The 288358-nt window shown below is 36.8% G+C and overlaps 3 protein-coding genes, 1 long non-coding RNA gene and 1 pseudogene across 12 annotated transcripts; 2 read left to right on the forward strand and 3 right to left on the reverse strand.

The window, feature by feature from the left end:
- Positions 1-21793: 21793 nt before the first annotated feature.
- ERCC8 (ERCC excision repair 8, CSA ubiquitin ligase complex subunit) lies at positions 21794-68932 on the reverse strand. Of its 5 annotated transcripts, XM_045565845.1 has the most exons (12): positions 68786-68932; positions 60448-60543; positions 54333-54434; positions 50256-50379; positions 45451-45532; positions 43620-43688; positions 42411-42477; positions 39228-39328; positions 37339-37463; positions 33404-33601; positions 28950-29030; positions 21794-22832 (listed from the first exon to the last, which is right to left on the reverse strand). In XM_045565845.1, exons 1-12 carry the CDS (start codon positions 68860-68862, stop codon positions 22764-22766), a joined length of 1191 nt encoding a protein of 396 aa, XP_045421801.1. In that variant the 5' UTR covers positions 68863-68932; the 3' UTR covers positions 21794-22763. The 5 variants fall into 5 exon arrangements, with proteins under 5 accessions (XP_045421801.1, XP_045421803.1, XP_045421804.1 ...); XM_045565847.1 differs by lacking the exon at positions 60448-60543 and having other exon boundaries at positions 68786-68908; XM_045565848.1 differs by lacking the exon at positions 33404-33601 and having other exon boundaries at positions 68786-68908.
- Positions 57091-58027, reverse strand: LOC123648117 (annotated as a pseudogene).
- A 72-nt stretch (positions 68933-69004) lies between the features above and the next one.
- NDUFAF2 (NADH:ubiquinone oxidoreductase complex assembly factor 2) lies at positions 69005-194959 on the forward strand. The gene is made up of 4 exons (XM_045565734.1): positions 69005-69237; positions 154722-154811; positions 161190-161230; positions 194636-194959. The coding sequence occupies exons 1-4, from the start codon at positions 69111-69113 to the stop codon at positions 194885-194887; spliced, it is 510 nt and encodes a 169-aa protein (XP_045421690.1). The 5' UTR covers positions 69005-69110; the 3' UTR covers positions 194888-194959.
- A 3994-nt stretch (positions 194960-198953) lies between these two features.
- On the reverse strand, positions 198954-204336 carry SMIM15 (small integral membrane protein 15). Of its 4 annotated transcripts, none has more exons than XM_045566087.1 (3): positions 204235-204336; positions 202479-202611; positions 198954-201704 (listed from the first exon to the last, which is right to left on the reverse strand). In XM_045566087.1, exon 3 carries the CDS (start codon positions 201680-201682, stop codon positions 201458-201460), a length of 225 nt encoding a protein of 74 aa, XP_045422043.1. In that variant the 5' UTR covers positions 201683-201704; positions 202479-202611; positions 204235-204336; the 3' UTR covers positions 198954-201457. The 4 variants fall into 4 exon arrangements, with proteins under 4 accessions (XP_045422043.1, XP_045422042.1, XP_045422041.1 ...); XM_045566086.1 differs by lacking the exon at positions 204235-204336 and adding an exon at positions 204007-204228 and having other exon boundaries at positions 202479-202606; XM_045566085.1 differs by lacking the exon at positions 204235-204336 and adding an exon at positions 204007-204228.
- On the forward strand, positions 204270-205261 carry LOC123648353. 2 transcript variants are annotated; one of them, XR_006738583.1, is made up of 2 exons: positions 204270-204328; positions 204602-205261. It is a non-coding gene; the product is annotated as an uncharacterized LOC123648353 (long non-coding RNA). The 2 variants fall into 2 exon arrangements; XR_006738582.1 differs by lacking the exon at positions 204270-204328 and adding an exon at positions 204343-204431.
- Positions 205262-288358: the final 83097 nt, after the last annotated feature.

The raw sequence follows: 288358 nt of genomic DNA on the forward strand, positions 1-288358 counted from the left end.
CCAGATAATATTTATTTATTGACTGATTGATTTTAGAGACAGGGTCTCACTCTGTTGCCCAGGCTGGAGTGCAGTGACTCAATCATAGTTCACTATAACCTCGAACTCCTGGGCTCAAGAGATCCTCCCACCCGAGCCTCCAGAGTAGCTAGGACTACAGATGTGCACCATCCCTCCCACCTGGCTCCTTTCTTATTTTATTTTTTTGTAGAGACAGGGTCTGGCTATGTTACTCAGGCCAGTCTTGGACTCATAGGCTCTAGTCATCCTCCTGTCCTGACCTCCCAAAGTGCTGGGATTACGGGTGTGAGCCACTATGCCTGGCTTCCAGATGATACTTAAAAGGCATGAGAATGGCTAAGAGCTTCAAGAATGAGAATAGAGAAGAGATTTGAGAACTGAGTTCTGGGGCATTCCAGTATCATTTGATCGTAACCGGGGAAATGAGGAGGAATAGTCAATGAGGCTGGAATAAAATCAGGAGGGTGATATGTCCTGAAAGGCAAGTGTGTTAGTCATTATTGCCACAGTAAAGCTGCAGAACAAATCACTCAAAGCTCGGTAGCTTAGAGATGTATTTGTTCTCATGCCCACGCATCTGCAAGTTGGTTGCAGTTCAGATGACCTAGGCTGTGTTCAGCTGAGTGACTCTGCTTTAGGTTATAGGTTGAGTTTGTCTGTTCCTTGTGTGTTCATGCTGAAGCCCAGGCTGAAGAGGCAGCAGCCACTGTGGAGAATATCTTCTTATATGGGGGTACAAAAACCAATGTAAATCCTATGAGCATATTTTAAAAGGCCTCTTCTCACATTAAGTTGGCTAATATTCCATTGGCTAGAGTGTGGCACATAGCCAAATCCCATGTCACTGGGACAGAGAAACTGATTTGACCCATAGTGGAAGGGTGAGGAGAATGAATATTTTCTGAACAATAATCTAAACTCTTATTACAGGAAGAGAAGAAAATGTTATAAAGTAGAGGAAGAGATTGCCTATGTCAAATGTGTCACTAGCTGAGGACTAGAAACTGACCATCGATTTAGCAATATGGAAGTCATTGGTTGACCTTGACAAGAGTAGTTTTGGCAGAATGGAAGGGGTGAAAACCTAACTGGAGTGAGTTTTGAGAGTAAATGGAAAGAGAAATTGGAGAATAGAGGTTTAGACAGTTGTTTTGGGGATTTTTGTGGTGAAAACAAGCAAAGAAATGAGGGAATGGCAGGAATGGAAAATGAGGTTCAGAGAGTTGTTGTTTTTAAAAATATATGATATGTACAGTATGTTTGTGTGTTGGAGATATTTAGTAGAGAAAGAAAATCTGACAGTGCTGGAAAGAAAGAGGAAAACTGTTGTAGTGATGTCCTTGAGTGGATGAAAGGGCCTAGATTTAGTGCACAGGTAGAGAATTTGGCCTTAGATCTGAACAGGCACATTCCCAATAGGTAACAGGAGGGAAGGTAGAGTTATGGGCATGTATAAAGGGAAGTGGGAGTTTGTGTTAATAGATTATCTCATATCTAGAAGCAGATATGAGACAAAAAGTCGTTTGTAAGTGATTTGTTGAAGTCAGTAAGGGATCCAAGGGGATCTGGGTAAAATGATGACATTGTCCACTAGGCAAATGTTAATATTTTCTAAATTTGGCTCATTCTTTTTTAAAAAAAGAAATAAATATCAAAAGGTCATATGTACCCTATAAAGATATACAGCTATTGTATACCCATAATAATTAACAATAAAAAATAGATATTTAAGAAAATATAAAATGTTACAGCTAAAGCTCCATCCTACCCTAATCCCTTCATTCCCTTAAAGTTATCCTGGAGTAGCTATGTATCATTTCTATTCATGTTTTTATACTTTTATTACATATATATCTCAGTATATACTGTAAATATATACTCAGTATATACTTTTGAATCTGGTTAAATTTTACATAAATGATATTATACTGTATGTATTCTGCAACTTTGTTCTTCAGTCAGCATTTTTTTATATGTATTCATGTTGATACATGTAGTTCTTGTACATTCATTTAGTTACTGTATAGTATTCTATTTTGTGACTAAACCATTTATTTATCCATTTGCCTGCTAATGAACAAACTTGGATTATTTCCAGTTTTTCTCATAGGGAGATAATGAATGTAGCAGTAAATATTTTCTTATACACATGTATAAAAATTTCTAGGGTTTATACTTAGAAATGGAATTGTTGGTCATGGAACAGATTGTTCTGCTTTGTGAACAGTTGTCATTTTTTGGCTACCCTGTACCTGAACCCTTTCTATATGTAAGGAAGTTCCTACTTGTAAGACTTGGTGGATGGCAGAGCTCACCTCCCATGATAAAAGCTGAAAATGCATGACACTCACTTTGCCAGCCCTTTGGGCAGCTAGAATACAGGGTTGTGACTGAGGCTGGGCCAAGCAAACACCCTCCCTGCTCTCCCGCCCCCACGTCTCCCCCAGGACTCTGAAGTTGAAGGTAGTGACACAAAGAAGTTGTGTTTGCCAGTGGCAGGGATGGCATAAATCTAGCTCTGGTTTGTTAGCACAGGCTCCCTTTGTTCCTGCCTTTTCCAAGCCTGTTATCCAGCCTTGGTAGAGATTCTGTAACCTTCTCAATATTCTTTAAATAATCACCTTTTCTGTTTAAATTAGCCAGAGTTTGTTTCTTTTTCTTTCTTTCTTTTTTTTTGAGACAGTCTTGCTCTGTTGCCCAAGCTAGAGTGCCGTGGTGTTGCCCTAGCTCACAGCAACCTCAAACTCCTGGGCTCAAGTAATCCTCCTGCCTCAGCCTCCCAAGTAGCTGGGACTGTAGGTGTACACAAAGTTTTCTATTTTTAGTAGAAACGAGGTCTCACTCTTGCTCTTGCTCAGCTTGGTCTTGAACTCCTGACCTCGAACAATCCTCCCACCTCAGCTTCCCAGAGTGCTAGAATTATAGGCATGAGCAACTGCACCCAGCCCAGAGTTTTTTCCTATTGCTTGTAATTGAGGACTCTGACTGTCTTAGCTTGGGCTGCTAGAACAAAATATCATAGACTGGTGGCTTAAACAATAGACATTTATTTTCACAAAGTTCTGGAAGCTAGAAGTCCAAGGTCATGGTGCCAGCATGGTTGGGTTCTGGGTGAAAGCCCTCTTCCTGGTTTGCAGATGCTACCTTCTCAAATATGTGCTCATGTGGCCTTTCCTTGGCGAGAGATTGCTCTCTACCTCTTCTTATAAGGGCACTAATCTCATCATGAGGTTCCTATGACCTCATAAACCTAATTACCTCCCAAAGGCCCCACCTCTAAATACCATCACATTGTTAGGGCTTCAGATATGAATTTGGGGAGTGGTACACGAACATTCAGTCCATAACACTGACTGACTTACATTCCTAATTGGTACTAACTCACACTCCACCACAATGTAAAATAGTTCCCATTTCCCTAAATCCATGCCAACATTTCATGTCTTCGGACTCCCTCCCTCCCTCTCTCCCTCCCTCGCTCCCTCCCTTCCTTCCTTCCTTCCTTCCTTCCTTCCTTCCTTCCTTCCTTCTTTCCTTCCTTCCTCTCCCTCCTTCCTTCCTTTCTTCCTTCCTTCTTTCTCTCCCTCCTTTTCTTTTCTTTCTCTTTTTCCTTCATGAAAAGTTATGGTAGGATTTTGATTCGAACTGCCTTAAAGTTACTTAGGGATAATTTGTCATCTTTATGATATTGAGGTGAGGCATCCATGAACATATTACTTCTCCATTTGTGTAAATCTTCTCTGTCTTTCAATACAATTTTAATTTTCTCTGTATTGGTCTTTCACATATTTTATTAGACTTATTTCTAGGAACCTTATAATTATTGCTGCTATTATAAATGTTATGTATTTTTAAAATACATTTTGTAATTATAAGAATGTTAATTTTTGTGTAATGATTGTATATCCTTTGTTTCTATTTTAGTAATTTGTAGAGTGTCTTTGGTATTCTACTGAGACAATAATAACCCTAGTGAATAATTACAATTTTATTTCTTTTCAATAGTTTTCATTCTTTAAAACTGAATCCTTACCGTCAACTTCTTATTCTATGTCAGTCTCTTATGGATTTAACTTTTATCAGTGATTTTCAAACTTTATTGAGAGTCAGAATCATTAGGATGTTGTGTTAGCTTATTTTGCACTGCTATAAAGAAATACCTGAGGCTGGTAATTTATAAAGAAAAGAGGTTTATTTGGCCCATGGTTCTGCAGACTGTACAAGAAGCATTGCATCAGCATCTGCTTCTAGTGAGGGCTTCAGGGAGCTTCCAATAAAGTAGAAGGGGAAGGGGAAGCAAGCGTGTCTCATGGCAAAGGAAGAAGCAAGAGAGGGAAGAGGTAGCATCAGGCTTTTTTAAACAGCTGGCTTTCCTGTGAACTATTAATAACCAAGTGAGAACTCCCTCATGCATCAAGCCCTTCATGAGGGATCCGCCCTCATGACCCAAACGCCTCCCACAAGGCCCCACATTCAACACTGGGGATCAAATTTAAACATGGGATTTGGAGGGGCCAAACATCCAAACCATATCAGACATTGTTAAAATGCAGGTTCCTAAAAGTATATTTCCAGAGATGCTGATTTAGTAAGTCTGGAGAGTGACCCAAGGAATCTACATTTTAATGCACACTCTGAATGATTCTGATACAGTTGTTGAGAGAGCTGCACTTTGAGAAATGCCTTATGTGATGTAACCTATCTCTTCTGATATTTATCATTGCCTCTCCAACTAAATTATAAAATCCTTAAGGGCAGGGATTTTGTCCTATCTCTCTTTGCATCCTTGGTGCTTGGATCAAATGGTAGGTCTACTTTTAGTTCCTTGAGGTATGTCTACACTGCTTTCTATAGAGGTTGACTGCAGTTCCACCAACAGTGCATGAGTGTTCCTATTTCTCTGCATTCACACTAGCCATTGTTGTTTTGGGACTTTTTGATAAAAGCCATTCTCACTGGAGTTAAGTGATATCTCATTGTGGTTTTGATTTGCATTTCCCTGATGATTAGAGATGTTGAACACTTTTTCATGTTTATTGGCCATTAGTCTTTTGAAAAGTTTCTGTTCATGTCTTTTGCCCACTTTTTAATGAGGTTGTTTGATTTTTTTCTTGCTGAATTGCTTGAGTTCTTTATAGTTTCTAAGTATTAGTCCTTTGTCAGATGTATAGCATGCAAATATTTTATTATATTCCATAGGTTGTCTATTTGCTCTAATAATTTTTTCCTTGGCTATGCAGAAGCTTTTTAATTTATTTGATCAGGTCCCATTTATTTATTTTCATTATCGCTATGATTGCTTTTGGGGTCTTCTTCATAAATTCTTTGCCTATGCTGATATCTGTGAGTTTTTCCAACATTTTCTTCTAGAATTCTTATAGTTTCATGCCTTAGGTTTAAGTCAACTATCCATCGTGTGTTGATTTTTGTGAGTGGTCAGAGGTGCGGATCCTGTTTCAGTCTTCTATATGTGGTTATCCAATTCTCCCAATACCATTTATTGAATAGGGATTCTTTTTCCCAGTGTATGTTTTTGTCTGCTTTGTCAAAGGTCAGATGGCAATAGGAGAATGGTTTTATATCTGGGTTCTCTCTGGGTTCTCTCTAGTGCCATGCTGTTTTGGTTACTATAGCCTTGTATTAATAGTATAGCTTGAAGTCTGGTAAATTGATGCCTCTCAGTGACAATAGCAACAAAGAAACTAAAATATCTTAGAATGTATTTAACTAAGAAGGTGAAAGACCTCTACAGGGAGAACTACAAAACACTGAGGAAGGAAACAGCAGAAAGTGTAAACAGATGGAAAAACATACCACACTCATAGATCGGCATAATCAACATTATTAGAATGTCTATACTACCCAAAGTGATCTACAGATTCAACATATTCTCTATTAAAATACCATCATCATTGTTTGAAAATGTAGAAAAAATAATTCTATGCTTCATATGGAACCATAGAAGACCCCCTATAGCCAAAGCAGCTTTAAACAAATAGTACTATCACAATTTGTCTCTTATTGAATGGCTAAATAATCTACCATCAAGAAAAGCTACATTTTAATGGTTTAATTGAAAAAATACAGTAAACAAGAAAATATAAAAAATATTTATATTATAAAACTTTATTTAACTCTTGTGATTTTTAAATTTTTTTTATCATACACTATATGTTATTTGCACTATATGTTACTCTTAACTGTTTTTGCATTATATGTTACTCTAAGTTTTATGTAATGATAGTAAACTGATGTCCACTGTACCTAATAAGTTTACATAACAATTCAGCAAGTGGAGGCTTTATATTCTTGGAGGAATTTCATTTGTACTAGGTTGGTATTTCCCAAACGTGCCTGATTTTAATAATCACTGAGGATAAATGTTAAAAACACAGATTTTGGGGCCCTTCCAATAGTGGTCCAGCCTTAATTTGGATGGCTATGAAATAGTCAGTGGAAAGCATCTTGATCAGTTTTGTGTCTGTCTTTCTAGACTGTATATTATATTTTTATTTCCTAGAAATACCTTCTATTGAAGAGATAACCTATATAATATCTTACAAATTCAGGATGATTACTCCCTTGAATAATGGCTACATTTTTAAAAAAGGCCTATCAATTAGGGGTAAGAGAAGAAACTATGGACACTTGTATTAATAGGTTATTGCATAAGATTTTGTAAAAACATTAGATTTATACATTAGATTATATATATTATATGATACTCTGTTTTACAAAAAATTTTTTAAGAGATGGGGTCTCACTGTGTTGCCCAGGCTAGACTGCACCACAGTGGCTATTCACACATGCTATCATAGTACACTATAGCCTTGAAATCCTGGGCTCAAGTGATCCTCCTGCCTCAGTCTCCTAGTAGCTGGGAGTACAGGCATGCACCACCACGCCCTGTTCTTAAATTTTTTTGTAGCTTTTGGATATTTTCCAAAGAATTTACCTTAGTCTGATCAAGCTTCTATAACAAAATTATCAAAATATTATAAACTAGGTAGCTTATAGACAGCAGAAATTTATTTCTCATAGTTCTAGAGACTGGGAAGTCTAAGATCAAGATTCAGTGTCTGGTGAGGGCTCTCTTTCTGGTTTATAGGTGGCTCCTTCTTATTGTGTCCTCACATGGTGGAAGGGACACTCTAGGGCTTCTTTTATAAGAGCACTACTCCTATTCACAAGGGCTCTATCCTCATGATCTAATCATCCCCCAAAGATCCCCACCTGCTAATATCATCACATTGGTAATTAGGTTTCAACATATGAATTTAGGAAGACACAAGCATTCAGATAATGGCACTGTTACTGTAATAAAATTGTGGTAAGTAAGTAGAAAGAAGCACCAAGGGATATGTTTATTAAACAATGTATGTTAACCTTGGTTGCATACAAGACTATTAGTCAAATTGTCTTTACTTGTCCAAAGAACATAGCTTTTGTTTGAAGTCCATGTTTTGAATTATTATTGAAAGGTTTTTATTTTATAGTTTAACATATATTTTCAAAATGATTTATGCTATGGATGTAATCTGTAGTCAGTTAATCAATGTTTACAGATCATTTGGTATAGATGACAGTGGAGGCCAGCTCTGAATATCAGATTGAGTGGAGATGGGTATATACATATTAGTGACTGAACTCCTAAGTGAAGTAAAGAAATTGTAAATTGCTTTATATTATTCATGTTTCTTCTTCTTTGGCACAGATCATCAATAGCTGATTCTGCAAATTGATGTAATTTAAAAGAAGGCATCTTTCATCTCTGTTGTTCTTGGTTTTATATATCCATTTTAATGCATTCAAAATGAGTTCCCTATCTATTTTAAAGTGATAAAGAAATTGTGCTGATAAAGCACTCTAGGAAATCAGGGTGGAGGAGTTGTGATTTGTATTCCTAAAAGCAAAGTTTGTTAGTCATTTAGTTACAGTTCATTTATTTCAGCTTCTTTCTTCTAGACTAGATGAGGAAAAATTAGACTTGTTCAAAAAGCTTAAGAGAAGAGTTATGGGAAGTAAGTGAAAACAGTGGTGGGCACACAAATAGCCAGCTTTTTGTAACTTAGACTCTGTAAATATATTAGCTCTTGGTGCATTGAAGAAAGGGGACTCAGAATGTTTCCGTGACAGACACAGCTAGACATGAAGAGCAAGCCAATTCACACATGTAGCAGACAATAACCAGCTATTCACTAGATGTTTGCTCTTCCTCCTGGGTACACAGCTGGATTATACGTCCCAGCCTTCCTTACAGTTTAGGTTTGGCCACATGAGTTCTGGCCAATGGAATCTGGCAAAGTGTTGCTTGTTACTTCCAAGCCTGGCTCATTCACACTTACCAAGCAAGACCCTTTATGCTTTCTCTCGTATCAACCTGAAAGATGCCTTATATGTTGAATGTGGTGGAGTTACAAGATAGAAGAGATTCTGAGTTCTCAAATTATCATTTGGAGAAGCAGGATCATATATGAATTATAAACAAATGTATATTGCATTAAGCCTTTGAAATTTTGTAGTGCATCTGTTACAACAATTAGCTTGCCTCAACAGATATAATAGGATAGTGCTCTCAGTAAAGGATTTACAGTCTCACCCTGTAAAAAAGCAGGCAATGGTTAGCTCTTCCTTTGGCCTCTCTTTGATGTTTGCTAGGTAAGACCTGGCATTCTTTGGCATTCTTCCTTAATGGACCAGTTTTCCTAACTTCATCTTAATTATTATAATAGCCTCTTGGCCAGCTACCTGCTTCTGTTGTTACCCACCACCCCTGAGTCTGTTATCACCAGAGTGATCTCAGGTTATTCTGCTCAAAATCCTTGTGAACTAAAATAAAATCTTAAGGCTTCCCCCACCCAGCTGACTGAATGGACCTCCTCTTGGCCAAGCGAATACCCTAAAATTGAGTTGCTGGTCATGAGAAAGGAGGTCAGACATGCCTCATCATGCCTCCTCCCTTCTTGGAGACATCCTATGTCACTTATTAACAAGACCTAAGGCTATGCAAGACAAATATGCAGGTCCTCAATTTACATAACAAATCACTTGAGTCTGGGGATAAATCTGGTGGCTTGTCTCTGATTAACAGACTTCCTTAACTTAAAACATTCTGAGCCTTTAAACAAAGCTTCATTTCTTTAACCAATTACAAATCAAAGAGTCTTTAAACCCACCTATGACCTGTAAGCCCCACTTTGAGATGTCCCACCTTTTCAGGCCAAACCAATGTACTCCTTCCATGTATTAATTTATGACTTTACGTGTAATTCCTGTCTCCCTGAAATGTATAAAACCAAACTGTAACCTAACCACAGCAAGTTCATTTGTTCAAATCTTCTTGGGCATGGCTCTGGGCCATGGTCCTCAAATTTGGCTGAGAATAAACCCCTTTAAATTATTTTACAGAATTTGGCTTCTTTTTCACTGACATCCTCCAAGCTTTCCAATGGTCTCAGAGAATAAGCGAAAAATCTTATCAGTGGCCTACAAGACCTTTCATGATTTGCCACTTCTCCCCATTACCTCTCATTCTTATTTCCTAACTCCCTTTTCACTTACTCTGATATAGCTGCACAGATTTCCTTGCTATCCCTTGAACATGGCAGGCTTGTTCTTGCCTTGGGACTTTTGTGCTTATACCCTCTCCCTGGAATGCTCTTCTCCCAGATACCCACGTGGCTTGCTCTCTTACATCCTTCCAGTCTTTGCTCAGACAGGCCTTTTCTGAGCACACTATTTAAAACAAAAAACTCCTCATATTCTCTACACCCTTTCCCTGCATTATTTTTCTGCATATCCCTTATCACCTAACATACTATACCAATTTTCTTTTAAATATTTTTTATTTTATGTCCCCCTCTGCACCCAATTAAAATGAAAGCTCCATGAGAAAGGATTTTTGACTTAAAAAAACCCTGCCAGTCTAAAGTAGTACTTGGCAAGTAATCATAATACATTTTTGTTGAATAATTAAAGGATACACTATGGATAAGCATACTGTGCCAAAGGAACACTAAAGAGAAACTCCTAGTTCAAAATGATTCTGGCAGGGAAAAAATTTCTGGAGAAACTCACCCCTTCTCTTCCAGGAGTAGAAGCCGATGTAGTTGTTGACAGCATGAGCCAATGGTCACTTCTGAGTCCTCAGCTGGTCCATCAACATCATTTGACATAGTTGATTACTGTCTTCTTGAAATGCTGTCTTCACTTAACTTCCGGGACACCATGCTTGCCTGGCTCTTCTCCTTTTTCTGGGAATTCTTTCTCAGGCTCTTCAGTAGTTTCCCCCTCATCTCCCAACCTCTAAATGTTGGAGTGCCCTGAGGTTCAGTCCTTGGTCTTCTTTTCTCATCTATCTATACTCATTGCTCAGGTGATCTGAGTAAGACAAGGCTTAAATGCCATCTATATAGTTATGACTCTCAAACATTTATCTTCACCCTGTATCTCTTTTTTTTGAACTCCAGACCTGTATATCTAGTTGCCTACTGGGCCTCTCACCTTGGATGTATAATTTGTATTTGAAACTTAAATGTCCAAAACAGAACCTCTGATGTTTACCCCTCCCCTGTAGTCTTCTTCATCTCACTTAATGGCAACACTATTCTTTTGGTTGCTCAGGCCAAAAAACTTGGTGTCATCTTTGACTGTTCTCTTCCTCTTTGCCAAGTCTGCCCTCAAAATATATCAAAAACCTCTTCTCACCATCCTCACTGCCACCATCTTAGTACTGCCACCATCATGTCTTGCTTGGATTATTTCAATAGCCTCCTAACTGGTTTCTTTGATTCTGCTTGTTGCTGCCTGGCTTAGTACCATTGGGCTGCTATAAAAAAATACACTGAACTGGGTAGCTTATAAACAACAGAGATTTACTTCTTACAGTTCTGGAAGCTGAGAAGTCAAAGATCAAGCTGCTGGTGAGGGTCGGCTGTTTGGTTCATAAATGGCATCTTGTTGTGTTCTCACATGGTGGAAGGGGGCAAGGCAGCTCTCTGGGGTTCTGCACCCACAACTTAACCACCTCCTAAAGGCCCTCCCTCCTAATACATTGGTGATTGGGTTTCAACATATGGATTTACTGGGGGACACAAATATTCAGAATATAGCATTCTCCTTCAGCCAGTCCCTACACTGACACGAGTGATCTTGTTCACACCTAAGTCAGATTATGCTTTTCCTCTCCTCAACACTTTCCAATGGCGTCTGATCTCCCTTACAGATACCTACAAGTTCCTCCTTGACATAATCTCTTACCACTATCTCCCTAATTATCCTTCTCTATTTGGCCTTCTTGCTGATCCTTGGACGTGCCACTATGCTTCTGTCTCAGAGCCTTTGCACTTGATATTCCCTTTGTCTGGAATGTTCTTTTCCCAGAGATCTGCATAGGTAGATCCCTCACTTCCTTCAGGCCATTACTCAAAATTCACCTTTTTCAATGCTTTTCTGGGATGTCCTACCTAAATTTTAATGCTGTTCCCTTCCCCTACTTCCCATTACTTTTCTCTCCTTTTTTTTCTCCTTTGCACTTTTCAATAATATATCTTATTTCACATTTATTTATTGTCTTTTTCCTTGCCTTCAGTATGAGACCATATACTCTCATTTTTTAAAAGACTACATCCTTCCTATTACATGTCCATCTCTGCAGTCACAACTTTAAAGGCATGCTAATAACATCCACTCTCAATGGAAATGTTTGAGCATAGGCAAGGATTTGTTCTGTTTTATTCACCAGCACTTAGTCGGTGCTCAGCCTGTGAATGAATAAATCAATGGATTAATCTGAGCTGGTAAAACTGTTTCCTTAGTGAGTAAGAGTCCTTCCAATTTCAGGATTTATTGTATTTACAAGAGTTGTGTAGGCTATGAAAATGCTTTGAATTGCTTGTCAACATCTAAAATACAATTTCACATCAAAATATGGATTTTCATTTCTCTTCAATAATTAGCATTTCTAGCCACAATAGCCCCACCTTCCCACATGGCATAAGTTAGCTGGAGCTGAGTAGTCTTATATCGTAGACTGTTGGTTGTTCCCCAGTATGTTTTCTTGTCAATAGTAATGGAACTTCCAGTTTTTGGCTGAGCACATGGGCACCTGGAATACAGACCCAGCTTCTTTTACAGTTAAGTGTGACCAGGAGCTCTGGCCAATAGGATGTCAGTGAAAGAGGTGTATGAAACCTCTGGGAAGTTCCCAAAGGGAGGGAGCATACCTTCTTCTTCCCTGTTCTCTTTATTGTTGGGTAGAATGTGGATATAATGGCTAGAGCAATCGTCTTGTACCATAAGGAGGAAACTGAAAGAGAGTGCAAGAGCAACAAGAAAGAGCCTAGGCTCTGATGATCATGGAACCAGCATACCAGCTGAGGAGTGCCTTCCTGGATTTTATCGAAAGAAATTTATTTATATTTTATTTAAGCTATGTTGTTTTGAGTTTTCAGATAAACCTAATCCTAATTCATAAAAGCTATTGCCCTTGGGCAGGTGTTCTCAGGTTTATCACAATTCGTACCACCACCTTATCTCCCTAACATTGACAAGGAGCTGCCATTTATTATCACATCACACTACTGTTTTTCTCTTTATTATAACTGGGAAAATGAAACTGGCACAGCCATGTGTTTCAAAAGAAGAAGAGCATATGTCCCTGTGGAAGTAGAGATTATTATTATTATTTTTTTTTGAGACAGAGTCTCACTCTGTTGCCCGGGCTAGAGTGAGTGCCGTGGCATCAGCCTAGCTCACAGCAACCTCAAACTCCTGGGCTTAAGCAATCCTTCTGCCTCAGCCTCCCAAGTAGCTAGGACTACAGGCATGCGCCACCATGCCTGGCTAATTTTTTTTTTCTATATATATTTTTAGTTGGCCAGATAATTTCTTTCTATTATTAGTAGAGATGGGGGTCTTACTCTTGTTCAGCCTGGTCTCAAACTCCTGACCTCTAGCGATCTTCCCACCTCCGCCTCCCAGAGTGTTAGGATTACAGGTGTGAGCCACCGCGCCTGGCCTAGAGACTATTCTTACATGAATAATACTGCACAACTATTATATTAACACACACTGTACTAAGTGTACATAACATAAGAAGCTATTAGGAAACAAACCACAGTAAAAAGTATGACCAGGATAGCAAATACATGTAACAAACTTAACTTTTTTTTTTTTTTTTTGAGACAGAGTCTCACTTTGTTGCCCGGGCTAGAGTGAGTGCCGTGGCATCAGCCTAGCTCACAGCAACCTCAGACTCCTGGGCTTAAGCGATCCTACTGCCTCAGCCTCCCGAGTAGCTGGGGCTACAGGCATGAGCCACCATGCCCGGCTAATTTTTTTGTATATATATTTTTAGTTGGCCAGATAATTTCTTTCTATTTTAGTAGAGACGGGGTCTCACTCTTGCTCAGGCTGGTCTCGAACTCCTGACCTCGAGCGATCCACCCGCCTCGGCCTCCCAGAGCTAGGATTACAGGCGTGAGCCACCGCGCCCGGCCAACAAACTTAACTTAATGAAAAACTTAATGAGCTGAAAACAAGGACTTTTTTCATGCAAATATAATAAGTGATAATGGTGTAAAATATACTAAGTGAAAAAAACATTCTTGGCATGAAAATCTTGTGCCAATGATGGGTTTATAAAAAGGTCGATTGCAGCAGAAATTGTGTCCTGAACAGAAATTAGCATTTGCAAATAGAAGTTTATTAAGAATAGTATTTCTTAGCATGATGAGGCTGGGGTGAAGGGACTTAAAAGTACAAAGTTGCATGAAAAGGTTATTTGTAGGTTTTTCAATTTTTCAGCCAATAGGAGTATGGATATAAAACATAAAAATACTACCCAATAAGCTATAGTCACTTGTGGTTATCTGAAGGGTTTAAGTGTTTGAATAACTTTTGAACATTTTAACAGTGATAAGCACATCAGGAAATTATTTTTGTGTGTTGAGTGAAATGCTTATAAACAGGACTGCAGGAGGCACTCTAGCAAGTCAGTACTAACACTGGACTTGTTTTACAAAATGTAAACCCATGGTGGCGGTTTGCACGAGTTATATGACATGTTTGTTTCATAATTCAGTGGAAGTCATGTTTAACTGAAAAAAAGAAAACATGTCATGAATGTAGTAATTCATACTATGAAATGGATATGCTACCATGGTTTGAACCACATGAGACATGTCCCTGCTTTCTTTATTTGATGAATAATTGCATGCACAACAGATGTGGTGTGAAACTGGATTTGTTTTTGGATGGTTGTTAGAAATTGGTTTGTGTTATCTAAAGCAAGTGTTAGCTGAACTCAGTGACAATTTAGTCAAAGGTTGTGCCTTTGGTTGATAGTATATACACTCTATTTTTCTGCAAGTGTGTTCATAACTAGTTACACAAATTGATCATTTTATTCATTTAATTTCTAGCCAAATTATGTCTTTGGGAAACTCAGCCAAGAAAAATCTGGCCTACTTTCACATGCAGAAGCCATTTTCCAGAAATTTAAGTGATGATTACCCCTTGTGGAGCTAAGAATTGAGTTCTAAATTAGTTACTTGATTTTGAAATTTATAAAAATGAACAAACTTGAATCAGTTTGCATTTTCTCAACTAATATTGATAATGATAAGAGCTCAAAAATGAAAGTTAGTACAGCATGCTGAATTGTAGTTTTGAAAACTAACCTTGAACCGAATTCTGTAAGTCAGACAGGTATTTTCAATGTACAAAAAAATAACTGAGCAAATAATCTATGTTTTGGAAAAAACATTACCTGTGAAAAACTTTTACATTATTTATTTGAATAAAATTAATAATACTCCCCAAAAGGACAGAAGAAAACAGTCCCATTTCTCTGGTTTAACATTAAAAAAATAATGAATTATAAGAAAAATAGAATAATCAAAATACCTATTTTTAATTGGGTATTTAAATTTTATATTAAAACATTTAATCTGTAATATAATGTATTTATTACATTATGTGCTTATACCACAGAACAGTAAAAATAAAGAATATAATTCTTACATTTGATTCTTGCTACCACTACTTCTTCATTCATTTACCATGTTCTCCTCCCCTTTGTGAGCATTTGATATTGTGATCCCTCATCTTACCTTTCCTATATTCCTACTGGGTACAAAGATAATAAATGACCCAAAATACATAACATTTCCAGAAATATTTGTCATTTTTCCATAATGGAAGAAAAGAAGAAATCCCAGAGTCAAAGGCAATGAAGAGATTCAGTCCAACCATATATACTACCAGGTAGGAATGGACTAGAAGTACAGAAGACCTCATAAAGAAGTCTGAACTTAAGATTTCATAATGTTCCCTTACTTTTGTTTAGCTATTAAGATTTACAATACAAGTCTCCCAATATAACCTGTCTACAGCGGAAAATTAATAAGCCCCTCAGAACCCACTAGGAAGACTCAGGGAGGTTCTGTGTTGGGTGTATAGGCCAATAGCAACCTTGAGAATAGGACTGTGCCATTTTGAGAGAAGAAAAACTATAAAATTAATGTAATATCCAGCTTATCAAATAATATTTCATAATACTTCAACAACTCATATATAGTAAATTATAAAATGACAATCAAGAACTTTATCATTCACAAATTATGAGTAGAGTTACTGTTTTGTAGTTAAGTGCTTGGTAATGGTGTTTTTTCACTGATTACTTCAATAAATATATTTTTGGCATCAACTGTTTGCCAAGCAGTGTTCCAGGAGCTAGAGATAGAGCAATAAAAAAAATAGGCAAAAATCTCTGCTTTCATGGAGTATATATTCTAGATGGGAGAGAAAGACACAATAAATAAGCAGATCATGTCCTGGAGGAGGTGAATTTTGACAAGAGCTCAAAGCCCAATAATCTTGAGATTTTTAAGTAACAAGAGTTCTGTTAGCTAAGGGATTATTATTTCTCAGAACTTTATTTCATTTATTCTTACAGCTCTGTAAAATGTATTTTATTCCCCTTCTACAAATGAAGCAATTAGCTCAGGAAGTTAAGTAACTTGCAAAATCAAACAGCTAATCAGTGGTGACTCCGTAACAATTCAGATGGAAACTTTAAAAGTTTAGTTCAGGCAAAACCCCATGTTCATTCCATTAGAATTTGAATGTTTATTTAGTATAAGACAATTCATGAAACTTTTATAATAACATTCCACCCTTACCTTCAATGAACTTTAATCTTGAATATAAACCTTTAGTTATTTATGCACTTCACACAGTGAATAGCATTTTAAAATGCTTCTAAATATTACAATTTGTGATTTTGGAGTAGGAATGAACTTTAATAATTTCTACTCCAGTTTTCTGTCCCCTTCCTTCATTTTTAACTAGTGAGAAAAAGAAGGTAAAAGATATTATCCAAATTCATGTTTACTTGGTAGTGAAATTAGGACTCAGGTCTTTTGATTTCTAGTCCATTGTTTATTATTTATTTCTTAATGCAACCATTACGATTTTAAAAATAATCTTACCATTCTTTAATGTCCATAGCGATCATCACTGAGTTGTTTTTAATAACTTCTTTCCATAGCATTTACTGAAACTCTGATACAATTTTGCATATATAACATATACAAGAAAACAACAGTACAATAAAAACAGTTAATTTTTTTTTTTTTTTTTTGTTTTTTTTTTGAGACAGAGTCTCACTTTGTTGCCCGGGCTAGAGTGAGTGCCGTGGCATCAGCCTAGCTCACAGCAACCTCAAACTCCTGGGCTTAAGCGATCCTACTGCCTCAGCCTCCCGAGTAGCTGGGACTACAGGCATGAGCCACCATGCCCGGCTAATTTTTTTTGTATATATATTTTTAGTTGGCCAGATAATTTCTTTCTATTTTTAGTAGAGACGGGGTCTCACTCTTGCTCAGGCTGGTCTCGAACTCCTGACCTTGAGCGATCCACCCGCCTCGGCCTCCCAGAGCTAGGATTACAGGCGTGAGCCACCGCGCCCGGCAAAAAAAAAACAGTTAATATTATAACTCTATTCTCAAAGACTTATTAGGAATGTTATTTCCATATTTTAGCACAACTCTGAACAGCATATTTATTTAGAAAATACACAAATTCACACAACAGTGAATGGTGCCATCACAGAGGGTGAAGAGAAGAAGCTGGAGAGTTAAATGTCTGAGCCATACGGGAGTAGCAGTTCTGCTCCTGCTGGTGTTTGTACAGGTATTAACAGACCCTCACTTAGTGTGGTCGCTAACCCTTGCCACAAAGAATAAAGTGAACAAAAGAGAAGTGGCTCCTGCCAGTCACCTGAGCCAATCATTAGTTGACTTAAAGAGTTGACCACCAATGCCAAAAAACAAAGTTTCTGGCCAGGCCTAGGGCTACCTGGCTAGAAGTTCTGCAAAACCTTATGCAATAACCATAACCATCAACAAACTAATAAAGTAAAAAAAAATGAGGAGCTTGAAGAACTTAGTCTTAAACATTTACTTAATTGTGTTTTTAGAGACAGAATAACTAATCAGGTTAGGACTGTGACACCATTTCTTTCCAAGCCTCAGGAAAGCATGAACTAGGGAAGCTATATCAAACCTCTAGCACGAAGTGTATGAGTACCTCCATGAGGAGTGGCTAGTCAAGAGGATATAGGGCATCTGTAGAAACCTACACACAGAGAACTGAGAGGTCACGATGCAGTTGTTTGTCTTATTATTCCCCCTTGTTTTGAAATTGCAATTGCCTAATTCAAAAAGAAAAAACAGAAAACAAAAAACTAGATGGCAGCGAAGAATTATGCCTCCTGTATCTAAGAATGCTGCTGACAGAGCCAGTAAGATAGATAAACTTGTATTACTGATCAGTAATATTTCTGAAATAGAACTATGTAGCTTTTATTTTAATATCTAATTTGAAATTTTCCTTTCTATTGTGTGATAGTGATTTTTCCTTGAAAAATAATTGGGATTAGTTTGTTGATGTAAGTCTTTTCTATCAGTGTCTCATTCAGATTTTAAATAACAAAGCTAATAGTTTTTTGTTTTCTGGTGTCTCAACTAATAGTGGGCTCTTTATACCTAGGTATCCCTTATTGAATAATCTTCATTTTGAAGTTATTCTGTCTATTATTATGATTGGTATAGTTTAAGAGTTAATTTTCAGAGCTTTCTTTAAAGGTTTTTAAAGATCTAGTTTAAACTGGGCTTTTTAGCATAAACTGTACAGAAAAGAATGCTTCAGTTAAAGGGATGACTTTTTTCTTTATTAAGGTGTTTCCTTAATTGTAAAGTAAAGGCTTGGTAGCAAGTATAAACAAGAGGCCAAGCCAAACTGTGATGCTAATTTTAGGCTTCTGGTTAAGCACAGGTTTAGGGCTATGTCAATAAGACAGGTGCATTTATTATTTCTATACATTTTTAAAAACTAAGCACTTCACAGGGGTTCCATGAACGATTTTAGGTAAAACCGGAATCAAGTTGAAGTGAAATAAACAACTGGCATAGATGTTCCTTTGAAATATGGCAGGATACAAGTACCTTACATGATGAAAAGACACATATTATTAGGCAAAACAGCATGGAAGGAAAATATGTCAAATGTAGAAAGCATTGGAGAGAAGTTATAGATGACCTCTGCCTTCATAAAAGGTTCATTAATATACCCTGTGAATAGGTTTGACAAATATCAATTGAATAAACAATTTTTAAAAAGTTTCAAGTAGGCCGGGCATGGTGGCTCACGCCTGTAATCCTAGCACTCTGGGAGGCCGAGGCGGGTGGATTGTTTGAGCTCAGGAGTTCGAGACCAGCCTGAGCAAGAGCGAGACCCCGTCTCTACTAAAAATAGAAAGAAATTATCTGGCCAACTAAAATATATATAGAAAAAATTAGCCGGGCATGGTGGCGTGTGCCTGTAATCCCAGCTACTCGGGAGGCTGAGGCAAGAGGATGGCTTGAGCCCAGGAGTTTGAGGTTGCCGTGAGCTAGGCTGATGCCACGGCACTCTAGCCTGGGCAACAGAGTGAGACTCTGTCTCAAAAAAAAAAAAAAGTTTCAAGTAGAAGCCTCTAAAGACCTCTCACATGTCTCTGATATATTTCTGCAAATGTTAAAAAAAATGAGGATATAGTATGGGGAGGGGAATAAAAAAATAATTTAGAAGTCTCCCCTGATGATCAACCAGGCTTGAATTAGTAATCTTAAAGATCAAGCATAATATTGCAAAGTACAGAGCAGAAACAACAAGTACTTATTGAGCATCTACTACATGCCAGGCACTATTCTAAGAATTTCAAAAAAAGTAAGCGGGAAAGACAAAATAAGACTCTGAAAGAGAGATCAGGGTAGACTTTACATGTAATTATTAGATGACCCAAAGAAGATGAATATAAAAAGACAAAGGAGAAGCAACAATTAGACAAATATTAGAAGAAAATATCCCTGAGCTGAGAAAGGTTTGGGGTTTCAGAGTGAAAGAGCTCACAAGAAGTCCAAGTGATGGGATAAAAACCAAAAGATATCAGATATCTTCATAAAATTAAGAAACTGTAAGGATAAAGAGAGAAAAAAAACCTCACAGTTTACAAACTTCCAGCTATAAAGAGTGAATTCCCTACTGTGGGGAAAAAAATCAAACTGGTTTTGGAATTCTCATCTGCAATACCAGAAGTTAGAAAAAGTGGACATAGTATCTACAGAATAACGAAAGAAAAGGACCAGAACCCAACAATCTTATACTCAGCAAAACTATAATTTCCTTTTACCAGAGAAAAAGATGACATTCAATAACTTAATGGCACCACCCAAATACACCACCTCAAGAAAATAAAGTGCAGTTCATAATCTTTAGTACTATATATGTAGCCCTGAACAGGAGATTGGCTGAAAAAAATTGGTGTATATTAACAATATGGAGTATTATGCAGTTAAAAAAAGATTGTCTGTTGTAACAGAAGACACAGAAGGATTTATGTGAGCTGTATCTGGAAAAAATCAAGATAGAACTCTGTATAACCCATTTTTGCAAAATAAAAATGTGTCCCCATAAATTCTACATAGATCTATGTAGGATTGTAATATGAAAGAACACATACTAGGTTAATAACTTGGATCATAGCAGGAGGGGTAAAGGATGGGGAATGAGGGGCTAATGTGGGAAGAAAGGGGCTTCTATGGTAACAGTAGCATACCAAACATCCTATTATGTAAAATTACATGTGTCATAAAGAGATGCATGGCAGAAAATCTACCAAAATGTTAGTGGTGATTACCTTATGGTATTATGATTCCAGGTGACTGTTACTTCCTTTTTAGGTTTTTATGTTGTTTGAATTATTTATAATAAGCATGCATATTTATATAACTAGCAAGAAGCAAAACAGTTATTTGCAGTTTGGAAGAAGACTTCCTTTTTCTTAAAATTAAAAAAAAATAATTTCCAATTTTAATAGCTTTTTCAAAGGTCAAAAACATCCTCACCAGAGGGAAAAAAGTGAGAGTAGGATGGTCTGGGCTTAAGAAAATCAACTATTCAAAACTATGAAACCACTAGAAGAAAACATAGGGAACAAGCTCTATGGCATTGGTCTGGGCAATGGTTTTTTGGATATGACCTAAAAAGCACAGGCAACAAAAGCAAATATAGACAAATGGAATAACATCAACCTAAAAAGCTTATACACAGCAAAGGAAACAATTAACAGGGTAAAGAGGCAACCTACAGAATAGGGGAAAGTATTTATAAACTATAGATCTGATAAGGGATTATCAGCCAAAATATATAAGGAACTCAACTCAATAGCAAGAAAACAACACAATTAAAAAATGGGACAAAGGACCTGAATAGACATTTCTCAAAAGAAGACATACAAATGGCCAGCAGGCATACGAAAAAATGTTCAACATCACTAATCATCAGGTAAACGCAAGTTAAAACCTCTGAAATATCACTTGACACCTGTTAGAATGGCTATCATCACTAAGACAAAAGATAACAAGTGCTGGTGAGGATGTGGAGAGAAGGGAACCCTCCAACATTGCTGGTGAGAATGTAAATTAATTCAGCCATTATGAAAAACTGTATGGAAGGTCCTCAAAAAATTACAAATAGAACTACCATATGAATCAGCAAACCCACTACTGGGTTTATATCCAAAGGACATGATATCAGTGTGTTCATTTCAGCCTCCTTATGCACAATAGCCAAGAAATAGAATAAACCTAAGTGTCCATCAGTGGATGAATGGATAAAGAAGATGTGGTATCTATACATAATGAAATACTATACAGCCATAAAAAGGAAACCCTGTCATTCATAACAACATAGATAGACCTGAAAGATATGATGTTAAGTGAAATAAGCCAGGCATAGAAAGACAAATACCACAAGATCTAACTCATATGTGGAATCTAAAAAAGTTGATTTCATAGATGTAGAGAATAGAATGGTGGTTACCTGGGGCTGGAGTGGTTGGTGGGGCTAGGAGGGAGGTTGGGGAGATGTTGGTCAACGAATACAAAATTTCAGTTAAATAGGAGGAATAAATTCAAGAGATCTATCATACAACATGGTAACTATAGTTAATATACTGTATTCTTAAAAAATGCTAAGAGAATGGATATAAAATGTTCTCACTGCAAAAATGGTAACTGTGTGAGGTAATAATATGTTAATTAGCTAGGTATAGGAAGTCTATAATGTATATTTGCTTCAAAACAATATGCTGTACACAGTAAAAACATACAACTTTATCTGTCAATCGAAAAAAAATCAATTGCAAAAGCAAGTGTATGGAAAATATTTAGCCAGAAAGGTTTGATATGAAGTCTGTCATACACTTAAAAACTCAACAACTGTATGCTCACAAAAATGATATTCAAGCTCACAAAATCTCTTTTACTAGTCTCCTCCTGGTAAGAATCAGGAAGAAAGGGAATATCAAGATTAGCTGCATGATAATCATTTGTGGGCTGACATAAAAGGAGACAATAAAATAGAAATTTTATGACAACATTTTATGTATAAGCCAGATTCCCTGCCAGGACATTTCTGCGTGGATGAATAAAACAGGATTTGGTTACATCTTAATGAGTTTCATAGAAAGGGAGTTCAAGCATGAGTGCAAGCTGCCCTCTGACATTAAAATAAAGTAAACATGGGATTTTTGCCAACTTAAAAGCCTTCTATGGCGTACTTTTTGGATTGTGGGAGAAACTGAGTCCAAAAATATTTAACATAAAGCTAGACAACCGTCAATTAAATGAAATCATTGTAAAATGTGAGCACACAAATAAGAAAGTATAAAATAACTTTGATGATACCTTTCCAACTACTATTTTTGATGTAATCATCCTCAGTATAATCATTCTTGAAGGTGGAAATGAGCAGGCTAATGGTACAGCCAGGATGAGAAAGTCAATGCTTATAACCTCTATTTGCTGATCCTCTGATCAGCTGCAGATCTTGGTGCATCTTATAGTTCATGGAATCTGCTGAAGGTCCCAATTGAGGCACAGTGGCTTATGTCCATGTACTGTAACGACAGGGGTTGCCTTAGGCCACAAGTGGGATTAAGGAGACATGTTTTGATAAACTATATAGAAATCTGTTTTAGGATTTCATGCAAATATTAACTTCATTTTAAAACATGGGGGGAAATTATCCAAATTCAGTTGTCAGGAATTGACAGGACAGTTAAAAAAAAAAAAGCCCACACAGTCCTATTTAAAAAGTTTCATCAACAGAGACACAAAGGTACTAAAGGTTGACAGTCATCCTTCCTCATCACTGCTGCTCCAGGCATCTTCGAAGGCTGGATTTAACTGTGATTTGGTTGTAGTCTAAAAAGAGAAAAAGAAAAAGGAAGATTTTATTTTTCTACTTCATAATTTTAGGTTCATAGTATAGTTAGGAAATACACCAGATGAGTAGCAATTACATTATTTTGAAAGAAACTGCATAATTATTAATTTCAAAACAAAAATAATGTAAGAAATACCCCTTTTATAATATAAGATAATATAACTTCATTTTAAACAGACATACTAGACTTTACCCAAATAAACAGTTTCCTTCAAAGTATCAATAGTCACTTCACAAATACATACATATATATACCATGATGCTGCTGTTGCTCAGGGTATTCCTGCAACTCATTGGAATTACCTGGAGAAGGTGGTGCATTGACATCCACAAGGCTAAGACTGGACTCTAGGTATATAGTCTGATTCAACAGTCTAAACTATTAATGTTGGCAACCCTATGTTGGATGTAATTGACTTTTATAAATAATCAAATAACCAAATATGGGGAATAGGTGTTCATCAAGCTGAGTAATACCATTTTTAGTCCAAAAAGTAATTGTGAGTTGTAAGTAGTGAGGTTTATTTACTTATTTTTATATAGTTGGTAAAGCAGTTTAGTAACACATGCAAAATATGTCAGAAATGGTAACATATTTGTAATCAGCACATAGATTCACTGCAGAGATTTTTCTGAAGGATAACATGCATTTAGATGATGGTTATTTAAAACAACAACAAAGTATCACAGTATTCATGCAACGTTAGAGGCACATCTAATAAAGGTAATCAGCAACTACAGAATCTTTTTTGGTGGTGTTTCAAATAAATTCACCTTTTTGGGAAAACTTCTGAAAGGTAACCTTCTTATTCTCTGTCAAATGACTAAAAGGGCTTTAAGATGGTCTCATTTTTAAAGTATCTGGGAATTATGAGCCAGGTATGCTTCTTATTCTGTAGCTTTTACATTTGCTATAAGTTTGTTTAGATCAAAATTCCAATAATGTATTAGCATCAAGACTACTCTTAAATTATCTTAGATGTTTTGCCTTTTACAACTTATAGAAATATTTTTTGTTAAGAGTAACCCTTACTGTACATCTCAAATGTTTATTTCCTTTTTGATGAATATAATGACTTAGAATCTTACAATGAAAACAGTAGAAAAAGTGAGTGTTCCCAGTAAATTGCCCAAGTATCAGCTAGGCTAGTTGGAGAACAATATACAGGCAGTCCCTGGGTTATGGATGAGATAAGTTCCTAAGAATGTCTTTAGGTCGGATTTCTATGTAACTTGGATCCCCGATGAACAGTACATATATGGTAATAATAATAATAATAAGAAAACTATAATGGCTCATATGTGGTAATAATAATACAGTGTAATACTATAATAACAGTACAGAAGTTAAGTTATATAGAAACTATGTGCTCTTTTAGTTCAAAAAAACCGAATATAAAAACAAACTCATATAAAAAGTTTAGATATGAGAAAGGAGAAATGTCAAAATAGAATATTAAAGGTTAACACTCACCTAATGTCACCTAGCATCAATGCTAGGCTAATAGGAATGTTATGCCTATTTTGATCTTCTACCCAAATCGAAAAACCTTTCCATTTCAATAATTAATCCATATGCTGCTTAGTAATTGATGTTTTCATTGGAGGACTGCCTTTCACATGTTCCATTATTCTCACTTTATCCTTTATAATTGTTCCAATAGTTGAGCAACTGAAGCCTAATGCTTTCCCAATGAATGACGGCATCTGGTCTTTCTCCGAACATTTAATTATTTCTACTTTTTTTTCATTGTAATCACTTTTCTCTTCCCTGCAGGCTCACCTGGACTTGCAGTGGACTTCACTTTGGGGGCATGGTCATAAGGGTAAATACAGACTCACAAAATTGAACTAAACAGTTAAGATGAAGGTGATGTTGTGAGACTGTATAAACAATGAGACTAGCTGCTAGCATAAAGATGCTGTGCCAACTGCTTACTCCATGTGGATTTGTTCACACGCATGGAAGAAATTAGTTCCTGAATTATTAACTGAATTATAAATTATCTTTATGGGGAGCCTTGGGAGCCTGTTCGTAAGTATGGAATGCCATTAAGTCAGGTTGTCTGTAACCCGGGGACTGCCTGTGTTAATTTAGGCATTCTTTACAGTTGTTAATTAGATCAGAGTACATTACTAAACCTAATGTTGGCTATTGTCACTTAGGTGTACAACCAAATATCCACTATACCTCAAATGTTCAGATATAAAAGTATCATCAAACCTTAGCTGCCTACTCACTAATTTCTAGCAGCAGTCTACTTTTATTTGCAATAGTAGTATACTGAAGTCTGTTCATTTATTATTTCATCCAAACATTTAGTGAGTTTCCTGTCTTTTTGAGTTTATGATTTACTAAGATAGGTTATTTAGTGAGAGTTTATTCAAAGATGCATCATCACTGGGGGGTTGGTTAACTCCTCTTCCCTACTGTCTTTAGAAGCCTTTAAGTCTGCCTTAGCTATCTACCAAAAATGTCCCTGGGTAGGTAAGCCACACAAAGTTTATGCCCCCTAATTCTACTATGGAAGCCTAATGTGTGACCTACTAAACATTTTAATTTCATTTGAAAACTCAGCATAAAAGCAAAAATAAGTGAAAATCATAATATAGTTGCATATAAATTATTTTGATGTAATGAAACAAAACTAAATGCATTACAGTATAACTAGAATATATTTTATTCCTAAAACAATCACAAATAAAATATCATACTTGTAGTTAAAAGCTGCAGTAACAATGTAGATGGATGTAGTACACATTACCGTTTGAGATCAACTGATCAAGTGTCACTTCACTTTTCTCTACAACATCTCCTCCTAGTGGACAACCAGTCGGTGCTTGAACTTACTCTGTCTCATCAGGTTGCCAGTTCTACTGACAGTTGTGTTATGGAGTTAAAGAAGAGTAAGTTTAGAGGGGACCTATCCAGGTCCAAATAATGGGCAGGAGGAATGAAACCAAACGTAACATTTACCAGGATATATCTTGATAACTTTCAAATTTCTGACTGGTAATTACCAGAAAGTCTCAGGGTTGTTTGGGTCAGCAAATGATTACATTAATACACCTACACAAGTGGTAAGTAAAACAGCTATGTATTGTGTGAATGTAAAAAAATAAAGTAAGATTCTTGATAAGAGGTCAGATTTAAACTGTAATAAACCTGCCCTGCCTTGATCATGACCAAGTTTTAGGAAGTGGGGACAAAAGGAAGCCAGATTCCTCAGAATATAATAAAACAGCCTGCCAATGAAATAATAGGATTATGCTTAAAGACCATAAATCTTGTTCCCATCATCCAATGACCTTGCTTTCTTTAAACAGAAACTTTCGATATCAGGAGAAACACCCATGAGGGATTATCTTTGTTATCTTAAGGGTGGATTTGAAAAGAAACCTAAGAAGAACTTTGATTTGACAATTCTGATATTTGGAAATATCATAAGCTTGTCCCACATCACAAGTGTAACAAATGGTAGATCTGAGATCCAAACACAGGTTTACCTAAAGCTAAAGGCTAAGTATGTATGTGTATATGCTTGTATGTTTTGTTTTGTACTGTGCTATGTTGCCTCCTCGGGAAACTGAAGGTCATTTATTTGATAGTTGAGATAAAAACCTTTTTATTTACTTTTTGTTTTTTGTCTTTTTGGTTCTCTTTTAAAAATTATTTTATTTACTAGTATTTTTCCTTTTTTGTTTTTTCTTTTTATTGTTATTATTTTTCTTTAAAAACATTTTAAAATATGAGTCAAATTGTAAACATCCATGTGAGGAGTACGATCTTGTGCAGACAGACTTCTCTACTGGGATCTGCAATCATGATCACATTCAGGTTATACCTACATTCACAGGAATCTTTCAAACTAAAGTTTTATGGAAATAACCTTAGCACATGCCATTGAATATTAATATCAGAATGACTGTTATCTTAAAGTTAAAGGTTCTGAACAATGTATTTCAAAAGATAAAGTTTTATAGCTCTAAAACTTAAATATAAACCTCAACTTGTTTGTTCTGTATTTCTATTTAATTTTCTACTTGTTTTGCTTCATTTTTCATATACAAAGTTCTTTTAGGCAAGGAGTTAAAACTATCACTATAACTACATAACAAGGAAATAAACCATCAGAGTCACATATTGTCTTTATACATTAAACAATTTAGTTTTCTTCTAACATCTTTTTCTATGTATAAGTTATGATAGATTTACTTTTCATTTATTATATTTTATTGTTTCATTTGGTAAATGATTGTTATATTTCCTAATATGGCCTATAGTGTTATAACTTGGATTTAATGTATATGGTAATTCCCAAAGAGCAGGATACAATAATTAAATAATAATGCAAAATAAATGGCTAAACCCATCTATTTGACCCTATTAGACTTTATCCAGAAGAATATTCAGTCATCAAAAGCAGCTGTACACTAAAACTAATAAAGCCATAATAAACCAAATCAGACGTGATAAAATCTGCAAGTATTCATATGGCATTTGGCCAGCTGCTTGAAGATTTATCGACATGTGTTTTTCTCTCTTTCGTTGGATTGGAGCCAAAAGAAAATAATTCACAGGCTTTACCCTGCAGTAAACCATAACAGTTGCAAATTTAAGTATGAAATAAATTTTATCAGTAGCTGCTAGGTGCCATCAACTACCCCTGTACAAATCCTATTTCCTGTGTTTTTTGATATAGTCCTATTTTCATTAAAGGAATTAAATACAGTATATGAAAAATGTTTTTTGAATGTCAAACTTGCTCCATCAATAACTTTTTTCTACCTCCATTTAAGATGTTTTGTTTTTATTATGATTTGGTTAAGATTATCTTGAGGTATTTCTAACTACATTATTTATATTTCCAACTTAAAAAATTATTTATATAAACATTGTTTTTAGATATTAAACTTTTTATATCCTAGAAATTAAGGTAAATGAGGATGATTAACAGTGCTTAGTAGAATAATCTTTGGTGGGAGAGATAACACCTTTAGATTCTCTTTCTATTGCTTGGAAAGTAAAAAAAAAAATACAGAGGCTATTAAGGCCAGGGATTATATCTTATTCATCTTTGTTTACCTACTGCATTTTTAAGGCTGTTTATTCACACTGTCATATTTATACTAATTTATGCTTTAAGATAGGTAGGAGTGTAAATTGGTACAATTTGACAGTGTGAATAAAGACCTTTAAAAATGTCATACATGATCATTTAAGAGATAATTCTACCTCTAGGAATCTATTCAAAGAAATAATCAGAAATATGAACAATTTATAAACAGATTTTTACCTTGATGTTGTTTATAATAATCAACAGAAATGTCTCCAAATAGGTAAATATTTAAATAGTGGATATAAATGACAGAATACTATATCATTATAAATGTTTACACAGTTATTAATGACATAGAAAAGGGCTACTGTACAGTGTTAACGAGAAAAGTAACATACAAAGTTGTATGTCCAACCATGGCATTAACTATGTTAAAAAAACCACATACATAGTAAAAAACAAGAATGAAATAAATCAAAATGTTAATGTTAATTAAGTCAACTTAAGAAATTTTATGTTCTTTTGATAGTTTTCTGATTTTTCCAAATGTGTTATAATAGGCAAATTATTATTATTATTATTTTTTTGAGACAGAATCTCACTCTGTTGTCCAGGCTAGAGTGCCGTGGCGTCAGCCTAGCTCACAGCAACCTCAAACTCCTGGGCTTAAGTGATCCTACTGCCTCAGCCTCACGAGTAGCTGGGACTACAGGCATGCGCCACCATGCCTGGCTAATTTTTTCTATATGTATATTTTTAGTTGTCCAGCTAATTTCTTTCTATTTTTAGTAGAGATGGGGTGTCGCTCTTGCTCAGGCTGGTCTCGAACTCCTGAGCTCAAATGATCCGCCCCCCTCGGCCTCCCACAGTGCTAGGATTACAGGCGTGAGCCACCACGCCCGGCCACGGCAAATTAGTTTTACAATCATAAAAACAGAAAGAACTACTTTAAAAGTCTCTCTCATATAAAGTAAATTAATAAAACTTTATTCTTCATGATTTAGAAGTCACTGGACAATTTGTACAGATATTTACCTCATCATCATCAGGAACTGGTTCATATAAGGATGGCACCCAAGCAAGAATATTGCAGTCCCTGCTACCACTATAAAGTTCCTATAAAACAGAGAGCAACGATGTAATTGTGGATCAATTTAAAATTGGTACCAAACTGAAATGAACTATATCAATTTTTGAAATGATTAATTCTTAGGCAGATTAATTACATTAATTCTATTTCTACTCCCTAAAGAAACTAGGCAGATGTTCTTTTTTCTTTTCTTTAAGATGTAGTAAAGCTTTATTTTGTATTTAAAAATAGTATTAGGATATGTCAGAGCTAACTAATACTGTGAAAATTGTACAAAAAGACTCATTATGCTAGTGGGTTTTTTTTTTGTTTTTTTTTTTTTTGAGACAGAGTCTCAGTCTGTCGCCCTAGATAGAGTGCAGTGGCATCATTGTAGCTCACTGCAACCTCCAACTCCTGGGCTCAAGTGATAGTCCTGCCTCAGCCTCCCGAGTAGCTGGGACTACAGGCACATGCCACAACGCCCGGCTAATTTTTCTATTTTTAATAGAGATGGGGTTTCACTCTTGCTCAGGTTGGTCTTGAACTCCTGAGCTCAAGCAATCCTCCTGCCTTGGCCTCTAAAAGTGCTAGGATTACAGGTATGAGCCACTGCACCTGGCCTATGCTAGTGGTTTTTACCAATCACAGTATCCATATATTTCAAATGTCATAATAGAGAAAAAAAATGGAATAAAGAGTTTATCCTTCTTTGTCAATAACTGAACTTAAATAAATACTTCAATGAATAAACCATACGAGTTTCTTCTAAAATAGGCCAAAAATTCACAACAAGTTTTATTTAGCTTCCAACTGCCTAACTGGCTGCTATTCAACAGAAGAGCCTGAAGACCCAAGCTGTTCAGAAGTTTACTTCATAAGGGGAAGCTTGGGCTGACATACAGTATACCAGTATTTTCATGGATATGCTGTTTGCTCATGGCTGGACCATGCTCACTCCCCTCCCCAACAAAACTGAAGGAATATGTTATATTGCCTATTACTGAAAACACTCCTATTGGGCAGTGAAATATATACTCTCATATACAGGGTATAAATTGGTATAATCTTTTTGGAGAATAGAATCTCAGGATATATCAAAAGTTTCTGTATACATTTCTAGAAGTTATGTCAAAGTCACACATGAAATTTGAGGATATCATCATTGTAATGTTTATAACAAAAAACAGAAATAACTGTACAATAATAGAGGAATGATTATCAGTAAATTAATGTTGAGTCACATGATAGAATATTACATAGCCATTGAAATTGTTTTTGAATACTTACTGATGTGGGAAAATACTTCTAATGTCAAGAGAAAAGAGCAGGATATATACCAAATGCTCAGTGTCAAGGGAAAAAACAATATCAAATAGTAGGTAATAATAATGATGATGATGATAATAACAAACTACTGTGCAAATGAGAAAGGGAAAGCAGCAAGATGTTAAGTGGTTATAAAACCCTGAATAAGTGACTTTTTCCTTACAAATATATTTATGTATTTCTAACAATTATGTTTAACAGCTTTTTATCCCTGCTCTGCTATGCAATTATTTATTTTTATTATTGTATATATCAAAAACAATTTAAGGCATGGTAAAATTAGTACTTTTTATTTAAGTCAGCATTTGGGTAAAGGGAAAATAAAATTATGAAGTTATTTATAAGAAATATAGATTAAAAAAATTAAACTATATTAGATATACATTATTAAATTTCCTAAATAAGACAAAATTTTACTGATTGCATCATAAAATCTAGACTATATGATTACATTAACTATGGATGATGTAAAGATATGCCCAGATGTTCACTGCCCTTGAATAGTTTAGTTTCCCTGAGAAGGCAAGATATATACCCAAGATAACTTGGTGAGATAAGCTTACAAGGTAATTCATGATAAGTACTAAGACATAAAGGATATTTTGTAGATGTTCAAGAGAGATTTGAAAAGGTAGCACTTAGATTTGAATGATTAACAAAGAATACCTGGAGGGTTTTGAATTAAGAAGCCTTGAAGTATTTGGGATAGATATAGGGGTGCATTTGGGGAATTAGATTTTCTTATAAAACAATCTGAAAATTTAAGTTACAAGTGTAGTGAAAAAGATTTTTTTCCTGAGACTAAGCTGACAACATGAAGCCTTACCACTTTTGAATAATTTAGTGTACATTTTATATGAACAAGGACACTCTCCTATATAATTACAATGTAACCAACAAAATCTGAGAATTTACCTTAATATATTACTACCGTCTAATTCTTAGACCCCATTCAAGTTTCACCAATTGTCCCAGTGCTGTTCTTTATAAAAATAACAAAAAGGTCCAGTTAAAAATCACATGCTTTAACTTTGTCATGTCTCTTTAGTTTTCAATCTGGAACAGTTCCTCAGTCTCTCCTTGGCTTTCTTGACTTTGACAATTTTGAAGATACACACCAGTTATTTTGTAGAATACTTCTCAAATTTGGCTTGTCATGATTCAATTTGGGTTATTCAATTTTTCTGGGAATATCACAGAAGTGATGTCCCATAACTGGGTTGTTAACTGTCATCATTTGATTAAGGTGATATATGCCAGGCTTCATCAGGAGAAAATCAATCTTTTTACCTTTGTATTTAATATTTTATGGGGTGATACTTTGAGACCATGCAAATATCTCATTCCTCATCCAATTTTTAATTTACCAATTTACTTATTTATACTAGCATGGATTCATGGATTCCTCGTTTAGTCAATGGATTGTCTATTACTATCATTATTTATTTTGATGTTGAGTATATCTTATCAAATTTTTACATTTATGATAGAATTACTATATTTTATTTTCAAATAGTGAGTTCTGTGTAGTATTTAATTTGCAAAAGTGTTCTGCCGCTAAATGGAAGCAAAAGTACTATTCTCTTTTACTTTTGAGATTTATAATTATTTTCCTTTTTAGAATCATAACGGGTGAAATGGGATAAGAGTTGAGAGCTTTCTGATGGATGTAGTGCAGTGATTAAAATCTTTCTGAGTTCATAGCATATATAGAAATGGTATTTGTCAGTAGGCAACTAGCCCCAGGTCTCTGGCTATCTCAGCTATTCTAGGGACTGATAAAAATCAATATCTTGGTATAATTTTAATCCGTTCTAGGCACACCTATTAGGAAGCTCCAACTTGGCAGGAAGCAATAATTTATAGTCAGAATATCTGAGTTAAAATCCTGGCTGTGTCTCTAAGTGACTTTGGACAAGAAAAGAGGAACAATATTCTAAGAATTTCTTTGAATAGAGAATCATGCTTTGTCAATAACTACTTGCAGATTAGAGGCAAGTCCTGTGACCTCTGGTGCTTTAGTTTTCTTCTCCCAGAAGAAACACAAGAAATATTTAACAACTGGTACATTGGGATACTGCTTAATCAGAAGAGATACTGGCCATAGAATTGGAGCAGAGTCCTGGAGGTCCCCCTTAGTTGCTGGGTTAAGATAAGATGTAAGAGTTCCCAGGGAATGGGTTAAGGCCGGAGATCAGTTGAGGGGCTTGGTGCAGCAACTGTTTACCAACCAGTAGGATATACTGAATATTTTAATAATGGATATTGCCATACTGGTGTGTACTGGCTAAAAAATCAGACCTATGTATCTTACAGCACAGTGTCAGGCACAAATTAGGTAATCAGTATTAATGAATGAATGAATAGGAGTTTCACCAGGTGATAGTTAAAGTCCCTTCAAGAGCTAATAATCTATAATTTTCATTCTGTCAGTATTTAACTTTCATGAGCTTCATTTTCCTTACCTAAAAAACAGGGAAAATACCAACTATCTTTCTATATTAGACTCATTTAAAAGAGCACATGAGGTAATTTGTGCATAATCTCTGAAAAAAAAAGCCAGTTTGCCCACTGGTGACATGAAAAAGAAGGGTCAGGATATTAAACAAACAAAAGCCATGGGTATTTAAGAAATTATGTATGTATTAACTTCAAAAGCATATCTTTGTTAGCCATTGACAGAAAATAAGGAAGAAATAAACAAAATTTTAGACACACCCCACACATAAACCAAGATGCACAAACTACATTTTGAGATTAAACACCTATACTTCATTTTTTAACCAAAAGGGTATTTGCAAGAAAGTATTTTAATTCACCAGTGATTTTCAACTGCTAAATAAATAAAGCCCATAAGCAAAAGAAAGAGACTTTATTCCAATCAAGTTGCACAGTATTATGCTGATTCATTCATATATCCTATGCCATCTAAAAATCTAGGCTGTATTATCCTCTAGTGAATAAATCCTAGCTCAAATGTGGATTAAAAGTGTAACTCTCCAGAATGAAATCACAATTTACTCTTTTATATACAACTAGTCTGGCAAACTAGCTCCCTGGCATTTTAAATTCCCTTAAGCATCATTCTTACCTGGAAATTAGACTGAAATACACAGCAGTCAACACTTTTATAATGTCCCTTAAGCATAGTTATCTGTTCTCCTGAGTAAACTGTATAAACAGCAATGGTGCTACCATATGGTACAAAAACAAATTCGGAACTGCAGCCACAGGAGACAGTGAATTTCAATCCTTTTCTACTATCATTATAAACTTTTCCATAGTTCACCTGTAGGATTAAAATCATAAAGTTATTCCTTAAATCTGAATGAAAAATGATAACAAAGACTAGTTCTTCAAATAACTGAAAATAGAACTACCATATGATTCAGTAATCCCACTACTGGGTATTTGTTCAAAGAAAAGTAAATCAGTATATCGAAGACATGCCTGCACACCCATGTTCCTCTGTGCATTATTCACAATGGCCAAGATAGAATCAACCTAAATGTTCATCAAAAGATGAATGGATGAAGAAAATGTGGTATACGTACTCAATGGAATACTATACAGCTACAAAAAATGAGGAAATCCTATCATTTGCAGCAACACTGATGAACCTGGAGGGCACTATGTTAAGTGAAATAAGTCAGACACAGAAAGACAAATACTACACGATCTCATTCATATGTAGAATCTAAAAAATTTGATCTTGTAGATGTAGTGAATAGAATGGTGGTTACCAGAGGCTGGGATGGTTCAGGGGAATAGGGATATGGGGGAGATGCTGGTCAAAGGATATATAATTACAGTTACATAGAAGGAATAAGTTCAAGAGATCTATTATACAGAATGGTGATTATAGTACGATATACTGTATTTTTGAAAAATGCAAAGAGAGTGTATGTTAAGTGTTCTTACCACAAAAATGATGACTATGTGAGATAATATATTTGTTAATTAGCTAGATTTAACCATTCTACAATGTATATATATTTCTTTTTCTTTTTTTTTTTTTGAGGCAGAGTCCCACTCTGTCACCCTGGCTAGAGTGCCATGGCGTCAGCCTAGCTCACAGCAACCTCAAACTCCTGGGCTCAAGTGATCTTCTGTCTCAGCCTCCCGAGTAGCTGGGACTACAGGCATGTACCATCATGCCTGGCTAATTTTTTTCTACATATTTTTAGTTGTCCAGCTAATTTCTTTCTATTTTTTAGTAGAGACGGGGTCTCGCTCTTGCTCAGGCTGGTTTCGAACTCCTGAGCTCAAACAATCCGCCCGCCTCAGCCTCTCAGAGTGCTAGGATTACAGCCGTGAACCACCACACCCAGCCTACAATGTATATATATTTCAAAACATCATGTTGTACATGATAAACGTATACAGTTTTATCTGTCTCAAATTTTAAAAAAGAAATTACTAAATGGGAGGACTGGAATTCGTTCTGATAGCTCTTTAAAAATTTGAAGACAGTGTGTTTTCCCTTAGATACCTTTTCTGAAATCGATGTCCCAAATTCCTTTAAGTATCTTTTGTAGGTCAGTTTCTGGGATAACCTAATCATTTTCATATGAATTACTTCGATCAAGTCCAATTTAAAATGTATTATCCATTTTCAACACACTATTCTAGATATGGGTTTACTAGCAAAAAGCCATAGGGCATGAGTATCATCTTCAAGGAGAGAAAAATGGAATAAAACCACAGTAACGATTTACATATACATTCAGTGCCATTTATATTTATCACATTAAGCTTTGACACACATGCCTGGATACTTTTCTAGAGTAATCTGTCACTTCTCTACTCAGAAGCCTTTATTGGCTTTCCATCTCACCCAGAGAAAAGCCAAAATCCTTACAAAGAACTACAAAGCCTACGTGCTCTGGCATATTCCTTCTGTTCTCATCTTCTGTTACTCTCCACAAATTCCAACACAAGAATCTCCTAGCTGTTGCTTGAGTATCTCGGGCATGCTCTCACCTCAGGGTCTTTGTACTTTTTTCCTATCTCTGTCTGGAATGCTCTCCCTCCCAAATAACTGATGGGTTACTTCTCCACTTCCTTCAGGCCAAATATCACCTTCTCAGTGACGCCTACCCTGACTACCCTATGTAAAACAGCAATACTTCCTATGCTCCTTTCTTTGCTTTGCTTTTCTTTATAGCACTGACCCAGTCTTACATATAATTTATCCATATGTCCATCTATTGATTGATTGATGCCTTTCATCCTCTCCATGGAATGTAAGCTCCATGAGGATAGACATTTCTATGTTTTGCCCACTACTGTCTAATACTGCCTGGCAAATAGGAAGTGCTCAATAAGTATTTACTAAACAAATGAATAAATTGAGAAAAGAAAGATGCAACCTGATGAGGAACATGTTACAATATGATGAATGGAAGATTCCAAATTATATTTCACCATGCTTCAATTTCAATCCTGAGACATGACAAGGAAGCATCTCTTTAAAAAAATGAGGGATTAGCAAACTCCAAAGTAATCTAGAAATAAACAATTTTGACCTTATATTATTATTAATAATGAAAGTGACAGAATATCTGAGAATTAATTATAATATTAGCTAGAAAGATGATTAAAGAAAGGACTATGATTAATATTAATACTATATAAATGCTTTAAGGGATCTGGGTATAATCATTATTATAGTAAGACTGGAATCTAGAATCAAACTCTGTTGCTTTATAGTTATGTAAAATCAGGCAAGTTACCTAATCATTTTATATCTCATTTTCCTCATGTATAAAATGGGTATCATAACAGTAACTACTGTCATAGTGTTGATATTGTGATTAAATAAGACAACATATATTCTAGCACTTACATTAAATGGTAATTATTATTAGCACAGTATCTGGCACATAAGCTCGCAATATTAGCTATTATTGTTATAACCAAATTATAAACTTTCAGTAATTTATTCTGAAAGTTACTAAACCATGGGTCCACCTGGTAATGACTGTAACATATATAAAAACAAGTACTACAAATTAATTGCCATATGAGAATCCAGTACCTTCAAAACATATTTATTCCAGTAGTAGTAAATTACTACATATTCTAGTGTTAATACTATAAAATTCATTGTGGATTTTGTTTACAAGTCATATACAGTACAGGCTGAGTATACCTTATACAAAGTGATTAAGATCAGAAGTATTTTGGATTTCAGATTTTGAAATATTTGTTTGTTTTTTTTTTTGAGACAGAGTCTCGCTGTGTTGCCTGGGCTAGAGTGAGTGCCGTGGCGTCAGCCTAGCTCACAGCAACCTCAGACTCCTGGGCTTAAGCGATCCTACTGCCTCAGCTTCCGCAGTAGCTGGGACTACAGGCATGCGCCACCATGCCTGGCTAATTTTTTCTATATATATATTTTAGTTGGCCAGATAATTTCTTTCTATTTTTAGTAGAGAAGGGGTCTCGCTCTTGCTGAGGCTGGTCTCGAACTCTTGACATCGAGCAATCCACCCTCCTCGGCCTCCCAGAGTGCTAGGATTACAGGCGTGAGCCACCGCGCCAGGCCTAATATTTGCCTTATTGGTTGAACATCTCTAACCTGAAAATCTGAAATCTGAAAAGCTCCAATGAGCATTTCCTTTGAGTATCATGTTGGTGCTCAAAAAGTTTTGGATTTTGGAGCATTTTGGATTCTTGGATTATGGATACTCCAACTTGTATAAAATTTGACTATTTAGCTTTATAACTTTGTAACAGTAGTTCTCAATCTTTTATTCTTCTCCAACATACTTGAGAGATATGGCATATTCCCACTAGGAACAGTGGCTTTGTAGAACAGTTATTCTCTACTAAGTGGGGGGAATATTGCAAGGGGTGGTGTGAGAGTGGGTTGTTGTAATAACTACGAGTTCACATAGAAAAAATTATAAAAAAGCTGTGATTTGAAGGCAAGAAATGGAGTTAAATCTATAGAAAAACATCAAGTATATGTCACAGATCCATTTCTTTAATTTATATCCAAAAATGTACTTAGAAATCTCTTACTAGTGTGTTTTCTCCATTGGAACTATTCCAGAGCCGCATTCGATTATCTGTGCCAACAGTAAGGAGGTGAAGCCCATCACTTGTAAAGCATAAGCCATTAACCTTCCCATTATGAGCAGTGTTTGCTGCAATAAAAAATACAGTTCAGTTTATCTGTTCCTGTATTCGGCATACATTTAATGTTTGATGATACAATTATTTAAACATATTAAAGGACAACTATTTGAGTTACTTAAAAAATATAAGTTGACTTCCTTCCTTCCTTCCCTTCTCCTCCCTTCCTGTCTTTCTTTCTTTTCCTTCCTCCCTCCCTCCCTTCCTTTCTCTCTCCCTCCCTCCCTCTCTCCCTCCCCCTCCTTCTTTCTTTCTTTGGAGACAGGCTCTTCCTCAGTCACTCAGGCAGCTGTGCAGTGGCCCCAACACAGCTAACTGCAACCTGAAACTCCTGTATCCAAGTAATCCTATCACAGCCTCTGGAATAGCTAGGACTCTGGGTGATTAAAATTAACCAACCCTTTCAATAATCTGAAATGATATGCTACGTAAATAAGAATCATAAAAACAGAGGAAAACAAGAAAACCAAAGGGAAAAAATTTCTGCCAAATATAATTTTTTTCCAGCAAGGAAGCTGTGCCATCAAATTCAATTAAGTGTGTAGTTTAACGTTTTCAGTATCTTTCATCCCTCTTATATAAAATAATCCAAATTTCTGATAATAATCCATTTCTAATCTAAAAATTATTCCATACACTATTAAAAATCAACAATACTAGTGTTTTCCATTAGAAAAAAACTTAACAGGGAAAGGATAACTGTTCTAGTCTCAATCAAAATTTACATCACTTTCAAAATGAACAAGTTTGCTGGGTACAGTAGCTCCCAGCACTTTGGGAGACCAAGGTGGGAGGATCACTTGATGCCAGGAGTTCAAGACCAGCCTGGGCTACAGAGTGAGACCTTGAGTCAAACAAAAACAAAATGAACAAGTTTGAGAAAGCATAGTTTTTTCTCTTTTCTTTTTTTTTTCTTTTTTGAGACAGGATCTTGCTTTGTCACCCAGGCTAGAGTGCAGGGGCATCATTGTAGCTCACTGCAACCTCAAATTCCTGGGCTCAAGTGGACCTCCGGCCTCAGCTTCCTGAGTAGGTGGGACTACAGGTATGACCCACCACACCCACCAAATTGTTTCTATTTTTGATAGATTCGGGGTCTCGCTCTTGCTCAGGCTGGTCTCAAACTGCTGACCTCAAGTGCTCCTCCTGCCTTGGCCTCCCAGAGTGCTAGGATTATAGGTGGGAGCCACCATGCCCAGCCAGAAAGCATAATTCTAAATAACTAGATTAATTTAACTGAAAAGGATTACTGATGCAATCATAAGTCTTACATATAGTTCATCCTAATATATTTCTGGTCCAGAATTTATTCTGAATCAAAATTTCTACACAGAAATTAAATTCTATTGTAAAAATGCAATTGAAGTACTTTGTCACATGGATTGCTGCTGACTTACATGTAACACAATTTTATGCTAATACAATGGCTACAAAATGTTACTATTTCAGTAATTTATTGTGGCCTCCTAAAAGGCATTGAATTTGTATAAGGTGGCCTCATTGGAGGAAATCAAAATCAGTAAAGCAAATTAATCCAGAAGTTTCTACCTTTAAAAATTTGGGGGCAAATGAAACTGCCATACATATTTGTACCTTGAAGAAAGATAACCAGTTTATGTTAATTTAGAAAGTGATTTACGGTGAATATCTTTTTAACAAAATGATAAAGTTTGTAATTTATCAATATGCATTTATTATTTAGCTTCAATTAAAAATTTTCAATGTAAAGAAAAACTAACATTGTCATATTTCTATATTAATACATTCTTCATTACCTGATTCAACAGCTTGTGATTTTTTCCCATTATGCTGATCAAGGGTAATCAAACATCCTGATGCTCTCCTCACATCCCATAATTTTACTCTACTGTCAGCACTGAGAAGAAATAAATTTCAAATTGACATATGTAGCTAGGATACTGACTGTACCCCTCACCTACCTTTCCAGTATTATGGCACACAGAGGTCTCAATATATTAGTGCAAATGTTATTTGTACATTTGGGTTGTTGTACTTTTGCCTTTTTAGCAAATATTCAATAGTTAACAATAACAAAGAGAAGTGAATAAATAGTAAAAAAAATGAGTAAGCTTTATTTTTTAGATCACAAGGACAAAATTTTGCTGCTCTTTATGTTGTTTTTAATTACATGAGCATCTTTTTTCCAAAGGACTAGATAGGCTTGTAGCTTGTTTCTAGCAAGTTTGTTACTACATCTTTTCTATTATTCAAATCCTATCAAGACAATCAAGCAGTTAACTAATTTCACTTTGCTTAAGAATCCATTTGGCATGAATTTGGTAGTTTTTTATTTTATATTAAAAAAACCTGAGAGGTGAATAATGAGGACAATATATTTCTATTTGGTTTCCTATACTTAAATCAATCTTTTCCAGATACATAAGAACCGTATTTAATGTCTATTATATACGAGACATTTATTTCCATTTTTTTTCAAGTAAGTGAAAAGAAGAAAGGCAAATCTATGCTCACAAGTCAATTTCAGCTTCTATGCTACTCCTAAAGAAAAATGCCCAGCAAACCTATGTGTCTCTCATGCTATCATGTCCTTATAAAGATCTCAATAATATTCTAATCCATTGAGTTTATCCATGACATTTTAATAAGACAGAGTATTATATCACATTTTATAATCCTATTTTTCATTTATGAGTCACAGAATTTATTGCTTTCTATAATCTTGATTCTTTTTACAGGTTAACATCAAACCAAGCCAACTGGAATACTCAGCAAAAAGCTAGCATTTCCCATTCCTAGGTTGCCTTTCTTTCTTTCTAGCTGAGGAAAATGTCTGCAATGAAATAAATGTGAGGATTTAAGTTTCTTCTGAAACAGATTAGATTTGAACATAACCAACTCTTAATGCTTATTACTAGGTCCATTCTGGAACTGATTCAAATTCCTGGGTGTACTTTGAGAATTGAAAGCCTCTTAGCTTTCCCCTGAACTCAGGAAAACAAAGTTAAATATGAACAATGTAAATCTACCCTAATATGGACCGACAACCAGCATCTAATGCCTCGCTTTCATACCTCTTTAGCTAGCCAGTCTTGTTATGACTGTACTCTAGACCTTGCTATCCTTCAGAATTCATAAATTTCAACATCACATTCTGCAAATTATTAACAGAAGTTCTTTGGGGACTAAACTGTGACAGAGAGGGTGGACTGGCAGCTTAAAAAAAATCCAGACACAGAACTTCATAAAACTAATATGAATCACTTTTGTAATAATTCTTCTATTAAAATCTTTATTAAAATGTTTATATAAGAATCTTTGACTACTACTTCCTATCCCTTCAGTTTTTAAATTTTCTTACTCTGACACTTCTACCTCATTAGGTTCTTCCTTCCTCCTACAAGCCTTTTTGTGATTTTATTTCCTTCCTATTACTCATGACTTCAACAATTTTCAGACACTAGGGTAAACAATAAAAATTGTTAAATCTGTGTCATTTAATGTTTTGATTTCTGTGGCTTAGTTCAGCAGTGGTCTACAGCTTCAACTGAGCACAAATGCCCAGCAATCCTATGTGCCCCAGCAATCCTATGTGCTCATTCAATCTGTTATTCCAGATCTTTACTATCTTCCCTCAAAATTGTATACCCATTCCTGTATTTTCAACAGATGATATCAAGTCCACTAAAAACCAACAGAACCATTAGGTGTGCATTTCTTGAGCTTCTCTGCCAAAGTTACAAACTTAACTATACTCACTTTCACCATTTCCCCTTTCCATTTAGTCTTCCATTGCCCTTCATGTGTCAAATCAAGTGAACCCTCAGCCCCCTCAATCTAGACCCTTGATACTATGCTCTCCTGTCTATTCAAAGTCCTAATGCACTAATTATTCCCTCTTGTTCTTATTTTCACCTATTTCTCTCCCCTGGTACTTTCTCCCCAGTATATAAATATACAGTACTCTTCCAACTCCAACAAACAAACAAAACCTTCCAAATCTTTTGATCCTCAGAGTTAAATGCTTCTGCTTTCTTTTCCTATATCATACCCACCAAAGATATACCCTATATTAAAACATTTTTCAGGATGTCCTGTAATCACTGATTTTTCTGACTCCATTCCTCATTAAACTGTTAGCTTCTTTTTTTTTTTTTTTTTGAGACAGAGTCTCGCTTTGTTGCCTGGGCTAGAGTGAGTGCCGTGGCGTCAGCCTAGCTCACAGCAACCTCAAACTCCTGGGCTTAAACGATCCTACTGCCTCAGCCTCCCGAGTAGCTGGGACTACAGACACGCGCCACCATGCCCGGCTAATTTTTTCTATATATATATTTTAGTTGGCCAGATAATTTCTTTCTATTTTTAGTAGAGATGGGTCTCACTCTTGCTCAGGCTGGTCTCGAACTCCTGAGCTCAAACAATCCGCCGACCTCGGCCTCCCAGAGTGCTAGGATTACAGGCGTGAGCCACCGCGCACGGCCTAAACTGTTAGCTTCTTAGCCTTGGGTGCCTCTGTGTTCTTAGCATAGTGCTTGGCACATGTAGGCAGTCATTAAATATTAGCAAATTGCATCAGTGAATGGATGTGCTATATCAGATTCAAAATAATTCTAGGTTACAGAAAATGAATAAAAATGCCACTATTTTTAAATTAACACAGTGCTATCCTTTTGTGCACAAAAATGACACGACAGGGTTGTCTCACTAGAGGTGCTTGTAGATCTGCATTATTACATGGATTCTCATGTTTTCCTTTTGCTCCAAAAGGTGAACACCTTCAAGATGGATAGTTAGAATTAAGACTATGATGTAAAGGAGGAAGATTTATATTGGTGATATAAACAAAAATCTCTAATTCAATATTTCATTTTAAGTGGCTAATAACTAAATATGCAAAATATATACCTTACATAAATGTAGTCTTTTCAAAATGCTTATTAATTATTAATAACTTCAAAACCAAATAAGTTAAATTTTACCTTGCAGTTGCCAAGATATAATCATAACGTGGTGACCAAGAAACTGCCAATATTTCTTGTCTGTGACCTGCAAATACAACTGTATGAAAAGTCTTGCAAAATGTTTGAAAAATCAAAAGTTAAAGTGCCAGTAATTTGACCTGACTCTGAAGAAAGTGAGACTAAATATTAAAAGTGGATTAATATCATTTTTCACATTTATAATAATCTATGTTTAAATGCTAATGTGAAGACTATGGGGGTATTTCCAACACATGGTATTTCATTTTAAAAGAACTGGTTTTGCTTCGGAAAGAACAGTCAGAAGAAGCGAGTCCTTTTAAGTACGGTTCTGTTAGCCTATGCCAGTCAATCCACATAATTCAAGCTCAATTACTTATCGCTACATCAAAAAGCCACTACAATAAAACGTACAAGATAAACATTTTAAAGAATACAAATGCTTTCTAACTTCTCATAAAGTTATATAACAGAAAAATTACTTTAATTCATGATTGTAAGAAAGCATTTGTATAAAATTTTTTTTCTAAAAAGCATAGGTGACAAGTTCATAGGGTAAGTGACTTCAACATTTTATTTCACTTTTACCTTACTGAACTATTTAAATCAGACATTTTCATTTGTCCAGTTTATATTAATAGAAATTAATAATAATGTAAAAAATGCTACCCATCTCACCAAACTTTTTAATTATATTTGTTTATTAGAGATGAATAAAAATGTGTATTTCTAAATTACATTTCATCTTTTCATTGTTTAGCATTAGACAATCTAATACTGATAATAGTAAAAATAAATTAATATATTTTTGCAAAACAAAGTATTAGTTCAACATCTTTTTTAATGTATTTTTACTGAAAATGCACCTAAACATTAAGAGCAATGTTTACTCATTTGTCGGAACATTAAACAATGCACGAGACATTAGTAGTTTATTTTTAAAAATGTAGAAATAACACAGGATTTCAGTTAGATCTTCTATTTTCTACATCCTTTGAGCTTCCCCATGACCATTGTTCATGTAAATGTCTCCTCAATAGTTCAGTTTTATAAGAATAATGCACAGAAGGATCTTTATTTCCCTGTTGACTTTTAACAACTAGCACAAAATACATCAGTCATGTCCCTTACAAAGAATACACTGTTAGTAATGTTTCTTTTTATTGAATGGTTTACTCAAAGTAGTTGTTGTTTGAAATAAAAAAATACCCTGTAGAATGTGAGAACAGGATCCAGACTTTAAGTCACAAAGTTGTACTTTGGGTCCTCTAGTACCAACTGTAAAAACAAAAATAAATATGGTTTAAGATAACTTTATTATAAATCATCATCAAAAAGGAAATAAAACATTATCATTAAGAATCATAACATTTTCACTGTATCCATGCAGAGATATAAAAATGTATACCAAAAATATATTTCAAATCATTTTAAATGTTTATAATTGGAAAAATTATTTTAATTATAGTTACACTTTAGTAGTAAGGGAACTCTATTATTGTAATATTTTTTATTTTGAAATAATTATGTATTTGTAAGAAGTTGGAAACCTACTACAGAGAGGCCTGTGTACCCTTCAGCCAGGTTCCCTCAATGATTATATGTTAGGTAACTAAAGTATAATATCAAAACCAGGAAATTCATATGGGTAAATGTATGTGCATAGTTCTATGCCATTTTATCACATCAAATCATTTTATTTTAATAGCTTAGTTTTTCCAAGTTAATGACTTACTTCCAATTACTAGTAACAGATTCACAGAAACTCTGGACATAGACTGAGTGGACTTCAAAGACAACTCAGTGCCTAGCTCTTCTTTACAGATAAAGCAGCTGACTCGTGTCCAGAGGTGAAGAGATTCATGCAGTGTCATAGAAATAACGGAGGCCGGGCACGGTGGCTCATGCCTGTAATCCTAGCACTCTGGGAAGCCGAGGCGGGTGGATCGCTCGAGGTCAGGAGTTCGAGACCAGCCTGAGCAAGAGCAAGACCCCGTCTCTACTAAAAATAGAGAGAAATTATCTGGTCAACTAAAAATATATATAGAAAAAATTAGCCAGGCATGGTGGCACATGCCTGTAGTCCCAGCTACTTGGGAGGCTGAGGCAGAAGGATTGCTTAAGCCCAGGAGTTTGAGGTTGCTGTGAGCTAGGCTGATGCCACGGCACTCTAGCCCAGGCAACAGAGCGAGACTCTGTCTCAGAAAAACAAACAAACAAACAAACAAAAAAAAAACCAAAGAAATAATGGACTCACAGGGACTAGATACCTGATATCAGAAAATCATTTTTTCTTCTTTATGTATGAAAATTTTTGTTGTAGGTGTTCTCATGTAAACGGATGTTTAATTTGAATCACAATCTTTTTTTTTTTTTGAGACAGAGTCTCACTCTGTTGACCAGGCTAGAGTGCTGTGGTGTCAGCCTAGCTCACAGCAACCTCAAACTCCTGGGCTCAAGTGATCCTTCTGTCTCAGCCTCTCGAGTAGCTGGAACTACAGGCATGTGCCACCATGCCCAGCTAATTTTTTCTATATATTTTTAGCTGTTCAGCTAATTTCTTTCTATTTTTTAGTAGAGACGGGATCTCACTCTTGCTCAGGCTGGTCTCGAACTCCTGACCTCAAGCAATCCTCCCGCCTTGGCCTCCCAGGGTGCTAGGATTACAGGTGTGAACCACCGGGCCCGGCCTGAATCACAATCTTAAATAGGAGGAAATAATTTCCTGTTTTATTGTGTTGAATTGGAAAAGTTGCCAAATTTTGTTTATGTAAAATCTTTGAAACTTTGATGGTTTAAAAATGACTTCTTTGGGAACAGAAATATGCTCTTAACCTTTGCATCCTAGCCACTGGCAGAGTGCTTGACTTGCACATATCTGTTGAAATAAATACTAATAGTGGCATATACTTGTTTTTGCTTCTTTTGTTAAAGAATTGTGATCTTTATCTGTGTTAAAATGTCTACATCAAAGCTAATGAGATATAAAAAGGCAGAAACTTTTCAGTATGTTAAAAGGCATAAGAATACACATACAAACCTGCTACCAAACAGTGCTTGGTGGCGACTGGAGACATATGATGACTATAAACTGTTTCCTCAAAAGTAAATACATCTGCAGTCTGATAACCAAAAGACATTTAAAAAGTGTAAGTTCTGGTTATAAAAACAAAGCAATACATTTTCTATTTACTTTTCCCCATATTTTTAGCAATTTTTAAGTTGACTGTTAGCAATTTAACAAATTCCTATGTTTAATAGGAATCTGATACCCCCCAAAACCCTGATAATTTCAAATCCTATGTTATTTATAACATTCTTCTCCCTTCAGTGAGAAAAAATAGTTTTTCCCTAATAAATCCCAGAAATTAAGAAAAGACAGCCATCTGATTCACCATTTTCCTCTCCATTCCACTCTGGGAGGCTTCAGCACCTACCTGGATGTTCTAGCCAGGACTCAACATCTCAGTTACATACCTCAGCTACTACACCCAGGACACAGCACCTAGAATTGATCCTCTTTTAAAATCATACATTTCCATATTCTATGACCACAAACTTCTATCATTTTCAGCCTTTTTTTCCAACTATTCTCAAGAAGTCCGAGTAAACCCCAGAACCCCATCCCCATCAGTTTCTTCTGTCCACTTCTTTTCCTTTGCAGCTTGGATTCCAAGATCTAATACTGAGATCAACTGCCAGTATCTTCAACTTCTTTGCCATTATCCTTCCACTTGTCAAGACCTCAACCCTGGCTGACTCCAGATGTCTGCCTTCTCTGCACTTATACCCAGATTGATCTATACCAGGAGTTAGTAAACCTTTTCTGTAAAGAGTCAGATGGTGAATGTTTTAGGCTTTTGAGACCAACTACTACTCATTTTTGCCACTGAAATGTCAAAGTAGTCACAGACAGCAAATGAGTATGTCTGTGTTCAAACAACACTTTTCAAAAACAGGTCATGAGCCAGACTTGTCCACAGCCCAGACTTATCCAATCCCTGCTCTACCTAGTTAAATAGGGCAGACTGGTGTCACTATAAAAGATCATTCATTTCATCTGGGTTTTTGGTAATGACTTTCAGTCCTACTATATTTCACTCATCTTCTCTGCAATATTCTGCAGCTATTTCAAACCTTTTCCACTCTCCATAAACATCTCCACCCAGTCACAACAGGTGATCTGATCTTTTATTTCAAAGAGAAAACAGGGGTCATTCAATTAGAATTCCCTTAATGTCTTACCAACAGACCTACAAACACATTTGCTTCCACTTACCCTTTTTCCTTCTTTACTCCTGTTATTATGGAAAAATGATCCCTCCTCATTTTAAAGGTAATTCCTCTACTTGTGTTCAGATCCCCTTCAGCACTGTCAGAAATCTTACCCTTTAGATTATGTCCTGGGTATTTGTAACTTCTCTCCCTACTGGCTCATTCCCAACAGCACTGAAAGTTCAGGGTTCTTTCATCTTAACAGCATCCCCTTCCTAAGACATAAAAACAAAAAGGCTTTTCACCCTACATCTTCCCTAGGTAATCTTCTTTTCTCCTGTTCAAATCCAAATTGCTATCTTTAATTCTTTATTTCTCATGTATTTCTCAACTTACTGCAATTTTATTTTTAATTCCACTACTCTAATTCATACTTCTCTTTCAAGGTCACGGATAATCTCCTTACCTTATTTGTCAGTAATATTCAACACATATTACTTAAAACAATCTCTATCATGGCTTCCATTATATCATACACTCCTGATTTTCCTCTTACTCCTTTTCATTGTCTTTTGTGAGATTTGTTGTTCCCTTTCTTGTCCTATTAATTTTTGTCTTCCTCTGCGTTTTGTTCTATAGATTCTTCTCTCCAACTGCCATCTACATGTTCCAGGTTGAGTATCCTTTATCGGAAATGTTTGGGACCACAAGTGTTTCAGATTTCAGATTTTTTTTTTTTTTTAAGATTTGGGAACATTTACATTCTATTTACTGGTTGAGCATCTCAAATTTGGAAATCTGAAATCCAAAATGTTCCAATGAGCATTTCCTTTTCAGCACTAAAAAAGTTGCGTATTTTGAGGGATTTTCGATTTTGGATTTTCAGATTAGGGATACTCAATCTCCAGTGAAGCACTCCAGTGAAGCACAAATCAGTATTTTCAGTGTAGAACTCACTCCTGAATTCCAGATATGTATAGCTCAATTCCTGGATTATCTCCATTTGGATTTCTTGTAAACCCCTCAAATGTAACAAATCTAAAATTGAACTCATCACTCATTCCCTTTCCGTACCTTAGTAAACAACAGTATGATCCACCCAATTCCCAAGCCTGAGAACCTGAAGTACTTTTTTTTTTTTTAAAGAATGGCTTTGTTGAGATGTAAGTCACAAACCATACAATTCACCCGTTTAAAGCGTGCACTTAAACGGCTTTTAGTGTATCCATAGAGTTCTGCAAAATCACCACAATAAATTTTTGAACATTTTCATCACCGCAAAAGAAGCCCCATAACCACTAGTGGTTCCTCCCCATTTCTCCCGACCCTCTGGCCTAGGCAAGCACTAATCAATTTTGTCTTGACATTTCCTATAAATGGAATTATACATTATGTTGTTTTTTGTAGTTTTTCATTTAGCTTGTTTTCAATGTCATCGATGTGGTGGCTTATGCCTGTAATCCTAGCACTTTGGGAGGCCAAGGCAGGAGGATCACTTGAGCCCAGGAGTTTGAGGCTGTAGTGAGCTATGATTGTGCCACTGCACTCTAGCATGGATGACAGAGTGAGACCCTGTTTTAAAAAACAAAACAAACAAAAAATAATTCCTGGATACTGACATCAGGATTTTCTGAATAATATTCCATATGCAAAATTTTAAGAAAACTCAGAATGAGAGAAAAGTTGCTCTCCACCTTAAAGTTTAATAGAAAAGACTCCAGAGTAGATATTTCTCTAAATCATACCATATGTTCAACATAAAACACGTTAATGAAAAACTTAGATGAAGTAAAGATATGATAGGTATGTAATATGTACATTAATAGGAAAAATCAGTGATGGGGTAGAAAATGGGGAGAGGGGCATTTTGTCCCTTCCTTATTTTCTTTATACCTGGCAGATGCACAATAAACTATTTCTTGCTGAATCTTTTCAAAGTTCTTATTAATGAAATGTTCTGTCATACTTTTACTTCAGATAGAACTATAGACTCATGGAATACTATTCTCAGTTAGCAAAACATTTATGTTCTAAAGAAAATTTAAATTCAAAATGTCTTTTGTTAGGGGTTTAAAATAAGTCAATATTAAGGAATGAAAATTCAAATGTATGGCTTATTGATTTTTAAACCACGCTTTTAACTGTAGTATAACATACAGAAAAGTACACAAATTATAAGTGTGTAGCTCAATGAATTTTCACAAAGTGAACATATCCATGTAACCATCACCTGTATTATAAAATAGAACATCAGAAACATCCCAGAAGGTCCCCTAGAATGCTTTCAGTTACAACCCCTGGCAATAAAGATAACCACCACGTAGATCTCTATCACCCTGGATTACTTTTGCCTATTTTTGAACCTCCTATGAAAGGAATCATATATTAGGCACTCTTATATGTCTACTACGTCTAATGTTATGTTTGTAAGATTCATACATTTTGTTGCATAAATGAGTAAATCTTCCCTTATCTTTGTTGAGATAGTATTCCAATGTAAAATTTGCCAGACTTCATTAAACTGTTAATGAATGTTTTGGTTGTTTATAGTTTTTGTCAGGAGTTTTTAGTAGTCTAGATGTGCAGTCATGGCGAGGGAAGTAGAAAAGACGAGTATGAAAGTGCTTAAAGGAAGAATTGCTAAGATTTTATGACTAAATGGCTATTAGGACTGATCAAGTTCAGTTTGGAATATGTTAAGTTTGAAGGGATGACACTACATTTAAACAGAAAGAAATATGGGAGACAAGTAGAAAAATATGGGAGTAGGGCTCAGAGAAAACTAGCACTAGAAATTAAAAAAAAAAAAATTTTTTTTTTTGAGACAAGAGTCTCACTCTGTTGCCCGGGCTGTAGCCTAGCTCACAGCAACCTTAAACTCCTGGACTCAGCGATTCTCCTGCCTCAGCCTCCCAAGTAGCTGGGACTACAGGCATGCACCACCATGCCTGGTTATTTTTTTTTCTATTTTTAGTTGCCCGGCTCATTTTTTTGCTATTTTTCGTAGAGATGGGGGTCTCACTCTTGCTTAGGCTGGTCTCAAACTCCTGCCCTCATGTGATCCTCCCGCCTCGGCCTCCCAGAGTGGTAAGACTATAGGCATGAGCCACTGTGCCCAGCCCTTAGAAATTTAAATTTGATCAAATATCATAAAAACTATTATCCACTGCCTACCTTTACCAGGCTATAATATTAATAACTTTTTCCATTTAAGTTTTTAGATCAATAGGAGATAAATCCAATTTTCTACCTTACATCACTAGACCAGTTTTCAAAAAGGGATAATATTAATAGCTAACATTTTTTGAGCATTTACTATACGCTAGACACTGTACTAGGTACTTTACATATATCGGCTCATTTATCCCTCAAGAACATTTTATAAGGTACAATCATTATCCCAATTTACAGATAAGGAAACTGAGATACAGAAGTTTGGACATTTATCCAATGTTATACTGCTAGTCAGCAGCAGAGCTAGGACATGAACTCAAGCAGTCTAGCTCTTCTTAACTACTATACTGCTTTCACATCTCACATATATGATACCTTAGCAAATAATCACACTAAAATGGTTTAGGATTAAATTTTCCTTCATCCTACACTTTGGAAAGGTTTTAATATACTTACTTGTAATGTATTTGTATCCCATACTTTCAGAGTTTTATCAAATGAGCTTGATGTGAACATGCCAGTGTCATGAGGATACCACTGTACAGTCTCCACACTGTATTTGTGAACATCACGATGGTCTCTACAAAACAGCAATCAAAATTTACAGATAACTGACTTACAGAGTTTCAAAAATGGTACTATATTAAGAACAAGTTGCAGTCTCAGGTAGGATGATATGAATGGCCAAACCTAGATCACATGCCTCTGTCCTAGCTGCCCAGAAGAAAGGCAGAGAGATTGTCCAGGCATAATATTGCAATGTGGAGGCCTACTTCCTACTAAGGTTCCTCAGACCTATTTCTGTACTATATACAGCCTGGAGGGATCAGCCAGCTACACTGGACTTCTTCCATCTTGGAGGAGGCAGGGATTTGTTCTTACTGGAAGAGATACCTATTTTGGTTTTAGATTTGCTTTTCCAAATTTACTTATCCAATGATAGAACAGTATCATTCTATTAGCACCACCATTCTCAGAATTGTTGAATGCCTCACACACCTATATGATATTCCACAAAATGTTCCTTCTTATCAAGGAACTTATTCTATGGCTAAAGAATGCAATGGAGGCCCATGGGATTCATGTCTTATGTAAGGCATCACACATAGAAACATGACATGTTGAAGACTCTCAGTTATAGTATCAGCTATAATACATCGCTTTGTGATGGTGGTATGCTGTCCTGAAGGATGCAGTATATGCTCTGAACCAGTGATCAACATAGCATATATGTCACCTAACTGAATCTTAATTTAAACTGGATGTTAAGAGACATTTATGAGACAATAAGGGAAATTTGAACACCGACTGGGTACTTAGTACAGGCAACTATTGTGTACGTGAGATAATGGTACTACGGTCCTGGTTATAAAAAGTCTTTATCTTATATGGATAAAATGATATATTGTCTGAGATTTGCTTCAAAATAATCCTCAGGGTGGATGAGTGAGGGGTAGAGATGAAACAAGATTGGTTATAACTGACAGTTCTTAAAGCTGGGTGACAAGGATACAGTTCATTATACTCCTCTTTACTTTTGTATATTTTAGAAATTTCCCATAATAAAATAAAGGCTATTGCAACACTATGCAGATATGACAATCATGGGTTCCAATTCCTTATAGATTAACTATACAATTGAGTCCAAAATTGCATAATACTGCCATAGAATCACATAAAACTAGTGGGAAAATGAAAATAGCTTGAACTGGAGCTGGATGTGGTAACTAAATAGACTTAGGATTATTCCTCTTTGGGGAGAGGATGATCACTTTTTTGGCTGTAAAGTGAACACTTGTATTAGGTTAGGCTGGATCATTTTTTAATATAAGTGTAGGTATGGGAAGAAAGGTGTATATGGATGTTGGACAGCCAAATGGGTGAACTGAAATAGACACATGCCTTTTTCTTGGCTAATGAGCATTCATACTCCTATTTCGGGGGGGAAATCCCTTTTGTTTTGTTGAAAAGCAGGGCCCTGCCTCTTGTTACAGAAAGCAAAGGACTCCAGGCATTCTCTTTTCCTCTTCCTTGGCAGCAAGGGAAAGAATATGTGTCCTGGGCTTCATTAATCCTGCTTGAGACTCCAAATCTTTGTTGTTTTTTTTTTGAGACTCCAAATCTTGAGCTAGTAATGCAAACCCCAGGGAGAGATAGCCATTCTTCAAAGCTGTGGAGCTGAGAATCTATGTTGGTGAAGCAGAGCACAAACTAAACTGTTCCTGTGATATCATCTTGATTGTGTTCTCTATCCTAGCTTCTCTTGTTTTCTGCTCATTTTCTAAGTCTCATTTTCCCATCTTCCTGACAGTTATGTGAGATAATAAATATCCTTCCAATAAATTTTTGCTTAAGACAAGCAGAATCGATTTCTATTTGCTCCTAAGAATCTTGACTTCTACAGAGATTTTTTCCAGTAATATTAGTGGGTTTTTTTTTTTGTTTTTGAGACACAGTCTCACTCTCTCACCCCAGCTAGAGTGCAGTGGCATCATCATAGCTCACTGCAACCTCAAACTCCTGGGCGCAAGCGATCCTCCTGCCTCAGCCTCCTGAGCAGCTGGGACTACAGGCGTGCACCACAAAGCCTGGCTAATTTTGCCTATTTTTTGGTAGAGACGGGGTCTTACTCTTGCTCAGGCTGGTGTCAAACTCCTGACTTCAAGAAATCCTCCCACCTCAGCCTTCCAGAGTGCTAGGATTACAAGCATAACCCACCATGCCCAGCCAGTGATGTCAGTTTTAAATAAAAAAAATCTTTAACTTAGTGATCACAAATAAAAGCTCATTTATATTTTAAATTTTAAAATAGGATAAAATGTTATTTCATTCTCTTGTTACATATGTTCTGATATTCACATTTAATAAGATTTTTGTTAAAGGAAAGGAATCTTTTTAGTGCTGAAGAACGCAGTAAGTATACTACCAATAAATATCAGAAAATAGTCTAAAACCACATTAACTTAACAACAGGTTTTATTGAAGCTATTTTTAAAAATTAGATTGTAAAATCTTCAGATGTAAAAATGCTATTATAACTCATTTTGTAAAGATGCCTACTATATGCCCATTTTCAAAATCAAAGTCACACTTTTAAAGATAGAGTTTGAATCCAAGAATAAAGTCATAGTGAAACAAAGACTGACACACTAAGCATTTAGTTGTACACAGGAAAAAAAAACCCACAGATAACAGTTCCTCATGGAATAATATTATGTAGCAAATGGAATATATAAAAATATAATTTTGCTGTATAACAAATTAAAATTAATGTTAAAATATTAGCTAGGATAAAATGAGATAAAAAGGAATTAAATTAATTGACTGTCTTATACTTTAGACTTTAGACTTTTCAGTTGTTTTGGTGAGAGTGGGAAGAAAGTGTAAATGGCCTAAGCCTCTTACAAAGTCAGGGTATGTGAGGCAGTATCATGTTTTGTACTAAGTTTTCTTACAACTACATTGCTTTCCATTTACACGGTGGTTTTAAAGTTTTCAACATGCTTTTTAAAAGATAATATTTCATTTAATTGTCACAGAAACCTTATGGCAACTATAATAGTCTCTAAGACAAAATAATTTAAAGCTCAGAGAGATTAACTGACTTTCCCCAACATGTATTTCCACTGTGAAGTGCCAGAGCTAAGAAACAACAGTAAATCTCCTCACAAATATTCCATGGACTTAAGCACATATTCTAGTGCTTTCAGAACAGCTTCAATACAGAGTGATTGTTTATGTTAATGTTTACAAAGTTTTTCCTCTTGAATGCATTTTCTCAGGATTCATTTTCTCTGTTCATTCAAAAGTCTGCTCACTATCAGATCAGATATAGGTGATGAGAAAGAATTAAATGATCATTATAAAAAACTACCATGTCACAAAACATTTTATTAGAGACTTAAAAACAATTCTCACAATATTGCTAAGCTAGTAAAGAACAGTCAGAGAAGTCAAGATAAGCAGAGGTATGTTTTTAAGGTAGGCATTTTTGAGCAAGTAGAGACAAAAGGTGTGTGTGTGTGTGTGTGTGTGTGTGTGTGTGTGTGTGTGTGTGTGTGTGTGTGTGTGTGTGTGTGTGTGTGTATCTGGTGAGGGAATACCAGTATATTTATTAAATTTAGTTCTTAATCTTTTTTCCCATTAATATCAGTTGAAAATCTAATTAATGGAAAAACTCATAAATGAATTTTATATTAAGTGGTATTAAAAACTATAATTAGTTACTGAAATGTGTTATGTAGGTACAGAACAAAAAGGATATAATCAAAAGTCTTTTAATAAAATCCTTTTGACAGTCAATACCACAGTTGTTTTGGGGAAGTCACATGTTATATACATGTTTTGGGAAGTCACAACAATACCTGAATTTTAGTTATTATTTTCAAGAAAGTATCAAGGGATATCCATGTAAATATGTCAATTGAACAATTTGCTTTAGCCATTCATATGACTGCTATTTTTATGTTTTGCATTTGATGTAAAAAATATTCAACTGTTTATAAATTCATGAATTACATTTTTAATACACACCTGCCAATGGAACACACTGCCTTACATGTGTAATAAGGTTGTCTGCTGGAGTTCTCAAGGTCATAAAGCACAATCACACCATCTGAACCACCTGATAACATACTGATAATAAAAAAGTTCACATTAATTTATTATTTTATGTAGTCCATTTATTTATAATTGCAAATTTCTGAAAATTGATTTGCAAATACCCGAATGTATTAAAGCCATAAATGCAGAGGTAATCTGTATTTATCATTAACACAGACTTCAATAAACTTTCTTAATATTTACAGAAGAATGAAAATAGAAAAATTCAATCTATGGTCATTTAGTTTACCGTCATCATTCCGAAATGAAAGGATGGTAGAAACAATATGGCAAATATATTTAAGAAAGTAAAATATTACAAAGTTAAATGTCCTAATTATAACTGTTACAAATGAAAATGAAATTGGACCAGCTATTACCGATATTAGCTATCTGACCCTGGGCAGGTTATAGCACCTATTTAAGCCTTCCAACATTTGTTTAAAAAAGAAAAGGGACATTTTCACCTAAATAACAAAGTTGACGTGATGTTAAAAGTGCAAAGTTCCTTTTACAGTACCTGGCAAAAAACAGGAGGTCAATAAATGTCAGATTCCTTCCCTCTCTTATGAATGCATTCACTCAATTCATTCAACTTTAACTTAGCACCTACAATACCTTAGGCACTCTGCTATACAACTATGAACAAGACAGACACACGATTCCTGTCCTCGTGGGGTTTACGACCTAGTAAGGAAAACAAGAAGTATACATAATCACATAAACTGTTAATTATAATTGGGATCATCATGACAATAACTTATTTTTTTATTCTAGTTTGGGGATTCAGGGACAGTTTCCCTGATTGTAATATTTAAGCTGGTATATAAAGGAGGAATCAGCCAGACAGGTTTGGAAGTAACAATCTAAGCCCATTTTAGGAACTGAAAGAAGGAATGTGTTGCTGGAGTAGCATGGAAGGGAAACAGTGGTGAGACATGAGAGACCAACAAGGGCTAGACCACTCAAAGCCTTACTTTTGAGGGTAAAAAAGGGTGTGAAAAAATAAACAATATAATTTTTGGAAACAATTATTTACCTACTCCCAAGCTGGTGTATCATATTGGTAGAACCTGTAAAACTATTCTATTTAAAAGCTTTGTAAAAATTTCTAAAAAGTAAAAACATATAAGCATATACACTAAAGCTATATACATTAATTGAATTTAATTAAAAAAACTTGTAAACATTATTCTTGGCACTTCATATACTTTAATCAGTTTCTTAACTATATCTGTCTTTAAGACTGTTACTCATATTTTTTGAATAATATGCTTTTCAATATGATCTTATTGGTTTTTTTTCCATAAAATTGCCTGAAATCACCTTTGAATTTAAAGTGTTGCCACCTTTAATTGACTTCCCTGAAAGCCATAATATAAAATTTAGAAAACAATAGGTGATGAGAAACATGGTAAGTTTATAGTAAATTCTGCAAAATGGAAGATAGTCTTGATTCTCTTTTCTCATATTGAAATGTACAAATATTTCAGTTTAAATATTTTCAATGTTTCTGTCTTTTTAACTCCATTCAGAGTACCTTTTTCTGGCAATTTTTTTTTACAAGATAAAACTCTCTTCAAACAAATTCTCTATTTTATGTCTCTTTTGGATGTTACACCAAACTTAAATTTACAAAATGTTAGACATTCTGAATTCTATTTCATTACTATACAAAATATAAATTTATCCAATTAAAAATGAAAGCATCAAGAAAAGACTCTTCCCAAAGGTCCAAACACTAGGATATCTCTAGATCATAACTCCTTCCCTTTCTCCTCAAAGTAACTCATTATCGTGACTTTTACAGTAATCATTGTCTGAGGGATGGACACGCTTGAAGCTCTGACTTGGGTGGGGCAAAGGCAATATCTGTAACCTAAACATTTGTACCCCCAGAATACGCTGAAATAAAAAAAAAATTAAAAAAAAAAAAGACAAGCATATTCACAGGGCCTAGCAGAAAGTGAGTGCTCAAGAAACACTGAGGACTGGAGATAGAATAGAATATTAATAGCTTACAATACAGTATTTTCATTTTCTATCAAAAAAATGTATTCATGAATACTAGATTTGCTTTAAAAAATATTTAATGTCTTCTACCTTTAATTTATAGGTCCCTCTTCCCTTTCTTCCTCTCTCCCTCCTCTACTTTTTCCCTTTCTCCAAATTTATTTGTTGCAGAAACCAGATCATTTGTTCTACAATTTCCAGCCTGGATTCTGGTGACTATTTACGTGCTAAAATTTAAAATGACCTTTGTCACTGCTCTCTTTATTGTGATGTCATATCAGCAGACAAACCAATACCTAGGTCTATAAATGTATATATATATATAAAGTATTACTATTTGCTAATATTGCTCACCATCAATCCTTACGTTGCTGTCTCTCTAGTTATTCTGGTTGTCTGATTTCATTCTCTGGTAGATTCCTAAGGAAGGGCTAATGAGAACAATATTCCCTGAATTCTTGTGTTATTGACAATTTATCTGTCCTTTTATACTTGAAAATCAGTTTGGTTGGATATAAAATTCTTGGCTCAAATTTTATTTCCTTGAGCATCTGAGATGAGAAACTTCATTTCTTTGGGCACAAAGCCCAAAAGTCATAGTCTGATGATAATATGATTTTTTCCTCTTATATGAAGTTTCAGATTTTACATTTTATTTACTTTTCTAAGGAACATAAGCCAAAGTTTTTATTTGTTCACTTCTTGCATTTGAAGTACTCTTGGATGACACCCTTGGCCTGAGATTCTTTGCCATAGTCCTTAACTACTACACAACTGCAACCAATCACCTTATGGCTGTCAATTTTATAAAGGCCTACCCATTCCCCTAGTGTCTTCTTGTCATCAAACTTAATTAGGTTGATTTGGTGTTCAGCACAAAGAGCCTCCACCAACTTGACATACACGGGCTCATCACAGTTGGTTGCAAGCACACGCAGATGGACTTGGAGCCTATTGGAGCCTAAGGCTGAATTCCACGTGCAAGGCCATTGTGGATGAGACTGGTCTTCAGCACCTCTTGTAAAGCAGTATTAACGTCCATTATACCTCCAGCAGCAATGCCTTCCTCGGCCATGGTGGTGGGTTAGGGGTGAAGCCGAATCTTGAATGCACCCAAGCCTCCACCTCTGTGCAACTTGGCGGCAGGGAAAGAGTTTCAGATCTTATTTATTCTATGAAAGTTTTATTGAATTATTGTCTAAATATTTATTATGTTCTCTTGTTTTGGTTTTCTTCTCTGGAAACTTCTTTTATATGTATGCTGGATCAACTTTGCCTGTATTTTACATATGTAATTTCCTTTTGAATCCTTGTCCTCTCTTCATCTTTTTGATTTTAAAATTTTCTTGCTTTCCATTTTCTATTTCTAAGTCATTACCTCTTATATTTATTTGCTTGTGTTCCTTATGCTATAGTCTTCATTTCTGGAACATTTTTTATTTCTAATTTTTTTCTTGAGTCTGATCATCTCATTGCTGAGTTTCTCCAATTCCAACTTATATATTGTTCTTTCATTTATGGTATCTTTATAAAATGAATTTTCGCTAGTTTTAAAATATTAGGTTAGAGTTTTCATCTGTTTTATAGATATTTTTCTGGCATGACTTCATTGTCTGCAGTGGCATTATTCTACTTCTTATTTTCTTTGTTCTTACAATAATTTTGTATGGATTTTGACCTTAATCCTATGCTTTGCTCATTTTTATGTAAATTAAGTTTCTTAAACCTTTAGAATGGAGGCTTGATTTAGAATAATGGTTAAATTTTATATTTTTAGAACATCTTCTTCCCTTAAAATTTTTTCTTCTGAGGTAAGATGTTCAAAATGTGGCAGTTTACCAGAGATTTCCTGGTCTGTTCACCTCCCAAATTTTATCTGGGACATTTTTTCCTTTGTTTCTGTTGTCTCTGTACTGCTCAGTTTGAATGCTATTTCAAGAAGCTCCTCCTCAGTGTAGGGTTCTGTCCTGGAGGAGAGCTTTGACAAGCTGGTTCTTTTGAGGGATATGAGGATCCAGACTGCTCCTTCTGGTCTTCCTGTGGACCACTTGAACTTATCTACAATTGGAGTATGACATCCTCTCCTAGTTTCAGCTGCTGCTGCTTCTTTTTTCTTTTTCTTTATTATAAGAGATGGGGTCTCGCTATGTTGCTCAGGCTGGTCTAGAACTCCTGGGCTCAAGTGGTCCTCCTGTCTCAGCCTCCTAAGTAGCTCAGACTATAGGCATGCAGCTAGCTTCAGCTTCTGTAGTCTAACTGGCTAGATAAGATTTCAAACAACCTGTTATTATTTTGGACTTATGAGGTATATCAGATACCCTATCACGTTTTATTGCCTCCTCCGGCATAAATGCTGATACCATACAGATCTTGTAGTTATCAGTAGTTTCTTCCCACTTTAGTCATATTTTAGGGTTTGTGGGGGTACTTCATGTCTGACCTGGTTTTGTTACAAGTGTTATGTACATTGGTTTTTGATTTCACCATCTTCAGTTTCTTTATGGGTTTTAATGGGGGATTTGAGAAACTTTAAAAACCACACTGATATTGTTATCTTACCAGAATCGCCCCCAAACTGAAGTTTTCAGCAGTACATTCACTGAATAGTTGGATTAAAAGATTTTCATCTGATTTTGAACAAAATATAATTAAATGTAGAGCAGTGCTATTTAATGTGCCTCTCCATGACAAGACAAAGAGCTTGTGCCAAAAACAAACACATCTTTCTTCATAGAGAAAGTCTTGCTACAAACAAATCTTAGCTCCTTTAAACTATATGCTTAGTGATGTAGTTGATTTACATTCTGGTACAAACTCCTTATCTTGTTGTGAACCAATTACAAACAGTTCATGAACTAGCAGCATGTACTGTTTTATAGACTTGTTTTAAAATAAATTCAATACCACTTTGAAGAACAATTAGGTTAACTTAAAAGTAGTTTTTCAAAGGCTCAAACAGGTCTAAAATCCAATTGATCATGGGCAGCAAATACTGCAAATAATGCCATGCTTAGTTTTATTTTTGTAATATTCAACATTAGCTTTATTACAAAATTTGTAGTTCAGTTATTCTAATTGTATATAGACAGAAATACGTGCAAATTTTAACAACTACAACTTTTCTTTTGATTGATAAAATAGGCACAGTTGTGAGTTACAAGTGTACTGCAACCAATTCCACCAACACTTTTGCTTCATATTTTAACTTTGCGAAGTATTGTTTTTCTTGCCATGTATATGTATCATCAATAGAAAACAAACAATTATTTCTAAAGTCAGACTTTTCAACTGAATTAAATAGTATTTACAATCATGTCTGATACCTTGACTTTGTTAGAATGGCTTCCAAAAGCTTTCTTTTGATTCCATTAGTTAACTAACTTACTTTAGATTTGAAGTATCGGATGACACTGATGTTATCTAACCGTGAGGTTACTAGTCTGTATTTAGAGTGAACATATTAAGAGATATATGGCTTCATGTTTTTATATAGACAAGAAAACTTGGTATTAAACATGAGTGAAATTAATTCAGAAGACATAAAAGAAAATTCAAGCTTCAGAGAGTGATATGCAAATGTACCTTCTGGAGTTACACCTGTTAAAATGTAATTTTCAGATAGTCTTTTGGAAATAAAGACATTAGAAATAAATGCTTCTTTACTAGATTTGTATACTCTGCTTTCCACACTGGTTTTCAGTGATACCACTACAGCTCTTATGGCGGATGGTAAATATTAACAGGTATTTTGACCAAGTTACATATACATCGATTTTTTTTAAGGAAAATCGGTACTTAATTTTCCATCACATGTACACTTACCTTTTTACTTCTCTCTTTGCTATTAATATTTATTTGGCAACATTTTGTAGGTCTGATGTTCTGTATTTATTTGTAATAATACCAGATTGAAAAATGCTATATTTTAGGATTTTTACTAATTCTAATGAAACTTCTACATAATCTAAAAAAGCAGGATTTTACTGTATCTTACATAGAAAGAAAAATGATTGTATAAGTATAATGAACTTACTATCTTCCTTCAACAGGTTCAATGTCAAGGGTGTTAACTCCACTGTTATGGATTCTTTCAACATCTCTGTCTTTGTTTAACTCCAGTCCCAATACTCTTTAAGAAAAATATAAAAATTAAAAGGGGAAAAAGAAAGAAAAAAACTCATAAGAAAGTAATTTAATGTAAGAAAAACTCCTATTTCACTAAGATTACATATAGTGCAAAAATCACAGATAATGCTTAAATATTTTACCATACATCAAAAGTATTTATAGATTTTTAAAGACTTTATATATTAATAAAATTTTAAAACATCAACAGTAGTAACAGTTAAATGCAAAAAATTTTACCTGAAGCAGTATATTAAATTATATTTAAAGAGTTTATTCTATTAAGTTTTTAAAAAGATACTTAGAGGCTGAAACAAATTTTCATGAAAAGTTATTCTGATAACTTAAACTTAACTGAGGACATCTAGTGGACAAAAGCTTAAATGACAGGATTTTTTTTTTTAATTCCCTGAAGTGTTTCTTAAAAGACTAAGGTGGAAATAAAAAATGAGTATGCTCAATTCAACAATTAAGCATATTCAAATAAATTCAATGAAATATTTATCAATACAAATGATTAACAAGTACTCTCACAAACTAAGACAAATGACTGTAAGATAGCTACCTTTTTGAAATTGTTAAAGTTTTCTTTGTGGCCAAGAACAATTTTGGTAAATGTATCATTAACTTATAAAAAATGTACATTCTCCATTTAAGGGATGTAAAGTCATATATATCTATTAAATATAGTTTCTCGTTTATTCATTTCCCCTGTATATATGTATATATTTATTTTCGAACTACTACATCAGTACCATTCTGGAAAAGAAACCAGTGTCAAATTATCCTTACACTTTGCCTTATATCTTTAACTGTTCTGTTTGCATACATGTTTATTACATTAATTATTCTTCATTAATTGCACTTCATATAAGGCCCTTCTTTAAAATGTTTTATGCTTTTATCCTTAAATCTCACCTTATCTAACATTTGTACTTGCATCTACATTTTCAATCACTTGATATCTTTTTATACTTTAATTTTTAAACTATTTAAAAATATTGTAACCTAAAGTATTTCTGAGAACCAGCTTTTAGTCTTATTTTATTTTAAAATTAATCTGATAATCTATGCTTCTTCTTCTTTTTTGTTTTTTTTTTTGACACAGAGTCTTACTCTGTTGCCTGGGCTAGAGTGTCGTGGTGTCAGCCTAGCTCACAGCAACCTCAAACTCCTGGGCTCAAGCAATCCTACTGCCTCAGCCTCCCAAGTAGCTGGGACTACAGGCATATGCCACCATGCCTCGCTAATTTTTTCTATATATTTTTAGTTGTCTGGTTAATTTCTTTCTATTTTTTAGTAGAGACGGGGTCTCGCTCTTGCTCAGGCTGGTCTTGAACTCCTGACCTGGAGTGATCCTTCCACCTTGGCCTCCCAGAGTGCGAGGATTACAGGTGTGAGGCATGGCGCCCAGCCAATCTATGCTTCTTGATGGGAGAAATCAGTCTGTTCACCCTTGGTGTGAAATCTGATATACTTGGTATTATATATTTATTTAAAGCCATGCTTTCTTCTTTTACCTTTATTTTTGCTAGTTCAATGAAGTTGCTGTTTATTACCCCCTTGTTAATTTAGAAATATCTAAAAAATCTTTATTTAGTAGCCATGTTACATATCTCCAGCTTTATATTTAGATTTAACCATACATACACTGCCATGTTCATAGCTCTCCTGGTTCTCTCCTCTTCATCTTTTATTAGGTCATTAAATATGAAATGTTCGATTTCCAATCAAAAGTGTAGTTTACTATATCTCAGACAAGAAGCAGTACAATTAATCAAAGTATGTGCCTAAAGTATCATCACAATTTTGCCATCTTAACAGCAGAATGTTTATGCCAGCAGTGAAGAAGCCTGGAGAGCAAGTGGTGGTGAAATCACAAAAAGTGCCTTCCACAGCTTGTGGAGAATTGAATATTTTTTCCTTGCAAGAAGTGGTCCAAAGCCTGAAAGAAGTGGCAGTCAGTTAGTGCAAGGTCTGGTGAATACGATGGATGATAGAGAGTTTCCAAGTTCAGCTTCTGTAGTTTGAGTAGTGTTGTTTGTGTGACCTGTGGTAGAATGTTGTCTTGCAAAAGGATTGGCCTGTCTCTATTGACCAATCTTGGCTGCTTAATCACAAGCATCCTCATTATTTTGTCCAATTGGTTGCATTAAACATCCACTGTAATAGACTGACCAGGTTTTATGAAGCTGTAGCAGATAATATCAGCACTGGACCACCAAACAGACACCATTATGGATGAATATTAGGTTTTGGACTGTGTTTTGGCACTTCATCTTTATCCAACCATTGTGCTGAACACTTGTGATTGTCAAAAAGAATCCATTTTCATCACACATAACAATATGGTATTAAAATGGTTTGCCTTTATGTAGTCACAGCAAAGAAAGGTAGAGATGGTTTCTCTTCTGATACTCGTTTAATTCACAGGGAACCCATCTATCCAGCTTCTTTTCCTTGCCTATTTGTTTCAAATGGTTCAATATTGTTGGAATAGTAATGTCAAACCTTACTGCTAATTCATGTGCAGGTTGAGATGGATTCGCTTCCACTACAGCTTTCAGCTCCTCATTATCCACCTTGGTCTCAGGTTACCCACGTGGCTCATTTTCAAGATTAAACTCACCAGAATGGAACTTCACAAACCATGGACATACTGTGCATTCATTAGCCACATCCTTCTCAAACACTTCGTTGATATTTTGAGTTGTCTGCGCTGCACTGGTTTCATGACGGGACTCATATTTGAAAATAACATGGATTTTTGACTTATCCATCGTTTCACAAAAATTGCTCTAAAAATATTTTGAAAGATAATCACAAGTCAAAATGTGTTTGCAAGACTGAGGATGCACTTTCACAATAAAAATAAAATAAGAAGCGTCAAAGTGAAATGTCAAGAGATATCAACTGTTAAAGTTAGTACTTAAGGAAATCAGACATTTCATACTTAATAGTATGTACCTTGGCGTCTCCTTCAAATACATTTTGTTCTTTGATTAATGTTGTTTCTTATTTTTTCCAGAAGCAAATGGGATGAAATATTTCTATAAATCTTAACATAAAGATCTTTCTTTCATCTGACATACTGACTAAGTTTGGATTCCTGGGTTGCAGTATTTTTTTCTCATCAGTAGATACTATTCCAGTGTTTTCTAGTCTCTAGAACAAATGATGAGATGTTTAATGTCAGTTTTGCTTTTGTAAGTGGTAAATCTTTACTACTGGAAGCTTTTATTAATAATTTTTTTCTTTTTCTTGTTTTTCCTCAGGGCTGCTACCTGGGATTTTATTAATAATAATTTCCTTTTTATTCCTTGATACATTTACTAGGGGATACATAATTTTATGTCTTTTTCAACAATCTTGTCTGGACTGCAGCAAACTCTTTTAGTCTGTGAGTCCTGATCTTTTTTCAATTCTTTTTCTAATTATTGTATCTCTGTTTTATTCTCCCTCTGGAATTATTATTGTCTGCTATATCTTCTGGATCTACTCTCCAAGTCTCTTTACTTTCTCTTATATTATTGGACTTTTTAATATTGCTTTATGATTTGAGGTATTTCATTTGCTCATCTAGTTCATTATTCAATACTTCAGTTCTGGGTAAGATGGGTTAGCATACTTCACCCATTTCCCTAGTAATACAACTATAAAAACCAAATAAAATGCATGAAATAGCTACTTGAGGATTCTGAAAAGTAAACAGCAGCATGTAGATTGGGGGAAAACACCAAAATTTAATGTGCTACTGAACCAGTAGTCAGTTTATTATTCCCCCCACCCCACTCCTCCTTGGCCTGAATTTTATTCAGCCAGAAACACAAAAATGAGCCCTGTGGCACAGATGGAGGAGTTCAGGAGGGAAAACGGGAACTCCAACACTCAGGGAGAAGGCAGAAATCACTGGTATTTTTTCCCCCTCTTTTCTCCATTCCCGTGTGGTCCAGCTTCTAGGTAATCCCATTGCAGAGAAGGCTATGGCTGGAAACAGTGGCCTACAGGAGGCAGAACTCTGAGGGAAAGAAATTGTTTTCTGCGTTCATCAGAGCTCTGATCCCAAGAGGGTAGGGCCAATTCCCATTGCTTTTTACTTATCTTTTACTTCTGAGCCCAGACGTGGGTCTAAACCTGGAAGTGTGTGGTAGAACAGGTAACTAGCGCCCAAAGTTTCTAACTAGAGGACCAAAAGAGGGAGTCTCAGAGAATCGGGAAGTATCTGAGAGATCACAGAGAGGAAGGAGCTCAGGAAAGTGACTCCATAAAGTTGTTTATAAACTCCAAGACTCATCCCCCAGTGGAACATGCATGGATCTAACCCGGAGGAGCATACAAAGGATTTTGAAAACTGAACTAACAGACTACCACTCAGGGCACACACTTGGGACAGATCTGAGGAGGCTTTGAAAAGTGAACTGACATCAAAACCATAGTCCATAAAAGAACACAGGAACCTGCAGCCTGAACCTAATTTTGTGAACTGTCTGTTGAAACAAAAATATCAATGTTCTCATGGAATTAAAACAAGACCTAAAGTCTCATAAGAGCATTCAAAATGACCAGGATACAATCCAAAATCACTCTGTACGCTGGGTGCAGGGGCTCAAACATAGAATCCTAGCTATGTTAGTGCCACTATGCTCCAGCCTGGGTGACAGAGCAAGACCCTGTCTCAAAACAAAACAAAAAATTACCCTGCATATGAAGAACCACGAAATTTCAACTTGCATGAGAAAAGGCAATCAACAGAAGTCAAAGCTGAGATGACACAGGTATTGAGAGGATCTGACAAAGACTTTAAGGTGGCCATTATAAAATGCTTGAGTGAGTAATCGTCAAAACACTTGAAACAAATGTTAAAATATAAAGTCTCAGCAAGGAAATAGAGATATAAATAAGAACCAAATGGAAATTTCAAACTTTTCAATATAAAATTATTTTAACTTAGTGGACTCAATAGCTGATGGGAAATGACAGATGGAAGTCAGTGAACTTGAAGACAGATCAATTAAAATTACATAATCTAACAACATAGAGGAAAAAAGATTGGGGGGAAAAAGAACAGAGCCTCAGAGACTAGAGGAATGATTATAAAAGGACTAACATTTATGTCACTGGAATTCCAGGAGAGGAGAAGGAGTGTGGTGTCAAAAAATATTGGAAAACATGGCTAAAAAACTTTCCAAGTTTGTGGAAAGATACAAATCTACAAATTCAAGAAGCAGAATGAACTCTGACTAGGATACATCAAAAGAAATCCACACACAACATAATCAAACTACTAAAAACTAAAGACAAAGTCTTCAAAGCAACCAGGGAAAAATGACAAATTACCTATAGGGAAACAATGATTTGAATGGCTACAGATTCCTTTTCAGAAACCATGAAGCCATCAGATCTGTTTAAAAGAACTGATAAACAATGTTTTTCAGGGAAAAGGGAAATGATATAAGAAGGAAATCTGAGACATGAGGAATGAAGAAAAAGCAACAGAAATGGTAAATATTTGAGTAAATACAATAGACTATTCTTTTCCTTAAAATGTGTTTGGTGGTTAAAAAAATTTATACCATTGTCTGATGGGGTTTTTAAATGTACGTAATTATTAACATATAAGACAAAAATATATGGTGGAAGGTAAAGGGTGATAAAGTTTCTATTTGCCAAATAGAAAATATTTGCCCCCAGAAAACATTATATAAAGTTGATATAATCAAAATCACAATACACAAACTAAAATGAAATACTAAATAACGTTTAAATAACTCAAAAGAAAGCAGAAAACGGGACATAAATGATATGGAGCAACTAGCACTTTCATCCACTGCTGGTGAGAATGGAAAATGCTTTTGGAAAACCCAGTTTCTTAAAAACTGAAACATATATCTAGTTTCCATTGCTAGGTATTAACCTATAAGAAATAAAAGCATATATACTTACAAAGACTCATGCATGAATTTTCATAGCAGCTTTATATGTAATAACAAATAACTGGAAACAATTTGAATGTCCATCAACAAGTTAGTGGATAAAAAAATTGTGGTATATCCACACAGTGGGATACTCTACAGCAATAAAAAGATATATGCAATAACATGGAGAAATTTCAAAATACTGTAATTATGCTGAGCAAAGTCAGACAAGAAATGATTCCATTTATATAAATTCTGAATATGCAAACTATTCTATAGAGACTTAAAGCAGACCAGTGGTTTTTAGAGTAGGGAGAGTAAAGCAGAGAGAGTAGGGAGGGAGGATTACAATGGGTCATGGCAACATTTTTAGAGTTATGGATGTTTGTTCTTTTGATTATGGTGCTGGTGTCAAAAGTGTATGTATGTCAAAACTCATCAAATTATATATTGTAATTTCATGTGCAATTTATTGTATGTCAATTATACCTCAACAGAGTTGTAAAAATTAAAAAAGAGTGTTAATTGTGAACACTGCTTATCAGTGTTCATGCTTTTGCCCTTACCTGCTGACAAGGAAGAACAGGGGACATCTCCTTTGAATCAAATGGGACTGTATAGTCGTTTAGTTAAGTAAAAACATGATTAAACGAGGGAAATATTTAAAAATTTAAAAACTCCTTAAATACTTTATTTTAACTTAAATATGCAAGCTACCCTTACTTTGCATAGTCTGATTTGTATGAATTTCAGTTACCACGGTTTAATTAAATAATACCAGAACCCGAACCAACAGGGTTCAAATTTTGGTTACCATAGTTTAACTCTGAGAAATAGCATAAAAACCAAAGGTTGCTACCAGCTTTTCAGTCCACAAATCACTACACATATAAAAGTGGCTCATAATTAGTGACTAATTCACATGACTTCTTTCAAAATCTATAGACGATTGATCAGTGTGCAGCTATTATTCAATTCACACACAGACTACAAAGCATGTAGGTCTGTTATCTCTGTGCCCCTGAGATAAACCCAGATGAAATTTTATAAAAATAGGAAACTAAAAGGGGGAATTGTCAAACAAAATGAAAGTGAATCAAAGAAAAGAACAGTGCTGAAAGTAAAACTCAAATTGAACATAAATGGAGTTAAAGAAATGATAGCAGACTGTGGGAATGTTGACACTGCTGCCATTTAAGAAAGTCTAGTTATGCAGACTGAGGAAATCATTGAGGGTAAACTTGTTGACATAAATGAGGAAAAGTGGTTGTGATGAAAGGCTGAAGATGTCTCAGAGAAAGTGACACTGGGAAAAAAAACTTCACATTAAAGGAACTCTCAGATATTTCATAAAGTAAAGAATGCTGGAATGTGATGTCTAAATTTTTCCTGAGCGTAGAACTCACATATGCAACTCTGTCCTTCAGTCTTCCAGTGAATATCTTTACAGGTTCCTCACAATCAACATGGACAAAATTAAAAGTAAAACTTCCTTCCCCTTTAGAAAACCCTATCTCAGAGAATATCATCAACTTTCAACTTCCTGTACAACGTATTTATCAAGGAATCATTATTCATTTCTCCCTTTTCATCACTCACTTATTCAACCAATTCATGGCTGGTTGATCATATTTCTTAGATATTTTCAAAACTTCTTCAATTCTCTTCATCATATCTGCCAACTCTATCAAACCTGACCCTGGCTTCCTCAATCCTCCTCATTAATTGCGACTTCAACCTAACTTGGCTTTCTTGCTCTTAACTGCAATCCATTCTGCAAGCGGAAAACAAAATGCAATAGTTGTCACCTTATTCTTATCTTCTTACCTCTTACTCAAGCACACAAGGTTCTTCCACATCTAGCTTCTGTTTACTTCTCCAACTTCATCTCTTGTCAACGGTCCCGAACCCCAATCTTCCCCTCTACTCATTCTGAACTTTGCACAATTCCTGGCCTATGTCTTACTCTTAACATACTTCCTGGCACACAGTAGGAACTCACTAAATGTGCTGACTGAATGAATGAACGAATCCTTGGAGGACAGTTATTCCTTTGGGGAACTTAATATGAAGGAGAAGGAATACAGTAAAACGAAAAAGTAACCTCATTTATGTTTATAGTGCCTTCACCCGGGCCCCCGGGCGCACTCACCCGCCTACAAGTTAGCAGCATATAAAAGGTATTGTATTTTAGCAAGCCACACAGCAGAAGAGAGAGCAGACACGAATTTGGTGGAACGAAAGTGAGACGAGAAAGTGTGGGGCAAGGCTTACAAACACTGGTCCAAATTCTAACAGGCTTGTTAGAGAAAAAAGTAAGGTTTTCTTTACCTCCGTGTGGACTCCGCTCTCCGGAGGCAAAGAGGGTCCTCCAAACCCGCTTGCCGCGCGGACAAAAACCCCAGCATCGCGTTCCTTCACACCCTCTTGAGCGCTGGACGCCGCCATGATAGAGCTCAGAGGCGGGGCTGTAACAGCAGCGTCTCCCATTGGCCAACGGTGATACATACGACCAATGGAGAGCGCTGTTACTGGAAGGGCGCGAGAACAGAGGCGGGCCGGATTCCTTGGAGCCGTGGGCTGAGTCGGCGCCTGGAGTGTTCCTCCCTCTGCGGCGGAGCAGTTCGCGACTGGCGCTGGGAGACTGGCGGACGGTATGGGGTGGTCTCAGGGTTTGTTCCGCGCCTTGTGGAGAGCGCTGTCAAAAGAAGTGAAGGAGCACGTGGGCACAGACCAACTGGGGAACAAATACTACTATATCCCGGAGTACAAGAACTGGAGAGGTGAGGTGAGAGCGAGGGCAGCGGTTGCGTGGTCAGTAAATGAGGGAGAAGTAAGAGTGTCTCGTTAAGTAACGCATCCTGCGACACTCAGGGTGTCACCAGAGGGGATATTCCGAGTTCGTTTGCCCCGCCCGCCCCCTTCACTCTGCAGTCGGAGCCCTGCCAGGCCTGGCCCGTTCCCGCTGTACCCGCGACTCGGTGTGCCCGGGGCGGCCCGCGCGGGCCAGGCAAGGCGCACACCCCTGTTCTCTCAGCCACGCCGGCGGAGGACGCCTCGGCTTAGTTCGGGCCATTAGGCGAAGTAGACGGGGAGAAGTTCACGAAGATCTTTTACCAGAGAGGCCCGGGAGTGACAGGGAAGTGCGTTTTCATGCGTCTGTGTCCTACTTGTGACCCAGAGCTGAGGGGTGTAATTGAAGAAGTGTAACTTGAGCACCTTGGCTTTCCAATTTCTTGGTGTTTACCTTTTTTGGGGGCACCTTGGTCCTGGCGCTGGCCCCATGTGTCACCCTTCTCACAACCAAAACTTGTCAGAAGTACAAAATGGTACAGCCATTCCTGAAAGTGTGGAAAAGAGATCTCCATAAGGCTCCCTGTTTCTTTTCTCAAAAGTGTGCATTCCAAGACCCCGTTGAGCTCAATTTAAGAAACCTAGCTCTGATTGTGCTGTTTCTATGAAGGATTCTACCAAGTAGTGGAGCGGGTTGATGGGGGAGTTAGGAGGTGTTGAAATTGAACCACCTGGCGGCTATCATAACCTCTTCTGTGTTGTTGGATCACAGCTATGCAGAAGATGACAGACTTTGAACGAAGAAAGGCGTGGATTAGAATCTCAGCTCTGACATCTAATAGCTCAGGGATCATGGACAAAGTAATTGTCCTCCCCAAGTCTCATTACCCTCACTTGAAAGTTAGAGATAATAATAACCGTAATATTAAGAAGCACTAAGGCGTTTCCAAAATTGTGCGCTATTCATTTCCCATACATATAAAACGATTCTATGATTTATCACTGAAATTTGTTTGCCTAGTCCTTTTCTTTAAGTTATTTTATAATATTTAGACTAGTTTCGCTAATGAGCTTCTACATTGCAGAGCCTGCAGAGAACCTAGTATGATGTTAAGTATTATAATTGACAGATTGTAAGCAGAGGGAAAGATCTTTCTTTTCCATAAGATGTAACATTAAAAATGCAAAACGTAAGATCGAGTTTTTAATTGAACTACAATTTTCGTGCGGTAACATTTACCCTTTTTGGAGTACAGTTTTATGCTGTTTGACAATTGGGTAAAGTTGTGTAACTGTCACCACAATCAAGGTAATAGAATAGTTCCATCACCCCCAGAGTTCCTGCAACCCCTTAATAATTCATTCCCCCCATCCCTACCCCTTGACAACCACTGATGTGTTTTATGTTCCCATAATTTTGTCTTTTCTAGAATATCATATAATTGGAAATATACTAGATGTAGACTTTTAAGTTTGGCTTATTTCACATGCATAATGTGGTTGGGATTCATCCATGTGTCAGTAGTTCTTTTTATTGCTTAGTAGTAGTTCATTGTATGAGTTTACCAGTTTCTCTGTTCACTAGCTGAGAGACATTTAGATTGTTTCTAGTTTTTGGTGATTGTGAGGAAAGCCTCTGCATGAGGGAATGGGATGCTGGGTTGTGTGGTAAATATATGTTTAACTTTATAAGAAACTACTAAACTGTTTTTCAAAGTGACTATGCCATTTTTGTATTCCTGCTAGCAATGCACTAAAGTTCTCGTTGTTTCACATCCTCACCAGCACTTAGTATTGTCAGGTTTATTTTTTGTTTTTTGGCCATTGTTATAGGTGTATAGTGATATCTCATTGTGATTTTAAGTTGCATTTTCCTAATGACTGAGGACATTGACAGTCTTTTCATGTATTTATTTGCCATCTATAGATCTTTGAAGTATCTGTTTAAACCTTTTTTCCATTAAAAAATAGATTTATATCAATTTTTGTATCATTTATTTCAATGGAAATATATCATTAAAAGTTTAAATTAATAAAAACATGTCTATCCCCCAATAACATGAGTATATTTATTTTTACATATTCTCAGGCATTCATTTATTTGAATATTCTCTTACATAATTTAAAGGCATTTTTGAGAGTTTTCTTGAGATATAATTGACATACAAAAAATTGTCAATGTTTAAAATGTATAATTTGATAACCTTTGACATATGTATACATCTGTGAAATCATCAACACAATCAAAATAATCAACATATCCATCATCCACAAAAATGTTCTTATGCCCTTTTCTAAACCCGCCTTGTGCTGCTTCTATTTCCAGTCCCTAAAAAACCACTCATCTGATTTCTGACACTATAGATTAGTTTGCAATTTTTTTAGAATACTATATAAATGAAAGCATTATAGCATGTGTGGTTTTTTTTCTGGGTTCTTCATTCAGCATAATTCTTTGAGATTCATTTGTGTTTTTGTGTATACCAGTAGTTTATCCCTTTTTTTGCTGAGTAATACTCCATTGTATGGATATACTATAATTTGTTTATTCATCTGTTCATAGATTTTTTTTTCAATTTTTGACTGTTACAAAATAATTATGAAGATTCATGTATATGTCTTTGTATGGGCATATGCTTTCATTTCTCTTGATTGAATATATAGAAATGGAATAGCTGGGTTAACTTATAAGTATATGTTTAACTTTTTAAAAAACTGCCAAAGTGGCCACACCATTTTATGTTCCCACCAGCAGTGTGTGAGGGTTCCAGTTGTTCCAGATCCTCATTACCACTTGGTATGGTCAGTCTTTTTAATTTTAGCCATTCTAGTTAGGTGTGTAGTGGTATCTCATTTTTTTCCTTTTGGGTTTTTTCTTTTTTTTTTGGCTATTAGTAATTTGTTTTTTTAGATTTTATTTTTAAATTAAAATACAGTAAAATGAACTTTAAAATATTTTTTTGTTGTTGTTGTTTTTTTAGAGACAAGCTCTTACTGTTGCCTAGGGTGGAATGCAGTGATGTGATCACAGCTCACTGTAACCTCAAGCTCTAGGCTCAAGCAACCCTCCCACCTCGGCCTCCCAACGTTCTGGTATTTCAGGCGTGAGCCACTGTGCCTGGCCCAGTAAAATTAACTTGTTAAATTGGTGTACGGTTCTACACATTTTAACATATGTAAAAGATTAATGTAACTACCACCAAAAGCAGGATACAGAACAGTTTTATTACCCTAAAATAATTCCTTCATGCTAACTCTTTGTAGTCATACTCCTTCCCCATTCCTAACCCCAGCAACCGCTGATTTGTTCTCTGTCATTATAGTTTTGTCTTTTTAAGAATGTTACACACGTAGAGTCATACCCTATGTAACCTTTTGAAACTGGCTTCTTTCATTGAGCATAATGCCTTTGAGATTCATTTCAGGTATCAATAGTTCCTTTTTACTGCTGGCTAGTATTCCATGTTATGGTTACACCACAGTTTGTCCATTTACCCATCTGAAGGACATTTGAGTTACTTCTAGTTTTTGGTGATTATGAATAGAGCTGCAGGAAAAATTCACATATGGGTTTTTTGTGAACATAAGTTTTCATTTTCTATGAGTACATACCCAGGAGTATGAGTACTCTATCTTACTCTGTAAAATGAAACTAACAATATCTACCTAAGGCTCACAAGACATTTTTGCTACTCAAGAGAGACAAACAGGATAATGTAGCATTTAAGACAATGGGATTTAATGTCAATTTGAGTTAATTTTTGGAGACCTTTTACTTGGTTCGTTGATTTCTTTTATCAATGGTTTGTGGTTTTCAGAATAGCAATCATGCATGTGTTTTGTTAAATTTATTCTGAAGTATATTATGTTGTGTGGTATTATTATAAATGACGCTTTTAAAAAATCTTAATTTCCAGTTCTTCATTACTAATATATAGAAATACAATTGATTTTTCTATGTTGACCATGTATTCTACAACCTATTTTACTTGTTAATTCATGAAGCCTTTTGCAGATCCTTTGGACGTTCTTTGTAGGTAATTTTGTCAACTGTGACTAGAGACAGTTTTGTTTTTTCCTTTCTAACTTATTTGCCTTTTATTTCTTTCTATTGCCTGATTGCACTAGATGACATCTCCAGTATAATGTTGAATAAGATTGGTGAGAGTAGATACTTTTGCCTTGTTCCCTATTTTAGGAGGAAAACATTTGGTCTTTCTTTGTTAAGTGTGATGTTAGTTGTAATTTTTTAGATACCCTTTTAAGATTAACAAAGTTTCCTACTATTCCTAGTTTGCTGAGAGTCTTTTTCTTTTCATGAATGGATGTTGAATTTTGTCAAATGCTCACTTGCCTTTTTTCCTTCTGTTGAGATGCTCATGTGGTAAATTAATTGTATTTATTGACTTTTTAAAAACTAATAGATTTTATTTTTTAGAGCAGTTTTGGGTTTACAGAGAAATTGAGTGGAAACCACCCAGATACTCCCTCTCCCTGCACCTACTGCAGTTTCTCCCATTATTAATATCTTGCATTTGTGTTCTCTCCCCTCCTGCTTCCCTACTTCCCACCAAACCCCTAGTGACCACTGATTTTATTTACTGTGTTCACAGTTATGCCTTTTCCAGAATGTTGTATAGTTGGAATCATGCCTTATGTAACCTTTTCAGATTGGCTTCTTTCATTTAGTAATATGCATTTAAGTTTTCTCCCTGTCTTTTTGTGGCATAATAGCTCATTTCTTTTTATTGCTAAGTAATATTCCTTTTCTATGGTTAGAACCATTGTTTGTTTATCTGTTTGCCTATTGAAGGACATCTTGGTTGCATCCAAGTTTTGGCAATTATGAATAAAGCTGCTATTGATATTCATGTGTAGTTTTTTGAGTGGACATAAATTTTCAACTGATTTGGCCTTGGTTTATTGTTGAATGTTTTGAATGTTGTATTTGTGGGATAAATTCCAATTGATCATGATGCATTATCCTTTTCATATATTACTAGATTTGATATACTAACATTTTGTTGAGGAATTTTGTTTTTTGTCTTTGAGGATCTTGATCTCTAGTTTCCTTGTAATATCTTTTTCTGGGTTTGTTATAAGGGTAATGCTGGTCTCAAGGAGTGATTTGGATTGTATTCCCTTCTCTTGCATTTTCTAGGAGACTTTGTGAAGAATTTGTATTACTTCTTTTTCAAATGTTTATTATAAATTGCCTGTGAAGCCATCTGGTCCTGAAGTTTTCTTTGTTGGAAGGTTTTTTAACTACACATTCAATATCTTTAACAGATATAAGACTACTACTCAGAGTATTTTGTCGTGAGTGAGCTTTGGTAGTTTGTGTCTTTTGAGGAGTTCGCCCCTTTTAATCTAACATGTTGAACTTACAGTCTAAAGTTGTTCATAATATCTCTTCATTATCTAATGTTTGTAGATTTGTAGTGGTAAATTCTCTTTCATTTCTGAAATTGGTAATTTGTGGCCACTCTCTTTTTCCTGGTCCATCTGATGAGCAGTTTGTTAATTTTATTGATCTTTTTAGAGAGTTAGCTTTGTGTTTCACTGATAATTCTCTGTAAGTTTTTTTCAATTGTTTCGATTTTATTGCTTTCTGTTTCCATCTTTATTGTTTTCCTCTGCTTTCATTTGGCTTTGTTCTTATTTTTATAGTTTCTCAAGGTAAACATGGAGGTCATCATTTAAACTGTTTCTTCTTTTTTAGTCTACATTATTAATGCTATAAATTTCCTGTAAGCACTGTTTTGGCCACATTTCACAAATTTTATATCTTTTAAAAATTTTTATTCAATTAAAACATTTTCTATTTTACAAATTTTTTTCTATGACCCATGTGTTATTTAGAAGTGTGTTCTTTAATTTCCAAGTACTTGGATATTTTTAAGATATCTTTCTTTTATTGCCTTCTAGCTTAATTACATTATACTCAGAGAATGTATTTGTATGATTTTAGCTATTTTAAATTTATTGTAAATTGTTTTATGGTGTAGAGTATGGTCTGATCTGGTAGATGTTCTGTGTGTGCTTGGAAAAAAATGTATATTTTGCTGTTTTGAGTTGAATGTTCTATAAATGTCAGTTAGCCCAAGCTGGTTAATACTGACTATTGTATATACTTGTTCTATCAATTATTAAGAAAAGGATGTTACAGTCTCTGATCATAATTGTGCATTTATGTTTTTCTCCTTGCAGTTCTATCAGTTTTTGCTTCATGTATTTTCAGCCCCTATTGTTAGGTCCTTACACATTTATGATTGAAACATAGCAATAAAAATTACCCAAAATAAAATACAGAGGGAAAAGAGATCGTTAAACAAACATCATTAGCAGGCTGTGGGGAGACTCTCAAGTGGCCTAATATCTGTGTAATTGGAGACCATAAAGGGGGAAGGTCATTTTGGAAACCAAAAATATTTGAAGAAATAAGGGTCAAATATATTCCAAATTTGATGAAAGCTATAAACACACAGACCCCAAAACATCAATAAATTCCAAATGAAAGAAACGTGTAGAAAAATCCCACCAAGGCATATTACTATCAAATTACTTGAAACCGTTAATAAAGAGAAAATCTTTATAGAGCTAGAGAAAAAGAAACATGACTTACAGAGGAAGAAAGATGAAGATGAGATAAGATTTTTTCAAAAGAAACAGTGTAAGCTGGTAGACATTGGAGCAATATCTTTAAAGTACCAAAAGAGAAAAATCTGCCAACTTGTAATTCTGTATATAACCAAAATATCTTGTGAAAACAAAGGCAAATAAAGGTCTTTTCAGACATACAATACCTGAAAGAATCCATCACTCAAAGACCATGATTCCCTTGCCTCTTTACTATACCGGATATCTTATTTCCTGGATTTCATGCATTCCATCTTGATTATGTAGCATACATGGCTTCAGTAGCTTCCTGAGAAGGGGTTTAAGGCAGGTAAATTTTTTGAGTTTTTGAATGTCTGAAAAGATTTTTATTCTACCCTTATGTGGTTGATGCATTTGCTGGATATAGTTTCTGCTGCAGTCATAGTGAATAAATTCTAGAAGAAAGCAAGCAGTTGAGTCTATGTGAGCTTAAAAGAGGTAGCCTATGAATTGATCAACAATATATGCATAATGTGGGATTTGGCATATTTTTTTCTGAGATGAGGACTTGCTATGTTGCCCAGGCTGAACTCAAACTACTGGGCTCAAGCAATCCTCCTGCCTCAGCCTCCTCAGTAGCTAGGACTAGGTAATTGTTTTTAATGTAACCTAATGGTATGCTTTAATGTATTTATGAATATATTCTTTAAAATGCATTATTACATTATATAAAAATGTTTCGGCTTTGATAGTAACTTTTTTCAGATTTAGTAGGGATAAAATTATGGGATAGTCACACATACTTCGTGTGTACCGTATGAAAGCAACCAAAGGGATTTATCCTTTCCTTGAAAATGAGGAATACACACACACACACAAACGTAAGAGTCGTTATTCTAAATCATTATTTCTAGTGTTATAAGTTAAGACTGTTTTACTGAAGAATTGTCTATGGTGCTTTGAGTGTTGGCTGTGCCTTTTAGAGAATGTAGCTGGAAGTAGTTCTAGCTTTACAAATCACTGTGATAGCCATATCCAAATCTCTGGTACTAAGTCATTAGCTGTAAGATAGCTAAAAACCTATGATGTGGCTGGGCATGAGAATTCTGTCCAATATATAGTTATTCTGTATTGGTTGGTAACAGGCCGAACATAGATCATTTCTGTTGGAATTTTAACTCATAGATACATTATGTAGATGGAGGGTAATATGAGAATGATTAGGGAGCAATAGATGTCCATTTTCAAGGAGTTAGAGTGACAACATGTCAAAGGGTTCCTGTTAGACCACAGTAGGTATTGTTGAATCACTGAATCACATTCCAGTTCTCTGTTAGGTTTGCAGCTGTTGAGTCTGCCATCCTTTCTTCTTGTATCCTTATATTATTCCCTGATTACCTGAGGTAACTTGAGTATAATTGTTCCTTGCAGTATGAGACTTGCTAACATATGTACTGTGTACTAGACTTGGGAAAATTTTAGGTCTCTGAAAATATCACTTGTTCCTTTCATCTGCTAATTTTGTCTTTTAAAAATTGTTCCTATTAAATATTAAGGAATTACCAAGGAATATTTATATAACATATGTAAAGTGTGAAGAATCATAGTATAATGAATCCTTATATTACTACCACAGTTTAGGAAAAAACATAATCACTGTTTTTGAGATCCACTGTGTATCCCTTCTTATCCTATACCTTTCCCTCTCTGTTCAGAGGTAATCATCATGAATCTTATGTTTATCATTCTCTTTTCTTTGTAGTTCTGACGCATATTTTTATCCCTGAATGATTTTAGTTATGCATATTCTTGAACTTTTGTAAATGGAATCATAGTGTATATATTCTTGAGATTTGCTTTTTTACCCCCTGCTTACTATTCTTAAGATTCATTCATGTTGTAATTGTAATTCATTTTTATTGCTGTATGATATTCCACTATATAAATATGCCACAATTTATTTATTCTCACTACTGTTCACAAGGGATTTTTCTCCTGATTTTTGCTGTTACTAATAGTGCTGCTATAAATCTGGCCACTAAAAGACTTACACATGAATGTTCATAGAAACACTGCTAGTATTAGCAAAGAAAAGAGTTGTATCTTCACGTGTTTAGGACAAACCTGAATATGGAATTTGTATGTCAAGGATATGTTTATTTTTAACTTTATTATAATACCAAATTGTTTTCCAAAGTGCTTATGCCCAATTTATACTACGATTGATTTGATATTTTGAATTTATGTACTCTTGGTTGTGAGAAAATAAGGCCTTTATTGATGATGTAGGAGAAATTAGTCTCTATGTTGCTGTCTAATGTCTCTGAGTGCCTTGGTCCCTAGATAATTGAACCCAGAGGCGCAGACATGTGTTCTGTAAATACTGTTACACATTTTCTAAGCATTCCACTATAAATCTAGGGAAAAATGTCTTTAGTTTGTTTTAAAGCAAGTTCTCCTAACATGAGTCATCTAACTTTCCTATTTCCTCAATATAAAAGGTGTTTTTTAGAAGTCTTCCTGAATTTTCTTTGAATTGCATATATTTTTGAGCATTTAACACTATCAATGAAAAGAATATTTAAGAACTTTTTAAAGAAAATTACTTTTTATTTTTTTTGCTTTTTTTAAAATTCTTATTTCAGCATATTGTGGGGGTACAAAAGTTTAGGTTGCGTATATTGCCCTTACCCCCCACCCCAGTCAGAGGTTCAAACGTGTCCATCCTCTAGTACTTTTTCTTTTAATTCAGTTAATTAGTGTGGTACCAGTCATCAAAGAACTACATTTTCCACATAGAATAATATTTTATGAGAGAAAAGGTACTGTTATGTAGTTCAAAATATTTAATAAATCTCTTAAGTATTGTCTAGTCATATGAATTTAAGTTTAGGATTGATTGTTGAAATTTTAACTTTTTTCAAAAAATCATATTGGCATTTAAAGAGAAAAAGATTATGACTATAGCATGTAGTTGGGATTTTTATTAACAAAGTGTTATTAATCAGCATATTTTTTTGTTGAAACTTTGTTCTGAGGTAGATTATTTAGTAAAAGATTCCTCAAATAAAGTTTGCATATAATATACCTTTGTTATTGTATGCTTCTTATTTATAATATCTGAGTGTTTATCCATCTGATTCCATTTATCTTGTTTTTCAAAAGGTAGCTCTCTTCCTTTCTAAGATAAATTCTTATATTTATAGACCTGATTCTGAACCTCTTTGAACTTTGTGTTATCATTTTCACCTCCTTTTGCACATTGATTAAACATTAAACGTCTGCACCCAGTTAAAACTAACAAGTTTATTTTAACTGAAGAACTTTTTGAGTTGTTAATTTGCTGATGGACAATGTAGAATGTCCAAATTTGGCATGTGTGTGTATGTGAATGGTGTGCAAAAGTTGGCAAAACACTCATTTAGAGTATCCTGTTGGGTTATGGACGCTACATTTGAAAGATGGTTGAAAATCTAGAGTGTCTAGATGGGTAGTTTTGTTGATGAAAATTCCTAGAAAAAAAAAATATATATATAAATATTAGCTGTGAATTTTGAGGAAATTTACCCTGTGAAGAGAAAATTTAGGAGGAGATTCAGGAATTTGAAAGATTGTTATATAGAAAAGGGTTAGACTCATCTGTCTAGTCCTTTAACTGAAAATGTGGATCAAAGGGTAGATGTTCAGCTTTTTATAAGAAACAACTTTCAGCCTGTTAAGAGATATGCTAGAAAAAGAACAGGGTGCTTTGTTTTTAATTCTAACTGGGAGAATTTAGGAAGATAGGTAGCTGGAAACATTTGATTAATACCTTGAAGAATAAATATGATTTCAGGAAGAGCAGTGGAAGAGTACTCCTGGGCAGGGCTAAGAAGGATAGGAAATGCCAGAAATTGGAAGATAGTCCCATGTGGGTTGACTTCAGAGTAGAAGAAAAAACTGTTTTACTGAGGAATAGACAAAGTTAGATTATAAAAGGTCTTGAACACTATAGGTTTGAAGTTTATACTGTAGATAGTGGGTAGTTATGGAAAGCTTTTCAACAGGGAAGTTTGTGCCATGATTAGAGCTATTAGAGAGTCCTATGAAGATGAGCTAGAGGGGAGAGGAAAGGAAATAAAATGTACTATTACATGCCAGTGTTTTTGGATTTAATGTGCCAGCAATTCTAGAAAGAGATTCTATTGGACTGTAGTGATGGAAATGGAAAGAAAAATGGCATTAAAGAAAAATAATAACATTAGAACTTAAGTTTTAGAATGAATAGCATGCAGCTATTTAAGAATTGCATCTAGTCTGTTACTTTTCATAGTATTGAGCTTCATTTGGTGCCCCTAAACCCAGATTGGTTTGGGGGCAAGGCAGGGATAGCAGTGGACATTAGGTATTAGTGATGTCTTGTTTTAGGATCCAGGACAAATAATTTATTAAATGTTGTAGGTTTATTTTTGGAATATATTTTTTAAAACTATATAACCTTTTTTACATAGTGAGTTGTTTGCACTAGGCAACTAGCAGTGATTTTTGAAACTGTTCATATCTTAATAATTATGAAATAAACCCCTTGTTCAAATTCAACATTTTATTAGAACATCTTACATTCTCACATTTTTTTCATTTTGTTCTTTTTCAAAAACTACTTGATTGAGGTATGATTGATATACAAAAAGCTGTACTTACTTAATGTGTACAACTTGAGTTTGTAGATAAGTATGTACCCAGGAAACTGTCACCACAGTCTGTCCCATAAATATCCATCACTCCAAAAGTTTTCTTCCATCTTCTTATTTATTATTATTTTTGTGTGCATGTGTATGATAAGAACACTTAAGATCTATCCTCTTGTCAAATTTTTAAGTATACAATACAGTGTTGTTAACTCTAAGCACTATGCTGTACATTAGATCTCTAGGACTTTTTCATCTTGTTTAACAGAAACTCTGTATTCTTTGACTAATACCATTTAATTTCCCTCTTCCTGCAGCCACTGGCAAACACCATTGTACTCTGCTTCTATGAGTTTGACTATTTTAGATTCATTGAATAAGTGGTATCATGCAGCATTTGTCCTTCTGTGTCTGGCTGATTTTACTTAGTATAATGTCCTCTGGATTTATCCATGTTGTCACAAATGACAAGATTTCCTTTTTTAAGGCTGAATATTTTACGGTGTATATGTACCATATTTATTCATCCATCTATGGATGTTTAAGTTGCTTTCATATATTGGCTGTTGTGAATAATGCTGCAGTGAACATGGGAGTGCAGATGTCTCTTTGAGATCCTGATTTCAATTCCTTTGGCTATATACTTATAACTAGGATTACTGGATCATTCGGTAGTTATATTTTAATTTTTTGAGAAGCCTTTGTACAGTTTTTCATGATGGCTGTACCAGTTTACATTCCCAACAGTGTGCAAGGGTTCCCTTTTCTCTACATTTCCAACACTTGTTGTCTTTTTTATTTTATTTTTTTTGTAGTAGCCATCCTAAGAGGTATAAGGTGATATTTCATTGTGGTTTTAATCTGATTTCCCTAATGATTTGTGACATTGAGCGCCTTCACATATACCTGTTGGCCATTTGTATGTCTTCTTTGGAGAAATGTTTATTCAGTTCCTTTGCCCTTTTAAAAATCAGGTTATTTGGGGTGTTTTTTTTTTTGTTTTTGCTATTAAGTCATGGGAGTTACTTATGTATTTTGGATATTAATTCTTCACCATATATATGGTTTGCAAATATTTTCTCCTAGGTTGCCTTTTCATTTTGCTGATAACTTCCTTTGCTTTGCAGAAGCTTTTAAGTTTGATGTAATCCCACTTGTCTACTTTTGCTTTTGTTGCCTATGCTTTTGGTGTCATATCCAAGAAATCATTGCTAAAGCCAGTCTCAAGAAGGTTTTTCCCTCTGTTTTCTTCTAAGAGTTTTATGGTTTCAGGTTCTTACATTTAAGTTTTTAATTCATTTTGAGTTAATTTTTGTATATGGTATGAGAAAAGGGTCCAATTTCATTCTTCTGCATGTGGATATCCAATTTTCCCAATACCATTTATTGAAGAGACTGTCCTCTCTCCATAGTATGTTCTTGGCATCTCTTGTCAAAAATTAGTTGACCATATGTGGATTACTGCTAGGCTCTGTATTCTTTTCCTTTGGTCTATATGTCTGGTTTTATGCTGGTACCATGCTGTTTTGATTACTGTGGCTTTGTAATTTATGTTGAAATCAGGGAGTGTGGTGCCTCCAGCTTTGTTCTTGCTCAACATTGCTTTGCCTATTTGGGGTCTTTTTGTGGTTCCATATGAATTTTAGGATTGTTTTTTCTATTTCTGTAAAAAATGTCATTGGAATTTTGATAGACATTGCACTGAATCCAGAGATTGTTTTGGGTATTATGGACATTTTTACAATATTAGTTCTTTTAGTCCATGAATACAGATGTCTTTCCATTTATTTGTTTCAGTTTTAATTTCTTTCATCGGTGTTTTATAATTTTCAGTGTACAAATCTTTCACCTCTTTGATTAAGGTTATTTTGTAGAGGCTTTGGGAGGGTTTTCTATCTATAAGATCATGTTATCTGCAAACAGATAATTTTACTTCTTTCTTTCTGATTTGGATGCCTTTTATTTCTTTTTCTTGCCTAATTTCTCTGGCTAGGGTTTTTATTACAATGTTGAACAGAAGTGGTATGAGTGCCGCATTCTTGCCTTGTTTCAGATCTGATAAATGAATTTAGCAAAGCTTCCCAAAGAGCTCTGGTAGAATTACTGTGGGAAAACTGTACTCAGTATTCAGGGTGCCTTCACTTTCACCCCTGCAAATGGGAATTTTAAGAATGTCATTATCAGGTCAAAGTTTTAGTTACCTGTGAGAAATAGGAAAGAGGCTCATTGAGACACTGAGCACATGCTATTGTTTGAGGCTTTTAAAAACCTTATTTTGTGACATTTTACAACTTGTTAACATTGGTGATAACCAGGACTTCCTGTGGGAGCATTGGTGGTATTTTCAAATTACTTGGATTTGACGCTTATCATTTGCCCTTTGCTGGCAGCCCTATTGCTCTAAGCCTAGGGTTTTCTCAGGACGTTTTTTTTTTTTTGGCAAACTCATTGATTCTTTTCAGGCTGGCTTGTCTGCCTGTGCTGTTTCACAGGCCAGTCAGTACTGCTGAGTTTGCTTTCCATCTCATTCTGTACAATTCATTAATTTTCTCATATGACAAATATTTATTGATTACTGCTCTAAGCAACACATATTCGTTTTATGTATTTCAGAACTATTGGCCTTAGTTTCTAACCTTTTGATGGTACCTTTACCTGTTTTCTAGCATAGCTATCTCTCCACTTATATATTTAATAAATTCAATAGAATTTTGAGATATACTGGAGGTAAACATGAATCATTGGATATTTTAACCTGAAGTTTACATATTTAATGTGTAATACAAAGTAGAAACACATTTTTTTCATTAACTTTGTTCTTAGCTGCCCAGAGCTTCCAATCTTTTTAGTAATGCTTAAATTAACGATAGTTACTATTCATCGAGTTGTAACTCTGATTACTTCATATCTTTACAACAACCAGGTAGGGATTATTATCCTTATTTTAGGCATGAGGTGACTGTTTCATTTCTGAATACTTAAATGAGCTTCATATACATGTGCCTGGGCATCAGCTAGCTGCTGAAAAAGCAGCTCTTGAATGAATTAAAATATTTATGGACCCAGAATTATAAAAACAAAACAAAAGATAAAAAACCATAGGAAAGGATTAAGTAGTTTTACAAAATCTTAAAACAGATGATTAAGATGTACTTTTCTTTTTATTATGATAAATTAACCACATTATTCTTCACCACCTAAAATATTCTCATTAGAAATAAGAGTATCTTTTCATTATGTTATAACTCTTCTAGCATGATTCATATTTGGTCTTGGCTTAAACAATGTCCTTCCAAATATAATTTCATTGCCAGCATCAAACTTTTGTGAAGATACCCAGCCTTATTTTTTCCTTTCAGCATGACTATATCAAAACTTGTATCATTTACTGTTATATGTAATTGTAGAGCTACATTGTTTTAAATTATGTCATCTCAACCTATTTGTGTTTAATATTTAAGTATACTAAAAATTATAATGAATTAGTACTCAAGTAATTATTAAGAATCAGAACAAATCAAATGGTCAGAATTATAAATAAAGTGTCTTTCTTTTTTTTTTTTTTTTACTAAGTACTTAGAAGACCATGATATATACCTCTTTTGAATGTGATATCTATTCTTGAGCATTTGGGAATAAGGAAGATATTTCAGATTTTTCCAGCAGGTGGCAGAATTGTTTAAAAAATTACAGATTGACTACTGATTAAAAATTTCTTCTTTGAACTGATTTGGAATACTCTTTTCTCTAAAATAATTGGATGTATTATTTTCCTCCAAACAAACCCTGCACTACTATCTTATAAACTGTTAACTTTTAAGATGAAAATTTTAAAATGACAATAGGGATTACTCTTGGTCAATAATACACAATGATGTAACTGGCAATTATATTTTGAAGAACTCACCAAAAAATTTAAAAATCATACATATAATTTTTTCAATAGTAACATTCTGTCTTGAGTTGGCAGAGATCACATAATGTAATCATTACTATGGAACTCATCAAATTGATAGAATATCCTAGAATGTTTTATGATTTTAGATAAAACATGTCTTTTATTTAGAGATGTCTATAAAAAGTTGAACTTTAAAATACTTTGTTGAATATAAAATAATTATAAAGCTTTTATATAGATTGCTGTCTCAGTTATCTCGAGGTTGTATTTTAAATTTTCTGATCTTCATAAAAGGGAAAGAGTTACTTGTCCTCTTTTGCTTTTAGGGTTTCATAATTGCTTTTTATTAAGAATAGCAATAGTAATGTGAATAACAAAAATAAGGATAATTAGTATTTATTAAATACTGTGTATTAAACACTATTCTTAGCACTTTTCATGATTCACTGTATTTGTGGAATAATATAATAAATGAGGAAAAATAATATATCTCGTTTTGATTTGTCAAGATCACTTATTGATGAAACTCAATGTGTATATTATCATATTTGCATATAACCCAGTTTCTCTGCATCGTTGTAAATCAGATGAAACTATTGCTTTCTTTTTTATCCCTCTCACTTTTCATAGTACTACTCAGTTCGGTAATTTCTTTCTGGTGCTATTTAAACACTTTCTAAGTGTAAATTACTCTGCAAGAGTTGTAAAAATGAGTTGACATTGCTTGCTTTTGAGATTTCACAATTGAATGGGGTTTGGTGGAGAAATAATATCTTAAGAACTATATGTCAGACTTCACTATTTGATTGTTGGAATAAATTTCCTTTTTAATAAAATGACCTGGAAATATATCTAATTTAAAAAAAATTAGTTTATCGTTTTAACTCTTGAGGCTATTTCTTTACTTTTATCTTTGTTGCCATCAAGGTGTCTGTTGCCTCCATCTTGTGGTCCATCCGACATATTGCACTCTATGCCAAAGATCCTAATTAAGCTTTTTTCCTCCCTTAGCTGAATATATCAGATAAAATTATTTCTTTTCTGTTTTGTTTATTAAAAACATAACTCTCATTAATCATACATTGGTTTATCTTTCCTCTAAGGCTTTGCTCTAAAAATCATCTTCTCTCTTTTTCATGTATTTTTCATCTTTCCCTCTACATTGTCTGCTTACCCTCAAAGAGGACAGAAGGTACTCAAAAGGGACCACTTAAAGCGACCTTTTGAAGAATGAAATGTTAGAAAAAAAATTATTGTGATGGAGATGATGATGCATGATGGTGGTGGTATGTGAGAGAGAGGGAGAAGATTGATTAGCCCTTTGTGTCGAAGAATGAAACATAAAATCTTCCTCCCCCTCCCCCCCCCTCCTCCTCTGCCTCCCGACTCTGTTGCCCAGGCTATAGTGCCATGGTGTCAGCCTAGCTCACAGCAACCTCAAACTCCTGGGCTCCAGAAATCCTACTGCCTCAGCCTCCCGAGTAGCTGGGACTACAGGCATGCACCATCATGCCCGGCTAATTTTTTCTATATATTTTTAATTGTCCAGGTAATTTCTTTCTATTTTTAGTAGAGACGGGATCTTGCTCGTGCTCAGGCTGGTCTTAAACTCCTGAGCTCAAACGATCCGCCTGCCTCGGCCTTTATTTATTCTTTTACTATCTCATTTGGTAGTTTTTTAATGATATCCTTTAATTCTCACCAATTGCTTTCGCAGTAAGCATGAGCTTATTCCCCTTTCCTCTATCCTTTTCACTTCTCCTTCTAATATTTAGTCACATTTTTGACTACTTTTACAATGCATATAATACATAACATATGACATATCATATGATTAGATTTTCACTTTGGTCTTTATGTTTGTTCTAGACCTAAATCTTTAACTAAATATATTAAATGCTTACCATTAGTCTTTTTGCTAATATTTCCCCAGTAAACTTTGGTTGGATAAAGTTCATTTTCTTGTAGACTCCTCAAGAGGGCCTCCTGAGTATAGAATTCCCTGAGTTCATGCATGTTTGTAGCCTTGAATTTGATAATTAGATATAAAATCTTTGTCTCAAACTTTTTTTTCTTGAGGATTTTTGTTTTTGTTTTAATAGAGACAGGATCTCACTCTGCCACCCAGATAAGAGGAGTTCAGTGGCCTGATTGTAGCTCAGTGTAACCTTGAACTCTTGGGCTCAAGCCATCCTCCCACCTCAACCTCCTGTGTAGCTAGGTGTGTGACACTACACCTGGCTAATTTTTAGAAATTTTTTGTAGAGACAAGATCTTGCTGTGTTGCCTAGGCTAGTCTTGAGTTCCTAGCCTCAAGCGATCCTTCCACCTTGGCTTCCCAAAGTGTTTGGATTACAGGTGTGAGCCACCATGCCTAGCAAGTTTGTTTTTTTTTTTCTTTTTTTTAGAGCTTACTGTTGCCTGGCTTTGTATATTGTTGAATAATCTGCCACCATAATATTTTTTTCCTTTGTAAGTTATGTGGTATTTTTGTTTGGAGGCCTCAAGGATCTTTCATCTTTGAAGTCTTGATAGTTCTTGCAGAATATATTTTAGAGTTGATCATTCTAGGTCACTTCTCCCAGGAATATGGTAAATCCTTTTAATACATAGGTTAATGTCTTCTTTTATTTCGAGAAAGTTTTCTTGGATTATACTTTTAAATATTCCATTGTTTTTTCCTATTACATATGTATGTTGTTTCTTCTTTGACTGTTTTCTATTGGTTTGTGACCCTTTCTTCAATGCCTTTTATTAAATTTTCTTTTGAATCTATTCTTTCTTGGGTACCTTATAATTTATTTTTTATTTGTGACATAATGCTGTCTCATTCTCCATTTCATTCTTAAGTTCAGTCAAACCTTTTTTCTATTTGTTAGGTTCTTTTTGTTCATTCTTTTTTTTGATTTTTGAATTTCTTTCTCAAGGTGGATTTTCATATCCCAAGATGTTTGGTTGAAGTATTGTATTCCAGTTTTCTTCTGCTTAATATCTTTTTTGGGAAAGAGTTCATTAGGCAAGGTAGTCTTATTTTCTTATTTTTTTTGGTTGTTATAGCAGCTTTTTATAGATACAGTCTGCTTTTGCCTACTCACTTTATGGATTTTAGGTGGTTTACACATATTGTGGTTTCACTGTGTACTTTCAATATAGCAAGGTATGGTTTCTTTTCTTTTTTTTTTTTATGTGTGGTGGGTGGTGGGGTTGCATTTTGTATAATTTTCTGGCTCTCTCTTTTCTTGCATAACTTCCATTTACTTTCTTGCCTTTAGTTCCTTTTCCCTTCATCACCCATTGTCCAAAGGATGGCTTTTTTTCCTTCCAGAATTGATGATTATGAAGGCTGCCATCTTAAATCACAGACATTTTTAAGTGGCTTCTTTTTGCAAGATCCTTTTCCAATACTTTTTACACAAAGGGTGGACTTTTTCTTTCTAGTGGTAATTTTAGATCAATCTGAAGTCTGCTGATAGCATACCTCCTCTCTTTTCTGGGGAGTTTTTCACTTTTTCTTGGAATGCCCTTGTTTTTCCTGAAGGATTATGCCAGGAACCAGAAAGATAGCTTACTGGGATTTGTATTTATTTTTCTATTTGCAGATAATTTGAAGTTTGTTTTCTAGTTCTGTTGGGGGCCTGAGTTTTGGGTAGTTTTTGTTGTTGTTGTTGTTGTTCTTGTTTTTGTATGTTTGTATAGTTTACTTTTTGGGTGATGTGTTGGGAGATTCCAATTTATGTGGCTACCATTGCTTAGTCTTGCTGTTATTATTTTAAAGTTGGAGGTAGCAAAAGAGAGGATTTAAGGATGATTCTAAGGATTTCTACCTAAACAATTGCAAGGATAGAATTGTATCAGCTGAAATGGGTAAGGCTACAGGAGAGCAAGATTGGAGGGGTAAGATAAGGTATTCAGTCTTGGGCTGTATTTGAGATTTCTAGTAGAAATCTAGAAATATTCAAAAGGCAGTTAGGTAAACAAGCCTGGAACTTAGAAGAGAAGTGTGATTTGGTATAAATTTGTGAGTTGGACAATTAGTTGGTATTTAAAACCACGGAACTAGATGATATCACTTAGAGTCAGTATAAAGAGATGACTAAACACTCAACACTGGGTACTTATGCATTAGGTGACTGGGGGTATGAGGAGGAATCAGAAAGAGAGACTAAGGAGTGACCCATGAATTAGGAGGAAAACTAGGAAAGCCAGGTGACCTGGAAGCTAAATAATATTTTTTAAGGAGAAGGGAGGGTTAACTTTGTTATGTGCTACTAATAGTTCAAGTAAGATGAACACTTAGAATTAAGAACTGATGTAGTGACATGGAGGTCAATTGATGATATTGACAAGAGCAGTTTGTTGAATTAAGTTGTAATTACTGATGCAATACTTTTAAGTTAGTTATTGTCAATTTGGAGTCCCTGGTATATGAGGAGAATGAAGATGACCCAAGCAAACTGGTCTCTGGCCTTCACTTGTTTTAAAAGAACTGCTAAACTTTGATCTAATTTTGTGTACTGGGTTTCCATATTAGTTTGGAATTGGTAAAGGGTTCTGCTTCTAAGTAAATAAATATGCTAATAGTTTGTAAACCACCATTAAAGAACTTTTTAAAGAAGATATTATGAAGTATTAATTTTTTAAAAAAATGTATTAAAAAGAAAGTTTTTATTTTAATACAGTTTCTATTATTTTCTTTAATTCTAACATCAAATACCGTAGACTTTGATTAGAATCTATGTGCTTTTTCAGCTTCTCTTAATGTAAAGTCAAAGCTTTTCTGGGATTTTATGTATGGCTTCAGACTCATTCATTTCTTTAAATTCTTCAGACTCTTCTAAGCTAAAGTTCACATATTATAATCTTTCTATCTTCAGCACTTATGATGGTGAATAATATATAGTTGATATTTAGGTAGTGTTTGTTAAATTGAAGGAAATGGACCCCACAGGGGTAGACTTTGGCTTATCTTATTTCCTTTCTTGCAGTGCTTCTGCTGCTCTCTCTTAAGCAGCAGAAGGATAAAGGGAAAAGAAGTCCCTTTGAGGATATAAAAGCCCTTGAGATGGTTTCACTTTAAGCCTAAAATATTTCCTTTTCATTTTACCTCTAAAATTTGATTTTCTTTTTTCTTTCTAAGATGTTATTTCTGAACCCTCCATTTCCACATTTGAAATGAACCTACGTTTAGTGACTGTTTCTAGCAATGCCTTTTTTTCCTTAAGGAATCATATGTTGTTCTTTGCCTATGTGGTATCTAGGGAGGCAGATGGTCTGAAAGGAGGAGAAATGGGCAGTCCATCAGAACTAGGACCAGCTTTTGCCACTTTCATTCATCTCTTTAGCAGTCATCAAACATATTCTGTGTGCCATGTATTTGTTAGAAGTTTGTGTGTGTGTGTTTTAATTAATAGACTTTTTTATATTTTAAAATTGCCATTTTCTCAAATTATTTTCCTTTAGATACTAAGATCTAGTTTGTAATGAAATATTAAGTACTTTCATGAGCAAAATCATAAAATATAACTACATAATCAAAATATCAGCATTTTAAAAAATAAAAAACTTTTCTTCAAACATTGGAGATTGGTATAGATTCTTATTGAAGTTCCAAAATAAAATTATGAGCCATCAAGACAGCATTAAATGTAGATGTGAGATATTTAAATTTTATGTACATTTTTAAAATTTGTTTGTTTTAAGATGGGGTCTCACTCTGTTGCTTAGGCTGGTCTTGAACTCCTGGACTCAAGCAATCCTCTTGCCTCAGTCTTTGGCCTATCTGGGACTACAGACATGTGCCGCCACACCTGGCTTAATCTTTAAGTTTGCCACATGAGAGCATTGACTTTCTATTTGTAGTTTTCCATAGAACAAAAGTTTTTAAAAATCTAGCATAATTTATATTAAAGAGTATTTCTAATTTGAGTATATTTTAGAAACCATATAACCAACTTGGAGAAGAAAGAAAAAAAATCATTGAGTTATTAAAATTTTTAAGCTTGTGTATCTCTGTGTATGTGTGTGTGTGTGTAACTTTGAGACACTATTATTTCCTCCCAGATATGGATTGTCAGTGCAGGGCTTTTTTAATGGGTACTTTTATTCATTTATACATGTAGCAACTGAGGTCTGGAGAGATTATGACTAGCCCAAAACTCCTAAGAACTCAGGCTGTACTTTCCCTGTATATAGTTCAACAAAAATGATCTTCAAAGTGATTTTGTAATATGCTGCTTTTTATTAGTGTGTACCACAAAATATGCCAATTGCCACTTCTTTTATACCATTAAAATTTTCTTTTGTGTCATTATTACTTTTTACATATACATGAGTTCACCATATCTGCTACATTTAAATCTTTTTCATCCTTTTCTTTTTAATTTCAGAATATTACGGGGGTGCAAACATTTTGGTTACATCAATTGCTTTTGTATAGTTTGAGTCAAAGTTATAAGTGTGCCCATAACCTAGCTAGTGTGTGTTATATCTGTTCGGTGTGTATTTACCCATCCCTTCCTCCCCCCTCCCACCTGCTTGATTTCTGTTGAGTTTTCCTACCATATATGCATGTGAGTGTTGATCGATTAATTCCAATTTAATAATGAGTACATGTAGTGTTTGATTTTCCATTCTTGTAATACTTCACTTGGAAGAATGGTCTCCAGTTCCATCCAAGTTGTTACAAAAGGTATTATTAGTTCACCATCTTTTTTATGGCTGCATAGTACTCCAAGGTATACACATACCACATTTTATTAATCCACTCATGTATTGATGGGCACTTGGTTTGATTCCATATTTTTGTGATTGTGAATTGTGCTGCAATAAACATTCTAGTGCAAGTGTCTTTTTGATAAAATGACTTTTTTTTTGTTTGAGTAAATACCCAGTAATGGAATTGCTGGATCAAATGATTGGTCTACTTTTGGTTCTTTGAGATATCTCCATACTGCTTTCCATAGAGGCTGTACGAGTTTACAGTCTGTTTTGGGACTTTTTCATAAAAGCCATTCTCACTGGAGTTAAGTGATATCTCATTGTGGTTTTGATTTGCATTTCCCTGATGATTAGCGATATTGAGCATATTTTCATGTTTTTTGGCCATTGGTCTATCTTCTTTTGATAAGTTTCTGTTCAAGTCTTTAGCCCACTTTTTAATGGGGTTGTTTAATTTTTTCTTGCTGATTTGCTTGAGTTCTTTGAAAATTCTTTGTAAAGGGTTATTAGCCCTTTATTGGTTGTATAGCATACAAATATTTTCTCCTGTGGGTTGTCTGTTGGTTCTATTGATTGTTTCCTCGGCTTTTCAGAAGATTTTTAATTTAATCAGGTCACTTTTTTTTTGCTGTTGCTGTGGTTGCCTTAGGGGTCTTCACAAATTCTTTGCCCAGGCCAAAATCTAGGAGAGTTTTTCCAACATTTTCTTCAAGAATTCTTATAGTTTCATACCTTAGGTTTAAGTCTGTTATCTATCATGAATTAATTTTTATGAGTGGTGAGAGGTGTGGATCTTGTTTCAGTCTTCTGCATGTGGCTGTCCAGTTTTCCCAGCACCATCTATTGAAAAGGGATTCTTTTCCCCAGTGTATGTTTTTGTCTGCTTTGTCAAAGATCAGATGGCAATAGGAGGATGGTTTTATATCTGGGTTCTCTGTTCTGATCTATTGGTCTGTGTCTCTGTTCTTGTGCGAGTACCATGCTGTTTTGGTTACTATACCCTTATAGTATAGCTTGAAATCTGGTAAAATGATGCCTCCTGATTTGTTCTTTTTGCTTAAGATTGCTTTGGCTATTTGGTTTCATATGAAGTGTAGAATTACTTTTTCTAGATCTGTGACAAATGATGTTATTTTGTTTTATATTTTTATTTTTTTAATTTCAGAATTTTACAGGGGCACATATGTTTTGGTTACATAATTTGCTTTTGTTCAGTTTGAGTCAAAGATGTAAGTGTGCCCTTCATTCTGTTAGTATGTGTTGTACCCATTAGGTGTGAATTTACCCATCCCCTCCTCTCTCTTATGTTGGTATTTTAATGGGGATTGCATTGAATTTGTAAATAAATCACTTTGGATAATATAGACATTTTAACATGTTGATTCTGCTGATCCATGAGCATGTTATATTTTCCCGTTTGTTTACATCTTGTGTGATTTCCTTCCTCAGTGTTTCATAGTTCTCTCTATAGAGATCTTTCACCTCCTTTGTTAAATATATTCCTAGGTATTTTATTTTCTGTGTTGCTATTGTGAAAGGTAGAGTCTTTGATTTGGTTGTCAGCTGTTGTTGATGTATAGGAATACTATTGATTTGCATGCATTAATTTTGTAACCTGAGACTTTACTGAATTTATTTATCAATTACAGGAATTTGTTGGCAGAATCTTTGGGGTTTTCTGTATATAAGATCATATCGTCAGCAAAGAGCAATAGTTTGACCTCTTCTTTCTCCATTTGGATACACTTGATTTTCTTCTCTTGTCTGATTGCTCTGGCTAGGACTTCCATCACTGTGTGTTGAATAGGTGTGGTAACAGTGGGCAACCTTGTCTGATTCCATTTCTAAATGGGAATGCTTTCAGTTTTTCCCTGTTCAGTATGATGCTAGCTGTGGGTTTGTCGTATATCCCTTTTATAATTTTGAGGTATGTTTCATCTATGCCTATTTTGTTAAGAATTCTTATCATAAAGGAGTGCTGAATTTTGTCAAGTGCTTTTTCTGTGTCTGTTGTGAGGATCATGTGGTCTTTGTTTTTCCTTGTATTTATGTGGTGAATCACATTTATAGGTTTGCATATGTTGGACCATCCTTGCATCTCTGGGATGAAGCCCACTTGGTCGTGGTGAATTTTTTTTTTTTATGTGCAGCTGAATTCAGTTTGCTAAGATTTTATTGAGAATTTTTGTATCTATATTCATAAGGGATATTGGTCTGTAGTTTTGTTTTTTGTTGTGTCCTTTCTGGCTTTGGTATCAAGGTGATACTGACTTCGTAGAACGAGTTGGGGAGGATTCCTTCCTCCTTGATGTTATAAAATAATTTCTGCAGTATAGGTACCAGTTCTTTGTAGGTCTGGTAAAATTCTGCTGTGGAAACCATCTGGTCCAGGACTTTTTTTTGTTGGGAAATTTTTTATTGCTGCTTCAATTTTGTTACTTGATATTGGTCTATTCTGGAGTTCTATTTCTTCCTGATTGAGCCTAGGGAGGTTGTGATTTTCCAAGAGTTTGTCCATTTCCTCAACATTTTCAAGTTTATGTGCATAGAGATTTTTATAGTATTCAAAGATAATATTTTGTATTTTTGTGGTATCAGTTGTAATACCTCCTTTTTCATTTCTGATTGAGCTTATTAGCGTCCTTTCTTTTCTGTTCTGGTTACTCTAGTGAGAGGCCTGTTGATTTTGTTTATAATTTCAAAGAACCAACTTTTTCTTTCATTAATCTTCTGTATAATTCTTTTGTTAATGAATTTAGTTCTTTTTTTATTTTTGGTAGTTGGAAAATGGAGTTTAATAGTCTTTCAGATACTGAGGATTTTCTTCTTTGGTACTAGATTAGAACTCAACAAGTGGTAGCTTTTAAGGCTAGCTCCAATGTGGAATCTGAAATTTTATCAGTGAACCTTTTGTATAATTTGACATTTAAATCCATTGATCTAGCCTATTCTTAAGGCTCTCCACTGTGTTTTGCATTTTCTTGAATGAATTTTTCATTTCCAGAAGTTCTGTTTGATTTATTTTAATAATTTGATTTCTTTAGTGAATTTTTCATTCATTTCCTGCAATGTTTTTGTGGTTTCTTTGTGTTAGGTTTCTGTTTTCTCATTGATCTTCCTTATAATTCATATTTGAAATTTTTCATCTGTCATTTCAATCTTTTGGTTTTGGTTGGTATCCATTGGTAAGGAGTTATTGTTTCTTTTGGAGGGTGTCCTTTATCTGTGATTTTTCATGTTTCCGGAGTTCTTTAGCTGGTTTCCTCTCATATGACCTCTTGATTGAGACCTAGGGGTTCCAGGTGGCTTACGGGCCTGTCTCTGGGTCTCTGAAGAGCCATCCCCGAGTGTCCCAGGAAAAGGGGTGCTGGTCCTGAATTGCCTATGGGGTGTTCTGGCAGGCTTGATGAACCTCTAGGGTTGCCTCTGACTTGCTTTCTTCACTTCTTCCCACCAGTGTGTAATGAGTTAGGTTCCCCAACTTAATCTCTGAGATGGTGGGTGGTACTTGTGAGTATGAATCAGCCATTCCCTGTTTGTTTGATTTGGAGGCACTATGCTTAGTTATAGGATTGTTCCCCTTGTCCTTGATTGAAGTTTGCATGGAAGAACTGGCTACCGAGATAGTCTTTTATGCCCTTGGTAAGCTCTGGTTCTCCAGGTGGGACACACAAATGCCTCAAGTTTTAGGAGAGCCCCTGTAGCTCCCAGGGAGTTGTTTGATCTCTACTCCCTGGCGCGAGGAGCAAGACAAATCCTGGTTGGATTGTGAGACCCTGAGAGGTTTTGGAAAGCTTTCGCAGGACTCAGAGGTTGCTTATCCGGCCACTAGGGGAAGCTGCTGCCTTTCAGGGCAATCTTCCAAGCTGGGAAGGCTGTTCCCAAGGGAGGGGCATAATTGCTTGAGTGTTAAGATCCCAGGCCAGGCTGTTTTTGCCCTTGTCCACTAGTGTGCAGTTTTTCTGTGGGGTGGGGTGAGCGCCCTCCCTATTCGCTCCCTGAAACTCCATAGCATTCTCTGATCAGAATAGTTCTCAGGAGTTTCCTAACTGCCTGAGTCTAGCCGTGGTACTACCCCTTAGTCTGTGTGTCTGACCCACTAGTGTGCATATCTCCTCGGGGGGCTGGTGGGTAGGGGGGTCCCCAATTGTGCACATCTGCTCCACCACAAGACCCCAAGGAGAGAGAGGTAGGCCTCTCTGCAGGGTTCTCTGCCAGGCCTATGTTTCTGCTGAGGAGAAGCAGCCACTTGCGAGTTTCTTGGCTTACGCTGCGCTGCCTACTGTAATTAGTGGGATGGGGGGCATTGCTCCTGTTCAGCCAGGGCGCCCAGGGCATTCGGTTGTCATAGGAACCAGGGGCTAGGCTAATTCACTCTGAATGCTGCGCCCCTATGCAATAAGGCTGTTCTCCAGCGGGAGTGGAGGATGGGCACTCTCCTAGATCCCATTTCCTCAGCGCCTCTCCACACTACCCTGTTGGATGTGTCTGTGAGGGCTTCCTTGCCACTTGGGTCCAGGACCAAGATCTCTCTCCCCTGTGTCCTTCTGCGCCACTCTCGTGTCCAGGGGGCACTAGGTCGGGCCCGCCTGTCCAAGCTGCCAGCACAGGATGCCGGTGGGCAGGAAGCTCACAAGTTGTGGCGGTCCCACTTTCAGGGGCGGGTTCAGCTGGGAACGTGCACCTGCCCTAGAGAAGCAGCCGTTTGTGTGCTCTTTGGTTCAGAGTATTGTCACAGTTGCAATGCGGGGAGGAGCCGCTGCCACCAGCCAACCCAAGCCAAAATTACTTTCTCTTATACCACGACTGGAGGAGGTACAGAGGAAGAAGTGTCTAGGTGCAAGAAAGCGGGAACTCCGGTCGCTCCTGGCACTCTCCCATGGAATGTCCTTTTTTAACACCCAAACTCCTGGGATTCTCTGGTTCACCCCCCTATTCCTATTTAGCCACGGTTCCTGGGCTCGTGGAGGGTAGAAGCACCCCTAGTATGTTCTGTGTCCCGCTTTCCACTGAGTACCTAGGTGGGGGAGGGGAAGCCCCCCCTTATCCTTTCACTGGGCTCTGAGCCTCTCCCGATTTGGTGCGCACCGTTGCCTTCTCCTCTCTATTTTCCTCTCTCCTAGCTTCGCCGTTTTTCTCACTTGAGTCCCAGGACATCTCTGCTGTCTTTCCCTGCAATCCACACCTGGGCTGCAACTGCTCTCTGCTACCAGGCAGGACTGTCTGACAAGCAGTGTCTCTAGTTGGCCATCTTGATGATCCCAGTGTTTTTCTTTTCAAAATAATTTGTTTATCAGAATCACATCAAGCTTTATAGCTAGTTTAGAAAACTATGAAAACAGCAAGATTTTGTAATGGAAACATTGACATATACCAACATCAGTAGCCTAAATACTGGGTTATAACTGTGGCACATGTTTTTCAATACAAAAATTTGATGATGGCAGTTTCCAGTCAGTTCCTTTTGTAACTCACAGAAAAGTCTGTGTGGGCCCAGTTGTGCAATATTCCTATAATTGTGTATGACATCACTAAGATGTTCTCATTAGACAATGTCCAAGTATGGAGAATAGCTGAGACATTGGAAATATTGTAAAAACAGTAAGGTAAGCTAGAAGGAAGGAAAAAGGGTCAAAGCCAGTGTCAGAATTTAGTCACCTCTGTAATCATTTGGTTCAAATAAGGTATGATGAAGAGGCTGCTAACACTGCAATTAAGAAACTTATTTAAAAATACCTTTGATTCATAAACTGGAAGGTAAGTCTTGCTAACATTTTTATATCATATTTTAATTAGGAGCTAAAAGAATTAAGCACAATTATTTATAGCAAGATTGTATTTTTCCTTTTTTGAATTATTTTAATGACTACCATTTTATACCCATTAGCAACTAAATCTTTTCAGGATCTCTCTATTCTTCCCTTTATTGTGCTTGAATTCACTCCCTCTTATGTTCTTTATTTACATGCTTATGAAAGAACAAAAATTTTAAAATATGTAAAACAGCTGCCTCTAAATGAGGTATTAGCATTTGGAGAAAGTCTTACCATCCTAAATTTTGATTTTTTCGGCCATCTACCAAGTTGCTTACTAAATTATTGGCAACAAAGTACTTAATGTGCCTCCCAGGCAACAAGTGGTACCAACCTATGTCTTTCCTTTTGGGGAGCATAGAAAACAGTCAAATTTTTAAATTTTAGGAGTCTGCAGAAATGAGTATGGGTAAGGTTTGTAGTCAGCAAAAGTAAATTTGTGGCTGCCCTTTAAATTATCTGAAAGCTAACATATTCAGGAACATTTTGGGCAACTGTGAATGTGAGTGAATGAATAAATAAAATAAAAAATCTAGATCTTTAATTTTAGTAAGGGCAATTGTAATTGGTAACATTTGATGGTGTCTTTTGAGAAACTGATACTGAAGGAACAAAAATTTTAATGATCACTTTTTTTCTTTCTAGTAGGTATTATTATGGAGGATTACTTGGATTATTTTTAAATGATATCTGGTTTCTGAAAATTCTGAAATAAAGTATATGAAAACTCCAAATAAATTGTTTCAGCAATAAAATTATTGCTGTTTTGGAACTATAGTATCTTGATGACCTTTAATAATGGTCTTTTTCTTTAATAAATATGTGGAATAGGCTTATAAAATTTTATTTGCTCTCAACATGCAGAAAACCTATTTTCATTCTTATTAATAGGCATGAATGTTGGAATCAGAGACTTATTTAACAAAGGCTTTGGCTATTAATGAGTAAACCATAAAAATGTTATAAAGATTTGAGTCATGTTCTGTGAAGGATAATTGTGACTCAACCCTAATCTCTGTGATCATCCTTTTTCTCTGCAAAAATTCAATTTTTCTCTGTTTCTAATAGTATTCCACATAGTAGGTGATACCTTTCTCTGGCTTCCTTCCCATAGCATGACCTAACTGTGGAAAATTTCTTATCCAACTTTCATAAATCATTTCATTTTGCCGGCGCAAGGGGAGTGTAGATAATGTATTGTTAAGATGAAATTGTTCTTACAATTGTTCTTAACACTCCTATTGAATACAATAGGAGACCCATTGTATTCAAATATTTATTATTTAAAATTTTGAGTATTTGAGGACATTGTACCAACTCATGTTTTCAGCATATTATGAAGTACGAAGTCACCATGGTAGAGGAAGTGGAATTGGAAGCTTTGAAGCTACATGTTTCTAATTTAATAGATTTTATGTATATCAAACCCTAATGGACCAATGAAAATTGAATGGAAATAATGGCATGTTACCCTAGGTGGGTAAGGAGTACAGAGGGTCTCAAATATATTGTCCAGGGAGCAGTTTTCCCAGTAGATATTAATTCAGGGTGATAAGATGTTCTTTTAAAATACATATACCCCCTGGGATGAGTAAAGCTATCATTAATTCTCACTTTAATCTAGATTGCTTTAATCATTAAGGATAACAGTATCAAATTAGATTAAAGAGAAGTTAAGATTGGGAGTTGTTTTAGAATGTTAAGAAGAGAGTATGTCTTCTCTCTTATTTGTGAGAGTTACGTCTACGAGGTGGGAGACTTTTTAGGTATAGAAGGAATCTGGAGCCAAGAAAAGGGGGAGACATTTGGGAAAGGAATTAGAATGGGCAAAGATAGACTTTGCAGTTTTATTTAGAGTCCTGGTAGTGTGTCCCTGAAAATCACCTTTGTCTTTGATAGATACAGTCTTCTGTATGTCCTAGAATCTCAGGCCCTATCCTGGACCTGCTGTTTCATAATCTTTATTTTATCAAGACCCACAGGTGATTCACATGCACATTAAGGTTTGAGAAGCCCTGCTGTAAGTAACTGGTGTCTTAGTTAAGCAATTGTAGTTACTTTAGAAAGCAGTCCTTCCACCCTCCTTCTGCTGCACTGTATGTTGATCTTCCCAGTACTTCAGTCTCTTTTATTTTTGAGCTCATTGTTATGTGTCCATGGTAATTCCCTGTTGAGAAGTGGAGAGAAAGAAGAGAAGAAAATGTGCTAAGGAATATACTACCTAAAAGAGGATAGTGGAATAAGTCAAATTTCCCCTCATGTGGCCCTCATCACCTATCTTATTTAGAAGAAGATCATATGCTAAAAGATTTTCTTAAAACTCTTCAGAAGATATTCTCTGTGAGCTCAGAGGGCTTCTCTTATAAGGAGGTGGAATTATTAGATCCTGAGACACTCTGGAGTTTGGCTTACACATGGTAGTATTCTCATAGTACCTAATACTGGTGATGTAGAGTATTTGCAAGGGCTGACAGTTTCCAGTCCCATGACTACTCTGCTGCTCTTAAGTGTTCTGTTTCTCTGATAGATGTGGGGAAATAAACAGACTTCTAACATCTCGTGTAAATTTCAAGTAGCATCTAATTCTAATGTTATCTTTGGCAGCAAAGAAGCTACTTCCCTTTCCCCTAAAAGTACAAATGATAGATATTTCCACGATCATACCACAATTTAAAACATGTTACCGTCTGTTCACCTCTTACTGTCATTGTATTGTGAATTGTAAATAAATCCATTAATGGTGCTTAGTGTTGAGAACAGTGGCAAGTTATGGGCTTGGGAGATCAGGTTTAGCTAAGTTATGATTTTAGCTACTAGATGATTAGTGAGGATAAACTAAAAACAAAATTTTCTATACTTTTTATAATATGAATATAAAAACAAATAATTCCTATGACTTTTTTCCTTTAAAACTATCTTGAAAAGTAGTCTTGCAAGTAGCTTCAGAAAACATCTTTGGAACCAACATAAAACAGTATTTTACCGCTTCACTTCTTTTATTTGCCCATTTCCATGTACTAGATTCTGAATTCAGAAATCTATAGACCATGAGTCATTTGCAGTAAACACACCAAGTGTTCACACAACTTATAATAAAATCTTACAACAGAGATCTAAAAAGAAGAGAGCTTATATTATATGGACTGAATACTAGTGGCTGTGAGTTTACTAGTAACGATTACAGATGCCTATAGGTAAGTAGTAAACTGGCTTGTTGGTCAGTTGGCCCAAGCTTATTAGCTATTGCTAACAAGTAGTGTAGATCTCCTGAGAATAGAAACTTATACCTTCTTTTTGTCACCTTTCTCTTCTTTTACCACCCTTCTCCCAGTATGGTGAGCTGAACAAAGAGAGAGTTTGGTAGTGGCTATCTTAGTGTCACATGTTTAGGTTGAGGATTTGTGGAAACCTAAGGAACCCTCTATCTTTCTTCATGTCAGCTCCAGAAAGAGAGTGCTTAAAATCAGTGCCAGCTCAGGGTGTCATCCCAGCCAAAGGTATAACTCAGGTTACAGATGCGGTTGCTGTTAAGAAAGCATGTCACCAGGCTAGTAGGAAACCTTTGATCAAACTAAAGATTTCAGAGTAGTGTTTCTTATCCAAACTCTTTTGTACTTACACTTTGAGCACTTAAGAGAAATATACAGTTTAATGGATAAGTATAAACCAATGGAATAGAACTGAGAGCTCAGAAGTAAACCCATACATCTTTGGCTAGTTGATTTGCAACAGGGATACCAAGACCATTCAGTGGGGGAAAGAATAGTCTCTTCAACAAGTAATATTGAGGCAATTAGATATCCACTGCAAAAGAATGAAGTTGGACCCTGCCCTGTATCATACACAAAAATTAACTCAAAATGGATCAATTACTTCAATATAGGTCTTAAAATTATAAAACTCTTAGAAGAAAATGTAGAGGTAAATCTTCATGACCTTGGACCTGGCAATGAATTCTTAGATATGGCACCAAATGTACACACAAAAAAGAAAAAATAGATAAATTGGACTTCATCAAAATTAAAAACTTTGTTCATCAAAAGACATTATTAAGAAAGTGAAAAGACAACCTATAGAATGGGAGAAAGTATTTGCACGTCCTATAGTAAGGGTCTAGATTCCAAAATATATGAAGAACTCTTATAACCCAATGATGAAAAGACTAATAACAATTTAAAAATGGCCAATGGACTTACACAGAAATTTCTCCAAAGAAGATATACAAATGATCAACAAGCCCATTGTTTTGATTTGTATTTTTCTAATGACTAATGATGTTGAGCATCATTAGTCATTAGAAAAATACAAATCAAAACAATAGTGAGATACCACTTCATACCCACTATGATGGTTATAATAATAAAAATAATGATAAGTGATGGCAAGGATGTGGAGAAATCAGAACCCTTGTATGTTTGGTGGGAATATAAAATGATGCAGTTACTGTGGAAAACAGTTTGCTGATTCCTCAAAAAGTTAAACATTAGAATTAGCAATTCCACTCCTAGGTATAAATCCAAAAGAATTAAAACAAGTACTCAAAAAAATACCTGTGCATGAATGTTCATAGTTGCACTATTCACAGTAGCCAACAGGCAGAAACAACCCAAGCGTCCATCAACAGACGAATGAATAAAGAAAATGTGGTATATACATACAGTGGAATATTACCCACAAAAAGGAATGAGGTACCAACTGACACAAGCTGCAACATGGATGAACTTGTGAACATGTTATGGTAAGAAGCTAGACACAAAAGACACATCTTACATGATTCCATTTATATGAAATATCAAGAATAGGTAAATCCATTGAGACAGACAGCAGATTGCCAGGATTATGAGGAGGGAGGAACAAGGAGAGACTACTTGATGGTTATGGGGTTTTCTTTCAGAATGATGAAAATGTTTTAGAACCAGATGGAGGGGGTGGTTCTGAACATTGTGAACATGCTAAATGCTACTGAATTGTGCACCTTAAAATAATAAATTTTATGTTATGTGAATTTCATCTCAATTTTTAAAAAAATAGTTATACTAGTACATAGGGTTAATGCTGTCAATATTAGTCTTCAATACTGTATGTATTTTGGAAAATGTTTGCTATGGAGTCAGAGTACCTTATTCTGGAATTATTAATATTTAGAGAAGGTTCTCAAAAAAATTAAATGTCCTGTTATTTTGCTTTGTTTGTGGTTTGGTTTTTGTTGTTTGTTTTTGATTTTCACCTTTTACAAATCAGAGAAGTTAACAATGCTTAGAATTCCAGATTGAGAGAATTTTCTTTTTTGTCTGAATTTGCATAATGATTTTTGATGGACAAAATAAAAATGGTAGAAGACAATATGATAGAAAAAAGTCAAAATTGTTATAATTGATTGCTGAAGAGTATAATAAAATCTTCATAGTGTTAAAGGACCAATGCTTAGCAGAGTATATAATTTATTAGCATTGAAAATGTATTAATACTAATGATGTACCCAACAAAAAAGAACAATGGTATTAAAAGAGCCTTAGTCTCTGGTGTTCCTTTTCGATGGAAGATGAGTATATTTAATGTTCATTTGGCATATATGGTTTCATTAATAGCACTTCAGCTTTTCATTATCCTATTTCAGACTTTATACTTAGAGAGGTAAATCCACCTTTCTATCAGATTTACCAGTTTCTGTGTGTACAAATATTCAGAGGTTATCTTTCAACACTTTCCAAACTATATTATCCATGTTAAGGAAATGCTTTATTTGAAATTAGCTTATTTCATGTTTAATGTCAATAAATAGCATGTTGATATTATGTTTGATAAGAAAACATACAGATACCAAAATAAGAATCTTAATTATCTATCTCTAACAATAGTGAAATTAACTTGAAATCAGGCTTACCTGAAATGAAAATACTGCTTACTTCAGGCTAGCCCTTTTGGTCTCTTTCTGCCCTCATTTAAGAAGACCTGGGATTCCTACTTGCTTTCTTGCCCTATACTTAATTAGAAATTTTACCTGGCTCTTTGGTGAGGATCCACCAGCCTCCTTTGTCAGTCCCATGACCACTGGAATACATAGCATGTTTTGTGAAATATTTTGTTTTAGGTTATCTATTAATAAATACCTCCACTTATATTAATATAAGACTGATTACAGAATGACAATGAGAGATACTGCTAATAGAGAATTGGTAATAGAGTGACTGGAAACTATAGAGCAGTGTAAGTTTAAATAAGGGAAAGAGTATTGGAATGAGTCAGAGGGATAAAATATGACTTCTGGTCCACTTCTTTCTCTTATTCTTCTGTGAATTATTACCATATTATACTTTGGCCTTTTTCTAGCAATAGACTCTCTGGGCATCTAGCCACCATATGATACTATTCCTGAAGGTTCTATTCTTATTCCCCTTCCTTGACAGAAATACCCCAGGGAGGGAGCCAACTCAAGTTCCCCTTTCCCAATTACCTTCTAACTATTTTTCCTATCCCACATCCCCAGCTATTCCCCTCAAGGCTTTTCTCTGTCTAATAAGTCCAGATGGGCCCAACCTCCTTATACTTTTAGGTTATATTTGCCTTTCTATATCTTTAATGAGCTCTTTCCTATTTCACATTTGCCTGTTTAAAAATGATTGGGAGATTGCAAAGAATGACTTCCCTGTGCAACTTTTATTTCTAAAGGGAAAACCATTGTGAAGACTGTGCAACAACATAATATAGACTCATAATTCATTGTGCCCATATGCTGTATGCTATCCATTAATATTTTGTAGGGTTACACAGAACATGTTTTTCTTATCTGTGCTGTTCTGCTACTCTTGTGTGACATATTCAGTTGGTGTGTATGATAGAGAGTCCTTATTAAGTATAGTTTCATTGGAAGTCATGTCTGAGAATATAGTCTGCAACTTTAGATATTTAGTAGAATCTTATTACTTTGTGATGAATGATTTAAAAAGAAGTCAGACTTTCTATTATTTAACTATAAAATCTTTTTATATAGGAGACATTTTCCCTTTTGCTCCTTTCTCTTTTAGATACTAACCTCAGGATCTGCCCTCTCAGGCATCATCTACATCCCCTCATCAGACCTTCTTATATGGTCACCTTATATAACACAGGGATGTTGCTGGCCCAATGCCAACTGAGATTGATTACATCTTAAAAATGAAACAAAATGATAAGCCCTGCTTGTTTTACCTACTCTCTAAAACCAGTATCCTCATATTTCCTTTGCAGCTGGACTAAGGATTAATGAATTGGGAGACAGTGGAAAGGATTGATAGGAAGACTGAGTGGAAGTGTAGGATGGTGCAAGCTGCCTGCATGGATCAACTCCAGCCATATGAAAAGCTGGCTAGGATAGCAGTGGGAAAGGATCAACCAGTACAGTAGTGTCAGAAAGTGGAAGTGGAATTTCAAAGAGTCAAAAGGAGTTCATCTCAATACCATTTCCTTAGTTTATAACTCAAATGATCCCTTATTAATTTTAAATCACCAAATAGGTCTCCTTTTAGTTATCTATTTTGTGAGTCCTCTCTAATCCTAGATTAAGATAAGGAACGTATTTTTAGTTTAATGTGTCACTTCTCTGTCAGATCAAGCAAGGAGGGTATTCAGCCTTAACTTCTTTAGGGTCTTAAGTAGTCATTTTTTCTTATTCTGATTTAAGATTATGAAAATCCTGAAAATGTGATTTTTATATTCCAAAATCTATGACATTTAAATCAATGTATAAGTTCAAGGGCATTGGAATCAGTATAATTTGTGGTTCTTTTTTCCTCTCAATGTGAATAACTTCAAATTCAGTGAAGTGTTGCTTTGGCTTTTCTTACCCAAATGGTGTACTTATCTGATTCACTTCAATAGTTGCCTATTTTCCCTTTCAGAAATGTCTGTTCTCTCACCAGGAGACTAAAACATTGTGCAGATGTACAGTTGGATACAATGATGCCGATATAATATATGCACTGTTCAATAATTTATTTTGTATCTGGAGTGATGCATCTGTTTCCTTCTTGTGGGAGGGGGTTTGAGCTTCATTTCAATGTCATTTTAGGTACTGGTCCAATTCTTCTATCCAGTTAACCAAAAATGAAAATTTCCATCTGTTCAATTGCCATTCAGAGGAATGTTTTATCTCTGAAGCACATTATGACAACTAAAATTGACAGCATAATCTGTCTGACTTTTTTCTCTTTTATTCCCTCTTTAGATTCTCTTGAGCTTTAACAAGAGAGGATTCTTTTTTATAGTTGCCTAAGATTATAGGACTTACTCTTTCTTCTCTCTAGTAACTGTAGACCAATAGAGCATGAATGGCTGTCCACTATTCATTGCCTTACTATATATTTTTTTCTGTCCATTAGTGACTCTACAGGAAACATACTTCTTAGCATGCTATTAGCAGAACAATGCAAACATAGCAATCTCTTTCTATAAGAGTAAATGTCTGCCAGTACTATTTGGCATTCCATTGAACGCACAGATTCCCTCCAGTTGACGTTCGGAAGGTAGTTACAGGCTGATTTTTACTGATCATTCTGTACTTTAGAAAACTGGCTAAGGAACCTTTGGAATATGCTGCCTCTAAAGTTTTTAACTCTTTACTTAGAAACATATGAATATTGCATCAAATAAGTTTTGTTGCTAAAATGGCAAAATATTTTTTATTACTATTAATATTCCAATTTAAATTAACAAAAAAGAGCCCTTTTTATTTATGAGCCAAGAAAAATTTTTAGGTGCAATGAATAAAACAAGATCCTATCTGTCAGATTAAGGGTTATGTCCTTTAGGCAGCATGATCAGGATACAATAACTAATTTTTATGACAATCTCCTATGTAAAATATTAATATAAGTAGCAATATAATGAAACTTCAGCTATGTTGAACCCCAGAAAAAAATTATCGTGGATATCTGGGGGTGTTTTTTTTTGAAAAATCTATACTTTTAATAAACATCTCTGACACCATTACCATTTCTTGTCTTCCTGAAGAGATTATATGATGGCTTACACTATAATAATGATCACCATTTACTTTTCTATCCTGTGAAATATTTGTGCCTTAATAGCCCTTTGAAGTATATTGGGCTTTTTGTACCTAGGTTATTTATTCTATATGGCTGTGCTAAGTTTTGTGTCCTTAATTGTTTTTATTTTTTCTCTTTTCCCATGCTGTTGACTTACAGATATCCCTTTTATGTTTATGTGTCTCATGTGCCTTTGTATAGTAAACATGATTTTCTGTGGATCAAATCAATGAGTTAGATAGAGTACTATATTCCAGTTATATATTATGCAACCCAATGTAAAAGATACTTTAAAAACTGAAATTGATATTTTCTTATGGTTTACAAGTCTGATATAATGGATAACCAACTGTAGACTACTCAATATATGGCATATTTCAAAAGATGTGATTATGAAATCCATTGGAATATCATATAAGAGAGTACAAGAGCACCTTTAAGAGTGTTAAACATTAGAACTAAAGGATTCCAGATCTGTTTTAGATGTTTTTTAGCTATAATAACATGAAAATATATACATTTGTATATTTTATGGTAGGCTAGGTAAATTTAAATCTACTATTTCAGGTCTTTGACATCTCATGATCTGAGAGATTCTCCATTTAAATTCTTATTGATATCTCGTCTTCATTGGGGATGCTTTAATTTGTCACAGTCAGCCCTTATAGACAATTTTCTTGGGGAAATGTAGCACTTAAGGCATACTCACATCATTTAAAATAGTATGATAGTTTATTGTAATCCTAGGACTATAGATGCATATGTTTAAAATTTTAAACTTCTCTCCTTACCTAAAAAAAAGAGGAGATGGAAGAAGGAAGGAAGAGAAGAAGGAGAGAAAGAGAGTTATGGGGAAAATCAGTCATATAGTAAAGACAGGAAAAAAAATTGCTGTGAGAGTTCAGAAGTTGTATGTCTGCTTTCTTTTGGTGCTGGGAAAGACTTAAAAACAAGCTGTGGTTCTTGAAGGCAAAGTAGGAATTTTTGATTAAATTTTGGGCAATGAAATATAAGTTGCATATGATTTCTGTAATGTATCATTAAATGGAAAGGGCATTCTCTTCTTTGCCCCTTCCTCTTTCTCCTGGCTAGATTGTGAATGTGCTGGCTGGCCTTTGAGTAGCCATCCTAGGTCATGAGATGGCACTTTAAGGACAGCAGAACCCAGATAAGAGCCTAAATCCCCTATGACTATGGATCTACCACCAGATGAGCCCTGGACTCTTGTCCTCCATATTTTCTTTATGTGACAAAAATAAACATCTATCTTGTTTAAGCTAGTATTACTTACTTCATTATGTATTTTTAATCTCTGATACAACTGCTCTTCATCTGAGCCTTTTCCTGTGTTTAAATAATTCTATACCTTTTGAGTCTTACTAGGAGACAGAGCCCGCCTCCACTAGTAGAAGAGCTGTATACTCACACCCCCAGCTTCCCTTGTAGCCAGGGTGTGGAATCTGATCTGGAATCAGCCAATGAGAAGTATCTGCCTCATTTTTGAATTCATGAGTTAGTGATACCAGTAAATGGAGACACCAGAGAATTCTTCCCTGCAGGTTATAGTTGGGTAGGACTTTTGGGGGAGAGGGGAAAGGGAGCAGAGTACTCAGGCTTGGGGCATCATCCATTATTTAGTGCCAGTGAGATTTAGTGGTACAAACTGTACCATCTAATGCTTGGTAGTGGCAGCCATGAGATAGGTCTTCCCTGTGCTAATTCTTCATTTCATAGCTTCTGAGACTGTTTCTTTAGCCTTCCAACAGTTCTGTGACCTATCCAACATTTTCTTTTTGGTTTAAACTAAGTAAGGTTTCTACTACATGCAGTTAAAATAACTGATATAGTTATGATTGGTCTTGCCTAGCAGATTGTAAGAATACTGTGAGGGCTATCTTGCTCATCAGTATATCCCCACAGTGCCTGGCATCTCAAAACATCCTAACTCAATGCCTGGCACATTAAATACGTGCTCAGTATTTCTTTTTTTTTCAGTGAATGAAGAATCCATGCCTCCAATCTCAACTTTCTTACCTACCCCAGTAATTTTGCCTCAAGCTTCATTAATCTACTCAAATTGCTTTTAGTAAGATTACTGTTGGTATCTTGTTGCCAAATTCAGTGGATATTTTTCACTTTAACTTCTCTAAAACTTTGATCATACTATTTCTTCCTTGTTTCCATCTTACCATCCTGACTGTTTTTTCAGGTTTCCTTGTTATCTGCTAGCTCTAATTTCTTTGTGTTGCCCCAGAATTCTTTCTTCAGCTTACCCACTCCTATGGCTTTAGTTACTTACTATACATGGTGATGATTTCCAACCCTTACCTTCTACTCAGACCTCTCTCTTGAGCTTCAAACCAGTATATCCAACTGCTTACTTGATAGTTCCATTCAGATAATTCTGCAAAACTCTCAAATTCTCAACATGTTCTACATCACTAAAATGAATTTTGTTGTTCCTTCCCGACAGAGATACTGCATATATGGCTATTATCTAAATCATTTGCTTAATCTAATTCTCAGCAGATTAGCTGAAATTAAGTTAATATGCATGTGTAAATTCAGTTAAAATTTATTCTCAGATATTTTTTCTTTTTTCTATTGGTATACAATTAAGACTGCTTATAATTTCTAAAATTCTGTTTAGTATCAGGACTTCACTACTGAATGTAGACATGAATAATAACATATATTAGTATTGTATGTTGAATAGACCTAAATTACAGAATACATCTGGATCTATATTTTTCTACTTTGAGAAATCATTTTAATTGCATTTTAAACAATTTTAATTTACTATTTTTATTTAATAGACTTTTTAGTCTTTTCAAAGTAGAATGAGTTTCTTAGGTTTCAAAAAAATATAACGGGAAGCATTTTACAAAGAAATGGGGCAGAATAACTGAAACAATAGTCAAATTAAGTCACATTTATTTCTTAATAATTTCTCCTATGATCTCACTCACTTTGACTTTTCCAATTAAATGTTTTGAAAATTATAACAATAATTTGCTTTGATCAAATCTGTATCTTGCTTGAACTCTCTAAGTAGCAATTGTGTAAATAGCATGCAGGGCAATTTCAGTTAGAAACCCCTCCAACAGTTTGGTTACCTTGGAATAGAAAAACATCTTCATATTGGGGAATTATTAAGCCACATAAATAAATAAAAATGGTTGTTAATGTTGCAAACATTCGAACAGAGAAGTTGAGAAAATTATTAAAATTTGCATAGTAGCTTTTTAAATTTAATCACCCCTAGGAAACAGCTGATGTATAAAAATGTTAGTGCAATTTTGTTCATTTGAAACTCTCAAGCCTAATTAAATTTTTTTCAAACACTTAATTTATGAAAGAACAGTAGTTTCTCTTTGGATTTTAATTTTGTTTAATGTCTTTTGTTCAAAGGTACATGAAAAGAAATTTTTCCCTTTATAATAATTTTTTTAACTCTCTTAAAATGAAGTATTTTAAGATTTTTACTTTGTTAATATATTGACTTAATGCTCTGTGCCTTGTATACTTGAATTATATTAAAGTTAATGGATTTATTTCTAACTAGTTATTCTTTTCTATTGGACATCTGCCTGAATGTTTGAAGATTCTGAATAAAGCTACTTTTTTAGTTCATTGTCATTCATATGACATTGATTATGCTTCTTTTTAAATTTGAAAATATTAAGGGGTACAAATGTTTTTGTTACGTGGATACCTTTTTTTTTTTTTTTTTTTTTTGAGACAGAGGCTCACTCTGTTGACCAGGCTAGAGTGCCCTGGCATCAGCCTAGCTCACAGCAACCTCAAACTCCTGGTCTCAAGCAATCCTACTCCCTTAGCCTTCCAGAGTATCTGGGACTACAGGCATATGCCACCATGCCCGGCTAATTTTTTCTATATATTTTTAGTTGTCCAGCTAATTTCTTTCTATTTTTTTAGTAGCAACAGGGTCTCACTCTTGATCAGGCTGGCCTCGAACTCCTGAGCTCAAATGATCTGCCTACCTCAGCCTCCTACATGGATACCTTTTATAATGCATAAGTTGGGGCTTTTAGTGTGCCCATCACTGGAATAGTGTTCATTGTACCCAATAAGTAAGTTTTTAGCCCTCCCTTCCCTCTTTGTTGATTTTCAATTACTTTTATATCTCTTTGTGCCCATGTGTGCCCATCAACTAGCTTCTAATTATTAGAGAGTACGTGTGGTGTTTGCTTTTCCATTCTTGAGATACTTCACCTTAGGATAATGGTCTCCAGGATTATGGCTGAGTAGTGCTCTATGGTATGTGTGTGTATATATGTGTGTGTGTATGTGTGTGTGTGTGCGCGCACGCGCAACGCGTGTATCCACTCATTTATTGATGGGCACTTAGGTTGATTCCACATCTTTGCAATCGTGAATTGTGCTGCAATAAACTTTTAAGTGCAGGCATATTTTTGATAAAATTACTTCTTTTCCTATGAGTAGATGCCTAGTAGTGGGATTGCTGGATTAAGTGGTAGGTCTACATTTATTTCTTTGCAGAATTTCCATACTTCTTGTATCTGTATATCTAGATTTCTGGCCAGGCCAGGCATATTTTCCTCCAGTATTCCAAGAGATAGATTTTCCAGCCCTTGTGTATTTTCTTCTCCTCTCTCTGGGACACATATAATTCTTATATTTGGTTTCTTTACATAATCCCACATTTCTTGTATATTTTGTTCTTGTCTCTTGCTTCTGTGTTCATTTTCTTCATCTGATTTGTTTAGCACAGAAGCATTATCTTCAAGCTCTGAGATTCCTTCCTCTGCATGATCCGTTCTATTCTTAAGGCTTTCCACTGTGTTTTGTAGTTCCTTGAATGCTTCTTTCATTTCCATATTTGTGTTTGGTTCTTTCACAATATTTCAATTTCTTTAGAGAATTTTTCATTCATTTCCTGTATTGTTCTTGTGGCTTCTTTGTGTTTTCTATTTTCTTTTCAATTCCATTGAGTTTTCTTGTAATCCACATTCAGAATTCTTCCTCCGCCATTTTAATCATTTCGTTTAAGTTGGTATCTGTTGTTGAGGGTCTGATGATTTCTTTTGGGAGTGAATTTTCTGTCTGATCTTTCAAGTTTCCTGTGTTCTTCTCCTGATTCTTTCTCATCAGGCTACTTGGTCGAGAACTGGGGGTGCTAGGACTGGTTTATGGCCCTATCTCCCAAGCCCCCAAAGGGACGTTCCTTAACAGTGCTGGGAAGAGGCACACTGGGCAAGTTGGGTTCCCTCTGACCTGTTGTCTTCACCTCTTGCCAGTGGAGATTAGTGAGTTTGGTCCCCAGTTTAAGCCCCTAGGTGGTGGATCACTCTTGTGGGTTTGACTCCACTGCCCTCTAATAGCTTAAGGTGAAAGTCACTGTGTGAAGCTGTGGGGTTACCCTCTCTGTTGTTGATTGTAGTTTGTGTGGATGAGCCAGTTATTGAGATAATCTGATGGCTCTGTATTAGGGTCTGGTCCCCCAGACGGGGTATACAAACTCCCTGATCTTTGTGAAGGGTCTTTTCACTCCTGAGGGTTACTTGGACCTTGTTTCCCCTTTACGTGAGGGTAGGGGCAAGATAGATTGCAACTGGTGCCTGCAGGCCTGAATGTGCGTGCTTGTATGGTTGCTTGATCTGCTGCTAGGGGGAGCCAATAATATGTTTTTCAGGGCTCTTTTGCCACACTTGGGAGGCTACTCCTGATGGGAGGGGTCAATTGGTGCAATTGCTGAGGACACTGGCCAGGATTTTCCTTCCCAGTCCACAAACCCCAAATGTGGCAACCACCCAGGCATGGAGAGCAAGCCCTAAAGTTATGTTCTTATCAGATGATCTAAGCCGGGTCTGGCCGACTGAATCAACAGGCTGCCCACTATTGCTTAGTACCAAGGCCTTGCAGATTAGGCTAATCTCACAGAGAAAACGGCTTTTCTACCTTTTCCCTGCCTCTAAGGGCGGAGGCTTCCAGGCCATTGTGATAGTCCCAGGGATGGGGGAGGGGTGTTGCCCAAGACTACCATGCACCCCAGTGTTTGGGGATCCCACAGAGGGTGGCCTCGCCTCCAGAGCACCAGTGTTGGGGGACGTGCTCAAGCTTCGCCCACCGACACCAGCCTGGCTAGCTGAATCAACAGATTGCAGACTACTTTTTAGCACCAAAGTCCCACAGATTCACGCCTGCTGCACAGAGAAAGTGGCTCTTCTCCCTTCTCCCCACCTACTGGGGAAGAGCCCCCCGTGCCCCCCGGGCTGGGGGAGGGGTGCTGCCTGAAACCACAGCATGCCACAGCATCTTTGGGCTGTGGAACCCCAAAATGGCAGCCACCCACCCATGGAGAGCCAGCACTGGAGCGACTGCGCAGATGCTGGTTCGGTGGGCTGTATCAACAAGCCGCCAACTGCCCCCACTGCATCCCAGTCCCACTGTCTCACGTCTGTCCAGTAGAGGGTTCTGCTCTCTCGGTCCTGCCTCAAGCTGGACAAATCTTCGGCAGTTGCCAGGGGCAGAGTTTCCCTTTCAACATTAACCTCCTTTGTTCTGGTCCCGCTGACCACCCAATTTCTTGTATTTCTATATTTATGTTAACAGAAAAGAATCCAAACTTCATAAAATAATTAAAAGAGGTTTATTCTGAGCTGAATATGTGTAACCATGGCCCGGAGAGCCACACCTGAGAAGCCTTGAGCAAGTGGTCTAGTTTTATACATTTCAGGGAGACAGGAATTACATATAAAGTCATAAATCAATACATGGAAGGTGTATTGATGTCCTGCCAGAAGGACAGGACATCTTGAGGTGGGGCATTAAAGGTTATAGGTGAGTTTAAAGATTCTTTGATTTGTAATTGGCCAAAGAAAGAAGTTTTGTCCAAAGGCTTGGAATGTTTTAAGTTAAGATAAGGAAGTTTGTTAATCAGAGACAAGCCACCAGATGTATACCCAGACTCAAGTGATCTTTTAAGTAAATTGATGACCTGCAGGTGTGGTATAAGATTTGCCTTAGGCCTATTAATGAGTTACAAAGGATATCTCCAAGTAGGGAAGTGGGCAGGAGGAGGCATGTTTGACCTCCCTTCTCACGGTCAGCACCTCAGCTTTAGGGTATTTCTGTGGTCCCTTTGGCCAAGAGGGGGTCCATTCAGTCAGCTTGGGGGGCTTAAGATTTTCTTTTAGTTCACAACTGAGAGGGCAATCATGGAAACATAATGATTGTTTAAATATTTCTTCCTTTTTTTTTTTTTTTTAGACAGAGTCTTGCTCTGTCACCCTGGGTAGAGTGCTGTGGCATCATTACAGCTCACAGCAACCACAAACTCCTGGCCTCAAGTGATCCTTCTGCCTTAGCCTCCCAAGTAGCTGGGACTACAGGCTTGTGCCATGACGCCTGGCTAATTTTTCCATTTTTAGTAGAGATGGGGTCTTGCTCTTGCTCAGATTGTTCTCAAACTCTTGAGGTCAAGTGATCCTCCTGCCTCAGCCTGCGGAGTGCTAGGATCACAGGCGTGAGCCACCATGCCCAGCTGTTTAAATATTTCTGTGCCTTCTCCAGTAGTCAGAAACCTTTCCACATTAGTGCACAGAAAATTCTACATGTCAGAATAGCAGTCAAGGCTATGAATTTCCAAGCTCCTATTTAAAAAATATTTTAAAACTAAAGGGAAATGGTTCAACAACAACAACAACAATAATTATGGATTATATTCTAATGAAATGCATGACCAACAGATTTTTTTTTTAAGAAAACATTCATATAGAGGTAAAATAAATCACCTTTGGGATTTGATAAGGCACTTTTTTTTATATAAAAGACAAAAGGCAACAGTGGTAAGAAAGTTGAGATTGGAAGCATGGATTTTCCCGCTCTCATTTGAACCCCTCAAACTAATGACTGGCTTCTTTGCTCTTTCTCAGAGTTGATAGGCCAGGGTTTTTCTAGTTACCTTTTCATGAATAGCACAGCTCTTTGATGCTGTGAGCTTTATGCTGATGCTCAGGTCTTGGTCCCCCACCTCATGTCAGCTATAGCTATGTTTTTCTCTCCTGGCAAGGGATTTAAGGGTATACTTCCCAGCTCTTAGCACTTAGGGCCTAAGTTTAACATTCTGAATTTAACTTGTTTGTTTCGATCAAGCACTTGCATATTTTTTTCCCAGCAGCGTATTATTTTGGAAGTATTTTACCCACCATTTCTATATGTTTGGTGCAGGAAGGAAACCCCTACTTATCATCTTGGACCACCATGTTATAAGAATTTTCCATATTTTTTTTTAACACTGATGAAAATTGATTGATTATTATGTGGTTTTATTTTAAGGATGTTGGTTGATTCTCTATATTAATATTTTTTAAAAAATCTGTTTTGAGACTATTTTAACTTTTATTCTTTCTCTAGTGGGTTTTTTAAGAACTTTTTTTTGCATGTGTCTGTTACATAATAATTATTCAGTAAATGTTTTCTAAGTGAAAGTAAGTGGAATGTTTAGTTTGCACCAAAGAGTGTTCTAGATGATTTTAATAAGATTATTTCTTAGGACTCTTTTGTGTTCAAGACAGACCTATAGACCCCAAATTATAAAATAATAATAATAGCAGTAATATTATAATAGCTTCAAATAATTAAGATAATTCTCATACTAATCTTGCAGTAGATAGTATTATCACTGTTTTACTGATGAGACAATTGAGGCACAGAGAAAGGAACTTGACCAAAATCACATAGCTAGCACATGGCGGAGCTGTATTTGAACTGAGTCTGGCACAACAGCTCTGTATTCTTAATCACTATATTATAACTTATATCCTGTGAGAGCTATCATTCCTTGTTGTTACACCTCTGCTTAAAATCCTTCCCCACTGCCTTCTGGATAATGTTCAAATGAACACTTTATGGTTTAAAACATAAATGTTTAAATAGATATTTAAATATTCCAGCCCACTTTATTCCACCACACCACATATCAGCCTGTTCTCCATGTCCAGTTATTATACTAGCAGTTTTCTGAAGACACTGCTATTTCATGCATCCGTGTGTTTAATTATATTCTCCCCTCTGCCTGGAATGCCTCTCCCTTCTGCTTCTCTCCTGGCTGACTCCTATGTGTCCTTAGAAATTATGGCTCTTTCTGAAAGCTTCCATTACTGCTCATTGAAATAAGCTGTCCTTCTCTTCAGTGTTCCCCTAAATTTGTCCTCCTTTGATGTACCAGCTTATAGCACTTATTTCACTATGTTTTAATAATTTTTTTTTTTTGTCTCTTAGCTAGGCTACCTCCTCTGAGGTAAAGGACTGTGTTCTGCACATCTCTGTATCCCTATGGCCTGGTAAACATTACCTGGCATATAGGAGATATTCAGTAAATGTTTGTTGAATGAATGAATAATTGTCATTTCATAACTTACTTTGTAGACCATCCATAAGGTTTGCTTACTCCAGTGTCTTGTTGAATTTTTAGACTGTGAATTATTTTGTTAGTAACATTAATGAAAGATGTTTATAAAGACAAGTTGCTTTCTGGCAATGCAAGTCACTTAATGAGTTTCTTAAGATATCTTTTTAAAACACATAACATTTTTGCTTATTTAGTTGTAAAACAATATGGGTTCATAATAGTGTGTTATTTAAAAGTAATTCTATTTAGCTAGTCAGCTGAAAATGATTCTTTGGTGAAAAATTAACTCACTTGTAAGTATGTATTAAGAAGAATGCCTAATCTAGCTGTTTTAATATTTTTACTCTTGACAATATTTAATGAACATATATCTCATTAAACTTGAAGTTAGTGGTCATTATTTTGTTATTGCTTTTCATTTATATCCTGTCTTGACATTGCATATAGAAATATTAATGTTATCAGAGCTCATTGCATTATTCACCACTAAATACAATAAAAATAAATAAACAAACAAACAAATAAATAAAGATGACCACATAGACCAAGTAAGTCTCTTGGGAAAAAAAGTTCTTTTTAAAGCATATCAAATATATTATTGGTTTTTATATCCTCATTTTCTCATAATAGTATAGAAAGTTTAATTGTTCATTTGTGGGTAGATGCTTTGTATTGTGGCTTTTTAAAAAAGTTAACTCTTTAAATGGCATGAAGGGATAAGAAGAGAAAACTACTTGTTTCAGCCTGATGGGCAGTGTATCTAGGCTAGCACTATTTTGCTGCAGCTGAAATTCAAACATGAGGAAATTGCAGAAATTTACAATTCAATGTGTGTTTCATCAGGGAGAAATCCACAGATTGTTTTGACACTCAGTTAGAAATTCAGCATGAAGATGGACGTCTCATGAAATTTGCAGCTGCTGATTGAATTTATATTTCCATAAAGGCCATCAACAGTAGCAGCCTGCAGGGGAAGAGGGGGGAGAAATGACAAAAATCGTGAGGCTAGCATTTTTTCCTCAGTGTTATAGTCACAAATTACTGGTAATAAGGGTTTACACTGACCAGGATTAAAGAAAAATATAGACAGCCAGAAGGAAAGGACTTCTCAGTTTAATTGATTTTAACTAAATATGTCTACATTTGATATCTAAATATGTGTTTAGTCATCTGTACAAAATCTAATATGTACCTAAAAGTCAGTTTATTTAGCTTTACTATTTAAACAGGAAAAATAGGATAGCTCTTAAAGGTAAAGAAGGTTCTATTATATAGGTTATTTTCATAAGAGCTTCTTAAGATAGAAGATGAGTATTATAGGAACACAATAAAACCTTGTTTTTTTATGGGATTGAAATAATCATGTCACATTCTTGCAAGTAAACTACAATTCACATTTTTGAGAATACTGATTCATCATTTTAAAATACTTTAAAAAATATTTTTGAATGGATATCCAAATAACCACAGATAACAAGATGCCTTTTCAAGGAAATTATTTCACTTTCATTTTAAAGTGCTTTTTTAAGCAAAATGGACAAAAAGTTACTTCTTTTGTTTAATGCTTATCTTATAGAGATTTCATAGTTTACATGATTTTAAAATATTCATGGATTATATGAACTGAAAGAATGTATTCATTGTTCCTGCAGAGTTCTTTGTCTCTGTGGACAATGTGTGCTTTAACCAAACAGGATGCCCTCAGATAGCTTTATTTGAAAATTAGAATTTGCAAAACTGTATATAGAAATGGCGTCCTTACTGAGAAAAATTATATTTAACATTATATAGTTTAATGTACAAAGTGACACTATTACCCAGAAAACATATATGTAATTGTTAGTCTTTGTTTTGTAACATACTTGATCAAGAGTTATGAGAACATAGAAACTGATTCCAATTGTTTTGTTACATGTAATTTGAGAACATCTAATTTATAAACTATTTTCATTTGAGAAGAACGGTAAACATTTCTGATGCCTGTGTTTAAAATATACACATGGACATTTTTTTGAATTTCACAATTTGCTTTCAGTGTTAAATAATCATAATCAGGTTAAATGACAAGAATGTGCTTATTCTGCTAGGTGTCTATTAATGCTTGCTTTTTTCAACATCAACTTCCTATTGTTTTACTCTCTGTGTGTTAATACCAAAATCTGCCAGTTAAATATATTTTTACTTCTTGTGTGCTAGTTTACAAACCAAAGCAAAACTATTTTATGAGAGACATACCACTCTATCCACATATACATACGAAGTTTACAAGTATTTGAAAAACTATTTTCTCATTTGTGCTTTTCTTTCATAGCATTACCCAGGCATACACATTTTGGGTTATTCATTCAATTTAGACTTCCCTCTCTTTCTTCTTCTCCCTCTTTGCCCCCCCCCGACCTCACTTCAGGATTTGCTATTTTCAACATCCCAGAATATATGAGCTTACCTAATTTGATTTGCTGCTTATTAAAAGTCACTATTTTCTTTAAGTTTCTGTCAATTTCATCACCCAATCAAATCAATATCTTTATTGACTGATATCTATGTACCAGACTATTTTACATTTTGGGGATACAATAGTAAACAACACAAAGTCTTCTTACCTTCATGGAGTTTGCCTTTTAGTAGAAGAGGCAGGTACTAAATAAATGAATATATAATATAATGTCAAGTAGAAATATGAAAAACTGTAAAGGAAGGTAAAGGACTAGAATGTGACAGAATAGGAGTGTGGCAACTAGATAGGAATTTCCAGAGGATCCTTCTCAGGATGTGGCATTTGAAAAGAAACCTAAATGAAGGGAGAGAGTGAGTAATAGTATAGGGTTCTGCATATTTTCCTTTTACTTTATAGCATCAACATTTCCCCACCCTCACGCCCCCAATTTTGCTGTGTGGGTATGTGTTTTCTACTTATCCCCATCCTCTTGTCACATTCAATATTAGTGGTCTGAAATTATACTTTACAGTTCTAATGCGCATACAATTTGTATATGCATATACAAATACAAATAAGTTTTTGGAGGGAATATTGTTTATTTTTTACAAAAGTGTAATCATCCCATTTATTTTTCCTGTCACTTGTGTTTCTACTCAATAGTAAATCATGAAAATTACTTAGGTCAGAAATTACATACCTAAAGTATTCTTTTAGTGGCTGCATATGTTTCCATTGTACTGATAATACTGTGGTTTATTTAGCCTTTGATTAATACATTGGTGGACATTTTAGTTACTTACTTTTTCTCCACTACTAAAAATGCTCCATAAACATCCTGTACAAATATCCTTTTCTACTCATGCTTTTACTTTTGTAAGATAATTCCCAGGAGTGGCATTGTTATGGCAAAGGATATGTGCAATTTTTATTAATAAATATTACCAGAGTACTTTCCAGAAAGACCTTAGCAGTTCACATTCTCACCAGCAGGGCAAGTGAATAGCCTTTTCCCCACAGCCTTACCAGTACTAGGTAACTTTGTTTTATGTTTTGTGTATTCTCTCTCTTTTTAACTCACCTGTCATCTGTCTCCTTGATGCTTAGTTTGTGTGTATCTAGGCATACACTTTGCATCTTAGGGAGCTCTGTGCCCTTATAGAACTATACAGACCATTTTTCAGCAATCTTACCATGTTGTATTTTAATTACGTGTTTAAATATATGTTTTTACCCACTCTGACCCCCAACACCTAAGTAATACAAGTCCTGGCAAAAGGTAGGAGAAGAGTTTGGGTAAACACTTCCTTTCAAAAACATGTATCTGGTGGAAGATGTTGATAATGGGGAAAGCTGTGTGTGGTCGGGTGGGGGCAAGTGATATATGGAAATCTCTTTACCTCTCAATTTGGCTGTGAACCTGAAACTTCTCTAAAAAAAATAAAATCTTTGAAAATAAAATAAAAATAAAAGCCAAAAGTGTGAGATATTTTGATTGCCAGGCATATTGGATTATCTGTACTATTGAATTCTCTTGGTCAAAGTAGAAAAGCAAGAGTTCATTACATTTTAAAATTGTTGCCTGAAAGGTCAAATGTATTCTTTTTTTGACACTATTTCTCTTTGGGGTTTAAGCATTTAAGTTGCACATTACTATGATCAGGACACAGTTATTAAATTTGTCAGATTGCTCCAGCTACTCTGCATTTTTTTTCTGGCTCTGAAATCATATCCATATTCTAGGTCTGTGTTCTGAAATTTTTTGAAGTAGTATCGTTGACACTTAGAGCATTCTGTGCTGCAAGTATCGTTACCCCAGTATGTGATGTGCACCAGTGAACAGAGGTCAGGCAAGGGGAAAGCTGTTTGTCATCTGTCATGCTGTTTGTTACAACCAGATAAAAGTATATTCCCACTTTCAAGTTAAAGTATAAACAATGTACATCCCTAGTCTCAACTAGTCTCTTCATTTTAGAATCTTAACGTTGATATGTCCCCTTTGCCATCATGTAACCCAGTCTTTTCACAGTCACCCATTCTAGAAGGGTATGTTTATAGCTAGAATCAGTGTATTTTGGCTTTTGCCTTTATTCTCATGAAAACTGGGAGTTCTGGTGACCCAGCAAGAGCCTGAGTGACTGTGGAAATAGTGGGCATTAGCAGATGAACTCTAGAGAAAAGGAAAAATGTGATCCTGATTAAGCCCTGATTAACAGAGATTATACCTTTAAATGGTGGGTCTCAAAGATTATTCAGTTTTCACAAGTACGGAGAGCCAGTTGGTAGTTTAAGTTTTTACTGTAGGGTGGATGTGAGGGTCTTTGGAACTGGTTTTAGTAATGTAACTTCTATAGGAATCTTAGGGGATATGTCATACTGTCTTTAATAGATAGGAATAGCATATTGGTTAATACCAGGGACTTGTGACAGATATATTAATAGTTTTTTGAGAGTATAGGCAGAATGGGCATGACAAGGAGGAAACCATATCAGCTCTTTGAACTAAGTCTGGGGTTGCATTATATAGAGCAGCCAATTCTGTTTTACCTTTCTATGCCCATTTTCTCATTCCCTAGTTTTCATTCTTACCATTTAACGTGTTCAGAGTATATACTGCTTTTCTACCATTTGTTAGAGATTCGTGGTTTGGTTCAGAAACTGAAACTTGGAATAAAACTCTTCCAAACTCCGCTGTCAACAACAGACCTCAGCTCTTGGATCCTTCTATTGAATCTTACTATTTAGTATGGACCACTTTTCTTTTTGAGGTATCAACTCTTTAATTTAGATCTTTTATGTGTAAAACCATTGATTTTGTTTTCCAATTAGTTTTTTGCCTCAGCCGTTTTCTTTCTTAGCATTTTAAAAATGTGAAGTGTTTTCAGTCTATTTTATTAAAAGTCCAGTAAGTCTAAATTCACAAGAGATGTTATATGATCCTTATTTTAGTATTTGTTTTCCTCTTGCTTTCTTCTTCCCTTTTTTAAAAATAGTTTATTAGCATATTTGAAGACTTCTTCTAATTCCCCAGATAACTCATAAGGTTTCTTGTAGCAAAAGGCCAAGCAGTTTACATAATATAATTTTTTATTTTAAATGACATTAATATTTCCTGATCCTGTTTCTGCCAAACACCCATTTCTTCATTAATTACCATTTTTCCTTACCTTAAGTATATCATCTGTCTATTTCCTTATCTCCTTTTCCTGACTGTCTACCATATCACCATCATCTCTTCTGGGTAGTTCCTTTGGCTACTCTTTTAAGCTTAATTTTGTATAGACCTCTTGATGGCATCTATCAAGCTTATTAACTACTTCAATTCACATGAAAGTTATTGATGTGGGTGGCAAGTTCCTTACCTCTCATCAGGTAACTATTATGTTTTCACTTAGATAACTTTTAAGAAGTTGGGCTTATACAGGGTATTTTGGGGCCTTAATTATTACATTATGTGAAGGCAGTAATGCAGAATTTTTTCATGCTGTCTGTATCTGCTAATACATAATTTAGTATTGTAATATGATAGATATTAAAGGCATCATTTCAAGTAGGCCTTTATTATATATCATCCCTCATTCTATAAATCTGTTTTATCTTATTCCATGTGATACCTATTTTGTGGTATAGATTTAATTTTTATCATAGAATGGTTTACATTTTCATTTAATTGACCTGTAATTAGTAAATCTAGAACTATAATACTTAGGACACTTTTTCTTGTATGATAAGTATTGAAAATACTTATACGTACAAATACATTTATTTTAGTATTTGTTCAGCAGAAATTTATGTTGTTCTGGCTATGATAACCTTAAACTCTCCTTAGAATTATTTCTTTCTTGGAAAGTGTTTTGGTTCAAATATATTTTTAAAAGTCAGAGGAGGGATAAACCAAAGCTACACTAAGAAGACCACTTAGGAAGTAGTTATAACTTATAAAAAAAAGGACTATGGAGAAATTAGACAAATAAGGGATGCTTTTATATTTAACTCTGTAGGGAAAATATATATATAAATAAATACATACCACACTTATTGTTTCACTTGATAAATCAGTAGCTAAAGTTCTCATTTATGATATCAGAGGGAGAGTTAAAACATGTTTTACTTGTGGCCTAATTCTGATTACCCAGCAGGAAACTGATCAGTAAAGTAGAAACTTGAGAGGAATCAGTATATAATTTAGAGTTTATTATAGCCAAGGAAGGTAGTGCTCTAGGGAGTTATATGTATAGTCCAGCCTAGACATAAGAGGGGCCTTAAGAAAGTTCTGCAGAAAAAAATAGATTAGTGTTTGTTTCAAGAGGAATGGAAAGATCTTAAAAAAAAAAAAATCACTTGCAATACACCTGTAAATGATCCCGATAAGAGATAGAAAATCAGCTAAAGGGAGTGCTCTAACTAGTATAGTCATGTGTCACTTAACGATGGTGATACATTCTGAGACATATATCGTCAGGCAGTTTCATCATTGCGTGAACATCATAGGGTATACTTACGCAAACCTAGGTGTTATATAGCCTACTACACACCTAGGTTATATAGTATAGTCTATTGCTTCTAGGCTACAAACTTGCACATCATGTCACTGTACTGAATACTGTAGGCATTGTACACAATGCTAAGTATTGTGTATCTAAACATAGCTTAACATAGAAAAAAAGGTACAGTAAAAATTGGGATTATAATCTTATGGGACCATCATCATATATGCAGTTTATCATTGACTGAGACGTCATTATGTGGTACATGACTGCATTTTAAGTACACTAAATGTCTGAACTGTAGCCATAAGAAATGTGATGGCAGCAAGATAGGGAGCCTGATGTGTTCCCATATAACAATTAAACACACACCATATATTTTTGATACATTATCATAGTTGCCTAAGGCATTTAAAAGCAAAATTCAACAAAACAGCATTTCAGACTATGAAAGGAACACACAGTCAAGGACAGTTGCTCAAATCAGTAATACCAGTAAGAACCAAATCTCAAAAAGAGATGAGAGTTTTAAAACTCTCAAATAATGCAAAATGGCTGTCTACTTTTATGTATGAATTCAAGTATGTATACATTTTAGATAGATAAATATATATAGATAACAAATATATTCTCCTTTGGTAATATTCCATTTTCTAAATATGAGTATTAAATATCCACGAGGGGTTAAAACATTTGGAACCTAAAAATTTCAAAAGGTTAACCCACTGCTTGAGAATACAGTGTATTTTTTTTTTTTTTTTTTTTGAGAGACAGAGTCTTGCTCTGTTGCCCGGGCTAGAATGCCGTGGCATCAGCCTCGCTCACAGCAACCTCAAACTCCTGGGCTTAAGCAATCCTTCTGCCTCAGCCTCCCAAGTAGCTGAGACTATAGGCATGTGCCACCATACCCGGCTAATTTTTTTCTATATGTTTTTTTAGTTGTTCAGATAATTTATTTCTATTTTTTTAGTAGAGACAGGGTCTCACTTTTGCTCAGGCTGGTCTCGAACTCCTGACCTCAAGTGATCCTCCCGCCTCAGCCTCCCAGAGTGCTGGGATTACAGGCGTGAGCCACGGTGCCCAGCCATGGAATATAGTGTATTTTTAACAGATAACAAAGAACAAGACAAATATATTCCTTTATTTTTCTCTTGTTTTTTTGAGGTAAGAGGCAAGAGGGGATTAAACCATAAAAGAAATACCTAGCAAATCTAAAAATGTTCCAAACTTCTGGAAACACCATTCTTTGTATCTTGTGTTTTTAACCACAGAAGCTCTTCTCTTCTTCTCTGGCTACACCAAAAAGAACAATATATGGGCCTGTACCTTGGGTCTCAGTCTGGAGGTAGAAATCCTCACTCAGATCATAATCACCTCTTTTTTATAGTTATCTTATTCTCAGGATTACTTAATCCTAACCAAATAAAAAGAATGTTTTTAGTTTTGTTCCCTATTTGTCAATAATAAATTATTATTGAGGCATATTTTTCCTTCATTGTATAACCTAAAGCACATGATTAGTCTTCACTTTATCTTGTCATAGCAAAAATTTCAATAAGGTCTAGTATCTAAAGAGAAAGTGAAATCAGTTGTATTATTTAAAATATGAAATTGTTATAAACAGAGGATACTTGGACTCTGTGTTAGTTAAATTATAAATAAACCACAAAACTCAGTGGCTTAACACAAGTGTTTATTTTTTGAATCAGCCAGTACTCATTTATCTTGTATTGACATATTTGGAAAAAGTTTCCAACAATGCCAAGGGAAGAAGAGAGTTGAGGGCTCACTTGGAATGATGTTAAGGGCAGGCCTGGAAGAGGCATATAACACTTCTACGCATATTCTACTGTCCAGTCACTCGACCCCCATCTAACTGCTGCAGAGGAGGCTGGAAAATGTGGAGGAGCTTGTGCATATTTGGTGAGCACTGCCTCTGCCATAGACTGTCAAATGCAGGTAGGTGAATGTTTATTGCAAACAATGTGCTTGGGACTTTTCTAAGCACAAGGATGAATACAAAGATGAATAAATCATGGTTTCTTCCCCCAAGTGGATCATAATCCAACACTCATTGTAGACTATAGTTTGTATTTCGCTCTAGATTCTCAAAACAAATTCATTGCCTATTTTTAGTATTATGAGACTAATAACTACTTTTTTAAACAGCTAAGTAATTTTTATCTACCATTTGTATCAGTTAGGATTTAGGCAAGAAACAACACGTTCAAATTAGGTAATTTTAGGAGAGTTTAATAAAGGGACTATGTGTGGGCTGGGTCTAGGAGGGAAACCACAGGGTATAAAATACCACAAGTGCAATACTGAAAAGCTTAAGAACAGGTTGTCTTTACCATTTCCAGGGCTGAAAGGGTGAGGGGAAGAAATGGTTTCTGGGACATGGAGACAGAGTTATGACGTTGGGCCAAAGGAAACAGCCCATTTGACCTTGCAGGGAGGAAGCCAGCAAAATAAATTCTCTGACCTCATTCTCCTCTTCAGTCTCCTGAAGGTATTCCCTATTAGCTAAATCCCACTAGGAGCCAGAGGGCAAGGGAACCTGTTGATGTAATTTATATAGGTCAGCTTTCTGGGACAGAGAGCAGAAAGGTGGGGACTGGATCTGGAGAAGCAAATAGCAAACTATTCTAAACATTTTTTTCCATCTAGTTGGCAGATATTTTTGAGGCCCCATTAACTGCAAAGTTGTAAATACTATAGGACATATGTAAAAGGTATACCTTTTCTTTCAGGGGTCTTACTCTCTAGTGTGTGAGAAGAGACTACGAACAAAAACTAAATTCAAAGTTAGATCTCTAGAAGATTTATGTTTAGACCAGTGATTGAGTGTCACATGGAGCATTAGATGAAGTGTAAGTGGTGTAATTCAGAAAAGGAAGAAATTAATGTGCGCTTGAATTGTTAAGGAAGGCTTTGTGGAGGAAACAGAACTTGAACTTGGCTATGAAGGGTTGATAAGAGTTTTTGTAGGTAGGAAGGTGGACAGAGTCATACATGCATATAACTGGCTCAGTACAGTGAATGTACAGTCTAATTGAAGGTGGAAGTTCATATAGAAGTTAGTAAGAGACAAGTTTAGAAATAGTTTGAGGTCAGACTTTAGAGAATCATAAAGAACAAACTCAAGAGTTTATGCTTTTTAAAAACTGTTCTAATGTTCTTGGAGAGTTACAAGGTACCATGTGGTAAAAAGGGTTGTGTGATGAAATAAATTTGTGAAATGCATACTTTCCCACCCTTGGATATATGTAATGTGTATTTAGCATGTCAAAAGCTCTGAAAAATCTTGCTGTAAAGAAACCACTTTTTCTATTAATCTACACTTGGCAAGAGAATCCACCCCTTTCTCCCTTCTCCCTTTTAAAAACTGAACCATGTTAAAATTTTTTGAAACTCTGGTATTCTGTAAAACATATTTTGGGAAATGGTTCTATAGAAAATGGGAAGCCTTGAAATAGTTCTGAAAGTTGTGACATGATTAAGGGGGCATTTTAGGGAGATTGTTCTGGCAAGATGGATTGTAGTACAGGTGATCATTTAGGATGCGATTGTTATTGTAGTCATACAGGCACGTGATGCTAGTCTGAAGTGAAGAGTAGTAGCTGAGCTGTAAAATATGCCGGCTTGTAAGGGACATTAGGAAAGAAATGACAGCATGACTTGGTGGTTGATTGAATATGAGTGATAAGGAGGGGAGGGAGAATCAGAGAGAGGTAGAGGTTAGTGATAACACAAACTATGACTTTGAGGCCCAAATCTTCTGTGGGCGTTTGTTAAACTGCAATCTATAATGTACATAGACCATCAAGAATAAAATATTTTAAAAATGAGATTTGAGAAGATTGAGAATACACAAAAGGTAATATAATGCTTATTCTGAAAGTGTGTTTAAAAGAATATGTTCTAAAAATAATTGTGCATCATCACCCTGGTGTCAAAACTGATTGTGCTCCAGAGACTAGAAGAGCAGTGTTTTGACCAAACAAAGATCAGACCATGGGGATTGTATATTGTGTATTTATTGATCATATCTATAAGCATATAACTTTTATTGCCCCCCATCCCCCCAAAAAATTTTAGCATAGACAAGTTTAGAGTAAGAGCCAACTGTGTCTTGTTTATTTGGGGTATTATTAGGAGTGATAACCTTAAGACATTGCTAATTTTTATAGCATGTTTCTTTCTTAACATCTTTTAAACCAAAATCATGTTAGGAACCAGATGCTTGCTTATTGTTTATTTAAAGCCACACACTAAAAGACACTAATTGGTGCTGGATAAAGAGGTAAATGCTAAATAAATGTTTTTCAAAATATAATCATCCAAAAAAGGGGAAAAACCCAGTAACTCCATAATGTTTTAAGTCATATTTCTTAATTGATGCTCTCTTTGCAGCTATAACTTTTCTTTTTCATTTCATTTTATATGCTTGCTGTCATTTGCCCATTTTTCTTCTTTGCATGAATGCTTGTTGGTTTATCTTCTTATATTGTATTTTTATTTATAGAAGACAAGGTACAATGTGATGCTTCCTTATTACTTGCTAAATTCCTTGTTTAAATGGTAAATTTTTATTTTAATGTAGTTTTGGGATAAATTTACTGAAAATATTCAGTGCTTATATTTTCAGTTTTGAATTTATTCATATTGTGACAGTAATTGGTAGAAAACTGTTTCTCACAGCTGACAGGCCAAAAAAAAAAAAAAAAAAAAAGAAAGAAAGAAAGAAAGAAAGAAAGAAAGAAAGAAAGAAAAAAAGGCTTGGGGACAAAGCTACCAAGCTACCACATGCCTGAGGACCCATCAGATATTTAAGGAAGTGGCATTTGTACTTGCATTATTTAAGCTACTGTTAAAAAAGAGATGGGAAGAGACCATATTTGTAGCAAGCATATTATAGAATTCATTTTCTAAAGAATCATGTTTTTGAAGAAGGTAGAACATCTATCAGACATTTTATAAAGCACACATAACAAATGGATAATGGTCCTTATCAAAAAGAACTAAAAACCATGAATGCTATGACATAGATCTTTTTTTAAAATCCAAAAACTCAAAGAAATATTTCTTCTTTTTATATTAGAAAACAGTAATTAAGCCCAAATTTGAAACTAAATCTTAGTCAATAATTTTATCATTTCTTACCATAAAAGTACTATTTCATAAGTGGTATAATTAAAGATATAAAGTATATTTTACCTCTGTCTTTCCAGTTAACTTAGATCATTGCCACATTGTGATTTGGGGGACCTCTAGTGCTTTTAAGAATCCCTCAGATAATGGGAAAGCCAGTCTTTTGTTGTAATGGTTATGGCTATACTTCTATTCTTTCTGCAAAGAAAGAATAATTATACTTAGTAAAAACCACAACATCTCATTGATGTCTCATCAGAAAGAAAATAAACCTTGCCCTTAATTCTGATGAAGTATGCCGGTCAAGCAAGAATGGATGCAACAGTCGTCTGTACTTTACAGACTAAATTTTGAATAGCTATTAATATAGATCAAAATATAATAACTCTTTGAGACTTTGAAGATATTCTGTTAAATCACTTCAGATCCCATTGTTGAAATGAATATTTGTAAAACTCCTAATATTTTAAGAACTTTTAAGAAGTTGGTAAATTGTAGAACACTTGAAGTTTACACAATCTGACAAGTATTTTTTGTTCTTTTTTCTCATACACGGTCAATGTAGTGGGTTGAATAATGTCCCCCTAAAATTCATGTCCATTTGAAACCTCAGAATGTGACCTTATTTGGAAATAGGGTCTTTGTGTATATAATTAAGATGAGGGTCATTCTAGATTAGGGTGGGCCCTATATTCAGTGACTATGTCCTTGTAAGAAGAGGAGGGGACACACAGAGACATATACAGGAAACAGGGCATGTGAAGACAGAGGTAAAGATTGGAGTGAAGCCGCTGCAAGCCAAGGAAAGCCAGGAGCCTCTAGAAGGGACAAGGAAGAATTCTTTCCTAGAGGCCTCAGAGGCCTCTGCCCATACTTTCATTTCAGACTTCTAGCCTCCAGAACTGAGACAATAAATTTCTGTTGTTTTAAGCCACTCAATTTGTAGTTCTTTGTTACGGCAACCCTAGGAAACCAATACAGTTAGTATTCCTAAACATTCCCCCATAAACTTATATTTTCCTGCTTATTTTTTTACACATTTGTCCCATTCGCTAAGCTGTGAAGTTCTCAAGGGCAGAACCATGTCATACTTATTCTGTATAGTAGGCACATAATTCAGTATCCCCCAAATATTTATTGTCATATAACTCTGTGGACATTCTTATTTTTAAGATTCCCAAATATGTTCTTCATAAACAAACATGTTGGTTTTTATTAAGTATGTATATTTGAAGGAGACTGGAGTATAAATAACCATAAGGATATCTGTATGTAAAAAGTTGTAGATAATTACCAGGCTTGGGTTTCTATAGTTAGCAAAGATATGGTAACTATTGCTATCACTTTTATATCCCATTCATATGAAAGATTAGATCTAGAGTGAATTTTAAAGTAAATGAACTCCCTAAAGGTCTTTCAATCTGAATTCTCCAGAGAATATTTATTTTGTCACAATTTTGCTTTAACATTATAGAGCATAGCTGAAAATAAACAACTGCTTAACCAAAATTCTGTCTACAACACAGATCATTTCAAAGATTAACATTTTAGTTAATCTTTATAAATTTGGTAAAAAAATTTACATTTTTGTCTTTAGTAAACTAAAGATTAAAAAATATAATTTAACATGGTATTTTATGAAGAGCTAATATTAAAAAATAACATCCAAGTGGATATATAAAAAATTAAAATTTTTAAATCTTAAAGGATTGGATTATAGCCTAAATTTCTAAGATGTGAAAAATTACCATTAAGTAATATTCTTATCTCAGTGTAGACATATTCTCCATTTACTAGTATAATTTTTCTCTCTTTTTAATTAGAAGTAGTTTTAAAGTGTTGCTTTGAATAATTCTTATCCACAAGTTGAAATATAGAGACACTAATGATACTTGAAGTACATGTAGGTTGTTTTCACCTGTCCCAATATTTTTCATGCATTTTAATATACAAAGATTCCCAGTGTTTGTATTAAATTATTCTTAGGGACTAAGAGAGACTTAGTCTTAGACTGTAGGTAAGAGATATTAATTGTGTAACTCATTACAGGAAATAGACCATTACCAGAATAAAACAATGTCAAGTTTAAAAGTTGGCAGACTTAAATGTGTGACTCTTCTAGTTACATAAAATAATGAATTATAAATTATAACCAGAATTTAGTTTATCCAATCAGGTGAATAAACATCACTTGTAATGGTTAAATTTTTATATGTCCATGGGCAGATGCTCAAAGAGTCATTGTTTTTAGTTAGAAGATGACATTTTTCCCAGACATTTGTGCACCATGTATCTTAGAGGAAAGTGAAGATTTTAAGGGCCACTTAATAATTATTTTCTTTCTGCTTTCCAATAATGCTTTCACATGCCATAAATCACAATCAAAATCCCTGTGGCAGTCATGAGCAAACCAGGTAGGCTTCTTGAAGCCTGACAATTTCCCTGACATATCATATGAGTGAATCATATGGGTAACATTATTCAAAATATTTAATAAACTCAAAGTAAAAATCCAAGTATGACCAAGTAGATTTGTTACTAATACTATGGATTCCTTGTTTTAGAAATAGATTTTTACTTTTAGACTTAGAACTATTATTCTAAATACCTGAATTAGCACAGTAACTCTGATGGCACTGTTTTATCTATAGGAGATTAATTTATTTAACTTTTGTTCAAAATTTGTTGATTCTTTATAAACAAATGATTCCATGATTGTAATTTAATTGTATCCTAAATGCAAGTGTTCATTATTAGAGGACTAGTTGCATAAATTATGGTATATTAACACAATGGATACAGCTATAAAATGAAGATATGCTTTATTTACTAATATGAAAAAAATCATCATATATTACTAGTTAAGAAGGAAAAATACAGAACGGTTTATAAACTATTAAAATATTTGTGGAAAAACAGGGAGAAATTGTACACGTGTATGATATGTGTTTGTGTGTGTATGTGTATATGTATATATATATATATACACACACACATACACATTTATATTGTCTTTGCATGAAAAATAACCTGAGAAAGAATAGACAAACTAATAAAGAGGGATTGCCAGTTGTGTGTATGCAGGGACGGGAACTTAGCAGATGGTACTGCATGAGGGAGTTTTTTTAAATTAAACACTATTTTATGCTTTATGTTTGAACCATGTGAATATATTAGTCAAAAATTAGATAATGTTTTTCAAACTATCCTGGTGAATACTGTTTTAAGAAAACAGTAAACAGAAACCAACTTTAAAAATGGTTACATTCATCCAAACAACGGAATATTATTCAGCACTAAAAATAAATGAGCTATCAAGCCATGAAAAGACATGGGGAAACCTTAAATGCATATTACTAAATGAAAGAAGCTACATACCTTATGATACCACCTATATGACACTCTGGAAAAGGCGAAACTATGGAGACCGTAAGAAGATCAGTGGCTGCCAAAGGTTAGGGGTAGGGCAGGATGAGTAAGCAAATGCAGAGGATTCTTAGTGCAGTGAAATTACTCTATATAATACTGTAATGGTGAGTACATGTCATCATAAATTTTCCCAGACCCATAGAATGAACATCACCAAGAATGAACCCTAATATAAACTAAACTAACTGTAGTCACCGTGATGTACAATAGATCCCTTGAATTCCTCCTGTCTAACTGAAACTTTGTGCCCTTTGACCAACATCTCCCCAAACCCCAAACTCCTCCCTCCCATCAGCCTCTGGTAATCACCATTTTACTCTGTTGTTTCTATGATTTCGTCTTTTTTATACTTCATGTGTAAGTGAGATCTTGCAGTATTTGTCTTTCTGTGCCTACCCTATTTCACTTAACGTAATGTCCTCCAAGTTCATCAAAGTTGTGCAAATAACAGGATTTCCTTCTTTTTAAAAGCTAAGTAGTATTTCATTGTGTATATATATATCACGTTGTCTTTATTCAACATACGTTAATGGACACTTGGGTTGTTTCCATATCTTGGCTGTTGTGAATAGTGCTGCTATAAACATGGGAGTCAGGTATCTCTTTGGCATACTGATTTTATATCCTTTGGCTACATACCCAGCAGGGGGACTGCTGAATCATATGGTAGTTCTATTTTTAATTTTTTGAGGAACCTCCATACTGTTTTCCAACTATGTGCAAGAGTTCCTTTTTCTCTACATCATTGCCAACACTTGCTATCCTTTGTCTTTTTGATACTAGCCATTCTAACAGGTATGAGGTGATATCTCATTTTGGTTTTAATTTGCATTTCCCTGATGATCAATGCTGCTCAACATTTTTTCATCTACCTGTTGGTCATTTGTAAATCTTCTTTTGAGAAATGACTATTTAGGTCCTTTGCTCATTTTTAATCAGGTTTTTTTTTGTTTTCTTACTATTAAATTCCTTGAGTTCTTTATAGATTTTGGATATTAACCCCTTATCAGATGTATGGTTTGCAAATATTTTCTTCTATAGGTTGGATCTTCACTCTGTTTTTGCGAAGTTTTTGGTTTTTTTGTTTGTTTGTTTGTTTGTTTGTTTTTTCTGTGCAGAAACTTTTTAGTTTGATGTAATCACACCTGTTTATTTTTGCTTTTGTTTCCTGTGTTTTTGGTATCATATCCAAGATATTATTGCCAAGGCCAAGAAACTTTCTCTCTGCTTTCTTCTAGGATTTTTAGTTTCGGGTCTTATATTTAAGTCTTTATTCCATATTCCATTTTGAGCTGGATTTTTGTATGTGGTGTGAGATGAGGGTCTAATTTCATTGTTTTGCATGTGGATATCCAGTTTTCCCAGCATCCTATTGAAGAGTGCCCTTTCCTCATTGTGTGTTCTTGGCATCTCATGTGGTTTGGATGTTTGGTACCTGCCAATCTCATACTGAAATTTGATCCCCAGTGTTCAATGTGGGGCCTGGTGGGAGCTTTTTGAGTTATGAGGGGTATCCCTCATGAATGGCTTGGTTTCCTCCCAGCAATATTGAATGAGTTCTCACTTTATTAGTTCACAGGAGAGCTAGTTGTTTAAAGGAGTCTAGCACCACCTCCTCTCCTTCTTTGCTCCTTCTCTCACCGTGTGACACACCTACTTCCCCTTTGCCTTCTGCCTTGATTGGAAGCTCCCTGAAGCCCTCACCAGAGGCAGATGCTAGCACCATGCTTCTTGTGCAGTCTGCAGAACTGTAAGGCAAATAAACCTCTTTTCTTTATAATAATGATCCAGCCTCAGGCATCTCTTTATAGCAGCACAAAACAGACCAACACAACACCTTTGCTGAAAATCAATTGACTGTAATGTGTGGATTTATTTTAGGGCTTCTTATTCTATTCCATTGGTCTTTGTGTCTTTTTTTATGCCAGTACTAAACCTTGCGGTTTTGATTACTATAGCTTTGTAGCAGATTTTCAAATCAGATAGTGTGATGCTTCCAGCTTTGTGTTTTGGCTCAAGATTGCTTTGGTATTTGGGGTCTTTTGTGGTTTCATATGAATTTTAAGATTTTTTTTTCTGTTTTTATGAAAAATTTCAGTAGAATTTTGATAGGGATTGCATTGACTCTGTAGATCACTTTAAATAGTGTGGACATTTTTTTTTTTTTTTTTTTTTTTTTTTTGTGAGACAGAGTCTCACTTTGTTGCCCGGGCTAGAGTGAGTGCCGTGGCATCAGCCTAGCTCACAGCAACCTCAGACTTCTGGGCTTAAGCGATCCTACTGCCTCAGCCTCCCGAGTAGCTAGGACTACAGGCATGAGCCACCATGCCCGGCTAATTTTTTTGTATATATATTTTTAGTTGGCCAGATAATTTCTTTCTATTTTTAGTAGAGACGGGGTCTCACTCTTGCTCAGGCTGGTCTCGAACTCCTGACCTCGAGCGATCCACCCGCCTCGGCCTCCCAGAGCTAGGATTACAGGCGTGAGCCACCGCGCCCGGCCTAGTGTGGACATTTTAACAATATTAATTCTTCCATTCCATGAACATAGGATATCTTTCCATTTATTTGTGTCTTTTAAATTTTTTTCATCAGTTTTTTATAGTCTTTAGTGTACAGGTCTTTTACCTCCTTGATTAAATTTATTCCTAGGTATATTTTTTGATAGCTATTATAAATGGGATTGTTTTCTTGATTTCTTTTTTGAATAGTTCATTGTTAGTATATAGAAACACTACTGATTTTTATACATTGACTTTGTATTTTATAACTTCACTGAACTTGTTTATTAGTTATAACAGTTTTTTGGTGGAGTCTTTAGGGTTTTTTAGATATAAGATCTTATTGTCTGCAAACAGACAATTTAATCTCTTCCTTTCTGATTTTGATGCTTTTATTTATTTTTCTTGTCTAATTGGTCTTGCTAGAACTTACAGTATTACACTGAGTAGAATAGATGAGAGTAGGTGGGCATTCTTGTTCCAAATCTTAAAGGAAAAACTTTTAACTTTTTACCATTGAGTATGTTAGCGGTGGATTTGTCATATTTATTGTATTGAGGTCCATTTCTTCTATACCTAATTTGTTGAGAGTTTTTATTATGAATATGAATTATGTCAAATGCTTTTTCTGCATCTACTGAGATGATCATATGGTTTTTGGCCTTTATTCTGTTAATATGGTATATTACATTTATTGATTTGTGTGTGTCAAATCATCCTTGCATCCCAGGGGTAAATCCCACTTGATCATGGTGAATGATCCTTTTAATGTGATGCTGAATTCAGTTTGCTAGTATTTTGTTGAGGATTTTTGTATCTGTTGGCTTATAGCTCTCTTTTCTTGGAGTATCCTTGTCTGGGTTTGGTATCAGGGTAATGTTAGCCTTGTAAAATGAGTTTGGAAATTTTCCCTTCTCTTAATTTTTTTGAAAGAGTTTGAGAAAGATTGGTATTAATTCTTCTCTAAGTGTTTGGTAGACTTCAGCAGTGAAGCCATCAGTTCCTGAGCTTTTCTTTGATTGTGGAGATTTTTTATTACTGATTCAGTCTCCTTACTTATTACTGGTTTGTTCAGATTTTCTATTTCTTCATGATTTAATCTGGCTAGGTTTTATGTGTCTTTTATAGTTACTATTTAACCATAGTCTATGATATCCATTTTATTATATATATTTCTTATCTATCATAACACCTCTTTGGAAGGGCTTTGATATTAACAACACATCTGGAAAAAAAGGAAAACTTAACAATTTGGATATGTGTTTTGTGAAGGAACTAGAATTTACTACAATTCAAGATGACCTTGGGACTGACCAATTTATAGGACCGAAGTGATGTGAGCATCCCTCCAGCATGCCTGGAAAATAACCCATGCATATTTACCCCATGCTTTTTGGATCCAAGGTGGGTAACATGATGGTCTTCTCTACTCTTGCTTTGTACTCTAATTGCACCCTAGATAAGGGAGGGACTCCCAATGCTTGGGATGGTAATAGTGCTGCCAGAAATTCTTAGCCCCAAATCATATCTGTTTCCTTCTCCTTACCCTCTACATTTATTTCCCTTTGGTCTTTCTCTCTACCAGCTTTTCTGAAAGTTTCCTTTGATCCTGAAGTCACTAGAGCTTTCTAGTAAGAAGAAGTGTGGCTGCTGTACAGAGTACCAGAGCTAATCTGAACTTCCAGAGCATTAGGACTTCCGCTTACCTACCTCTCCCTTTCACTAGCAGAACAGCTAGATCTTAAACATAATCTTATATCATATGGTCAAAATCTGACTTATGATGGATGGTCCTTCTATTCTTCTATCCTAGGGAAAGCACTAATACAAAGCTAATACATGTAATGCTTACTAAGTGCCCGACACTATTCTTAGCATTTTACACATAGTAACTAATTTTATCCTATGATCATACTTTATCTTATTATTCCTACTTTTTAGGTAGGGAAACTAGGGCACAGGGAAGTTAATTAATAATAAAGAATATAAGCTGATAAATTTCAGAGCCAGGTGGTCTGGCTTAAGTCCATCCTCTTGACCAGTTGCCTTTGCAGTAAAAATATCTAAGTTTATGCAACATTTGTTTGTCAGTTTAGCTGGTGTCAAGGCATTCCAAGGTAATCTTAACTATTTTGAGAGACCTGCAAGGCATTTAGGTGTGGGTTGACCTCAGCAATTTCTGAACCAACTCATGGTTGTTTGCACTAGGTACACATTGCCCCTGGACCTCAGTGTTGTAACAATCATTTTCTTCTCTCTGATATTTCATGTTGTTTAAACTATGATGAGAATCCTATCTTTGTCAGGTAGGATTGTAACCTGCCACAGAGCCAACAAGTAAGAAAGAATCAATCCAACTATTTCCAGAATAATATCTCATCCCAGTAGGTTTTCCTATTGAGATATTAAGGTCAGGAAAAGTAAAAGGAGTAAAATGGAGTGTTTTGGTGATGCTGTGTATGCCTAGAGTTAGCTTAAATGGTATTTATGTAAGGGTAAATACTGTCACTATTTTGAAAAGAAAGCTTTTCTAGCCATTTATCAATGATTTTATAGTCCTTACTCTACAGCAGATGGAATAAAAGAACAAAGAAAGTTTACTTCCAAAGCAATTTATTAAACATGAACTGAAAAAAATCAAGATAGACTTGTTTCTTTTTACATTTTCCTCTTCAAAATTGCCTTATTATTGATGAATGAATTCATTTCTTTTTCATATCACAAATTTAAGCATGTTTCTGAATAAGACCCAGTGTCTAATATTTTTTTTAAGGTCTAATATGTACTGGAACTGAGTTTGAAAATTTATTCCCTTGACTATTTCTTCCTTTTATAATTTAGAGAATCTGAAATTACCTTTGGATGGCTTTCACTGAGGAGTTATGTTTTCTTATTTATCTTTTTTAAATCAAGAAAAAAACATAAATATTCATATCATTTCTTGCTAAATAACTTAGTTGGCAAATGATTTTTGTATCTGGGGTTAGTGCCTATTCAGATTAAATTTTTTAAAAAGGAGATTGAGTTTAAAATAAGGCTGCTCTTTAATCAGGTAGGATACCTGGAACTATTTCAAAGATATATGGTTTCTGTTTTTATATGAAGTGAAGAATAAGGTATTAGAGTTATAAAATTAAGAGTCTTGTTGGATAAGTAAATCTGCCTAAGGATAGGGGTAATGGAAATGTTTAATGATTGGCATTGAGTGGTTAGTGTTCTGCTATCTCCCAGGCAGCTCTCTTCGAGCCATCATACCAAGGCTAACAACCTTATTTCCCAGTCTCAGCAAAGGTGATCTTAATCCTAACACCCAAATTAGAGTTCTTTCTGTAATCTTTGTGGTTTTCTTCTTGAAGACATTTGAGTGGAGAACTGTCATTCCTCTCTGTGATTTAGACATTACTCATCTGGTTGCTAGAGGCAATCAGGCAGTGTAAAGTATCATCTTTGAGACCATAAGAACACCAAAGTTATGACCACAGTTAATTAAGATGGGTGTTTGGAGAGAGGAGTGGTGGAAGAACAACATTGGCAGTGAGGGCCACTTTTTTAGACTTTGTGGTTATATCTCAAGTTGCTTTTGATATAAGCATGCAAAGTAAAACTATCCCTATGATCTCTCTGTTGTAGCCAAGGTATATTTTAAAAATCAATATATATTAATTTCTAAAATTAAGTACTATGGATTTTTATTAGAGTTTTGTATTCCTTATTATATACATAGAGAGAATTTTAATTTGGCAATTTTAAATCCTTGTGGATTATGGCCTCTAATTATGTACTATTTGAGTCAATATATTCATGTAACCTTTTGTTAAAAGTGGTATAAATAGGTCATAAGAGTATATAGTAATTTTTTATGAGCCTAGTGTTGCTTAGTACAAAGAGTTTTCTTTATTAAGAAAGCTTTTTTTTTAAAAAAAAATAAATCACTACTAGATAAAAGTTGTTTTTAGTCCATTATAATTTAGGATGTCATCAAGGACTATAAAAGTTATTTAAGGAATAAAACGTGGATTTTTATTGTCCATCAAGGTTAAATGTGCTGTTGAAGGAGGTATTCAGTATATGCAAACTTACATTCTTGTTATATAAAGCAATTTATTTTGGTTGTATATTGGTTGACACCCCAAGGTAGTAGAAAATATATATGCACAGGCTTTAAGTCATATATATCAGCATTAAATAATCTGTCATGGGATTTTTTTAAATAAGCATTAAAGTTCCAATTTCCATGATATTCATATACCACATTTTGTTAATCCACCCATGAATTGATGGGCATTTGCATTGATTCCACATCTTTACAATTGTGAATTGTTCTGCAATAAACATTCAAGTGCAGGTGTCTTTTTGATAAAATGACTTCTTTTCTTTTGGGTTAAATACCCAGTAGTGGGATTGTACTACTCAGACATGAAAAAGGATGATTTAATGTCTTTTGGCACAGTATGGATGGAACTGGAGACCATTATCTTAAGTGAAGTATCTAAAGAATGTAAAAACAAACACCATATGTACTCACTATTAAATTAGAATTAACCGATGAGCACACATATGGATAGAGGGAAGTATAACTCAGTGGAAATCAATCAGGTAGGTAGGGGAAGGTGGGGTTGGGCAAAAACCTACCTAATGGGTACAGTGAACACTATCTAGGTGTAGGACACACTTTTAACCCTGACTCAAGCATTACAAAAGCCATCCTTGTAACCAAAAACATTTGTGCCCCTGTAATATGTTGAAATTAAAAAATAATTCCCATTTCCCTCCCCACTATGTGACCTTATCCAAGTTTAACTTGGGTCCAAGCCTCAGTTTCCTCATCTATTAAATGGGATTTATAATACTAAACTTCAAGTGAGTATTAAAAGGAATAATTTGGCTGAGCATGGTGGCTCACATCAGTAATTCCAGCACTTTGGGAGGCTGAGGTGGGAGAATCACTTGAGGCCAGGAGTCCAAGACCAGTCTGGGCAACATAGTGAGATCTTGTCTCTACAAAAAATAAAAAAAATTAGCCAGATGTAGTGGTGTGCAACTGTAGTCCCAGCTCCTTGGGAGGCTAAGGTGGGAGAATCACTTGAGCCCAGGAGTTTGAGGCTGCAGTGAGCTATGATCAGGCCATTGCTCTCTAGCTTGAATAATAGAGTGAGACCTCCATCTCTTAAAAAATTAAAAAAAAAAGAATAACTTAAGAAAAACACTTAGTTCCACACCTCAAACACTATATCCAATTGATCTCAAAGTTTAACCCATTCCACTTTGTATACCTTTTTCTGGAATATTGTAGAATATTGTTGTAGTCTTTCAGTCTTATCTCTTCTAATTCGTGCTCAATATTGCCACCCAAGTGATTCTTTTTTCTTTCTTTCTTTTTTTAAATGATAAAAACTAGATCTGGACCAAGTGATTCTTTTAAAACACATCTTTGAACCTGTTATTCTCTGGCTGTATTAAACTTGTCAGTTGCTCCTTATAGTCTCAAAGAAAAAGTTCAAGCTCCTTGTCTTGGCCTCCTTTGGCTTTCCATGATATGATTTCAGTATCTCTGCAGCCTCACAGCCAATGAGTAGCCTTTCTCCTTACACCCTATTCTTCCTAACTGCTTTCAGATCTCAGAACATGCTTTGCTGTATCACCTTGAAACTAAGCTAGACCATAAAGACGGGTTTAAGGACAGTTAAGAATAAACAGCTCAGAATTGGCCATAATTACTTCAACTTTGGTTTACTTTTAAAACAGCCAATAAATGATGTGAAGGATATGCACACTCCGAAGGCTCCAAGCTGAATGGACATGACTCTCTGGTATTCTCTTTGCCACTCACCAGTTCCTAGAGTTCAGTGGATCCCGCAGGCCTGACAAGCTGAAGAATTTGCCAAGTCAGAGAAGTCTAAGATCACAGTTTTATTGCCTTTTATGTATAGTTTTTAAGTCGGTGGTAATGGTGGTAGTAAGGTATATCAGCTCACATAGTCTCATGTCACCCTGTTACCATAAAAGACTTTTCTTGCAACACCACATTTGAAGGAGGTTACTGTACTATTTTATTTCTTCCTATGTTGTCAGGCTTACATGAGATTTCAGTGCAGTGTCTGTGGCCATGGCCAGCCACAACTCTTCATTCTTTTAGCACTTGTCCTCAGCATTTTTAAATGTCAGAGGTGTATGAGTACATTCTTTTTAATTGAGGTAAAATTCACATAACATAAAATTAACCATTTTAAAGTATACAACACGGTGGAATTTAGTGCATTCATAGTGCTATGCATTTATGACCTCTATCTAGTTCCACAGCATTTTAATGAGGATATTTTTTAACCTAGTGAATGTCTTTGAATGAGTGACCAGAATTAAGTTTTCATACCTTGATTTTTAAGAGCTTTAAGAAATGGTTTGATGACTATTCTAGCAGGATCTCTTAAGGCTCCTTTTAGTTCTCATTTTGTTACATAAAAATTATTTGGTGACAGTTTAGAGATATCAATAACATGCTACCTAAACATTCTCATGTCAACCAGAATTAATTGCTTTCTGTTTGTCCAGCATAGAATATTGACTATCTAAAATAATCAGAAGATACTCTGTTTATACGTAACAAATTAGTAATTTACTTGGAGAGCAAGGTATAGATGAAATATATAGAGAAATAAACTTCTTCTAAATTTCCTGCAGTTTAGCTGAAGACCTTTTAAATGTCCACTCACTTCCTTTGGAGAGACTGCTCCTTAATTACCAAAAGTTGAAGAATTGTCAGAACAAGGTTACAGAATCTGGTGTGTGTGTGTATGTTTGTATTTTTAATTTTTATTTAATTTATTTAATTGTGGTAAAATATACATAATGTAAAATTTACTGTCTTAACCATTTCTAACTCTGTAGTTCAGTGGTGTTAAATATATTCACATTATTGTGTAACCAATTTCCAGAACTCTTTTTGTCTTACAAAGCTAAAACCCTATACCCATTAAACAACAATTCTTCATTCCCCATCTCCCTCCACCATTCTGCTTATATCTTTATGAATTGGATTTCTCTAGGTATCTCGTACCAGTAGAATCATAAGAGTATTTGTCTTTTTGTGTCTGGCTTATTTTATTTAGCATAATGTACTGAAAGTTCATTCCTGTTTTGATGTATCAGAATTTCCTTTCTTTTTAAGGCTGAATAATATTACATTGTGTGTACATATACCCCTTTTTGTTTACCTATTTGTCTGAGGATGACTTGTTCCGTTTCTGACCTGGGCCAGTTCACCCCTCCTTAGGCAACCTGGTGGTCCCCCACTCCTGGGAGGTCACCATATTAGTGCCAGACTTAGTGTGGACACCTGATTGGCATAGCACACTACAGCCCAGAGGTCTTGGACTCAAGCAATCCTCCTGTCTCAGCATCTCTAGTAGCTGGGACTACAGGTAGACTACTGTACCTGGCTATTCACCTGAGGATGGATGCTTGGGTTGTTTCCACCTTATGGCCATTGTGGATGTGCTATGCTCATGAGTGCACATGAGTGGGTGTACAGATATCTCTTTGAGACCCTGCTTTCAGTTCTTTTGGTTGTATACCCAGAAGTGGAATTGTTGGGTCATATGATAATTCTATTTTTAACTTTTTGAAGAGCCACCATACTATTTAACTTAGCAGCTGCATCATTTTACATTGCCACCAACAGTGCACAAAGTTCTAATTTTTTTACATCCTCTCCTCACTAGCACTTGTTATTTTTTCTTTTTGGTTTTTTTTGATAGTAGCCATCCTAATGGTTGTGAAATGGAGTGGTATATTTTAAATCAAACTTTAACATAGAGAAAATTATGATGGAATGTATGATCTTACTTAGAGATTATAGCTAAAATCTAAATTTGAAAACTGCCAACTGACCCCTTTCTACTCCACTGTACCCCAAATGATAGTCCTCAAATAAGGCTTATTAGAAATCAGGAAAACTTGTCTGGTAATTGGCCAAAACAAAACCCAGCAACATCTCTTTGAGGTCATGTGAAAAAAATCAATAAAAAAATTTGTAGTCTTTGAACCTTGTATAGAATACAACTATTCTTAGACCAGAACTACTGACTTGATGTAGTATATAAGGTGAGAGTTTTAGCAAGCTCAATAATATTCCTTTCTTTGCCATTTCCTAATTTTCTACACATAAAGGATTGGAAGAGAGCTGATAGTAGTTAGAAGCAGTAACAGTGATCGGCAATAAGAAATAACAGTTATTGTAATGTGGTGGGATCATTTAAAAGTCAAAAGCATCAGAAGGACCTATTTATGTTAAAGTACAGTATACTATGTTTTGTTTATAATTAGCATGGGATCCAAAGAGAAAGTGAGTACACAAAGGGTGTTTAGTTTACTAAGGCAGGAAAAAAATTTCTTTTCATTAAAATGATCAGACTGAGAATATTTGCTTTTCTAAGGAATTGGCTTCATTTATCTAAAAAATGCTATCATATGGATTAGCTGATTTCCAGTGACGCAGAAAAGGTGACATATGGTACAAAGTAGCATGTATTCAAGTGTACAAAAATATTCTCATCATCTTTCCCATATAATATCCAATTATCCTCCTATTTTCCATTTTCTGGACTGATCCTTCTAATCTCTGTTATCCTCCTCCTTTGCCTGCCTAACTGCTACTTAATAGGTATTTCTTACAGAAAGTTTTCCTATTTGTCTTTACTCCTCAGTTCTGGGTCCCTTAATTTTTCTGTGTAGTATCGCAGCACACAGCATTTTCTCTCTTATACTTATCTCCCTATATTGCAGTCAGTCTGTGTTCTTAACTCTCTGACCCCTGAGACCATCAATGTGTCCCAGATCAATAATAGCCAAAGAGACAAAGTTGTTGCTATCATGCTGAGAATTGTACATAGCATACATCTTGGTATGCCTGCAGGAATGTGAGGCCATTAGGTTGTCAGATATGAGTCATAGTGGAAAATAATACTGGGATCATTGAACCAGAGTATGAGCAACTTGAGCCTTCTTTCTCTTTCTCCCATATATAGTACAGTGTTTGAACTAGGCGTTCAGTATATATGCAAACATTAAGGTGAAGAATTTGGGTTTTTGCTGTGTAAAAAAATGTACATAGAATTTTGAGTTTTGTGTAGGGAATGTGATAGACTTGTGGTATAATAAAACTAATATAAGATCATTCTCTTCCTTCTTCCAGAAGGGACATGAGTTTGAGGACTCAAAGATAGAGGCATAATATTGTAGTGAAAGGAAGAATGTAAAATCAGGGTGGGGGGAAAAATGGAGCTAGATATGAAAGTCTCATAATGTAAACTCTGATTAACTTCACGTTTTCTAAGAGTGGACGCAAAAGCACTCTGAGCTTTGTAGCAACCAACTCAAAAAGAGAAAACCTTCAGGTCAGAACTTCACAACGGCTGTGAGATCAATTATCTAAACAGCTATTTAGAGGAGTATAACTATTTTTTGTTTTCCAAAAATAAAAATATCCTCATTTTGCTCTCATTCTAAAAACATGTAAAATATGTAGACTCTATGTAATGTAATAAACAGATGTCCTTTATAACATCCTTTGATTAATCTGATAAGTTTTTTTCTAGACTATTTCTTATAATGGGACTGAATTATGAGTAACCAGATTTTTAAGTCAATAAAAATAGTTTTTCTGGGGCCAATATGATATAGTCACCTCAGTAGAGATAACTTGTGGCCATAGCTCTAAACTTCTTGGTAGTCAGTTCAGAAAAGGAAACAGTTGGTCACACAACTCATACTGGTTAATTTATATTCCAAACAGTATAAGAGTTGGTTAAGTTTCCTACACCCTCAATAACACCGAGTCAGTGTTGTTGTTAATCTTTCCTAGTCCTATCAGAGAAAAATGATATTTGTTATTTTCTATTATCCTTAGTACTGATAGCTGATGTGACTTTCTCCCATGGTTTTTATATGTAGACACTATGTAATGTAATAAACAGATGTCCTTTATAACATCCTTTGATTAATCTGATAAGTTTTTTTCTAGACTGTTTCTTATAATGGGACTGAATTATGAGTAACCAGATTTTTAATTCAATAAAAATAGTTTTTCTAGGGCCAGTATGATATGGTCTGGTTTTCAGCTTCTTTGTTGATTTGGCTTTGTCCAGGAATGTATTTGTGGTAGAGACCACTAGCTTTCTACCAAAAATCTACTGTCTCCTTCATGGACACGCAATTAAACTACTTTTACCAGCTCACTTTGTAATTAGGTGTGGCTATATGACTAAGTTTTCTTTAGTGCATTGTGAGTGGAACTGATAACGAGTCACTTCCTTGGCCAGGCCCATAAAAATCTCTGTAATGTGTTCCTCAGTGCTCTTTTATCTTTCTGGCTAAATGAAATGGCATTGCTCAGGGAAACCTTAGAAGTCATGTGTTGAAGATGACTGAATAGCCACCAGCCTGGATCCTTGAATGACTGTGTGGAAAAAGCTTCATGGCCTACCTGAGCATCCATTCAGCGCTGTTGCATAAGAAAGAAATACATTTCTAATTGTTCAAGCTACTTAGTTTTTAGAGTCTATTTGTAACTGCAGTGTAGCCAACCCTAACTAATACAGTATTTTAGAAAATATAACTGAACAGAAATTGAGCTAGATTCAAGAGCTCAGTATCATCAGGATATGTTCCTTCTTCAAGACATGACTGTGAATTAGTTTGTAAATAGGTTTTCTCCACATAGTAGGATAGATGGCCCAGCAGTTCCAGGTCTATGTGGTCTTTATGGCTCATGATCATAGAAGTTGAGAAACTGTCTTCCTAAAAGCACCAGCAAAAGTTCTAGGAAAACTGTGACTGGCCCAGCAGGGGTCATGTACCCATCCCTGAAATAGTTTTTGTGGCTAAAAGAATGGGATGCTATGGCCAAACTTGGTTTACATTCCTACCTATAGGTGGAGGGGTGATAGTCCAACACAAACCCTATGGACAAAGCAGATGGAGTAATTCCCTAAAGAAAGGATTTCTGAAGAATAAATAATAAACATCAAAAATATAGTATAGTTAGGTTTTTAAAATTAATAATAGGTATGAAACAAGAGGGACCTGGATGAGAGTGTTGGTGTAAATATAAAATAAAAGGGAAACATTGAAAGAAAGCATATTTTGTTGAAAGTTTGCATTGTTGGGGTGGAGATTAACAGGAAAAAAGTTTTAAAAAATTGTTTAAATTTTTATTTGTGGTAAAAAACACATAGCAAAATTTACCATCCTAATTATTTTTAAGCGTATTATTCAGTAGTGTAAAATATATTCACATTATAAAAACAACTGAAGTTTTGAAATAGGAAATGAGTAAAATAATAGTCCTATCAAGGTATTTGAGAGGTTTGAAAGGAAAAGCCTTTCAATTGGGGCCTGGGAGAGGTAGATGTCATAACCACTGATTAAGCAGGCCAGACCAGAGGTTTCCAAGTCCCAGGGAGCCAATAGAATAGTCCCGGGCAGGTGATTTGCAAGGCAGGAATAGCTAACAGTGAGGAAAAGCTCTACAATTGGGCAAATGATGTCAGCATTAGGCCAAAGGCAAATCTCAGTAGACCGTGGAATCAGTGTCAAGGAGTAGGAGTCAGGCGAGAGCTCTTATGATTACAGTATATATGGGACAGTGGCAGTCTTTCCCTGCTTATAAGAAATCAGGCCCAAATTGATAATTCAGAAGCAGTTTCTAAAATTGAGTTAATAGGTCAAAGGCCAAAGAATAAAACCCCCTTGCTACTTGATTGGTGCCAGTGACAAAAGTGATTTCATATTGACCAACTGACTTGGAATACCTTACATATTTCTTTTGCTTCAATGCAAAATCCCACAGATAGGAACTTATAGGTCTTATAAACACAGGACAACTTCAGGGACTAGATGCTAAGGACAATATTATAGGAAGATATAGAATTCTGTGTAACAGAATGTAGAGACATCCCAGTAGAGCATTGCTTTAAACAAAAGGTCATGACTGTAGCTAATTGAGTGGTTAGAGTTATAGATATAATCGTGGTAGTTTTCATCACAGAGTTAAAGGGTAAAATAATGGGAGCTGTTCTTCCTTGTGTCATTGATATAACTTTAAGGAGTCATTGCAAATTAGCTATGAACCTCATCATTATTATCAATAAGTATTTGAGTATTTCACTCTGTAGTGTAAGATTTGAATTCCACAGGACAAGGCATATGTATATTACCTCTGAAGAGGGGGAAAATATATGCAGTGCTTCTTTGTTTCAGCATTCTGTTCTTTTATTTACCTTAGATATCACAGTGGAAGACTTAATGCTTTTATATGTTTTAATAATATGGCAAGTTCCCAACTTATAAATTAGTTGAATTCAAAAAGTTCCATGTTAGGCCGAGCGCGGTGGCTCACGCCTGTAATCCTAGCCCTCTGGAAGGCCGAGGCGGGTGGATCGCTCGAGGTCAGGAGTTCGAGACTAGCCTGAGCGAGACCCCGTCTCTACTAAAAATAGAAATAAATTATCTGGACAACTAAAAAAATATATATATAGGAAAAATTAGCCGGGCATGGTGGCGCATGCCTGTAGTCCCAGCTACTCGGGAGGCTGAGGCAGTAGGATCGCTTAAGCCCAGGAGTTTGAGGTTGCTGTGAGCTAGGCTGATGCCACGGCACTCACTCTAGCCCGGGCAACAAAGTGAGACTCTGTCTCAAAAAAAAAAAAAAAAAAAAAAAAAAACCCAAAAAGTTCCATGTTAGTAGCTTGTTTAAATTCATCACATTTTCCCATAGAAATTGTGTTATAAATTGTAGTTTGGTTCCCAGAATAATTCACAAATCCCTTTTAATTCACAATTCATCTGAATTGCTGCACATTAGCAAACATATTGATTAGCAGTGAAATGGAGGTTTACACCAACTCTCCAGGTTTTTAAAAGGACGTAAGAAGGAGAAAACAAGAGATGTATATATATGAGAAAAATTTTTTCAGGTAGGTGTTACTCAGCTGTAATAATAAAAGATAGAAGAAAAAGAGCCCAAATTATATTAATACATTAATCTTTCTGAAGGGTAAGGGAACAAATACTGATTTTGGGTTATTCTGATCCCTTTGCCAGCCAATAGGTGGTGCTATTGTCACAGAATAGTTAGGTTGCTCTGTGGCACAAAGCAAAAGGAGGATGTTGGAAGTGGTTTTAAAATGAGTTGTAAAAGGGAGGCAGTGTAAACATGACTATATGTGGATGATGTTTTTGTAGGATAGGAAGTGATTATACTAGTATGTTTTCTTAAATTTCGATGTAAAAATTAAATGTAATTAAAAACACACCTTTTCTGATCCATAAATTTTTCTTTGAGCTTTAGTTTCCTCAATTATTAACATAAAAAATGAAGATTGTGAGAATTAAACAAGAAAATAAAAATAAAGTACCTAATAGTATCATATATATAATTCTTGCTCAATTAATAGAATTCTGCTCATCTCCTAAGTGGGTCAGATAACATTAATAAGCTATAGTGGCATAATATTATTGATACATTGCTAAGTTAGACCAAATTACATGATCTCTGGACCCTGAAAGGTTATAAGGAAGTATTAATAGGAAGAAGTAGGGAAAAAAAGTTAAGCTTTATTATTCACTACTAAGAATAAAGAATTTTTTAAGTCCAATTGTTTGATTCCTTTGTGAGTAAATATCCTGGTATACATTACCAGTATACCCTGAGTGGAGGCAGGCTCTGTTTTTATATGCACTCTAATTTTGGAGCCTTCTATCTTAAAGTAGTATTACCATGTTACAGATCTTACTGTTTGCGATTGTAGTCTTTGTCTTTTTGAGCATCAGTCAAAAATAAGGATTATGTAGATAAAAATAGCAGGATGATGGTCTTTTTTGCAGCTTTCACAAGCAAAATGGGACCAACCTTTCCTTGTCATGCTCCTATAGCCTGCCTTTGGTGGAATCACAACTTGTCAGTTTATCTTTATACCAGTGAACTGGAGTGGAAAACCAAAGTAATATTTATGTCATCTAATTTTATTAGTTATTAGCCAGGGTAAAGTTTTGTAATAGAAAAGTTTAATGATAAAATAATTTGTTGCCACATATAAATTGTTTTTGCTGGAATTTCCATTCCTGTCTTTCCTCTCAGTGCTTGTGATTGGCCTCGGACTACCTTAATCACCTCCCCTTCACCGGAGCAGAGCCTCCTGGTCTGAAGGATGCTTCTCCAGTGAAGGCCTGCTTCCTTGAGGACAAGTGAATTGAAGGGTCATTTTTCCTTCTTGCCATTCAGATTTCTTTGTCTCATCCTAAGGACTTCTTGCCCCAAAGTGAGAAAATGCTTTCTCTCTGAACTCATCCTTTCTAAACACTGGAAGCAAGCCTTAAGTCAAGTTCCAGCCTTAAATCATATATCCACACCTGAAGTAGGCTTTATATCTCCTTGGAGTACAGAAATGCAGGAAAAATCCTACATTACTCAGGAATTTGTGGCAGATTGTTTGACTAACTGCATGAAGGCTAGTGTAGAAAAAGAGCAAATATATGATGGTCTTTCTGCAATTCACAAGATACTGATTTTGTTTAGAGAATCAATATATGTTAATGGATGGATTTTGGAATTTCGAAAGTACAACTGGGTCTGAATCAGTAATTTTCAGAGGACTCGTTGGAATCCTAGGAGTGTGAGGAGGCGCTTCCAATGGAAGGAGAGGGGAGAAAAAGTGGGTGGTACTCTGGACCCCGGCCCCAACCAGAGAAGCTCTTGCTTGACAGTTTTATAAATTGAACCTCTATTGAAAATATTTTTAAAGACACAAGTTTGAAAATTATTGGCACCCCAGCCTCTTACCAACTGAACCCAATTTTTGTGCTCAGGGACTTGGTTCACAAATACTAGCATATTTCCTATTAAGCTGATGACTATCACATTTCATTAGATGATTATATGGTCTCCTATATCAGAATATATTTCTATTTATTAACAAAAAGTAGTGCCTGGTGGTTAACTAAATTAGATTAATGAAGGGTATTAGTTAATTTCATGGATTCATAAATAAACATAATTTTTAAAAAATTAAGACTAATGTACCACAAAATGTACTATATTTATTTTTATTAAATTATTCATATTTAAAGCCATCATATATTCTGTGAATTAGTAACAGTAGATAACAGTGCAGTCCTTGACTCTTTTATGGTCTGTGATAAATGACTAAGTACTTGATTTCTATGAAACTATTTGGGTCTAGAAATAAGTCATTAATCAGCCATATCTGTTACATTTCAAATCTGAAAATAAAGTTTGGGCTAGGCCCAAGCTTTATAAATGCCATAATAATTTTATAATTCTCTAATTCTAGTAATATTTGCTACCATTTTAAATTAATTCCTTACATTTCTTTTTATCTCTATATTGAAAGCTCTAAATATTCAAGTTAGACGTTCAAAATGAAAATCAAATACTTGCTTATATTGCTTTATAACACACTATGAGTGTTTGCTAATTTTGAAAGGAGAAAATATTATTCAGGGGTGTACCAGATTGGAATTCTCTTACTTCAGTCAGTGAATGTCACTCACTATAAAATGAAGGTTTTCAATCATGTTCATACATTTCCTCATATTGTAAAATAGTCTTTTTAAAACGTGGAATTTTTGTATGATAAACCTTAAAGCCTGTTTAATTTGGCTAAAAAAAAAAAGTTTATTCCCTACTTTTTTTCTTCCTTTTTTGTGCATAAGACATGTTAACTTAGATCATAATTCAGATATATTCATAGCAGAATTACTTAATGTTTTTGTGCTATTTTATAAATATACAAATTGTCAATTATAAATATACTTTATACATTGGAAATAATTTAGCTTTACAAAGAAAGTATAGAATGTATTAGGTGAATGAAGTACTTCCAAAAACTGATTCCTACACATCCATCAAAACCTAAAATGGCTGCTACTTTCAGTTCTTCAGAGTGAACACATTACACATGGACTAAATAGTCATGAATTCATCCTTTGGATTTTTCTTTTTGATGTTACCTTTTAGAGGGGAGGTAAGGTGTATTTACAACTCTACTTTTTCGGGGGATCAAAACTTCCTTGCAATTTGAAAAATAAATGATTTTTTAACATAATATTCAAGTTTCATCTCCTTATTTTTTTTTTTTTTTGAGACAGAGTGTCACTTTGTTGCCCTGGTTAGAGTGAGTGCCGTGGCGTCAGCCTAGCTCACAGCAACCTCAAACTCCTGGGCTTAAGTAATCCTACTGCCTCAGCCTCCCGAGTAGCTGGGACGACAGGCATGCGCCACCATGCCTGGCTAATTTTTTCTATATATATTTTAGTTGTCCAGATAATTTCTTTCTATTTTTAGTAGAGACAGGGTCTCGCTGTTGCTCAGGCTGGTCTCGAACTCCTGACCTCGAGTGATCCACCTGCCTCGGCCTCCCAGAGTGCCAGGATTACAGGCGTGAGCCACCGCGGCCTCATCTCCTTATTTTTAAAACACACTGTTTTCAATTTATGATTTCCACAGTAGTGGAAAGGAAGTAAGTGAAGTAAAATACTAACATTTCCAAGACTTACATGCTTGATTTAGGAATATAATCAAGAACCTGTTGAACTTTTTATTGTAAATCTTCCTAGATTACAATAGACTGACTATTCAATGTATATTTATTGGCTGAATTGCAGATGTTTTTAGAACTTTACATTTTTGTTTGAATATAATAATATTATGGAAACTTTTTAAAATTAGCAATAAGAGAGCTCATTCTCCATTTGGAAAGTACAAACACAAATTTGCAATAGGTCCATCTGTTTTTCTTAGATTGTGACATTCTTCTTATGTACTTTCACACTTAAATTTTACAAATTTTATTTATGCCTTTTTAAAAAATTAATGACGTCTAGTTTAAACAGAAGAATATTGGTATGCTATAAACTTGCCATAAAACATTTTCACTAATACAGGAAATAGGTGGCTTGGAATTTTTCTGCTGTCTTTCTGGGTATAGTTTAACTCTTTTCAGCTTTTGGATCCTGAAGGCTAAACCATATTATATGAAACATTTCAGAATTATCAAGCATTTTGATATAATTTCAGATATTCCATCATAGGACAAGCTGACATTCCTTATAGAGAACTTGTAAATATGGGGAAGCTAATAAGATTTTAGATCATCCATTGAACTAGTTGGCAGTCTTAAAAACTTTGAAAGCTTATTTGTAAGACTTCTTTAGTTGCTTTTAAAAAAGTATTACCTGCTGAGATAGTCTTCCATACTCACATAAATATATTTAGAATATGTCAAATTATAGAATCATCACATTTTCAAGCAGGAGTGCCTCATTTAATCCCTATGGGAAAATAATAGCTTATGATAGTCATGTAGTCATGAATAAAATGTTAGTTTTTAATTGGATATCTGTAATGATACCATATGCAGACTTTATAAATACAAATTTTAAAATCTTAAATAGAAAGAACTTTATGCTTAGGAGTGAGAGAAATGTTTAGGTTCAAATGCGAGATATACTACTTTAATCAGCTGTGTACATTTGGAAAAGTTAATCACCCTGTGCCTCTTTTTCCTCTTCTGTAAAAGACTGTTTTAAAGATAAAAGATAATATATGAAATGTACCTGAACATACCTGGTACATAGCAGGCTCTTAATAAATAGATGCTGCATTTGAGTAACTTTAGTGAATTATGCTTTAAGTCAAATGTAAAAATGGTTTTCAGTATAAAAATTCCTATTTTAGTACTCTTAATTGATGCTCATGTAATTTACAATGCTTCAGCATAACGAAGTTTAAAAGTTCACAAATTTAATATATGTAGTGTGGTACTTGGCTTTCAGCAGCCCTCACTTTCATACACTATGTATGCATTGACACTCCTAAGCCTCCTTTGTATGCAGAATTTAGTCTTTTATACATGACCAGTCACCAGACTGATTTAGAATTATCACCTAGTTGCACTGCTTGATTCCCTTATGATAAAGGGACATCACTCAGACAGTAAGGATCTTACTCTGGCTGTTCTGCCTGCTTCTGGCTGTTCTAAAGCTTGCTTATTTACAAGGGGACAATTACTTCAGAAATGTGTCACCTCACTCAGCACAGTCTCTCTTTCCACTACATAGTTACCTCCAAATTCCACTCATCTCTCCTCGTGCTGCCTGACCAATGGGAAATATTGGGCTGGAACTAGACAATAGGTTGAAAAGCCTTGCCAAAGATTTTATGTGCTTGTGGGTCCCAACCAATATAGCCCTCCACCTTTGTTTTGGTATTGGTGGAAGAAAATCCTTCCTTCACTGTCATAGACATCTTGCGAGTTCTGAAGCTCTGAAATTTAAAGATTAAAGGCTGCCCAAGTATCTCTAACTATTTCCCCTGGCCTTTGTGGGTGAATTAAGGAAGAATAGTGGCCCAGGGAAGGAGAGATGCCTGAATCTGCTGTCTTGTTCTTCAGGACCATTTTTGTCTCCTGATGTAGGCACCTACAAAAGTCTTACTAACCTACAGGGTCACTAAGATCCTAGGAAGGGAGTATTTGTAGGTGGTAAAATTAGAAATATTATAATTTCTGACCCACTGTCCTTTAAATGTATAAGTCTTAGCCAATTTTCAAATGTGCAAGAATACTTTATATATGGAAGAAAGGGAAACAATTTCCAAATAAAAACAAAAGACAATCTTCTTCCATTAATAATTTTTATCAGAACCAGTCTTTATCATGATAGTTACAAAATAATGTTTTTTCTAACTCTGGCACTTGTTCCACATTTGCTGTTCAGCATTATGGGAAGCAAGAGCCCTTTTATCTTCTCTGTTTATTTATTCATGTCTTTTAACGGTATATAGCTTTTTGGATTCCTTTCTCTTTTTTTTCTTCTAGTGGTATATATAGTTCTCAAACATTTGGGTTTCAGGATCCCTTTAATCTCTTCACAATTATTGAAAGACCCTTTGTTTATGGGCTATGTATTGATATTTATCATATTAAAACTAAAGGGTCAGAACCATAAACGTATCTCAACTTCTGGGTCCAAGCGGCTGAGGTGTGCCTGAGAACAATAGATCCCAGCTTAGTAGGAGAACTGCTGCATCCACTCATGAGAGTGAACCTGTACCTCAGGTCCCAGGTGATACAGTTGTTGTGCAAGACCCTAAGCCCAGGAACCCAACTCAATTAGGGAAACAGAAACATGAAAAAGCAAGGAATTATGAGGATTTCCAAAGGAATGCAATAATTCTCCAGTAACAGACCTCAAAGAAACAGAAATTTATGAATTGCCTAAAAGGAATTCAAAGTAATGATCTTAAGGAAACTCAGTGAAATACAAGAGAGTAGGCAATTTAGTGAAATCAGGGAAACAATTCATGATCTGACTGAGAAATTCAATGAAGAGATAGATGTCATAAAAAAGAACCAAACACAAATTTTGGAGTGGAAGAATTCAGTCAATGAAATAAAAAATACAGTTAAGAGCTTTAACTAAAGACTGGATTAATCAGAAGAAAGAACCTATGAACCTGAAGATAGGTGTTTCGAAATGACACAGTCGTCTGGGAGGATGAGGCAGGAGGATCCCTTGAGGTCAGGAGTTCGAGACCAGCCTGAGCAAGAGCGAGACCCCATCTCTACTAAAAATAGAAAGAAATTATCTGGACAGCTAAAAATATATAGAAAAAATTAGCCGGACATGGTGGTGCATGCCTGTAGTCCTAGCTACTTGGGAGGCTAAGGCAGAAGGATTGCTTGAGCCCAGGAGTTTGAGGTTGCTGTGAGCTAGGCTGACACCACAACACTCTAGCTGGGGCGACAGAGCAAGACTCTGTCTCAAAAAAAAAAAAAAAATTAAAAAAATAAATAAATAAAATAAAATAAAATAAATGACACAGAGAGAAAAAAGAATGAAAAAGAGTGAAGATGGCCTGTGGGACTTATGGGATGCTATTAAGCAAACAGATGTTCTCATTATGGAAGTTTTTGAAGGAAGAGACACAGGGAAAGGGACAGAAAGCTTGTATAATGAAATAATTTCTGAAAACTAGCAAGAGCAATCAGACAAGAAAAAGAAATAAAAGGTATCCAAATCAGAAAGGAAGAAGTAAAATTGTCTCTAATTTGCAGAAAAATTATTATGTATGTAAAAAACCTCCAAGGATTACACACACATATACTCACACATACACACACACACAAAACCTGTTAGAACTAATAAATGAATTCAGTAAAATCGCAGGATATCAATCAACATAAAAATTAGTAACATTTTAATATACACATAATGACCTAACTGACAAAAATCAAGAAAATAATCCCATTTACAATAGCATAAAAAAAACAAAAACTAGGAAGAAATTTAACCGAGGTGAAAGATCTATACACTGAAAACTATAAAACATCAATGAAAGAAATTAAGAAGATACAGATAAGTGAAAAGATATCCCATGTTCATGGGCCAGAAGAGTTAATACTGTTAAAGTATCCTTACTACCCAAAGCAATATATAGATTCATTGAAATCTCTATCAAAATCTCAATGGCATTCTTCACAGAAGTGGATATAATTAAGACTTTCTGAAGGCAGAAAAAAATAAATTGTTTTATGCCTTCTATATAAACTTAAAATATACATTAATCAACTTTTTATTTTTGAGAAATGTAAGCATTAGGCATTCTCATCTTATTCTTGACCTCTCGCCACCATTTTCTTTACTGTTCTCTCTGCTTTCATGTTTCTACTTTACTACCATGGCACTCCAGATGATAATGTCTCACCTAAAGTACTATACTTGAAGATCACCTGTTTTTGTCCCTCTTCTGTTAAATTCCCTTGAGAGGTAGTGATTCAGATGGGCTACAGAATCCAACTCATCTCTTGAGTCCATTGGGTTTGTTAGTGTGCTGTGGCGACAAGGGTGGCTGCTGGGTCCTATGGTCCATTACATGCTTAGTAATGGCCATGAATATCAATTTTCTTGGGCAGTCGCAGCATCCATTGGCACCTCTGGTTTATATATACATATATATAGGAGTTGAACACTATATTAATGATTAAAATGTTTTTACTAGCCATTAGTCCCCTACAGGATTAGTTGGTTGCTCTTTTTCTGTATATTGAATCTGGATTTATTCTGCCATTAAATTTTTCATGCTATGGTAGAAAATTAAAAATTTTTACAGTGCCTTTACTAGCATACCTAATTCTAAATGGAATATATTCTGTCTTCTGTGAATTTAATTATTTTACCATACGAGGGTGTGTGTAAAACAAGAGAAGATATTACTTGTAGTAACTACTATGTTAGAGGTTCATTTAAAATGTATTAATCGCTTTTGTTTCATAGGACAAACTATTCGAGAGAAAAGATTTGTAGAAGCAGCAAATAAAAAAGAAGTAGACTATGAAGTAGGGGATATTCCAACCGAATGGGAAGGTAAGTTTCTGCTCTTATTAGAATCTTCTGGGAAGCAAATTGTTTAATGATATACAAAATCAATAAAACCATATATAATTACATGCTGTTTCTCTTTCCAAAAAGTTTTACAGTCTGAATCCTTGAAATTTTATTTAAACATTTCATTTCCTTGAAAGTTGTGAAGGTGCAAAATTTTAGTAAGGAAATGCACATATAGCAAAAAATTTAAGGAGATAAAGATAAATTACCAGGGTTATACAGCTACATACATGAATAAGCAATAGATCCGTTGCTTCCTGGTAGGCATAGCATGCTACCTTACATGTGGTAACAACAGGCATTATTACTTTTATGCCAGCATGTGAGTGTAAACATCATTTCAGTAAAAATATCTTTCCCATTTTTGCTTATTAGCTATGAAAATCCTAGAACTATGAGAAAGCATAAAAAGGATAGATACCAGAGATTTTTTTTGAAGAAATAACAGAATGTAAACTGGCAGCTTCTAGGAGGGGTAATTGAGCTTTCTTATTTTAACATACTTCCCAATGTTATAAGCTGCATTTGCAATTTTCAAATAATGCAGGCACCTTCTTATAATGAGCCTATTTTTTCATTTTTTTCAATAATAGTATAGAATTAAATGTTTATAGAAATAAATTAAGTTATAAATAAACAAATAGGTAATGACTCATTTTTCAGCATTTGAGACTTTCAGAGGATTAGAATGAAGTTCTAATGCTTTTTATGGCTGTCCTGATCTAGTAATTTAGCATAACTATCCCATGGGGTATATGCATTAAAGCAAATGTATCAACCAAACACTGAAACAAAATTATTTTTACAGTGGTATACATCAATTAAATGTAAAAAATAAGAATGCTACACCATGAAAAAGTAAATTAAAATATAAATAAACATACACACAAACAAAAATGCTATGTACAGAGAATAAGACAGAAAAAAACATATAAATGATGTCAACATCAAATGAACCTAAAGTATTTTCCAGTCAGATGAATATTACATTTGTCAATCATTAGTAGCAGAGTACAGGTACCCACAAGTTGCATATTCTCCCATAATATGGATTAAACAGTGTGTCCTTTTTATTCATTTATTTGGTAGGCATCTATTGAGGACCTCTACATTCGCGGACCTTACATTTGGGGGTGGGAGAATAGGTGGGAGAAACTCAATAAACCAGATAAATAACTAAACTATATAGTATGTTAATGGCCATAGAAAATAAAGCAGGTGAAGGGTATACAGACTGTTAGGGAGGGTTTTTCAGTTTTAAATAGTGTTCAGAAAAGGCCTTTCAGAGATTACTTTTGAATAAAGACTGAAGGAGGAGCTGGCCATGCAGATAACTAGCAGAGGAGCATTGCTGGAGAACAAGTGCAAAAGCCCTCAGGCAAGAACTTGCTTAGGTGATAAAGGAACAACAAGGAAGCCAATGTGACTGGGATAGAGCCAGAGAGAAAGTAATAGGAGATGAGGTCAGAGAGTTAAGAGGATGCCCAATCTGTGTAGCCTTGTAGGCCATTGTAAGGACTCTGGCTTTTACTCAGAATGAGATTGGAAGTCATTGGAGGGTTTTGAAAAGAGTAATATGCTCCGAGTTATGTTTAACAGGATCACTCTGCTGCATTGCAAAGAGACTAAGGGCGACTTAGGCAAAACATGGAGACAGAAAGCTCTTGTAGTAATTCAGGCAAGATATAATTGTGACTTAGACAAGAGTAACAGCGGGAGTGGAAAGAAGTAGTTGCATTCTGGATCTCTTATAAAAGTAGAGCCAACAGAATTTGCTGACATATTAGATACAGAGTGTGAGAGAAGGAGAGCAGTCAATGACGACTCTTAAGAAGTTGCTGTTAACTGAGATGGGCAGGACTGTGAAAGGATCAAGTTGGGGAAAAAATCAATTTTGGACATGCTAAGTTTGAGATGCCTATCAGACATCCAAAGAGACATGTTAAATTGTACATGAGCCAAGAATTTAGTGGAAATATCTGGACTGAAGATAAAATTTGGGAGTTGCCCACAAATAAATGGTATATAAAGCCGTGAGACTTGGTAAGATCACCAAGGTTATGAAAGTAAGTAGAAAATGAGAAGAGCAGAGTATACGGGCATGGATGCAGGGTAGATGGGTGGATGTGGTGGGGAGACCTTGTATAAATTCCTTCTGGTTTCTCCTAAGGAAGCAGAATGATTAAATAACTTCTAAGTACAAACAGCAGCTAGAGCCCAGATTTGAACCCAAATTATCTATCTTTAAACTCTTTTCTCTTTATATTATACTGCCCCCTTCATTAAGAACTTGGCTAGCTCCTACTTATCTTTCAAGTTTTAGAGTAGACATTGATTCTATTTGGAAGTCTTTTCTGACCCCACTTCTAACCCCTAGTGCTAAGCGAGATGTTCATTTTTTTGCTTTCATCTCACTTTGTGCCTCCTCCAATCTTGACATTTAATATACCATAAGGGATTCCCTGTTTACTTATCTACTTCTTCTACCTGGACTTGAAGATTCTTTAGGATAGGGTCCTTACCTTGTTCATTGTTGTATTCTCAAGGCCTAGCTCAATGCTTCACATAAAGTATGTACAAGCTCAACTAACATTTGCTGAATGAATGCATTTGAAATTGAAGATACATAAGGAAGAGACATTTTGGGGACCTTGCTAACTTATTAAAAATAGTCCATTTTAAGAAGAAAGACATGGAACAACAGACCAGGGCAATTGTTTCCAAACATATAGAAGATTCTTGGACAAAGACTTAGCTATAGGAGATAGTATAGTACTAGTTACTAGACTATCTTATAAAGTTTCAGTGACCCTTTTAAGTTTAGCCCATGGCATAATGTATAGTTCTTATTAGATACATAACAGATAGTAGTGGCATCAATCATCATCTCCACATGACATTTCAAATACCTGATTATTGTACAATTGTAAATAAACAAACTATTTCAGCAGTTACATTTATATAGGCATATAAAACAAAGATCCTTTAAATGGTCATTTAAAATGAAGCTAAAGGAAGCCCTCATATCTCCTTAGAGGATAGTGACACATGGAGTGAATAGGCTAGGTGGTATTTAATACATTTAGTATCTGAGGTCTATTCCTACACATTCTTATATCAGTAGATGAATTTTATAAACTTATTACAAAACCAGTAGGCTTTAGAAAACATGTATCAGAGTTTCCCCAACGTATTTACCTGCCTTGGAATTTTTTTTAATGATTTGCATACTATTACAATATTTTTCTTTTTTCAACCTCATAAGAGAACTGAAAATACTCAGAAATAACACAAATTGTTACTTTGAGGGTTTTTTTATGGTTATAATTGTGCATTATGCCATTATACTTTTTCATAATGGTTGTATGGCCACTGGCATATGTTCATAGACTTTGGAATACATGGAAATTATTAGTAAAAAATAGTATAATTAATAATGATTTTTATTTTAGACTAACATGAAAGTGTTTTTACAGCAAGATATATAGTTGTCACTGAAGGGATTATACTTAATGGTAGAACTCGCATAGAAATTGGCAGACTTTTTCTTTAAAGAACCAAACTAAATATTTTAGGCTTTATGGGCTACTTGGTCTGTTACAACTACTCAACTCTGCTGTTGTAGCACAAAAGCAACCACAGATCATATGTAAACAAATGTGTGTGGTTGTGTACCAATAAAACTTTATTAATAGACACCGAAATTTTGAATTCTATATAATTTTCATATATCATGAAATACTGTTTTTTTTTAAATTTTTTTAGACTATTTCAAAATGTAGAAAATAGTGAGCACAATTTGGCTAATAGACTATAGTTTGCTGACACTTGCCCTAGCAGTTGATTTTTCTAAATTAACTTTCTGATCTTAATTAAAACTGTAGATATATTGCTTAAAACCTTTTATAGATATAACTCGTGTTGAGTTCTTTTCAAAGAAGCTTCTTTCCTAGGGGAAAAAAGCCCATAAATATAGATAAGTAACTTTTGATCATAAAGAGGCAATTAAAAAATTCTATAAATTACTTATTTCCTTGACTGCACAGAAGAATTTTGGTATTGCTGAGCTGGATTTTCTAATACAGCTGAAAAATCCTATTACAGTGACTATTTTTACAGTAGAAGCATTCATTCAACAATTGTATTAAGTACCTACTCTTATGAGGTGTTTAGATAATAGAAAAATAAATCTCCCATGGATGCCTCCTGCCCTGCACAACCTTATAGCCTAACAAGAGATATAAAATCTGTGCAAGTTTTCACTAGAAATAGGCTAAATAGGAGTGGAAACTAATGAGAAAGAGAGTACAGAAAGGAATAACAAGAGCAGAAATCCAGAAACAGGAGCAGAGAATGCAGAACACTGGAATTATATCGGAGATAGTGTGTGGGATCAGTGCAAGAGAGAACAGAGTAGGGGGAAATGACTAATCCCAGACCCACAGTTGAATGTTGCCATTTCTACTCCCACAACCATTCAGTGCCGGGTTTTTTGAGGACAGGTTCTGGTGCTATTACAGATGATCCTCAACATATGATGAGGTTATGTCTTGGTAAACTCATTTTAAATTGAAAATATCGTAAGTTGAAAATGTGTTTCATACACCCAGCCTACTGAACATCATAGTTTAGTCTAGCCTACTTTAAATGTGGTTAGAACACTTATATTAGCCTACAGTTGGGCAAAATCATCTAACACAAAGCCTGTTTTATAATAAAGTGTTGAATATTTTATGTAATTTATTGAATACCATACTGAAAGTGAAAAAATAGAATGGTTGTGTACCATCATAAAGTCAAAAAATTGTAAGTCAAGCCACAGTAAGTTGTGAAACTGTCTGCACTTGGATGGTAGAAGGCAGGCTGGCAGAGCTGGTCAGAAGAGAGAGTGGCTGGTGAATGAATAGAGCTCAGCCTTTAAAGCCAATTCAATCAGGGTTTGATTCCCAGTCTGCAGCTTACTAATTATATGGCTGTAGGCAAGCTGCTTAATTTCTCTGGGCCTCGGTTTCCCAATCTTTAAAATAGGCTCAGTAATTCTTATTTTCAGACATATAGCAAGGGTTATACCTATTCCTCTTCCTACTTTAGTGTTCTTTACATGTTGTTCACTAAAATGAGAGACTGCTTAATGATCATTGATGGTTTTTAGAGCCAGAAATATAGGGTTGGATCTGAATTCAAGTTCCACCATTACCATTTAATGTATAAACTGAGGAAAGTTATTTCATTTCTCTATAAAATAAGGACACCTCACAATTTTGTATGCCAAGATTAAATCAACTAAAGCGGTAAAACAGTGGTTTCCTACTTTTTAAAGACCACATTCCCTACAATGTATTTTGTCACATTCTCCTATATATCCTCTTAGGTTAAACAGATATTATTGGTCTTTATTTTTTGAGTCTTTTATAAAAAAACACAGGTTTATTAAATAATAGTAATAATGGTAATAATTTAGACATATATTCTTATTTTATGCCAGGCTCTGAGTTAAGCATTTAGATGTATTATCTCATATAATTTTCACAACCCCAAAGTGTAGATTCTATTATAATTTCCATTTTGCAGATGGTAAGTCTGATGCTTAGAAAATTAAATAATTTGCTCCAAGTGGCACAGCAAGTAAGTGATGAAGTTGGGATTTGAACCCAGAAAATCTGACTTTAGAACCTACTCTCATAAGCACTAGATTATACTGTCCTCTGTGTGGTTCCGATAACTTCCCCAGAGGCAGCTGCCCCACTCCCTTCCCACTGCTATAAAGCACCTAGCACAGTGCCCAGTGCCCAATAGGCACTTAACGAATGTGGGCTCTACCTCTGCAGCTCGTCTCCCAAGTGTTAGAGCTAAGGCCTGATGATACTTACTAGCCATAAGCAGAAGCAGATCAAAAGAGAAATATCTGTAAATGAAAACTTGTCTAAGTCCCTTCCTTTATAAATTGAATAATAACTAATTCAAATTTCCAGGATAATATAATTTTGATATTGCCTTGAAGTTTACAGTGTTTAGGTTTGGTCTGTATGCCATAAATACACTAAGTTGAATTCAGACAGGAGGTGTGGTTTTAAAGGTAATGAAACTGTCCCCTTTTATCTTCTCTACACTATTACATTTTTTCATAACACAAATCGTCACCAGGCATATGTTTGTGTATTTATTTTCTGTAACCCAGTCAGTATTATATATGCTCCAGTAGAGAAGGGACTTCATCTGTTTGATTCCTTGCTCTATCTCCAATATATACAATAATATGGAGTAAGTGCTCAAAAAATATTTGTTTTATGCATGGATGATTAAAATGTTTGTGCAAATTATGGAAAACTGACACTTAAATATTATTCTACTTTCTAGCTTGGATTAGAAGAACCAGAAAGACTCCACCTACTATGGAGGTAAGAATAAACACAGAAAATATTCAAGTAGTATGTGTTCATAATGCTGTGTTTCTCAATTAGGAGTTTCTGGCAGGTTTTAGTCTGAAATGTCAGCTCTTGAGGCGCCCATGGCCGAAGAACGAGCAGACACGCCAAAGTTAGGCAAACACAAAAATGAGGTTTATTGAGGAGAGAAAGATAGAATTATAGGGCAAGAGCAAGATACAGGTTTACAGAGCATGGTACGTACGCCACAGATCAGATGATGGCCAGACCCATTGTCGCAGCAAAGGGAGAGCAAAAGGAAGGGCGCAAAAAGGGACTGGTTATGGTCTATGTCTTGGTTTTGTTTTTTTTTGTTTTGTTTTGTTTTTATTTCAGCATATTATGGGGGTAAAATGTTTAGGTTACGTTTATTGCCCTCCCCCCCCCCCGGCCCCCACATCTTGTTTTATGGTGTCCAGATAGGGACCTCCTTGTGATTCAAACATCACTATAGAACCACTTTGACTGGACAGTTGGGGAGCTGCATAACCTGAGTCTTACTGCGCATGTGGGTTCTAGGTCACTTTGCGGACTTCATGGTACCTATGCTGCTTGGCCTGTGGGCTAGAGAGTCCTCTGCATTCTTTTGCAGCTAGTGTGCCAAGTTCTGATTGGCAGACTCATAGGGTATTCCCTCCTCCCCCAGGTATGGAGAATTAGGGTTGGGCAGGACCAAGATTGGGGCAATAGCACCCACTTTCATCCCTAGGAGACCTGGAATCTACCTAATATTCCCTGCTCTCTATTCTAGAGGCCCAAATCATTAGGTAGGGGTGTAAACTCATGTGGCTGCTTCGTGCTGAGTAGGGATGTTGATCCCTATTAGGGTGGCCTCTTACAGGTTTTTCTGGGGTCTCTCCAGGGGATTTCGGTATATGTTCTGGGTAGGTTGTTGTAGTTGTAGGTGTGAGGAGAAGGTAAGCGCCAGGACTAGCAGAGAACTTAGGACTATTTGTAGCTTGATGGCCTCTAGACAGGATGAAATAAATTTAGTTAGAAAATTTATAAGGATCGGTCCCGATATAAGATCTCCCAAAATGCAGAGTAATGAGGTGACCAAGGGAATTATTAAGGACATCCACCAGGGCCTAGAGGTCTCACCTTGTGTCTGGAGATTGGAGGTAAACTCTAGGATAGCACTGATGTTGTCCTGAACCTGTCCTGACCTATTAACATAGAAGCAGCACTGTTCTTTTAAGAACAAGCAGGTGCCCCCTTCTGCTGTAGTTAGAAGATCGAGGGCCCACCTATTTTGTAAGGTGACCCCCGCCAGCAAATCTAACTCTTCCTATAAGAGGGCAAGTATGTGGCTAGTTTTCAGCAGGGCTCATGCTGCCTTCACAGCCAAAGGCTGCTGCAGGCCCAGGGATGTGCCTCCCGTGGCTACTCCAGCAGTGGCTGCTGTTCCCATAAAGACAAAAAGTGGCAGTTTGGTTTGTCAGGGCAAAAGGTGTCTTGCCCATGGGTAAACAATTTGTGTTACCTATCTGAAAGAGCCACAGCAGTAGGAGTCTGTTTGAATAGGCACTGGAGATCTTCCAAGGGAGTACACGAGTCTTTGCCTCTGGTGTTGGAGTCCTCGTTCACGGGGCTGGATGAGTTACATTTTGTTCCTTCCATGGCTTCACCCGAGAATGATGGATCCAAGTGGGTATCCCTGGGACCCTAATAGCAGTTGGGGTAGAAAGTAAGACTGGGTAAGGACCTTTTCACACCAGTGTTAGCTGGGATGTGGGGGACCCATTCTTGCACTGTTTGATGAGCACTAAGTCCCAGCTGACAGAAAGGACTAGAGGAAGAAGGGTCTCTAGGCAGCAGCTTGTGCTTTTGTAATGTCTGCAAGAACTGAGCTACTTGAAGAGCATATTCGTGTCCAGCCATTTCCTGTGAAGCCAAGGCAGGACCGTTGTCACTCTGTAAGGACTGGGGGAGGCCAAAATGAGGTATGATGTCCTCTTTGATGGCCTTTTCAGTCCTGTGAGGAAAAGCTTCAACCCCATGAATAAAAGTGTCAATAAACACTAATAAGTGGCCTCTAGCAAGAGTATAAATATATATGGCTATTATTGCCCTCAAACAGGCAGACCATTAGGAATTACCAGAAATCAATGTTCAACGATCACATCCTCCCACAAACAAGTCAAAGGGAGAGTAAAGAATTGTTTGGTAGGGACCCTGGAGACTCTGGTGATCACATAGGATTGAGTGTTCAGTTTTCTGGAGTCGATGAGGAAGACAGAGTAGGCAGTCCCAGTATTAAGAATTTACTGGCCTACCTGCCACCAGGAGGGTTACCCTTGGCTCCAGTCTGGTGATATCCGCCAAGGGGCTGACGGGAAAGGGCTCCTTCATTGTTGTACCATGATCCGGTCTGGAGACCGACTCCCCACCTGGGACGATCCCATAGGACAGAGTGTGGTCCAGGGACCTGTTTGATGGCATTGGTAACAAGGGGCCTTAAGTAGCCTGTCCCTATTGGGCCAGATCTTGGCCCAGTGCCCTTCCCATCAGCAGATGCAGCACCGGAGATCCCTCCCTTTGGTGGAGGCTTTGGGCATTGGTCTGAATGTGGGCACTAATGCTGCCATCAACTGGCCATGCCTAGCATCCTCCCCCTCTCCTTCTCCCGAGCCTGCAACTCAAGCTCAGAAATTCTGTTATAGAAAACAAAATTAGAGGTAGCCACAATGTCGTCCAGGGAGGTGGTAGGGTCTGGACAAGCTTCTGGAACTTTTCCTAATATCTGGTGCCGCTTGGGTCAAGAATTTGTCTTAATATCACCTTCACCTCACAGGAGTTAAGATCGAGAGTGGTGTGTTTCTCTATTGCCTCCCGGGCCGATCCAGGAAGGCTACAGTGTTTTCCTCAGGCCCCCGGGGTATGGTGGAGACCTTGGAATAATTGACTGCCTTTTGCCTGGCAGCCTTGAGGCCAGCCTGGATGCATATTAGAAAATGTTCTCTCTCCCACCTCTCTTCTGAGGAACTATTCATCTCATGCTTGTCTTACTTTGGAGTGTCTGGTCATTCTTTGGCCATGACAGCACTAAGAACCAACATTTGAGACTAAAACCTGACATTTCTGCTCCCAAGAATCCCTCAAGTTTCACAAAAGTATGATGTATTTTCTGAAAGTGTTAATTTTGCTCCATGTAAAATAATTTAAAATATTTAATAACATATATTAATATGACATATTAATATACTTAATAAAATAATATAAAAAATTCATATAAATTTTTAAATGAAATAATAAAAATTCAAAACAAAATAAAAACACTTATTAGAAAGTTTGAAGTTGTAGCAGCTTGCATCACGTCATTTTCTGTAGAATCCTAGGAGTTCTCTGTGCTGATACTCAGGCTTTGGTGGAAAAGTTTGAAACACTGAATTTCTTGGTCCTATAAAAATTATGCTCTTATGTTGCCTTAAATTTTATATATTTAACTCCATCAAGTATCCAAAGAAACTTTAATGTATATAATTAGCAAGTAACATGTAACACTCAGTAATTAATAGTTGAGTTGAATTTTTATTTAAAACTAAAAACTTATGGTCTCGGTGGTAAACAGAATAAAAAGCATAGAAATCCTATCGAATATGTGCTTAAAAATTATAGTTATCTCATAATTTTTATCTTAAAGAGTTCTAGATTTTTAGCATAAAGAGTTCTAAAATTAGTTTATAAGAAATTATTTTAGAAAAGGAGTGTCTCAAAATGCATTAGTATCTAGAGACATTTCCTTTCTTCTGCTTTTTAGGACTTCCCTCTTCTTTTCTGTTCCCCATTCCCCTACTAATACAAACCTTGATGACAATATAAATGGACTCCAACATTTAACCCCTGTTTGTTGAGAGGTGGAGCACTCTAGGGCAGAATCATCATGACACATCAGTTGGCATTCCTACTCGCTCTGTTCCTCCTGTGCTGACCCCATCCATATTCATTTGGCCAGGGTCTGAGCAAGCTTATCTCTTGGCCCATTTCAAGCTTTGTACATCATTCCTGCCTTGGCTTACTTTTCTCACACCTTTTTTCCAACATCAGAAAACTTTGGAATAAACGGGGTTTTTTGAAGGAAAAAAAAGTTGATTTGATCCAGGATTCAGAACTATGCCCTGTATTATTATACAGTGGAAGGATGGATTTAAGAGCCCTTCCCCTGGTCATATAAGAGCTACTTTTGTCAGATGGAAATGTGCTTCCTCCATCCTCAGAACTTTGAAAGCCTTCTTCCAGTGAAACATTGATACGCAGAGTGATTAGATGAAAGCAACCACAATAACTGGGCCTTAGGCACACCCCTGTAAATTTTTGGTAATTCCACCACCTTAGACAAACTCCAGTTAGAACATTGAGACCAAGTCATTCCATCTGTGACGCTCTGGTTATTTTCGATTATCCAAAAGGAGCCCTCTTTTGTTGCCTCCTTTCTAATGTACTCTTAATCACATCATTCTTTGTGCTCCTCTACCCTCCCCAGTACACACACACACACACACACACACACACACACACACACCTCTTTTCCTTCCTCCTGTTCCTTTGTCATTCTGATTCAGGAATTTCTTCTTTGTCAGCAAATTACCATTCACCATTACTATTTTTCTAGAAACTTTCTCTGCTATATAACCTCAACTGAAACCTGCCTGTGCCTGAAAGATGATGAGTCCCTTTTTTCCATGAAGTGAATTGTGTTCACTTTCCCTCACCCCATAGAAAGAAAGTGGGTTCAACTGTTCCTTGCTTCCCCCAGCTACTTCCAAATTATTCTTCCAGTTTGTGGCCCAAGAGAATGGAGGACCTTTGTAATTCAGTTATATTTTCCTTTATACCTGGTCATCATTTTTATCTTTGCCAACAACCAAGCCACTCTGCCACCCTGATGGCTGAGATTAGAACCAGGCACACAGTCTTCTCCTCTCCGTGCCTTCCCAAGTCTTAGCTGCCCATTCATTGACTTCGTCCACACTAGTGTCCTTGACTTCATCCACGCTAATATCCTTGCCTCAAGTGAACAATCACTCCTATAGCCACACCTTAGTTCTTATCACCAAACACCATTCTACCTCTAAAACTTCTGTATTCCTCAAGCCCAGATTCTAGTTACATTATTCTAAGAGGGACAAAAAACCCTTTTTAATGTAAAATAAAACATATATAAAAACATACAGATGAAAGGAATAGCTTAGTGAATTGTTAAGCTATGGAATTATAAGACAGATTCCACCCAGGTCAAGAAATACAACTTTGTTATCTACTCTAGAACCATGTGTCTCATCTCAGTTACAACCTCTTCTTTCCCCACAAAAGCAACCCTGAACCTGCCTTCATAGTAATCACTTCCACACATTTTAAGATAGTTTTATTGCCCAAATGTGCATTACAGTTTGGATTTATCCATTTCATAAAAACTTTATATTTGTTTTAAATCTTTCAGTCTGTCCAACTTCATCCCTTCTATTTCCATACATATTTATTTGTTGAAAAACCCAGCCTTGTTGACCTGTAGAGTTTGCCACAGTCTAGATTTTGCTCATCTTATGCTCTTGGTGCAGTTCATTATATTCCCTTTTCTTTCTTCCAAACTGACAGGTGGATCCAGAAGTTAGATACTCATGTTTGATCTTTTTGTCAAAAATGTAGAAAATCTCAGTAGCATGGTATTGAGCTAAAAGAGCAAGTTACAGAAGATTTCATACACTATACCATTTATATAAAATTTGAAAGCAGGGAAAGAATAATAGGATTTTAAGTAAAGATGGTGGGTCAAACACTTAAGTTTCCTTTCTCTAGTCTAATGAAAATGACAGTAAAGGAATTTATCTTTAAGGGCATAAACCCTCAAGGCCAAAGAAATTTGAGGGCAAAACCAGCAACAATGTTTTGGAAGGGGGAGAGCAGATGGGTAAGTTGTAACAGATTTAGTAAAACCTCATGAGAAGAATGAATCCTAATCTGGCAGAGGAGAAAGCCCAGAAGTATACCCAGTGTAAACCACAGAATCCCAGAATGCTCAGTGCCGGGAAACTCTGAAAGTGGAGATTAAGCTGGTACTAAAAACAATGACCTAGTTGAAAATCTGTTTAGGAAGCAATTAGATGCTAATGTCTAAATGTAGAAGAAATAATAGAGTTGGAAAATCACCATTTTTCAACTATCAAAGCGATAATTGGGAAAAAATCATCAACGGATAGTAAAACCATTAGGTCAAATTCTGTTGGGGAACAGGCTGTTTATGTGGTCTCAAAGCATTTCCCTACAGATTACTTATGAATAACAAAGGGGAAAATGGGACCCTTGTAGTAGACAAATCTTGCAGATACTACCTTAACTAGGTGGTCAAAAGGTGTACTAAGGAGGACTAATTTACATTATGTGTGTGCCTCCTTGTATAATGCACTGAAAATAAGAAATCATTCATGTAGTATTCCAACCAAAAATGCATAATCTTAATCTAATCACGAAGAAACAACTAGAAAACCTAAACTGGGACACATTACATAAAACACCAGGCCTGTCACATCAGTGTCATGAATGCCTGAGAAAGACTGATACACATGACAACTAAATGTTAACATGTAATCCTAGATTGGGAAAAAAACGTTTTGCTGTAATGGACAATATTGGGATAATTGGTGAGGTTTGAACATGAACCATATATTAAATAGAAGCAAAGTATCAATGTTAAATCTCCTGGAGAAAAAGAAAAGGATGCTGTTAAAATTCCCTTTGCAATATTGTGCAACTAGGCAACTGTCTCTTCTCTACCCAGCTGAAAACTGGAAGTTTATTCATGGGAAAGGGAAAACAATCCAGTCTTTGCAGGACTGTTTTCCTGACAAATCGGAGAGAAGAGATACCATTCTGAAAATAGAAAGATTAAATGAACATGTACATACTGAAAATGTGACCTCTAGAGCTTTTTCCTTACTGGATCCCTTGCTTCATTCTGAGAACAAAGACAAATAGCCCTTTATGTTCCAGACAGGATATTAGAAGATACTTCCCTGGGGACTCTGACCAGCCAAGAAGGACCAAAACCCCAATTAGATTACAATGAAACAGTTGACAAGCCTCACCTGTGGCATCAGAGTTTCTAATCGTATTTGTAGAGACCCATACAAATGAATAAACAGGAAAGGGTATTTGTATAAAACAGACTACTTAAAAACTTAAAATAACTACTATCCACAGCAATAAGATATGGCAATCATGAAATGAGAATATAATGCTACATATGAAAAGGAAAATTCAACAAACAAAAAGCAGCTCTTTGGAAAATAAAAAAATAATAGAAATGAAATATTTAATGGAAGGGTTAGAATCTTCTATTGAAGCAATTTCCTGTATGGTAGAGCAGAAAGACACAGATGGAAAACAGGAAAGAAAAGAAAAATTACAGGACTAGTAACCCTGGAAGCTAGAAAGTAGTGAAGTGACAGTAACTTCAACATTCTGATGGTTAGTAAGTTCCAGCCTAGAATTATGTTACCCAGTTATTAATATATATCATTTAAGATTGAGTACAAACACATTGTTAGATATGCAAAGTCTCATAGAATTATCTGCTACAAACTATTTCTCAGGAAGTTACTAAAGACGTAAACAAAGAAAAAGGGAGGAGTGAGATCAAGAAGCAAAACTACAACACATGCGAAGGGTGGTAGAGTATGAAAGGCAACCAGTCCAGGCAGAGTGGGTAAGAATAGTTCATGGGTGACTTTTTTCCAAAAACATTAAGTACGTAGAGTACCTAATATATCTGAACATATCAAGTGGGGTTGAATTACAGATAAGTACATAGAAAGTAAACAAAATTCAGTTGTTAACTCCAAGAAAAACAAAACATGGGGAGGAAAAGGAAAAATAGTCCTACTATATAACTCACTTGTTGACAGTGTTTTCTCATAATGAATATTGATCTATAACTATATTGAGAGTATTAGAGAACAAGAAGGATGAAGTAAATCTTCATTTTCAAAAATGAGAAGTTGATATATAATGCTTAAAACTGGAAAATAAAGAAGTAATAATTATAAGAATGTTATTTAGATATTATGAAGTATTTAAGGGCAGAGCCTGCTTTATAATTGTCAGACACTTTTGTGACTTTTTGGATTGACCTTTATTATGACCAAAAACATCAGCTAAAAGAATATAAAGTAGCTGCTTTTGAGAAGGGGAAAGTATTTTTCACAACAAGCCTTTTAGAATGATGTGACCCTACAAACCATGTGAACATATCACTTTGATTTTTAAAAAGAAGAATTTTTAAAACCGTATATACAATGCTATAGATGAGGGGTGGCAAACTTTTCCAGCAGCGCACCATATAGTAAATATTTTAGACTTTGTGAGCCAAACAGTCTCTGTCAAAACTATTTAATTCTGCCATTGTAGTGTGAAAATAGTTATAGACAGTATGTAAATGAGTAAATGTGGTTGTGTCCAGTAAAACTTTATTTACCTAAACAGTGGGCAGGTGGATCCTAGTTTGCCAATCTTGCTACTTGCTGATCAGTTGTTTTCAAATTAGAGTGCCTGTACCACTGGGTACACAAAGACTTCCTATGGGATATACAGGTATGAGTAGCTTTAAAGAAATGAATTTTCATATTCTCTCTTTTCATATGTAATCTTTCCTAAAAATGATCTGCCTGAGAACTTCTGGTCTGCCAGTGTTCCTTTCTGAATTCTTTCAAAATTGACTGTCTCCCACTTTTCAAAAAAAAGCTTACCCATTGTCCATACTAAATCTTACTATGTTGCTTTGCCTTGGAGTTTAAAAATCTCCAGGACACCAAACAAAGAGACTATTGGAGAGTGAATCTGTCCTGAGGGAGAGTCCCTTGAGAGCAAAGCAAAGAAATCTTCAATAAAAATTACTGAAGGGGGCAATACATTATTTCTTCTAGGCAACAAACTCATGGCAAAGCTCCATGCCTTATAGTTTCTCTGTCTACCTAGCTAGCTAGCTATCCATTTATCTATCTTAAAATTAAAATTCTCAAGTGAGAAAGTTGTCATGGGGATGCATAATAATACACTTATTTGAATTTTAAAATTAAGTCAGGCTTTTTCTGACAGAGAATAAGTCAGATTTGTCTGATTGGGTTTGACAATGAGGACTAGCTTTGCCAATTAAGTTATATGGTTGTATTTTCCATAAATTGAATAAGCTAAACTGCAGCTCCAAGGCTCTGACAAAAACATATTTAAAGCATTTATTCAATACACAATAAGCCAGAAGATGCATTCTTTGTCATTATTTAAGCATCAACTGAAATGTGCAAGGTGGTACATAGTTTTTCAGAAGTCTTAGAAAATAAGTGTGTAAAAAATTGGGAAAACCACTGCTACAATTGTTTATGGATGTATAGAGATGTAGTAAAAGCATTAAAACATACATGAAAATGATAGACAAGGAAGTTTGGGTAGTTATTATCTCTGCAGAAGGAGAATGTTGGGGGTGAGTCACAGAGGGCTTTGGTCATATCTATAGTGTTTTATTTCTTAAGTTGGATGGTGGGTACATAGGTGTATATTATTAGCTATATTTATTTTTATACATGAAATATTTTATTAAGAAAGAATACAATGAAACCTTGTAATCTTATGTTTTAAGAGACCTTGTTGGGTCCCAACAGAAAAACAAGATATTCAGAAAAAACTAAAAAATTAGATACTTGAAATGTGAAAATACCAAAGGCACTTATCATAGCAATATCCATAAAAAACAAATCAGTCTGTCTTAGTTCTTAGGAGTCCTTTTAAAAGCCTAATGTTTATATATTTTAATTATTCATGCTATTATTATCAAGCATCAGTATGTGCTCAATAGCTAACATAGTTTTTTTGTATACTTATTTTGTACATACCAACCTGTCCTAGTCTCATTAGACATAACACTGTTAAATAATACTTAGATTCAGTTTTTAGTGTCATTTTTTCTCTGTGAAAATGAACTACTCTGATACTTTAAAGTTGCAAGGAAAAAACATGCACATACTACCTTCAAAAATTGGATTTATTACATGTTTACACAGGAGCATTATGTTTTCAGTGATAGAGTTATTCTGGGATCTTTGGCTTCCAAGGCTAGAAAGGATATATTCTGAGTTTGAGCAGCTTCCTATTCTTTATTTACCTACTAGCATTTCTGCTTCCCCAAAGGAGAAGATGTGGTTGAATGGGTTTACCGCCATCCACAATGGGAGGTCCCTGCTGAGCTGAGTTTAATGCCAGTCATTTGACTCCCCTCATGCCTACCTCCCTCATTTGTGCCTGCCTTTCATCAGGCAAAGAGGTAGGGTTGTCTGCACTCAGAAGTTCCTGAAGTTCCATGGTACATACCTTCCAGTGTAGCTGTTGAGCACTTTTGGTACTCTGGCTTACCTGATACTATGATGTTACTTGATTTTTTCCTTTGTTTTATTAAAAAAATTAATATAATAATGTTTTTTAAAATTCTTAAATAGAAGTAACAAATTACCCCAAATCCTGTGGTTGGCTACACAACTTTTTATTTTGACAAGTTAATTTACCCATATAGACATTGATACATAGTTGTAATTGTGGTATACTAACTCTTTCGTATTTTGCTGTTTTCACTTAACTATCAAAATAAACATAATAGCATAACGCTTTGAGATTCCTTTTCTCTACGTATTTTCTTTGGTAATGACCTCTAACTCTGTGAAAACTAAGAAAATATGAAATTTACCATGTTTCCTCATTTTTTCTTTTCCTTCTTTCTTTCTCTTTCTTTCTTTCCTTTCTTTCCTTTTCTTTCTTTCTTTCCTTTGGCAGGGTCTCACTCTGTCATCAAGGCTGGAGTGCAGGAGCAGGATGATAGCTCACTGTAACCTCCAACTCTGGGGCTCAAGCAATCCACCTCCATCAGACTCCCAAGTAGCTAGGATTACAGGCACATGCCACCATGCCCAGCTAATTTTTAAATTTTTTTTAGAGGTGGGGTCTTGCTGTGTTGCCCAGGCTGGTCTCCAACTCCTAGGCTCAAGCGACCCTCTCATCTCAGCCTCCCAAAGCTCTGGGGTTATGGTGTGAGCCACCTATAATAACCATATAGGCCTGTGCTTTTGTAGAACAATGTAAAAAGTGAAAATGAATCATTTGAGTTTTTTGAGCTCCTCAGAATCTGTACTCTTAACCAATAAACTATTCTGCCTTTCTAACTGTAGGTATTTATTAATTAATTGTGCAAGAAATGTTTATGCTAGTTTATGTTATAAATCTTTTTGGTTTTCAAAACGTTGGTGTTAGGTAGGTCTTCCTTAGAAGCAGTATCTCAGATTTCAAGGATCCCACCTTTCTCAATCTAAAAGGTTTGCTTCTTATATACTTATCTACAAAGTAGAGGTCTGAACTTGAGCTTAGTTTATTCTTAGCACATTTTTCCCTCTATTTTGCCCTTTATCTGACTTTAAGGAGCAGAATATAAAAGGTTTTTTAAAAAAGTTGTATATAAGTAAGGTGCTATTATTCATTATTTTTAGACATACTCCTGCTCAGGTTCTTTTAAGATTCATCGAAACTTACTAGGTGCATATTAAAAAGTATACAGAATTAGTTCTGAACAGTTAACCTTCTGAGTCATATCATCAGTCACTAAGACAAGTTCCATTTAGGTTTTAAAACTGGGCTTAGATCCAGAGTGGAAAAGGTTAAAGGAGTTAAAATGAGGTTAGGAGTTTTTTTTAATCCACACTTTTTCTCAGTTATCTCACCAAAACAATTTATTTTTTTCCTCTCATCCTCTTTATGTGGGAGAAGTAATTATTTTACACAATCTAAATTTTAGGTAAATTGCTGCTGATCACTTTTATCAAATATATTTTGATACTTTTAAATGGAAGGAATAATGATGTTTAAGAAAATTTTGTTGATTGTATTGGTGATATACCCTATAACAGTGGTTCCCAACCTTTTTGGCACCAGGGACTGGTTTCATGGAAGACAGTTTTTCCATGGACTGGGGGTCAGAGGGATGGCTTCAGGATGATTCAAGCACATTACATTTATTGTATACTTTATTTCTTTTATTATTAAATTGTAATATATAATGAAATAATTATACAACTCAACATCATGCAGAATCGGTGGGAGCCCTGAGCTTGTTTTTCTGCAACTACATGGTCCCATCTAGGGGTGATGGGAGACAGTGGCACCTGAAGTGTGTTGATTATGTCCAGTCTGCTCCGTAATTTCATTTTCTGCTATCACTGCAGAAAACCCTGCTTCACAAAGATAGAATGTTGGAAATGGAAGCAGGCTTTTCAGTGCTTTTGTGGCAATCTCAGTATATTCCACCTTGACCTTAATCCACAGTGTATGGAGATTTGAAGTTGTCTCGAACAGACTTTTAAGGCCACCGTCATTTGCAGTCTCAAGCAATTGATCCTCTTCTAGCATGGACAAAGTCAGTTTACCTGGCTTATTCACAAACGGGTCGTGGATCCATTCCTTCCCATTTCGGGGTCTTTTGTGTTTGGGAAGTAATGCTCAAACTCTTTTGAAAGCTGAGATAGGTGATCATGCACCAGCTGGAAGAAAGAAGGCCCTGGCTCAGTCTCTTTCAAAATCCCTGCTAATGTTTGAAACATGTCAAAAATCCCATTGTTCACTCATCGCCCCTATAATTCCAGTGTGGCTTCAAATGCAGCCACTGTATCTGCCCACTTGAACACAGTTGTCGTTCTCCCCTGTGGTGACAGATTAAGTTTGTTGAGCAGGTTAAATATGTCACACAAGTAAGCAAGTTTTGCTACCTGTTCTGTGTCACTGAAATGTGCTGTGACTGTTTTTCTAAACAGTGGTGACTGTTTTTCTAAAAGTGGTGACTGTTTTTCTAAAAGAAATCTCTGGAGCAGCTCTCATAACTCAAAAACTCTGGCCAGCGATCTAGAAATCCATCTTACTCCTGTGTATAACAGAAAATGTGTATGCTCTGTGTCCATCTCCTCACAGAACTGTGCAAACGGACATGAGTTAAGGGCATGTAGTTTAGTGTGGTTGATAATTTTAATCACATCCTGCAAAACATTTAGTTCAGTTGACATTTTTTGGCCAGCCAGCACTTCTCCATGGATGATATAGTACATAGACTCACGTTCAGAAGTGACCTCCTTAACCTGAGTAGTGAAACCAAAAATCTGTCCATGCATATACCAACACAAAATGACCAGTTCAGTTTTCCTGATATGTAATCATTCAAAGACTTGAATAATTCTGCAGCTGTAATGTTGGTTGGCAATAAAAGCACACATAATATATCTTCATGCACATCCTCCTGAAAAATATATTGCACAAAAACAAGCATTGTTGCCTTGTCAACATCAGTGGACTCATCAACCTGGATTGCGTACCACGGTGACTCATTAATCCTAACAGTTGTGCCTCAACATCCTCTGCTATTACATCAATTCATCTAGTTATGATGCTAGCTGAAAGAGGAACATGTGCCACCTTTTGAACTGCAACCTCTCCTAAAAGTTCACGGGAAATGTCCTTAGCAGCAGGCAGGATCAACTCTTCACCAGGCTTCTTAGCTTTAGCAATGCAGTTAGCCACTAAGAATGATGCTCTCAGCACAGACATCTTTGATGAAGTGGTGGCCTTCAATAATTGCTTCTGTTCTTCGTGTTCTTGTTTTTTTCTTTTGAAAACCTCCAAAGGCTGTCCTTTTTTTTTTTTTTTTTTTTTTTTGAGACAGAGTCTTACTTTGTTGTCTGGGCTGGAGTGAGTGCTGTGGAGTCAGCCGAGCTCACAGCAACCTTGAACTCATGGGCTCAAGTGATCCTCCTGCCTCAGCCTCCTGAGTAGCTGGGACTATAGGCGCAGGCCATCACACTCGGCTAATTTTTTGTTTCTATTTTTAGTTGACTGGCTAATTTTTTTTCTATTTTTAGTAGAGACGGGATCTCACTCTTGCTCAGGCTGGTTTCAAACTTCTGAGCTCAAGCAATCCTCCCGCCTCGGCCTCTCAGAGTGCTAGGATTACAGGCGTGAGCCACCACACCCGTCCCAAAGGCTGTCTTTTAATGCAGGGTGCTTGGCCTCTGTGTGGCAAAGTTGGAGAGTTGGTCACTACATACTATATGAAACGGGCTTAGAGAACGTGAATCACCTGTTGCAATGAACCCATAATTTAAATAGGACTCTTGGTATGTATTTTCTTTTAAATGCAGCTTTCATTTTGTTGGCAGTCATAGAGTCTTCTGCTGTCTCATCATTGAGGCTTTCCCCCTTTCCAAAGAAGCTGTCCAACGATGCTTGTTTTTTACTCATTTTTGCTGGGGTTAGCTTGTGGGCTTAACAAAACTGTGACTGAGAAAAGTGTGCAGTGCAGGAAAGAGGCATGGATGGAAGTGGCAAATAAAATAATGGGAGGGCCATGTGCAGACTAAAATAAGTGTTGGTTCTAACTTAAAGCCTGCCACCAGATGCAGCTGTACAATTGAAGTACATCAATTCACTTGCCACTATAAAGCCTGCCACCAGATGCAGCTTAATTGTCACTTGTCACTCACTGATAGGGTTTTGATATGAATCTGCAAGCAATTGATTTATTATGGTCTCTGTATAGTCAAACCCCTCTGCTAATGATAATCTTTATTTGCAGCTGCTCCCCAGCACTAGCATCACTGCCTCAGCTCCACCTCAGATCATCAGGTGATAGGTTCTCATAAGGAGCCACAACCTAGATCCCTCGCATGTGCAGTTTACAGTAGGGTTTGTGTTCCTATGAGAATCTAATGCTGCCGCTGATCTGACAGGAGGCAGAACTCAGGTGGTGATGTGAGTGATGAGGAGCGGCTGTAAATACAGATGAAGCTTCACTCATTCGCCCACCACTCACCTCCTGCTGTGTGACCCAGTTCCTAACGGGCCATGGACCAAGGTTTGGGTACTGCAGCCCTATAGGGTACCAAGCCACTATTGATTGCCTCTGATTTTATTGTATCTTTAGACATGCCTAATTTTAAATTTTCAAATATTTATCATAATATTTAGTGATAAAATACTATGCTCATTTGCTAAGTGTATTGTTCCTATGGTGATTAGGCATTTTATTTATTTTTCTGATATACACGTTTGTTGTATTTCTTGTGTTCAAATATACCTAATTTTCTTCTCAAATATCGTATTTTGCTGTCACTATAATGCATTTCTTTACCAGTATTCTAAAATGTGAATAAATGGATGGGTCATCTAGAGCAGGGTTTTTTAAATCTATAATGATACATTAGTGGGCTGTGAAATCAAATTGGTGGGCTAATATTTTTTTCTTAATGAAATAGAAGAAAACATGGACTAGATAATATCAGCATACAAAAGCTTATTAAGAGTACTTATTGTTTTCTGAAACTCTTATTTCAGGTACACATGCACATGCGTTTGTTTATCAAGTTGTGGTGTAAAACATATTTCTCACTGTGTTAGTTAATTTTATGTGTCCACTTGGCTGAACCATGGTATCCAGTTATTTGGTCAAATACTAGTTTAGATTATGCTGTGAAACTTTTTAAAGATGAAATTAACATTTAAATCAGTGGACTTTGAGTAAAGCAGATCAGCCTTTGTTATGTGAGTGGGCCTCATCAGCTAAAGACCTTAAAAAATACTGACATCCCTCAAGGAAGAGGAAATTCTGCCCACAGACTGCTTGCTGGCTTGAGCTGCAATATCAGCTCTTTCCTGGGTCTTCTCCAGCCTGCCAACCTGCCCTGCAAATTTGAACTTGGACTTGCCAGCCTCTGCAATCATGGGAGCCAATTCCTTAAAATCACTCTCTCTCACTCTGTCTCTCTGTGTAGAGAACCATAACTAATACACTCACTAAAGGTCATAGTCCAAAAAGTTTGAAAAATTACTAATCTTGAGGATCATTTTTTAGTCTAGTGGACTGGTATATATATAAAGTGCTTAGCCAGTACATAGCTTAAAATAAGCATTCAATAAGTGATAGGTGCTGTTATTTTACTATCATTTCTACTTGTTATTAAAGTCCACAAGAATCCTGATTTGATGTGAAGTTATACAGAAATAATTCTAAACTCTACACTCATTTAACACATTGACTGCCACACTAGAAAAAAGTTTTTTCCTGTAGCCACGGTGTTTATTATTATGAAAATAGAATAAAAATTTCAAAAAACAAAATGATCTTTCTAATTTAGTGAAACATTTGTTATTTTTTTATTGTTTTCTGTACATGAGTTATATACAACTTGAAAAATAGTTCATGTGGCCCCCAAGGTGAAGAGACGTGTTAATTACATATGCTTAACAAGGCCCTAGGCTTAAAACTAGTGTGAGTTAAATACAACTCACATGGCAGTTAATGTGTTAAACTATCTTTTTAAAAACATTAATCTATGTTCAAGAATAATGCCGTGGTATCTTCAATATTTAAAGAAATTATTATGAAATTTTCTATGTTTTTGTTTTCCCATTTGTATCGCCTAAGAGGTGCCTCTATTTTCTCACTGTAACATTAAAAATAATTTAATATATTTGACTTTTTTACAATGTAAAATATTTGAATTTCTGAAAATATAACTACTTTTTCTGTAGTTCAAGATGATTTTAAATTCTCAATCCCAATGGAAAAAGAGATAAGCATGTAAGAGCTCTGTGTTACATGCCTCTCATGCTCCACCTCACTTCTTTTTGTCCTATCTTTTACTCCAGCCTTGCTGCAGCAACCAGCTGCTCATTGGTGTAACCTCACTAGAGCTCTACTGAGTGTATTTTGTTTTCACTGTGGCATGGGATGTCTGTGGGGACCCAACCTGGAAGTGTGAAAGGGTTACATACCAGGTGACCCTTGATAACAAGAGCCAATGGATGAAAGCACCCTTTCTATCTCTTGGGTGAACAGTTTAAACATATTCAAACAATTCAGGCATATTCAGCTTCTCAGAAGGTTCAAGCAGGCGTTGGGTCCCAGCTCCCAGCATAGAGACCAACTCCAGAGTACACCTTTGTTTTGGCTTTCCTTCCTTCCTTGTTTCACACACTCCAGTATCTTGCTCCTCTTTCCTGGGATAACTTGTTTAACATTGTCTATATCACAACCAAAACTGTTGTCTTTAAGAGACATGAGCTCAAACTGTAAATGGTCAGAACCTAGTACAGTCGTGCATTGTTTAGTGATGGGGATATGTTCGGAAAAATGCATCATTAGGCAATTTTGTCATTATGCAAACATCAGAGAGTATACTTACATAAACCTAGATATTTAGCTTACTACATACTCAGGCTATATGGTATAATCTATTATTTCTAGGCTACAAACCTGTACAGTATGTTACTGTACTGAATACTGTAGGCAAATGTAACACACTGGTAAGTATTTGTGTTTCTAAAGATATCCAAACCTAGAACAGGTAAACTGGGACCACCATCACATATGCTGTTCGTAGTTGACTGAAACATCATTATGCAGCACATGACTGTAATTAAATTCAGCAGGCCAACTTATTTTGTCACTTGAGTGCACATTGGTTCTGATGGCACACAATGACATGTTCCTTAGGAATATCACTGAAATTGAGGGTGTGTGTGTACATGTATGTATCAGATATGCTTGAAAGTTGAAAATCAACTCAGTGGAATAAAATTCTGGGGTGTCATTTAGTACTTGCCCAGGCACTTGAGAGACTTGGAGGTTAATTTTTCGCAAACAGTTGGCTTGGTCTGCAAGTATACCTGAAGCTTACTTCATGCAGGAGTCTAGTGATTTTTTTTTTTTTCCCAGTAAGTGTTTAATTGAATAACTGTGTATTCTAGCCTAGCCAAGCTGACACATAAAACTGTCCTTCATAGATGATAGTTTTTAGTTATATTTCTTTCTTTAAAAGCCAGTGAGTTGTGAATGCTCAGGAATTTTGAGTCTTTAAATTCCTGGCCAGGAAGGTATGTGTGTGACCCAGTGAACAAAATAAAATGTGTTTTATCTTTTAGCTTCTAGCCTTTGGCCATGATACTTTGAATCAACCTTTTATTCTATTTTCTTTTAGTTATTAGCATACTGTATAATTTGGAATTTCTTTAAACAGGAAACAACAATTAGCACATTAATTAGTGCTGTATTTATACCTCTATTTTCCAAGACAGTTATTTCTTAGGTAGGATTAATACAACTATCAATATGAGAAAAATTTGCTGGAGTTCACATTCTTATTGGGAAATGAAAGACTTGTAAATTTGCACATACTTGTAAAATGTAAGTACATTATCACTTATTGATAAATGCTGCTAGCTAATTAACCCCTGAAGACCTTAGTTCAAACACGTTATTACAATTAGCAATGAAGGTGTAAATGTGAATCTCATAAGTCAGTTGGCTTAGTCTGTTTCCAGGTTAATGTCATATTTATGTGTATAATCTTTGTAAACACAATGTATGAGAATGAATTTAAAAGGAAGAAAATTAGGCCGGGTGCGGTGGCTCACGCCTGTAATCCTAGCACTTTGGGAGGCCGAGGCGGGTGGATTGCTCGAGGTCAGGAGTTCGAGACCAGCCTCAGCAAGAGCGATACTCCGTCTCTACTAAAAATAGAAAGAAATTATCTGGACAACTAAAATATATATATAGAAAAAATTAGCCGGGCATGGTGGCGCATGCCTGTAGTCCCAGCTACTGGGGAGGCTGAGGCAGTAGGATCGCTTAAGCCGAGGAGTTTGAGGTTGCTGTGAGCTAGGCTGATGCCACGGCACTCATCTAGCCCAGGCAACACAGCGAGACTCTGTCTCAAAAAAAAAAAAAAAGGAAGAAAATTATAAAATAAACTATGATCTTGATTCTTTTTTGGAGACAGAGTCTCACTGTATTGCCTTGGCTAGACTGCAGTGGCGTTAGCCTAGCTATCAGCAACCTCAAACTCTTGGGCTCAAGTGATCCTCCTGCCTCAGCCTTCCTACTAGCTAGTCTATAGGCATGCGCCACCATGCCCAGCTAATTTTTTCTATTTTTAGTAAAGATGGTCTCACTCTCTTGCCCAGGCTGGGCTCAAGCGATCCTCCTGCCTCGGCCACCCGGAATGCTAGGACTATAGGCATGAACCACTGCACCTGGCTGACTATGTTATTTTTTAAAGCGTTTTTCAAGTTAAAGGAGTATGTGTAATGTAGGGGAAAAAAACGGAGGGAAACAAATACAAAATTATAATGGTTACTTGGGTGGTGGGTTGATTTTTGTTTTCTTCTTTATACTTTTATGTATTTTATGCAACATAAAGGGAACATTTCTCTTTAATTAGGGAAATATTTACATTTTAAAGAGGAAATTAAGAATACTAGCTTGATGGTTTCTTCTTCCTAAAAGAAGTGACTGACAAATGGTGCAAAAGACATAATAAGGAAGAAGCTACCATAATATCCACTTCATTTCAGTTCAGCAAATATTTGTAAAGTGCTGCTGTGTTTTTGTTATCAGAAAATTAATACTTTTTCTGTCTTAATTCTAACATGACTGTTTATATAAATGTTTATTATTTCCTTTCTTCCACTACTCTTTACATACTTATTTTTCTATACTTACACTTTTGAATGAGTATTGTTTCTAGTGTCTAAAGATTTTTATTCAAATATCAGATTATGGCAGGATTTCTGTTTTGGACATAATACTCTCTTATGATGTGTCTAATTTTTTTTGTTATAACTTTATAAATATTTCATCCTAAAATTTCTCTTAATAATTACTAATATTTCCCATCTTTGATTTAGACAATATAGTCCTGTGTTATCAGTTAGAGTAGCCACTGTATTGTATATATGGCTATTACAATTTAAGTTACTTAAAATTAAAATTTTAAGTCTTCAGTCACCCTACCACGTTGACATCCTCAGTATAGATTAGAACTTTTACATTCATCACAGTGTGTTCTATTGGATAGTGTACATTTTTTAATAGAAAATTTTGATTTCTATTCTTTTTTGGTAAGTAGAATCAGATCTTAAATACCTGGCCACAATATTAGAATATTATAGGCAGTCTTTTGTTGACATGTATTTTGGACTATGATTGTTACCGTTTCCACTCCTAAACTCCCTGATGTTTTTTTAATTTCCATGAATGAATATTGTCATCTCTCTTCTTATGCCCTATATTTGGCCAATACAGTATCTATATTTGGAGAGTGGACTAATCCTTCATTATCTAAGAGCCTCACATGTTAAAATCTGGGTCTACTTCATCGTGTTTTATCATGACAAAGAAAACTTGAAATTGTGGTTCCAGTAGCATCTCTGGAAGAATACAGTGACTGACTGTGGAAGGATAAGTAGATGGCTGGGCATGTGTGAGGGGGAATGTCACTTTTTTAACTTTAAGTCGTTTTGCATCATTCAGATTTGATGCCATGTGCCTATATTTCTCATTTTAAAAGGAATAATTTTTTTCAAGTCCGTTAGATTCAAAGCCCACCTTAAGTTGGCCTTAATATTTAACTAGATGAAATGATCCCACAAAGAAATTTAAAATAGAATAAAATCTACATTTTAAACTATCTATATTGACAAAGCAGAAGGTTTGATTAATTAAAGATCTGGAGAGGCCTAAGCTTCAGATTAATGTAATTAGACCCTTCTCCCAAAATGGAAGATAAGCCTGTTGCTGGTTGGATATTAACTATGACACTTTTATATATTTAACATTTAGAAATGACTACTTTGATTTGTTATGGGCCAGTTCTTCTGATTTTCATTACCTAAGTAATCTTAGATAACTTTAAAGCCTGGCTATGATGATAGTTAATAACCTACTTATTAGGTTATTAAAATAGTAATACAGTATAAAATACTAATACATTCAGTGTGTTCTGCACTAGATGTGCCCTAACTCATATGCATCCAATCATATCATTAGCTTAGAAATTTGGTTATACCAAAAAAGCCATACTACAGCAGTACCAAAAGGAAAGATCCATTTCTGAAGGAAGCTGTGGAAGTGCCTTTTGCTTAAAGTAAATTTCAAAAATTTAGGTATTTGCTTAATTTAATTTCTTTTTTATTTAAAAAAATCATGTGTTTTTCTTTCATTTATTCTCAAAGTATGCAAAACACTTGGGTTAAAACTTGATTGCTTTTCATCTTTAATGTATGAAGTTCTTGATATGCAGTAATAAAATTAAATGTTTTCAGATTTGCACAATTGGATATAAGGTGAAATGTTAGAGAGGAAAATAAAGTTTTTGTGACAGGTGCTGTCTTTCAAACTGTTATTGGCTTTTCTATAATTATCTGTTTTGACAGTCTCTCTTCTTAAGACAGAGAAAAGGTTTATTTTAGTGAGGACTAATAAGCATAGGTTTCAGTAATTGTCTCCCCAGAAAGCGAAACTAATTGCGTTATTGATGATCATCAGGTTACATGGCAGTTTATCATAAAAACATTTCATTTCATATGTTTGTTGAAAATAATCTCACTAATATGATTTTCTATAGAATGATTTCCAGTTTTTAATGGATATTTTTATCAATAAATTTACATTGCATTGTGATTTAAATGTAATGATTTGTAAAAGTCATGGCATAGTATCACAGAGTAATACTTGTTAATAAAATTCATTTGTGTATTGGCACAATATTTGTATGTAATAAGTCCAGTGATATATTTAGGAAAGGTTAATATGTTGCACAGATTGGCCTATTAAACTGTATTAACTGGTTACCTCTGAAAGTTGCTAGAGTATGAACTTATTATTTTGAATATTGACAAGAAGAAAAATCTCAAGCATTTATCCTGCTGCTTTTACAGTACAGACTATTTCAGTAACCAAATAGTTGGTGGGAGAGAATTCTTTTTTTGGGGGGGGGGCATTTTTTTTTTAATTTCAGCATATTACAGGGCTACATTGTTTAGGTTACATATATTGCCTTTGCCCCACCAGAGTCAAGCATGTCCATCCCCCAGACAGTGCACACCACACCCATCAGGTGTGTATATACCCATCTCCTCCTCCCCCCTCCCACCTGCCTGACACCCAATGAATGTTACTACTATATGTGCACTTAAGTGTTGATCAGTTAATACCAGAGAATTCTTATTTATATAATAATGCCAGGTAATAAATTTAAGAATAACAGTAAGGGTAGAAAAATTACATTTTATAACCCCTAATGAAATAATATATTAAGGTAGTGATCATTAGTGGGTACTAAAAGCATTAGGACAAGGTCAATATGGGGTACTTTGTAATGGACAGATTGGACTGAAACCACCACTCAGACTGGGTCAACCAGACTTTGTTTCTCCTGATATGATACAGCTGAAGTTATGCCAAAAACTCTTACTTAACCTTCTAGATTAGGAGTCAGCAAACATTTTTCTAAAAGGCTAGTTAGTATTTTTATCTTTGCAGTCCATGTAGTCTCTGTCACAGCTATTCAACTCTGCTATTGTAGGATGAAATTGGACAAAGATAGTATATAATTGAATGAGCACGGTTGTGTCATGTAAAACTTTATTTATAAAAACAGGAGGTGGACCGGGTTTGGTTCATAGTTTGCTGAACTCTGCTTTAGATGGATTCTCTTGTGTGATCTATGGAACAGAAGCATCAGAATTACCTAGTAACTTGTTAGAAATGCAAATTTAGGGGCCTCACCCCAATTATCGAACCAGAAACTCTGGAAGTAGAGCCCATCAATCTGTGTTTTAACAAGCTTCCAGATGATTCTGAGGCATGCTAAAGTTTGAGAACCACTGCTCTAGGTCTATCCCAGTTTACCTGAAATACAGGGATAAAGAAACATGTAAAATGATACTACAAAGGATATAAGCCAAAATCAGAACATGAACTTAATGATTCTTACAAGTAAATCAGTAGGGATTGGGGTGGATGGTATATTTTTAGCTGCTGGCCTTCTCAAGCTGAATGGATATAGGAGTTTGAGGGGCCCACTGTTCAGAGTGCACATTTTTACTTAGCCGTTGTCCACCACCTCCATTTATAGTGTGGCACTTCGACCTAGCCTCCTCTGTGTCTCATGTCTCTACGTCTAAGCCTCTCTATATCAGTTTCTTCAGAGAATAAATATATCTGTTGTCTTCCATGGGAATGGAGAAATGGGAATATTTAACTGCTGAGTTGGATGTGGCATCCTGGATAGTTACTTACACAGACTTTCAAATCTTCCAGCTTTTAGTCCTTTATACCTCACTCCCACTTTCTGGAATTTCTGCTTTCTGAGCTTTTCTGTCGTTCTCTAGAGTAGATTGCTTTTTCTCATCAGTGTCCCTCTTTGCAAACATTTAGGTTTGTTTTTCTACCTGCTAAAGTATTTGCTAATCTATTTATTTCCACCTTTTTATATTGTGATTTGCTATTTTAGTTGACACCTACCTTGTTTATCAAAAAAAGGGGGGCTTTGAGTTGCTAATCTTGGTATTCCTTTTATTTAGGGGTAGGTTTCTAAAAAGAGAGGGGGGAAAATTGAGACTCTTGTAATGGAAAGTCTGTTTCCAAATTTGATTTGACCATACAACTTTTTGGTATGTTGAGCACTTTTTAATTTCCTGAGAAGCTAGTGTAGTCTATGGAAGACTACTTGGGCAATGTTCCTCACCTCCTCACCTGCCATTTACTTCTAACCCACTGAAGTCTGCATCTGCCTCCATCACCTCCTTCAAACTGCTCTCACAAGGTCACCAAATACCCCTTTGTTGCTAAGTCCAATGGTTAGTTCTAACTCCATCTGTATTTCATAGAATTGACCACTGCCCTCTCTGAATTTCTTTCACCTTGTGGCTTCTTTATTATCTTAGTTTTATTTTCCCTCCAAACTAGGACCTGAGACAAGAATTTGGATACAAGTAGTTTATTTGCAAGGCCATACCTAAAAGCATCAGAGTGGAAAAGTAAGAAAGCGAAAGGAGGAAGGTCAGTGAAGGCAGGTTAATAAGTTGGTTAAATGCTGTGGGCAACTGGGGCTCAGTTTTGCTGGTAACCCTTGGAGAGACTGTGTAGAACACATCACAGAGTTGTTCCCCTTAGGAGTAAGGAAGCTGAGGTATTTATCCACCAATTCCTTGCTAAGGCTCACTTGTGGGGAGTGTTAATTCCCTGGTATTTTCATCCTGCCCACTGTGCGAGGTGAATATGCTCCCATAGCAAGGAATGCCCTCAGACCAAAAAATACAGATGTTTGAAGGAAGAAACTAGCTGCCTCTAAATAAATTGTTCAGAAAGCTACAGAGTAGTAAGCTGAGAGAATAGGAGTGAGGCATCAATATTTACTACTCTTACCAGTGCTTTTCTGATCATTCTCTCACTTTTTAGACTATTCTTTCTCAATCTATTGTTGGTTCATGTTTTTCTTTTGCCTCTTAAATGTTAGTGGTCCACATGAAGGTTCTATCCTTGGCCTTTGGCTCTTCTTGTTCTCCACCTCTTCCCTGGACAATCTCATCCTTAGACATGGCTTCAGCCACCACATATACTTCCAGATTTCCAGCCCCATCCTCTCTCTTGGGCTAGACCCATGGAGTCTTTTATTAATTCATTCAACAATTATTTTTTCAACACCTACATTATGTACTAGGCTTGATGCTGGGATGTTACGGTGAACTACACATATTCCTGGCCCTTGGAGTTTATATTCTTTATAAAAAGCCATGTAAACAAATATTTCAGTAATAAAGATTTTCAGATATTATGATAACCACTATAAAGTAAACTGAATGTTGTACTAGTGTCTGATTAGGAATGTCACTTTTGATAGATTAGCCAGGGAAGTTCTCTTTAAGTTGTTGATCTTCCCTTCGGCATGAGGTTCGGCTAGCCACGTGAAGAACTAAAAGAAGAAGCCTTTCAGACACAGAGCAGAAAGGAGCCAAGTGAAGTGTTTAAAGAACAGAGAAGAAGCCAGAGAGGGTGGAGTGTGATAAGCAAAGGGGAAAGTGACATGAAATGAGATTGGAGAGGTAGACAGCAATCAGGTCACCTGGGGCCTTGTCAAGGTTGGATTCCTCAGGAGCAGACATTGAAACAGAGTTGGGGTAGAAGATATTCATTAGGTATCCTTGGAAAGGAAGACGAAAAAAATAGAAGTGGACAGAGGACAAAGTCGAACTGTGTTGCAGGCCCAACAAAGCTTTAGCCAACTCAGTGGGAAGCTCTGGAGCAGGTATTGCCCATCATCTGGTTGAAATGGCCAGGTCTTTATACCCCTGCCTGCCTCACTCAGACACCAGATGTGGGTTGGGCTGCCCTGGGAAACCACTAGAAAGGCAGCTCTCTGCAGCTGGGGCACATGCTAAAGTTGTTGACAGCTGCAGGCTGTCTGCTCACAGCACTCACTGCAGCTGGGAAGCAAGGCCTTCTGTAAAGAAGGATCTCATCAGAGTATCTCCATATCTGCCACAGGCAAGTTTGGGCTTTGTTCCAAGGACCCACTAAGGGGTTGTTAGTGGGAATTGGCATGAAAGGTCACTCTGCTTGCTATGTGGACATGAAATCACAGACGACCAAGGAGACAATTATAGTCCAGGCAAGAGACGCTGTTGACAATGGATGGAAAGAAATGCACAATTCAGGATACATTTTGGAGAAAGAATTGATAAAATTTAGGGCTAGGTAGGTGTAGGAGGTAAGGGAAAATAGGAATAGTTTTAGTAAATGTACACAGTTGTATAAGAGAGACTGATTTAGCTACTGCTTGGCTGAAGTGCTTCTTCCCACCATGGGGACATCCCAGTAGCAACCTCCTCCTCCCTAGATTCTGCCCACTGGTATGCATTTGATATGTCATAGTGACTACTTTGAGAGTATGGTAATTAACTTTTAGGGCAGCCAATTAGCTAGAAGGCCCCTCTTTATTTTCAAGATATGACGCTTTGCTTTAGAGCTTGTCTGTATCTTAGCATATGAGGAAAGGGAGACAAGGCCCAGTTGAAACAAGGAAAAGTTGCTAGGGGTCAGGGGAACACTAGTCAGGCAGCACTATACTGATGTACTGAGCCCAGCTCTATGCTGAGCCGTGTGTGTGGCTTGGTGAGAACTGTGCAAGGCAGTAATGAGTAGTAGAAAGAGAATATAGTGGAGGCAGAAACCTGTTTCAAGTGTAGGCTAATCATGTGACCCTAAGTTAGCCCTCTGAGCCTCAGTGGTCTCTGGACATATTTAATTTAAAATGCCTGTTAGATATCCAAGTCTAATCAATTAGATAGTTGGATATATGATTCTGGAGCTTAGGGAGCAGTCAGGCTTGAAAGTATGGCTTTGAGACTCTTCAGCATATGTATTTAAACTAATAGGATTGGAAATGATTACTCTGGGAGAGAGTGCAGATGCTCCTCCACTCACGACGGAATCACATCTTGATAAACCTTTTGTAAGTTGAAAATATCATGGTCAAAAATGTATTTAACACACCTAACCTATCAAACATCATAGCTTAGTCCAGCCTACCTTACATGTACTCAGAGCACTTACATCAGCCTATAGTTGGGCAAAATCTCTGGTAACACAATAGAGTATTGGTGGTTTACCCTCATGATTGTGTGGCGGACTAGAAGCTGTGGCTCAGTGCCACTGCCGAGCATCATGAGAGACCTATTGTGTGACATATCACTAGCCTGGGAAAAGATCGAACTTCAGATTTTGGTTTCTGCTGAATACTTGTTGCTTTTGGACTATCATAAGGTTGAAAAATCCTAAGTTGAATGAATCATCGTAAGTTGGAGACTGTATAGTAAGAAAGCCTAGAGTTGAGTCCTGAAGCACTTCAGTGTTCAGAAGGTTGGCTAAGAAGAAGCTAACAGTTTGATACAAGATATTTGGATATTTTACAGAAATCTCAAATTTGGTATGTTTAAAACAGAACTCCTCTTCTTTTTCTATATTTCCAACCGTGGTTAATGGTATTATCTGTCATCACTCATTAAAAACAGGGATTGTCCTGATCTCCTTTTCCTGCACATACTTGGTGACCAAGACCTTTCTCCTATTGAATAGCTTAACAATCTGTCTTTTCCTCTTTGTCTCACTACCATTGCCTTGGTTCCTGCCCTAATGATTTTCTCACTTGCATTTCTGCAGCATCTTATCTGATTTCTCTGTTACAATCTTACTTTCCTCCAGTCCAATTTTTACAGTTTCCACAGTCATCTTTTTAAAAATACTGTATAAACATGTAAGTCTCCTGGTTATGACTGCCAGATTTAGCAAATAAAAACACAGTGTACCCAGTCAGATTTGAATTTCAGATAAACAATGAATAATTGTAAGTGTAGGTATGTCTCAGACAACATTTAGGACATAATACTGAAAAATTATTTATTATTTATCTGAAATTCAAATTTAACTGAGCATCCTGTATTTTATCTGGAAATCCTGCTCTTCTAAGTCCAAAATGTTTCACCATTGCTTTCAGGATAAAATCTAAATATCCTAACACTGCATTACAAGATTCAGCATGTTCTGATTTTTGCATACCATATGAACCACTTGTTCAGTGTCCTGAATTTGCTGTGCTGCCTTACTCCTCCATACCTCTGAACATGTGCTTACCTCCTCTAGAATGCCCACTCTCTTCTCAGTTCTCTGGTTAATTCCTATTGTTTGTTTAAGACTCAAGCATCACCTTCTCTAACCCCTCAGTCCCCACTTTGTGGATAATAATTGGTACACCAACTTTTCTTCTACATATTCATAACATTCTTTGCTTAATATTATCACAGAACTTATCATATTGTACTTAATTACTTTTAACCTATCTCTCTTCCCTAGATTGTGAGTTCTTTGAACACAGGATAAAAGTTGTGTCTTTTAACTCTATCTTTGGCGCTTAGTGGGCTCTCAATTAATGTATGAATGAACCAATGAGTGAATGAATGGGAAAGTAGGAAAGGACCCATAGCATTAACCATATAATTGGCAATGGGCACATATGCAGCTCTTTCCTATCTTGACTCCTGGGTAAGTCTGCCTTACAAGCTACCTCCTTTGCCTGTCCTCCTCTCTGTCCCCCAAGGAAGCGCCATAAGAATAGGCACCAGGTTTTGATCTTTGTATCTCTAGACCCTTAAATTGTAGGTGCTCAGTATATAATTATTGAATGAATGAAAGAATGCAAAGACGAATGAATGAATGAAGTTATGTTTCAGGGCCATAGCTCCTATCCTCCCCTGTATCAGGTCCTGGGGAGTGCGACTTATGGCCTCATTTCTGATTCCCTAAGACTGGGTCTATAAAGCCTGAGCTGCATCTTCTTTAACTCTATGTCTCACCTTTTTTTGCCCAACTCTTCTTTCCTCTCTCAGCCTAAGAGAAAACTCTTTTCTCCCTCCAGCAGCTGGCACGTAACAGCTCAGTGGATGATAGCAATCATTCACAGATGGAGCCTCCTTTTTCCTCTGGGGCTCTTTCTTTTCTTCTCTCAGAGGCTACCATTGGAAAGCCATGGGGACGTGACATTGCCTTTTCTCCCAGGGATTATGGTCTTTCCCTTTCTCACACAAGGGAGCAAGGTTTTCTTTGTCTCCCACCAGGGTAGTTCAATTAAATAGGAACTGAAGTTAAGTGACTCTAATTATTTTTTATTAATGTTTAACTGCTAAATTTCTTTTTCAATTAAATAATGTGTCTTTATGCTCAGAGGTCCTTTTTTTGCATATATATGGAAGTTCATTTATTTTATTAAAGGAAATACCACCTGCAAAACTATTAATGACTTGAGCTCTGTGATTAGTTCATTTTAGTGACATTTCGAGATTTAATAATTAATCTAGCCCAAGTTCAGAGAAAGAAAACTCAATGCCAGAAATTCTTAGCCAGCAAAGAATATAAACAAATATTACAATTTTCCCCTTAAATAATAAGAACCATTGAGATCAACTTCTTGCAATTATAAATGTTGAGGAAAAAAATGCATAAGGAAAGTTCAAGAAAGCATGTCAAAACAACAAAATTCAATGTACGTTTTCATTATTGTAATTGATCAAAGGATGTTTGCGATAGATTTGAATGTGAATAAATTAAATATGACATTGATTTGGCAGAGGCACACTAGTGATTGGCAAGAACACATAGCAAGAGCAGCTTCTGCTAAAGCAAACTCACTTGGCTGTTGTTTCATTCTAATAGATTTCTTAGCAACCCAGCACTATCATACTAACCTAAGCTCTGTCATTTATTTACCCTTTGGTTTCTACTCCTATTAAATTTATTTTTTATTACTAATCTAGCAGGTGTTGCCTTGGATCTGAATACTGAATACCTTTTGGTGACCTATGCACCTCTTTCTTTTTTTTCTTCTTACATAGACTGAAAAAGAGTGATCTAATAACTTACTATTTCATCCTGGCAGTTCAACTTGTAGAACTAGAAAATGTAATTTAATTAAACAATTTGGCAATATTTTCAAGCTTAGACATTGCTATAGCATTTGCTAGGCCTGAATTATTTCTCAGCATGTTACAAAATTGACATTGTAAAAAGAATATTCAGCTCAGAACATTTTTGATACACCAAGTTCCCATTATAATTATGTTGAGAGTGGGGGCGTGAATGGTATAGTTTGGGAGGCTACTTTCCGGGTGTAACCATCTTACAGTAAACAAATGTTACCGGTATGGGGTCCTGAAACACACTTCATACCAAATTTCATTTATAATCTATTTACTAAATCTGTATTCTTGAAGAAAAAATTTTAATTGACTCAAAGGCAATAAATACACTCATACTTTAAAAGTTTTAATGTTCGTTAACATAAAAATTATTCATTAGTATGTGTAGTTTAAAATACAGAAAGAAATTAACAGAGCTATCAAGGTCAAACTTATCCTATATATAGTACATGCTTGGCAAGAATGTATGGATTTGGGAGAATGTATTTAGTAATTTAAATATTTTAGAAAGTTGCTGTTTCTCTTAAACAAAAAGTTTTATTATTAATATATCTTTATCTTATGTGCACTTTGAAAAGTTTATATCCGCTCCAGTAGATAGTAGAGATATATTTACCTTAAGCTTTTGTCACAAAGGTACTGCTAATTTATAATTTTAAATAACTTTATAAATTCAGATTTCTATTTTTCATATGTAATATAACTTGAACTTTATAAAATAGGCCATAGTTCTATTCCCATAGAAGACTAAAAAAGAACCCAGTGACATGGGCATAAGACTGACTCCTGAGTCTTGCTCTTGAATATAGTAAACTTTCTAACAATGAAGCACTGTTGAACTTATTTCAGACTATATTTAGATTTTGTCTTGGCATGTGTTTTGAACTTAAGTTTGAACATAGTTACATGTGATATACTTGGAATTCACAAGTACTTGAAGCTAAATGGAAACCCTTTATAAATACTAAACTTCAGAGAAGCATGGAGCCAGAACATTAAGAAAATGAGGTATGATATATATACATATATATATATGTATGTGTGTTTGTGGTGTATATATATGTATATGTAGGTATTCAACCTGCCTTTTTTTCTAGCTGGATTCATAGCACTTTTAAAGCAAAGTTTATAATTCCCTAACAAAGGGCCGAGCATTAGCGCTATTCTATTTCCATATCTATCAATATAAAAATGATTCAAATAATTTTGAAGTCTACTATAGTTTTATATTTAACATGAATTTCACACCATCACCATCATATATGTGTATCCCCCCTTTCATATAAACAAACTGAGATTAAAAGAAGTTAAGTGGCTTTCTTGGTCTCATACAGAAGCAACAGTAGGGGTAGTTGTTAAGTAAATCATGGTATAATACAAGTGATAAAATATCATAGTCATCTTTTTTTAAATGTTGAAGAAAAATATTTATTGATAGGAAGAAAAGCAATAGGTATAATGATAAATTTGTTTAAAAAAATACAAACATTTATTTATTTATTTATTTATTTTTTTTGAGTCAGAGTCTCACTTTGTTGCCCGGGCTAGAGTGCTGTGGCGTCTGCCTAGCTCACAGCAACCTCAAACTCCTGGGCTTAAGCGATCCTACTGCCTCAGCCTCCCCAGTAGCTGGGACTACAGGCATGTGCCACCATGCCCGGCTAATTTTTTTTTTCTATATATATTTTTAGTTGGCCAGATAATTTTTTTTCTATTTTTAGTAGAGACGGGGTCTCGCTCAGGCTGGTCTCGAACTCCTGACCTTGAGCGATCCACCCGCCTCAGCCTCCCAGAGTGCTAGGATTACAGGCGTGAGCCACCGCGCCCGGCCTAAAAAAATACAAACATTTATGTGAGGAAAGACCCCCATGGTCTAGGTTTAACCTTACACAAATAATGGAACTTACTGCTAATTGATAAACATATAGAGACGTAAGGTGGTATTGTTCCAAGGAATGGTAAGGAAAAATACTTGCTTTATAGTAGCTTCTACTCCAAAATAGACTTTCTTAAGAGATGATTTCTATTTGTCTTTTTTAAGTCTACAATTCCTATATTCTCCACCTAACTAGACTAACTTAGAAGAGTAACAATGCATAAAGAGAAATTATGTGAAGGCAGGAACAAGGAAAAGAGAAGAGATTTTCCCATTTCCTTTTAAACAGAAGGCATATGCATATACCAGCTATAAGACTGCAGCAGTAGAGGTGAGGTAAATAAAGTAGATATGGACAAAGCTTCAGGGGATGTGACTGATCCTTTTATACCAAAACTAACCAAGCTTCATACCAACTTCTGAGGATCCTCTTGCTTCTTGAGGTTGGTTACTAGTGCAAGTTTAACCTGGTCCTGAACCTTTCTCCTCCAAAGAACAAGCTTCCATGAAGACACAGAACTTGAAGAGGGTATGGAGATAGGAAAGCATATTTTTGTCTACATCCATTATTTCCAGTATGATACTGAGGGATTTCCTCTGATGTAGGATCAGCTCACCTAAGAATTCTATAGGGTGTAGGAAAGACAAAGCCTGATTCCTCTACTCTCACTTTCATTTGTAGCAACTGCTCCAGAACTCATAGTCACCATGGTTATTAAACTACTCATGGGGAATTGCTCTGTGTTATGAAAATTACAAGAATATTTATAGATATTGTCTTTCCCACATATATTTGCTTTGAGGGGGAAGTTTCATTAGATGGGCCTTTCTTCACATCTAAAAGTATAACACTATAACCACAAAAACTTTTTTCTCCTTTAAATACAAAGCATTCTTTTAAATAATTATATCGGTGCTTGCCTTTTTAAAGGACTATACGGTATTACTTGTAATTCACTTTAGGAACAGAAAGGTTATATCATACATTCAGATGCCTAGATGTTGCCCTTCAAATGTCATTTTTTAAAGTGTTGAAATTTAAAAATAACTTGAACTTTTGTTGTCAATGTTGACAGATATTAGTTACATTAACATTTTAATTTCATATTACAAGGGACATCTATGTTCTTAAAGAAAAAATAATACAGATAAGTAGAAAGAACATTTAAAAAATTCACCCATTTAGACATAATCATTGTTAAGACAGAAGAAAAGAGAAAGCAAGAATCAATAGATAAAAGATGTAATTACTATATTTCATCTGTTTTTTAAGATGCACATCTTTTCAGATTTTAACATCTCTGAAATCAGGATGTTTGTGTAGGAGTTTGCCTTTCTTTTATATTGCTACATAATGATGCTTCTTAAATGTGATGGTCTTTTATTCAATGAAGTATAGTAATAAAATAGATTCATTGTAATTTTTGGTATAGATCCTCCTTGATAGAAATCTAAAGAACAGAACTACATTGCACAAATTGTTTGCACTGATTTGAGAAAGTATTTCCAGTAACAAAGTGCCTCTCTGGAACTGGTGTCTAGGGCATGCTGAACTCTGATTCTATTCCTGTCCTCCTTTTCTCTGCCATACCATTCTAGAGACAGGGAAATAAAGGGGGCTTGATTTTGGCACTATAGATGGTGGCCTTAGCATTCACATTTTAATTCTCTCAGCCAAAAAAAAAAAAAAATGCTAGGAACACCATCTCTTCCTCTTCATTGGAAGAGTAGTCACTGATGATGAGTTTTAAGGCAGAAAATAGGTGTTAAGCTTAGAAAATCTTTGGTAGAGTGACTCTTTGCTCTTGTGTAATATTTCACATTAAATAGTTTGTTTCACTTTTGGGGTAGTAAGTATTACTATTTTGTGGCACTTCATGTCTTTTGAAATATTGTAACATAAAATCAGGACAGAGTTGTTTAATTCATATAGCACTGGTATATAATCATACAGCTTTTTCAAACTTATCCTATACATATCTGTATATTAATTGCAAAGCAAGTATGTATATATGTATTTATATGTGTATATCTATATGTATATGTTTTAATTTTGTATTCATAAAAACTGTACTTTTGTTTTAACTAGAATTTTAATATCTGCTATTTATATACACATGCAGGAAATACTAAACAACGAAAAATATAGAGAAGAAATAAAAATAAAAAGCAAAACTTTTTATGAAAATGAAAAACTCCCTAGTAAAGAGACCAAAGAGGAACTCTTCGCTCCACCAGTTCAAACTCAAATCAAAGGGCATGCCTCTGCTCCTTACTTTGGAAAGGAAGAACCCTTGGCGGCTCCCACTAGCACTGGTAAAACCTTTCAGCCAGGATCCTGGATGCCACAAGATGGCAAGAGCCACAATCAATGAATGCATTATGGTAAAATCTTTTCATTTATATGAATGTGTCTACTTTAACAAATAAAAGTAGTAAAAAGTTAATTTTGAATTTTCCAAATGTTTAGTAGTTCTCCATTTCATTAAGCTTAAGAGTTCATTTTTAGTATGCATAAAAAATGTGAGATTATGATCTATGTAAGTCTAAACTCTTTTATACTTAAATCCTTCATTTGATTTAGTCGTCACTGCTTATGAATTTGCTTAAATTTCTTTTTCCTTCTTTGGGTTACTCCCTTGAGAAGTGTCATAGCTGTGAGTGAGTACATTTCAGATCCTCGTCATTTAGGAAGCACTCACAGGTATAATTTGGTAGAAATAAGGGTAAATAGCTCTCTCAAGTGCTAAATTAGAAAAAAGAATGAAAATATTTATTATTTCTGGAGAGGTAGCCTATAAGATTCTAAAGTATTAATCAAAAACATGAATTTGGATAAAACATGTGGAGGCAAAGAAAATTTAGTTGACAAATGAAAAATAAACAATAAAGACCTTGATTACAATGTGGGACAAGAGCTAGTTTATGGTGGGATTGTGGTTGGAGTTTGAAGAAAGGAATTAGGACCAATAGAAGTAGATAATCTATCACAAAAGGCTGAAAGGGCATTAAAGAGAAGTTGCAATAACTGGAGTTCTAGGAGATCAAAAATTACTTTGAAAAAAAAATGGAAAATAAAGGAGAGCTCTCAAAGTGCAATCAATTCCATGGATAGTTAGGACTCCAATGGTTTGTATACTGAATAAAAATGTAGATAGATGACAATGTATATGTTTAAACTCTGATTACATACAAAAGTATTTTTTAAAGGATCATGCATTATCTGGAGTACACAACCAAGTTTTTGTTGTTATAGAGCCTTTCTCACAGTGTTTGACATGTAATAGGTGCTCAATAAATATTTACTCAATGACCCAAATTTTTATGCTCTGAATAATGTACAGAAATCCTTGGTTAAGTGTTAACAATGAATTCCTGAAAACACACAGGTTAAAATTTTTACTTAATAGCAGGTAAAAACTTTAACTAAGAAATATGCTGCAGAAAAATACAACTACTTTATAAAGCATTTATACTAAAACAAGTAATCAAATGACAAAATGCCCACAACATACTTACTGAATGACAAGAAGCCGCTAGGTGCTAACACCAACATTCCAGCAGACCTGCTAATATCAGGTTAAATATTTTGTCTGACTACATTGTTACAAAAGGCAAAAAAAGGAACTAGCCACTGGGTAATATAAAAGGGGATATATTTATAGTATAACTGGATTGTGAATTGAGATTAAGATGTTCTTAAATCCTGGATTGAAGGAAAAATTATGTTTTAACATGCTAGTTTTTCTACTGCCAAATTCCTATTAACTTATTAACTGCATTCTATATACATCTTTTGCAAATGTTTGCCATATAGTCTGTTTATAAATACCTTGAAATATGGCAGAATTTACCTAAATTTTTATGGTTTTCATTTTAAAATACCTGTTTTATATAAGCAGCAAAAGAAAATCTTATCTAAGAGTCCTTGTAGGAAAATGTTTAAGATGATAATACTGGCCCACCATTAGTAGTGGGCAAGTACTTTTAAGGTGATTTTTGAGATGTGGGAATGAAGTTTGTAATAATCCATCCACTCTCTTTTCCTCTAGGCTAACATGTTTAGGATGACTGGTTGCACTGTTAGTTGTTGTTGGAACAGAGTTAAATGTCCTACATAAAAATTGACCTATAATCTTAGCCTAATTAGGATTTGCCTTTCAAACAACTTTTTAAAAAAATACTTGGCTTGAAGGCCAGACACATAATACAAGCACAATTAAAATATTAAATATTATTTTGTCTACCATATTTTTCATATTATAGATACTTACACTGTAGACATTTGCAAGTTCTTTATTATGAAAATGTCTTTCTTCATCAAGACAGAGTTCAAACCTATGCAAAAAAAAAACTTGTTAATTTCAAAAGTAAAAATGTTCAAGTTAACATAATTAAAGAATATCATATATACTTTAAGTACTTTCTTAGAAGTAATTCCTTCCTTTCTGTGCCTCTGCTGTACATGCATACAGTGTATTTTTGGTTTTCACAGTAGTGGCTTAACATTACACAAACTGCTGAAGTGCAGAAAATGCTGTTAGCTATTGGGTTTAATAATATAAATCTAACCTATTAGCTGTACCTTATATATCTGCAGTTAAAAACCAACAAAACTAGAGGAAATAATCTTTTTCCATTCCCACTTTTACAAACAGATTTCTAGCTGTCGTTTATTTAATTAACCTTGAATCAATACCATTATGTTGATTTATTTTTTTTTAATGCTAGCTCATTAACTACACTATTTAAAATGTAACCTGAGGTTATTTAGACTAGGCTTTCTCAAACTGTGCTTATGTTCTCTGAGGATGGGGGTGGAGGAAGGTGTGAAGGAGAATCCATGGTAGTTAAATTAAAAGACTCCAAGAAATCATGCAGAAAAGAAACTTGTCCAAGTTGTACTTGTTCCCCAAACTTTTGGTATCTGACCATGGAATCCCTTTCTAAAATGTGTTTGGGAAATGCAGAATTTGTCCTTGAATATTTATTCCAGATATGAAGTAAATCAGTGATTTTGTTAGGTCATTAAATATGAAATGTCCAATTTCACATCAAAAGTTTAGTTTATTATCTCTCAAATAAGAAGCAGTACAATTAATCAAAGTATGCACCTAAACCATCAACACAATTTTGCCATCTTCTTGGTAGCTTGTTTATGCCAGCAGCGAAGAAGCCTGGAGAATGAGTGCCTATGAAATTACAAAAGGTGTTTTCCACAGCTTGTTGAGAACTGAATATTTTTCCTTGCAAGAAGTGATCCAAAGCCTGGAAGTGGTAGTCAGTTGGTGCAAGGTCTGGTGAATATATGGTAGATGACAGAGTTTCCAAGTCCAGCCTCTGTAGTTTCAGCAGTGTTGCTTGTGCAACATGTAGTCGAGCATTGTCTTGCAAGAGGATTGGCCTGTCTCTACTGACCAGTTTCAGCTGCTTAATCACAGGCATCCTCATCATTTCATCCACCTGGTTGCAGCAGATATCTGCTGTAATCAACTGACCAGGTTTCATGAAGCTGTAGTGGATAATACCAGAGCTGGACCACCAAACAGACACCATTAGCTTTTTTGGATGAATATTCAGTTTTGGACTGTGTTTTGGCACTTCATCTTGATCATCAAAAAGGAATCTGTTTTTCATCACATGTAACAATACGGTATAGAAATGGTTCGTCTTTATGTGATGACACAAAAGAAAGGCAAGCTTCAAGACGATTTCTCTGCTCATGCTCGTTTAATTCATGTGGTACCCATCTATCCAGCCTCTTTACTTTGCCAATTTGTCCAATGTTGTTGTAATAATAATGTCAAACCTTGCTGCTAATTCACGCATAGGTTGAGATGGATTCATTTCCACTACAGCTTTCAACTCATCATTATCCACTTTGGTCTTAGGTCACCCATATGGCTCATTTTCAAGATTAAAATCATCATAATGGACAGAACTTCTCAACCCATTGATGGACTGTGTGTTCATTAGCTGCTCCTTCCCAAATGCTTTATTGATATTTCAAGCTGTCTGCACTACATTGGTTCCATGACATAACGCATATTCAAAAATAACATGAATTTTTGAGTTACCCATGGTTTCACAGAAATTGCTCTAAAAAAAAGAATTGAAAGATAATCACAAGCCAAACTGTGTGTTTGAAAGAATGAGGATGTACCTTCACAATAAAAACAAACAGGAAGTGTTAAAATGAAATGCCAGCGGTATCAACTGTCAAACTTAGTACTTAAGAAAATCGGACATTTCATACTTAATAACAGAATATAACCAGTTGCCAACAGAAAAGCAATCATTCCTACATAGGATCAAATTTCCTCCAACTTAGAACCATATAAAATGTAAAGTGTCCCTTGCCTTGCATAATAAAGGAAGGAATCGGTGAGGCGCTGTTAATTATAATCTATTTCAACATTAGGTTTCCAGCTCACAACTTCCTAAGCTTATTTCAAGTTTATTATAAAGAAATAAAAGTAAAAAATTTCCTTATACATCTGATATAGTCATACCATGCTGAAGTTTATCACATGGACGCTAGGGCTCAAATTCTGACACATAAACCTCTATTTATTTATTTATTTTTGATAAAATGTTTGTTATAGGCAGCCTGGAGACAGCTTCATTTCCCCCCAAAAACAACTATGAAAAGGTAATTGATTGTATTTAGTTCTCAGAACTTAAGAAACAACATAATTAAATAGGCAGGCAATTTTTTAAAAAGAAATATTCTAAATAGTAGTAAATGGGATTCTTTCAACAATAGTACTGTTTGTTACACTGAGAGAAGATGGATTTTTCTGAAGATTTCCAAACCTCACAATATTCTTTCTTTTCTACTCCCTCCGCCCACCCACTCCCCAACAGACACAAATATAATAAAATTTTGATCTCACATGTATAAAAAGCCTCTATAAATGTTGGGAAAAACTGAAGAAATAAAAAATAGCATATGTTAAACAAATACACAATTGGCATGTGTTAAGACTTTAACAGAAATTACAGAAAACAGACTTTTAGTTAAATACCTTTAAATTGCTGCAAGAGAATCAGTGAAACCACAGCTTTAGTACATAACTGAGAATTATGACTATATCCTTTGCTTCAATACTTTTATTCTAAAATGTGACCATAAGTAAAACATATATATATATATAAATTTTCCCCATTAACAGCTTGATTGTAGAAAACCAACCAAACATATTTTAGATATACCTTAACCTAGTTTTTCTCAAACTGGGCTCTAGGACCCATTGGGGCTAGTAGTTCTATACAAGTATTTTTTACAGTTTTAATTTCAGTGATGATATAAAAAGTATATCCTAAGTCACCTGAATAACCAACTCATAACTAAGCACTGAGTTATTTCAGTGCCTACAGTTGCAATATGTTGCTCACACTGGCAGCAAGTAGGAACTGATAGATAACCTAAAATAATAGCATTATGTTTTATTCTCAGGGGTCCTTAGGTTCTCAAATTTGAGAAACACTATCCTAAACTTTTACAAGGATGCTTAGCTATGATTGAAATGCTAACTTGCCTTACATATCTAACTTAAATTGTTACCCTCTCCAAAAAGAAAACCAAAAACTCAGGACCTCTTTACAAAAAAGTATGAAATTTATTTTAATATCTAGTTTCATTTTTAAATTAGAGCTGTTGGATAATTTTTATAATTTATTATTCATTATCAGAAGTGCAGAAAACATTAATAAGCTATTAAACACTGAGTCAATGAATAAAATTATTGGATCTTGCACTTAAAAAAGTGATGTTTAATAGTGAAAAGGTCCAGTTATACTACTTAACTGACAGAAACATACTTTAACTCTTTACTTCTAATTATAGCATAGTCTCATTGACGTAATTTATTCTCTTCACCCAGTTACTATGCCCAACAAAGTGTTTCCAAATTTTAAGCCTTTCTTTACCACTTATGAGGTATAACTTAACTGTTACTCTTTAAGAGTTCTTCAAAAGAAATGTGAAATTTTAATTTTCCCTTTGAGCCTGTTTGACAAAAAAATATTGGACATCATTACCATAAAAGTTAAAACAAAGAATGGAATAAAAAACAAAGGGTCTATATAATAAGCAAATTACCTGATAAGATGTTTTAACTATTACACAGTTCTACTTAGCACAAGAATAAACTGGTTCCAAAGTACTACAGTGTTTGGCATTTTTATTGCAAGCTATAAATCATAGTATTACTTTTCTCAAGTCATCTATAAGAAAATGGCAGTGTTCACTAAGTACAAAAATTGTTATATCCAGTAGGTGGTATTATACATAGTTAAGATAAAAGAATTCTTTATAAAATTAGATTTAAAAAATGCAGAATGTCTTGTTAATTACCAGTTGTCTCAAAGACTAATATCAGAATAATGCAGAAAATAGAAATACTCATTGATTAAACATTATTTTGCTTTGAGAAAGCCAAAAATGATTCTAAGAAATAAGCAATAATGATAAAAGATGTGATTAATATACTGTATCTCTTTTAAGCCAAAGCATACTTTTCACCTCAGAGAGTCCATTTCTGACTTTTACATTCTTAATTTCCTTTGTCCAGTAAAGGACCCCATTTTAAATAGCTTATTTGAAATGTTCATAATCTAAAGTCATTTTTCTCCACAGGATGTTTTCATTTCAGCATGTAAACTGCTAAATGGCAAATGACTAAGTCAATTATAAAGAATTTGTACCATAGTAAAAGCCAATTTACAATAACTGTCAATAGATACCAACAAAAATTTCTATACCCAAGCCTAAAAGTAACTACAATATTGAGGTCAGAATTAGCATGATTCTTCCATTTGGTCAAATTTCCTTTACTAAATAATACTGTCAAGAAATACAAAAAAGAAACCTTAGTAAGTCCTTCCAAAGCTGCATAATCTTCCAAATGATTTTCCTCTGGTTGGAGAGCCTGTTTATTCCTTCAATCCTTTTTCAGTCGTTTAGCTTTTGCAATATTTTCTTGACGTTTTTGTTTCTTCTTTTGCTCCTTCTCTCTGGCCTCAATCATCTTGGCCAACTTCCAAGACAGTACAGCACTTGCTAGGAACAGTGGAGTTAGGGCCAAAATAACTGTTGTAAGAAAGCCATAAGGGTCCGTTGCAGCCCATTCCACAACATACTCAGCCCAAGCCTTAATATCAAACATCTTCGTAGCAGTCTTAGGAAAACTAGGGGCGAGGGAGTGCAGAAGAAATAAATAGGAGAAAGACTATATGGTTAATCAAATTTTGAAAAAGTTTCATCATACACCCAGTTAATTCAGAATTCCATTATCACTCATTTGCTTGTTTTGTTAAAAAGTACAAATTAGTATTATTTTAGTAAGTACTAACATCTCCAGTTAGGAAAAAATAATTCAACTAGGACAGCCAGAGTAATGACACTTAAAAGAGATAAAGTTATAGAAGATAAAAGTAAAAACCACGAGACTCTGTCACAGGCCTATACATTCTCACATGCCTCCTATATTCAAGACAAACTTCAGTGGCAGACTTTTATAAGAATCTTGAGTTTTCCACACTCATTCAGGAAACAGCTGAATCCTGTTTGTCATTTTTTTGACATATCCTTAGTACTACTAAGTACTAATTAACAAAAGTACAAATCATCAAATTTGGTGTTTAAAAAAAGTAATGTGCTATTTTATGCCCTTTCAGCTTTGATGACCACCGTTGGAATAAACATGATAAATAAGAAAAGTAGTCATAACAGGTGCCATGCATTTTGTTCCTTTCTGAGTAAAGAGAAGGACAACCATCTAGCAAATGAGGATGAAAATGTACTTAAGTGCCATTTTCTATTTTGCCCCAGAGGCTTTTCTACCTTTCAGGTTGTGTCAACCTCTACTCAAAGTAGAATATTAGAATACCTGGGTAGGATACAGGTGTACATACAGCCACTTACAATTTCAGCTGGGATTAAAAAAATCATTTATCATTTACCTTATCCTTGAGTTGTGATCTCTTAACTTTGTCCTGGTATTATTAGTGAGCCAATCACAATTCTAGATCACCCTTGGTTGTCTGTAGTCTTCTTGAGTTCTACCATACACTTCTGAGAGGTTTAAATTCTATACTGTCAGTGAGTTGGAAAGAATAGATAAAAGAAAAAAAACTTAAGTCACAACTTTCAGGATAATTATCCTAAAACTTTAATTGAAAAATCTCTATATTGTATATATGCATCCCATATGACATGTAAAATTAACCTGTCGATTATAGGCATTTAGTATATATTTCTTCTTAATTTGAGTTTAACACAATTGTCAGTCCTCTGTAAGAAAATCCCAATTACTGGAAATCAAGTATTTTACTAAGTTATTTATTTAAATAATAAAATTATTTTTAAATTTGTTGACATGTAAAAGACAAGTTGGCGGCCGGGCATGGTGGCTCATGCTTGTAATCCTAGCACTTTGGGAGGCCAAAGGCAGTGGATCACTTGAGCCCAGGAGTTCTAGACCAGCCTGGGCAACATGGTGAGATCCACCCACCCCCCCCAATATCTCTACAAAAAATTTTTTTAATTAGCCAAGCATGGTTTGATGGAGCATGCCTGTACTCGTAGCTACTGGGGAGGCTCAGAAGGATCACTTGACCCCAGGAGTTTGAGGCTACAATGAACTATGATCCAGGCCACTAGACCCCAGGCTGGTGACAGAGCAAGACCCTGTATCTAAAAAATAAATAAAAATTACAAAATTAAAGACCAGTTGGCTCACTGATGTTACACAACATATCCATTCCTAGATCTTGAGCTTTCTATAATAAAAATGTTGCCATTCATTCATTAAATTAGGTACATTATTACAAAATCGAACCCCTGCCCTTGCTCTTTGCAAGTTCTATCTATTATACAATTCGTGTCCTTTATTTAAAAAATCAGGATAGCAATGTTTTTAGCTAAAACAAAATCACTTCCAATCCCATCACTTCAAGAAAACTGCCACTGTTTTAATGTTTTTCTATGGCTTCTTCATACTATCAACTAAAGTCATGTCTCTACTTGCAACTGAAGACACATGAAAATGCCTAAAACGTTAAATATCCTAGTCCCAGTCTTCGTACGCCCTGGCCCACACAGTCAGAACTAGGTTCTACTGAGATAGCTTCTCCACCCCAGTAATGAATAAACTATGCAAGTTTCAGACAAAAGCAAAAGAACTTCGCAGTAGAGAGGGAATCAAGGACCTGATTTATGGCAAAGTTTTGGCCATTAACACAAAGATTTATCGGCCACAGGCCACGCATCTTCCCGCACCTCACTTCGGACCCAAAGGTCCACGCCTGCCACACTTTCAGTTATAAATACTAATCTTCCGCCCCCAAATTGTCGACCAGACTCGATCTCCCGACCAGACCTGCGTGGTGCCTGAAGCTGCAACTGGTGGCACTTTACGGCCATCAGCACTTTCTCCTTTGTATTCCTCTTCCTCTTTATGTTACCCCTTGGCCACTCACCCTTCCTTACCCTAACGCAGCAGCCGCTGGCCCACGGGACCCACGTTCACCCCGGCCCCTCGGCCTTGGCAAGCGCGGGCCTCTCCGCAGAGCCGAAGATTCCAGGGAAAACGGAGTCGGCACCGCCACCCCTTGCGCCACGGCCGCCAGCGCCAGGCACGGGGACAAAACCACCCCAGCGGCCGCCACTAGTCCCCCCTACGTCGCGCCAGGGACTCAGACCCCACTTCCGACTCACCGCCAGGCCGGAAGCAGGAAGGCGGAAGCCACGGCCTTAACGGCCCGCCCACAGGCCGGCCCTAGCCTGGAGCCGGGCGTGAGGAAGTCTAGGGGTCAGTTTCCGGCTGCGCCATTGTCGTGTGGGTTCGGGCCCTCGACTGCGAGGACGCGGCGGGGTGGGGGTGGGGCGGCTTCGAGATTTCTGGGGAGCGGCAGGTGAGGCCGCGCGGGCCGGGCGGCGGGACCGGGGCTCTCTTCCGGGCCGGAGCCCTAGGCCGGCCACTTTCGGGCGACAAAGGGGTGGGCGAGGAGGCGTGGGGCGGCCTCAGGCTCCAAGGAGCAGGTCCGAAACTATTACGGTCTCCTGCCTTTACCCCCTGGGTCAGTCGGGAAACAGCGCCCCTCCCAGCTGAAGCCGGACACTTGGAGGGTCCTGGGTGGGTGAGGTCGACTGACACCAAAGAGTGGCGAAGAAAGGAGCTGGTCTTCACAAACCGCCCAAAGTCAAGGTGAGGGTCTCCCAACGACCCTTGAAGGATCCTGGCGAGTTTTTCCTGGTTTACATCCCACTGCATGCCTCTCTCTTCTGGCTGGACGATAGTTAAATCCTCACGTAAAGGTGACAAGCAGCTGGGCCGTGATGGAGTCGCTGACCCTTGTTACTAAGGGGAAATGTAGCCATGCTGTGTGAAAAAGGATTTTTTGTTGTTGTTTGTTTTTAACTTAAGAACCTAACTCATTTCACAAAAGAATGATCGGTACTTGCCCAAAGTAAACTTGATAAATAATTAAACTGTCAGGGCATAGAGTTCCCATAGAAGTACTTGTTCTTTTAGTACTCAAATAAAGGGATGCAAAAGTCAACAAGCAGAAAGGGTGAGTTAATATTGTCTTCTAATCTACAGGAACTGAAAGATTAGCTCTGGTTTGGTTGGTGACCAAATTTTGTGATTGCTTGCACAGAACTGCTCTGTTTGACTACCTCTGGCAAATGTTGCAAGACCTCTTCTCAGTTGTGTGCCAAATAAAGCAGGTTTTTTATTCTCGAAAGACTATAGAATGTTCTCTTTGAGAAGCAAGCTGCGGCATGTATAACGAGTTTAGGTATAACAACAATAACTATTATTTACCAGGGAACAGGCTTTTGGCAGATAATCTAACGATCTAAAATATTGTTCGTTGGGCATATGTTAATGTTGGTATGTTGTATTACCAGCAGTTGTTTTCTTACTCATTTTTATTTGAAAACCTGGATGGTGGTTTTGGAGCCTATGCTGCTCAGACCTAGCCTGTACTTGTAGTAGGCAGAAAAAGCAGACTCAGTCACTGGATTGTGTGCACTTTACTTGTTAGAGGTAACTGATTTTTTTAAATCGGCCCAAACAAATAGTGAATCCAGGATGGGGTCAGAATTTATTAGCATCCCTCACTCCAGATGCCGGTGTGTGTGTGTTGTATTTTAATCACAGATGGTTTTCTCAATTGGGTAGTTGCTCTCTTGCATCCTTGGTTAAAAGCACAGGGGCAGGAATAAAAGGCGTATAAAGAGGAAGCCTAGACTATGCCTTTACAATCTAGTTTTACTGATCTAGCTTCTAGTTACAGGGCAGGCTGCAAGCCCAGGAGTAGCATAGGAGTTGCCAACAGCTGAGCTCCTTACTGCAATTTGCATTGCCTTAAGGAAAGGTGGTGTCAAAATTCGGTTAGATAATTTGGACTATTTTATGTAGTGAGGAGTTTTAGCTTGTGTGTTGAGAGTTACAGGTTTTGTCTCAGTACGGATAAGTATCTGATGAATCATTCAGAGCCTGTTTCCTCAAAGCATGCTAGGTGTTCTCTAGTGCCCTTTCAGCTTTAAAATCTGTAAATTGGACTAGATTTGGTTATTTTTCTGACTTGTGCTTCATAAATAGCATAGTAAGATATTTAGCAGAAAATCACTGCCAGTTTCCTTAAAGTTCTATTCTGTATTTGAAAAGATCCTATCCTTAATTAGGTTTTTATTCTCTCTCAAATGTCTGTCAGAATACTAGTTTAGAATAACAAAGAAATAAGGTCTGTGTTATTTACTCTTAAGAAATAAGATTTTATTATTCATTTAACCTTAGCCAAATTAACTAAACCTTACCCTATTAAATAGGGTCAGCCTTTTTATTAAGATTAATTCCTGTGTAGTATATTGTACCACCAGCCTCATCAGCACTACCGTACTGTATTGCAGTTATATTTTGTAAATGGAGCCTGATAAGATTCTAAGTTTTTTTTCTCTTGAGAAGGAAGCCCTGGCAGTCTTATGTCATTTTTTGACCAAAAAGTCTTTTTCCCTTGATTGCTACGAAGTTACATTTCACTCTAACCCGTGTCAAAATTGTGATGGGTAAAACCTGGATAAGATTCAGATAATATTATTATAAGCTAATATAATTTAATAATTAGTCTTGGCTAAAAGATTTTGAGAGCTCTCTCAGCTGCACATGTGGCTATTTCCCTGCAATAACTCTTCACATATTTGACTTTGATGGAATTGGCTTCTCTAAGTTTTGTTTTTTGAGATTTTTTTCCTTCCATTGAAACACAGTGCAAATACATTTCTTAATAGGCACATTTATGTGATTTTTAAAAGCCATCAGGTTTTAATGGTAGATATTTGAAGGATCACACTAAAGAATAATTTTTTAAAAGCTATTTATTGAGTACTAATATGGGCCAAGTGCTTTGCATTGGGTATCGCTAATCCTGAGACTAAACAACCCACAGGATTGTACTCATATAGCTATTTTACAGATAAGGAACCAGAAACATTGAAAGTAGAGCAGAATTTTAAAATACATCTGGCCAAAATCCTTGCTCTTTTTTAATGTCCAAAGGCTTGACAAGAAATGCTGATTTCATAATATGAAAGTATGTTTTTTGATACTATAATTGTTAACTAATAAAATCTGAAATCTCCCTTTACTCCAGAATTGCCTATTGCCCAGGTGGTGGCAGCATGTTTCAAAGAGCTAGTGTGCTGGGGAAGGTTTTTCTCCAACCTTACTAATTGTTTGCTGCTTTATCCTACATACGTGACCTATCAGCCTCTTTCTGTTGGGCTCTTGCACTGATACTAGACCAACCTGTCAATGGTTCATCTTTTGGTTGGTATGAATGGGTCATACTCTTATCAGTTTCCTTTAGGCCTGTTTTACCTACAAAGGATCACCAAATTATTTTCTAGAAAACTCATTTAGGCCTAACCAGTAAAACAAATTTTTTTCAGGTATTTTTTTTAAACCACTATTAAATGTTGTTGGGCAGAAACGCCTCCTAAACTAAATATTATTAGCTAACATTATTAGGAAATACTTGTTTAAATTAGAAAACATACTTCTTAAGAGATACAACAATTAAGGAGGCATTGAAAAGCTTTTAAAGGGGAGAATTAGTTTTCAAAATAAGAAAGAGAAGATTCAGTAGGGAGCAGTGCTAGGTTATATAATTCAGAAGGAATGCACATAAATATATAGCAGAATAACTCATTAAACCTTCTTTAGCCAAAAATTGCTTGAAACATTCTGTTCACATCTTTACAGGATTGCTGCCTTCCTAGAGATTTCAAATCAAGTGCTACCTGTCAAAAAAGTCCTCTTCACCCCATCATTTTTATTTTTTTCACAATCCTCCCTTCCCTCAGTCTGAGATCTTGTTTACTGGTTTATTGTCTGTTTTTCCCACTAAAATGTAAGCTATATGAGATCATTTACCCTAGTATCTAGAACATTGGGGTTTTTTTGTTGTTCATCTGTTTTTGGTTTTTGTTTGTTTGACAGTAAGTCTCACTCTGTCACCCAGGCTGAAGTGCAATGGTGTGATCATGGCCTACTGCATCCTTGAACTTCTGGGCTCAAGCAACCCTGCCACCTCAGTCTCCCAAGTAGTTGGGACTACAGGCGTGCACCACCATACTTGGCTAATGTGGGGAGGGGGTTTGTTTTTGTAGAAATAGGGTTTCCCTATGTTGCGCAGGCTAGTCTCAAACTCCTGAGCTCAAGCAGTCCTCCTGCCTCGGCCTCCCAAAATGCTGGGATTATAGGTGTGAGCCAGCATGCCTGGCCTAGAACATTGTTTTAAATAATTGATTTCAGGATATAACATTGGTACTTACAAATAAACTGTGTTTCAACAATTCATGAAATAATTTAAATCCTGGGTATTTGTGAAGCTCATAATAAAGTACTAAACTGTTGGAGTATGTTTTGAAAGTGATAAGAGATGCCCCAGTAAGAAGAGGTATTGGGATTAATAAATAAAAGTTTGGGGAAAAGTTAAAATAATTTTAGTTATCTAGTTAAGATAGACTAAAGAAGACTAGTGGCTTAATGATTTCCAAGTATGTAAAAGGAAAGTAGTGATTCATTGTTTCCAATGATAAGATAAATTAGTCCTAGACTGTAGGTGCTAAGATTTAAGATAAGAACAAAGTAGAGTAGAGATCTAAATAGAGATCTTTGAAAATGGGATAACTGTATATGCAGACTAGATGCTCTGTCTAGATATTTTCCAGCCTTATGATTCCAAATATAGACTGCAGGAGAAATACTTGAGATTAGATAGCAGGTGCTTTCCTTGATTATTCCTTGCTGCACATGTCCAATCCATACATTTTAGAACCAATTCAATGTGTTTTTTGAGCACAGTCAATACAGGTGATTATATATTGCTGTTTGGGGTAGTTTACAGAATTTTGTTCACATAATACTGAGAATTGGGTGTCTGCTTTTTTAACACTAAAACTGTTTACAATGGTTAATTTCCAGAATGTGCTATACATGCCCATGCTGCAAACTAATTTTCTGTGGCACCATTTTGGAGGAGTAAAATGCCCAGGAAATCCCTCTGAAGCCTTAGGTTACAGTCCTGTTAAAGTTGTGAGAGACCCTAAGCTTTCTTGCTGAATCTAGAGGTTCAAATATTAGGCCTTTTTGTCAAGTAATCTTTTATTTCAGTGCTAGGTTCTCCTAGCCATTGAGTTAAGAGTTTCACTTTGGGAAAACTAGTCCATGTATAAGAAGCCTTCAATGTAAAAGTTTGTATTGCAAAAGCAGCCACTAGCACCATCACCTTCACCAAGTAGCATTTTAATTTGAGCTGTATGCTTTTGCCTAAGCAAGCTGCTTGAAGTAACCATGTATCATTTTTTAACTGCATTTTGCTATATGACATTGGCAGGGACATTCATTGTCCTCTGGGTTATACAGTGCCCTTTATATAAAGTCCCATGTAAGATATTTTAGAATGTGATTCTAAGAAAAGTCTTGGAAGCCATTTTTTGATCTTGAGAATTTTGTCTCTCTTTGATTTGACTGTCGGGAAGCTCAAGAGCCAAATTTGAAATTCATGTTTAATATTCATCCTAACCGGCATACTTGCATTTCCTAGAACACATATCCTATATCATTATTGTATGTGTTCATATAGTAAGACATCTTTAAATCCTTTGTGAAATGAGATGAGGTATAGGTTGCTTGTAGGTAAAGTGTTTGAATCTTAGAACTTTATAGAGACAGCTGATAAGTGACAAGTACTTATTGGCTAGTAAAGTTCTTCCAATGTTCCTAATTTTTATGTTTACTTTTAAATCTTACAATCATTAAGAATTAGTTCTCATTCAGAACTATGGAACATAGAAAATTATTTAGAATTGCATCCCAAAGTCTAATTCTAAAAACTAGTTTGTATCTTAAATAGCCCTCAAAATGTAATGTGTGTATTTGGAATCTAGTTTAAAAAGTGAACAAAAATTTACTGGTGCCAGGCTATAAATATAGATTCCTAAATCATCACTTGCAGACATATCCTGGTCCCTCAGTTAAAGACATCCTGGTCCCAAATTCTTAAATTGCTTTTGCTGAGTTCACAGTTTACATTTTTAGGTTTCCTGACTTAAAGTTGGGGAGTGAAACCGTCTGAAATTCAAAAACTTCATTCTGATTCATATGTATCCTCTTGAAGTATAATAAGTAATAGTGGTGAGTATATTGAGTTCCTGGAGTCTTTGAATTTGTAGTTTTCCTAAATTTTTAGATTTGACCTTGATCAACTAATTTTCTACTGTCTGAAGTAAGCAGATGATAGTAATAACTTGCCTTCAGACATAAAAGTTGTACCAGTGTTTTCTTGAGATTCTTTTATCTCTCTAAGTTTTAATATTCCATTATTGGACTACACTGTAGTTGTGGAGTTGTACTGTTAATGAATATGAGTGTGTAAGAATCTGATTTAATCTCTAGTTCTAGGTTCATATTTGATCTCATGTGGACCAAGGAAACCATTTAATATTTCTATGTCGGGGTTCCCATATCCATAAAATAATATTGATAATACCTGTTTTTTGTAACACTAGTTAATGAGTAAACATGTAGCTTCCTTTTTATAATAAAAAGTTTGTATTCTATAGAATTCACTTATAAGTTGATTGTTGGGAGCTTACACAGATTTTCATGGAATTAATGTTATAAATAGTGGTTTAGTTCCTCATTTAGCCTGTAAATGCATATGTAACACACAACTTAAATGGAAAGAGTGCTTTTGCATAAAAATGGTAGAAGATAATTTTTAATAAAATAGTAAAATTAAATGAATTTTTGATTGCCTTGTACCACGATAAGATTTTTATAAACAGTGATGGAAAATAAATTTGGGTCCTTTTTTTCCCCCAAACTTTTATACCCTTAAAGGTAGGAGTGCTTTGTCAGGACGTTCTGACCATTTTCCCAAATATGCAGGGTGGCATGTCTTACCATATATACAGTCCAGGAATCACTTTTTGTTGAATCTCTTTTCAAATCTGCTAAACCTTTTTATACCACAGGAAACTAAAGCTACATATGGGTTTGTAGACTATTTATGTGTGTATACAATGCATATGGAATATATTCATGTACATTAATATATGTTGTGCCCCTCCCCGTACTCCCCACTTTATTGTCTGTAGAGTAAATATAAACTCCTTAGAGGAGCCTAATGATTCTTACCAGTCTGGTCCAACCTCCTTATAAATCTACTACATGATAGAGGACCATTTATTTCAGACCTCTGCAGTTCTAAGAAATGCCTTCTAGTGCCGTGGTTGAGAGTATAGACTCTGGAACAGAACTACCTGGTTTGAATCCCAGCTCTACCTCTTGCTAGGATCATGCTGTGATGAGAATGTACCTCACAGATCTCCAGCTACAGGGAGCTTGATTGACCAAAAGCTCCAGTTGCTGTGCTCTGAAATTCATCACTGTGCCAAGACCTTGCTTCTCTCACAGGTTAGTGACTGAGCGAGACAGAGATACTAAGGCAAGCATGTTTCTAGGAGACATGACTCCTCTAATAACCAGCTTAGGCTCAAGGACTCCCCCTTGCTTTGCCAAGCCTGCCTTAGGCTACCTGGCAGTCAAGGACACTTCTACCCAACCTACCTTATCTCGCTCTTACACTAGGGGTCACACTCGCATGGTAGTGTGATAGTCCACCCATTCTTTCCCAGCTCCTTCCCCGTCTTCTCCCCCATATTCTCTCGAAGATGTTTCTGCTGATAAAAATCTTATACATTTAACCCCATCTTGGCATGTGCTTTTGGGGGTGGTAAAATTGGGACAGGCCCATCCATTACCTGGCAGACCAAGAAGATGCCGCCCTGGTCGGTAGCAGGGGCCACTCATAGTCCTTGGCATAGGTTGCAGCTTAATTGCTTAATTTTCACCAATGTTAACCTGGGACAATGTCCCAGTGGAGGGAAATACTGTGGTAGGTGTGATGGTACGGGTATTTGAAAATAATGCCTACAAAGACAGCAGAGTTGGCTGGTTACTACTTGTATTGAAACACTGCAGGCAGAAAATGAGAAACAGCTGTCAACAAACGGTTACTAGTTAAGTGTGAGATGTTCTGTGGTAATTTATAAAGAGGCCTTTAGCACCTGTAGTGGAAGGATAGCTTCAGTTGAACTGCAGGCTGAAGAGCTAATTATTAAGAGTCACAGCTCCAGAGACATTCGAGCATTGAATATTTAGCCCAGGGAGGTCTGTTACTGTGAAGGTAGAGAAACCTAGGATCCTGAATGTGAGACAGGGTCGTCTGGATGGATGCCCCTGCTGTGCACTCTGGGCCCACTGGTCTAATTAGCCTGTCTGCTGTGCTGGAAGATGCAGACGCCTGTTGCCACAAGGCAATAGTCCTTTCTCCCTCCTTCCCCAGCTGCCCTACACTGGTCTTTCCCTGCTGCCGAGCCAATAAATAGGGTGAAATCTCAGCATAATCCAGCTGGGACATGCTGGCGTGTACTGGCAAAAACGAGGGGAGTACCTCTGGGATTGGATTTTTTAAGGGTGTTTAGGTCTGTGGATTAAGATCATAGTGGGGAGAGCCAAATGAAACACTCTGAAACTGCCTCCCTCTCCTGCCAAAATAGTAAAACAGACACACTGTTGTATCCTGGGGGAATGATGGAGATGAGTGCCACCATTTAAGAACTGAAGTATGAGGGAGGGGTGGTGGTCCCAGTCCTATATCTTTAATTTGCCAGGCTGGTTCCTAAAGAAGGTGGATGGATCCTGGAGAATGACTATAGACTACTACTGACTTAACCAAGTAATAACCCTGACTTCAGCTGCTGTGCCGGACTCTGCTAGAGCAGATCAATAGGCCTCAGGTACATGGCATGCAATCATTGATTTGGCAATTCATTTTATTCCATTCCAATTGGAAAAGAGAATCAGAAATAGTTCAACTTCATGTAGAACAGACAACAATATTCAGACTGAGTTTTGCCTCAGGCTATGTTGACTCTCACTTGTACCCTCAGTCAAAATATGAAGAAATCTGGACCATCTCAATATCCCTCAGAATACCACACTGATCCATTTTATTGACAACATCCTACTGATTGGACAAGACGAGCAAGAGATGGCTAGTATACTGAAGGCCTTGGTAAGGTACATGCATACCAGAGGATGGGAGATAAATTCTATGAAGATTCAGGGACCAGCTACTTTAGTAAAGTTTTTAGAGGTCCAATGCTCAGGGCAGTATCAGAATATCCACTCCAAAGTAAAAGATGAATAGCTGCACTTGCAGCCTCTACCACCAATAAGGAAATGTAGAACTTGGTAAGCCCCTTTCAGTTCTGGAAGCAACACATTTTACAATGAGGAGTAATGCTCCCACTCATGTATCAAGTGACACGGAAGGCTGCTGGCTTTGAATGGGGCCAGAGCAGGAAAGGGCTCTGTAACTGTTCCAGGCTTCAGTGTAAGTGGCCCTCATGCTTGGATCATGTGACCCAGCAGACCGTAGGGTGTCAGTGGTGGGAAAAGATGCAATATGGAATTTATGGCAAGTCTAGTGAAAGAATCACAATACAGGCCCCTGGGATTCTGAAGCAAGGCGATACCATCTACAGCAGAGAATTGTATCCCCATTAAGAAACAGCTCTTGGCATGTCACTGGGCCTTCTAGAAATTGAAGGCTTGACTGGGAGGATGGACTTAAACCTGCCCATCCTCCCAGTCCCTGAGTGATTAACTGATTTTCTAACCCCATCATTTCATCAGTATTTACTAGTTGATATTCTGTGAAAGACTTGCCCCTTCTCCCTCACTTATTTTTTCATTTATTTATAACAGAATGGACTAATGGATTCTTAGTCAACAGGCCTGTGACAGTAACTATCATTATTTATTTCAATGTTCTTATTGTCCCAGATTTGACCAATGGGAGCTCCAACATGTCAATGTCCTTTACTTGTGTCCTCATCATTCTTTGAGCCCCTTCTTACTTTTTGGTACAACAAAATGTTCCAGGCTCATCTTGTACTTTTCCCACCCCAGCCCTGGAATCAGCTGTTCTCCAAGAAACCTTGCTTCCTTTCCATGGAGAATGGTATTCAGGAACCAAGATCTGAGTGCCAGGTTTGCTCATTGCTACTGGTGTGTCATTGCTTGTGGTCCCTCTCAGCAGACAGATACATACACAGATAGCTATCTTTCTATTAACCATGGATTCATCCTGATGCCTTCAATTCCAGTCTAGCACTACTTTCTAGTCTTCTCCTTTTCCATATTTGTAACTCCTTCAACAGAAATAAACCTGGCTGCCCTTATCCTCAATATATTTATTTATTCATTTGCTCAAGACTAAAATACAAAGAAAGTGATTTTACAATTGCTAACTCATACTACTGTGAGAAGAAAGCTTACTAAATTTTTGGTGACCTGTTTTCAGTCACCTTTCAGTTTGGCTGACATGCCTTCTTTTAAGTAAGGTTAATAAATTCAAACTTAAGCCCCAAATAACTGTGTCAATGCCATGAGAACTGGATGGCTCAGAGACTCGTTAAAGGACTATAGGGATTCAACAGTCTTTAGGTTACTAGCTTTAATCCTCACGTTGACTGTAACTAACAGTGGTTGACATGGAATTGTTTATGTCAGGTAATAGTAGCTGATCGTGGCTTTAACTTCCAGATCTTAGTGATTATAATCATGTCATTAAGAACTGCTATCTCAGCTGAAAGAAAGGGCAGATTTCCCCCAATAGTGCTGTTTACTCTTTTAAAAAGCAAACTACAATAGATTGTTCGTAAGTAATTTCTGCCCATGCATAAAATATTTAAAGTACAATTCTCAGTTATATCTTTTGTAACCTTGCATTATGATCATATCCTTTTAAAAATTATACCAGGTTTTGCAAGCTACAGATATTTTTTATCAAATATTTAGGAAATGATTCAAGGAAAAAGGTGCTATTAAAGGCAACACTTTGAATCTGGAAGGCTAGTCCTTTCTCTGCACCAAAAACGAATTGATTTTTAGGAGGTGGCATTTGGTGATTGGAATATAACTCAGAGTTTAGGATTTCGTGTAAATGTGCCATCAACATCAGGCGTTAAGAGAGCAAGTCATTTGTACCTTCTTAAGGGTTTCTTTTCACTTTTCTTTGTGTAGGTTTGCTAAATATCATTAAGCAGCTTTAACTTGCATTCTCAGCATTAAATGGTAAGCAATCCAAAGATGAATGAATCCTTTTGTATTGATAGGACCTTTGAGGGAGGCTTAAATTGTGGTTATTAACATCAATATTCAATGCTGTTGAATACATTGGCTTTTCCCTCTAAAATCAAAGGGAAACTTAAAATTGCTTATTTTCATCAGCTTAGTATATTAACTTGTCTGTTTTACTTGGTATTTTACTTTTAGATTTACTATTACCTTACCTTTACTAAAACTAGATTTTGTGTTGAGTTCTTAAAGTGTCTGGCCTATTTTCTTTGAACTTGTATAACTTTGAAAATGTTAGGAAAAAGGAGGAGCAGTTTTAATCTTTGAAGAGCATATTGACCTAATTTATAAGGCCATTTAAAGGGTGGAGTTCTGCAAGCTGACTTGCCTTGATATTATCTTGTCTAAATGGCCTTAAACTAATGCATCTACAGTTAGTTAAAAATATAAATTTATTATTAGTAAGTACACCTGTCAGTTTACTTTTAGTTCATCTCTACCAAAGCATATTGCATCAGTTTTACAAGGAAACCATTGATGTGTATACTCCTAATGTTAAGACAGTCCAGTTGGGATTCCTTTAGGATAGGTTAGTTTTTAAGCCAAGCATCATTAAATGTCTGTGGTAGGCAGCTTCTAAGGTGGCTCCCAATAACACTGACTTCCTAGTACTTGTACCCTTGTATTATCCCCTCCCATTGAGTTTGGGCTAGAACTAATAACATGCTTTTGATGACTAGAATATGACAAAAGTGATGGGATGTCACTTCCAAGATTAGGTTTCAGAATAACTGTTTCCATTTTGCTCACCCTCTCATTCTCTCACATGCTCACTTTAATGGAAGCCAGTTGCCATGCTGTGAGCTGCCCTAATGAAAGGCATCTGGCCAAAAGTCAGTGGGGAACTGAATCCTGCCAGTAACTACTACGTGCGTGAGCTTGGATGCAAGCTCTTGTCTTCTTCCTGTCAAGCCTTGAAGTGACAGCAGCCCTAGTTGACACCATGGTTGCAACCTTGTGAGACATCCCGACCCAGTTAAGCTGTGCCCAGATTCCTGACACCTTGAGATAAGTGTTGGTTGTTTCAAGCTGCTAAATTTTGGGGTAATTTGTTACTCAGCTATAGATAACTAACACAATGCCCTTTAAGAAAAAAACAAAACTCTGGAAGCCAGAGTTTTTCTGTAACTCACAAAGACCCTCAAACTTCCCGTTTTCTTGATATAGCTTTAACTACTCTTTCCAGATAAATGATTTTGCACAGTGGTCTTCAACCCTGACTGTACATTAGAATCACCTGGGCCATTTTTTAAAAAAATACAAGTGCCTGGGTTTACCTCAGGTAATTCAATTTGAATTGGTGTAGGGTGGAGTCCAGGCCTCAGTATTTTTAAAAGTTCCCCAAGTAATTTTAGTGGGTAGATGAAGAATCACTGATTTAACACAAAATCAATTTATGACGCACTTTCTGAGTGCTGGGTGAATTGAGTGGGATATGGAGCTCACCTTCATTCATAGAGAAGACCAGCATGTTAAAAAAAAAAAAATTACAACAATGTGGTAAATGCTTTAATAGAGTATGTGCAGGTGATACAAGAAGCACAGAATCCTCCAGTCCCACTGCTTCACTTGGCTAGCCTTAAAAAAAAAAAGTACAGAAGGGGAAACACCTAACTCAACCAGATAAGGTCAGATGAGGTTTGACAGAGAAATTATTGGACCAAAATAAGTGTAAAAGCTAGTCAGCAAGAACATGGGGATGCAGACATTTCAGGCGAAGGAGTAGCAAGAGTAAGGGTGGCCCAATTGTTAGGCAATAAGCAGGGTTATGGTATGTTCATATTTGAATAATGGGGCAGGAAAAACTCCAGAGGGTAGGGGGAGTGTTGAAAGAACACAAAATTAGGCTTTCAGAGACAAATTAGGATGTGATTGCAACAGCCTTGCAAGGCCTGAAAGATGAGGACATGACCCTCTGTGGTGGCAGAAGAAATGAAGAGCAGGGACGGGTTAATTTGCTAGTCAGGGTGTACGATGGCTAGGACGTGGAGGTGGGCACTGGAGCACACAGCAAGGAGCCCGTGGGGACTCTCAGGTTCTGGCTTGGTGGTGATCTGGGTGGCAGGCTGTAACTGGCAGCCAGTATGGGCCGGGGGGAGCAAAGGCAGAAGACAGAGGGAAATGAGCAGTTCAGTTTCAGACCTGTTAAGTTTAAGCCTCAGAATAAACAACTGGTTGCAGTTGGCACTTGCAATGAAAACCAAATTGCCATGTCCCTTGCCAAAAGAGCACATCTTTGTGAATGATTTTGTGTATTGGGAAATAATCGAGAACATAGCTTGTATTTTGTCTTCGTGTGTTTTGGTGATTTGCAGTTGGCTTTCAGTTAGACTGGGAACATCTTGAGAATTAGCTATATTGACTTTGAGAACAAATTCTGTTTCATTAAACCAAAGAAGCCTTTAAAATTGAATCATTTATGCTGCTTTTCAGTATTTATTTTTGTCTGTTGGCTACAGTTTATTCACACCACACTCTTCGGCACCTTTACCCCTCATGAGTGGGTTTGCCCAACTATTGGTAGAATTTTGAACTGACATAAGATTACATTGTGTCATGAAGTGGGAAGGGTTTGGATGGTGACATACCCTGATTATAATCTGGTCATCCTTTCAATTTCAAAGGAACAGTACATTCAGCTCAGTACTTCAGTCTATTTAAGACAGGTTAACGCGTGTATCCATAAAGAAGCTACATGTTCTTATTGTGAATCCTGACATGGAAATATATGCTTTACTTTTTTTTTAAAGGAGCAAAGATATTCCCATATTCCCAAAGATAGTATTCCCATTATTTGCTTTTGATAAACTGACACATTTGAACTTCTAAAACTATTTTCTTTCTTCTGTAGTCTAGACGTCTCCTGTACCCCCACAACAGTGGAGAAGCCACAGGGAAATACAGCTGAGTCTTACTGTGAAAGGAAGGATTATGAGCTATAGACATCAAGCCTGCCTTGAGGCTGGTATAAAAAAATGCTGATGTCCACATAACTTGTATCTCTTAAGTAAATCAAACCTGTAATTCAGCTTGGCTGCCTCTAAGTCCTTTTGATTCCTGCGAACAAGACCATTAATGAACTTAGTATCTCCACAGGTTTATTTGTGTGTAATTTCTTTATTCCTCATTCCAGCAGCTGCCCCTGCTCCATCTGATAAGGTGGAAGGCTGGACTAGGTCATACAAATCCAGATCATTACTTAAACCCAGACTATTGTAGTCACTGCTCTTCTCTAATTCCTCTGTCTGGTTTCAGGATGGCAAACAGAAGAAAGTTTCCAGGGCTTGGGTTTGAAAATAAAAATCCACACACTGGTAATTCTTGTCATGAAGAAATGTTTTATAAAATTCCGCTTATTCATGCCTTTATTCTTTCTACTTTTATTGTCCTTTTGACAATGATAAATAATTCAATTATGTTGTAGTTTTGCTTTGGAATCTGGGTTTACCTCCATGGATTTACAGTTATGGGAATATTCCAGAACAACTAGTTCTTCCCTAGATTTCCCAGGATGGCATGAGACTGACATAGGAAGCATGCTAAAATTGCCATGAACCTAATTTGTCAAAAATATAAAAGAATATAAACCAGTTGTTCCCAGACTTGGCTGCACATTAGAATCCTCTCTTTAAACTGAAGATCTCTTTAAACTGTCAGAGCCCAGGCCATACCTCAAACCAATTAAACCACTGTTTCTGGGGGCGGGACACAGGCATCAGGAGTGTTTTAACTGCCCAGGTGATTCCACTGATCTAGACAACGCTGGTGCTTGATGACCACAAGAGAGCACAGCACGGTTCTCCTCGACTGCCCAGCCCTGCCCTTGGTGGGGTGTTCTCTGCTACCCAGCTTCTTCAGCGTCTTCGTCCACCTGGTTAGTAGAGCCCTCTGGGGGTCTGAACCTAAGCAGGGTCATTGAGAGGGAATCCCATCCCTGAAAGGCAACTGTTAATGTGTCAAGAACCACAGATGGATGTAAAGTAAGTGACTGCAATTTTTTAGTTATTTTTGTATTTTTTCCTGATAGCAAGAGTTTTATATCTAAGATTTTTCCATTCCATTTTCAGACACTGAGAGCTTCTTATGCAGTTAGTTTTGTGAAGCTCTGGTTTGTCAAGATGACTTTTTTTTTCATGCTTTGGATGATTGCTTTAGAATTCCTTCTTTGAGTTAGTCAAGTACGACTTTAAAATATCTAACTCAGGGGGCACTACGTGTGTCCATTGCCTTGTTTGAAAAAACACGATTTGACGCAAAGGTGAGCATTTAAAATTTTAGTTTCTGTGTATATACACAACAAATTATTTATTTAAGCAACTATTGGCTGTCCAAAAACTGAGGGAAGCATGATTTTAAATATAATACTTTTATACATTTATAATACCATAAATGATGAATTTACATGGTTGATAGCCTTTATCAGAACTCAGAACTCTAGCATTATACAAATAATCAACATATTGGCTTATAAAATTTAAAAATTAATAGTATAACCCAATAAAATAATGATGTTGCTATATGTATCCTGAAAGAAATTAAAGGAAATAAAATTGCAATTGAAGCTGCTAACTAGTTGCAATGATCTGACTAGGTGTAATCTTGACATTAATGAATTAATAGGTAGGTTTCTTATTGCAAGTATGTAATTAATTTTAAACCATATTTGATTTAGAAACCATTTATACTTAATTTCTGGTCTAGTGTTCAATTAAAATCATCTGTACAAATTTGTGCAAGTTCTAGAATCCTCTTCTTGCTTTATCTCTCTCTTCTGTCACTACCACTAAGGAGTGGAAAAAGAAGGCATATAGCTATAATCCAATTCCTAATAATACTTGTCAGGGAAAACCTTCAAGGGAAAAGTTTGGTTGGAAAATGCATGTTTTTTTAAACTCAGCTTTTATTCTTTAAGTACTTGCTGAATAGCTTGGTAAAATAATGAACAATACTAGTTTGGGTAGAAACAAATGAGGATGTGTATTTGTCTCATTATAAACAAAAACCTGGAGATGTTGCAGTTATTTACTAAAATCATTTGTTTCATATGAAAATTTTGGATAAATCATTGAGGAAACCAAGGACAGCTACGATGTGTTGAAAGCACACCAGACATAGAATCAGAGGGCTTGGGTTTGAATTCCAGTTACTCACAAATGTAAGGTGGTATTATTTTTATCTCTCTTTTGTTAAAATGCTTTTTTACTATAGAAAGTTTACATTTTGTCCTAGAGCACATTTGTTTCTGCTCCATAGAAAAAGTTACATATTGTATGTCAGTTTTCATTTTATTATAGATGAGTGCAACCATGGTATACATAAGCCAAATAATAACTAATCCCAACATAATTTGAGTATAAAATGAGACTTGTAATTTGTATTTGAATGTGAGTGATATTTGGGGAAACTGTTTCACTGACGTCTCATTTATAACAGTGATGTTGGAGAAAAGCGTTACCAGTTATGATCTGTATTTACTCTGTCATATCACATTCTTATATAGTTATACATGCGGAAATATCCTATGACTCTTAGTATTTTTGAGCCAAGTAATGGGCTATAAGGTAGATATCACTTATGTAGAATAATGTAACTTTATAATAAGTTGTTCTATACCTCTTTTACCGTTTCCCTTTGCATAAGTCATTTCTATTCACCTTATTAAAAAACAACAAAGAAAAGCTGGCACAATGGTACCTGCCTGTAATTCCAGCTACTCAGGAGGCTGAGCTTAGGAGTTCCAATCTAGCCTGGGCAAGATATAGAGGCCCAAGCTATTTAAAAAAAAAAAAAAAAAGGCATGATAAATATGTAAATATGTGAGCAAATATTTTAGAAATTGGGGGAGGGGGAATTGGAAAAGAAAGAGGGAGGAGGAAGGAAGGAAGGAAAATAGGAAGATGAGAGAGAGTATAACTCAGGCTGAAATAAAGCACCAGCCTAAAAAGAGATGCTCATTTTCATGCAGTGTTTTTCTTTGCCAGGATAAAGAGAGGCAAATAATTATTTTGCCTATCAGGCCTTAATTCTGGATGTTAAATTAAGTGGACCCAGACTGTGGACCACATGTGACAACCTAAGCAGTATTGGTTATTTTGCCAAGTATTAGATCAAGATTTGCTTGAAGAAAGCTATGTTGTGGATAAACTTTCGAATGATCAAGAGTGAACTGTATTGCGCTCTACATTGTTTGCACCAGAACGTTGCTAGATTGTGTTGATCATGAAAAATAAAATTTAACTTTCTAAGAGCACAGATCAGATTGAGGTATTCTTAAATGTTAAATTTATTCTGACCTATTGAGGAGCTATAGAATAACAGTGATCACAGAGGGAAGAATAAAGTTGCCATACAGATTTTCTGTGCTCCTTTAGAAAATCCATTCTGGAATAAAGAGGTGAGCAGTTGATCAACCAGTTTCTTTCTGGTGTAATATGTCAATTTGATATTGTTGGTCTGTTCACCAAGATTTTTATTGGGGTCATTGCTGAAAGAGGCTTTAAGGATATCACATCACTACTAATTAGATGTTATAGGTTTCATCCAGGGCAGATGAAAGAGAGATAACTTGGGAACACAATAACCTATTACCCCGCTAATTCAGAAGCATAGACAAAAGTAGGTTGATTAAGGCTTAACTCAGATATATTATAGGAGGACAGGTGGACATGGCTGGGTTCATTCAGGTTTGTTGTTGTTGTTTTAGTTTTTTCTTTCTCAAAGAAGCAGACCTTTTCTAAGATTAGAATCAACAGTGCTGGTGGAAGCAGGAAACTTAGGGACAGACCATTAGCTATAAGATCAAAGTAGAGCTGCTTCTGTGTCACAGCTGTAAGGACAGGAAGGTGCCCATTTTTCTCAAGTATTGCTTCTGTTAGTTTTATCAGTGAGTTATATCAACAGACAAAAGAGAGAAATAGGAATATATACATGCAATCCACCATCAGCCAAAACCCATAAACCTTTGAAATTGTCAAAGAACACTCATTACCCAGAATAGTACATTTTGATCCACTTCTAAACCCTTAGTTCTTTAATTTTTAAGTGTGTTTGAACACTTAATATGTGCTCAGCAAAAGAGGAGGAGAACAAGAGAAGTCTCTTATAGAATCACTGGGTTTTTTTCCTTGAAACCAAATAGATTTAGTGTGTGTGTGTTATACCCACATGAATGTATGTATGTATTTAGCATAGTAGCTCCTGGAGTTTTTTAATGTGTTTTACTGTGAAGTATAACATACTTACAAGAAAGTGATAACATGTGACATGTACAGTTTACAAATTGTAAGAATAAATACCTCTTGTAACTGCCACCTATGGTTTAAAAAAAAAAAGAAAAGAAAAACTTTTTGACCAGCATGTCAGAAGACTTAGCCTTGTGGGTCTTTTCTCAGTCACAACTCTCTCCCCAGACTCACCCCCTGTTTCCTGAGTAAGTTCAAATATTACTTGTAAAGTAATCAGTTCCTTGTCTTTGGTTACAGTTTTACACTTGAATGTGCATCTATATGCACCATATACATCCACACAGTGTAGGTTGTATGTCTTAGAACTTTATATAAATAGAATTATACTTTGTATATTCTTTTTTCTTGCTTCTTTCACTTGTCATCTATGTTGTTGAATGCAGATGTAGTTTATTCATTTTCATTGCTATGTAGTAGTATTCTTTGTACAAATGATGACAACTTATCTATTCTACTGTATTGGACATTCAGGTTGTTAACCGTTTGCATCTACTATAGATGATGTTGCTATGAATATTCTTATGCTATTTCTTGGTGCACATGGGCTTGCATTTCTGTTGGACGTAGTCCTAGTTGATAAAAATTAATGCTATAACAGAGGTCAAAGAAACTGCCTTTGTCTAAACGAAAATTTAGTGAGCCAGTAATCCAATGAGAAAAACAGCTGTTCTTTTGGTTATTCTAAGGTGGTGGGTGCTATCTGGACACAGAGATGACCATTTTCATCCTTGTAAACAAAAAATGAGTATCCAGGATTGTACCTTTGCTTACTATGAAGGTCTACAAGGATATTTCATAAAGAAAATAGAATTCAAAAACTTTCACTTTCAAATGGTGGCATAGAAGCAAGCTGCCTTCACTCCCCAGCAGAAAAACAAGAACAAATATACTGCACTGAGATTATCACCAGCAATATTCCAGAACTCAAAACAAGGATGAGACAGTTCCCAGGGCCACAGAGAAGTCAAAAAACTCTAAGCAGATGGTAAAAGAATCAGACCTTCATAACCATGGCACCCTCCTCTCCCCGCAGGCTGCCCAGCACCAAGCATATGGAATATTTCTACACTGGAAAAAGTGAGATCAGGGTGGACAATTGGCTTCCCCACCACCTTGGGTTCCCTGGCAGGTGACCTGTCCCTGCCTTAATCCAGGAAGCACTGGGAGTGCCTGAAGGGAGAAATGTTTCTAAGGACAGCCAGAGGCAAAGGGAGAAGGCAGGACTACCATCCTCAGTCCTGGAAGCTCTGCTGTGTAATGCAGCCAAAGGAGATGCCAAATCAGAGTGGCCGTTCAGCAGCACCTTGCTGTAGGAGGTTTGTTCCATAGGTCCCCTGGACATGAACCCCTAGCCAGCCTTTCCACACTATCGAGATATCCCCTTTGGGACCTTTCCCATTAGGGACAGGTGGCACTCTGATTGTTTACTAGAACTGAAGCAAACTTGGGCTTAAGGCACCATCTAGTACTGAAAAATAAGCAGTGACCTAGTGGAGAAAAAAGAAAGAAAATCAACAAGTAAATAAATACAAAGAATCTCTGGCCAGCAGTGGTGGCTCATTCCTATACTTGCAGCAATTTGGGAAGCCCAGGCAGGAGGACGGCTCAAAACCAGGAGCTTGCGACCAGCCTGAACAACATGGTGAGACCCCCATCTCTACAAAATTTTTTCTTAAAAAAATTAGCCAAACATGGTGGTATGAGCCTATAGTCCCAGCTACTTAGAAGGCTGAAGCGGGAGAATCACTTGAGCCCAGGAGTTTGAGGTTGCAGTGAGCTATGCTGAGGCCACTGCATTCCAGTCTGGGCAATAGAGTGAGATTCTGTCTTAAAAAAAATTTCTAAGCAAACATGTCTAATAAAAAAACAAGCTGGCTAGAAGAGACCATAATAAATATCTAATCCTTCAATGCAAAGACATAAACATACATCCACAAGAAATAGCAGCAAACAGGGAACCATGCCTCAAACAGACAAAGCAAGGAACCAGTCCAGTGACTGACCCTAATGAGATGGCAATATGTGAACTCTCTGACCAAGAATTCAGAGTAGTAGTTTTAAGGAAACTCAGTGATCTCCAGGATGACACAGAAAAGCAATTCAGAAATTTATCAGAGAAATTTAACAAAGAGATTGCAATAAGAAGAAAAGTCGAACAGAAATCTTGGACCTGAGAAATACATTTGCTGCAGTGAAAAATTCATTATAGGCTCTCAACAGCAGAATGGATCAAACAGAAAAGAATCATTGAGCTCAAAGAAAGGCTATTTGAAAATACATAGAGAAGAAAAAAGAAAAAAAGAATGAGAAGGTACAAAGATTGCCTGCAAGATATAGAAAATCACCTCAAAAGACCAAATGTTAGAATTATTAGTGTTCAAGAGGGAGTTGATGAAGAGCAAAGGGTAGAAAGCCATTTCAAAGAAATAATAAGAGAAAACTTTCCAAAACTTAAGAAAGAGATAAATATCCAGGTATAGAAAGGTCAGAAAACACCAAGCAGATTCGACCCATATAAGACTACCCCAAGGCATGTAATAATCAAACTCTCAAAAGTCAAGCACAAAGAGAGGATCCTAAAAGCAGCAAGAGAAAAGATGCAAATATTATATAAAGAAACTCTAATTCATCTGGCAACAGAATTCTCAGTGGAAACCATATAGGCCAGGAGGGAGTGGGACAATATTTTCAAAGTGTTGAAAGAAAAAAACTTCAAGAGTACTGTATCCAGTAAAGTTGTCCTTCAGTCATTGCCAGACAAACAAAAGCTGAGAGGATTCACTACCACCTGACCCATCTTGCAAGAAATGCTAAAGGGAATTCTTCAATCTGAAAGAAAAAAATAATGTGCAAAAAGACAATATCTTGAGGTATAAAACCCACTGGTAAAATTAAGTACAGGGACAACCTGGAATACTCTAATATTGTAATTGTGTGCAATCCATCCTTAACTCTAGTATAAAACCAAGAGACAAATGTGTCAAAAACAATAATACCTGCAGTAACCTGTTAAGGTATAGACAATATAAAAATATGCAAACTGAGACAACATGAAGTCAAAATGTGGGAGGTATGAACTTAAACTGTAGATTTTTTTTATTTTTCTTTATTTCTATTCTTTGTAATCTAAGTTGTCATTTTTTAAAAAAATAACTTGTATCTGTAAGATATTGTTTTGTAAGCCTTATGGTACCCACAATGCAAAAACCTATAATAGATTCACTAAAAATAAAAAGCAACAAATTAAAACATATTACCAGAGAAAATCACTTAACCATAAAGGTATACAGTAAGGAATGAAGAAAGGAAGACAGGAGTTACAAAACAGCTAGAAAACAAGCAACAAAACAGCAGTAGTAAGTCCTTACTTATTAATAATAACACTGAATGTAAATAGACTCAATTCTCCTATCAAAAAGCATAGAGTGCTGAATGGATAAAGAAACAAGACCTACCTATGTGCTGCCTCCAAAAATCCATTTCACCCATAAAGACACACATAGACTAAAGGTTAAGGGGTGGTTTCCATGCACTGGAAACCAAAAAAGAACAGGAGTAGCTATATTTATATCAGATAAAATAGACTACAAATCAGACTGTAAAAAACAAAGAAGGTCACTATATAATGATAAAGGGTCAATTCAGCAAGAGGATATAACAATCACAAATATATATGCACCCAACACCAAAGCTTCCAAGTATATAACACAAGCATTAATAGATCTAAAAGGAGAGATATACTGCAATACAATAATAGCAGGGGCTTTCAACAGCCCACTCAGTAATTGACAGATCATGCAGACAAAATCAACAAAGACACATCAGGGTTAAGCTACACACTAGACCAAATCAGCCTAACTAACACAGAACATTTCACCCAACTACTACAGATTATACATTCTTTTCATCAGCACATGGAACATTCTCTAGAATAGATCATATCTTATATCTCAATAAATTCAAAAAAGTAGAAGTCATACCAAGTATCTTTTCTGACCACAATGGAATAAAACTAGAAATCAATGACAGGAGAAACTTCAGAAAGTACATGGAAAAAAAAAAAAAAAACACATGGAAATCCACCAATGAGTGAAGGAGGAAATTTAAAAATTTCTTTAAAAAATGCAAATGGAAATACAGCATGCCAAAATCTATGGGATCTAGCAAAAGCAGTACGAACAGAGAAGTTTATAGCAGTAAATGCCTGTATTAAAAATGTTGAAAGACTTCAAATAAACAAACTAATAATGCACCTGAAAGAACTAGAAAAGCAAGAACAAAACAAATCCAAAATTAGTAGAAGGAAAGAAATAATAAGGATCAGAGCAGAAATAAATTGAGACCAAAAAATACAGAAGATCAATGAAATGAAAAGTTAGTTTTTTGAAAGGATAAAATTTGCAAAGCTTTAGCTAGACTGACTAAGCAAAAAAGAGAGTAGACCCAGGCCAGGTGTGGCGGTATGCACCTGTAGTCCCAGCTACTTGAGAGGCTGAGTCAGGAGGATCACTTGAGCCTAGGAGTTTGAAGTTGCTGTGAGATAGGCTGATGCCACAGCATTCTAGCCAGGGTGACAGAGCAAGACTCTGTCTCAAAAAAAAAAAATAGACCAAAAAAATAAAATCATAAATGAAAAAGGGGGCTGGGTGTGGTGGCTCACACCTGTAGTTCCAGCTACTCAGGAGGCTGAGGCAGGAGGATCACTTGAGCCCAGGAGTTTGAGGCTGTAGTGAGATATGATCATGCCACTGCACTCTAGCCTGGGGGACAGTGAGTCCCTGTCTCTTTGAAAAAAAAAAAAAGAAAGAAAAAGAAAAAGAGGACATAACAACTGAAACCACAGAAATACAAAGAATCATTAGACACTATCATGAACAACTATACATAAACAAATTGGAAAACCTAGAAGAAATGGATAAATTCCTGGACACATACAACCTGCCAAGATTGAACCATGAAGCAATAGAAAGCTTGAACAAACCAACAAGGCGTAACAAGATTTAAGACATAATTTAAAAAGTCTCCTATCAAAGAAAAGCCCAGGACTGGATGGCTTCCCTGCTGAATTCTACCAAACTTTTAAAGAACTGATATCATTTCTACTCAAGCTCTTCCCAAAAATGGAAAAGAGAGGAATACTTCCAAACTCATTCTACGAGGCCAGCATTACCCTGATACCAAAACCTGACAAGGACACAAGAAAATGAAATGCATTTTAGTTTTAAACCATCTCTGGTATTATTTCTAGAATTCCAAAATTAAGAGACTGAAAAAGTCCTTAAAGGGCAGGGGAGGAACTGTATCTTACATTTCTTTTATGTATTTCACAGTGACCACGGCAATTCTAGTAAGATGTTAAGTCCCAAATAAATTTGCATTCCCTTGACAAATATACTTTGGAATAAAGTTATATGTACAAATGAGTATGTAATTTCCCAGATTTTCAGAACTTTAACTTTTCCTTTATTCTAAAAAGGGGATAGGATTAGATCAGTTTAATTTAAAACTATTTGTTTGGAAAGGCTCTTTCCTGAAACAAAGAAATTAATGGTTTTGATGAATCAGTGTAATACTCTGTTTTCTCTACAGTTTCTCTTACCGCATCATTCCCTTATACATGTCCTAAGTACAGGTAATATTGGTGTGTTTATAAGACCATTTAAAATTATAATTTGGGCCTTTTGAACATGAGGACAAAATAGATAATGTACTAAGATAGAAGTTTATCACTCTGATAGACCTCTACTTCAGAGCATTTGTATTTTAGGGCTTTGCCTGATTTTGCCAGGTAAGGCAGATTATGGTAAATTGATTTCAGTTATCTTCCTGTTTTTATGGGCTTTGTTCTAAGGCTTCACAGGAAGAATCAAAATAATGTTTGTCACACTATTCTGGCTTAGTCTTGTTCCTGTTTACACTAAATGACCACTGGCCTGATGCAGCTAACATGAGTACTTTACAACTCATCCAAGAACTATTTCAAGTGCTGAGGAAAAGGTACTTTAATTGAAAAATTACTTATGCAGGATCAGGCTGGGAGAGAACACTGTTTTTTGTGAAGTCAGCATATTACCCACACCACGATTCGTTTTGCTTCTTTTTTAGAACAGTGTATTTGAATTCTTTTATGCAATGAAAAGATTCTTATGGTTTATCTTCCTTGGGGACTGTAACTTTCAAAAGGTGCTCTTAAATATATTACTACTTTATTTAAAGTATTTGCTTCCCAGATGTGCAGTGCTTTGCACAAAGAGTAAGTCACTAACGCCCTGGACACACAAAAGGAAAATGCTCTACTGGGTTTCCCTTTTTATTTTGTTTTTCTCTGGTAGGTTTATGACTTGATGCACAGCTTCTTTATGGATTCACCTCTCATAGGACACAATTCTCTTTAATATATTTTCCATGCTTATAGAAAGAAACACTGTGTTAGCAAACACCAGTAGAAGTTTCATTTTTACCACATGGCTTTCTCTTGTATATGGACAGAAGCCCCCTTACAGTGCGTTTATGGAACAACTGAAAGTGTCTCTTTGACTGATCTCTTCTGTGATGTTTAAATATTTTCTTGACGACTTACTTTTTTCTTAATCTGGTTGTAAACCTTTTAGATTGTTTTATGAATTTAAAAGATATTAAAACCTAAGAATTGGAAAAATATCTAAGAAAATTTTTCAGTTTCCATCATGGGGGTATAGAGTTGGCATGTGTAGGAAGTTATGCAGGCAAAGGAGTGTCATGATGAAAGTGGTGTTTAAAGGTTACTGTATACTGGCAGCAGGTGAGAGTCCAGGACTGCTCTAGCTGTGTTATTTTTACAAGTTTCTATACATATTATATAAGTAAGAACGAATGGGTGAGTCAAAATAAGATGCTTGTGGCAGCAAATATAGACACAAGTTCACACTGATAAGATAGCAATGGTTGAAATTCACATGAAAGATAAAGATCTTGGATATGGTTTCTTCCCTGGAATTAGAACCTTCGATATGTTAATGTGCATCTTGAGATTCTAAGAAGGGCCTTATATTTCAAGGAATGCTAGTGTTTCAAGGAATAGAGGTGGTACACACTGAGTTAAATGATAGCCTTATGAATTTAGGTAAGAGATAATCAAAAGTTATTTAGAGTATATACTTGAACAGCATGTAACAAAGAATGGCTGTGAAGTCCAGCTTTGAATATCCTCAAGAAAAAAAGACAGTTAGCTCTAAAATGGTGATTCTCAACAGAAGTTGCCCTTGACAGGGTGGAGCAGAATCTCAGCTGGACTTTGTCAAATGTCTTTTCTGCATCTATTGAGATGGTCAAATGTTTTTCTCTTTTGATATGATAGCATGGTGAATTCTATTGATTGATTTTCTAATGTTAAACCAACCCTACATTTCTGGGATAAACCCCTACTTGGCTATGATGCACTATCTTTTTAACATATTGTTACATTTAGTATGTTAAAATTTTGTTTAGAATTGTTATATCTATGTTCATGAGCGATATTGGTTTGTAGTTTTTCTGTTGTTGTAATATCTTTGCTTGATTTTTGGTATCATGGTAATGTGGGCCTCATAACCTGAGTTGAGAAGTATTTCCTCCTCTATTTTTTAGACAAGTTTGAGTAGAATTGTTTATTTCTTCATTAAATGTTTGAGAGAATCTGCCCCAAAGTCATCTGGGCTTGAAATTTTCTTCGTGGGGAGGTTATAAACTATGATGTCTATTTCTTTAACAGATACATAGCTCATACCAGTACCCTCAATTCCAATCCAACACCACAAAGTCTATTTTAGTATTCATTGTTTTCTGCATTTGTAACTCCCTACTCTGCCAATGAGCAACATTTCTCCCATTATGTTTCATTGTTTTTTATGTGATCAGTGTCCCTGTATATAACCAATCTTCCTTTGCCACTGCTGCCCCTTCCCCACACAAATGCCCTGTCCACCTCCCTTGGGTTCCGAAACCCTGCCAGGGCTGCAGGTGCTCCCTCCTGCTCCACACCCCACCTGGATGCCCTCTTCACCCCACCCCAGTGGACACCCTGTGCCAGGATGCCACAGTGCATGCATAGACACCTGCCCCACTTACCCTTCTCCTCTGCTGGCGAAGTTGTTCCTGCCAATTGAGTCTGTTTCATTCAATTTGGAATCCATGTTATCCATACATAGTTGACAAATAATAGATGTTTAAGTCAGTAAGACTTAAAAAAACCACATTTTTAAATGGACATGTGCTATATTGACACCCTGAAAAAGGTGTTATCAGAATTGCCTGAGTTTGCATTCCAGCTCTGCTGTTGACTAACTGTAAAGCCATGGAAAAATTCAATTAACTTTTTTGAACTTCTGTGTCTTCATCTCAAGTGGGATGATGATAAAAATAATAATGTAACAGTGATGAAGATAGATAATACATGATGCCTACCATGTACCAGGAGCTGTACTAAGAACTTGATGCATATTAAGGCAAATAATCTTCAAAATGGTCTCTTGGTGGAAATACTATTATTATATTCATTTTATAGAAGAGAGAGCTGTCATTTGAGGTAGGTGCCATCTTACTCATTTTACAGATGATGAAACAAAGCATGAAGAAATAATTCATCCAAGGTCACATAGCTAATAACTGGTAGACCTGGAATCCAGACATTATGCCTCCAGAAAGCAACACTGTCTGACACATATGAAAACTCCTAGTAAGGTGCTTGCTACACAGTGGCTGCTAGGAAGTGATAATCATTTTAATGTATAAAGTGATTAATTATAATAGTTCTGAATCACTGTGGCCAGGTATACGACACAGGAAGAATCATGGCACTGCCCAATTGTAGTGGGGAGGATGGTTCATTTTTAGCTTGAATACAAATAGACAGTAATTTTAGTTACTAGATGGTGTTTAAAGTCCTTTCTATTTACTGCAGATTGGTTAAAGGAGGCATTTTTACGTAGAAAGAACACAGACTCAGAAATAACTTATATTCTTAAATCTAAAATTAAAAGATGAGAAAAGATATTTCCAGTTGATGGAAGATGAGAAAAGGAATTAATGGTACCTTGGAGACAAAAGAATAAACAAAGGACATCAGAGCTGGAGAAAGTAGCCCAGTGCTTACGAGGGAAACAATAGAAACTTGAGAAACATCTATCATTCCAGATCGGCATTTAATAACAGCCCAAAGCCCACACATACACTAATGTTGTGATGAATCTGTGAATCTGGAACATAATAGATGCTCAATATATGCTTGTTGAATTGATCTGACAATCCTTTAAAAAGCTTAAGTGAATTTTCAGTTAAAGTTACAATGTAAAATGAAAGGAAAAACAGGAGAAAAGACAACAGCCTCAAAATGTTAGAAGCTAGAAGGCATATAAGTACTGACTTAGCAGACTGGAGAAAGCAGAATCCTAAACTGGCAGTTAGGAAAGCTGAACAGAAACTCAATTTACATTACAAAATCCCCCAAGACCCACGTGTCTCTGGAAAGTGAGGGTGAAGATGAGGTTAAGGCTTCAATGACAGTGTGTTAATGAAGCAATTATTCTTTTATCCCTTTCCCACGTTGCACAGCAACTGCCTCTGACCCTCTCAGCTCCCAGATTGCTGGCTTGACAAATCAACCTTCCCCTGGCAGAAAAACAGAAATCTTCTGTGGAGGAGAGAAAAGAACGAAGACCCTTAGTTTCTAAGGAATAGGACTAAGATCTTGACCTTGGGAATCCCCCAAGGAATGGGCCCAGCTAGCTTGCCCCAGAATGAAGACTACAGTCAACAAGTTACATATATATGCACAGAGTTTCTAATCAGCTTTCTGGTGGACAACTTGTGGTTTGAGCAAAACAGTGGGGGGAATACCAGAAGGGCAAGGAAAGCTCTGATATGACTGAGACTCAAACACACTCAGGAAATCAAGGTGCTTCAAGGGGATGCAAACCATCATTAGTATATTCAGAAACATAAGAGAAGTTGTTACTTTCATAAAAGAAGAACAGGGTCCTATGTTAAAAAACAATTTTGAGAACAAAGAAATAAGCTTTTGGAAATTAAAATTATGATAACAAATATATAGGGGGAGATAAAGTAGAAGATAGATATAGAAGGTAGAATTTAGGAAATATCCCAGAAAGTAAAATAGAAAAACACAAAGATGTGGAAAGTAGGAGAGAAAAGACAATTAGAAGACCAATTCAGAAGATTTGATGCCTAAATAATGGAAGGGAGGAAATTATAAAAAGTAATTAAGAAGATTTCTTAGAACTGAAAGTCATGCTTGCCCAGCACAGTGGTCTAAAATAGACCCACACCATATCATCTTATCATGACATTTCAAAGCATTAGGGACAAAGAAAATCCTATGATCTCCAGAGGGGTGGGAAAATGAGTTTCAAAACAGAATCAGAATAGCACCAAATTCCTCAAAATATAACAGCAGAAGCTGTAAGACAATGAAACGAGGCCTTCAAATTTCTGAAGGAAAATGATTTCTAATTCCAATCCAGTGCCTTTCCAAAAGTGTGAGGGCAGACAGAAGATCTCTAAAAATCTGTCTCCCTTGCACCCTTTCTCAGGAAGCTACAGAAGGATGTGCTCCACCAAAACAAGGAAGTAAGGCAAGAAAGAGGAAGACCCAGGACCCAAGAAACAGAAGAAGAATCTCCAGGACAAAGAAGGGAGACCTCAAGCTGACAGCAGTGCTGAGAGAACATGTCTGATTTGGAACAGGTCAGAAGGTTCCAGAAAGGATTTCTTCAAGAAAATGAAATTGATCAAACACCTAATTTGAATATGTCAAGAGGAAATTTGCACACTTTGGGAAAGATTTGCATTAAATTAGCAACAAATCCATTAAAAAGTAAGCAAATCTTACAAAAAGACCATGATTAACTTTAGAGAAAACTAAAAAGTCCAGAGCTTATTAAAATTAAGAACTTTTACTTATCAAAAGATATCTTAAAGCAAGTGAAAAGCAAATTATTAATAGAATATTAAAGGAGAGATATTTTAATACATGTAAATGACAAATAATATCAAGAATATATAATGAACTTCTAGAAACCAGTAAGAAGACCACAAACAACTCAATAAACAGGCAACAGATGTGCAGAAGTATTTTACAGAGGAGGAAATTTACATACAGCCAATAAACATATAAAGAGTTGTTAGATATTACTGGTGATTAGGAAAATGCAAATCAAGACTACAACAATATAGCAATTTTTATTGGTAAAACTTTAAAAAACTAATAATCCAAATGTTGGATAAGATGTAGATTCATAAAATCTTTTACATGTTGCTGGTGGGATTTAAAAAATTATAACATGTTGACATTACTGTCCAAAGTTGAAGAAAAACACACTCTGAGACTCAGCAATCTTCTTCTATGTGGGAAGAGATAGTTTTAAATATGTATAATAAGAGACATGCACAAGACAATTCATTATAGCACTGTTCATCAAAAACCAGGAAATAACTCCAAAACTGCCCATCAGTGGGACAGTGGATAAATAAACTATGATATTTTACAGCAGTCAAACAAATAATCCGTGGTGAATCCCCCAAGGAATGGGCCCAGCTAGATTGCCCCAGAATGAAGACTATAGTCAACAAGTTACATGCATATGCACAGAGTTTCTTATCAGTTTTCTGGTGGACAACTTTTGGTTTGAGCAAAACTGGGGGAATACCAGAAGGGCAAGGAAAGCTCTGATATGACTGAGACCCAAACACACTCAGGAAATCAAGATGGGTAAATCTTAGCAATTTTATCATAAGTGGAAAAAGGAAATCTAAAATATTATATAAAACAAAATTTTAAAAAATGCTTTGCCTTTTTAGTTATATGTTCTTTTACTTTTCTTGTGGTTATCCTAGAGATTATAACTTGCATTCTTGTTGCATAAAGGCTAGTATAAGTTAGTAATTTTATCTTTTTCTGGACAACCCATATTCTTTAGAACACTTAAATTCCAGTTATCACACCCTTACTCATTTATCATTTGTCATGTATTTTAATTTTCTGTATGTTTTAACCCCATAAAACATTATTTCTACTGTTTTCTGCAATTAATATTGAGTTGGTTTACCCACATGTTTATGTGGTTTTTGCTCTGCGTTCCTCTCTCCATTTATGGATTTCTATCTGGAATAATTTTCCTTCTGCTTGGAACATCCTTTAATTCTTTAAGGTTTTGTCCGAAAATTTATGTTTGGTATTTTAAAAGTATTATTTAGCATTGTTTTTGCTGGGACTAGAATTCTAGGTTGATTGGTATTTGTTTTCTTTCTGCACTTCAAAAATGTTTCACTGTCTTCCAGCTTCCATTGCTGCTGTTCTGCTGGATGTTTCTTTGAAAGCAAGCTGTCTTTTTTCTGTCTTTCTCTTTTTCTCTTTGTCCTTGGCATTTATTATTAAAAGTTATACCATGATGTGTCTAGGGGTGTGTAAATGTGTATTGTTTTGCTTGTGATTCGTAATGTGTCTTGAATCTGTGGCTTTGTATATTTAATCATTTTTAGAAAAATTTAAATCATTATCTCTTCAAATGTTACTTCTGCTCAGCTTTCCTGCTCCTTTTCTCTGTGTCCTCTATTTTCTTACAGAAAAAAAAAGCTATAAGAAAGAATAGAAACAATATTTTTTTATTCTTTTCTCCACCTTGCTTCATTTAGGATGTTTTTTCAGATACAGCTTTCAGTTCACTAATTCTTTTTTCAACTGGGTTTAATGTGTTATTAAACCTATTCTTTGGAGTTTTAATATGTTATTAAGTTTTAACATTTTTTCTGTTCTTTCTTGTAGCTTTCAGTTCTTTACCGAAATTCTTCATCTTGTATTTTATTTTTTTGAACATATTAAGCATAATTATTTTAAAGTCTACATCTAATAACTCCATTATCTTGATCCTCTATTTTTCTGTTGTTTCTCTTGGGTTTTCATCATGTTGTCATATACTTAGTTGTTTTTGATTGAATGCCAGGCATTTCATATGAAACCTTGTAGAGATACTTTGTGGTCTAAGATGAGTTCATCTTACTCCAGCAAATATTTTAGTTTGTTTCCAGTAGACTGCTAAGAGCATTGGCAATATTGGATCACCTTAATCTCTTAGAGGATTGAGAAAATTTCAGGTGGGCTTCAATCTCTGTGAGGCCTAGTCTATTTCCAGTTCACTCTTTATCCCTAGGATTTATCTTTTGATGATCTACGTCTAAAACCTGGGAGATATCCTATGCTCCTCCCTGGGAGGCACTGAACCCAATTTTGTCCTGTTGGTCTTTTGAGTCTGTCAGAAGCTTTCTCACCTCTTCCAGAATCAGCAGGTGACTAAGGGGAATATACTCCAAATTCCTAGCTCACCTTACTTCTTTCTTCTCCCTGATCTTGAGCTGGCGATTCTTCACTACTTTGTTATCTGTCTAATGATTTCAAACGGATTTAAAAAAATATTTTACCTTGTTTTTCAACTTGTTCTCAGTGAAAGGGTTGCTCCTAATTACAAAGTTTGCCATTAAAGTGAACCCTGAAAACATACTTTTTATCTACTCACTCTGTGTATCTCTATATGTAGGAATACATATAGATTCAATAATGTTATATAAAAAGTAAAGTAAGGACATGACAAAAACAAGGTTCAAGGCTATGGTTAGTTCAAGTAAAGGGAGGAAGAAATAGGTTGTGTGTGGAGGGAAGATGGTTAGATGAAAGTTATTTTGAAGTCTCTAGTCTAGCTTTCATTTTAGGTGTTGGACCAAGGGAGCTAATTACATTATTAAAAACAGCTAATTAAATAACTAAATAAAAGAAGGCCAATGATAAATATGTGTCATGAATTATAATTAATCTGAATCTGTATACCTCAGATTCAATAGAAAAGAAAAAAAATATGTAGGAAAAGAAATATAATCATAGTATATTATGTGGCACAGGTGGGGATAGCATTTAAATAATGTGAGTACAGAATAGTGATCTAACCAAAATTGTCATAGAGCCAAATTTGGAGATTAAAAGTGTGTATTTGTATGGGGGAACAGGAAGTAAAAGATAACTAAATCCTCATTTTCTGTAGTGGGAAATCAACAGATAATACCTAAAATGGAAAAGTCAAGTTACAAAATAATCATATTTAGAACTAAGAGGGTAAACAAAAGAATCTACTACCAGGATTAAAAATAGTTGCCTGGAGTTATGGTGGTAGCTTGAGAATGAGAAATGAAGTTGATGTTTGTAACAAGGTTGTTAAAGCTGTTTGACTCTCTAAACTCTTTATAAATCTATAAATTTAGGAAAAATAAGAATTAAAGATAATTTTTAAAGTTGTTATCAGAACTAAGTAAAAATAAAAAAGAAACATATAGTAGAAAATAATGGAAATTCATGTCTGAAAATACTTTGCCTAAAACTTACCCTATCGATTGATTATTTCAACCAATTGGTTTGGTTTTCAGCCAATTTCTTTGCCAGTTTTCACATGGCAAAGGCATGCTATGCCTACTTTAAATTTTTTTTAAAAAAAAAGCTGAAGAAAGTATGTGCTGTTCATCTGCCTGGATTTTTATAAGATTAATGGTTATAGTGCACAGGCCTAAAATTCTGAAAAGAAGTTAAACTTTTATCTGGGAATCATGAACTGAAAGGACAGGTAGGAGGTTATACTGATTAAAAGTAAAAGCTTCATAAAAGTAATTGAAAACTTATTAGGTAAACCAAAGACTGGAAGAAGTATTGTCCAAATGATATAATATTGCTAAACACTGTGAAAAATGAGGATTCTTGCCAAAAAATCCTGTTCTACAATTCTGGTAGAAAATATCTTTTTGTTCAGGCATAATGAGTAGTTATCTAAGCTGAATTTTTGGCACTGTGTCTATTAGCCATAGTGTGCTTTATCTTCTAGTTAATGTACACCAAGCTTGGCACTCAAATACAACTCCCCAGATCTTAGACATGAGGATGAAGGACTGTTCGGAGTCCATCTTCTTTGGCTACTGATCTTACATACAATCTGAAACAAAGTATTCATTAATAGAGTAAAAATAAAAGCTGAGTTTGCATAGAACATTTAAACTTTGTAATCTTTAGTTTTGCCAGCTCTAAAATGAGAATAATCATTTGAGCTTACCTATTAGGGTTGCTCCAAAAAGTAAGATGATTGTCAAAGACAATTACCTTAGGAAAAAAAAAGATTATTTGATGGCTACATATTACAGTAAGCACAAAGTAAAAGTGAAGTTGAGTTTCATGTCAGTGGGAACAGGATTGTTTCAGCTTTTCATAGTGTCTTCATGAGTAGGTGTCATTTAACTAAGAGGAATGAACCATGTGTATTATATAAATAAGCACGCACATATTTTAAAATCTTCTGATATTTACTAGATACTTGTTATCTACTAGGTCTTTGTAAAATACAAAACATGTGTATATTTTTGTGTTGACATGTATACAAAACCCTAATTCAGGATTTTAGGTATAGCCAACGAACCAGCTACATTCAACTCCCACCAAAGTAAACGAATATAGAACGTGTTTTGCCAATGCCATAGCAGTGAGTAGACAGACTCCATAACATTTTTAGTTACATGTTGTGAGTGACCACATTTTGAGTTATAGGGATTACAGATCTCATGGCCATAAAAAGTAACAACACTCCCACCCCATTAGATATTGCATTTACATCTAGCTTATTCATTTCTGCCTCCACTTTTGGTAACTAGGGAAACAATGATGTCACTGCTCACTGTGGTACTCAGAAACTTCTCTACTTAGGCTCATGGTTTGGGAAGCCTACAGTTATTTAATAAGTCTCACCTCTACCACTGTAATGAATTCATACAACTTTAATTTTTCTGAACTGCTGATAGGGGAAATAGTATAATTCTGTTTAATGCACCATTTGGGGGAAGTATGTATTCTAAAGTGTACTATTTCTGAAAAGTCATCTGTGCATTTGCAGCAGGAGTCCTTTGATATACATTCACAACATTGAGCTAATTACATGACCCAAATTAAATGCTCCCCCTTGGACCATGTCCCTTTGAGCAGTCCTCCTTCCTCTGGTCTTCATGCCACCTTGCTTTTGATCTGAGAGGCTAGCTTCCTATATTTCCAACCCCTTCATGTTGGTAACAATGAGTTTTTAGAAATAAATAGTACCTGTATGTAAAAGTTCCCTGCCCCCAAAATGAGATAGAAATTAGTTATCAGTCTCTCCATTGAAATAAATAAATGGGCCCTCAGTACAGCTCAGCTATCTCTTGCTTATTATGTTCATGTTCTTAGTTTCCAAAATTATTTCACTCCTCTTGTTTTCTCACACTGTTACACCCCCGACTGCCCTCCCTCAGCTTTTGACCTAATAATACAATTCACTGAGAAAATAAAAGCAACCAGACAGGAATTCCATTATTTTCCCACCGTCTACACCTCCACAGCTACCCACATCTATACCTGTCTGTACTCTGCCTTCCCTCTGCCTCTATGAATGGAGGGTCCCTGTTCTGGCCAAGGGCCAATCCTTACACTCGGGCTCAAGGTCCTGCCCCTCTCATTTTCAATTTTCCCCTCTCGCTCTTGTGTGAGTTTCTTCCTCTGTGCTGGACGTGCTCATCATTCCTGGGTCTCTCCTGGCTTTAAAACACCTTTCCTTGACCTTACATACCAACCCAGCTATTGGCTCATTTCCGTTCTCCCTACTCACTGGCAAATGTGATATGTTTCAAAAAGGAGAAAGTAAATAAGAGGTCAAGGGTCCACAGGATTGGACCCTTGAGAGTCTACAGTTTGCTGTCTTCATTTCCTCATCTCCTACTTGCTTCAGCTTCCTCAGAGTGAGCTTCTACCCCCATCACTCCACTGAAACTGCTCTTATCAGGGTTGTCAGCAACCCCACTGAGCCACATCCCGTGGACCCTCGGACCTTGGCAGCGTTCAACACAGTTGAGTCCTCTCTCCTTGAAATACTGGCTCCCTCCAAAGTAGGGCCTGAGAAAAAGACTTATGTGTAGATGGTTTAGTTGGGGAAAGATTCCAAGGAGCTAAAGTGAGAGATCACAGAGGAGAGAAAGCCAATACAAGGCTGTGTTATAGAGTTGGCCACAGTTACAGGTGACTGGTGCAACAGGTGCTTGATTCATGAGATCATGAAGAGTCTTATAAAACACACCTTAGAACTATTAATATCTGCCTGGGAGTTAAAAGGAGAAGCATGTATCTATTGGATCTCATCCCCCACAGCTCAGGAGTGGCCCCACAAGTGTTATTCTCCCAGTGCTAGCTCAGGCATAAGTGTTGGTAGATTCCTGAAGATTCGTACTGCTCAGGCCAAAGAAGCCCCAGGACAGGAAGGGGGAGGTAGCTGGTTTCTATTGAGGCAGGCACTGTCTGGTTACATCTGCACAAAGCCGTTGAAGGCTTCATGGGACATGTCTTTGCAGTAGTGGCTGGAGTAAAAGTTGGAGCTAAGATGATTTAAAGGGGTCCCCAGCTCCTGACACCACACTTATCAAGCACCTGATAACCTTTTTTGCTGACTTCTCTGTTTCACATCCCAATGCTAACATTCCCCCATGGCTCTGTCCTGGAGATGCTGCTTTTTAAAAAATCTAATCACTCTCACGGGGGACCTCATTCTGCCCCACAGATGTAAATAGCATCTGTTTGACTCTCAAATCTAGCCCTAACCTCTCCCTTGAACTCCAGACTAGTGTATCTAACAGTCTTTGTGACAGATGTCCAGATAGTCTTAGATGTATCTCAAACTGGACATGGCCAAAATAGATTCCTTGTTTCCCCACCATCACCACCAACACCACCACCTGAAACCTTCTCTGTCTCCAATCGTCAGGGTGGATCATCTTCCATTCAGTGTTCAAACCCAAATTTAGGAGTTAGCCTTTATTCCTGTATTTCCCTCATCCCCATATCAGCAAATCCCGTGGATGCATCCTATGAGCCATGTCATCCCTCTCGACTACTACTGCCCAGCCCAAGCCATCAGCTCTCACTGATGCTGGGATAGTTTCCTATCTGGGCTCTTGCTCTCTTGTCTCCTAAAGCTTCATTCTTCCCACAAAGCATCCAGAATTACTAAATGAGGGATTGGCACTTATCTGCAAAACTCTCCCTTACGCTGATGTCCAAACTCCTCACCCACCTGACCAAGCACTATGTGATTCTCCTTGCCCACTCTGCTCCTGCCCACCGGCCACCTGACTGCTTCTCAGCCTTGCCAAACTTAGGGCTAACAGCTGCCTGGAAGGTTCTTTCCCCATATTTTTGGATGGCTTGCTCCTTATAATTAAGATCTCAGCTAAAGTGCACCCACTCAAAGAGGCCTTCCCTGAACATAGAAGCTAAAATAGTAACCCAGTCTTTCTGTCATGTCACCTATATTACTTGTCTACATAGCATTTATCCTATCTGACATTCTTCTTGTTACTATTTCCGTTCAACTAAAATTTAAACTCCATGAGAGCAAAGACCTTACCTGTCTTTTTCAGTGAGGATAGTGCTCACGGTAGGTACTCCATAAATATTTGTTAAAGGAATGAAAAAAGTGACAATTTTTAAACAAGAAGTGAAACAAATAGTATTTTATTTTATAAGAAGTATTCCTATTTAAAAGAGATGCAAAAAGGAGCTTAAAATTAAAATTTTGAAATGCATCTAATATTTCCAATTTAAAAATATAATAAGATAGCACTAGGGGCAAATCTGAATTTCACTACTTACCTTCTATGTGTTTTGGGGCAAATTAACAAGCCTGAGTTTTTTAATATATGAAATGTGTGTAATAATGTTCCAGGGCTGTTATGAGGATTAAATGAGATAATACAGATAAAAGTGTTGAGTACAGTGTCTGATGCATAGTAAATGCTCAACATATGCTAATCGTTGTCGTCATCATCCTCCCCATCATCTGCATGCTCAATCCCACTTCTCCATTTGCTAAAGTAGCATATCAATATTGTCCTGTCACTCCTTGTCACCTTTATCCTCACCTTGTCTTCACCTCAAACTCATCTCACTCTCAACCGCAACCTCACTCTCGTCTCATGTTGCCTCACCTCAACGCATCTTGTCTCACCTCAACACATGTTGTCTCGTCTCCTCTTGTCTCGTAGTTTAGGGGATTATTATAAGGCAGATACCCTTGTAGTCATCACCCAGGTCCAGAAATAGACCCAGAAGCCCCGCCATGTGCTTCCCTAATCCTCTCATACCCCATATCTCCCTCCAAAATTAATCACTTCCTGACAATTAGAGTAACCTCTTATGTTTCCTTATGATGTTATCACCCAGGTGTGCATCCTTAGAGTCTATCCTTTCAACTTTGATATGTCTTTTAATTTCTTCACAATTTATCTGTGGAAGAAACTGTGCAATTTTATGGTGTTTCCAACAGTCTAGATTTTGTTCATGATGCAGTTCAATATGTTCCTCTGCTTTCTGCATTTCCTGAAGATTAGGTCCAGACACTTGATCACACTCAGTTTAGACCCCTTTAGTAACATTGCAGGTTGTAGTCTTGTCTCTTTTTTTATAATGTCGTCATTGTCTAGATATATTATTAATAATTGGTGAGTTTGCAAAATGGTGATATTACACTTCAGTCATTTCATTTTTATTTATTAGCTGGAATAATTTTAAAATAGATGCTTTTCATCTACTGTTCGGTAACTCAGTAGTACAATTCATGCAGGAAAGGCAAGATAAATGCTTGATTTTCCTTAATTTATCGATTTTCAAGGTAATGAATTGGGTCTTTGTTGTCCTCTAAAGGAGACAGTTTTTTAAAATATCATTATAAACAAATGGATGTATATACATTTGATAGGTTTCAATCTATCGCAATTCTTATCCTTGTTGAAGCTCAAAATGTCCCATTTTTGGCCAAAGGGAGCCTCTAAGTTGCTTCCAGAGTCCTTTAGATATGACTCTAGCGATTGTTGTTAGCTTCCATACTCTCTGGTATGACTTAAATATTTAAAGTTTATCCCACATATTTCTTGTCATCCAGTCATTTCTCGAAGAAGTTCTGGTTTGCTTCAGTAGGAAATGATATTTCAAGTCCATAATCTGGGGGATTGGTCATTGTTTCTAGGCTTTTTAAGGGAACTAGAAAAATAAATATATTAATTTAAAGACAAAATATCCCTTGAATCCATACTGATAGGTTTAATGCAAATTCATGGCTATATAGGTTTTATATAACCTCTTCTATATTATGTCTGTATCTCCTTTCTTCCACACCATGAATCGTGATTCTCGAGGACACAAGTAATGACAGAATGAGAATATCTTATAATTCATTTTATCCCAATTGCACATGCAACAGTCTCAGAATAACAATATTAATATTACCAACAGCAATTATAATTGCCAAAAGCAGTTCAAATTCTTTTTTTTTTTTGCATATGCTCTCTCTTTTTCTACTCTCCCATTTTATGTTGGTAATATATCTGCATTGTCAAAGCACATAACTATTACATACTTCTTAATCTTTATTTAGTCTTAATTCTACAAGTAATTATATAATTAATGCTCACCATCAGCCCTTACGTAAAATCTCTGAGTGATTTTTGTTGTCTGAAGCTTATTCTCTAACAGATTCCTAAAGAAGCACTCATGGGAACAATATTCCTTGAGTTCTCACGTATTGATAATAGTTTGTGCCCTTTCTACTTGCTAGATGTAAATCTTTACTAATATTGTCTTTTCTTGAGTGTCTTAAATATGTTATTCCATTTTCTCCTGCCATAAAGCATTACTGTCAAAATATCTAATTGTAATCTAATTTTCCTTTTCTTTTGGGCTAGATCCCGAAAGAATTTTTTTTTTCTTTTTATTTAAAGATCACTAAGTTTTAAATGTAATTTCAAATATTTATTAATTTTAGGGAAATTTTTTTAAATTATAGTTTTTAGTGTTTGTTATGTTGCTTTGTTTTTCTTCATGAAGAATTTCTACTATCCATATATTGGATCTTCTTTAACTGTTTTCATTATTTGTCACTTTTTTAGGCCAGGTGTAGTAGCTCATGTCTGTAATCCCAGCACTTTGGGAGGCCAAGGCAAGAGGATTGCTTGAGGCCAGGAGTTAGAGACCAGCCTGCACAACATAGCAAAACCTTGTTTATTCAAAAATCCCCAAATTAGCCAGCACAGTGGTGCATGCCTGTAGTCCCAGCTACTCAGGGGGCTGAGGTGGGAGAATTGCATAAGCCTAGGAGTTCAAGGGTGCAGTGAGCTATGACTGCCCACTGTACTCCAGCCTGAGCGACAGAGAGAGACCCTGTATCTGGGGGGCGGGAAGAAAGGAGGAGTAGATAACAACAACAAAAAAAATTGTCACTTTTTCTTGTATGCTTTTTATTTAAAAAACCTCCCCCTTTCATTTTCTTTCCTCTTAAGACATTTTATTTTCTTTTTATTCATTCTCATGCTCCTTCTATTTTAGCCTTTATTTCTGAGATACTTGTTTCCTTTAATTTCTAATTTTTTCTTGAGTTCCATCACCTCATTTTTCTAATTTGCATTTATGTCATTCTGTTATGTCTTATTTTCTTAATAACCTTTAGATAATTTTGAAATAGTAAGTTAAGTTTTATCCATTTTATGGGCATGTCTTCTGATAGTCCCTCATTGACTCTAGGGATGTTATTCTGCTCCTTATTCTGTTTTTTAAAATAATAACTTCATAAGGGATTTGACTTCAGTACTTCTGTGTTGCTTATTTTTATGTGAGATTGGTTTTTCTTAACTTTTAGAAGGAGGTTTGATTCATGTAGCTTTCTAACTTCATACCGCTCCCTCTTGTTTTTATATAGTGTTAACATAATAAGGTGGCTTGTACTCCTAAATTTCCTGGTTTTGCTTCCTTCTCTTTTATATGAACCATTTCTTTCTGTGGTCTCTGTTGTCTATGTCCTTTTCAAGTTTGATTCACTATCAGCCATTTTACTATCATGGAGGCCCTGGCCTGTGAGGGAACCCTGATCATTTTTAAAAGTTCATAGAATCTAACCTCTTCAGATTTTACTGTGTACCTTGAAATCAACCACTATTGGAGTAGATACAGTCCTGCCAGTTTCAGCTGCTATCTTCTAATTGGCCTGCTATGTTTTCAGTGAATTCCTGTGGGCAATGTTGAGATCTATTTTCATATCTGGCAGATGCCCTGTAGATTCTCTCAACTTCCCCCGACATAGGTGCTGATACTAGGCAGATCTCATGGCTATTGGTGGGTTGTCTCCACTCACTTGTATTTTGGAGTTCATAGAGCTTTGTTGTCACCAAGTTTGGTTATAAATGTAGTCCATGGCTTTGGGTTTAGCTGTTTACTTCTTCTGTTTTGGGGGGGGAGGGATTAGGTTTTTTGGTTTTTTTTTTTTTATTTTTATGGAGACAGGGTCTTGCAAGGTAAAATGCAGTGCCATCATTATGGCTCATTGCAACCTCAAACTCTTGTCTGTTTTTATGTAGGAATTTGGTTTTCATCACCATTGCCATTCTCCTATAGCATTCTCAAGGAACTAGTCATTTTAAACAATAAATAAATCAGTCAAATCTTTCATTGAGTTAACTGTCTGGTTATTCTATTTGAAATACAACTACTTATGTACCAACATGATCAAATTTTACTTCTGTGAGAATAAAAAACAATGTATGTCTGCTTTCTGCTAGCCCAAACTCCTGTGTCTCTTTGCTTGGAGCCCTGTCAAAAAATGGCATCACAAAATGGAGCACATTGCTCCTAATGTAGCAGATGATTGGGTCACATAAATGTAAATGTTAGAGAGGTTTAAATGGTGCTATTTAGCTCATTAATATTGTAACTAAAGTTCAGTTTCTGACTTCATACACAAGTGTTAATGAATAGGCACATTTACCTACTGATTAAGTAAAAATAGCTTCCCACATTGATGATTGAGCAGACCAGGGCTTTAGAGAATTAGTACTTAGACCTTTACTTGGCATTCTGCTCAACTTTCCATGTGATTTAATTCATGGCTCCTTTACTCTTTGTTTCAAAACAATATTCACCCAGACCTAGTGTTTTTAAAGGTAATTTATGATTTCCCTGCCAGGCCACTCTGTCAAGTACAGCTTCTTAAGACCGTAACAGATTAGGCCTCTAGTATTTTCATTGCTGCAGAGTTAATATCCAGTAGAATTTATTTTCTCTTTGACTTCCAAATATGGGATTTAAAAAATCTAAAAGTATGAAGTGTCTTTTTGGAAAATAATTAAAATGCCATAATTGATGGATAGATGGATGAATGGCTAGATGTATACATACATGACAAAGCAAGTGTAGTGAAATGTTAATGATAGAATCTAGATAATAGGTATAGTGATGTTTACCATAAAATCCTTCCAACTTTGCTATATACTTGAAAGTTGTTATAATAAAATATTAGAGAAAATGCCACCATAAACTTTAAATCTCTATGAAAGAGAAATGGAAAAAAATCCTTGGGTGTCATTCTGAAAGTTCCTTTTTCAAAACCAAATAAACTTTGTAAGATTTAGAAGAATTACATTTTGAAAGTTTCTTTCATGTGTCTCTAAGCACATTTTAATAACTTTCATGAAACGAGAGTTTCTCAAAAACAGGTTGTATCTGTTCTTCTTTACAGAAGTTCTCTATCCAAAATAGTTTCAGGAAGGAGGTTTCCGTGATACAGGCTTAAAATAAAAACCAAATTAAAAAAATTTTTTGGCTGGCTGAACTGGGTGCCAAAAGATGCTGGTGTAGATAATGCTTCCTCCCCATCCACTCGTGTGCACCACAGGGCTTTTAGCTGGGACAGGAGAGATGTGCTTGGTTGAGGGCATAGGCTGTAAGCAGATTTTAAAAGGATGATGTCAGCTTGTCACCTGCCCCTAGAAATGGGCTCGATCCCTCAGGATTAGAGAAATAAAGGCCAGAAAGCAGACCTCCTGACACTTTGGGCACAAGCAGACCTGCCGTGGGGCCTACATGTCCGAGTGTCCAGAAAATGAAGGGGGAGGCCTTTCTTCTAACTCTGCACGGAAGTCAGGTCAGCTATGGCATCTTAAGGACTGGTAGTTTGAGGAATCTCCAAAAAACAGCATCCTTGGCATGGGCATTGTTGCTCTCAGAGTGCGAGCCTTCAGCAGAAACCACAGAGGAGTTCATTCAACCAGATTCCTGGGAAGTGGTAAGGACATCCGAATGGGAGAGGCAAAGGATTGGCTAGCAGGCATGTCTGCGGCTCCTTTGGTGGCTTTCAGAAACAAATGAAGGGATACTCTGGGTTAGTTTATTGTTTGGGAGTAGGTTCCCTAAGAGCAGAGCCTGAGATGGGAAATCTTGCCCAAGCAATTGATTTAAGAATTGTTCTTAGGAGAAGGGCATGAGGAAAGCAGGATAGGGAAAGGGAAGAAAGCTACCTAAGAACGAGGTCTCAGCTGGAGGTTAGCTTCCATCAGACCCCACAGAAGAGTTCTGGAGGGTGGATGGCATCACAGAATTGGTTTTTATACTCCAAGTGTCAGCCAGTTATTGGCTGATGTTTGCCCCCAAGTATGGGGGGTCGGAATAGTCTTCCTAATGAAGAGGTTCCTAAAGGCAATTTTGGGGATGAAAAGGAAGCTTTTCCTTGTTAAAATCCCAACTTTAGTAGGAAGTGCTTGGAGCTGGGTGGAGCACCAAGAGGTCCTCATTACTGCTTTATTCCTCTTGGGCAGGTAGGGCTTTCAGAGTTATTATAGTTTACATATAAATGTAAATGTGACCCTCATTTATAGTCACAGGTGTATGAGCCCATGCATATTAACCTAATGTTGATCTTATTAATATATTAGCTTTATGCATGTAGACTAATCAGAATGTTTCTAAGATGACAAAAATGGATTAAGTGCTTTTCCTTTCGGGACTATACTTGACTTATCTATAACATTTGTAAGCCCCATACTCATGATTAGAAAATTTTTTTACAAACGCATTACAATATCAGCCAGGCACAAAAAAACAAATATTGCATGTTCTCACTCATATGTGGGAGCTAAAAAAGAAAAAAAAAGTATTGAACTCATGGAGATAGAGAGTAGAATGATTGTTACCAGAGGCTGGGAAGGGTGGTGCGGGGTGGTATAAAGAGGGGATTGTTAATGGATGCAAACATACAGTTAGAAGGAATGAGATCTAGCGTTTAGTAGCACAAAGGGTGACTATAATATTGTTAATTATTATTAACAATAATTTATTGTACATTTAAAAATAACTGAAAGAGTGGAATTGGAATGTTCCTGACACAAAGAGATGATAAATACTTGAGGTAATGGATACCCCAATTACCCTGATTTGATCATTACACATTATATGCCTGTATCAAAACGTCACATGTACCCCATATATATGTACAACTATCATGTATCCACAACAATTAAAAATGTTTTTTTTAAATATCAAAGAGGTAGCAATAACGTGAAAAGAGGATTCAATTCAGAGTTGGCTCACAAAGATTCAATCTTGTTTCTACCATGTGTGTGGCTTCATTCAAGTCTCTAAACCTCTCTGGGCCTTTGTCAGATGAGGCACAATTGACATTTGCTACATCATTGACATTTTGTTTATTATATCTGTGGGGTAATAGGAAGCCATTGAAAGTCCTCAAACACAGGACAATTTCTTCAAGTTGGAAAATATCTTTGAGAAAGATGAGCCCAACCATTCTGTGTGTAACTGCCCAGAAGAATGAGAAGCCTGGTGCAATAATTCAAACTTCTGGTAATAAGGCCTTCCTTGCCTCCTTCCCCAACCAGACTAGGTTAGAGTCCCCTGCAGAACATTCTCAAGGCACTTTGCAATCATATGTTCAATGTTCGTTTTATCCACTAAACTTTATTTGCATAAGGGCGGGAACCCTACCTGTCTCGTTCATCATTGCAAACCGAGAGCTGGACATAGTGTCCAGCAAATGTTTGCAGAATAATGAGGGATTTGAATAAAATAGAGGAATATAGTTGAATTTAGTAGATATTGGCTAAGAATAAGTGACAAATCTTGGTGTGTGGTGAAAGGAGAGTCACAGATAACTTTAAAGCTTTGAGCCCAAGAGGACAACAATAAAGCAGTTGGAAGGGTAAGTTTACTATTGCTGCAAAACAAATTACCACAACCTATTGAATTAGCAAAATACACAATTTCTGTGGGTCCAGAGTCCAGGCACAGCTTAGCTGGGTCCTCTGATCAGGATCCCACAGGCTGCAATTAAGGTGTCAGTCAGGGCTGATGTTCTCTACTGCGGTTGGGGATCCTCATCTAAGCTTGTTCATACTGTTGGCAGAATTAAGTTCCTTGTGATTATAGGAAAAAGACCCTCAGCCTAGAGGCTGCCTTTTCCATAAGCAGCGCACAACATTGCCTTTTGCTTCTTCAAGGTCAACAGAAGAGTGTCTTTCTTATTTCAAGTCCTTTGTTTTAGGGAAGGCCTGTACCCAGTTTTAAAGGTCTCACCTGATTAGGTCAGGCCCATCTAGGATGGTCTCCCTTTTGATAGATTCAAAGCCAGTGATTAAGGGACCTTAATTACATCTGCTAAATCTCTTCACCTTTGCCATATTCTGTTGATTAGAAGCAAGTCACAGGTTCTACCCACACTCAAGGGGAGAGGATCACGCAAAGGTATGGATGCTGGTGGGGGCCAGGGGGAGCAGGAATCTTACCGAGCCATCTTACAATTCTAGACACCACGATGCTTCAGCTCAGTTTTGTTAGGTTTGAGTGTTAGTGGAAGACGATAAGGTAGTAATGGGTGAAAAGTCAAAGTTGGACCTGTGGATTGGACGTAGTTAATGCTATAACCGAGAGTACATTATCCAGAAAGGAAAAGAAATAGCCAAAGACACTTTTGGTCTTGGGAAGATGTTTTAATATTTGGGGCAGAAAGAGGACCTAGCAAAGTAGAGAGAGATTAGCATAATGTCGGAGAGAAACTAATGATGAACTGTCACACAAGTAGGAAGGAATTTCAAGAGCAACGTGATTAACGGAGGCAAACGTAGTAGCAATCAAGAACGTTGGTGAAGCTCCCTCCTTTAACTATGCAGTGACCTTAGAGAAAGCTGTCTGAGGGGAGGGGATGTCAGAGTGGAGGATGCAGGGAATTAACGGGGCAGGGGATGTTCAAACAGTGGGAGAAGGCCTCTGAGAAGTCCCATCCCAGTCCAGGGCAGGGTCAGGATGGGAGTCTCTCATGCTCTGAGAAGAGAATGTGCTTTCCCAGGTCTTTTCATTCTAGCTGCACCTACACAGCCCTCAGCTGACTTTCATTCTGGCAGGTGTGAGGTGCACCACAGTTTGTGTTTGGGCCATCTTCGGGCCCTTCTGGGCAAGGCAAAATGAGACCTTTAGTAGAAAACATGAGTAATCTACCTACTTGGGGGAATCTGAGGTAGGAAGCCTTTCTGTTCTCTGAATTAAAAATGGACTCTTCTATCTTGTTCTGTGAATCGAATTTGTTATGATCAGTACAAATCCTTGCTTGGTTTCTTTCTGGCCAGGCCTTATTTCTTTCAAGCCAGGAGCCCAGCTGCCCTAGATGTTTTGCAGAGATCAAGTAGAATTCTGAGGAAATAAAATAGTAGGAAGGATTAAGCAATTGTTGGACCCAAAGCAGACATTCTGAGGCTCCGGAAATAGCCAGCATTGAAAAGGGGTATCATTAGTCAAATTCAGTGTTGCCATATAGAAGCTAAATTTATTTCTAATGGGACAAATCCATAAATAAGACTGTTTCTCTTCATTCTGTCCCACCTCCTTTCTTTCAAAAGATTAACCTGAAGTAATCTGGGTTTATTGTGAGAGCTATATAGCTAACAAGACTAACATAAAGAATATTAGATGTCTGGTTCTATCATTATGACGATATTGTCTGGCATTCTTGTCCCTTAGTTTCTTCCTTTCTTTTTTTTTTTTTGAGACAGAGTCTTGCTCTGTTGCTCTGTTGCCCAGGCTAGAATGCCATGGCGTCAGCCTAGCTCACAGCAACCTCAAACTCCTGGGCTCAAGGGATCCTCCTGCCTCAGCCTCCTGAGTAGCTGGGACTATAGGCATACGCCACCATGCCTGGCTAATTTTTTCTGTATATATTTTTAGTTGCCCATATAATTTCTTTCTATTTTTAGTAGAAACGAGGTCTCACTCTTGCTCAGGCTGGTCTCAAACTCCTGAGCTCAAATAATCCCCTCACCTCGGCCTCCCAGAGTGCTAGGATTACAGGCATGAGCCACTGCGCCCAGCCCCTTAGTTTCATTATTAGTTATAAATATTTACTTCCATCACAGAGCAATTAACATAAGTATTTTTGCCATTTTTTTGCTTTGTCATTTATTCCATGTTAAAACTTTCTGGATATAAATACTATGTGTAGAAAAATAGGGTTAAAACCTACAGCTCTAAGAGTTCGTAATCATCTCTGCAGCTGCAGTGTGCTCATCTAACATTTTAAATGGATTTTTTCATCATTCTAAAGTTCAAACCAATAGGGTAAGTGCTATGCACACTGTTATAAAGTGTATTTCATGGCTCACTGGGCTTTTCTCCCTTTAACTTTCCAATATATGTAATTTGATTAAAATTTTTGGCCAGTCAGGATAAGGAGGAATAGACGGAAATTGCTCTTAACAGAATCTCCAGTGTGCCTAGGATTATAATTGAAGCAGAAATGAACGTCTTTCTCTGTGGGAAGTTAAAGAAAGGCTTTGTTCCATTTTTACATGGGAGATCATCTGTTATTGTAACCCAGACACCTAAACCCACTCCAGATTCAAAATGTGTCATTTATAAACATGCATGCCAAGTTTCAAATGCCCTTTTTGAATGTTTGCATATAATTTGAAGCTTGCAATGCCAAAGTAAAATACAGTTTCCATTGTATTGCATCTCCCACACTGCATGTGAGGTGCCTCTTTTCTCTGACATTGCTTGAATAGACGAAGCATAGTTTGACTTTGTTCAAAAAGAGGAATGTTTCTCAGCTCGACTGAAATGATTGCTAGGTATACACTGCCAACTTCATTTTCTCCCTGCAGAAATGTACATTTTTCCCTATTATAAAATGTACTCATAATAGAAATGAGACAGTTCCCAGGAGTGTGGTTATCCAAAGGTAATCTCAACCCAATCTGATTAGAGGCAAGTGGCTCATGCCTCAAAATGCTCCAGGGTATGATTATTTTATGATAACCATACTCTGTATCATGTCTTATTGATTAACTAATAAAGCGTCAGCATTGCTATTTAGAAGAAACTCTGAGAAACCAGGGGAGAAGGTATAACTGGTTTTAGAAAGGAAGTAATTCTTTCAAAAGACCTAAACTATCTCTTTTGTGCCACCTCTTTATAATTTGGGGTGGTGCATGAAAGGTGAAAGGTCATCACAGGCCTATTTTAGTATCTCTGCGGTGATAACCTCATTCGTTTGTTAAATCTGATGCAGTTAGTTACATTTAAATGTGCCCTAAATTGTCACCTTTGCCTGTTGTAAATATTGCCTGTGTGAGAGCAGAATGACGGTTCTTTAAAGACTGTTGTACTTTGTTCTCTTCATCCAGATGGCTTAATCACCCAGGTCCAGAGAGATATAGATAGAACTTGAAAAATACAGTAACCAGCTTGCCTACAGTAGCCATATGCTGGTCATATCACCTAGCATTGGAGTGAGAAGAGCATATGACTAGTAGGCAAGTATTTTGCAGCTAGACTAGCTTTTGGTGGACTATCACTAGGAGTGTGTCCCCTTGGGACAACATTCAGGCATCCACAATATCCTCATCATTCCCAAAGGCTATGACTGCACATCTATAGAAAAAGGTGGGGCAAGGGAATTGAAGCAATTACCTTAGGTGATTCAATTTAACAACGTATTTTGTCACAATCACTTTATGTTTTCATTGTAAGTACAAGCTTATGGCCTGAATTGCCAAGTTGCTGCTTCAGAATTCTATTTCCTCTTACTATGTAGACACAGCTAATATATTCAAATTGAAAGCTATCTCACAAATAATAGTATCTAACTCTAGTTCTTGGTGATGCGTCTTTTTGATCAAAGTTAACTCTCTCTGCTTCTCTGAGAAGCAGAATCTAGTCAGTTCTGTTATAATTGATCAAGAGTTGCTAGGTACTGGAGTTAGGAGATCTCTTTCAATCCTCAATCCATTTCCTTGGCTCTACATTATTGATGTAGTCTGAACAGAATAACACTTTGAGAAGATATACATAAGGTTAGCTTAATTTATACATGTCTGCTTTAAGTATCCCACTATTCACAGAGCCAGCAGTATTTTTATCTTCAAAATCCAAACCTGCTAGAATGGAATTTCTGTTAATTTCCCAAAGAACATTTCACCAGAACCTCTATCTTTAAGATCTAAGTTTAGTGTCTGCCACAGAACCCATCTCAACTGGTTTCAAAAGGACCTTAAAACTAATCATTTAACACACATCTTCCTATTGATCCAATGATGCTTCTCTCCCTTTTAAAAACAAGGTTTTGCTGCTCATCAGTTATTTCTCCCATGATAGTATTTTTTTCCCTTTCAGACCTTTGGTCTGTTTGTGGTGTGTGTTTGTTTCTGCTGGGTAGACACACTCACTGTGCATTACCTTTGGCAATCTTGCTCAGCAGGATATGAAGACACTGCCTTCTAGACTCTTGCAATTAAGGGAACATGGAAATCCCAGACTGATGATGGCAGTTTTTCTAAGGAGAGTTGTCCAAGAATAGCTTCTCCACTCTTCCCTGGAGAGGAAAGAAAAGAGCCAACCACTCTGCTGGTTTTGGCCTTCTCAGACATTAGTGCTGCTGTGATCTCCATGCTTTTTGACACAGATGAGTACTGACATTCACAAGTGTTTGTTTTCTGCTTGCACTTACTTGAAGTTTTTGTTTGTTGGTTTGTTTGGTTTTTTTTCACAGTGAGGAGGGGAAATAACTTACACATATGAAAACATGAAAGATGTTGTATGCCCTCTGTCTTCTGATCTCATTTCTGTGTCTCTGGCTGTCCTTTTGGGCTGTGTAGTTTAGTAATTTCCCATTTAAGTCAGCATGGGCTAAGTTATGCTGCAGTAACAAACAACTGTAAAACTATAATGTCTTAAAATAACACAGATTTATTTTTTACTAACTCTATAGGTCCATAATGGGTCAGAGAATAGGATCCACCCAATGTGTCTTCACAATAGGACCCAGGTACATTGCTGTACACCATAGCAGAGGGAAGAAGAGCTCCAGAGAGTTTTGTGTTGTTCAAGCGTCCTGGCCCAGAAGTGATACACTTCACCTCTGCTCCCACCTCACTAAACCAACATGATACACACGATCCATCCTACAGGGATTACGCCAAGGGGGACAGACAGTACTGTAGTCCTCCCTGATATGCATGTGATACATTCCAAGACCCCTGGTGGATCTTGGGGGTCTTGGTACCTCACCCTATGTTTTTTTGATGTAATAACCAATATGGCTACTAACTGACTAATGGGCAGGCTATATGGTGTAGATATGCTGGACAAAGAGATGACTCATGTCTCAGGCAGGACGGAGCAGGATGGCACAAGATTTTATCACACTACTCAGAATAGCACACAATTTAAAACTTATAAATTGTTTATTTCTGGAATTTTCCATTTAATATTTTTTGGCTGCAGTTGACCGAAACCACAGTGAGCGAAACTGCAAATGAGGGGGGACTACTGTACAGGGCTGTTATGTGTCTGCAGTAGGGGACAGCTGGGTATACTTGATGAACAGCATGAGTGGCTACCACGTGCCCTCAACCAAAACAAAAGAGGTACCTTTTTCTAACTTACAAAGAAACCTTTAGCTTCTACTCCCATATTTCCTAATAGATCCTCACTATACCTCAAAACCTCGGATTAGGAATAGTTTCATCAAACTTTAAAGGTCATGATTTATTAGTTTTCTATTGCTGAATTAAAAAATACCACAAACTTAGTGACTTCAAATGACATGTGTTTATTATCTAACAGTTTCCCTGGATCAGAAGCCTGGGTATGGGTTAGCTGGGTGTTCTGCTCGGGGTCTTCCCAGGCTGAAACCAAGGTGTCAGCCAGAGCTGCAACCCAATCTGAGGCTTCAGTTCCTCTTCCAGTCTCACTGGTTGTTAGCAGAATTCCGTTCCTTGTGGCTGTGGGAGTGAAGTCCCACTTCTTGCTGGCTGTTGGTTGGGGGACTACTCTCAGTTCCTAGAAGCTGTCCTTGGGTTCTTGCCACATGTCCTTTTCTATAATATAAACAGTTCACAATGTGGTTATTTACTTCTTCAACACCACCAGGAGAAATCTCTCTCACTTCAAATCTCTCTGACCTCTTGTAAGGGCTTCCTGGTTAGGTCAGACCCACCTAGGATAATCTGTCTTTTGATTAACTCAAAGTCAACTAATTAGGAATCTTAATTTCATCTGTCAATCCCTTTTGCCATATAACATAACATAATTTGGGGAATGATATCCCATTATATTCACAGGTTCCTCGCACACTCGGGGAAGGGATTACACAGGGTATACACACCAGGGGGCAGGGATCTTGGGGGTTATCTTAAGAATTTTGCCAGCACAGAAACACAGAGGGACCACATCTGTGCAATTAGAAGCCAGTCTTGAAAGCCGAGTGATTTGGTGGTATTTGGGTCCATCTTAATAGCTGGCTTCGTAGAATAGTTTGTTGGATTGTTCAATGAATCCACAGTTAAAAGAAAGAGAGGAGAAAGCTGACATGAAATGACTTGATTGGTGCTGCAGGTAGAGAGGGCCAAGGGCCAGTGAGAGCCATGTGTGGAACAGATCAGCCTCCAAGTGCCGGCCTTCCAGCTTGTACCCAAGCCTCACAGTGTCCCTTTAACAGTGGTAACCGTGGCATTCTTAGATGGCCCATGATAGTGTTTCTCATTATCTCTCTTTTTATTTCTTTTTAAGGTTTACTTCTGGAAACAACATTACTGTATTATTCTTTTCTGGAGAGAACATTTGTTGTTCTGCTTCTTGCTCAACTGCCTAAGATGGCTCATTATTCTATAATACATGCAGTATTGCCCAGAAGTAATTTTCCTTTTATTTTTGCCCACAAGGTGGAAAATTAAGGATGAAATACAACTTTATTTTTGCTTTTCCCAGAAGAGGTGACAAGGTAGTTTTTTCTGCCTGTTTTTCTATTAGCAGTGAAATATTATTTTGGCTATAACAGTTGACTCCTTCATCCTATTTTGGCAAAAGTTTTATGTAGAGAGTGTCCTGCCCTTGTTTATGTCCCAGAGGCCCATCCCAGGGTCTTGCAGGATGGCAGGGAGATCTCCCCCCAGAGCCCTGGGGACCTGGCTTTTCTCCTGTCACCACACTCAGATATGCCTTTGCATGCACTTCTTCTTTCTCTAATTGGAGAAGCTTACTCCCAATCTCTCTGTAACATTTCTGTTCATGAAATACCACTTTGTAAACTGAAGAGATGAAGAAGCTCTGATGCAGACTTGAGCATCGATGGTGTTGGTTTTTCTTTGGTCCTGGGTATGAACATACTAGTAAAAATATTGACTCTGTACATTTTAAGAGACTCTCTCTTTAATTCATTATTTTCTGTCTCCTACTGGCCTTTTTAAAATTCATTCCAACATGATAGAGAACTTCAAGAACTTTAGTAATAAAGAACCACTAGGATTATCCATTAGGTCCACTTTTATAGACTTTTCTTCTGTCTGTTAATACATTTAACATCATTTTGTGACCAATATATAAGATGAACTAATTTGATGAGAAAAGTGTTTTTTTTTCCCCCCAGCTAAGGAACCTTTAAAGAATTCAGAAGGTCTTGAAGCATCTGTTCAGTATTCATTCAACACAAGTTCTTGAACAGGTACTGTGAGTGGAGCACTGTCCTGGGCATTGAGACACATAAAGAGAATATGCTCTACTGTCAAGGAGCGTAGTTTGTGGAAAGAGCTTAAGTTCAGAATGAAACAGATCAGGGTTTGAATCCCTGTTCTGCTACCTGCTGGGTATAAACCTTATGTATATTCTGTATTTCTCTAAAGTCTCAATTTCCTGTCTGTAAAATGGGTGTTATAAACCCTATTTCTTTAGATTGTGAATATTATAAAACTCTAGTCATATAAAAAGTATATGACATCATGACCAAATTGGGATTATATAAGAAATGGATGTCATTGAATATTAAAAATTCCATAGGCATAATACACTTATTAACTAATTATTAGAGAAAAACCATATGATCATCTCCATAGATACAGAAAAGGCATTTGAAAAGCTTCAATATTTAATCATGGTAAAAAAAAAAAAACCCTCTTACCCAACTCTTAGGAACTGCCTTTACTTGAAAGAATGCCTACCACAACCTTAAACACTTTTATTAATGATAAAACGTTAGAAGCATCCATTTAAAATCAGTCCTGAGACAATAATAGTCATTTATCACCACTTCTATTACATATTCAACATTATACCTGACTTACTAGCCAACACAGCACAGCATGAAAAAGAAAGAAAAACTTCAGAATTAAAAAGCAAGAAACGTGGCTGATAGTATTTATGGAAGATACAACCACCTACAAGAGAACCCAAAGCAACCTATATACAAGGTATTGGGGTTTAAAGGAGAGGTTTCCAGGCTGGTTGGGTATATGATTGATATATAAAAACCAGTTTTACAAACTCTAGCAACAAACAGTTGGAAAACACATTTTAAAAGATTTTTATTTATAAAGAATCTAGAAATTAATCTAACAAAGGATTTGCCAGTTCAGTATGGAAAAATTTATAAAATGTGTTTTCAGTCCTTACCTAGCTTATATTTTCATGGTCAATAATAACCACTCAAATTATATACATGTGTTTAACTCCTTTGCATTTTTGATTGCTTTAACATGCTGGCCTGACTGAGCCGAATTCATGGTTATATCCAACACTTCCTCTAGCCTATACCTGCACCTGTGCAACTGAATGTGGCTGGAATGAAATAACACAAACGTGCTGACTGGTTTCACTGTGAATTCAGGATTGCTAATCTCAACTGAGCCCTAATAATGCCTGCAATTATACTATATTCCTTTTGTCTATTCTTGCTCCCATTCCCCTAGCCAGTGTCTTCAAAATGGACACATGAACATAGAACCGCCATATGATCCAGAAATTTCACTTCTGGGTATATACCCAAAAGAACTGAAAGCAGGAACTTGAGTAAATATTTGTACACCCATGTTCATAGCAGCATTTTTCATGATTGCGAAAAAGTGGAAACAACCCAAATGTCCGTCAGCAGATAAATGAATACACAAATACACTGGCGTGTTATTCAGCTTTAAAAACAAGTGAAATTTTGATACACGCTACAGCATGGAGACCCTTGAGGACACTATGCTGTGTGAAATAAACCAGTCACAAAAGACAAATATTAGGATTTCACTTCTGTGAGGTACCTAGAATAGTCAAATTCAGAGATAAAACTAGAAGCGTGGTTGCTGGTGGCCGTGGGAAGGGAAATGGTGAGTTGTTGTTTAGCGGGTGCAGAGCTCCAGTGTGGGATGATGAAAAAGTTCTGGAGATGCACAGTAGTGATGGTAGCACAACAGTGTAAATGTACTTAATGCCACTGCACTGTACACTTAAAAATAATGAAAACGTTAAACTTTATGTCATGTATATTTTACCGCAATTTTAAAAAAAAATAGGTACATGAAGACTTCCTGAGAAATTGACAAGGATACTTTTAAGGGAGTCACTTCACTTTCCCCAAATTAATTTGCCTGAGAATGTCTGGAATTCAGGAGTCTCCTTTCACAATTGCCTTTCTCTTTATGAAAAAAGAAAAAAAGCAAGCATCTCATTTGTTATGAATTTTAGTATGGTGCATGGTCCCAGTGCATAAGAAACCAGATACAGAAGCAATTTGGAATAGCAATGTATGTGTTTAGAAAACTCATGACTCACTATTGGGGAATATACACTACTGAAGCTCAGCTTCCAATATTTTGCTTTTAATTAAACTGAACAAGGACTAATTCAGTTGTCAGCTGATAGATCACTAAAAATATTTTTATAATAGGTATAAAATATTTGTAAAAATAGCTTTTGATGACAATCTTTGTGATTTTTGATAACTCAGAAGACCTTCAAAAATTCCATAACTTTGCTTGAACAAAACTCCTTCTCTTCCCAACTAGTTATAGAAATGAAATGGCATCCTTTGCAATGATTTAAATTTATAATGAAAAATTTTAGATGTCACTTAAAAATATATGAGGAGAAATCATTTTTCAAAATTATTTTAGGAGGCATGCACGCAAAAGTTTGAGGATTACTGAATCAGTTGACTGCTGCATATTCTTTCCTCTCTCCTCAAAACACCAGCTTCTCCCAGATTCCCTCCATCAGCTGATGATCTTGCTTTTTATTGCACTGAGAAAATGGAAGCAATGAAAAGAGAACCCCCACAAACCACCTACCATATCTACTCACCTGCTAGCATATGTGCCCACACTCCCCACTATCCCTCCTGTATTTAGAGACGACCTCCCCAAGCTGTTTCTCATTGTACACTAGACCCATCCCTTCTGGCTTGTTCCAGGGCATTGCCCAGCAATTCACCTTTCATCATCCATTTTCCTCTTTATGCTAGATCTATTCCTATTTGTATACAAACACACTGTTATTTCCTCTCATCTTTGAAACAGCAACAAAACCTCTCTTGATCTACTTTTCCTTTCAGTGACCACTCATCTCCCTCAATCTCTTTATAGATGATTTTATAATTTATAGCAAAATTCCTTGAAAGAGTTGTCTATTCTCAATTCTTTAATTGTTCTCTCAGACCCACTTCAGTGAGGTCCCTCTCCTACTACCCCTGCTCTTGTCAAGACCAACAATGACCTCCGCTTTGCTACGTCTCGTGCTCAGTCCTTGGGCCTCATCTTCCTGAATCTATGGACAGCATGTGGCACGGTTAACACTCTCTCCTTGAAACAGTTTCTTCACTTGACTTCACACTTTCCTGGACTTCTTTTCCAGTTGCTTCTTGTCCATCACCTTTGCTGATTCCTCTTTCTTTCTCTATCTAACCTCTAGGAACTGGAATGTTCCAAAGTTCAGTCCTGGACCTCTTCAAGACCTTTCCTGTCTACATGCATTCTCTAGTCACCTCATCCAGTGTCGTGGCTGTAAATCCCATCTTATCCACTTGCTCCGAGTAACTTCTCTTTCCCTCCAGATCTATTTTCCACCTTTCTCCATCCTGGTCTCTACCCAGGAGGTTGACTTGTATGTGCTTTAACAACAAGCCTCTGTGCGTTCTCCCTCCAACCTGTTCTTCCCTGATTCTTCCCATGCCAGTAAATGGCCATGAATGTCCTTCAGACATGTTGTTCAGACATGTCTCTTGGACTAATCAGTCTTTGCCTTCTCTCACACTTCACATCTGGTCTGCCAGCAAATCCTCTTGGTGCTTGCTATGGTTTAGATGTTTGTCTCCTCCAAACCTCATGTTGAAATTTGATCCCCAGTGTTGGAGGTGGAATCTAATGGGAGGTGTTTCAGTCATGGGGGTGGATCATGCACAGATTAATGCCCTCTCTCAGGGGTGAGTGAGTTCTTACACTCCGTTAGTTCCTACAAGAGTTGGTTGTTAAAAAGTGCCTGGGACCTCCCTGTTCCCTCTCTTGCTTCTGCTTTCACCACGTGATCTCTGCCCACGCTGGCTCTCCACCCTCCACCACGAGTGGAAGCAGCCTGAATCTCTAGCCAGATGCAGATGCCCAACCTTGAACTTTCCAGCCATCCTAATAGTGAGCCAAGTAAGCCTTTTTTTCTGTATAAATTAATCAGCATCAGGTATTCCTTTTTAAAAATACAAAACAGACTAAGATGGTGCTTCTTTTCACTGGCCACTTCTCACCATCCTATTGCCACTACTCTGGCCCAAACCACCAATCAGTCTCATCTGGGTATTGTAGGAGCCTCACAGAGAGCCTCCCTGCCTCCTGCCATGCTCCTCCTCACTGATTCTCACACAACAGCTAGGACAGTCCTACCACCCACGATCAGACCACATCCCTCCTGAGCTCAGCAGGGGCTTCCTCTGACCTGTGTCGGTGGGTCCCTGCTTCCCCCTTGGCCTCACCTCCTGCAACTTCTGTCTTTGTTGTCCCTACTCCGGCCATCCTGGGCACCTTGCAGTGCTCTGAACAGGCCAGGATGCACCTGCCTAAACTTGCTGCCCTCAGCTGGAGATGCCCCTCTCTAGAGGTACAGGGCTGTTTTCCTTGCTGCCTTCAGACCTCTCACTTCTTTATTTTACCTATTTATTATTTTATGTAATTTATTTTGTATATTGTCTTCTCTCTACCAGAATGTATGCTCCATGAGGGCAGGAGTTTTGCCCCTTGAACTAGTGTCTGACACATAGCAGTTTAATTGTGAATGAATGAAAACATTGAAAAGATATAAATAAATGAAGATACATTGTTTTAATGAATAGGAACACTCAATATTATGAAGATATCAATTCTCTTCAAATTGATCTATAGATTCACGGCAAATCCCAACAGAGTTTTTCAAAGAACTTGACAAATCAAATCCTAAGGTATATTGATAAGCACAGACTAAGGATAGCTATGCATTCTTAAAGAAAAATAAGGTGGGGGAAATTTGCCCTTCCAGATATCAATACTTTTTCATAAAGTTATGGTAACGAAAAAAAGGTGATATTGGTTCAGGACTGAAAAAATTGACAGCAGAACAAAATAGAGAACCCAGAAACAGACCTATGAATATGGAAACTTAATATATGACAGAGGTAGCATTCCAGCCATGAGAGAAAGGAAGGAAATTCAATAAATCGTCCTTGGACAATTGGTATCCACGTGGGAAAAAGTGAATTGGATCTTTATCTCACATTGTATACATAATTAATTGCAAGTGAATTAAACTTAAATGTTAAAAAGCTTTAACATTTTAAGCAAAAAATAGATTATATCTTTACAGCTTTGGGGTAGAGAAGGACTTACTAAAAAAGACCAAAAAAGTGCTAACCATAAAGAAAATACTGATACATCTGTCTACAAAAAATGAGAAACATTTGTTCATTAAGAAACATAAAGAAAGTGCAAATATATGTCACAAAATGGAAGAAGATATTTGAAACAAGCATAACTAGCAAATGATTATTATCCAGAATATATAACAAACCCTGTCAATAAAAAAATACAAATATCCCAAAATGAAAATGGGCAGAAGGCTTGAACAAGCTTTCACAGAAGCAGAAACACAAATGACCAATATTCATGATGACATGCTTAATCTCATCAGTAATCAGAAAAATTCAAATTCAAATTTGCAATGTAAATCAATAGATTTTTTAAAAAATTTAGAAATGTCATAAAACGAAGTGTGAGTGAAGATACAGAGCAAATGGAACAAAACACACTGCTGGTGGAAATGGCAATTGCACCATCCCAGGGGAGACCATTTGGTGTCAGCCTCTAAATGTGAACTTTCCCGTATGCACCAGGAGACCTGTCTGGCAGTGTTGACAGCAGCCTTGTTTATGATAACAAAAATCAACCCCCTCAAAGAAACACAATATTAAGCACCTAGAAAGAACTCAATGTCCATTGACTAAATGAATAAATGAGTTCATGAATATAAATAAATTATAGCATATTCATTGAAGATATTTTATAGCAGTGAGAATGAATGAATCCCAGCTCCACATCAGGGCATTCTGTCCAGTCCACAGCACACCACACGGCTCAGGCCCAGAGCAGGGGCACCAGGGCACCCAGTGACGCTGAGCGCTTTCCTCTTAAACTTGGCTTTATCAACCAAATAAATAGTCTCTGGACCCCAGCCCCAAAGCAGGAGCTCTGTGTGTGTGTGCACGCACGTGTAGGTGGTGACTCCTGTGTAGGAGAGGAGGGAAGATTCCAGAACAGTGTTAGGATTCTGTTAGGCAGAGGAAGGAGGAAGAGGACGCTGGGTATGCAGCCGTCGTCCACTACTGTCTCTCATACCATACTGCAACCCCTTGAGGGTGGGGACCGTGTCACAATCATCTCTGCATCCCCCTAGCATGGTGCCTGGCACATCTCAAGCAATCGGGAAATAGTGAACAAAGATTAGCGTAAGAAAGCCCTAACTGCTCAAGCCTAGGGAAACATACCTAAGTGAAACAGAAATCAGGTCAAGAGCCTCTTGCCGGAACCAGCACACTGGCTGGGAAGGTGGTGTGGACAGATAAGGAAGCGAGTGGATGACAAATTCGGAAGTAGAGGCAGGGTAAGGGCTACTCTGATGGCAAAACAAAAGGCTGCTGGTCGGGTGCAACAACCTCCCTGGGGAAGGGAGCCAAGGTGGCAGGGCTGTGGATGCCGTTGCCTTGTAACCAAAGTGTCCTGAGATCGTCACAAGTAACTCCATAGTAAAGCGGTATTTTTCTGGTCTTAAAAGGAGCACAGCAGAAGTTGCTGTTCTCCCGCTGCCAGGGCGTGGAACGTGCTAGCTAGCCAACTGGAACAACATTTTTGGCAGCAGCACCTTTCAGTAGCTTTTCCCAGCGCATCCTCTGCATAAGGCGGCCGCTTAGGGACGGGCTGTGGCGACATCACGACGCCGACGCGCCGGGCCTGCGGTGCTCGCCCGCTTGCCCTTTTTCCCCGAATCTGCCCAATGCTAACGTTTCATGCCCCTCTGGTGACGACTCATTTACAACCCCTGTGTCTGAGGAGGTGTCAGAGAACTCAGAAAAACCCAATATTTTCATGACTTACTGTCAAAATGGTAAGATCTGGTCAGTATATCCCAATTTTCAGGACTCAAATCGACCCCCATTCCTGCCTTCACCCCAGGGCCACGACGTGCGCTGCGCAAAGGCTCTGGCCGAGGGACAAGAATCCAGACTGCACTCTGCTCCCTATGCCCCGGGTGGGGGTCGCATCCTGCATCTGCCTGAAGGCGGGCCTTTTTTCTTCTCCTAGAGTCACCTACTGCTTGCCAAGCCAGGGCTGCATCCGCCCGGGGGGCCTGCATCTGTCCGGCACAGGGGCAGACTATTCCCTTCCCATCCTGTCCCTAGGATGGACCCAGAAGCCTTGGGATGATTTGAGATTGCTTCTTGTGCCAACAGGAAGTACGCAAGAGTCTTTCTTGCTGGTAATGAGACCATCTGAGATGCTTGTCCTTCTTGATCCTGTTCTCTGCCAGCTTCCCGTTCCCCTTCCGGCAGAAGGGCGGTGATCTTGGCCTATGTTCCTTGCCTGTCCTCCTAGCCTTGCTCATGGATGTCTGTGTCTTCCTGGTTGCTGTCTGTCTGGAGAGCATCCTCTGACCCATCGGTCACCCTGCTCGGCGGGGGCCGTGGGCACTCAGCTGCTCTCAGCCTGCCCTCTGGCTCCTCACTGGGCTGATTCCTGGCTCACGGCTCAGCTCTGAACTTACAATTGTTTGTGCCTAGGCTCCTGCCTGGTTGCTGACACCGTCCCTGAGCGCTGCTGGTCCTGGCTTTCAGTCTTGACTCTGGGCTTCAAAACTTGAAGGCTAAGTACTGACAGCAACCTCTGATCTGGACAAGGGATTGTTTTCCATGGCTGGAGTGCATCTTTCCAGCCCAATAACACACCTTTGAACAGCAGCCAGACCGGACCCACTGGGCACGCTGCGCACACCCTATTTGCAGATGGTCTCTTGGACCTTCCTTGTGCTCCCAAACTCACTCCCCACTCCATTCTTCTGGTCAGCGACCATAGAATTCATTCCACCGTTACCTCTTGTCCCATGCATCTTTCTAGATTACAGGTGATCATTTTAGTATTGTTTGCAGCAATTTGCTCAGACTCTCAACAACATCCTTAATAGCTTTACCCAGATCCTAAGATCCTCCCAGCCTGTGCCTCCCCCACACCGACACACACCCTGCTTTGGGGGTGGGTTCCAGAGACTATCAGATCTGTAAATCTAGAAGCAGGATGGGTCAGAAGCCAAGTTTAAGAGGAAGGGAGAAGGGGCTGCGCTGAAGGTCCACATCGTTACTGGAGCTGAGCTGCATGGTGCCCCAGGACATGAGCAACCCAGGCCAGTAGGACTGAACAGAAAGCCAGGAGTGGGGAGGAGTAAGAGAGACTAGGTGTTAAGGACTGTTTTGTCCCCCACCCCCCCAGATCTGTATGTTGAAATCCTACACCCGGTGTGATGCTTTTTGGAGATGGGGCCTTTGGGAGGTACCTGGAGTTAGACGAGGTCATGCCAATAGGCCCCTATGATGGGATTAGAGGAGTTATAATAAGAAGAGTCTCTCTTTCTGTGTGTGTGTGTGTGTGTGTGTGTGTGTGTGCGCGCGCGCGCGCACATGCATACGTGCACCAGAGAACGGCCATGCGAAGACACAGCAAGAAAGAGGTCATCTGCAAGAATCCTCAATAGATACCGACCCTGCTAGCACCTTGATCACCTTGATCTTAGATGCTTCAGCCTCTAGGACTGTAAGAAAATAAATGTCTGTTGTTTAAGCCACCCAGTATATGGTATGTTGTTATGGAAGCCTGAGCTGATAGACACTAGGGGATCCTGTCAAAAGCCTAGGAGAGTAGACTGCACTTTAAAACTGTGACTGGGAGCCATCATGCCTCCTCTCCCTTGCTCTGCCACCAGCCCTGACTTCTGGCTGGAACCTTTGAAGAATCTAGTTCCCTTTTCCCTCATAATTCATTATGGTAACCTACTCATTCCAAAACACTTTTTGATCTGATTTCTATGGCTCAGCTGTGGGTGTTTGCCTCAACTACCTTGGCTACATGGGCCCACTATGTACTGCCCCTCTGCTCCCACCCAACTCTCTCCCACGAGGTGGTTCTGGCATTCAGGCACTTGGCTCCAGTGAAGTCTGAGTGCCATCAGGACAGGGGTCCTTTCTTTACATTCCACAGCACCTAACCTGATTCTGGGCAGATGTCACATGATCAGTCAATGTTTGTTAATTGATTGATGGCTAGATTGATTATAAGCACATTTTCCATCACATTTTTTAAAGTGGTATTTTTCAAAGTGGATTATAAGGACCCTTTGCACCAGAATCTCATAGGGTATTTTTTAAAATGCAGATCTTATTTGGGTGATGGACACCCTAAAAGCCCTGACTTGACCACTACACAATCTATGCATGTAACAAAACTGCACATGTACCCCATACATTTTTACATATAAAGATAAATAAAATACATTACACCCCTAGTAAATCAAAATTTCTGGGAGTAGAACTGTGGTATTTGCATTGTGGTAGAAAAAAGATGGCCACAAATTCTTTGACATTTTCCCCTTTGAGAGGTAGGATCTCTTTCTCTGCCCCTTGAAACTGGCCTGTGGCTTCTCTGACAATAGAGTGATTCTATGCCAGTTCCAGGCCTTGCCTTGGTCTCTGGAAGCCCTGAGCCACCAGAGCAATGCAAAGAGACCCTAAGACCATGTGAAGATGGAGAAAAGCATACTTGAGCCAGCTTTATAATTGCCCCTAATCTTCCTGGCATGTAGGTAAAATTATCTCAGATCCTCCAGGCAAGACTACTCACCAGCTAAATACCAATAGGTGATCCCGGTCAATCACGTGGAGCAGAAGAATCACTCAGCTGAGCCCTGCCAGAATTCCTAACCCACAAAATCATGGAATGCAATAAAATGGTTGTTGTAAGCCCCTAAATTTTAAGGTAGTTGGTTACATAGTGATAAACAACAAGAATATGCAGATGTCATGCAAACTCTCCAGGTTATAGTTGTGTATCCTAGAGTTTAGGAGTCATTGTTGTAAAGGGATCTCATATTTAAGGAGTAAAATTTTATATTAAAGAATAGAAAATATACTTCATTTCATAATGTGTTGTCTATATATCTTAGGGGAAGGAGGATATGGTAAAACAAAAATCTCATAATTTATGTTGTTGGTACTCATTTTATTGGCCAGCAGGCTGGTTCTGTTCATAGCATAAACAAGAGAGGGCCTCCAGCTGTCCTGAACTTTTCTAGAGAATCTGATTGCCTCAGACAGTGTTAATAAACAATGTCACCCCAACGGAATAAAATTCAGCTTTGGATTGAAAATGTAGTGAGCCCTGACAACATTTGGTTTGGACATCTTTCCTTAGTGTGTGCTTCCAGGCCAAAACTAAAATGATTTTTTTTTCCTGGTTTGTCTCTTGGGAGTATATTTTAAGACTAAGCTTGTGGGTTTCTTTCAGGTTTCATAATGAAACCTTTAGGCTTGTAAGTCACATGACTGACCGCTGCTCCTGCCATAATTTTGGATCAAAACCACAGGTCCCTACAAACCCCACTGGGATTAGTGATTTTTGTTTTGGTTTCTCAACAAAGCAGTTTGGACAAATCTGAGAAATTTTTACAGACTCAGCAGAGATCTGTGTGAAACTCAGCATCTTCCTTGGATGCTTCAGCTCAGCTTCAGTGGGTTTGGATGAACCCAGTGCTTAAAAATGGAACTCTAAAAGCATAAAACCACACGAGCCAAAAATATTTTCCAAAATGAGTTTAACTAAGCTGAAGCTGCTGGGATGTGTGCCTTCCCTGTGCAGACAAGTAAATGTGCCCCTTTCAACTCGAGTCCCAACCTGCCTTCCAGCTCTTTGCATCTGCAGTGTCACATGCTGTGCAGACCTGTCCCTTAGAACCACACTCTGGCCTCTGTAAACACTTATTGGAGGTGATAGTGTATTTCTAAAAACTCAGTAATTCGAGTCTGGCAAGAAATCCATCTCACTATTTATTTTTATTTTGTTCATCTGAAAAACAAAGTGTCCATATGGTGGTATCACTCGAGGAGAGCTGACAAATAAACAGTCATCCTTTAAGCCAGCGGTTCTCAAACAACAGGTCTGGTCGTGGCAGGGCTGTGTCAACGCAGCTCGCAGCTCTGGTTAAAGATACAGATTCCCAGGCAGCCCTGCCAAATCAGCATTGCTGGGCGGGAGCCCAGGAATCTTTGTTCTTAATGAATTTCTCGGATGATTGTACACATCCAAGTTTAGGAAACACTTTGGTGTTTAAAAAGTATGACACTTCTGCTTCTGGCTGAGATGGAGTACAGGGACTGGATTTATTTTCCTGCCTGGGCACGATGTGAAAGAATGGTTTTCAGACCGTGGACATCAGGCAGCGCAAGGCAGGGCGGCGATCTCCGAGAGGGGAACGAATGAGGACAAGCCCACGATGGCCCCCCGCTCACTGCCTGGGGGGTTTCCAGGCTGTGCTGCAGGCAGGGGGAGCCCCAGTGGAGTGTGGTGGTCTCCTTGAGCCCAGGGGAGGGGACCTGAGGTCCCAGAGGCCCTAGTGTCTAAAGGGGAGCTGGACGCCACTTGGTATATGACAAAATCAATTTATGAAAAGAGATGATGAGAAGGTGATTGTATTTCACTCTGCAAGGATTTGTATTCACTTCACAGAAGAGTCTTCATACAGTAAGGGCTTGTCTGAATAACCTGTGACCCTTCCGTGCAATGGGACATTCAGCAGCACTGGGAGAGGTGAAGTGAAAGAGGTTTGCAGGTGCTAAAATTGACTAAGGCCAAGCAAAGAATGGGTTTACTATTAACACATGCTCTTGTGGTGTTTTTAAGATGGAGATATTGACCTATTTCAATATGCAGAATATTTCGATGGGAAACATAAGAAAGCGATATATGTTAGTTGTCTCTGAGGAACAGGCCTGGCAACCTGGGATGCAGTGGAAGATTATTTTTACCATACATTTTCTGTACTGTTAAAATATCTTGCAATGCACATATATTTTTTTCAATAAAAAAGCTAGTTAAAATAAAATGTTAAAATAAATGAATCATCTTAAATATTTCTTTAAATATCTAATCAAATTTTACTTGATGTTCACAAACTCACTCATCATATGACCTTAGGAAACATCTACAATGTAAAGCAATTGTTATAATATGCACCTATGCAATAATTTATTCTATATGTCAGTGACAATTTAGTTTATCTTTTATTCATCTGGCATATAACACTACACAAAAAATGACAACAAAGTATATCGTTATTTTGTTTCAACTTGTTTGAAAGACAGGTTGCTGTCTTTGCTGCCAATTCATTTCCAAAATATGAGTTTAAAATTATGTAATTGTTTTGGGGGTCTGGCACAGTCCCACACAATGCCCAGCATCAATTATCTAGCTACATACACGTTCCTGCAGTTTTTTAAAATCTACAAAATTATTCTATTTGAAACTCCAAAGTGTCAGAAAAATAAGATATTTCTAAGGCCTTCTTTTTCTCTTTGCCTAGGTATAGGCAAGATAAAGAAAAGCTTTTGGGTGGAATAGATGTACTTGCCTTAGGCCATGACTGGCACCCACCCTGAAAGGCCCAGCACCTTAATGCTGAGATCTGGGGTGAGGGCAACGCCTCTTAGGGGGACTCTGCACCACACTTGCCATTGTGCTTTTTGTTCTTTTCTTAAAATCAGCATATACATTGTTGCTAGGCAAAAAAAGATGAGCAGTGTGAATTATCTAAAACTTTCCTTGTGCAGACGACAGAGATTTTGGAAATTTAAAGAATCACGAAGCCCAAAGAATAGGTTTAGCCAAAGAACCAAACTCAAAGAAAATGACTCTGGGAATCTAAATAACCGCGAAATCATTTCCAGTCTTACAAGCTGCTGATAGCCCATTATGCTTTCTCTACTCACGTATTCCTACTGCTAGGACAGACAAGGCCAGTTCCTTTTCTCCTCAATTCTTTCTCAGAAACAGTGGGGAAGGGAGGAAAATCTGGAGATGTTTGTGTTTGCTTGGATCGGCATAAACACAGGGAGGATGCACAAGGAGCCTTCAATGTGCTCACCTGCATGGAGGGGGGCAGACGGGGACAGACTCCTCAGCACAGACATTTTTATGCTATGTCAATGTTGCACCATGTGAGTGCATCACCTATTTTTAAAATTAAACTTGAAAAATGTTTCTCAAAGTTTATCTCTTTTCATAAAACCTTTATATAACATGCCTAAGCCTGGGTTGAAGGGATTGAAGCAGAGTTGCACAAACTGAGCCCCCCACCTCCCTCCTCTAGGTATCAGTGTGAATGAAAAGGGATCTCAAGAAATTGTCTAATTGATTCGATTTCCTTTTGGCTGCCACTTCCCATGGCTTATATCGGATGAGTCTATAGGTTCTTAGAACATTTTGAAAAATAAGAGACAAAATTCTACTTTGTGTAAGTTTTCCCTTTTGGAGACATTCTGGACACCTCACTGCAGATTCACCGGTACGTGTTAGGAGAACAGAGGAGACAAAACAAGGAGGATCCTAGGAAGTCTAAGAGATGTGTGTGTGTGTGTGTGTGTGTGTGTGTACACGTGTGTGCCAGGGCGGGGGGACACTCGGGGGGGATGGCAGAGAAGGACTGGAGGTATTTCCCAATGTAAACATTAGAGGTTTAATTTTTGCAAAGCAGCTTTTCTGGTGAAATATTGCTGACTGTATTTGGAAGTTGATAATATAATTCAGTTCTCCTCTGGGCATTGTGGGCACCCTATTATTTTCTTGGTTGAAATGCTTTCTCCCCACCCCAGAATAGTAGAAAGACTGAACAATTTCATATTGGACACTTTCCCTTTTGGGGAATGATTTAAACACTACCATATGTCTTCTTATTTTGTCCTTCTAGTGTCTCTCATGAACCACTGGGCTTTGAAAATGTAAAAACAAAACAAAACAAACACAAAGAAACATACTGGAGAAGTGCGTGTGTGTGTGTGTGTGTGTGTGTGTGTGTGTGTTTAAAATCACTCTGTGGTGATTCCCCAACCACTGGGCCATGGTAATTATCCAGGAAGGTGTTTGAAGATATGCTCCACGGAAGGGAAGTGATAACAACCTTCAGGAACTGCCTAATCCCAGGAACTGAAATCAGTCTGATGGCGGCTGCACAAGATGAGAAGAAAAAAATCACTGAAATTAGAGCCAAGGAAGAGGGCATGAAGTGTGCTTGCTGTCAGCCACCAGCGTCACAACGGTTCAGGTCTGGGTAGCGTACGTTTTACTTAAGATGAATTCTGGAGCATTCTCCCTCTGGGATAGCTGGCTCCAAGGCACTCCTGTGGAGTTGGTGTCTCTTTCCCCCATATCATGTGCCACTATGGCCCCATGTTCGCAGTGAGCCGTTAAAGTCCCGGGAGCAGAGACCTACTTCTGAAGCATCCAAATCAGCCTAGAGATAATAGTCTGGCTATTTGATTAAAACAAACAAACAAACAACAACAAAAAACACCTCTTTACCTTTTCCCTGCACTGAGGAGTTATGTAGCTAACTTTATTCACATCAAACAGCTGTGGAGGTTAAAGTTATCTCAAATTTGTAGCCATATAATTTACTTGAAAAGTGTAGCGATTCTTTAAGTACATTTACTTCATAAGGACTCAGTAAACCAGATTATTCAGGAAGCCTCTTTTCTCAGAAAGCTGATTAAATTATATGAATTATCAAGACATTTATTTCAAAAATACTGGCTGAGCACAGTGGCTCACACCTGTAATCCTAGCATTTTGGAAGGCCAATGCGGGAGGATCACTTGAGGCCAGGAGTTCAAGACCAGCCTGAGCAAGAGTGAGACCTCCCTCATCTCTACAAAAAATAGAACGATTAGCCCAGTGCAGTGGTGCACACCTGTAGTCCCAGCTACTCAGGAGGCTGAGGCAGGAGGTTCATGTGAGCCCAGGAGTTTCAGGCTGCAGTGAGCTATGATGATGCCACTGCACTCTAGCCAGGGCGACAGACTTGAGACCGTGTCTCAAAAAAAATAAATAAATACAATAAAAAATTAAAATACTAGTGAAATCAGAGTGTTCTTGGCAGGTGCCTGTAGCACTTTTAAAACATGGCCCCAACATTCTTTAATAGCCTCCTATCAAGGGTCCCAGTCTCCTCACTTGAATCAGGGAGGACTGGTGACAATACAGTATGGTGGAAGTGTCACTGTGTGACTTCTGAGACTGGGTCGGAAATGGCCACACTGCTGCTTTGCTCTCTTGGGACACTTGCTCTGGGGGAGGCCGGGCAGCACATAAGAAGCCCCCCTCCCCTGAGAAAGCCATGCTGGGAAAGGCCTCCGCTCACAGCCCAGCTGAGCTTCCAGCCACCGCCAGCGTCCCCTGCCGGCCACCCACGTGGCTGTCTTGGACGTGCAGCCCACCCGAGCCTTCAGATGAGCGCAGTCTCTGATGACGTCCCACTGCAACCTCATGAAAAGCCCCATGTGACAAGGCAGCAGCCGAGCCCTTTCTGAATTCATGACCCGCAAGATCATTTGTTTAAAACTTTAACAAATTGGCGTTTGGTTTACACCACTAGGTTTTGGGGTCATTGGGTCCACGGTGCCAGTGGGAAAGAACTTTCTCTCCTTTGACCTTCTCATCATTCCACCTGCTCACTTTCACTTCTCGGCCTTTACACTGCTGCTGCTTTTATGCATTTTCCTTGGGCTTCCCTTTCCCCCCTCCACACACGCGCAGCTGCCCGTGTACCCGCATCCACGCAAAATTGATCACTTGGCTCAGTTTTACTTTCTAGATCGCTTGGTTCAGCCCTCATTTTTCAGCTGAGAAAACGTGAGTCCTGAGGGATTGGGTTTCTGCCCGAGGTCGCACGACTAAGTATTAATAATAGCCCAGCTGAAAGTAAACCCAGGTCTCCTGATGCCCAGGCCAGTCTTTCCCCACTTAATTGCTTTAATTTCCCATTGACCTCTTAAAATAAAATGGGTCAATCCTTTGCTAGTGCAGAGACCATAAACTCTGAAATGCCCAACAGGACCCGGGCTGCAGCACCCGCTGTCGTCCTCTAGGGGTGCCAGTGGCCACCCTGGAGCCGCCCAGAGCGGGGACAGCCTGACGGGGAGGCCGGGGCAGTGAGGAAAGGAAAAAGGGAAGGGCCAGGCAGGCCCGGGCCTCTGCCCGCCTTCTTCCTCCTACGCCTGCATTCTGCAGGCAACATGCTAATTATGGCCAGAGCGCAGGCGGGGGTTCCCGAAGGTGCTGGAAAAATGCCAAACTCTCCCCTCAAGCTCCTAGGTTGGACCCTTCTTATAAAAACAAAAGTATTTTAAAATGGTATACTGCATAGTTTGGAATCAAGCATTAAAAAGATGAGTGATTGGGACAAAAGACTGCGAAATTCTCTGTCACACAGGACTGGGGCTGGTTACGTGTGGGGAGTGTGTGTCTGTGTGCTTTATCTGCCACTCAAGGGCCTAAGCAGGCTGTCATTAATACATTCTCGGCCGCCCCCTGCCCCAGAGTTGCCCCAATTTTTCTAAGCCCTACAGCATTGTCATTTCATGTGTCTGGCAAGGGAATTAGAGCCAATGAATAAGAAGGCCACCCTCCCCTCCCTAATGCTGTATTTCCATTCCCTTCAGCTGTCTTGCCAACAATCAGATCTCTCTCCTCCGCCCCCCACCTACCACCATTCTCCTACACCAAAAACTAAAGGATGATTACAAGTCTTTTACATGAGGTGTGGTTTAGTTCAATATGTACTGTTGCTTCTGCAAATATGCCGGTGGGAGGTTGACTATGCATGTTACATGCCATATGCCACTCTGCTGGCTGGCATGCCGAGGGAAGCCTGGAAAGCAGGGGAAGGGGAATGGATCTTCTTTCTGCTTTTGAAGCACAGGCTTTGATAATAATAATAATAATAACAAGACTTTCTAGAGAAAAAAACTCACATAACTACGATGTATGTATGGTTGTGTTAATTCTTCATGGATTCCTTACACTGTGCACAACTTGCCTCCCCCCAAAGCAGCAGCAGATTAAATTGATCTCTTCAGATCCATAAAATCTTGTTCAACTGGAGATACCTCACTTTGTGTGCTTGATGTGTTCTGGAAAAGTTACGTGTAAATTGAATTTTGCAAATCTGGTCCTATTTCAAATATTCTCAAGGTGCTTTCAATTTAAATTGATACCATTTTGTAAAGCAAATAATAACTTTGTAATGCAAATAGCTACTCCCCAGCTTATTTGTTTTGCAAGTTTGTGCTTTTGTATTTGCATATTTTTTTCTAAAAGCAAGATATATCTATAGATAAGAGCAGGCAGTAAGATTTTAATTTATAAGTAATAAAATTTAAAATATAAACTAAAATAGTTTTAGAAATTTAATCTAGGAATTTAGATATTTGTTACTTAGAAGATTTCCGTAATGTAAGAACTTGTGCCTTACCATTGTTAGACTATGGAGTATCATGGACAAGGGCATGGGAGTGCCCTTTGCTTAAGGCAGTTTGGCAACATGTAGCAAAATATTGAATTTAATTGTGTAAAAATGTATGTACCAAAGAAGTTCTGCAGCATTGTTTGTAATAACAAAAAGCTGGAAGGAACTTAAAATGCCACCAACAGAGAAATCACTTGAATAAAAACAGATTAGTTTACTGTTACACAATGAAATATTATGCTACTGTTAAAAAGGGTAAGACAGTAACTAAAGAACCACAATGATATATCATTTTTCTCCTGCCCTTTGGGCAATAATTTGAAAGTTTGATAATCTCTTATTGGTGAATGTGAAATAGTGAAACAGTCAGGAGTCATAAGAAGAAGAACCATAAAGCACTCACTGTGTGGTTTCGCTGGCCACTATTGACAGGACTGGACACCATCAAGTTTGCTAATCCACAAATATTTGGCAGGCTGAGATGCTGTACTCAATTCGAGATGAACTTGAATTACTCACAAAACACCCAAAAGCCATTTTGAAATATTTAAAAGATTCAAAAAGAAATTTTAAAGAATTATGTTATTTAATGAGCAAATATTAAAGTTAATTTTCCTAGGATGTTTTTACTGGAAACATCATTTATTGTTTTCTTAAGGGGAAAATATGTATCCAGCTCTTCCAGACCAAATTCTAGATAAGATTATTTTATGTGTTTTAAAGTTGGGTAGTGGTTTTACCTACTCAGTGTTGCCTACTTCTTGGGTCTTTTGCAGGCAGAGGGTTTACTTCCTCTCTAAATGTACTTGGTTGAAATAAGAATTACTTGGCAATTCAGTTTATGGAAATGAACTGTTATTTAAGTTGTGATTTTAAAGACTCGTTTGGTTACCAACGTTAAATTTTTTCCATGTATAGTACAGAAAAAAGGGGGTAAAGAATATTTACCAATAATCTCATCATCCTAACTTAACATTATTTTGGGGGGGGGGGGTTATTTCCTTCCAGAAGTTTGTCTTAGAATTATTGCTCTTTTAAATATGAAATACTTAAAACATTCAGAAAAATACAATAAGTAATGTAATAGGACTCTTGTTTGCTTCAGTACAGCAATTCAGATACTCTAAACATTCTTCCACTATAAATGACTAAAAATACTAAATAAACTATCACAATTAAAAATTATTTTTAAATGCAGGGTCGAGCTGGTAGGACAGTAAAAAATATTCAGAGGCAAATAAAGTGAAAGCAGTGAACCCTGAAAGTTAAGAGTGCTCTGATTTAGCCTTCTCAAAGGAGGCATCTGCAGACCCCTGCGGGCATTGATCTTAGGTTTTGATACTAGCATGGGGCGAAGTGGCCAGGAGACCAGGCCTAGGGCCCAACCAAGGTGAAGTCTAGTAGGAGACCCCCATGTATAGCTAGGACCCCCAAGGCAAGCACCTTCCATGTAAGGGTGAACTAGACATAAGCCCACCCCACAGATAGAGACAGCAAGGAAACTTGCTTATCTGGACTATTGCGCTGAGTGGAAGGGAAAAAAAGATCTCTGAAAATTCATAACCACAAGCAAACCCACACAGGGGTTTTTGTGGTTCAAAATTTATACTATCTGTGAGGACCAAAAAACCTCAAGCCAAAAGTTTATTTTAAGCTGGTTTCAAGTCTTAGTTGCTCCCAGGTATATGGCAAAAACAAACATAATCTTCTCTGGAGGAAACTACCTTCAAATCAGGCCTCAAAAAATTCCCACAATTAAGCACCAAAGACTATGGCCTGTCAAAACTAAGCACCAAAGACTATGGCCTGTCAAAACTAAGAAAACACACAGCAATCAAGACACTGGGCAGGAATAGCCAAGAAACCAAATAGAAGGATCAAAACGAAAATGGCATTAGACATTATAATTTTCAGCCATATATAAAATAAGCGTGTTTAATTGGCAAAAAATAAAAATAGAGGGGATTAAAATTATACCAGAAAAAGGACTAAAAGTAATGATCTTGCAAACGTGCAAAATAAATAGAATTTATAAAGATAAATGTTATAATTGAAATAAAAACTCTAATGGGTTGGTTAAACCGATTAGGCACAGTCAAGAAAAAAACTGGAAGAAATTATTCGTGAGGTACAACAGAGGGACAAGAAGATGAGAAATCTGAAAGAGAAGCAAAGGCACTTACAGAGTTTATAAGATCTTACATAGATCTAACAGGAGTTTCACAGAAAAGACTCAACTTCATTAGTAATCAAGGAAGGTTTCTTGAAAAATAAAAATGAGTAAATATATAAGTGACTGTATGGCTTAGGCAAAAAATTGGGAATTATTTTAAAATTTTATTTACCAGTGTGGTCCCTTGTCCTCACTGCAGGACTCTGACTCCGAGGTCATTTCATATGTAAGTGGAAATCCACAGAGAGGAAATAGTGTATGTGATCAAAATACATCATGCTACATACAGCTGAAGCCTGGGTGGAGGTATTGGAAAGCACTTTGCCCTATAGCTATGAAGTTTGATAATTTATCTTCTTTATGATTCTGTATAATTAGCTGCATCTAGCAAAATAAGATAACAGCGTCTTCTGAATCCGTGTATCCATACACTTGCATACACTCTCAAGCCCATTCAAAGCATTTCTAAAGCTGTAAATTTTCCAGTATCAGATCTCACTTTTAATTAAAGCTTAACTTCCACCCTCCCTTGCATCCCCATAGAAGGATTAGGCCAGGCCACATCACATCTGGCCGGGCCTGTGATGGCTCAGGGATTTATGAATGACAAGCTATATTAGAACCGGGGTCGTGTGCAGTCATCCTGAAATCAGAAGCTGAGCGCTCCCCTCCCGGTGGCGCTGGGGTTGGGATAAACAGGTCACCCCAGGCAGCACTGTCTCCACTCTCCCCTTCTTTTTCCAGAATCTTGCTTCATGAAAATTCAGAACCAGGATCTGTGGCATTCTCTAACGAGTAACCTATAAGAGAAGCAAAGCTATTTCTTTCTTAATGTTGGCTATGAGGAGGGCAAGGGAAGAAAGGCTGGAATCGGTGTGAGGGGGGATCCCAACAAGACAGGAGGGCACTCCGAGTTCACCAGCAGGAGAGGCGGCCTCGCCCCCTGGCCGAGAGGTCCGTGGAAAAGCAAGGTCATGGGCCTTGTCTATGGGCGCTCCTGCTAATAAGCTGAAAAATATGCAAACTAGCGAGTTCACACAGAAGTTCAGACATTCTTGGGGCATTACTGAGAATTATTTTGAAAACATACAATAAGATTATTGAGGGGCTGGTTTGTCCGCGAGCCGCAGCAGAGGCTCTGGGAACGTGGGAGCCGCCGTGGTGGCCGCGGGCCGTGGAAGGCACTGTCTCCCTGTGAACAGGGCCGTTTCTGTCTGGCCCACCGGACCGGCCGGGCAGCTCAGAGCTGTCTTCATTTCCTCAGGGACTGCTACCACGAGGCCACGTCCAGCAGAGCTCTAGGGGTCATGCCCCGGCTCCTTGAACTCCCGGACTTCTGCCGCTTGCTGGGGGCTATGTGCTGGAAGACAGCAGGGAGAAAGGCAGACATCCCAAAAGATTGATCTGGAAGAGACAGGGACCTAGAGATAGACACTTAATGGCACCGTGGGATAATACCTGTGGAAGTGTTTTTAAAAAAATTCCAAGTGCTACATAAATAAAAGCTAGTAATTTTTCTACATAATAGCACGGCTTAGTGGATCCAAACTGCAAGCACTGAGCCGTGGGTAAGCTGGTCCTTAAAAATAGAACCAATAATAGTACCATCTTTTCTCAGTGTTCCTGATCCATAATTCAGCCTTGTGGAAATTCAACTAGACTTTGCCATATACCATAGTTGATAGTATATTACTTTATGGTGGAATAGAGTCAGAGACTTTTCTATCTTAACATTGGTTATGGGCAGATAAGAATAGAAAGTGGCATCTAATAGTTCACATTAATATGCATTACAGTTTGCAAAGCATTTTTGCTTTGTAGCCTCAGAACTGTGAAACAAGTAGGGATTATTATCTCCATTTTCTAAGCAAGGAAACCGAGGCTCAGCGAGGGGGTGTGGTTCTCCCCAGGTCATGCCGCTGCTGAGTGAGTCCCCGGGGCTGTGTAGCCAGTGGCCTCTAGGATACTCCGCAGAAACATACTAGGTTATCATTCTAAACCCAGAGGCGTAACCAGTTGAATTGCAGCACGGTAGAGGTGTGAAGTCCCTTCCCTTTCTGGGCCTACCAATATTGCTGAAAAGCTGAGGCGTGCCTGGAAATAGGGTGTGTTTGACTTGCCTAAATTATACCTTACCTGCTGTACCTTTCCTTTCAGAGCCACGTGCACTTGAACAAACTGGACAAAGAAGGAGAGCTTGCTCCAGTATCTGGGTAATTGCAACCTGGCAATATTTAGCACACTCAGCACTTTCCATCTAGATGTTATCTCATTAACCTTCTCAGTGTCCGGGGAGGCACGTGCTACATGCAATGTTGCTCAGGCTCCATCGCTCTAGGAAAAGGTAGTCAGTCCCCGGTGCACCCCAGGATGAGGGCTTTCAGCTGTGCAGCTATTCTGCTAGGTTCTGGGTGCTTTTAAAGGAAATGACTGGGATGCAGGGGGCAGATGCTATCTATTGCTATGGTCTGAATGCAGGTATTTAGAAGTCTGTTATTGCTACCAAAAGAGGTATTTGCTTCTCTATAATGATACTGAGTAATACATAAATGGCTTTTTTATGTCTGCTATTTTATTCTTTTTGGTGGGTGGTTGCTAGAGTACAGTGGCCTTATCACAGCCCACTGAAAGCTCAGACTCCTGGGCTCAAGCGATCCTCCTGCCTCAGCCTCCCCAGTAGCTGGAACTATAAGTGCATACCACCACACCTGTCTAATTTTTTCATTTTTTTGTAGAGACAAGGTCTTGCTATGTTGCCCAGGGTGGTCTTGAACTCCTGAGCTCAAGCAATCCTCCCGCCACGGCCTCCCAGAGTGCTAGGACTACAGGTGTGAGCCACTGCACCTGGCCTGTTATTTAATTCTTACAACAACATTGAAAAGTAGTTAGTTTTGCCCCCATTTTATAGGAAGCTGAGGCTCTGAGAGATGAAATAGCTTGTCCAAAGACACACTGGTATTAGGTGGCAGAAAGGGTTTGTTCCCAGGTTTGGGTGACTTCCGAGCCAAGACGTGAGAAGCCAGCACCCTGCTTAAGGGGTTTTTCCATGCTTTGACCTCATGGGCTGAGGCCCCAAACAACAGCCTAGCTGGCACCAGCTACATTTGCAGCCTCCCCCCTGCGCACTGCGAGCCTTGGAGCAGGTGGCAGCTGGATGTGGAGGGAACGGCTGGACAGCGGCGGCCCCAGACCCAGCTCCTCGAAGGCCCTGGAGGCTCATCTGATGTGGGGATGGTCTTTCCAAACCCAGAGTCGCTCCTGGGCTCCTGGTGCCGTCAGGGCAGGGCCTGTGCCCCTGTGCTGCGTGAGGGGATTCTCGAAAACAAGACGAAAGGAGAGAGGAGCTGGAAGGCGCTGGTACCCACTGCCCTGTCTGTGTCAGCTCATGCTGTCGGGAAAAGCCTGGAGAGAAGTCCAGTCCAGAGGACTTGTTGATTCGTGAAAGAATGTTGCGTTTCAATACGCGGAATCTGCATTTTAAGATTTGCCCTACAAATTTTAGAAGGGAAAGAAATGCCCTGGTGGCTATCTCAGTAAAATGAAATGGTGTGCACATAATCAAATCAAAAGAATGGACTTTTCCAAGCAGATTTTAATATGCCGTTATCGTATTTACATTAGCTTCTGGGGTTAATTCCAAAGTCTTGCTAATAATAGCTTTTATATAAAATTGGTTGTAAGGGGAGAAGCAGTTATTGTCTCAGGTTAATTATGATCAAGCGCCATCATTTCACAGCTAGTAAATCAACGTGCAGTACCATTGGTTTGAGTAGTTCCTTTAACCCAGGCCTTGGGCTCAGGACCGCCGGGCCCAGCAGCTCGGCTGTCCCGCAGGCACTTGCACGTTGCGTGTTTGAGCGTTTTGACATGGTCAGCAGGACTGGCCAGATCCAGGACCCATTTTTACATTCTTCCGTGAAAAAGTGGATTCAGATTAGGATCAGCCTTACTAATAAGCACCCCAGAAATAATCAGCCACCTTTCCTGAGGCTACATTTCTCATGTAATGTCCTCGTTCTGGGCATGTGACTAATCACAAAGCTCTGATAAAGTAGTGTGTGTTCAACGTAAATTATAAGCTGGATGTTGGGCCGACATTTTGGCCTGATAGAGCTAAAACAGGTATTTCCAGCTTAGTCAGATCAAACTTATCACCCGATGAATACTTTTGGAAGTCTGTAGCTGATTCCTCCTCTAAATTTCAGTAGCTTCTCTTTTCCAGATTAGCATAAAATGACAAACTTCAAGTAGTCTTTGGTTATTCTCATTGCCTTTAAGTAGATAAATAATAAACTTCTCAGAGACTCATACTTGCCCATTCTTGTCCTTTTCCAAACAGACACACTCTCACCTCAGTAGCCCATGTCAGTGTCTATCATTCTTACAGGTAAGTTCTCCCTTACATCCAGCCAAAGTCTCTCCTGTTTTAATTCCATCTCCCCTTTGACTTAGGTCTTCAGAAGTCACGGAGAATAACTGACATCCCATCCATAAAACTCTCCAAGAACTTGAAAACGGCAACCAAGTTCATTCATAGGCTTCTCTATCGTAAGATAAAACCTCTGATTCCTTTTGACTTTCCAGTTTGACTCGGTTCCACACAACAGGAGACCCCTGAATCCCCTGTGGTGTCTTCCTTCTTTATTAAGTGTGATGATGTACTGTTAGGATGCAATCAGGGTTAATTATCTCTCAGAATGAAAGTGTGCAGGCAGGTGGCTCCAGCCCAAGCGGACCATCAAGGTTCTCTCTGCAGTCTCGAGCAGGCTGGGAATGTGCCCCCTCACGTTGCGAGATGTCTGCAACGGTTCCCGATGTCCCATGCAATGCAGTAATGCCCAGTGGAAAGAGGGGTCTCCTCGCAGGAGCCTTTCTGTACTAGAAGAGAAGCCTTCCCCCACAGCTCCCAGATGCCTTCTCTCGGACCTCATTGGCTAGGATCGGGCCACAGGCCAGGGGAAAGAGCCTGCCAAGACTGCCTGGACTAATCACCCTTGGCGTCCCCACCCCAGCCTAGCAAGGGGAGTCATTTCCTGAGCTCAGGGCCTTCAAACAAAATCAAGCCTCCACCAGCAAGGATCAACGGGACAGGAGCCGCGATGGTTGTGAGATGGCAATCAGCTGTGTTTGCCACAGGTAAGCAAAAATGGGGACCAAGTCTTTCTCCATATTGTTCAAATATTCACAGTAGCCCAACAAAATAAGTAGCTGCTAAGAGCCTACCACGTGCCAGGTGTTGTGAGAGCTAGCAGGTACACACAGGTGAACTGAGATGTGGCCCTTGACCTTCGGGCCTAGCAATCAAGTTGGGGAGAAGACACATCCCATATAATTTCAAAATTGTATAGTGACTGATAAGGGGAGGTAGGACAGAGTGTTCTGGAAACACAGAGAAGGAACCCTTAGCTCAACAGAGGGGTGCAGTTGCCGGGGAGAGGACAAGTGGGCTGGCTGTAGCTGCTGAGAATGAGTTAGGTTAAGAAAAACAAGGCTTGGGAAGAACTATGAAGTTTGTGACTCCTGAATGTCTCATCTTTGTGTAGCTCTTCACATTTTATTATTATGGCTCATCTCAAGTTGATGAAATAGAAAACCCTTTCAAGCCTTGAGGGTGGTGTGAATTTCAAGGGTCATTTCCCATGAGTTCATTTTTTCATAGTTTGTGTCTGGATGAAATCCATTTTATGATCAGTGAATTCCATATTTAAACAAGGAAGCCACTCATCTAATAGGAAAATGTGTGAGGGAGAAAATGAATGCAGTTTTGATCATCATGATGTCACTGGCTCTGTAAATGGGCTTGTTTTTAAGTATTATAAGAAAATTTCAGTAATTTGGACGGAGGAGGAATCAGAATGAATGAAAGTCTGTCATTTAGAATAGTTAAAAGACACAGTTTTTATCACTTTCACTTATGTGTATCTTAGGGTAACGAAGAGTTGCTAATGAGGAATGTGTGTTAAATAGATATGAATTATGTCCTTAGCATATTCACCATCTCCCTAAAAGCGCTCTCAGAGGGCAAGGGACACTGGAAAACAAGCTGTTCTTTTCTCTTGCGTGTTTCTTTTTTCAAGTCTTCACATGATTTACACTGTATTAGAAAAATTTCCTTTAACAAAAGTAAGCTTTAGCTGATCTCTGTTGAGTTTATTAGAGAATTATGAAAATGTAAAAAATAATTTCTTTTTAAAATCTTAGATGTATGACTGGAGTTTTATATGCATGCTTTCACATAAGACTGCAATTCTTCTCTTATAAATCAATAAGAAAAAGATAAACATTCTACTAGATGCCCAGGCAGAAGTCATGAACAGGTAAGTCAGGGCAAAAAATCCTATAAAATAAATTCCTTAGTAATCAAATAAATGAAAATTACAGCTAGGTATCATTTGTCAAATGAGCAAAAGTTTTTGTAAAAAGTTAAATAAATAAAATGCTATGCCCAGGGCTGATAAGAGTATGGAGAAATGAGCAGTGTTTTATCCTGTATACAGAAATACATATAAAAGGATGTTTATTTCATCAGTTTGTTCTAGTACAAAATTTTAAAATAAATGTTCATTAATAGAGAACTGGGGGCTGTGTGGTGGCTCACGCCTGTAATCCTAGCACTCTGGGAGGCCAAGGTGGGAGGATCCTTTGAGGCCAGGAGTTTGAGACTAGCTTGAGCAAGAGAGAGATCCCGTCTCTACTAAAAATAGAAAAATTAGCCAGGCGTCGTGGTGCTTGCCTATAGTCCCAGCTACTCGGGAGGCTGAGGCAGGAGGATAGCTTGAGCCCCAGGAGTTTGAGGTTGCTGTGAGCTAGCCTGATGCCAGGGCACTCTAGCCTGGGTGACAGAGCAAGACTGTCACAGAAAAAAAAAAAAGACTGGAAGGATATATCTGAACCATCAATGTGGCAGCCCCTAGACAGTGGTGGAAAAGTGTTAAGATTGCAGAAAACTTCACTTTCTCTGTAGTGTTTAATTTTGTACAGCAAGGAAAACATAAATGTTTCCACCTGGGAGAAAAAGTGAAAAAAGAAAGACTATCCAGTCCTCCCACTCCTGTTTGCATGACATGCTCCTGTCTGCTCTATGCAAAAACAAGGGTTTGATTCCATCTTTCACCTGGGGCTTCTAAGCTTACTCTCCAGATTTCCCTTGTAAATCCCACCTGCAGGGAAGCCTTTGTAGTCGGAGTGGGATAGGTGAGAAATCTCTCCTAGGATCCAACTCATCTACCTGAGTCTTACCCAACTAGAAAAACTGGAAAATAAAAATCAAAAACAGAATGTTCAAACAAGACACTGGAAACTAGCCTAACCTGTAAGTGAAATCAACATCTTTTAGTGCACCACAAATTTGTACTAGGAGCTGGCAGCCAGCCGAAATGAGAGGAACCATGGGCTGGAGACCCAGGCCCAGGCACTCCCAGAGACCCCCTGCAAGGTCCCCCCACTCTTTGAGCCTCCTTGTTTCTCTCATTCGGTCATCATATCTGTTTCTCTAACTTGGGAGGCTGCTATGAGAATCTGGTAGGGGCAGGAGGTGCGCCATGGAAATGAAGGATGATTAGCCAATGCGTAAGCCCGGAGGGGAATGCTTGTATCATGGGTTCGTTATGAACATTGCCTGGAAAATTAGGAGAACCCAAGATGTTCATTAACCCTAATATGCTCTGATATTATTAAGAAAATGCTATGACAACCCAATCCCAACAATTAGTCTTTTCAATTACTTTTCATCTCAGGATATCAAAAACGCTTAAATGTCACTTTAAGGCTTGCATCATGACTGTACAAGAACAGGTGCGAATTGCTATTGGGCAACCAATATTATCCCTATTGACATATTTTGCAGTACCCCTTCCCCCTCCCCTCCATGAATAACGAGGATAAGTTTTTTGTTACTGGTGAGAGCCACTATTACAATTTAAAAAAAAAGGCAGCTCAGCTGTGTCTAGTGCTGAAGGAGAGCTTAGAAAACAGAAACTCAGTGTAAAGTACAAATCAGCCTGGCAAGGTGGTGTGAGCCTGTAGTCCTAGCAACTCAGGAGGCTGAGGAGGGAGGATCCTTGAGCCCAGGAGTTCGAGTCCAGCTTGGGCAACATAGTGAGACCCCTGTCTCTTAAAAAAAAGAAAAAGAAAAAAGGAGTACCAGGAGTTCATAGCTTCTCTCTCAAGGAGAACATGATGTTTTTTCTGAGAACACTCAGCCGGTGAGGAGGGCAGTATCCTAAGCTGGACCATTGCTTGGCTCTGCATGGGAGCGAACACCGTGTGCGTAGCTGCTCAAGCCCAACCTGTTACCAAATAGAGACAAAGACGGCGACGCAGCTCTTTAAAGGAGATGAGAGCCCTGAGCCCAGAGACTAGGCAGTGACTCTTCTAACACCAACCCTCGGAGGTAGGAATCAAGGCCAGAGGCTTCACAAACAAACAGAACCTGAAAAACTCAAGAATACCAGTAATTGGACCCCATCTATCCATGGATATTTTTTTGTTCTTATTTTTTATTTTTGTTTCTCGTTTCTTTTCTTTTTCTTTTTTTAACTTACTTAGGAAAAATGAACACTAAAACTAGAACCCCGGTACATAATTTTTGTGTATATATTTGTGAGAATATAATTTATTCCTAACTCTGTGTGTGTGTGTGTGTGTGTGCAATGATTCTATTATATGGAGTTGGCTCTTAGCTCATCCTTTTGTTATCTTCAAGATGCCAGGAAATAAAAACAAAAATCTGCAGATGTTGCTAAAAAGATGCCCCCTGCACCAAGAAGTCCCCAGATGACAGTAACTCCTAGTGGGCAGAACCTCAGGCCTCAAAGCTGCCTGGGGGTGCAGCCGTGGCTCAGACCCACCCTCAGTCTGTGCGGAGTTAGACAAAGGGCTCAGGCCGCAGCCTTTGTTGTCATTCCTTCTGCAACTGGTAAGACCCAGCTCTGCTCCCTTTAGTCTCAAGAGTAGGCTAGAGTGGGAGGGGAGCAGGGAGGGACATCACAGAGGATGCTGCAAAACAATGTTACAAATTCGGGATAATTTCCCGTTTATCTCACCTGCAAAAAAGAGACTTCTTTTGTCAAATTAAAAACATGTGAAAAAAAAAGTGCAGGTTTTGAAGCGTTTGAACAGTTAAGTGTTTTCCCTGGGACTCAGTTTTGAAATCAACAACCTGACACCTGCCTGAAAAAGGAAAAATGGAGTCAGCTATGTCATCATCCTTCCTCGGCAGGAGCGAGAGGAATTCGCTCCTCGGTCCCCACTGCCCCCAGACAGAGGCTTCGAGATGGCTCAGAAGCCACCCCAGGCACAGGGAGGGAGAGCAAGAAAGGTCAAGTTGTTTGCACATTTGGTCATCTTACTATGACTGGGCTGGTAAAATTGTTTTTCTGAGAGCTTCTTGTTCCTCTGGCTTTTAAATACTTATTATGCTTTTTTTCCCACTTTTTTTTTCCCTGAAGGGTGAGAGAAGCAAAATTTCCACAGTGTTCGCTGTCACAGATTTTTCCTCTGCAGTACAATCAGGGTGGCAGCAAGGTGGTTCTCAAACGTGTGGTTTATTTATAAACATATCTGGAAATAGTTTAAAAATAAAAAATGCCAAGGGTGAGGCTGGGTCATAGTCAAGTCCTGAGAGGTAGGCTGTTTATTCTGGGCGGCAGCGGTAGCACCCGCCACAGGTAGTTGCAGAGTAATTTAGGGTCAAGTGGAAACATTCTGGCTATACTTCCCTGCAGTTTCAGAGTCAAGAGAGTCTGGGTCCCAGGTTGCGGGGAAGCTGATCTGAGTTGCTCTGTGCTTTAAATACAACCCTGTTTTGTGGAGTTCCCGAGACAAATGCTGATGGGGAGTATTTAAAGAACGGCTTGGCAGTCACTGTGCCCCAGGCCCTCACCTTTATTTCCTCTGCTTTCTTCCTTTGTGCTGCCTCTGTCCCTCGCTAGGACACACGCAGACAGAGGAGGAGACAGCAGAGGATGGGGAAGTCGTTAACGTGACTAACGTGCCCTTCCCAGGTTCACTCTGCCACCTCTCTATTCTTTCTGGTCTCTTCTCACTATTCCGTTCTACTTGGGAGTGTTTCTTCAGTTGCTTTAAGCAGGGTGGGGAGAGGATGTTTGGTCAAAGGGCACAGAGATGGGAACAGGAGAATCAAGGAGAGGAAATCAGGGACCCGAGATAAAGAAATAGAGCCAGGAGGGGGGAAGTAAATAGACGCAGAGATGATGAATAAGACCAGGTACACAATAGACAGGGAGCAGAATGAAAAGGCAATGAGACACAGAGATTGTCCTGCAGAAAGAAACAATTCAAAAATAGAAAAATGCAAGAAACCTGAAAACAAACAAACTTAGAAGCCCATACAGGAAAGCGAAAAACCAAATGGAAGTTAAGAAATAGAACCCCAAACAGGAAGGACGTCTGAATGAGAAATGCGATTGAGGGAAGGAACAGAGGAGCCTTTGTGTGTGTTTGTAGATTAGAGGGAAAACGACAGAACAGAGAGAATCCAAGAGTGTTTATTCCTTGCACCTGGCAAACAAAAAATTCATTATTTTTTAATCATGGAAGGAGTATCTCTAAGAGCGCTGGGCCTTTCATGCCATCGCCTTGTCTCTCACTCATCTCGGTCCCTCAGGACTCTTTTAAAAGCGTAAGGAAACCCAGCACAAGGAAAACCAAATTTCCGCCCAGATGATTTTTATATAAAGTTTGTTTTATAGAGGTAAGTCCTCACAGTCCTTAGAATTCAAGCTGGGTTACCTGTCCCAGGTGGTGAGTGATCTCAAGCTTTTTAGGCCCTATAAATCCCAGGGTAAACGACAAAGATATCTTGATCCCGTAAAAACACAGATAAAAAAATGAAATAATTATTTGCATGACTCCCATTTCAGAAGCCTGCCTTACCATTAATAAGTTAGAGGTTGCCTTGTAAGTTTAAATAATTTAACAAATGGAGTAATAAAAAAATGTAAGTAAAGCATAAACCGATAAATACAACACATACCCAGGAGAAGTAAAGATTAGTTATTTCATTACTGCAAATTGCTGGTACTAAACATTATGATAAATTACCCAAAAGATGCCTCTCTGCCCCTTTCTATAATTTCAGGTTATTAATTTTATTCACATACAAGTAATTTTTTCCTTGTATGCCTCTCTTGCCCTGTTTCTCTAATGAGGAAACAGAGGGAAAAAATGCAGTAGATAAAATCCTCAAATTGGGGCTGAAGCAAATGAAAAAAGATATCAGAAACAAATAACATTATCAGCTTTTAGCTCCATAATAAGATCTTATTTATTTAGACCCTATTAATTTGGAATTTATAATAACTTGATTGGGATCTGGGCAGAAATTTTCCTTCCATTTAGCAAACCCTGTCTTGCTAAGTAGTGCAGAAGAATGATGTAAATGAGCTTACAAGGGGAATGTTTGAAATACATCTTTGAGCACTTCAGGCAATCCCTTATATATGAATAATTAATATAAGAATACATATCATTCTTATCCAATAATTATCTGGTAATTCAGAAGGAATTTGTTAGGTCGCCCTGCAGAGTAGGAAGGTATGGGGTTATCACTAAATAGCTCTGTGACCATAGGCAAGGCACTTAACTTTTGCAGCCCTTATTTTTCTTACCTGTGAAATTTGGTTGATAATACCAACTCGCCCTGGCTCAAGGGATTGTTATGAGCATGAAATGAGTGAATGGTGGGAATCCATTCTGAAATCCATAAGGTATTAGGAAAATCTATTTTATATAAAATGAGTTTAAAATTCATACGTTCTATTAATTCCATCCAACCTTCCCCTCAATAGTCTACGCCAGTGAGGTTTTTTTGCTTCACACAGCTTCAGTGAAAGGAAATTCCATAATGAATTGTTACGTGTGTGTGTGTGTCTGTGTGTGTGACATAATCCAGCCACAACAGATCTGTGTAGTCATTCTTTGTGTTTTGAGCACACTAAATACACGTAAGATGGAACAACTGAAGAAAGTTAGTGTTTGATGTTGAAAGAGTCTAAGCATTGGAGTATGACAGGCTTGGGTTCAAGTTCAAGATCTTCTATGTAGACAAGTTAGCCGGAACAATTCTCTCTCTGAGCCCCAGAGCGAGATTTTTTATCTGTGAAAATGAATAATACTACCAAGTTTATAGAATTTTTTATAAAGACTAAAAGAGATAATATACATAGCACAGTGCCTGGAACAGAAGAGGCACTTGGAAATGATCTCTGTTAATATGAAAGATAAGTTATCTTGAAATGCTATTAGCTTTGGAAAAATACTCAAGACTCCTCATTTTGAATCTCTGGCTCCTACTACAACTTAGCTCCCAAAACAGGAAGCCAAAGGAGAGTCATAATGACAAA

Source organism: Lemur catta, chromosome 12, assembly GCF_020740605.2.
Source record: "Lemur catta isolate mLemCat1 chromosome 12, mLemCat1.pri, whole genome shotgun sequence".
Taxonomy (NCBI): Eukaryota; Metazoa; Chordata; class Mammalia; order Primates; family Lemuridae; genus Lemur; species Lemur catta.

Coding starts and splice junctions, on each gene's coding strand:
- ERCC8 (XM_045565845.1), bottom strand. CDS start 68,862: ATGCTGGGGTTTTTGTCCGCGCGGCAAGCGGGTTTGGAGGACCCTCTT. Junction 60,544..68,785: donor AGAGCGGAGTCCACACGGAG/GTAAAGAAAACC, acceptor TTTTTCTTAAAG/AGTATTGGGACTGGAGTTAA. Junction 43,689..45,450: donor CAAGCACTGTTTGGTAGCAG/GTTTGTATGTGT, acceptor TTGTTTTTACAG/TTGGTACTAGAGGACCCAAA.
- NDUFAF2 (XM_045565734.1), top strand. CDS start 69,111: ATGGGGTGGTCTCAGGGTTTGTTCCGCGCCTTGTGGAGAGCGCTGTCA. Junction 69,238..154,721: donor GGAGTACAAGAACTGGAGAG/GTGAGGTGAGAG, acceptor TTTGTTTCATAG/GACAAACTATTCGAGAGAAA. Junction 161,231..194,635: donor AGACTCCACCTACTATGGAG/GTAAGAATAAAC, acceptor ATACACATGCAG/GAAATACTAAACAACGAAAA.
- SMIM15 (XM_045566087.1), bottom strand. CDS start 201,682: ATGTTTGATATTAAGGCTTGGGCTGAGTATGTTGTGGAATGGGCTGCA.